The sequence below is a fragment of the Pongo pygmaeus genome, chromosome 20 (genome assembly GCF_028885625.2).
Source record: "Pongo pygmaeus isolate AG05252 chromosome 20, NHGRI_mPonPyg2-v2.0_pri, whole genome shotgun sequence".
Classification (NCBI taxonomy): domain Eukaryota; kingdom Metazoa; phylum Chordata; class Mammalia; order Primates; family Hominidae; genus Pongo; species Pongo pygmaeus.
In genome coordinates this window covers 56,816,349-57,095,521 of record NC_072393.2, presented here as the reverse complement: position 1 = coordinate 57,095,521, position 279,173 = coordinate 56,816,349, and the positions used below count along the sequence as shown (strand labels likewise).

Genomic DNA, 279,173 nt, shown 5'->3' with positions numbered 1-279,173 from the left:
AAGGGAATCTGAAAAAGTCATGACATGAAGGGGCTCCATCGTTGGTTAATTCACCAGCTCAGTGACTTCATCAAAGACTCAGCTGATCCTCACCTCTCTGGTGGGCTACCTGCAGTGTTTTGACTTAGTCCTCTGGTCACTTCCCTCTGTGGTCCCTGGGGTGCTGCCACAGTTCCAGAATTTGCATCCAGAAAAGACACCATCTAGCAGAATAAAAAAGACCCCTTTCAGTGCCTCTTTTTGAAAATGAGAAAGTCTTTCCTGGAAGTGCCTCAGTGGTCTTCCCCTCCTCCTCATTGGCCAGAAGAACAGCACATGTCCATTTTGAAACTAATTAAGCAAACGAAATATGGCTTCAATGCTTGGTTCATTGAGGCTTATAGTCCTGGTAAGGATAAAGATTATCCAAACAAAATGGAGCCTCTAATAGAAAGGCAGAAGGAGTGAATGCTTGGGTATACAACAATAATGTCTACTATTATGGGTCAAATGTAGAATTGAGTTGGGGTCCCAGGCGCGGTGGCTCACACATGTAATCCCAGCACTTTGGGAGGCCGAGGAGGGCGGTTCACCTGAGGTCGGGAGTTCGGGACCAGCCTAACCTACATGGAGAAATCCCATCTCTACTGAAAAAAAAAAATTAGCAGAGTGTGGTGGTGGTACATGCCTGTAATCCCAGCTACTCGGGAGGCTGAGTCAGGAGAATTGCTTGAACCTGGAAGGCGGAGATTGCAGTGAGCTGAGATCGCGCCATTGCACTCCAGCCTGGGCAATAAGATCAAAACTCCATCTCAAAAACAAAAACAAAAACAAAAAAGAATTGAGTTAGCGGTCAGGATAGAGATAAGGTTTAGGTCCAGGGTGGAGAAATAAATCCCATTTTGGGGATCTGATTTAGAGGCTGAGGTCAATTCCAACTTTAGGAGTGTGTCCAACAATGGTTCCTGTCTTACTCAAAATAAAAGCCAAAGACCTTTCAGACCCCATGTCATCAGAGTCCTGTTATCCTTCTGGCCTCATCACCTGCCCTCATCTCCTTTGGTCACTCTGTTCTGGTCACAGTGATTTGTCTGCTGAGGCACTTCAGATATGCTCCTTGGCTAACACACCTGCCTGCTCGCTTTGCCTGGAACTCACTACCTTCAAGCAGCCACTTGGATCCCTCCACCATCTCCTTCAAGACTTTGCTCAAATATCACCTTCACATGGGGTCTTTCCAGCCAACCTTCCTGATATTATAACCTCAGGGATCCTTGAGGGTAGAGGGAAGCAGTAATTCCCCAACCCTCTTCCTTGCTTGGATTTTCCCTTATAGCACTTAAAACCACCTAACAAACTCTACATTTCATATGCTTATTTTTGTACTGACCTAACAGTACAAAACAAAAGCTTCTATGAGGACAGGAATTTTTCTCTGTTTTGTCACTGCTGTGTCTCCAAGAGCCTGAATAGTTTCTGGCACAGAGTAGATGCTCAATGGATGCTGTTTGAATGAATACAATGAACAAAGATGAATGTACAAAGAAGTTCATCTCAGCATTATTATAATTAAAACTATCCAAGTGTATTTCAATTTGAGGCAGATGACATGCATCATGATACAAGTATAGTATGGAATATTACACAACCATTATAAAGGAAGGAAAAGTAATTATAAAGGAAGGAAAAGTAATCTAAATGTACTAAGAGGGAAAAGTTTTCCTCTTTTTAAAAAATAAATGTTATTATGTATATTTAAAGTGTACAATATGATTATATGCGATGTATATACATAGGACAATGATTACTATAGCTGAACAAATTAACATATCCATCATCTCACATAGTTACCCATTTTCCTCCCCTGCGGCAAGAGCAGCTATAATCTACTCACTTAGCAAAAATCCTCGGCTGGGCGCGGTGGCTCAGGCCTGTGATCGCAGTACTTTGGGAGGCCGAGGCCGGTGGATCACCTGAGGTCAGGAGTTGGAGGGCAGCCTGACCAACATGGTGAAACCCCATCTCTAGTTGGGCATGGTGGTGCACGCCTGTAATCCAGCTACTCAGGGTGCTGAGGCAGGAGAATCACTTGAACATGGGGGGCAGAGGTTGCAGTGAGCCGAGATTGTGCCATTGCACTCCAGCCTGGGTGACAGAGCCAGACTCCATCTAAAAAAAAAAAAGAAAGAAAAAAAGAAAGGTTCTTCTCTCCTCTATGTGTCCATGCAGTCTCATCACTTAGCTCCCACTTGTAAGTAGGAACATGCCATATCTGGTTTTCTGTTCCTGCTTTAGTTTGTAAGGGTAATGGCCTCCAGCTCCATTCACGTACCTACAAAGGGCATGATCTTGTTCTTTTTTATGGCTATGTAGTATTCCATGGTGTATATGTACCACATTTTCTTAATCCAGTCTATCACTGATGGACATTTAGGTTGATTCCACGTGTTTGCTATTGTCAATACTGCTACAATGAACATACGCATCCATGTGTTTTTAAACAGAATGATTTATATTCCTCTGGGTACACACACTGGGGCCTATGAGAGGGTGGAGAGTGGGAGGAAGAAGAGGATCAGAAAAAAATAACTAATGGGTACTAGGCTTAATACCTGGGTGATTAAATAATCCGTATAACAAACCCCCATGGCGCACATTTACCTACACAACAAACCTGCATATCCTGCACATATACCCCCGAACTGAAAAGTTAAAAAAAGAAAAACGTTTGCTTAATAAATTAATAAATGAAGCCCTAAAAGAGTTCTATTAGATAATGTTAAGTACAGACATTTTTGTTATAAATACATAATATACAGAGAAATCTATGTATAACATGATTAAAATGATCATAAGAACATAGATCCTAAATACGGCAAATATTAGTGGGGTGGGGTTAGGGAAAGCGTTGTTTTTAACTTACATCTCTCTATTAGAGTTGGGAATGGGTTCAGGCTTACAGGCACCACTGGGATCAGCTTGGACAAGTTCCCACAGGTGGGCCAGAATTAGGATGTAGGGTCTAGGCCACCCCTGAGAGGGGGTGAGGGCAAGAAAATGGCTCCAGAAGCCGGGCGCAGTGGCTCACGCCTGTAATCCCAGCACTTTGGGGGGCCGAGGTGGGCAGATCATGAGATTAGGAGATCGAGACCATCCTGGCCAACATAGTGAAACCCCGTCTCTACTAAAAATACAAAAATTAGCTGGGAGTGGTGGCGCATGCCTGTAATCCCAGGTACTCGGGAGGCTGAGGCAGGAGAATCGCTTGAACCCCGGAGGCGGAGCTTGCAGTGAGCCGAGATCGTGCCACAGCACTCCAGCCTGGCGATAGAGAGAGACTCCGTCCAAAAAAAGAGAAAGGAAGGAAGGGAGGGAGGGAGGGAGGGAGGGAGGGAAGAAAGAAAGAAAACGGCCCCAGAGAAGGACCCGAGCCAGAGCCTATTCTCTGAGCTCAGCGCGTCCTTGAATCCCGCTCCTGCCCCTCAGACCCAGCGCACCGGGTGCCTCCCCCGAGAGCAGCCAGGAGGGACTGTGGAACCAGAACGTGCGGGGGCGCAGGAGCTGGGCACCGCCCGTCCTTCGGAGGGAGGGTGGAGAGAGAGTGCAGTGGTGCCAATTGCTCTCGCTGCGTCAGGGGTTCCAGATAACCAGAACCGCAAATGCAGGCGGGGGTGTCCCAGAGTCGGCTCCGCCTGCACCCCAGGGCGCTGGGGCCGGGCATGGGGCGGGGAGTGGTATAAGAGGACGGCCCAGCAGAGGGCTGGAGATCTTGGAGCCCAGCTGTGTGCCAGCCCAAGTCCGAACTTGGATCACATCAGATCCTCTGGAGGTGAGAAGAGGCTTCATCAAGGGTGCACCTGTAGGGGAGGGGTGATGCTGGCTCCAAGCCTGACTCTGCTCCCGAGAGGTAGGGGCTGCAGCCTGGACTCCCGGTCCTGAGCAGTGAGGGCCTGGAAGTCTGCAATTTGGGGCCTTTTAGGGAAAAAGGAACTAGAGAGTCAGAAGTTTGGGTTCCACAGGGAGGGGCAAGATCGGAGCCTAGATTCCTGGGTCTCTAGGGGTCTGAAGAACAGGAATTTTGGGTCTGAGGGAGGAGGGGCTGGGGGCCTGGACTCCGAGGTCTGAGGGAGGAGGGGCTGGGGCTCTGGACTCCTGGGTCTGAGGGAGGAGGGACTGAGACCTGGACTCCTAGGTCTGAGGGAGGAGGGCGATGAGGGTCTGGACTCCTGGGTCTGAGGGAGGAAGGTGCTAGAGTCCGGACTCCTGGGTATGAGGGAGGAGGAGGTTAGGGGTCTGGACTTCTGAGTGTGAGGAAGGAGAGGCCAGAGAAAGGGATTTCTGGGTCTGAGTGGGGAGGGGCAGGGCCTGGACCCCTGGGTCTGAGGGAGGAGGGGCTGAGGCCTGGACCTCTGGGTCTGAGGGAGGAGGGGCTGGGCCTGAATGCTTTCTCCTTCTCAGCTCCAGCAGGAGAGGCCCTTCCTCGCCTGGCAGCCCCTGAGCGGCTCAGCAGGGCACCATGGCAAGATCCCTTCTCCTGCCCCTGCAGATCCTACTGCTATCCTTAGCCCTGGAAACTGCTGGAGAAGAAGGTGAAAGCTGGACTGGGAAGCCTGACCTCACCTCGGGGCCCCCACTGACCCTCTCCAAGGAGTCCCTGAGTCAGAACCCCTCCCTCCTCAAACAGATTCCATCCTGGCAGGACCAGACTGTCAGCTGAAGCCCCCACTCTTCCTGCTTCTGCTGACTTGGGGGGTCTCTGTCCCCTCCAGGCCCTGCCTCCTGTGCTCAGTGTCTGTCTGTGGTTCCCCCGATGAGATGTGCCTCCTGAGTTTCTGAGTGGGCTCCCTCTGTCTGTCTCTGTCCCTATCTCTTGCTTTCTCTGTATTTCTCCACGCATTTTCATCTGTCTGTCTCCATCTCTGACTCCGGGAATCCCTGAGGCGCAGCCTCAGCCTTCCCCTGATGCTAGCTACCCACATGCTCCTCCATGTCTCCATCCAGGCCAGGGTGACAAGATTATTGATGGTGCCCCATGTACAAGAGGCTCCCACCCATGGCAGGTGGCCCTGCTCAGTGGCAATCAGCTCCACTGCGGAGGCGTCCTGGTCAATGAGCGCTGGGTGCTCACTGCCGCCCACTGCAAGATGAAGTAGGTGCCGCCCAAGGCTCTGCTGGAGGTGTGCCAGAGTCTCCAACTCGCTATGGGGGTGGAGGGGCAGTCTTTCTGTGCCTACGGCTCTATCCTCCTCTCTCTGGGTCTCTGTCCCCCTCTCTCTGGGTCTCTGTACCCGCTCTCCCTGGGGCTCCGTCCCCCTCTCTCTGGGTCTCTGTCCCCCTCTCTCTCTGGGTGTCTGTCCCCCTCTCTCCCTGGCTCTCTGTCCCCCTCTCTCTGGGTTTCTGTCCCTCTCTCTCTGGATCTCTGTCCCCCTCTCTCTCTGGGTCTCTGTCCCCCCTCCTCTCTCTGTGTCTCTGTCCCCCTCTCTCTCTGGGTCTCTGTCCCCCTCTCTCTCTGGGTCTCTGTTCCCCCTTCTGTCTCTCTGGGTCTCTGCCCCCTCTCTCTCTTGGTCTCTGTTCCCCCTTCTGTCTCTCTGGGTCTCTGTCCCTCTCTCTCTGGGTCTCTGTCCCCCTCTCTCTCTGGCTCTCTGTCCCCCTCTCTCCCTGGGGCTCTGTCCCCCTCTCTCTCTGGCTCTCTGTCCCTCTCTCTGGGCCTCTGTCCCCTTCTCCCTGGGGCTCTGCCCCCTCTCTCCCTGGCTCTCTGTCTCCCTGTCTCTGGGTCTCTGTCCCCCTCTCTCTCTGGACCCCTGTCCCTGTCTCTCTGGGTCTCTGTCCCTCTCTCTCTGGGTCTCTGTTCCCCTCTCTCTAGGTCTCTGTCCCCCCCCCCCCGGGTCTCTGTCCTCCTCTCTCTCTGGGTCTCTGTTCCCCTCTCTCTAGGTCTCTGTCCCCCCCTCTCTGGGTCTCTGTCCTCCTCTCTCTCTGGGTCTCCGTCCCCCTCTCTCTCTGGGGCTCTGTCCCCCTCTCTCTCTAGGTCTCTGTCCCCCTCTCTCTCTGGGTCTCCGTCCCCCTCTCTCTCTGGGGCTCTGTCCCTCTCTCTCTGGGTCTCTGTCCCCCTCTCTCTCTGGGTCTCCGTCCCCCTCTCTCTCTGGGGCTCTGTCCCCCTCTCTCTAGGTCTCTGTCCCCCCCCGGGTCTCTGTCCTCCTCTGTCTCTGGGTCTCTGTCCCCCTCTCTCTCTGGGTCTCTGTCCCCCTCTCTCTCTAGGTCTCTGTCCCCCCCTCTCTGGGTCTCTGTCCCCCTCTCTCTCTGGGTCTCTGCCCCCTCTCTCTCTCGGTCTCTGTTCCCCCTTCTGTCTCTCTGGGTCTCTGTCCCCCCTCCTCTCTCTAGGTCTCTGTCCCCCTCTTCCTGGGGCTCTGCCCCCTCTCTCCCTGGCTCTCTGTCTCCCTCTCTCTGGGTCTCTGCCCCCTCTCTCTCTGGATCTCTGTTCCCCTCTCTCTCTGGGTCTCTGTCCCCCCTCCTCTCTCTGGGTCTCTGTTCCCCCTCCTCTCTCTGTGTCTCTGTCCCCCCTCCTCTCTCTAGGTCTCTGTCCCCCCTCCTCTCTCTGTGTCTCTGTCCCCCCTCCTCTCTCTAGGTCTCTGTCCCCCCCTCTCTGGGTCTCTGTCCCCACCCCGTCCCCCAGGTCTTTGCACACCCTCTCTGTCACAGTGTCTCTTCTGAATCTGTGAATGTCACTCTCTCCTCCCAGTGAGTACACCGTGCACCTGGGCAGTGATACGCTGGGCGACAGGAGAGCTCAGAGGATCAAGGCCTCGAAATCATTCCGCCACCCTGGCTACTCCACACAGACCCATGTTAATGACCTCATGCTCGTGAAGCTCAATAGCCAGGCCAGGCTGTCATCCATGGTGAAGAAAGTCAGGCTGCCCTCCCGCTGCGAACCCCCTGGAACCACCTGTACTGTCTCCGGCTGGGGCACTACCACGAGCCCAGATGGTAGGTGGCCTCGGTGACCCAGGAGTCCAGGCCCCAGCCCCTCTTCCCTCAGACCCAGGAGTCCAGACCCCAGCCCCTCCTCCCTCAGACCCAGGAGTCCAGGCCCCAGCCCCTCCTCCCTCAGACCCAGGAGTCCAGACCCCAGCGCCTCCTCCCTCAGACCCAGCAGTCCTGGGCCCCAGACCCTCCTCCCTCAGACCCAGCAGTCCTGGGCCCCAGACCCTCCTCCCTCAGAACCAGGAGCCTGGGCCCACAGCCCCTCTGGTCCTCAGGCCCAGGAGCCTGAACAACAGCCCTTCTGGTCCTCGCCCCCATCCTCTCTGACTAACAGCTCTCCCTGCTCCTGCCTGCAGTGACCTTTCCCTCTGACCTCATGTGCGTGGATGTCAAGCTCATCTCCCCCCAGGACTGCACGAAGGTTTATAAGGACTTACTGGAAAATTCCATGCTGTGCGCTGGCATCCCCGACTCCAAGAAAAACGCCTGCAATGTGAGACCCTCCCCCCCAATTCCTCCCCAGTCCTGGGTACCCTGTCTGCATGCCCCAGGGACAGAGCTTGACCCGAGTGACTGGGCACCAAGCCCGGCCTTGCCCTCCCCCCAGGCCTGGCCTCCTCAGCTTTTTTCACCTCATTATCTGCCTAGGTCAGGGGTGGGAGTTTACTTAGGGGCCGATGTGACCCTGGGGATGGGACAGAGAGTTTAATAGGGGTGAGAAAGTGGGGGTGGGACCAGGGAAGGAGACTGAGGTGCTGGCCCCAGGCCCAAACCTTAAGGGGGCACTGAAAACCTCAGTGATTGAGATAAATCATAATGCAATATTTAAAAATAAAAATAAAAATAAAAATTCATGCAGAAGTCCACGATGGACAAAATGTCGCCATTTTAAATAAAGAGCAGGTGGATCTTACTGAATTTTCCCTTGCTGTAGGCACCAGCGTGGCTCAGCACAGAGCTCTACTGGCACTGTCTTCATTTAAAATGTGGATACCATGCCCGTCGTACAGCTTTTATGTATTACATTTGATTTCGTTAAGTACTGCATTGAAGTATTATGTATTGCAGTTACTGAGATTTTGTGCCTGAAGCTGATGACTCACTCACCTGGCCCTGGCCCTGGCCCTGGTCCCAGGGAAAACACTCTTTCCCTCCACCTCCTCTCTGTTCCCTCTTCCTGGCCTTTTGTCATCCCCTCTGTTTCTGAACAATCTTCCCACATTTCTCTTTGTGACATAATTTCATTTCATTCTTTTCCTCTTTGTTTTTTCTCTGTGTTGAGCTAGCTTGCTCTCTCTCCCTTGCTCTGTCTCCACGCCCTCCTCTCTGCTCTGTCTTCTCCCTCTTTCTCTTGCTTCTCTCTCTCTCCTCCCCTCCCTCTCTCTCCTCTCCCTGCCCCCCTGCTCTCTCTTTTTTCCTCTCTCTCTGTCTCCTCTCTGGCCCTCTCCTCTTTCTCTCTCTCCCCTACTTCTCTGTCTCTCTTCATCTCTCTCCCTCTTCTCTCCTTGCCCCCTCCTTTCTACTCTGTCTCTGTCTCTTTCTCTTTCTTCTATCTCTCTCCTCTCCCCACCTTCTCCCCCATCTCTGTCTTTCTCTCTCTTTATTCTCCTCCTCTCTTCCAGTCTCTCTCTCCTTTCCCCACCCCCACCCCATCTCTCCCCCCACACCTTCCCCCTTCCCCCTTTCTCTTTGTCTCTCTCTTCTCCCTCTTTCTTCTCCACCCCCATCTCTTTGTCTCTCTCTTCTCTTCCCACACCCTCCCCCTCTCCCTCATCTCTTTGTCTCTCTCTCTTATCCCTCCTTCTTTTCCACCCTCATCTCTCTGTCTCTCTCTCTCCCCATACCCTTTCCCTCTTCCTCATCTCTTTGTCTCTCTCTCCTTTCCCTCTTTCTTCTCCACCTCCAACTCTCTTTGTCTCTCCACACCCATCCTCCTTGCTCACATCTGCACCTTCAGCTCTCAGGGGATGTGGGATGGTGAGTGTTAGGGATAGAGGAGATGGGAGAGAGATGACTGTCCTAGAGAATAGGGTGTTCCCCTTCTCCTCTGGTGAGGGCCAGTTTCATGAATGTGCAAGCTCTGCACTGACACAGAGCCCCACACTCAGAAGGGTCTCAAACTTAGTCTAACGCATTCCTGTTGTTGTCTTGAAATTCTTAATAATTTTTGAACAAAGAGCCCTGCATTTTCGTTTTGCACCAAGCCCTGCAAATTATGTAACTGGTCTTGACCCTGGTCTCCGAGATCATCATGTCCCCCTTTCCTGCGCCACAGGGCACGCATCCACCCCTTGGAGATGATGTTCCTTCTCCCACTAGCTTGGAGCAGGGTCCTTAATATTGGAAAATAAAGAGTGCTCTGATCCTGGAAGCCCCACCCCTTCTCTGCAATTGATCTCATTGGCCAAGGGTCAAACCAGTGTCTTCAAAGGACCTAGTGTGTCCCTAGCACTAGCTCTCCCACTGGTCCCCAGAGACAATGAGTCCCTTCGCATTGGCTGTGGTGGAAGTCCATAATCTGCAAGACAAAGACCGATAACTGAGGAATGTGTGAGAATGAGTTGGGCTTTGATCTGAAGCCAAAGTTAATCTCCAGCTCTATTCCCTCTAGGGTGACTCAGGGGGACCGTTGGTGTGCAGAGGTACCCTGCAAGGTCTGGTGTCCTGGGGAACTTTCCCTTGCGGCCAACCCAATGACCCAGGAGTCTACACTCAAGTCTGCAAGTTCACCAAGTGGATAAATGACACCATAAAAAAGCATCGCTAACACTGCACCGAGTTAATTAACTGTGTGCTTCAAACAGAAAACGCACAGGAGTAAGGACGCTGATGACCTATGAAGTCATATTTGACTTTACCTATCCTCAAAGATATATTTAAACCTCATGCCCTGTTTATAAACCAATCAAATTGGTAAAGACCTAAAACCAAAACAAATAAAGAAACACAAAACCCTCAGTGCTGGAGAAGAGTCAGTGAGACCAGCACTCTCAGACACTGGAACTGGACGTTCGTACAATCTTTATGGAAGACAGTTGGTCAATGTACACCGAGACCCTTATTCACCACCTTTGACCCAGTAACTCTAATCTTAGGAAGAACCTAGTAAAAAAAAAAAGAAATCCAATATGTAGAACAAGACTCGAATTTACCATATTATTATTTATCACAGAAATAAAGTGAAAACATCAAACATGTTCCAAAAGTACTGGATGGCTTAAATAATAGTCTGGCTTGGCACAACAATTTTTTTTTTCTTTGAGACAGAGTCTCTGTTGCTCGGGCTGCAGTGCAGTGATGCAATCTTGGCTCCTGGGTTCAAGTGATTCTCGTGCTTCAGCCTCCCAAGTACCTGGGACTACAGGTATGCACCACCACACCAGGCTAATTTTTTGTGCATTTTTACTACAGAGAGGGTTTCACCATGCTGGCCAGCGTGGTCTCGAACACCTGACCTCAGATGACCCACCCACCTCGGCCTCCCAAAGTGCGGGGATTACAGGCGTGAGCCACCGCGCCCAGCCCACAATGATATTATAAACCTATTAAAAATTATACTTAGACAGAATTGTCAGTATTATGCAAGAATGTTTAGGCTATATGATGTTAAATGACAAAAGGAAGAGACAAAAATATATATGTATGTGACCCTACCCATAAAAAATGAAATATTCACAGAATCAAATCTGAAAACACATGTCCCAGACTGCATACTGGGGTCGTCATGAGGTGTCTCCTTCCTTCTGTGTACTTTTCCTTGAATGTGCGCTTTTATAACATGAAAAATAAAGGTGGGGAAAAAAGTCTGAAGATGTAAGGTTGGAGAAAGGTGACCTCTCGGGAAGGGAGACTAGAAAGAAAAATGTGCCTGGTTTTGAGCCCTGGTCCTGCCCGCCCTGTTCCAGGGCATATTTCCATTTCCCAGATCTCAGTTTTTCCTGTCTGTAAAATGGGAGAGAGAGGAAAGGATGGAGAGAAGAAGAAGGAGGGGAGGAGGAAGGAGAGAACAGACCGACTTCATCAGCGTGGGAAGGGGTGTGAAAGTGTTTCTGAGCATCTCAGGAGTGACAAGTGAGGAGGGAGGCTGGCAGTTTTCAGAGGGATTGGGATGACGGTAGACAGGACACAGGGGTCCCACAGGGGTCTGCCAGAAGTGAGCAAACAGTGCCGGAGGAAGATGGTGGCACCTGCTCCCCAAGAAGGGAGGGAAAGGAACCTGGAAGGGGGTAGGATGAGGGAGGAGTCCTCTGTGACTCAGAGCCTGGCCACACCACCAGCCATCTAACATCAAAGATCCTCTGTGTGGTCACACCTCAGACGCTGCTGACCGAGGAGCCACTCCAGCCCAGGACACACCCTCCTACCTGTTCTTCCTGTTTTTCTCCCAGAATTCCCTCCCCACCTTCCTCCAGATCCTTCCCCTCCTTATCTCATCTCCCTCTGAGTCTCTCCTAACCCAGGCACCCCGGCCCTGTCATACTGCAGAAATTCTGCAGCCGCTAATTCTGATTCTCCCATATAGGAGGCTAACACAGAAAACACAGGAGTCCAGGTCCCTAGCCCCTCCTCCCTCAGACCCAGGAGTGTAGGCCCCCCCACCGAGCCCCTCCTCCCTCAGACCCCGGAGTCCAGACCCCCAGTCCCTTCTCCCTCAGACCCAGGAGTGCAGGACCCCCACAGCCCCTCCTCCCTCAGACCCAGGAGTCCAGACTCCCCCCAGCCCCTCCTCCCTCAGACCCAGGAATCCAGACCCCCCAGCCCCTCCTCCCTCAGACCCAGGAGTCCAGACCCCCAGCCCCTCCTCCCTCAGGCCCAGGAGTCCAGACCACCCCCAGCCCCTCCTCCCTCAGACCCAGGAGTCCAGACCCCCAGCCCCTCCTCCCTCAGACCCAGGAGTCCAGACTCCCCCCAGCCCCTCCTCCCTCAGACACAGGAGTCCAGACCACCCGCAGCCCCTCCTTCCTCAGACCCAGGAGTCCAGATCCCCCGCCCCAACCCCTCCTCCCTCAGACCCAGGAGTCCAGACTCCCCCCAGCCCCTCCTCCCTCAGACCCAGGAGTCCAGACCTCCCCGCCCCCAACCCCTCCTCCCTCAGACCCAGGAGTCCTGGTCCCCAGCCCCTTCTGTTTCTGGGCCTGTCAAGTTTAAAGAATGACAAACATTTTCGACCAGTCATTCCCCTGAAGTTTTAGCAACATTTTCTCTCTCTTCTGCAAGCCACTCCAACATTCAATCTAGAATTTTAAAAAGTAACAAAACATTGAATTTGCACTAAGTCAGCCTGGAGTTCCCTGGCCCTGGCCCTCTGCTCTCCTATATGTAAGCTACAGGTAGATTGGTTTGCAATGACTGAGATGGTACTAATGTTGATTCTTTTTTAAGTAATTCATTTTTCTTTGGGTAAGCAGTATAGAGTGGTAGTTAATGGACTAGCTCTGGACCTTGGCTTCTTGGGTTCAAATCCCAGTTCTAGTCCCTACAAGCTATTTTCCTTTAAGCTCATTACTTCCCCCGTCCCTGTTCCTTCATCCTTGAAATGGGAGAAAAAGCACCTACTTTCTAAGGTTATTACAGAGATTCAATAAGTTAATATACAGAAAGTGCTCAAACATTGTGTGGCACAAGGTAAGCCTTCCTTCAATGGGCATTGGTTTTAGTTTAGTTTTGTATTTTTTCTTTTTTCTTTTTTTTGAGACAAAGTCTTGCTCTTGTCACCCAGGCTGGAGTGCAATGGCATGATCTCAGCTCACTGCAACCTCTGCCTCCCAGGTTCAAGTGATTCTCCTGCCTCAGCCTCCCGAGTAGCTGGTATTACAGGTGCCTGCCACCATGTCCGGCTAATTTTTATATTTTCAGTAGAGACCAAGTTTCACCATGTTGGCCAGGCTGGCCTCAAACTCCTGACCTCAGGCGATCCGCCCGCCTTGACCTCCCAAAGTGCTGGGATTACAGGTGTGAGCAACCCCACCCAGCCCAGGCATTGGTTTTTATTGTTTATGACTTCTGGCACTTTTTTCTGCTTACAGTCTCATGAAGTTTCCTTATAGATTTTTTTTTCTTTTTTTGACATAGGGTCTTGCTCTATCATCCAGGCTAGAGTGTGGTGGCGTGATCATAGCTCACTGCAGCCTCAATCTCCTGGGCTCAAACAATCCTTTTGCCTCAGCCTTTCGAGTAGCTGGGACCATGCCTGGCTGATTTTTTTTTTTTTTTTTCAGTAGAGACGGGGTCTCACTATGTTGTCCAGGCTGGTCTCTAATTCCTGAGCTCAAGTAATCCTCCCACCTCAGCCCTCCAAAGTGCTGGGATTACAGGTGTGAACTGCTGCACCCAGACAGAAGAATTTATTTATTGAAGAGCTTTGCAGAGCAAGTAAATCTAGAGCAAAATATCCAGGAAATAAGCATTCAAATTATGCAGAGATGGCAAACCATGAGGGTCGCCAGAGAAGAGGCAGGGTTAGAAATTTCTTTCTCTTCAAAGTCCCTCCACTCCCCACAGCCTAACACCTCCCTCCTTTCCCCACCCAGCTCTCAACAATTCCTCCCGAGTTCACTCACCTCGTACTGTCATAAGATAGACCCAGTCAGGCCACCAAGGGATGGGCCACATCCACTGCCATGTTGGAAGCTGAGTTCCCATTCAGGCACCACCATTTCCTGGATGTTTGATGTTGAGCAATGAACTTCCTGTTCTGAGCCTCAGTTTTCTTATCTGTAAAATGGGAGTGGGTGTGATAAAGTCATTTAGTCATTTGGTCAGTCTTGCCTAAGGCTTCTTCTGGGCCAGGTCCTGTGTGGTTGCTCGGGACACAGGGATGAGTCAGTTCCGTACCTGCCCTCAAGGAGCTCACGGTCCAGTGGAAGAGGCAACGAATGTCAATCCAGGTGGCCCCCATCCAGGGTGGGTTAAGGGAGACACCTGCTGTGGGAACCTATGTGAGAGAATGAGTAATCCAACTACAGCAGGTGGAGGCTGGGTGGTGTTCAGGGAAGGTTTCCTGGAGGAGGTAATGTCCAAGCAAAGACTTGAAGAACAGGTTATTGCCAGGAAAAGGTGGGGAAAACATGCTAAGAAGAGAGAAAAGGCCAGGCGCAGTGGCTCATGCCTGTAATCCCAGCACTTTGGGAGACCGAGGCGGGCAGATCACCTGAGGTCAGGAGTTCATGACCAGCCTGGCCAACATGGTGAAACCCCAGCTCTACTAAAAATATAGGCATGGTGGTGTGTGCCTGTAATCCCAGCTACTGGGGAGGCTGAGGCTGGAGAATTGCTTGAACCCAGGAGGCGAAGGTTGCAGTGAGTAGAGATCGTGCCACTTCACTCCAGCCTGGGCGACAGAGCGAGACTCCATCTCAAGAAGAAGACGGAATAGCATTCAGTGAAGGGCCAGAGGCCAGAGGGCATGGCATGGGTCAGGGAAGCTTGATGTGTTCTAGAAAGCTGGAGCCATACAGAGACGTAGGCATAGCTGTGTCATGCAGTGTGAGGGCCACTCACCACTCAGGACTCTTTTTAAAAAAATTTTGACAGGGTCTGGCTCTGTCACACTGGAGTGCAGTGGCGTGATCATGGCTTACTGCAACCCAGGCCTCCAGGCTCAAGCAACTATCCCACCTCAGCCTCCTGCATAGCTGGGACCACAGATGTGTGCCACCACACCTAGGTAATATTTTTCTTTCTTTCTTTTTTTTTTTTTTAGAGATAGGGTTTCACTATATTGCCCAGGCTGGTCTTGAACTCCTAGGCTCAAGTGATCTTCCCACCTCTGCCTCCCAAAGTGCTTGGATTGCAGGCATGAGCCACCTTGTCCAGCCATGTCAGGCTGGGGTGCAGTGGCACAGTCACAGCTCACTGCAGGCTCGACCTCCCAGGCTCAGCAATTCTCCTGCCTCAGCCTCCTGAGTAGCTGGGACTACAAGTGTGCGCCACCACGTCTGGCTAATTTTTTTACTTTTTGCAGAGATGGTTTCTCACTATGTTGCCCAGGCTGGTCCATGAACTCCCTGACTCAAGCTATCTACCCACGTTGGCCTCTCAAAGTGCTGGGATTACAGACATAAGCCACCATGCCTGGCCTTAAATTTATTTTTTAATTGACAAGTAAAAATTGTGTATATTTCTGGTGTATAACATCATGTTTGATATATGTATGTATATATTGTGGAATGGCTAAACCAAGCTATTTAACATATGCATTATTTTACACCCTTATTTTTTGTGGTAAGGACACTTTTAAAAAATCTTCTGACTTAAAAAAAAAATGTGTGGTGATTGGAAAACGTAAATATGCATGCATGCTTGGCATCACATTTCATTGGCCAGGATCTCTCTGGATGCTAAAGGTCCTCAAATGCCAGGCTGGGGGACTGGGACTTGGTCCCAAGGGAGATGGGGACCCAGGGCAGGTCTGTGATAGGAGGAGCAAGGTCAGCACAAGGCACAGGAAGATCTCTCTGGGGCAAGGGATACAGAGAACAGAGGGATCCTGGTCCAGGTGGGAGAGGTGCAGCTCTGAGTTTGGGTTGGGGATGTGGGGACAGAGAGGAAGAGACCCCCCAGAGAGAGGAGGCAGAGGGATAGGGCCTGGTGACTGGGCTGTGCAACATCAGACTTGCTGTCTGTGAGGATAGCACGTCCTGAGAAGAAGATGCTGAGGTCAGTGGGGACCAAATGTGAGAGGGAGCACCCAGAGAGTATACTGAATACCAAAGTAGTCTTCATCCCTGGAGTGATGGGGGATGGGCAATGCAAGATGACAATTAGGTTCAATGCAAGAGAAAGAAAAGGGTTGGCTGGGAACAGTGGCTCATGCCTGTGGTCCCAGCTCCTGGGAAGACTGAGGCAGGAGGGTCGCTTGAGCCCAGGAGGGTTGAGGCTGCCACGAGCAAGGATCGTGCCACTGCACTCCAGCCTGGGCAACAGAACAAGACCTTGTCTCAAAAGAAAAAAGAATTTTTTTTAAGTTACCTGCAGTGCCCAGCCCAAGCAGGTGCTGAGCCAGACTTCATTCCTATCATTGTCCTTATTACTCAGTGACTTCCCCCTCCTCATTTCTCTCCACTCTGCCACGCACACACCCTCACCCTCCAGCCCATACCAACCACTCCAGCCACTGCCTGCGGTTTCCCATGTGCATGCAGGCCAGGCATTTTCACAGCCTTTCCTCCTGACCTACGCCTGGCTCAGCTTTCTAGGCCCAAGTTCAAAGGCACCTCCCCAAGTCTTCCCGGATCTCCCTGCTACTGCCCGGCACCACCATCTCATCACAGCCCCACGTCGTTCCCAAGTACTCTCCGATTTCTGCTTAACTGCATGCCTTTCGCTGTGTGTCCGCATCTCATCAATAAGTCCTCAAGTCCTCCTGCATCCTGCTAGCTTCCTCATCGCTCAGGAATCATCCCCGCTACTTCCTGGGGAACCTGACTCCCTTCTGGGCACACACAGTGCTACCCCCGGGGAAATCTAAGAAGAGACCCAGGAGAAGATAAGCACAGAGAGTCAGAGAATCAAGGGGAAAGAAAGGGAGAGAGTCCGGGCACAGTGGCTCACACCTGTAATCCAGCACTTTGGGAGGCCAAGGTGGGTGGATCACCTGAGGTCAGGAGTTTAAGACCAGCCTGGCCAACATGGTAAAACCTCTTGCCTACTAAAAATACAAAAAATATTTAGCCAGGCGTGGTGGTGGGTGCCTCTAATCCCAGCTACTTGGGAGGCTGAGGTAGGAGAACTGCTTGAACTCAGGAGGCGGAGGTTGCAGTGAACTGAGATCACACCACTGCACTCCAGCCTGGGTGACAGAGCAAGACTCCGTCAAAAAAAAAAAAGAAAGAAAGAAAAGAAGGAAGGAAAGAAGGAAGGAAGGAAGCAAGGAAGGAAGCAAGGAAGGAAGGAAGGGAGAGAGGAAGGGAGAGAGAGAAAAAAAAGAGGGAGAGAGACAGGGACAAAATAAAGTGGAGAAAAAGGTAGAGAGACACAAATACAGAGACTGAGATGGGAGAGAGAGAGAGATGGAAGCCCCCTCCCCTCCATGGCCAGGGAGACAGATGGAGCACGAGACCTCAGGGATGGGCAGACTTGGAGGAGAAGGACCAGGAGGATGTGGAGCGCCGAAATCTCCAGTCAGGGCCGGGTGGTCAGTCAGAGACTGCAAAGGAGGACTGTCAGACAGGGACAAAAGGAAGCCATTGATGTAACTGCCCTCCCGCCTGCCCGCCGGAAGAGAGGTTGAGGCGTGGAGCTGCTGGGAGCATGGCACTGGGGTGCTGGGGGCGGACAAAGCCCGATTGTTCCTGGGCCCTTTCCCCATAGCGCCTGGGCCTGCTCCCCAGCCCGGGGCAGGGGCGGGGGCCAGTGTGGTGACACACAGTGTCTCCCTGGCTAGCTGGCTCGCTCTCTCCTGGGGACACGGAGGTCGGCAGGCAGCACACAGAGGGACCTACGGGCAGGTGTGTGAGTCACCCCAACCGCACTGAACCTGGGCAGGCTGGTTCCCAGTGCCCGAGGGCTCTGGAGCCCGGAGTGAGGGCCTGCAGGTCCCTGGGTGGCACAGAGAGCGCTGGGGGTGCAGGGAGGCCTGAGGCACCATTTGCTTGCCCCAGAGGCCGGAATTTGTCTTCAGACACTTTCTTTCTCCAAGACCTGGAGGTCTAAGGACTGAGCCGACTACAACGTCCTCTGCCTCAGATTCAGGCCCCAGCCCCTCCTCCCTCAGACCCAGGAGTTTAGGTCCTAGCCCATCCTCCCTCAGACCCAGGAGTCCAGGCCTCAGCCCCTTAGACCCAGGATTCCAGGCCCCCAGCCCCTTCTCCCTCAAACCCCTCAGGCCCAGGAGTCCAGGCCCCTAGCTCCTCCTCCCTCAGACCCAGGAGTCCAAGTTCCCACCTCCTCCCTCAGACTCAGGAATCCAGGCCCCCAGCCTCTCCTCCCTCAGACCCAGGAGTCCAACCCTCAGCCCCTCAGCCCCAGGAGTCCAGGTCCCCGGCCTCTCCTCCCTCAGACCCAGGAGTCCAGGCCCTCACTGCACTCAGGGACCAGTGCTCCCCTCCCGGGAGGTCTGGTCAGGGGTCACCAGGAGCAGAGCGTGGGGGCGGGAGGAATGTGTGTGGGAGGCCTGGGTAAGGAGGAAAAGGGTGTAGCCAGTCTCCTGGCTCAGGGACCTGAGAGACAGGGGTTAAAAGGACGTTCCAGAAGCATCTGGGGACAGAACCAGCCTCTTCCAGGGAGGCCTGGGAGCCAGGGGTGTGTGTCTGGCAGTGCCTGCAGCCCTGGGCTCTGTTGTCCCTGCGTCCTCCGCTTGACTCTGCCACTACATCTGAGTGTCTTCTCTCCTCACAGCTCCCCGTATTTCTATTCTGCCTGCTCATCTCAAAGCTGTTCCTTCCCCCGACTCAAGAATCCCCGGAGGCCTGGAGGCCTGCGGTAGGTAAGATCACAGGCAATACAGAACCAGCCGGGCGGGCGGGGTGGGTGGCCATTGCGCACAGAGCCAGGCTCAGAGGAAAACTGCCATACAGAGGAAGAACGCTAGGGCCCCCTAGGGTAACCCTCTCCTGTCGACAGGAAGGCAAATCAGTGCCCAAGAAAGTAGAAAGATTTAATCAGAATCTCACCGTAGGTTACTGGACCAGTGGATGTAGTTCTGAATTCTCTTTGGCACTGTTTTCGTGGGATCCTCTGATGGAAGACGTGGGCTGGGGAAGAATAAATCAGGAGGCTAGATGGGAAGGACAGAGGTCAAGGCAGGAGAGTGTAGCAGGCCAGGGAGGAAGGAGAGGATGCAGAGGGAGCAGACAGAAGGATGGGGGGAGGGTCGAGGCAGTGACTAATGGACCATGTGGCTTCCCCTTTCAGGAGCGGCCATGAAGAAGCTGATGGTGGTGCTGAGTCTGATTGCTGCAGGTGGGGAAAGGGCATTTAGATGGGGGAGGCTTGCAGACAGGGTTGGGCTTGTTGATGGAGAAGAGGCTGGTATTGGGGATGGGGATATGCACAGGGTTGGAGTGGGGGAGCTTTGAAATGAGGAAGACGTTGGGGATTAGGCTATGGGTGGGGAATACAGATGGGGAGGGTGGTGGGAGGTGGGTTTGAAGATATGAGGGTTTGGGGTGGGGTTGGCTTTAGGGATGGGGATCTAAACAGAGAAGAGATAGGAGGTAGGTTGGAAAGTTGGAGAGAGCCCGGGGATAGGGGATACAGTTGGGTTTGTAGTGGGAATGGGGTAAGTTTGGGAGTGGAAATACAGAGAAGCTTTTTTTTTTGAGACAGGGTCTCACTCTGTCACCCAGGCTGGAGTGTAGTGGCATGATCCATAGTTCACTGCAGACTTGAACTCTTGGGTCTCAAGCGACCCTCCCACCTCAGCCTCCCAAGTGGCTGGGACTACAGGCATATGCCACCATACCCTGCTAATTTGTGTGTGTGTGTGTGTGTATGTGGAGATGAGGTCTCACTGTGTTACCCAGGCTGGTCTCAAACTACTGGGCTCAAGTGATCCTCCTGCCTCAGCTGGGATTACAGGCATAAGCCACTGCACCTGACCAATCTTGACTGGAGTTCATGTTGAGGGGGATGAGCTTGGTTTCTCCAGAACTCCTCTCTGACTCAGATCCTGTCTCCCTCAGCCTGGGCAGAGGAGCAGAATAAGTTGGTGCATGGCGGACCCTGCGACAAGACATCTCACCCCTACCAAGCTGCCCTCTACACCTCGGGCCACTTGCTCTGTGGCGGGGTCCTTATCCATCCACTGTGGGTCCTCACAGCTGCCCACTGCAAAAAACCGTGAGTCTACACCGTAAATGAACAGCGGATGCGACTGAACCCCAAGGGTGTCTTGTAGATGTCAGGCAGGAGGTGACACAGGCATCCCCCCCATCCCAGCATGAGGCCATCTGATAGCCAGGTGCATTCGGCCATTGCTTAATTGAGTACTTAATGTGTGCCAGGCCCTGCGGGCATAGCAGTGGAAAAGAAAAAAGAAAACAAGCAAAATTGCTGTTTTCCTGAACTTACTTTCTAATGGGGGAATTGGATCATTTGGGGACCTGCAGGGCATGACGGGCATTTGGATTTAATTCTGAGCACAGTAGGAAGCCACTGGGCAGTTTTGTTTTTGTTGTTTGTTTTTTGAGACAGAGTCTCGCTCTGTCACCCAGGCTGGAGTGTAGTGGCATGATCTCAGCTCACTGCAACCTCTGCCTCCCGGGTTCCAGCGATTCTCCTGCCTCAGCACCCCAAGTAGCTGAGATTACAGGTATGCACCACCTTGCCTGGCTAATTTTTGTATTTTTGGTAGAGACGGGGTTTCACCATGTTGGCCAGGCTGGTCTCGAACTCCTGACCTCAGGTGATCCGCCCGCCTTGGCCTCTCAAAGAGCTGGGATTACAGGCATGAGCCACCACCACACCCAGCCTGATTTACATTTTTACAAGCACCCTGGCTACCACGTGGAACGTGGTCTGGGCAAGAGAGAGGGAGGGAGGCCCACGTGGGGGCTGTTGCTTTCATCCGGCAACATAGGAGGGTGGCTTGAACCCAGGCGGTTGCAGTGGGGATGGAGGGATGTTGAATATCTTGGGATGTGGAATTCTGAGACTGAGCCAGCAGAATTTGGCAACGAGGAACAGGAGGGAGAGGGAAGAAGCAGGGCTGGCTTCCGGGTATTTGTCCTGAACAACTGGGTGTTTTGCCACATCTTTCTCTGAGTTGTGGGAGAGGGAAAGAGAAACAGGCTGGGTGTGGGCAGGGGAGCATCTGACATTTTGCTTTAGCCACGGTGAGTTTGAGATGCCTGGGAGATGTCCCAGCAGGGAGGCCAGGGAGGCCTCTGGAGCTCAGAGGAGAGGTCAGGGCTGGAGGTTAAAATGAAGGCATCATCAGCAAACAGGTATATTTAAAGCCATGGGTCTAGATGAGATCATCCAAAAAGCTGGCATAGTTGGAGGAGCTGGAGGGCCCAGGATGAAAACCCTGGGCGCTGATTCTCACTAGTTAGATTCACAACAGCTGCCACTTGTTTAATGCTAACTACCAATCAGATGCTGAGTGAAATCATTTATACACCTTTCCCGGAATGCCCACCACAAGGGACTCTTGGCACCATTTTGCAAATGAGGAAACTGAGGTGCAGCGAAATAGCAAGTGACAATCCCTGGGGTGGTTCCCCTGACCCCAAGGAGACCTGGGATGACTCTCTCCACCATCATTCATTCCTTTGATGCACATTGACTAAGAGCACCTGCTAAGTGCCACATTTGAGTTGGGCAGTGGAGATTCAGCAATGGATGAGACACACACGTCATCCCTGCCCTCGGGAGCACAAGGACAGAAAGGTGCAGACAAGCAGTTATTTAAGAAGCAAAGTGGAGGCCGGGCACGGTGGCTCATGCCTGTAATCCCAGCACTTTGGGAGGCCGAGGTGGGTGGATTACCTGAGGTCAGGAGTTCAAGACCAGCTTGGCCAACATGGCGAAACCCTGTCTCTACTGAAAATACAAAAAATTAGCCAGGCATGGTGGTGGGCTCCTATAATTCCAGCCACTTGGGAGGCTAAGGCAGGAGAATCGCTTGAACCTGGGAGGCAGAGGTTGCAGTGAGCCGAGATTGTGCCACTGCACTCCAGCCTGAATGACACAATGAGACTCTGTCTAAAAAAAAAGGAAAGAAAGAAGAAGCAAATTGGGCTGGCTGTGGTGTACAGTCTCATGCCTGTAATCCCAGCACTTTGGGAGGCCGAGGTGGGTGGATCACTTGAGCCCAGGAGTTCAAAGCTGCAGTGAGCTGTCATCTACAGAGCACCGCTGCAGATCCAGCCTGGGTGACAGAGTGAGACCCTGTCTCAAAAAAACAAACAAAAGAAGCAAACCCTTCAAAACCCCACATAATTACAAATTATGAAGGAAAAGAATAGGTGTACCTGCTTTAGATGGAGGAGGGTCAGTAAGGACCTTCTAATGAGATAAAATCCAAGCAGAGGCATGAAGATGGGAAAAGAGTGTTCAAGGCAGAGGAAAGGCAGTGATAACACCCCTGAGGTGAGAACCGTCTTGAGTATTCTCAGAAAAGAAAATTTCCCGTTCACTGCGGAGCAGAAGGTGCTGGGAGATAAGGTTGGAAAGTGACTACAGCCAGATCACACAGGGGCTCCAGTGCCAAGTGGAGGAGCCCAGGCTTTATTCTTAGGACAATGGGGAGCCATGGGTGATGTTTGAGCAAGGGAGTGACTCTGTTTGTTTCAGGAATATGTATCAAACACCTATCATGTGCCAGGTGCTGATCAAGGTACTGGAGATACTATATCTGAATAGAACAAAAATCTCCATCTTGACATCCTAGAGCTGCACTGTCTAATATGGTAGCCATCAGCCACATATAGCAAATTATATTGAAATTAATGAAATGGAAAATCCACAAGCCACATTTCAAGTACTCAGCAGCCACCTGTAGCTTGTGGTTCCCCCAGCCACCTCTGGACGGTGCACATAGAGATCATAGCATCGTAGCATTTAGTGGACAGCATTGCTCTGCAAGGAGGAGAAATAATACAATGAGTAAATATTTAACAATAAACATACAGCATGTCAGATGACTGTGATAGGTTCTCTGGTGGAACAGAAAGCAGGGGAGGGAGATAGGAATTGCCTACTGGAATAGGTATTTGTATTTTAATTGGGCAACTAAGGAAGGCTTCCCTGAGAGGCGACATTTAAAGGAAGTGAGGGAGTGAGCTATGCAGATACTTGGAGGACAGACTTGCTGGCAGAGGGAACAGCAGTGCAAAGGCCCTGGGGTGGGAAGACCACTACTGTGTTCAAAGCAAGACAGGGAAGCTAGCGTTTGGCTGGAGCAGAGGGACAGAAGGGGAGAGCGGGAGGAGAAGATGTCTGAGAGATGATGGGGCAGTGCTTGCAAGACCTGGTGCGCCACGTTGAGAACTTTGGCTTTGATTCTGAGTGAGATGGGAGTCGTAGGAGGGGCTGAGCAGAGGAGGCACAGGAACAACTTACGCTGTTAAAATATCTCTGGTTGCTTTGTGGAGCATGGACTGTGGGGGGCCAGAGATAGAGCAGGGAGCCCAGTGAGGAGGCTACTGCTCTAGTTCAGGTAGGAAGTGAAAAGGCAGCTCAAACCAAGATGGTAGCTGTGGGAAAGGTGAGACGTGGCCAGATTCTGGATATGCTTCAGAGAGGCAAAAGGATTTCTGGACAGCTTGGATGTAAGGCATGAAATAAAGAGAGTGAAGAATAGCCCCCAAGATTATTCTGAAAGGATGGAATTGCCATTTACCCAGCTGGGGAAGACTGTGGGAGGAGCAGGCCAGCTGATTCATGACTTCCCAGCCCTCTCTGAAGCCTCAACTTTAGCCCAAGGGCTCCAGGTGAGACCTAGCCCTCTTCCTTCCCAGGAATCTTCAGGTCTTCCTGGGGAAGCATAACCTTCGGCAAAGGGAGAGTTCCCAGGAGCAGAGTTCTGTTGTCCGGGCTGTGATCCACCCTGGCTATGATGCCGCCAGCCATGACCAGGACATCATGCTGTTGCGCCTGGCACGCCCAGCCAAACTCTCTGAACTCATCCAGCCCCTTCCCCTGGAGAGGGACTGCTCAGCCAACACCACCAGCTGCCACATCCTGGGCTGGGGCAAGACAGCAGATGGTCAGTAGTGGGAGGCTGGTGGGGAGCAGGCTACTGGCTACTGGGGAAAGTGGGCCAAAGGGTGGGAGGTGGGACGATTGGTGAGGGGCCATGGGAAGATGGGCTAATGGTGAGGACCAATGGGACAGGGTTTCAATGGGAGAAACGTCAAGGGGGAGGGAGAGTGAATTTGGGAGCTGGGCCAGTGAGTGAACAGCAAGTGGAAAATGTAGACCAATGGGTGAATAGCATGGGAGAGATGGAACATAAGATGAAGGTTCAATAAAGAGGGAAGGTCAGTGGGGAGATGCTAATCAGGAAGGAGGCCAAAGGTCAAAGGGGACTGATCAGGATTCATTGAAGAGCAGGAGGGAATAATGGAGAAGGAACTGATGGAAGAAGAGAAACCAATAAAGCACAAAAGCCAACTGAAGGATGTGAATTGGGACAGTGAATGGGGGTAGAGCTGATGGAAGAGGGACTAAGGGGAAAGGATCAATGGTCACTAGAGGAAAAAACAGGTCCAATAGATCAGCAGGAACCATGAAGGTGAGCCTGTGTGTGAAGGGCCAATAAGAAAGGTGAACCATTGGATAAAGGGCCAATGGGAAGGCAGAGCCAATGGGGGAGGATGGTGCAAGTTAGAAAAGGACCAATGAGGGAGGTGGACCATTGGATGAAGGGCTAATAGGAAGGGAGAGCCAGTAGGGGATGGTGAGGCCAGTTAGAAAAGGACCAAGGAGGGAAGCAGACCAATAGGAAAAGAGAGCCAATGAGGGAGGGCAGGGCCAGTTAGGAAAGGACCAATGAGGAAGGTAGACCATTGGATGAAGGGCCAATAGAAAGGGAGGACCCATGAAGGAGGGTGGGGACAGTTAGAAAAGGACCAATGACGGAGGTGGACCATTGGATGAAGAACCAGTAGAAAGGAAGAACCAATGGGAGAGGGCATGGCCAGTTAGGAAAAGACTAATGGTCATACAGTGACCAATCAAGATGAATCAACGGGCAAGAAGTAGCCAATGAAGAATAGACTACTGATCAGGAGGGGTACAGTAGAGGAGGGCCTAATAGAGGAAGAGTCCTCCAGGTCAACTGAAACTACTGAAGAAGGTGGGACCAGTGGAAGAGAGAAAAGTGGAGGAGGGACCTAAGAGAAAAGGAAAACCAATAGGAAATGAGGACTCCTGGAGAAGAGACTATTAATGAGGAAGACAGCCAATGGGAGGGAAGAATGATAGAAAGAGGGCCCAATTAGGAGGCAGGGTTATAAGAATGAGAGACAAAAAGGAAGAGGGGAACCAATAGAAAAGAGGGACCAATAGGGAATGGAGGACTTATAGGGGTTGGGGGATGGCTGGGGAGGACATGGGGAGTGCAAGGCCTGGGCTGAGTCTGGCCCATCTCTCTCCTAACAGGTGATTTCCCTGACACCATCCAGTGTGCATATATCCACCTGGTGCCCCGTGAGGAGTGTGAGCATGCCTACCCCGGCCAGATAACCCAGAACATGTTGTGTGCCGGGGATGAGAAGTACGGGAAGGATTCCTGCCAGGTGAGGTGACCCGGATCTGCCAGTTACACAGCCAGAGACAGGACGAAGGCACAAAAACATGGCCAGACACAGGAAGAGAGAGACACAGGCCAAAAGAGAGCTTTACAGAGACAGATAGAGACAGGCTGAGGGAGAACCCAAGCCCTGAAAAGGAGAGACTTAGTTCAACACACAGAGACACAGTCAGGGACATGCAGAGATATAAAGACACAGTCGGCAGAGACAGGAAGTGCAGAGACAAGGATGGAGGCGGCGGGATCAAGAACCAGAGAGGCCAGGCGCAGTGGCTCATGCCTTTAATCCCAGCACTTTGGGAGGCCGAAGCGAGAGGATCACTTGGGGTCAGGAGTTCGAGACCAGCCTGATCAACATGGTGAAACCCTATCTCTGCTAAAAATACAAAAATTAGGCCGGGCACAGTGGCTCATGCCTGTAATCCCAGCACCTTGGGAGGCCGAGGTGGGTGAATAACCAGATCAAGAGATTAGGACCATCCTGGCCAATATGGGGAAACCTCATCCCTACTAAAAATACAAAAATTAGCTAGGCATGGTGGTGGGCGCCTGTAGTCCCAGCTACTCAGGAGGCTGTGACAGGAGAATCACTTGAACCTGGAGGCAGAGGTTGTTGCAGTGAGCCGAGATCGTGCCACTGTACCCCAGCCTGGCAACAGAGGAAGACTCCATCTCAAAAAAAAAAAAAATTATCCAAGCATGGTGGGACACACCTGTAGTCCCAGCTACTCGGGAGGCTGAGGCTGGAGAATTGCTTAAACCCAGGAGGCAGAGGCTGCAGGGAGCTGAGATTGCGCCACTGCACTCCAGCCTGGGGACAGAGCCAGACTCTGTCTAAAAACAAAAAGAACCAAAGAGAGGCAGTAAGGAGGCAGATGGTGTGAGGGGACTGTCCTTCCTCAAACAGAGCCCCTACGAGTCCTGCTCAGAAACAACCAGGCTCTGGAGGAGGGAGACACTAGCTGGGGAAAGGGGACGCCCTCCTGAGTACTTTAACTTGGGTTTCCTCCATTGTCATCCATCCAGGCTCTCCTCTTTATGTCAGAATGACTAGTGCATTGAGGGATGTGCAGAGACCAACCAAGAGGGAGACAGAGGCAGAAACAGAGACAGAGACAGGGAAAGCGATACATAGCAAGTTGGACACAAAGAAAGGGCAGGCGGGCAAGACTGTCCTCAAGACATGAGGTGGAGAGGTGTCCCTGGACAGAATAGTGCCAGGCATATCTCTCCCTGGGCCTTCCCTACCTCTCCCACCTGGGTCTTATCATCTCCTCCTCCCCCTCCTCCCCCTCCTCTTCCTCCTCCTCCCCCTCCTCCTCCTCCTCCTCTTCCTCCTGCTCCCCCTCCTCCTCCTTCTCCTCCCCCTCCTCCTCCTTCTCCTCCCCCTCCTCCTCCTTCTCCTCCCCCTCCTCCTCCTTCTCCTCCCCCTCCTCCTCCTTCTCCTCCCCCTCTTCCTCCTTCTCCTCCCCCTCCTCCTCCTTCTCCTCCCCCTCCTCCTCCTTCTCCTCCCCCTCCTCCTCCTCCTCTTCCTCCTCCTCCTTCTCCTTTTTCTCCTCCTCCTTCTCCTCTTCCTCCTCCTCCTTTTCTCCTCCTCTTCCTCCTCCTCCTCTTCTCCTCCTCTTCCTCCTCTTCTCCTCCTCCTCTTATTCATCTTCTTTTCCTCCTCCTCCTCCTTCTTCCTCTTCCTCTTCATCTTCCACTGCCTCTTCTCCTCTTCCTCCTCCTCCCTCTCCCTCTCCCCCTCCCCCTCCTCCCTCTCCCTCTCCCCCTCCTCCTCCTCCCTCTCCTTCCCCTCCTCCCTCCTCCTTCTTCCTCTTCCTCTTCCACTCCCTCTTTTCCTCCTCCTCTTCTTCCCCCTCCCTCTCCCTGACCCCCTCCCCCTCCCCTCCTCCTTCTCCTTCCCCTCCTCCCTCTCCTCCCCTTCCTCCTTCTCCTCCTTCGTCTTCGTCTTCATCTTCTTCTTCTTTTCTCTCTCTCTCCATCTGTCTCTACACCTCTGCCTCTCTCCACACCTCTCAGTCTCCATTCTTAAATTGTTTTCTTTCTTGCTCTCTAGGTTCCTCTGCATCTTGGCATTCCTATCTGTGTCTTTGAGTCTTCTTTATTCTCTCTCTACCATTCTCTCTCTATGCCTTTGTGTGTCTTACTGTCTCTCTCTCTGTCTCTCTGTCCCTGAGTCTTTCTCTCCATCTTTCAGTAAGTACCTCTGTCCCTTTCTACCTCTCTCTCTCACACGCACACACACACACACACACACACACAGTCTCTGGGTTTCTATCTGTATCTGACTTTCTCCCTCTTTCCTGCAGGGTGATTCTGGGGGTCCGCTGGTGTGTGGAGACCACCTCCGAGGCCTTGTGTCGTGGGGTAACATCCCCTGTGGATCAAAGGAGAAGCCAGGAGTCTACACCAATGTCTGCAGATACACAAACTGGATCCAAAAAACCATTCAGGCCAAGTGACCCTGACATGTGACATCCACCTCCCGACCTACCACCCCACTGGCTGGTTCCAGAACGTCTCTCACCTAGACCTTGCCCCCCTCCCCTCCTGCCCAGCTCTGACCCTGATGCTTAATAAACACAGTGACGTGAGGGCCTTGATTCTCCCTGGTTTTACCCCAGCTCCATCCTTGCATCACTGGGGAGGATGTGATGAGTGAGGACTTGGGTCCTTGGTCTTACCCCCACCACTAAGAGAATACGGGAAAATCCCTTCTAGGCATCGCCTCTCCCCGACCCTTCCACACGTTTGATTTCTTCCTGCAGAGGCCCGGCCACGTGTCTGGAATCCCAGCTCCACTGCTTACTATCGGTGTCCCCTTGGGATGTACCTTTCTTCACTGCAGATTTCTCACCTGTAAAATGAAGATAAGGATGACACAGTCTCCATAAGGCAGTGGCTGTTGGAAAGATTTAAGGTTTCACACCTATGACATACACAGAATAGCGCCTGGCCCACCATGCACTCAATAAAGAATGAATTTTATTATGAGTGGTGCTTTTTGCTTTGATTTGACTTCCACCTTTCTGAAATCTAGATATTCTCAGTTCTCCTTTACAGCCCAATTTGATTTTTCCTCCCCTCCAGGAAGGCACTCTTGATGCCTCCACCTTGTGCTAGACCTCAAAGATGGCTCTTGCCCCTAATTTTTTTTTCCCTCCCCAAGATGGAGTCTCGCTCTGTCACCCAGGCTGGAGTGCAGTGGCGTCATCTCAGTTCACTGCAACCTCCACCTCCTGGGTTCAAGCGATTCTCCTCCCTCAGCCTCCTGAGTAGCTGGGATTACAGGCATGTGCCACCACCCCCAGCTAATTTTTGTATTTTTAGTAGAGATGGGGTGTCATCATGTTGGCCAGGCTGGTCTCGAACTCCTGACCTCATGATCCGCCCAACTCGGCCTCCCAAAGTGCTGGGATTACAGGTGTGAGCCACCACGCCCAGCCTAAACTTTTGTCACAGCCAAATCAGGAAGGTGGGAGGGTAGGAAGACCACCATGCATGGGTAACGGTGATGGGAGAGGAGGGCAGCGATTAGATCCCCAAGGATCTCAAATGCCAGCGTGAGAGGCTGGAACCTTCTCCTGAGGGCACTGGGGAGCCATGGAAAGTCTGTGAGCTGGGGCAGCCCTAGGGCCATGTGCAGGATGAACCAGAGGGGAGACACTGGAGGCTGGGGCTGGGGAGGAGGTTGAGGTGATGATGCAGGGAGAGAAGATGAGGGTTGAGGTGGGGCTGGGCCTGGGAGGGCTGGAAAGGAAGGCTGGATATGAGTTCACCCTTTGGAGAAGTTCAGGTGGGTGGCATTCTCACAGAAGGAGCAACATGTAGAAAATTCTGGGGGTGTGAGGACACCTGTGAATCGTCCTGGATGGTGGAGGCTGGGGTTTGAGGTGGGAGAAATGAATGGCATGGCTGGAAATGTAGGTCAGTGGAAGATGATGCCACTGAGCGCCAGGCAGAAGAACTTGGACCCGATCCCGAGGGCCTGGAGAAAAGGAAGGACGTGGTCAGATCTGGGCTTTAGAAAGACCCTATGATCTTTGTCTTAAGAATCAAAGAAATGCAACATTCTATCACGGGGACGCGATGGAAGGAAGTGGCTGACGTTGTGAGTTGATGGAATTATGAAGTCATGTGAATGACCTGGGCCCCCCTTGAGCAACCTTCTCCGTAAAAGCCGTGAAAGTCACCAGGGTCATCAAGAGGAACCCAGCCAATGATGGTCCAGACCAAAATCAGCTGCAGTTAATTGAGAGAAAATTGGCTTTCTTTTTTTCTCTTTGAGACGGAGTCTCAGAGTCTCACTCTGTCGCCCAGGGTGGAGGGCAATGGCACGATCTCAGCTCACTGCAACCTCTGCCTCCTGGGCTCAAGCAATTCTCCTGCCTCAGCCTCCCGAGTAGCTGGGATTACAGCTGTGAGCCAGCACACCTAGTTAATTTTTTGTGTTTTTTTTTGTTTTTTTTTTTAGTAAGGACAGGGTTTTGCCATGTTGACCAGGCTGGTCTCAAACTCCCAACCTCAAGTGATCCATGCATCTCAGACTCCCAAAATGTTGGGATGGCAGGCACGAGCCACTGTGTCCGGCTCAGCCAATTCAGAAATTGACTTTCTGAATGGACAATAAGAATAATGATAGTCATGACAACAATAATAATAATAATGTAAAATATACTTATTAGCACTTACCAGGTACTATTCTAAGTGCCTTACATATATTAACTCATTTGATCCTCATCGCCAGCCTGTGAGGTGGATACCATTATTGTTCCCATTTTACAGACAGGGAAACCAAGGCACAGAGGGGGTCCACGGTGTGATCAAAGTCTCACAGCTAGTAGGTGACTGCACCAGAATTTAAATGCTAGGGGCTGGTGCCACAGTTTGGGCTCCTAACCACTCTTCTGTACTGAAGTCTTCTTGTAATTCTGATATGTTTTGGAACTGAGCATTAAAATGTTTAGACATCCAACCCTTCTTATGAATTTTATTTTTCTGAAGCAGAATCTCTACACTTTTGGTATTTTACGTGCTTGTGTGTCTAAGAGAATTTCACCTGTTATAGGGAAAGCCTTGTGACTTCAGCTTTAAATGTGTAATAATTGAGCCGTGATTTTTTAAGACGGAGTTACACCAAGTTAATATCCAGCATTGGGATATCTGAAAGAATGCAACACAGGTCATATTTATGAGTGTAATACACTCAGATGTACAAACTCACTTCAATGCTTTGGAAGTGGTGCCTAAAAATCAAGGGACTTCCAGAAGAGATTGAATGTGTTCGTTTTAGAAACATAGTTTAAAATGTCTGAAGGTGTTTAATTAACTTAAGTTTGTGAATAGGACCAAGCATTATTATGAGGACCCCATAGGCCAGGCGCGGGGGCTCACGCCTGTAATCCCAGCGCTTTGGGAGGCTGAGGCAGGCAGATCACGAGGTCAGGAGATGGAGACCTTCCTGGCTAACATGGTGAAACCCCGTCTCCACTAAAAATACAAAAAAATAATTAGCCGGTGTGCCTCCTGTAGTCCCAGCTACGCAGGAGGGAGGCTGAGACAGGAGAATCGTTTGAACCCAGGAGGCGGAGGTTGCAGTGAGCCGAGATCACACCACTGCACTCCAGCCTGGGCGACAGAGTGAGACTCCGTCTCAAAAAAAAAAAAAAACTTAAAAGCAACTGATGGCTAAAAGAAAGAAAGAAAAAAAGATTTATCTAGACCAAAATGGGTTGCAAACAACTTAAAAGACTAAGGAAGAAGTAGGTCGCTGGTTTTGTTACTTTATTAATTAATTAATTAATTAATTTTGAGATGGAGTTTCGCTCTTGTCACCCAGGCTGGAGTGCAGTGGCGTGATCTCAGCTCACTGCAACCTCCACCTCCCAAGTTCAAGGGATTCTCCTGCCTCAGCCTCCTGAGTAGCTGGGATTATAGGCACCTGCCACCATGCCTGGCTAATTTTTGTATTTTTAGTGCAGACAGGGTTTCACCATGTTGGCCAGGCTGGTCTCAAACTCCTGACCTCAGGTGATCTGCCCAGCTTGGCCTCCCAAAGTGCTGGGATTACAGGGGTGAGACACTGCGCCCGGCCACGGTTTTGTCACTTTAATGAATGAAATATTAATTCTCATAATCAAAATAAACCTCAGAATAGGTTTTTGTTATTTTGGGGTTTTTGGTTTTTTCCCTGTGCACTAAAATCAGTCTTGAGTGCTCTAAAATCTCCCCTTTAACAGAATTATAGATGTGAGCAACGCAGCTCGGTTGTTTTTTTGCCCTCAAGGAATGAGGGCTCAAAGAAGGCAGCATCTTCAGGCGTCTTTGTCATTTTGTTCACGGACACCTGAGTCTGGCACATCACAGATGAATGTTTCATTAGCTCTTACTTCCTAGTGAGGACAGAGACAAGGAGACATGAAGACAGATGCAAAGAGCTGGCGGCAGATGGAAAGAAAGGCTGGCGTAGAGACGAGGTCAGGAGAGGTGGCCTCGGATGGCTCAGAAGAGGGGAGGGAGAAGCCACCTTTCGGGTTCCCCACCCAATGCCCATTTCCCAAGCTGTCTGCCCCTTTCCTGGCCTCTTGATCTATTTTCCCAACAACAAGTAGCCCTGCCCAACTATCTCACCCATGCCTGGCCACACCAGCCGGGCCACGGCACCTGCGGATTCCCAGACTGGGTCCCTGCCTCTTTGTGCTCCATGGCCTGGGCCCAGAGTGAAGGCAAGAGAAGGAGTTGAGGGCTCCCTCCACAAAGCGGCTTGAGTCTCCCCTGCTTAACATGCAGGGAGTGGGAGGCAGAAAGACAGGGAAGGAGGAAGGGGTGGGGAAGAAAGAGAGAGAGAGAGAGAGAGGGAGACAGAATAATACAACTACAGAAACCACACAGAGAGCCTGGGACACAGGGACACACAGAGTCAGAGAGAAAAGAGAAGATAGAGAAAGACACAAAGGGAGACACAGAGGTGTAAAGAAAGAGAGATTAACAGAGAGTCCCAGATACACGCAAAGGGGCAGAAGCACAGTTTTCAGGGTGGTGTCTATGATCATCCTCTTGATTATGCTGATGATGTGACAAGTACCTAAAGCCATCAGACTCTACCCTTTAAATATGCAGTTTGGGCCAGGCATAGTGGCTCATGCCTATAATTCCAGCACTTTGGGAGGCAGAGGTGGGTGAATCACTTGAGGCCAGGAGTTCGAGACCAGCCTGGCCAACATGGTGAAACCCTGTCTTTACTAAAAAAAAAAAAAAAAAAAAAAATTCAGCCGGGTGTCGTGGGGCACACCTGTAATCCTAGCTACTCTGGAGGCTGAGGCATGAGAGTCACTTGAACCCTGGAGGCAGAGGTTGCAGTGGGCTGAGATCACATCACTGCCCTCCAACCTGGGTGACAGAGCAAGACTCTGTCTCAAATAAATAAATAAATAAACAAACGAACAAGCAGTTTGTTGTACCTTAGTTACACCTAAAAAAAAAAATGCTGTCAACAAATAGAGCAGAAGTGAAATAAAGGAAAATAAATGGGCTGAGAACTCTAAGGTATATTTGACAAATCATTCAGAACCTTTAAAAAAGAAAGAATCACAGAGGCATAGAAAGACAGAGAGGGAGGAACAGGGAGACAGAAACACCTGTGGCCCAAGGAGAAAAAAACAAGGCTCCTGAGACAGACAAGAGGAGAGAGAGAGAGAGAGAGTGAGAGACAGAGAGAGAAAAAGACAGAGAGAGCGAGACAGAGAGACAGAGAGGTGAGAGGGAGGGACAGAAAGAGAGAGAGGGGTGGAGAGAGACACAAGATATTGAGAGATACTCAGAAAGATAGCCGAGGGAGAACCACAGAGAGATGGAAGAAGACTCTGAAAAATAACCAGAGACAAAGATGGAAAGAGGAGTATTGAGGGGGAACAGACAGTGGTGGAATGAGCAAAATGCAGAGAAGAAAGCAAGCAATCCAGGCGCCAAGAATAGTGACCCAGAGTTGGTGAGAAGCCAGATCCTTAAGGCTGGGGGAGGCAGGAAAGGGGCTGGCCTGGCTTCCCGAGACCCCTCCCCATTCTCCAGGCCAGGGAGGTAGGGAGTGACATTCCGGACTGGGTGGGGGGTGCTCTGGGGGTGGAGATAGGGGGAGCAGGAGGAGCTATTGCTAAGGCCCGATAAGCACCTCATTGCCCGGGAATGTGCCCCAGGGAGCAGTGGGTGGTTATAACTCAGGCCTGGTGCCCAGAGCCCAGGAGGAGACGGCCAGGAAGGCACAGGCCTGAGAAGTCTGCGGCTGAGCTGGGAGCAAATCCCCCACCCCCTACCTGGGGGACAGGGCAGGTGAGACCTGGGGAGGGTGGCTCAGCAGGCAGGGAAGGAGAGGTGTCTGTGCCTCCTGCACCCACATCTTTCTCTGTCCCCTCCTTGCCCTGTCTGGAGGCTGCTAGACTCCTATCTTCTGAATTCCATAGTGCCTGGGTCTCAGCACAGTGCTGATGGTGGCCCGTCCTTGTGGTTCCTCTCTACCTGGGGAAATAAGGTAGGGGAAGAAGGGGAAGTGGGTTAAGGGCTCCCCAGATCGCCTGGGCCTCCCAACCCTCTGACATTCCCCATCCAGGTGCAGCAGCCATGGCTACAGCAAGACCCCCCTGGATGTGGGTTCTCTGTGCTCTGATCACAGCCTTGCTTCTGGGGGCTACAGGTAACCAGAACTCTGGGGTAGGAGGGGTGTGGGATTGGGAGGACTGCCTCTGTGGCACTAGAGTGCCTGTCCCCTGGGGAACTGTGTGAGCCTGGGCATGACTCCGGGACCGGGTGAATGTGAGTCTCTGTCTGTATTTGTGGTTGTGTGACTGTGTGTGGCTCTGTGATTGCCACGATGTGTGTCGGGGAGGGGGATGCCCTTTCCCATGTCAAGTGACTGTGCAGCAGGTGGCACTGACCCTTTGAGGCTGTATGTGTGGTTTTCTGATTGTGTGTGCATTTAAGATTGCGTGTGGCTCCACAGCTATGTGGGTGAATGCATGTAGCACTGGGGGTGTTTCCTGTGTGTTTGGCTGTGTGTGGTGACTTGGCATTGTATATGACTGCAGGTATCTGCAGTTCCTGTCCCTGAGGTCCCGGGATTGTGTGCAACAAAAGTGGTCATCACCGTGGACAGGTGTGACTGTGTGTTTGCAGGCGATTATGTGATTGTGGCTGAGTGTGACATTATGGATGCCTATATTTGTGACCGTGTGACTACCTGAAGCTCTATGTAGGGATGACTGTATGTGACTGTGTGTGTCTGTGTGAGGCCGTGTAAATGCTACTGTATGTGTGATGGTGCAGCTGTGTGTCTGGAGTTTCTGTCTCTGCCTGGAGGGATAGAGGGTGCAGGGGTAGCTGTCTCTGGGAGATGGGTGCTAGGTGACTGACTTGCAGTGTGTGCCTGTGTGCAGAAGAGTATGTGGCAGTCTGAACATCTGTGCACACACGGCATCTGTGCGTGGCACTGAGACACTGTGGATGAGGGTGTGCGATCCCGCAAGGCTGCCCAGGAGCGTGTGTACCTGGAGACAGAGCTGTACTGTTAGCTGCACCTGTGGAGGCAACATGTGCGTGTCTGCAGAACTGCGTGCGTGCTTGGCTGTTACTGCTGTTGTGCGCGTGGTTCTTGGGGTGAGTTCGTGAATGATGGTGGTGCCAGGGCCATCAGCAAGGGTAAGAACCAGGCCGGGCGCGGTGGCTCACGCCTGTAATCCCAGCCCTTTGGGAGGCCGAGGCAGGCCGATCACCTGAGGTCGAGAGATCGAGGCCAGCATGACCAACATGGAGAAACCCTGTCTCTACTAAAAATACAAAAAATTAGCCGGTGTGGTGGCGCGTGCCGGTAATCCCAGCTACTCAGGAGACTGGGGCAGAAAAATCGCTTGAACCCGGGAGGTGGAGGTTGTGGTGAGCCGAGATCGCGCCATTGCACTTCAGCCTGGGCAACAAGAGCAAAACTCCGTCTCGAAAAAAAAAAAAAAAAAGGGATAAGAACTAGTGAATGGGCACGGGAGGACTGATGATGGAGTGGGGCATGTATGTAGTCTGTAGGTCTGTGTGTGGGAGGAGGGGATTGACAGGATTGAGAAGGCATGTTTTCATCTGAGAATTCAGAAACCTAGGCCTGCTCTTCTCCTCCACGTGGCCCCCTAAGCTGAGCCCTTCTTTCCTGGTCCTGCTTTCGGAACCTTAGCTCCGCCCATGAGCTCTGACCCCACCTCCTTTCCTCAACCACGCCCCTAGGCCAGACTCTAGTCGACCCCGCCTCAGGCCACACCCCTTTGGGCCAGGCTCCACCCCCATTCTCTGGGTACCTTCTAGAACCCCCTTCAAAGTCAGAGCTTTTTTTTTTCTTGGAGACAGTCTTGCTCTTTCTCCCAGGCTGGAGTGCAGTGGCGTGATCTCGGCTCACTGCAACCTCTGCCTCCCGGGTTCAAGTGATTCTCGTGCCTCCACCTCCTGAGTAGCTGGGATTACAGGTGCGCACCACCACGCTTGGCTAATTTTTGTGTTTTTAGTAGAGACAGGGTTTCACCTTGTTGGCCAGGCTGGTCTCGAACTCCCAACCTCAGGTGATCCTCCCACCTCGGCCTCCCAGAGTGCTGGGGTTACAGGCGTGAGCCACTGCCTCCAGTCCAAAGTCAGAGTTCTTTATAGGAGACTCTAACATGTAACCCTGGCCTTGGCCCTAACCAAGTCAATTCCAAACCCCTTCCTGCCTCCAGCCCTGACCCCACTCACTGAGGCCTGACCCCACTTCTTGAGACTAGTTCCATCCCTAAAGCCCTGGTCTCCCTCCCATCCCCAGGCTCCAGCCCCCACAGCTTTGGCTCTACCCCTGAGCTTGTCCAGGAATCCTGTACCCAATTTTACCCTCCCATTTAGTTCTAGCCAATTCCAGGAATCTGTGAGGTCCAGTTAGAGTCCAGTAACCCTACCTGAGCCTGGGCTCTGTCCTTGAGCTTGAGCCTGGTCTTGAGCGATGCCACTCTCATTCTCCAGGCCCCGCCCCTAAGCCCTGGCCCCGCGCCCTCAGAGGGTCAGACACCCACCCTCCAGCCGGTGTGGCCTCTTGAGTCTGAAACCCACCCCCAGCCCAAGCCCCGCCTCTGAGCCCCGCCCAACCCATTTTCCGTTCCCAGAGCATGTTCTCGCCAACAATGATGTCTCCTGTGACAACCCCTCTAACACCGTGCCCTCTGGGAGCAACCAGGACCCGGGAGCTGGGGCCGAGGAAGACGCCCGGTCGGATGACAGCAGCAGCCGCATCATCAATGGGTCCGACTGTGATGAGCACACTCAGCCGTGGCAGGCTGCGCTGTTGCTAAGGCCCAACCAGCTCTACTGCGGGGCGGTGTTGGTGCATCCACAGTGGCTGCTCACGGCCGCCCACTGCAGGAAAAAGTGAGTGGGAGTTCCAAGAGGAGGGCTGGTGGGGAGGGGGAAGTGGGGTTGGGGGGCATGGAGGTGAGGGCTGGTGGGGATGGGGAAGTGGGGTTGGGGGGCATGGAGGTGAGGGCTGGTGGGGACGGGGAAGTGGGGTTGGGGGGCATGGAGGTGAGGGCTGGTAGGGACGGGGAAGTGGGGTTGGGGGGCATGGAGGTGAGGGCTGGTGGGGACGGGGAAGTGGGGTTGGGGGGCATGGAGGTGAGGGCTGGTGGGGACGGGGAAGTGGGGTTGGGGGGCATGGAGGTGAGGGCTGGTGGGGATGGGTTGGGGATGTGGGAGCAGGAGGAGGTCGAGTTGGGGATAGGACTAAGGGTGGAGTTTTGCCGGGGAGCGAGGTAGGAGGATGAGGTTGGAGAGGGGAGATTTTTGTGGTAGGGAATGGGAAGGAGCTAAGGATGGGTTGGATTTGGGGTTAGGAGTGTATGTTTGTTGAATGGTTTGGGATGGAGGTGGAATGGGGATTGGCTTTAGAATTGGGGGGTGGGTGAAAATCAGGCTGGGGTGGAAATAAAGATGGCATGGAGATAGGGTTGGGATTGGGAGCAGATATAGAATGAAGGATGGGGATTGGAGTTTTGGGTGGGGTTGGAGATGGTTGGATTTGGGCTTGAGAATGCATATGGTGATGGCTTCTGGGTAGGGAAAGAATTAGGGTTGGGAACGGAATGGTTTTGGAATTGTGACTGGGATGTGGACAGGCATGGGATTGGAGACCAAGATGGAGTTGAGGATAGTTTGGGGACTGGGGGTGGGGATGGGGGTGCGGCTGGGGCTGGGTGTGGGGTTGGGATTGGCACTGGACATGGAGATAGAGATCGAGATTGGTGGTGACCTGCCCCATCTTCCTCAGAGTTTTCAGAGTCCGTCTCGGCCACTACTCCCTGTCACCAGTTTATGAATCTGGGCAGCAGATGTTCCAGGGGATCAAATCCATCCCCCACCCTGGCTACTCCCACCCTAGCCATTCTAATGACCTCATGCTCATCAAACTGAACAGAAGAATTCGTTCCACTAAAGATGTCAGACCCATCAACGTCTCCTCTCATTGTCCCTCTGCTGGGACAAAGTGCTTGGTATCTGGCTGGGGAACAACCAAGAGCCCCCAAGGTGAGTGTCCAGGTTCTTCTTGATACCGACCCATCTCTGCCGCCTTCCATCTTTCTCCACCTCTCACTGTGTTCCTGTTTGACAGTGCACTTCCCTAAGGTCCTCCAGTGCTTGAACATCAGTGTGCTAAGTCAGAAAAGGTGCAAGGATGCCTACCCGAGACAGATAGATGACACCATGTTCTGCGCCGGTGACAAAGCAGGTAGAGACTCCTGCCAGGTGAGGACACCTCTCTCTTTATTCAGCAGATACACACTGAGTGCCAACTCGATAACATGGAGCGTTGCCAAATTCTGAGAATCCAGCAATTGCCAAGACAGTCAGGACCCCGTTCTCACAGAGCAGTGTTTAGTAGAAACAATGCTGAGCTGCTTATGTCATTTCCAGTTTTCTAGCAGCCACATTAAAACAAGTAAAAAAGGCTGGGCGCGGTGGCTCATGCCTGTAATCCCAGCACTTTGTGAGGCTGAGGCGGGCGGATCACCTCTGGTCAGGAGTTCGAGACCAACCAGGCCAACATGGCGAAACTCCATCTCTACAAAAAAATACAAAAATTAGCCAGGCGTGGTGGCGGGCACCTGTAATCTCAGCTGCTCAGGAGGCTGAGACACAAGAATCACTTAAACCCAGGAGGTGGAGGTTGCAGTGAGCTGAGATCATGCCACTGCACTCCAACCTGGGAGACAGAGTGACACTTTTGTCTCGAAAAGAAAAAAAAAGAACAAGTAAAAAAGAAACAGGTGAAGTTAACTTTAATAACCCAATGTATCCCAAATACAATCATTTCAAAGTGTAATTAATATAAAACAATTATGAATGAGATACTTTACATTCTTTTCTTGTTTTCATATTAAGTCTTTGAAAGTGAGTATATATTTTATACTGACAACACATCTCAATTTGGACTAGCTACATTTCAGGTGCTCAGTAGCCACATGTGGCTAGCAGTTACTGTATTGGATGGCACGGGTCTAGAGGGAAAGATCAAGGCTGTTTTCTATGGTTGGGCAGGGTGTGCACTGCATAAAGATACCATATCTAATAGGGGCACTCCATGTTACAGATGTCAGTTTTGGCAGTTTTCAGGCATGTGGTAGTTAAGTGTCTTGTTTCAACAAAATCTGTAATATGACAGTTTTCTAGCAAGTGCTGGTAAAATATCTTGAGGAAGGAAAAGAGAAACCTGGTAGGTATTTTTACAAGAGAATATTTAATACAGGGGATTAATTACAAAGCTGCTGGAAGGGCTGGAGGAACAAGGTTAAAAAATAAAAAACTCTGTGGTCAAGAATCTGCATAAATAGGGCAATTTCAGAGAGTGGTAAGGGTTAACCCCAAAATAAAACATGGTTTTAGGATAGTAAACAATAAGGGCCAATATTCAAAAAGGTGGTCAGGGGAGCCTCCTTGGAGAGGTGGCATTTGAGCAGAGAATGGATGACACAAAGAAGCTAAACTCGTGAAGTTTAAGGGGAAAGAAAAGGCACATGCAAAGGCCCTGAGGCAGAAAGGAGTTTGGCTGATTCAAAGAAGAAGAGGAAACCAATGCGACTGGAGAACAAAAGTAGGGGGAACAGTAGGAAGTGAGGCTGGAGGTGTAGGCAGGGGTGAATGTTCTGCAAGTATTTCTTGGTCACCAACACAGAGCTTCCCTATGTTCTAATGGAAGCTGTATCTGTTGAGGAAGACAGAATTTAAAATCAAACTGTTACATCAACCAGCACCCTCTTCTGTATTCAGGCTCCCAAGGAATCCAGAAGGACGTAAGTTAACAAGCTCTCATTAGCAGGGTGTGCGTTTCAACAGTAGTTAGGAAGCTGGGGATTCAGGAGTACTCCAGTCCCGTGGCTATGAAAAGCTCCCCCCAGATTGTACAAACCTGACAAACGCAACACCTTCCCAGCTCTCCCCATTTCTTCTCTGTGCCCTGGGTGTAGGGGTGGGTTGCGAGGGGGAAAACTTTTAACAGAAGAAAGCACATCTCCGCCGGGCGCAGTGGCTCACGCCTGTAATCCCAGCACTTTGGGAGGCCGAGGCGGGTGGATCACTAGGTCAGGAGATGAGGCCATCCTGGCTAACACGGTGAAACCCCGTCTCTACTAAAAATACAAAAAATTAGCCGGGCGTGGTGGCATGCGCCTGTAGTCCTAACTGCTGGGGAGGCTGAGGCAGGAGAATGGCGTGAACCCCGGAGGCGGAGCTTGCAGTGAGCCGAGATTGCGCCACTGCACTCCAGCCTGGGCAACAGAGTGAGATGCCGTCTCAAAAAAAAAAAAGAAAGAAAAAAAAAAGAAAGCACATCTCATTCGAGTGGTGGCATTTAAAACTATTTAGCCTTTCTGTAGGCAAGGTTAGTATCTTGTTTTTCCAGACCTCAAGGTGTTTTTTTGTTTGTTTTTTCATACCGGTGTGTGGTCTGGGTGTGGCCACTAAAAGCTACAAGCAAGAAATAATAACAACTACAACAATACTAATACTAATAGTATAAAAATAATAGCATCTGGCTAATTGCTGGACACTGTTTTAAGTGGTTTGCATGCCTCAACTCGTTAACTCATTTACCTGTTATTATTGGCCCTATTTTACAGACAAGGAGCCAAGGCTCAGAGCAGTTAACTAACAGCCTCTCAAAAGAAACTCTGCAGAGATATTAAATTTAAAAAATAATGAGAGAAATTAAACCACAAGAAAGTTGAAATTTAGAGGTCCAGGCAGCTAAGCTTGTTTGCCTTGAAACAGTATCTGCTACTGAGAAAAAGGCATGTCTTGGCTTTCCTAATAATTGATACCAGGACTCTGTAATTCATATTTTGCATGCATATAAGTAAGAGATGAAGCCGAGTGCAATGGCGCATGCCAGTAATCCCAGCACTCTGGGAGACTGAAGTGGGAAGATCACTTGAGCTCAGGAGTTCAAGACCAGCCTGGGCAACTAAAAATTAAAAAAATAAAAATACTAATTGTTTTTATTTTAGTAGATTTTATTCATACCACTTACATCATTATTGTAGTATGTACATATTTATTTCTTTTCTTTTCTTTTTTTTTTGAGATGGAGTCTCACTCTGTCACCCAGGCTGGAGTGCAGTGGCACCATCTCAGCTCACTGCAGCATGCGCCTCCTGGGTTCAAGCATTTCTTCCACCTCAGCCTCCCAAGTAGCTGGGATAACAGGCACCCACCACCATGCCCGGCTATTTTTTTTTTTTTTTTTCCCATAGAGATGGGGTTTCACCATGTTGGCCAGGCTGGTCTTGAACTCCTGACCTCAAGTGATCTGCCTGCCTCGGCCTCCCAAATTGCTGGTATTACAGGTGTGAGCCACCGTGCCCAGCTGGGAGATAGATATTTCTCTCCACCTCAAACAGAGGTCCACTCAAGCTACTTTTCATTTTCTTCATAAATATTAGCCGAGTGGCTATTTTGCACCAGGAATGGTTCCAGGTGCTGCGGATATGGCATCGGGCAAAACAGACCAAAAACTTCCTGCCACATGGACCTTATGTTCCCCAAGTGGAAGACAGGCAATAAAGAGATAGATAAATATGTAGTAAATTTAAAAAAAAAAAAATTAGCCGGGTGTGGTGGCTTGCACCTGTAGTTCCAGCTACTTGGGAGGCTGAGGTGGGAGAATTGCTTGAGCCCAAAAGTTTGAGGCTGCAGTAAGCCATGACTGCACCACTGCACTCCAGACAGCAGCCTGGGTGACAAAGCAGACCTTTTTGTCAGAAAGAAAGAGAGGAAAAGAGGAAGGGAGGAAGGGAGGATGGGAGGAAGTGAAGAAGGAAGGAAGGAAGGAGAGAGAAAGAAAGGAGCAAGAAAGAGAATGAAGAAAGAAAGAAAGAGAAAGAAAGAACAAAGAAAGAAAGAAAAGAGAGGAAGGAAGGAAGGAGGAAGGAAGAAAGGAAGGAAGGAAGGAAAAGAGGAAAAAAATGACTGTTGAAGAGCAGTGAGTATTATTATTATTATTATAGGAGGGTAATTATAGGGAGGTATGGAGAATTGAGGACAGGAAACACAAATTAGTCCAAGCGAATGGATTTCTATTAGGAGTGATTCTGCCCCTAGGAGACGTTGGCAATACCAGGAGACATTTTTGGTTGTCACAACTCTATGGAGGGGCATTACTGGCATCTAGTGGGTAGAGGCCAAGGGTGCTGCTCAACGTGCTATGATGCACAGGGCAGGCCTCCACAACAAACCATTATCCAGCTTCAGATGCCCACAAAGCCCAGATCGAGAAGCCTTCATCCAGGGGCTGAGAACTGTATTTTTGCAGAAGGGCGGTATAAGGATGGGTTGGTGGAGAATGAGGAAGGAAGGTGTGTGTCCAGTAAGAGAAATAAAGCCTGCACAGGCTGGAGGGGAGAGTGAGAGAGAAAGGGAGGCGGAGAGATACACAGTGAGGGAGACAGGCTGGAACAGAAAGTAGAGACAAAGATTCGAGATGTGGAGAGGAAGGGTCACAGACCCCCCGAAATGATGTGTGGACAACAGGAATCTGGAAGAGGAAGATGGAGTGGAGAGTGACAAATGGGGTCTAAAGGTTGAACTTGGAGGCCGGGCATGGTAGCTCACGCCTGTAATCCCAACAGTTTGGAGGTTGAGGTGGGCGAATCACTTGAGGCCAGGAGTTCGAGACCAGCCTGGCCAACATGGTGAAACCCCATCTCTACAAAAAAAATACAAAAAATTAGCCAGGTGTGGTGATGGACGCCTGTAGTCGCAGCTACTTGGGAGGCTGAGGCAGAAGAATTGCTTGAACTCGGGAGATGGAGGCTGCAGTGAGCTGAGGTCAGGCCACTGCACTCCAACCTGGGCGACAGAGTGAGATTCCATCTCAAAAAAAAAAAAAAAAAAGTTGGATTTGGAGTGAAATATTAATAACATTCTCCTTCTCTCTCTTTTTGCCTGCGTCTCCATCTCTGTCTTTTTCTGCATTTCTTCATCTCTGTACTTTCCATCTCTGTGTGTCTGTCTCCATCTCCTTCTCCATCTGTGGGCGTCTCTGGGTCTCTCGTGTCTCCTTCTGCCCACCTTGCCAAACCTCTGCCTCTCTTGTGCCTCCCTTTCTCTCCTGCAGGGTGATTCTGGGGGGCCTGTGGTCTGCAACGGCTCCCTGCAGGGACTCGTGTCCTGGGGAGATTACCCATGTGCCAAGCCCAACAGACCGGGTGTCTACACCAACCTCTGCAAGTTCACTAAGTGGATCCAGGAAACCATCCAGGCCAACTCCTGAGTCATCCCAGGACTCAGCACACCAGCATCCCCACCTGCTGCAGGGACAGCCCTGACACTCCTTTCAGAACCTCATTACTTCCCAGAGATGTTGAGAATGTTCATCTCTCCAGCCCCTGACCCCATGTCTCCTGGACTCAGAGTCCGCTTCCCCCACAGTGGGCTGACCCTGTCTCTCTAGTTGAACCCTGGGAATAATTTCCAAAACTGTCCAGGGCGGGGGTTGCATCTCAACCTCCCTGGGGCACTTTCATCCTCAAGCTCAGGGCCCATCCCTTCTCTGCAGCTCTGACCCAAATTTAGTCCCAGAAATAAACTGAGAAGTGGAATCTTCCTATGTCTCCTCCCTGTGCAGGGTGGCTGTGAACAAGTCACATCTCCGCCTCCAGGCTCATGTGTTTTGTCTATGAGGTCACTTGGGTTGTGAGAAAGAGAGGTCCAGTCGGACTACTTTTCACCTTCTTCATAAATATTGGCCAGGTGGCTATTTTTTATTTTTATTTATTAATTATTATTATTATTATTATTTACGATGGAGTCTCACTCTGTTAACCACACTGGAGTGCAGTGGCACAATCTCGGCTCACTGCAACTTTCACCTCCCAGGTTCAAGCGATTCTCCTGCCTCAGCCTCCCAAGTATCTGGGATTACAGGTGTCCGCCACGACGCCCCAACTAGTTTTTGTATTTTTAGTAGAAACCAGGTTTCACCATGTTGGCCAGGCTGGTCTCGAACTCCTGACCTCAAGTGATCTGCCCGCCTCAGCCTCCCAACGTGCTGGGATTACAGGCGTGAGCCACCACACCCGACCCCAAGTGGCTATTTTGCACCAGGAATGGCTCAATGTGCTGGGGATAAGGCATTGGGCCAAACAGACCAAAAAGTTCCTGCCTTGTAGAGCTCACATTCCAGGAGTGGAAGACAGACAACAAAGGGAGAGAGATAATTGGGAGGCGGAAGCGGGCGAATCACAAGTTCAGGAGATCGAGACCATCCTGGCCAACATGGTGAAACCCCCTCTCTACTAAAAATACAAAAATTAGCTGGGCATGGTGGCATGCACCTATAATCCCAGCTACTCAGGAGACTGAGGCAGGAGAATCGCTTGAACCTGGGAGGCAGAGATTGCAGTGAGCCAAGATCACACCACTGCACTCCAGCCTGGTGACAGAGTAAGATGCCAGCTCAAAAAAAAAAAAAAGAGAGAGAGATAAACTTGTATGCGCCATAGTAATTATGTAAGTGACATGAACACAATGAGAGCAGGGCATAAGGCAAGAGAAGAAATGTCGTGAGTTGGTGGGGGGGGGTCTCTACATTGGATGATCAAGGAGAGTATGGGAAGCAGCATAATGCCTCCCTCCCACCTCGAAATGCCATCTTAATTTCCGGAGCCTGTGAATATGTTACCTTCTATAGCAAGGGGGCTTTGCTGATGTGATTAAGGGTCTTGAGATAGGGAGATGATCCTGGATTATCTGGGTGGACCCAATATGATCAGAAGGGTCCTTATAAGAGGGAGGCAGAAAGATCAGAATGAGAGACTGGAAGATGCTATGCTGGCTTTGAAGACAGAGGAAGATGAGCCTGGTGGCTCATGCCTGTAATCCCAGCACTTTGGGAGGCCAAGGCAGGGGCATGGCTTGAGGCCAGGAGTTCAAGACCAACCTGGGCAACATTAAATTTTTTTTAATTTGCCAGGTGTAGTGGTGTGTGCCTATAGTCCCAGCTACTCAGGAGACTGAGGTAGGAGGATCACTAGAGCCCGGGAGTTCAGGGCTGTAGTGAGCCGTGATTGCACCACTGCACTCCAGCCTGAGCAACAGAGCAAGACCCCATCTCTAACAATAATAATAATAATAATGAAGATGAAGGAAGGGGCATGAGCCGAGGAATATGGGCAACCTCTGGAAGGCAGGAGGACATGGGAATGGACCCTCCCCTAGAGCCTCCAGAAGGAACCAGCCCTGCCGACCACCTTGATTTCTGCCCAGTGAGATCTTTAGGACTTCTGACCTCCCAAACTACAAGAGAACAAATCTGTGTTGGTTTAAGCAACTAGACTCTCAGTGATTTGTTACAGCAGCCACTGTAACAAACACAAAGGGCCTTGCTGAGGAGGTGGCATTTGAGACTAAGGGGATAAAGAGTGGCCAGCCCCAAGCAGGGCACGGTGGCTCATGCCTGTAACCCCAGCACTTTGGGAGGCTGAGGTAGGTGGATTACTTGAGGTCAGGAGTTTGAGACCAGCCTGGCCAACATGGTGAAACTCTGTCTCTACTAAAAATACAAAAACTAGCTGGGCGTGGTGTCGCACACCTGTAATCCCAGCTACTCCGGAGGCTGAGGCAGGAGAATCACTGGAACCTGGGAGGCGGAAGTTGCAGTGAGCCAAGATCACACCACTGCACTCCAGCCTGGGTGATGGAAGGAGATTCCATCTCAAAAAAAAAAAAAAAAAAAAAAAAGTGGCCAGCCCCATGAACATCTGGGGCACTGATGTTCCAGACAGAGAGGAGGTCAAGTGCCAAGTGCTGAGATGGGAGCATGCTGGACGCTCTCCAGGAGCTGAAAGAAGACCCATAGATCTGGACACTTGTTTGTTTTCTCTGAGAATTTGGGAAGTCATTGGAGGTTTTTCAGCCAGATCTGGTTCATGCACAAAGGAGATCATTCTGGCTCTTTGTGGAGAACAAACTGGAGCTGCTTCTTGGCCAGGGTAGAAACTGGAGGTGGGTTATTGTATTAGTCCATTCTCAAGTTGCTGCAAAGATACTACCCGAGACTGGGTAATTTATAAAGGAAAGAGCTTTGATTGACTCATAGTTCAGCATGGCTGGGGAGGCCTCAGAAAACTTACGATCATGGTAGAAGGGAAACCAAACGTGTCCTTCACAGGGCGGCAGAAAGGAGAAGGTCAGACTGAAGGGGGAAAATTATAAAACCATCAGATCTTGTGAGAACTCACTACTATCACGAGAATAGCATGCGGGGACTGCCCCCATGATCTAATCACCTCCCATGAGATCCCGCCCCCAACACGTGGGGATTATGATTCAAATTAAAATCCAAGATGAGATTTGGGTGGGGACACAGGGCCAGGCCATATCAGTTATCAAAAGAATATCCATGAATTTAAATTGGAAAATGTCAGGGCAGAAGCAGCTGCCTGTGGGGTCTCTATCCCTTCTCCCCTAGTTATGTGTCTTTCATGGTCTCTTTCTTCTCATCCCACCTCTGTTTTCTCATTACATTGACTGCCTGTTGCCTATCAAAGCATCTCTTCTCTCCCCCATAATTGGCTCCAGTTACTGGGTTTTCTTAGTTCATAGCCCCTACAGAAAAAACCTGGTTAGCTGCCCTAGGGTCAGATGCAGACTCTGTCTCCAGTCTGAAAGGTGGGCCCACAGAGTGCAACATGGATCCCCCAGCCACCCCTTCATCCATAGCAGTGGGGCAGGGCAGGGCCCCTAAGAAGATTGTGGGCATGGTAGTCATTGAAATGGACGACACATCAACGGACAGACATTTTAGTCTTCAGCATTTTCTGAGTGACCTGTGTAAAGGTCATTTGTACTTTTTCTGGACCTCAGTTTCTCTACCTGTAAAATGGGAGGATTGAAACGTAATGATGCCCACGTGCCAATCCAGCTCTGAGATTCCTCAAGATACTCAGGGGTGGTTATAGAAAGTCAATCCAGGGAATACTTTGGAAATTGAGCACTCTAGAAAAGGAATTACACTAGAAAATTTTATCAGTAACAAAATGCCCAACTCAAAGTGGATTAAGCAATAAGGACGTGTATTATTTCACATAATAAGAAGCCCCAAAAGAGGGAAGTACTGTGGTTTGGTGATTCCTACATTATGTCATTAGGGACCCATCTTTCTTCTCTACTGCCCTCTGCATTCATTCACTCATCCATTTATTCAACTCATGAGCACCTATGAGAGCCAAGTAATATTAAAGACACTTGGGATAGACTGATTAATAAAACAGACACCAAACTCCTGCCTTCCTTAAGCTTATGTTCTAGCAGGAAGAAGAAAATATGTCAGCTTTCTCCTTTAGGCTTGTAATCTCGTGGCCGTAAAATGGCTGCCACAGCTCCAGACATCACATCCTCATGCCCGTGACAAAAGGCAGGAAGGAGAGACTCTGTTGGCAGAGCTCTCTTCATTAGGAAAGAAAGTCTTTTCCAGAGTCCCCCCACACTCCTGGATCTGTTCTTGGGTCTCAATGACCACTCATTGGAGAAGGTCCCAATGCTGACACTCTAGCTTTAAGAGAAGCTGAGATAGTGAGTTTCTGACATTTCTCTGTCACGGGTGCAGCCCTTACCAGCAAGGAAGAAAAGATAAGAACTGTCTGCCTGATGAACAGTCAAAGGTGTGAGAGAAGGACACAAACATCAAAATGATCCAATAATTGTCACCATTATCTTCCCCTTTGTGCCTAGCCATTTACAAGTCCTCACAACTTTTTAGGGGACATTCCAGAAAGGCTGGGGTGCCAGGGTGTGTGGTGTGGTGTGAAAATAGGGGCAGATAGTACTGGGTGACAGTTGTAATTCAATGTTTGTTTGTTTTTGTTTTTTCTTTAGATGGAATCTCACTCTGTCACCCAGGCTGGAGTGCAGTGGCATAGTCTCGGCTCACTGCAACTCCCACCTCCCCAGTTCAAGCGATTGCCATGCCTCAGCCTCCTGAGTAGCTGGGACTATAGGCATGAGCCACCATGCCTGGCTAATTTTTGTATTTTTAGTAGAGACAGGGTTTCGCTATGTTGGCCACACTGGTCTCGAACTCTTGACCTCAGGTGATCCACCTGCCTCAGCCTCCCAAAGTGCTGGGATTACAGGCGTGAGCCACCTGGCCTCAATTTTTTTTTTAATCTTAAAAAAATCTAGATAGGAGCAGAATCCTAGCTAAGGAGCAGTCTTGAGCACGTTTTCCAAAATGATGTTTCCAGTTAAGCTGCTTTGAGGAACAAGTAAGAGAAGATTCACTCTGTCTTCAATAGTAAATAAGTTTTAATTTCACATATCAAGAAATCCAGGTAAGGGCGGCTCCAGACACAGGGCGTCAGGGCTCCGGTCCCGTTTCTCTCTGCTTCTCTTGGTTCTCCTCGGTGGGGGGTCATCATCCTTAAGATCAACACCCCTAGTGGGTCTGTCTTTGAGAAGGATGATGCTTTTCCAGAAACCACCCCAGCAGAATTTTATCTTATTCTTACTGGCCAGAATTGGGTCACGTGTCCTTTCCTAAACCAGTCACAGACTGGTGGGGTGGGGCGGGGAGTGGGGTGGAGAGGTTAACATGGTTGATTTGAACCAAACAGGATTATTCCTTCACAGTGGAGTGGAGGACCTCCCCTAAAGCATGTAGAGCTGCTCCTTGAGAGAAATCAGGATTCTGACATCAAAGAAGAAGAGGAACAACCAATGATGTCTGCCCCATGGGTGCCCTTGCAGCAATATTTTAAATTAACTTTTATTGAAAGATAATGAATATAAAGAAACGTGCACAGGGCCGCGCGCAGTGGCTCACGCCTGTAATCCCAGCACTTTGGGAGGCCAAGGCGGGCAGATTACCCGAGGTCAGGAGTTCGAAACCAGTAAGGCCAATGTGGCGAAACCCCGTCTCTACTAAAAATACAAAAATTAGCCAGGCTCGGTGGTGAGCACCTGTAATCCCAGCTACTCGGGAGGCTGAGGCAAGAGAATCGCTTGAACCCAGGAGGTGGACATTGCAGTGAGCCAAGATCACGCCATTGCACTCCAGCCTGGACGACAGAATGAGACTGTCTCAAGAAAAAAAAAAAGAAAGAAAGAAACCTGCACAGAAGTATCATAAATGCCAGTGAATTTTCACAAAACAGAACACACCCTTGTAACCAGCATTCAGACAGAGCCACGGAACCTAAGCAGCTCCTCAGAAAAACCAGTGGGGTCCTCCTTGCAGTCACTACCTCCCCTGCCAAGTGTAGCCGCTTCCATTACTACCTAACTCCCTCACCTGCAAGGGTAGCGACTTTCATGACTTCTCCCCAAGTGTAGCAACTTTTGTGACTTCTATCACCATAAATTAATTTTGCCCATTTATGAACAACATATAAATATAAATTTATTTACATAGACATATAGAAGTATAATAAGTTTATATAAATAAAAAATCATTTGGGAGGCCGAGGCAAGTGGATCACGAGGTCAAGAGATTGAGACCATCCTGGCCAGTATGATGAAACCCCGTCTCTACTAAAAATACAAAAATTAGCTGGGTGTGGTGGCATGCACCTGTAATCGCAGCTACTTGGGAGGCTGAGGCAGGAGAATCGCTTGAACCTGGGAGGCAGAGTTTGCAGTGAGCTGAGATCGTGCCACTGCTCTCCAGCCTGGCGACAGAGTGAGACTTCGTCTAAAAAAAAAAAGTGTCTTATTTTGTGTTGGGCTTTTTTTTTTCTCAGTATTATATATTGTATGGTTCACCCAGGTTTTTGTTTATGGTTGTAAATGTTTTATTCTCATCATTGCACAGTATACCATTGTGTAAATGTACTCCAATTTATTGATCCATTTTTTTACTATGAGGAGACATTTGGGTAGTTTCTAGTTTCTTTAACAGTTGTAAAGGTAATACGCCTGTGGAACAATTGCTACAACCGTGATGAAAAGAAGACAGGCCGGGCATGGTGGCTCACACCTGTAATCCCAACTACTTCAGAGGCTGAGGCAGGAGGATTGCTTGAGCCCAGGAGTTCGAGACCAGCCTGGGCAACATAGTCAGACCCTGTCTCAAGAAAAATCAACAAAGAGTTTAGGAGAAGCAGTGTGCTTGGTTCTCTGCCCACCAAAGATGCAAGCACTATCCCCACGCTGACTGTTGCTAATGGCAGAGCCTGGATGCATTTTCCCATCAAGTTCAGGCTCAAGGGCAAACAGGAGAGCAGAGGGAAGATGTGTGTGGACTAAGAGGCAGAGGTTGGTGTTTTGTGACTTGTCAGACTTGGCACAGGGCAAGCTGGGTGCAACTGAGATGTGCTTATCATTCTTCCCACTGCATTACTGACGAGCCCGAGTATTGCTCAGATTGGCACATGACCTGGATACATCCGGGTGGCCATGTCATCCAGTTATAAGCAATAAGACAAGGCTGGAGTTTCTGGGGAAGTTTTTGTTTTGCTGATAAAAGAGAGAGAGTAGGCCGGGTGCGGTGGCTCACACCTATAATCCCAGCACTTTGGGAGGCCGAGGTGGGTGGATCACGAGGTCAGGAGTGCGAGACCAGCCTGGCCAACATGATGAACCCCCATCTCTACTAAAAATACAAAAATTAGCTGGGCACAGTGGCGGGCACCTGTAATTCCAGCTACTCGGGAGGCTGAGGCAAGAGAATTGCTTGAACCCGGAAGGTGGAGGTTGCAGTGAGCGGAGATCGCACCACTGCACTCCAGCCTGGGTGACAGAGCAGGACTCTGTCTTTAAAAAATAAAAAATATAAATAAAGAAATAAATAAATAAATAGGAGAGAGAGTAATGTTTGGACCTTTGGACCTTCCACCTCTTCTCACCTGGAACATGGGTGCCTGGAGGCGGACCAGCCACCTTGCACGATGAGAATAAAAGCCGCAGGATAAAGATGGGATTACAAAAGGCAGCTCACATTTCTGATGATTTCCTTAATAGCTCCATGCATGGACTTCTTACATCTGGGCTTGGAACAGGCAAAATACAATCTTGGGTGTCTGGGCTACCGTAGTTGGTTTTCTATATGCCGATATAGAGAGGATGCTATGGGAAATGAAGCTTCTAGAAACTGAAAGATGAGCTAAGACATTGTGCAGATTTTCCTGGGCAGCCTTGACTTTCTTTTCCTGGATGAAGATGTCTTTTTAACATGGAGGCTGGATCCAGAACCAGGAGGGGACAGATGTCTGTAAATTGTTCCCATTAAGGGTGGAGGAGATCAGTGTGTTTCCCGCACGGTGATGTAAGTGGTGAGAAAAATGGGGCTGTGGTGGTGCAAGAAATAAGCTCCTTGCCCTACTAGATATTAAGACACTCTACAAGACAAAATTAATGTTTTTTAAAAAGGGTGGGATCAGTGCAAGAACAGACAAGTAGACCAGAGAGGCAGGAGAGAGTTCCCAGAAAGAGAATCATAGGAAACTGATGTATCATCGTATAATATATTAGGGAGTTAATATAAGATAAAATATCAACACAAATCAATGGGAGAATGATGGTATATTTAGTAAGTGGCATTAGAAAAACTGGTCTGCTGTGCAGAGAAAAAGAAACCTAGATTTCTAATACTACACATGAAATTGGATTCCAGCTGTATTAAAGACCACTGTGTGAAAGATAATATTATAAAATTAATAGAAAAAATCATGGTGAATATATATTTACTTTATTTATTTATTTATTTTATTATTTTTTTATTTTGAAGACAGAGTCTCACTCTGTCATCCAAGCTGGAGTGCAGTGGCACGATCTGAGCTCACTACAACCTCTGCCTCCCAGGCTCAAGCGATTCTCATGCCTCAGCCTCCCAAGTAGCTGTAACTACAGGCAAATGCCACCACGTCCAGCTGCTTTTTCTATTTTTGGGTAAAGATGGGGGTTTTGCCATGTTGGCCAGGCTGGTCTCGAACTACTGACCTTAAGTGATCCGCCTGCCTTAGTGTCCCAAAGTGCTGGGAATACAGGCATGAGCCACCATACCCGGCCTATTTTTGAATCTCTGTGATAAGGGATGACTTCTTAAGACCCAAAAAACACACATCATATGACAAAACATTGATTAGTTTGATTATTTAAAAATTAAACATTTTGGTTTAAGAGAAGGTAAGGACCATTCGTAGGCATTTATCAGAATGGGAGAAGTTATCTGTAACATCCAAAACGGGCAAAGAACTAGAACCTATAATATGCAAGAAGCACCTGCGAATTAATGAGTAAAAAGATGGATATCCTTATAGGTAAATGGATAAAAGCTACAAAGAGGTGATTTGCAGAAGCAGAATTCCAAAAGCTAACATGCACATAGAGATGTTCAAGGCCAGGCGCGGTGGCTCGTGCCTGTAATCCCGGCACTTCGGGAGGCCGAGGCAGGCGGATCACTTGAGCTCAGGAGTTCAAGAACATCCTGGGCAACATGGCGAAACACGATCTCTATAAAAAAAATATTAAAAATGAGCCAGGCGTCCGGGCGTGGTGGCGGGCCCCTGTAGTCCCAGCTACTCGGGAGGCTGAGGCAGGAGAATGGCGTGAACACGGGAGGCGGAGCTTGCAGTGAGCCAAGATCGCGCCACTGCACTCCAGCTTGGGCAACAGAGCGAGACTCCGTCTCAAAAAATAAAAATAAAAAATCAAAAATTAAATTAAATTAAATTAGCCAGGCATGGTGGTGTCAGCCTGTGGTCCCAGCTACTCTTGAGGCTGAGGTGGGAGGATCACTTGAGCCTGGGAGGCTGCCATAAGCCGTAATCGCAGAGTGAGACCTGGTCTCTAAAAAGAGAGAGAGAGATGTTCAAACTTTTTAGATACCGAAACTTGAGATGTGACTTTACATCAAGTAGTCTTCTCATTTTGAGAAGGGCAGACAAGGTCAAGGGCTGTCAGGGATGTGTAGACATTCAAATGTTCAAGTGCAGCTGGGTTGAGTGTGGTGTCTCCAATTATGAAGACGGAGCTGATGCTATTTCATCAAACAAGTATACACACACCCAATGACTCAGCGATTTCTCTCCTGGCTATACATCCCGAAGAAATTCTTACACACCCACAAGGGGACACGTACAAGTTTGTGCTTTGCAGTGTTCTTTGCAGTGGCCAGAAACTGGAAGCCACCAAGTGCCCATCAGTAGGGGAATTGTGTAAATGTGGTGGATGTCCCGCCATGAAGTTCCTATGCAGCAGTCAGATGCAACGAACACATGTATGAACACGTAACAACACGGATGGGCCTGAAAAACATAGTGCTATTTGCAAAGTGGCTTAGGATAGAGTAAGAATATCATCCAATGCCAATTACATAAATTAAAGTCACACATACATAAGAACCACACTGCACATTTTGTAAGACTGAGGGAGAGTGGGAGGGAGGATAAGAAGGCAGGCAAAGAGAGAGAGAAAATGAAGAAACGGGCCAGGCATGGTGGCTCATGCCTGTAATTCCAGCACTTTGGGAGGCCGAGGTGGGCAGATCACCTGAGGTCAGGAGTTCGAGACCAGCCTGATCAATATGGAGAAATCCCATCTCTACTAAAAATACAAAAAATTAGCCAGGCGTGGTGGCACATGCCTGTAATCTCAGCTACTAGGGAGGCTGAGGTAGGAGAACCGCTTGAACCCATGAGGCGGAGGTTGTGGTGAGCCAAGATTGCACCATTACACTCCAGCATGGGCACCAAGAGCAAAACTCCATCTCAAAAAAAAAAAAAAAAAAAAGAAAAGAAAAAAGAAAAGAAAATGAAGAAAGGAATCTGTGTGAACCAGTGATGATAATAATACATTTAATATTCAACCTCTTCACCTAAGCTATAAACGGAGTAAAAAGTAGCTTGTCAAATTGTCAAGCCATAGCTTGCATGGATGTTGACCTGGGGCTGAGCCCCCTGTGTCAACTAGAGAGACTAGAGAGAGAGAGAGAGAGAGTGTGTGTGTGTGTGTGTGTGTGTGTGTGTGTGTGTGTGCTGTGGTTCCTGCTCACTGTGGCCACCTTCTGATGCTGTTTTATATCCCTGCCTTGTTACACCAGACACTTAATGTAACCCAGCGGTGGCTGATTCTCACTTGAATACGTCTCTCTCTGAAATGCACAGAATTGTGACTCACACCTGTAATCCCAGCATTTTGGGAAGCCAAGGCAGCAGGATCGTTTGATCCCAGGAGTTCAAGACCAACCTGGGCAACATAGTAAGACCTGTCTCTAAAATAAAAAGGGAAATAGATAAATCACTTTTTATAAAAGAAAAAAAATGAAATGCACAGAATTGGCTGAAGATCTCAGATAGGCTTTGACTGAGGGCGAAAAGTGTCAGCGGGTGTGGCTCAGAAAGCTGGCACATCTTCCACCCAGTCCTCGCGCTTGGGGTGGTTGATCCTGGTGAGAAACCGAGGTCAGGGAGTGGCCCCAATTTTATTGGTGGGAGGGCCCTCCCCCCATGCATTCCACACACCAGATAAGCATCTAATTGTTGGCTACAGAGAGGCTGGCTGTGGGTTACCTTTTATTAGTAATAATAATAATGATGATGATGACAACATCTACCATTCATCCAGTGCCAGACACCTCACTGCATTCATTGCATGCTTATTCCTCCTGGTCCTGACAGAAACCTTAGGAGGGAGGCCCTCAGCCAGCCAGGAGGCTGAGGAGCAGGGAGGTTTGGTGCATTTGGCTCAATTTCTGCAGCTGGTACTTGGCAGAGCCGGAATTTGAGTCAAGGGCGTAGGAGTCCTGAGCCCGTGCCGGTAACCACAACACTAGATTGAGCCAGTGAAAGCAAACATAGGTATATAGGGCCAAAGCCATAAGGATGTGAGGTGAAGGGGTAGGAAGGGGGGAAGGAGGGAGACTCTGAGAACTTTAAAGAAAGAAAGACTCGGCCAGGTGCGGTGACTCACACCTGTAATCCTAGCACTTTGGGAGGCCGAGGCGGGCTGATCACCTGAGGTCAGCAGTTCAAGACCAGCCTGGCCAACATGGTGAAACCCTGTCTCTACTAAAAATACAAAAATTAGCCAAGCATGTTGGTGGGTGCCTGTAATCCCAGTGAATTAGGAGGCTGAGGCCAGAGAATCACTTGAATCCAGGAGGCAGAGGTTGCAGTGGGCTGAGATTGCACCATTGCACTCCAGCCTAGGCAACAGAGTGAGACTCCATCTCAAAAAAAAAAAAAATAAATAAAAAAAATAACAGAAGAAGAAGAAAGAAAGAAAAGAAAAGAAAGAGACTCAAAGAGATGTAAAGACAGAGAGAGATGGAGAGAGACAGATTTGGAGAGGAGAGGAAGGAGGGAGAGAGGAAGGGAGGAAAAGGAAGAAAGAAAGGAACAGAGAGATATACTGGAATAGATTTAAGGCAGATGGACTCAGAGAGACTTAAAGAGAGCAACTTGGAGAGAGAGAGACAAACAGACTCAGATTTTTTTTTTTTTTAAGACAGAATCTTGCTGTATTGCCCAGGCTGGACTCAAACTCCTGGGCTCAAGGGATCCTCCCACTCCAGCCTCTGGAGTAGCTGGGACTGTAGGCTCATACCACCTCACCGGAAATACTCAAGTTTAAAGAGACTGTTGGTGGGGAGGGTAGAGAAAGATTCAGAAACAGAGGAAGAGCTAGCTTTGGCGACATTCAAAGAGAGAGAGAGAAACAAAGAGAGAGAGAGAGACTGAAACACTGATCATAGAGAAAGTGATGGAAGAAGGATATAGGGAGAGCAAGAGAGATTGAGGAAGAAAAGGAGGGAAGGAGGAGGAGAGATGAAGAGAAAGAGACCCAGAGAGAGATCTGGAAAGAGAAGGGCAAACAGAGAGGGAGAAATGAGAGGGAGAGAGAGAGAAAGAGAGAGCGTTCAGATGCTCTCTTTTCAGATTATTCTCTAAAATAAAAAGGGAAATAGAAAGGAAATAAAAAAGGAAACAGAAAGGATTCCTTTGGTGAGAGTTGTAAGGGAGGTAGTGCAGGATCTGGGGTTCCTTTGCAGATCTTTTTATTTTATTTTATTTTTATTTTATTTTATTTTTATTACTATTATTTGAGAGGAGTCTGGCTCTGTTGCCCAGGCCGGAGTGCAGCGGCACGATCCCGGCTCACTGCAACCTGTGCCTCCTGGGCTCAAGCGATTCTCCTGCCTCAGCAACACCCCCCGCCCCAGTAGCTGGGATTACAGGTGCTCACCACCATGTCCGGCTAATTTTTTTTGTATTTTTAGTAGAGACGGGGTTTCACCATGTTGGCCAGGCTGGTCTCGAACTCATGACCTCAAGCAATCTGCCCACCTCGGCCTCCCAAAGTGCTGGGATTATAGGCGTGAGCCACCGCGCCCGGCCCTTTGCATATTATTGATCTCACTCTTCCTCCTAATCCCCACAATCCCGCTGCCTAAGCGGCCTCGTCCCACCGATTGGCCTTGCAGCCAATCCCCCAGAGCCCGGGCCTCTCTTCCCCCATGCCTTGGGCTGAGTTCCCCAGGGATGGCATCTATCCTGTAGGAAAAATGGAAGGAGTGCAGTCGACACACACTGGTTCAATCCTACCTGTTTCCTATTCTGTAAAATGATGCTACTTCACAAGACTGCCTTGAGCATTAAAGGCAAAGACAAGAACACAGAGGCCGGCACAGAATAAACATGTGGAAATCGTTGTTTCTGTGATTGTGATGAACGTCATTAGTTACCGTTCTGGAGCTGGCTGCCTGCACAGGTGTGGCGAGGGCTGTTGATCCCACTGAATGAAGCTCTTGCTGCTCAAAGCTGAAACAACATGCCCTGGGAGCATATTAAAAAACACAATCCCACTCCAGACCAACTGAACCAGAAGCAGCATTTCCATAAGATCCCCTGGTGTTTCGTGTGCACGTTCGAGTGCCCCATCCTGCAAGGCTCCGGGGAAGAAATTGTAAACCCAAGTTAGCGGAATCCACCATTTGCTCTATCGCGCCACCTGGAGGCCTTTGAAAGAACTGAGCTGGGACCTGGGAAAGTTGTGGGAGGGGCGTGAAATTTGGAGTCCAGGGCCGGGCACGGTGGCTCACGCCTGTAATCCCAGCAGTTTGGAAGGCCGAGGCCGGTGGATCACTTGAGGTCAGGAGTTCAAGACCAGCCTGGCCAACATGGCGAAACCCCGTCTCTATTAAAAACACAAAAACTTAGCCGGGCGTGGTGGCGGGCGCCTGTAATCCCAGTTACTTGTGAAGCTGAGGCAGGAGAATCGCTTGAACCTGGCAGACAGAAGTTGCAGTGAGCCAGGATCGTGCTGCTGCACTCCAGCCTGGGTGACAGAGCGAGACTGCGTCTCAAAAAAAAAAAAAAAAAAAAAAAAAAAGAAAGAAAGAAAGAAAAAGAAAAGAAAAGAAAGAAAAAGAAATTTGGAGTCCTACAATCCTGTGAGCCATTCCCAGCTGTCTAGTTTCGGGCAAGTTCCTTGACCTCTCTGAGCCATGGTGTATAGGTCAAACTCTTCACCTGTAACACCAGGATGACAGTTCCACCTCATGCACAGTGCCTGCCCCAGAGTTAGCACAGACCAATCTGGTTTCGCTTTTTTTTTTTTTTTTTTTTTCAGACAGAGTTTCGCTTTTGTCGCCCAGGCTGGAGTGCAGTGGCACGATCTCAGCTCACTGCCACCTCCACCTCCCGGGTTCAAGCGATTCTCCTGCCTCAGCCTCCCGAGTAACTGGGATTACAGGTGCGTGCTACCATGCCCAGCTAAGTTTTTTTGTATTTTTGGTAGAGACGAGGTTTCACCGTGTTGGCCAGGCTGATCTCAAACTGCTGACCTCAGGTGATCCACCTGCCTCGGCCTCCCAAAATGCTGAGATTACAGGTGTGAGCCACCGTGCCCAGCCTGATTCCACTTTTATGTAACAAAGTTGTGAGATGTTTTTCAGTTGCCATGGTATTTCAGGTCATATAACCTGAGTACACCCAGGTGAACCATGCATGCAACCACAGGGGGAACCAAAGTGCTTGGATGGAGGAGCAGGGACTGAATTAAGAAGCGGACACTGCATGGCAGGATCCAGGATCCAATCAGATTTCAGCCTTGGTGTCACCCCATGGCAGGATCCAGTCAGATCGTGCTTCTCCAGCATCACCTTATTGCCAGATCCAATCAGATCACGCCTCCTTACTCCATGCTTATAAAACCTGCTTCAGGCCCCAGCTCAGGGAGACAGATTCAGGTGTTTCCTCCTGTGTCTTTTTGCTGGTCAACGTGCAATTAAGTTTTTCTTTTCTCAAAAGCCAGTGCTACGGTATTGGCCTCTATGCACATGGGGCTGTGAGCCCACTTGTTGCATGGTAACACTACCACTTTTGGGATGCATCACCGATGCATCTGAGATATAGCCTAGAGCCAGTCTAGAGCCTGGACATTATTTAAAGGGCAAGCTACTGAATCCATAGTTATAGGTTGAAGTGTTCCCCCACAAAAAGATATGTTGAAGATTTTGTTTGTTTGTTTGTTTGTTTGTTTGAGATAGAGTTTTGCTCTTGTCACCCAGGCTAGAGTGCAATGGTGCAATCTCGGCTCACTGCAACCTCCGCCTCCCACGTTCAAGCAATTCTCCTGCCTCAGCCTCCCAAGTAGCTGGGATTACAGGCATCCACCACCACGCCTGGCTAATTTTTGTTTTTTTTTTTTTTTTTTTTTTTTTTTAGTAGAGATGGGGTTTCACCATGTTAGCCAGACTGGTCTTGAACTCCTGACTTCAGGTGATCCACCCACCTCGGCCTCCCAGAGTGCTGGGATTACAGACGTGAGCCACCGTGCCCAGCTGATATGTTGAGGTTCAAATCCCCAGGACCTCAGAATGTGATCTTAGTTTGAAATACAGTCATTTCAGGTATAAGTAGTTGAAGTCTTACTAGAGTATGGTGGACTCTTAATCCAGTATGACTGGTGTCCTTATAAAAAGAGGGAAGAAAATATGAAGACAGACACAAAGGGAGAAGGCCATGTGAAGAGAGAGGCAGAGATTGGAGTATTACAGTTGCCAGCCAGGGAAGGCCAGTGGTCAGCAGCCATCAACAGAAGCCACGAAAGACTCTACGCAGAGCCTGAGGGCGTGTGGCCCTGCTGACACCGTGGGGACCTTGATTTCAGACTTATAGTCTCCGGAGCTCTGAGAGAATACATTTATTTTGTTTAAAGCCACCCAGTTTGTGCTACTTTGTTACAGCAGCCCCATGGAACTGATACACATGAACGGGTCAGCTCTCGGTGTACACAGGTCCACTTGACAACAGCAAACATACAAAGGGCCATAAAGCACATGAAACAATGCTCAACTTCTTTCATCATGAGAGGAAATCCAATTCAAACCACAATTAGACGCTACCACCCACCCATCAGATCGGCTTTAAAAAATTAAAATAGGCTTTGCAGACGCTGCCGCCGCGAGCCCTGTACTATCAGCCATGGTCAACCCCACCGTGTTCTTTGACATCGCCGTTGACGGAGAGCCCTTAGGCCGCATCTCCTTCGAGCTGTTTGCAGACAGGTTTCCAAAGTCAGCAGAAAAGGTTCGTGCTCTGAGCACTGGAGAGAAAGGATTTGGTTATAAGGGTTCCTGCTTTCACAGAATTATTCCAGGGTTTATGTGTCAGGGTGGTGATTTCACACGCCATAAAGGCACCAGTGGCAAGCCCCTCTACAGGGAGAAATTTGATGATGAGAACTTCATCCTAAAGCATACAGGCCCTGGCATCTTGTCCATGGCAAATGCTGGACCCAACACGAACGGTTCACAGTGTTTCATCTGCACTGCCAAGATGGAGTGGTTGGATGGGAAGCAGGTGGTCTTTGGCTCGGTGAAAGAAGGCATGAAGATTGTGGAGGCCATGGAGCACTTTGGGTCCAGGAGTGGCAAGACCAGCAAGGAGATCACCATTGCTGACTGTGAACAACTCTAAGTTTGGCTTGTATTTTATCTTAACGACCAGACCATTCCTTCTGTAGCTCGGGAGAGCACCCCTCCACCCTACTTGCTTGCAGTGTCCTAGAATCTTTCTGCTCTCGCTGCAGTTCCCTTTGGGTCACGTGTTTTCCTTGTTCCCTTCCATGCCTAGCTGGATTGCAGAGTTAAGTTTATGATTATGAAATAAAAACTAAATAACAAAAAACTACAATAAATTCAACAAATAAATAAGATGAAAACTCCAAGATGTTGCACACTTCGTGGGGCACCTCGAACTCTCGTACCCGGTTGAAGGGAGTGTCAAATGGTTCAACCACTTCAGGAAAAAGTCTAGCAGTTTCTGATGATGTTAAACACGATCTAGTCTATGGTCCACTCCCAGGCATTTTTCCAATGGAAAAAAAAAGGACATGTCCATACAAACACTTGTTACAAATGTTCACAGCAGCTTTATTTGCCACAGCCCCAAACTGGATGCAACCCAGGTGTCCATCAACAGGAAGACAGAGAAACAAATTGCGGTGTAGTCAAATAATAGTATCTGCCTCGGTCATTACCAGTAATTTTACTGCTGCTAAATGAAAAACAACATGAGTGAATGTCCAGGTGAAAGAAGCCTTACACCAAGAGAGTACATCCCTATGTTTCCATTTATATAGAGCTCCAGAACAAGCAGAACTAATCTATGGTAAACAGAAATCAGAATGTTGCTTGCCTCTTGCAGTAGGGGTGGGGATTGACTGGGAACTAGTATGAAGGTGATGGTCGATGTTCTGCATGGTAACAAGGGTCTGGGTTACACAGATGTAAGTATTTGTCAAAACTAATTGAAAAGTGCAACTTAGGCCAGGCGTGGCGATTCATGCTTATAATCCCAGTAGTTTGGGAGGCCGAAGCGGGCAGATCGCCTGAGTTCAGGTGTTCGAGACCAGCCTAGCCAACATGGTGAACCCCTGTCTCTACTAAAACTACAAAAATTAGCCAGGCATGGTGGCCGGCGCCTGTAATCCCAGCTACTTGGGAGGCTGAGGCTGGAGAATTGCTTGAACCTGGGAGGCGGAGCTTGCAGTGAGCTGAGATCGCACCATTGCACTCCAGCCTGGGTGACAGAGCGAGACTCCGTCAGAAAGAAAGAAAGAAAGAGAGAGAGAGAGAAGGAAGGAAAGAAGGAAGGAAGGAAGGAAGGAAGGAAGGAAGGAAGGAAAGAAGGAAGGAAGGAAGGGAAAAGAGCAATTTAAGTTTGGTGCATTTCATGATATGTGGCTTTTATATAAAAATGAAGTTTGAATTATAATAAGTGATATAAGTTTAAGAGTTTAGTGTAATGTGTACATATGTCTGTGACTTACACTAAAATGCATCAAAAATAAAACAGACAGATGGACAGATGGATGGATGACTGATGATAGAAGAGTAACAACTATGATAAAGCAAGTACAGTAAAATGCTAATGGTAGAATCTAGATATATGGGTGTTCACTGTAAATTTCTTTCACTTTGCTGTATATTTGAAAATGTTCACAATCAAATGTTGAAGGAAAAAGTCAGACATGTGTCTGGTTGCGTCACAATGGCTAAGTTCTGCCTATCTTTATTTGCACCACATTAGACCAAGTGTGGTGACTCACTCCTGTTATCCCAGCACTTTGGGAGGCTGAGGGAGGCAGATGGCTTGAGACCAGGAGTTTGAGACCAGCGTGGACAACATGGTGAAACCCCATCTCTACTAAAAATACAAAAATTAGCTGGGTGTGGTGGTGTGTGCCTGTAATCTCAGCTACTCAGGAGCATAAGAATCACTTGAACCCGGAAGGCAGAGGTTACAGTGAGCTGAGATTGCACCACTTCGTTCTAGCCTTGGCAATAGAGCAAGACCATCTCAATAAATAAATAAATAAATAAATAAATAAATAAATAAATATTTCCACCACCTTAGCCCAAGCCACTATCCTCTCTCCCCTGGACATTCATTTATTCACACCTTCATTTAACAAATACTTATTGGGCACCTACTATGTGCCAGGCACAATAGCTCCCCTGACCACAACACTGAACAAGTCGGGTGAGAAAGAGAAAGTTCTTTTTTCATATAGGTTGTTTTTTTTTTTTTTTTTTTTAGTGGAGTAAAAAGACAATAAACACCTATAAATATATTATCTCTCAACAGTGGTGTTAAATACTATGAAGGCAAATAAAGCAGGAAAAGTGGACAGAGAGTGCCTGGAAGGGGTTTTATTTTACATCCGCTGGTCAGGAGAGGCCAGGTAGGGAGGTCAATCAGATCACAGACTGCAGACATCAAGGGAGAAGGTTAGGCAGGTAATAGAGGGAAGGGCACAGAGGGAACAGCAAATGCAGACACGTTGGACGGTTGCAAGACCTCTCCCCTTGCCCCTGCACTGGTCTCTATTTCCTCCTGCCTTACTCTGTCCCTCAGCTGTTCCCTACACAGCAAACAGGGGAGGGTGAGTACTGCTCTTGGGGAAGAAGGCGCCTTGTGCTGTGACTGTCAACAGCAGGGGGTGTTTGGCTCAGTAGGGCTTGCAATGGTGATAGGGTTGGAAAAGCCTGGATCACTCCACTTAATAATGAGAAGAGCTGCAAATTTCTTGGGGGCTTTCACAGAAGGCAGGGTGGAGGAGGAAAAGAGGGAAGCAGGAGAGGAGAGAAGAGGCAGCACTAGGGCTGAAGGGGAGGACTCTATCTATGGACTGTCTTTCGAGAACCAGAATGCTGAGAGTTCAAGAACAAAGTCCCTACTTCAAAGTCGACCATTTTTGGCAAACACCACCCCCTGCTACCTCCGTCCACCTGCATTTAGGACTTCCTGGAGGTGCATTTCGTTTGGAAATCAGAAGGGGTGTTCCTTTGGTGACAGCAGGATTTTGAGGGGCTCTAGGTGGCCAGGGGTGGGAGGCTTGGATTTCAACCTCATGTGGATTAGAGGAAGGGTTGGAGGAAGTCCCTTTTCTGCTTCAAAGCTCTTGATGGCTTTCCACTACTTCTAAGATAAGGCCCAAACTGAACACCGCAGTCTTCAGGGGCTGACGTGGTCTGGGCCCTGTTAGCATCTCACTTCTCCAGCAGTCTGAGTCGGCTCAGGTAGCCATGGCAATACCACAATCTGGGTGGCTTGTAAACAACAGAAATTTGTTTTTCATGGTTCTGGAATTTGGAAAGTCCTACATCAAGGTGCCAGAAAATTCAGTGTCTGGTGAGGGCCACCTTCTGGTTCACAGATGACACCTTCTCACTGTGTTCTCACATGGTAGACAGGAGGAGAGAGCTCTCTGGGGACTTTTTTTTTTTTTTTTTTTTTTTTTGAGATGGAGTCTCGCTCTGTCGCCCAGGCTGGAGTGCAGTGGCGTAATCTCGGCTTACTGCAACCTCCACCTCCCGGGTTCAAGCAATTCTCCTGTCTTAGCCTCCTGAGTGGCTGGGATTACAGGCGCACACCACCACGCCCAGCTAATTTTTGTATTTTTCGTAGAGACAGGGTTTCACCATGTTGGCCAGGCTGGTCTCGAACTCCTGGACTTCAGGTGGTCTGCCTGCCTCAGCCTCCCGAAGTGCTGGGATTACAGGTATGAGCCACTGCACCTGGCCTCTGGAGCCTATTTTCTAAGGGCACTAATCCCATCATGGGGGCCCCACCCTCATAGCCAGTCACCTCCCAAAGGTCCCATCTTTAACACCATCACCTTGGGGGGTTAGGTTTCTACATGTGAATTTTCACGTCTCTGCTACTACATAATATTGCCCAGTTTTCCATTGTAATCTAACAGATGTAAAGTAATATTCTGCTGTATTGAACTCTCATTTCTCTGATTGTTCAGGATTTTGAGGCTCTTTTCACTTTTAAGTAGCTAAAAACTAGCTTAAAAACATAGCTTTTAACTTTCAGAAAACATAAAATATTGTAAAACCACCACTTTAAAAACTGTAGAATAAGATACCATGAAAAAGCTCATTGTAGAGATGAGTAAACTGAGGCACAAGCAGTTAAGTCCTTATCTAAAGTGAGCATGCTGACAAAGTTTTCATAATCATCATCATTAGTAGTAGTAATAGTATTTTTTGAGACAGAGTCTTGCTCTGTTGCCCAGGCTAGAGTGCAGTGATGCGATCTCGGCTTACTGCAACCTCCACCTCCCAGGTTCAAGCAATTCTGCCTCAGCCTCCCTAGTCACTCACAATACAGGTGCTCACCACCATGCCTGGCTCATTTTTGTATTTTTAATAGAGATGGGGTTTTGCCATGTTGGCCAGGCTGGTCTTGAACTCCTGGCCTCAAGTGATCTACCCACCTAGGCCTCCCAAAGTGCTAGGATTACAGAGGTGAGCCAGCGTGCCAGGCCCCATCATTATTGATCATTCACGTTTCATAGATGATAATAATAAACCTACGCTCACCACGGAGCTTCAAACAAATAAAGATCCAGGAAATAATTTTGTGATGGCAAGACATTGAATATAAATACATCCAGCTTAACCAAGATCTTCATTCCATTTGGTGAAATTGTTTTATTGTTGCCTTTGTTTCTCTTTGAATCTTAATAACTGGTTTGAATATACTTTTCAACCACCTACCTTATCTTTTCAACAAAGGAGGACACCCACGCTCCATATTCCCAAGGCACTTAATCAACCTTGTCCCTCCTAAACTTCCTCATTAGTCCCATCCTAGCATGTGACCTGAGGTTTTCTTTCATTGCAACTAAGCCTGGATTAAAGCAGCAGTTGGATCTTATAGTGTTATATTTCATTGGGACCAAAATAAAATAGAAAATTCAGCCCAGGGGTCATCCAGGAACCTCTGGAAATAGTACAGAAGAAAGAGGCAGGTTGATTCTGATCTTGGCCCCGAAAGCTGTGGGTCTTCATGGCGAGTTAGTGTGAATGTGTGTACGTGGATATGAGTGTGAGGTCGTGTCTGAGTGTGCTGTGAGAGTGTGAGTGTGTGCTTGTAGGCGTGTGTTTTATGTAGGTCTGTGATTTTGTGTGTGAGTGTGAGACGTGCGTGAGTGAGCATGAAAGAGTATGTGAGTGTGTGTTTGTGTGTGTGTCTGTGAGCTTCTGTTATGGAAGCCCCACACTCAGCACCATGGTCAGAAACTGAATTCTAGCCTGGACAGGGGCCTCCCCTTTATGGGGTAGCTGACCGCCCCTCCCGCTTCCCTCTACATGTAAAAGGTGGATTTAAATTCCATGAAAGCATTTCTGATAATAAAAACCCCAGCCTGGGCTGGGCGCAGTGGCTCACGCCTGTAATCCCAGCACTTTGGGAGGCCAAGGTGGGCAGATCACTTGAGGCCAGGAGTTCGAGACCAGCCTGGCCAACATGGTGAAACCCTGTCTCTACCAAAAATGCAAAAATTAGCCAGGTATGGTGGCAGGAGACTGTAATTCCAGCTACTGGGGAGGCTGAGGCAGAACAACCGCTTGAACCCCAGAGGCGAAGGTTGCAGTGAGCCGAAGTCACATCACTGCACTCCAGCCTGAGCGAAAGAGCAAGACTCTGTCTCAAAAAACAAAAATGAAAAAACACCCCATGATCTCACCAACCAGAGGAAACCAATGTTGACGTTTTTGTGCGTGCATGTGTGTGTGTGTGTGTGTGTGTGTGTGTGTGTGCTGGACAGAGACAGGATAGCAGAGCAGCTAGGCACACAGTCTTCCAAGCCAAAATGCAAGAATAATAGTACAAATGCAAGAATAATAGTACAACCTCACAGAGTTATTTCAAGGATAATGGATTACTCAGCAAAGCTTTGGATTTGGATTTGGGTCTCAAGAAAAACTGTCGAGAAACCACTCTACCAAAACACCCCTGCAAGGCAGTAGATGAAGATGAGTGAAATTGTTCATCTTCACAATTAGGAGCTTGTCTTGAGTTTTTGTAGCTTTTTGAAACAGCGCACCTTAAGAAATAAGCCAGGGCTGCATCATCTATCTCCACTGATAACAATTAAGGGAGTCATCACTAGTTCTCACACTTAGTCACTGTTGTATAACTTATGCAACTGACTAAATGATGTTTCACAAAGTTTGTAACCAACTCAAAGGTGGTCTTTTGTTTTGTTTTGTTTTGCTTTTGTAGATAAAGTTTTATTGGAACACAGCCATGCTTATTCATGTATGTATTGAGTGAGTATGAGTTGTTCAATGAACCAGAGTTGACTGGTTGATAACAGAAACCATATAGTCCACAGAACTTAAAATATCTTTAAAATTGCCATTTAAAAATATTTCCCATATTTTATTTTATTTATTTATTTTTTTTTTTTGAGATGGAGTGCTCTGTTGCCCAGGCTGGAGTACAGTGGCATGATCTCGGCTCACTGCAAACTCCACCTCCCGGGTTCAAGCGATTCTCCTGCCTCAGCCTCCCGAGTAGCTGGGATTACAGGTGCCCACCACCACACCCAGCTAATTTTTGTATTTTTAGTAGAGACGGGGTTTCACCATGTTGGCCAGGCTTGTCTCGAACTCCTGACCTCAGATGATCTGCCCACCTCGGCCTCCCAAAGTGCTGGGATTACAGGCATGAGCTACCACACCCGGCCTTATTCATTTTTAAGTGTATACTTCAGTATTGTTAAGTGTATTCACATTGTTATGCAACCAATCTCCAGGACCTTTTCATCTTGCAAAACTGAAAATCTGTATTCACTCAACAACTCCCCGTTTCCTTTTCCCAGCAGCCCCTGGCAACCACCATACTACTTTCTGTCTCTGTGAACTTGATTATTTTAGGTACCTCATATAATTCTCATGCTTCAGCCTCCCAGGTAGCTGGGATTACAGGTGCATGCCACCACACCTGGCTATTTTTTGTATTTTTAGTAGAGATGGGATTTCACCATGCTGGCCAGGCTGGTCTTGAACTCCTGACCTCAAGTGATCCACCCACCTTAGCCTCCCAAAGTGCTGGGATTACAGGTGTGAGCCACCGCGTCCAGCCTGAAAATTTCTTTATGGTGATGAAATAGTTCTGTATCCCAACTGTGGTGATGGTTACCTCTATCTATAGAGCTATAAGAACTATATACATGAAAAGAGAGACAGAGAGAAACAGAGACAAACAGACGGTGGGGATGGGGTGGAGAGAGAGACAGAGAGAGAGAGAGAGATGTAAAAAATGATGAAATCCAAATAAGATCTCTGTGTGAGTTAACAGCATGGTATCAACGTCGTTTTCCTAGTTTTGACAGTATACTATCCTTATAAAAAAATGTTACCATTGGGAGAATCTGGATGAAGGGTACATGGGCATTATTGCACTATTTTGCAACTTTTTATGAGTTTTGAACTATTTCAAAATAAAATGTCATAATAAAAATGTGTCTGGCATATCAGAAGTGCTCAGTAAAAAATATTGTCATCCTCCTAGATCTCTCTGACTGCATTTTCCCTTCGATTTTATTTGCTTTATTGCCAGTGTCTATTTTCTGGCCAGCTCTAATCATTGCAGAATGAGCAATGAGATCCCTTTAGGAAAAAAAAAAAAGTTCCTCCCACTGAGTTCTCCCAGACTGAAAGACTCTCTAGCAGAAAGCTTGACAGCCATATGTGTAATTATGAATCACCTGTAATTTTCACACCAGCTATTGTTTTATAACTTGTGTAATTATCCAAACAGTGTTTCACAAACCTTGACACTAACCAGGCATTACAGGTCTTCAATGTTCATAACAAGAAAAAGAATTCACCAAGTGGTCTAAGCTCTAGGAGATGCCTTTCTTGGAATCCAGCCTGGTGGCTAAAGGCAAGAGAAAAAAAATAAAAACACATCTTTGTATGCATTTGTTCATGTGCCACAAAACCCTGGAAGATGATCCAAAAAAACATATTCTAGTTTTTGTGTTTTGAAGAGGGATGAAGACAGGACAGGGTGGGGAACAAACTTAGGTGGAGGTTTATCACTCTGTATTTTTTATAAACATATTTTGTTTTTATACCATGTAAAAATACTTTCTTCTTTTTTTTTTTTTTTTCTGAGGTGGAGTCTCACTTTGTAGCCCAGGCTGGAGTCCAGTGGCGCGATCTCAGCTCACTGCAACCTCCGCCTTGCAGGTTCAAGCGATTCTTCTGCCTCAGCCTCCCAAGTAGCTGGGATTATAGGCACGCATCACTATGTCTAGCTAACTTTTGCATTTTTAGTAGAGACAGGGTTTCGCCATGTTGGCCAGGCTGGTTTTGAACTCCTGGCCTCAAGTGATCCGCCCACCTTGGTCTCCCAAAGTGCTGGGATTACAGGCATGAGCCACCATGCCCGGCCGAAAATATTTTCTATTCAAAAAATTAAATAGAAATGATGACACACACACACACACACACACATGCCAGAGTCCCTGGGTCCAAACCTGGCTGCTCCTTACTGTGTGACCTTGGAAAATGACTTAAAAAAATTTTTTAATAGAGAAGGGGTCTCACTATATTGCCCAGGCTGGCCTCGAACTCCAGGACTAAAGCAATCCTCCCTCCTCACCTCCCAGGATTAAAGGTGGGATTAAAGGTGTGAGCCATGGCACCTTGACTTAGAAAATGACTTTAACCTCCCTTTGCCTCAGTTTCCCCCTATTTATAGCGGCGATAGAAACAGTAGCAACTTCCTAGAGTGGCTGGGAATATAAACAAGTTAATTTCTGCAAATCCCTTAAAACTATTTTATACAGCACACACTTAGCATGTGTTACCAATTAGTGGCAGTGTTCTCCCCCTTGAGTAAGTGTGGAACAAAAGAAAGATTTGCTTTCTTCTCACCTTTCCCCAATCTAACAAATCTAGCCAGTGAGAATTTTGCTGGGAAAAGCTGATTTCCTTTCCAAATGGGGAAATAAATCAATTCAGAAATTGATTGTTTGCAAACAACAGAGTGGCAGGTGAGAGCGCTGGGATCTGCACTTTTTTTTTTTTTTTTTGAGATGGAGTTTCGCTCTTGTTGCCCAGGATGGAGTGCAACCTCTGCCTCCCGGGTTCAAACGATTCTGCCTCAGCCTCCCGAGTAACTGGGATTACAGACATGCACCACCATGCCCGGATAATTTTGTATTTTTAGTAGAGACAGGGTTCCTCCGTGTTGGTCAGGCTGGTCTCAAACTCCGGACCTCAGGTGATCCACCCACCTCTGCCTCCTAAAGTGCTGGGATTACAGGTGTGAGCCACCGTGCCCGGCCCTGCACCATTTTTTTTTAAGACAGGCTTATGATTTTGTCCTATAAGATTAAGTACAATAACTCAAGTTAAAGAATCTGCTGGGTACAGTGAATCACCTGTAATCCCAGCACTTGGGAGGCCGATGTGGGAGGAATGTTTGAGGCCTGGAGTTCAAAACCACCCTGGGCAACGTAGTGAGACCCTGTCTCTATTTTTAAAAAATGATTATAGCCACTCAATATATGTGAGAAGTTAATTATTATTATTATTTGCATGGTTGTTATTTGAGTATATGGGTGCACAGAGGAGCGGGAGATGGCGAAGGACAACCATAGTCACCATGTGACTTCATTGAATTCATAGCAATAATTGCAGATACCATTTGCCAGGCTCTTGTGTGTCCAACGTGTTGTGTGGACGTCCCCATTGAAACTTCACATAAACCCATGCGATGTCGCTATCCTCAGCTGAGGAAAGCCGACCCTGAGGCCAGACACTCAGCCCTTGCCTGATGTCACTCTTGAACCCTTCCCTTTACATCTGAGAGACCCAAAGTCAGGACCAGGACTTGGTGTCCCCAGGTGGAAAGCTCTGGTGGCGGCCAGCCCTGCTTCCTGCCACCTCTGCTCCCGTTTCTGGAGCCAGAGCCGGATGCTGCGGCCCAGGGTGACTGGCGCAAGAGAACCCTGGGCCCACAACCTTTCGTTCTCTCCCAGTATGTCTCTCCGGCTCCACTAGGTGACAGTATTGCACAGTGGTAGGCGCACTTGCTCCGAGCTTGGGGAGTGCAGAACCCAGCGCTCTCACCTGCCCGCTGTTGTCTGCAAACAACCCGGGAGCTTCTCTGTGACTCTTTAAATCTATAAAGTGGGGGTGATAATAGTTCCTACCTCATAGGATGTTGAGGAGATTAAATGAGTTCACATGTATAAAGAGCTCAGAATAATGCCTGGCACAAGATAAAGTAAGTTACGAGAGTAGCTATGATGATGATGACGTTCATGATCAGGATGATGGATGACTCCTTTTGTTGTGTTGTTTCGTTATTTGTGACTTTCTTTCCCTCTGATCTCTTTATATCCATGTCTCTGTGTGTCCATGCCTCCACTTTTTTCTCCACCGAGGTCACAAACTCAGCTACCTCCTGGGGCCAGGCAGGAAGTATACATGAGGGAAGCTGACTGTGTGTGGGCCAAGGAAAACCGCAGGGTGCCCCCTGGGTGGCCACTCAGCACCTGCTGATGCTGGATTATGGCCACGTGGGAATGCAGGCGTGATATTGACTGATACCGTGGCCTTTTCAAGAGAAACTTGCAATCTCTTGACCTTTTAATGCTCGTGATCCATTCAACCAAACAAACAAGCAAACAAAAAAGTCCAGACTCTACAAGACAGGCCAGATGTGTCTGCAGCCTGCATGTTGTTCAAGAGCCCTCTGTGGGTGGCCCGGGTACAGATCCTAAGAAATTGCAATGAATTTGACTCCATAACCAGAGGAGCCAGGAAGCGGTTCATGAAAGTTTCCTTTTATGAAACAGAAACGATAAGGCTCTCTCCGCTCCTTTCAGAAAGAAACCACGGCTTTCCTCTTTAAGAAGGAAATCTGCTTTTAATCAGCAATTTGGCAGCTGAATTTGTCAAGCAAGGAGAATGAAATCCACACTCAGTTTTGAAATGAGTTTGTGAAAGAAAAATAAATCTTGGGGCCCCCAAAATTACTAAGCTAAAGGGAAAAGTCCAGCTGGGCACTGCTTAGAGCCCACCAGACTCCCATTCTATTCAAACCCAACCTCTACTCACTGAGATAAATGCATATCTGGCTGGGGTGCGGTGGCTCATGCCTGTAATCCCAGCACTTCGGGAGGCTGAGGCGGGCAGATCACAAGGTCAGGAGACTGAGACCATCCTGGCTAACATGGTGAAACCCTGTCTCTATTAAAAATACAAAAAAATTAGCCAGGCTTAGTGGCGGGCACCTGTAGTCCCAGCTACTCCGGAGGCTGAGGCAGGAGAATCGCTTGAACCTGGGAGGTGGAGATTGCAGTGAGCCAAGATCACGCCACTGCACTCCAGCCTGGGTGACAGAGCAAGCCTCCATCTCAAATAATAATAATAATAATAATAATAATAATAAATAAATGCATAGCTGGTTGCCTCCTTTGGAGAGGCTAATCAGAAACTCAAAAGAATGCAACCATTTGTCTCTTATCTACCTTTGACCCGGAAGCCCCCTCCCCACTCGAGTTGTCCCACCTTTCCAGACCAAACCAATGTTCATTTTACATATGTTGATTGATGTTTCCTGTCTTCCTAAAATGTACGAAACCAAACTATGCTCTGCTGACCCTGGGCACGTGTCATCAGGACTCCTGAGGCTGTGTCACGGGCGCACGTCATCAACCTTGGCAAAATAAACTTTCTAAAAAATCTGAGACCTGTCTCAGATTTTCAGGATTCACAACTTCTACGGACTGTATTCTCTCGCTCCTTGAGTTCATGGTGAGCTCAAGGTGGAAACAATGAGAATCTTCCAAAGTGCTGCTGAGATTTTTAATCTATTTGGAACTACAAACGAATCCCCTATGCTTGGGTTTGCATCATGTTTTGTTAAATATCATTTCAGATATTTGCAGAATAATATTAATAATGACAATGAAAGCTAACGCTTATGAAGCACTTCTTTTGTGCCTGGCAGAGTTCTAACTGCCTTGTATGTACTAATTCATTTAATCCTTCTAACATTCTACGAGACAAGTACTGTAACTATCCCCATTTCACAGATGAGGAATTGAGGCACATAGACAGTAAAATTTGCCTAAGGTTGCCAGGCTAGTGAATGGCAGAGCAGAGATTTGAACTATGACAGTGTGTATTCCAGAGTCTGTCTCTTAATCAGTGTAAAACGCAATGCCAATTTCAAAACGGTTTCTGTTACTGTGAATCACTTGTTCATAAGAGCATGAATTTTTCTGTCCTTGGAACATTTGTCCTCAGTGAATGGTTTTTTTTGTTTTGTTTTGTTTTGTTTTTTGAGACAGAGTCTCGCTCTGTTGCCCAGGCTGGAATGCAGTGGCGCGATCTTGGCTCACTGCAAGTTCTGCCTTCCGGGTTCACGCCATTCTCCTGCCTCAGCCTCCAGAGTAGCTGGGACTACAGGCGCCCACCACCACGCCTGGCTAAATTTTTGTATTTTTAATAGAGATGGGGTTTCACTGTGTCAGCCAGGCTGGTCTCGATTTCCTGACCTCGTGATCTGCCCACTTCAGCCTCCCAAAGTGCTGGGATTACAGGCATGAGCCACCGCGCCCGGCCAGTCCTCAATGAATGTTTACTGATCAACTACTATGTGCCAGGCATCGTCCTTGGCATTGGGGATACAATGGTGACCCTGAGAGAGTCATGTTTTGTTCCTCATGGAGCTTATGGTCTAGCAGAGGCAGGCACAATAAACGAGCAAATCACTGATATGCCGTGATTTTTGAGTACACAGAATAATGCCCCCTCTCCAAAGATGTCCATGTCCCAATCCCCAGACCCCGTGCATATGTGACCTCACATGGCAGAACAGACTTTGCAGATGTGATTAAGTGGAGGATCTGGAGATGGGGAGATGATCCTGGATTACCTGAGGGGGCTCCAGGTGACCACAAAGATCACCTTGATCACCTATAAGAGGGAGACAGAAGAGTCAGTCAGAGAAGGAGGGTGAGTACATGAAGCGGAGGTCAGGATGATGCAGGCGACTGTTGGCTTTGAAGATGGAGGATGCGGCCACCAGCCAAGGTACGCAGGTGACATCTTAAAGCTGGAAACAAGGGGGAAACAGAGCCTCCTCTGAAGCCTCCAGAAGGAATCAGTTCTACTGACACTTTGACTTTAGCCCACTTTAGACACTTTGGACTTATGACCTCTGGAACTGTAAGAGAATGCATCTCTTTTGTTTTAAGCCACTAAATGTGTGGTAATTACTACAGCAGCAATGGGAAATGAAATGAATACAGACTTATATACTTGATAACAATAAAATCAGGGTAAAGAGGTGGAGCCATTCTAGACAGGTGGTCAGGAGGAAACATTTAAGAAGAAACCTGGACCAGGTGCAGTGCCTCACACCTGTAATCCCAGCACTTTAGGAGGCTGAGGCAGGCATATCACTTGAGCCCAGGAGTTCAAGACCAACCTAAGCAACTAGTGAGACCCTGTTTCTACAAAAATAAAAAAATAAATAAATAAAAAAATTTAAAAAGGAAAAAGAAACAGATAAAATTAATCTTAGTAACATATTGAACTTGGTATATCCAAACTTGTCATTTCTACATGTAACCAATGTAAAAAAATCAGTAAGAGAATTTACATTCTTTATTCCACACCAGTTCTTCGAAATCCAGTGTATATATTTACACTCCCAGCACATCGCAATTTGGATGCTAAGTTTTTTCAGAAATATTTGATCTATATTCAGAGCCCAGAAAGTTTAGAGTTGAAAAAGATGATTCACACACCCAGGTTGTTCCAAACGTACTTGATTAAAACTCTCCCAATAACTGAATCAAGTGTCGGTGTTTACATTTAAATTAACTAAAACTAAATAAGGCCAGGCACAGGGGCTCACACCTGTAATCCCAGCACTTTGGGAGGCCAAGGTGGGCAGATCACTTAAGGTCAGGAGTTCAAGACCAGCCTGGCCAACATGGCGAAACCCCGTCTCTACTAAAAGTACAAAAAAATGAGCCAGGTGTGGTTGCGTGTGCCTATATTCCCAGCTACTCGGGAGGCTGAGGCAGGAGAATCGCTTGAACCCAGGAGATGGAGGTTGCAGTGAGCTGAGATCACACCACCGCACTCCAGCCTGGGTGACAGAGCAAGACTCCATCTAAAAAAAAACAACAACAACAACAAAAAAAAAACCCTAAATAAAATTTAAAACCCAGTCCCTTGACCACACCTGCCCACTCTGGCCTGCACAGTTAGATCTTAATTGATTTCAGTCTGCTCCAGGCCCACTGCCCCTGTCCCCATCTGCCTGGCAAGAAATGTCACAGCTACTTTGGGGTCCCATCCATCTTCCATCTTCTGTAGAGGGATGTCTGATGACTCAGCTTGGTTGCTGCTAGAAAAATGGAGGATGCCCAGGCACTTGCTTAATGAGGCCACCATCATAACTTCTGCTCCTTTGGTTTTTGTGGGGTTTGGGGGTGATTTTTTTTTTTTTTTTTGGTAAGTGTGTGTGTGTGAGACAGAGTCTCACTCTGTCGCTAGGCTGGAGTGCAGTGGCGCGATCTCGGCTCACTGCAATCTCCACCTCCCGGGTTCAAGTGATTCTCGTGCCTCAGCCTCCCAAGTAGCTGAGATTACAGGCATGCGCCACCAAGCCCGGCTAATTTTTTGTATTTTTAATAGAGACGGGGTTTCGACATGTTGGCCAGGCTGGTCTCAAACTCCTGACCTCAGGTGATCCACCCGCCTTGGCCTCCCAAAGTGCTAGGACTACAGGCATGAGCCACCATGCCCGGCCTTGTTTGTTTTTGCTCTCACAGGCTGGAGTGCAGTGGTGTGATCTTAGCTCACCGCAGCCTTGAACTCCTGGGCTCAAGCAATCCTCCTGCCTTGGCCTCCCGAGTAGCTGGGATGACAGGCGTGCACCACTATGCCTGGCTAATTTTTTTATATTTAGTAGTGACGGGGTCTTGCTATGTTGCCTAGGCTGGCCTCGAACCCCTGAGCTCAAGGGATCCGTCTGCCTCAGCCTCCCAAAGTACTGGGATTACAGGCGTAAGCCACTATGCCCAGCCCTCCTTTATTATTTACTGGGATTCCTCTACTTGCTGCTGCAGAGGGGCTAGGAGATCCTCCCCAGAGTGGTCCCCCCCCCGCCCACAGCCATCCTCCCGTCTTGCCTGCAAACGGGCTGTGTTCTCTCTGCCTCCCCGCACCTCCCTCATGCTGGAGTGAGCTCCATCTTTCCTTCTCCCAAAGTCCATCTCTCCATCCTCCCCACTTCTGGAGGAGATCCCAGGATTGCACCACTCAGTCTCAGCCTCTCTCTTCTGAGACCGGAGCAGGAAAAGGAGCAACACACGTCAGGACTTCTGAGTTTTCTTCCTACTGAATATCCTATTGTCCATACTAAGGAAGGAAAAGACTTTTCTTGTGTAATATAATCTGCCCCAAGGTAGCCTTATGTTATTGAATAAAAGGCAAGGATGGGCCAGGCATGGTGGCATGTGCCTGTAATCCCCACTATTCGGGAGGCTGAGGCAGGGGAATTGCTTGAACCTGGGACGAGTAGGTTGCAGTGAACCGAGATCCCACCACTGCACTCCAGCCTGGGCGACAGAGCCAGACTCCATCTCAAAAAAAAAAACAAAAAAAACCAAGAGTGATGTCTTCCTTCCACCCTTGAGGTTTGTTCAAATCCAGCCTACAGGAGTTCCCTGAGATTACCAAGGAAAACTCAGGGGTCAGTTCCCTAAGGGCTGCACTGGGCACCCCAGCAGAGACGGCCGGGGCTGCCTTGGGGCCTTAGTGCAGCAGCATCACTGCATCCAGTGATTCATGCCTCTTGTGGCTCAGCCAGGCCCCAGGGGGATGGGAGGTAGAAGGGGCTTGTTCTTCCAGTTATACAGTAAGAGTGGGCTCTCTCGGTGGGCGGCTGGCCCCGTCTGTGGCCGCATTCCCTCCCCTCCCCAGCAATACTCCCTAGCTTCTATAGCTGAGGCTGCATCTCATCCGCAGGGGAGGGTGAACTCAGATGACTCAGGTGATGGATAGTGGGCCAGGGTGGGCCCCCATGACCTGTGTATCTTCAGGAAGGCCCACCTGTCCTTTGGCTTCAGCTTCTGTTTCCTGACTTATAGAGAGAGGTGGCATAATAGCTCAAGAGATGGGCTCTGGGGTCAGGCAGCCCAGGTGCATGGCTGCTTTGCTGTGTGACCTTCAATAAGTAGCTTGCCCTCTCTGTGCCTTCATTTCCTCTTTCATCACATTGGGAATAATGATGAGTACCTCAGGGAGTTATGAAAATTAAAACTAGTTAACTTGTATAAAACTGTTACCATGACAACTAGAAGAGAGGTGATATATAAATGTTAGATATTTTATCATTATTATTATTATTTGTTTGTTTTCTGAGATAGAGTTTCACTCTTGTTGCCTAGGCTGGAGTGCAATGGTGCGATCTTGACTCACTGCAACCTCTGCCTCCCAGGTTCAAGTAATTCTCCTGCCTCAGCCTCCCAAGTAGCTGGGATTACAGGGGGCCACCACTACGCCCAGGTAATTTTTGTATTTTTAGTAGAGATGGGGTTTTGCCATGTTGGCCAGGCTGGTCTCGAACTCCTGACCTCAGGTGATCCACCCGCCTCAGCCTCCCAAAGTGATGGGATTGCAGGCATGAGCCACCGCGCCCAACCCGATATTTTATTATTTTTTAAAATGATGATTATTCCTAGTTCCCGAGATGTGTCTCTCTTTCAGCGTCTTCCTGTCTTTTTAGCCACATCTCTCAATGTGTTCCCAGCTGTCTCCTACTCTCCATCTACCCACCTCTGTCTGTTCTTCTCTTTTGGCCTCAGTCTTTCTGTGACCTTGGTAAACTACTTACCCTCTCTGTGCCTCAGTTTCTTCATCTGTCAAACAAAGTTCATAGCAGCATCTACTTCTTATATTTTTTTTGAGGAATACGTGTGTTATTGCATTTAAAATACTTAAAAGAGGGTCAGACATGTGGTAAGTTCTTGACCTCCTTACATTTAATTTAACATATTCTAAAGGTTAATTAATAGTAAGCTACCATCGTTGTCTGTTGTTATTTTCTCTCTCTGTCAGCCTTCATCTCTCCCTCTCCTATCTGTCTCTCTCTATCTTTGTATCTCCCTTTATCCATCCACTCAACACATCTGCAGTGAATAGTTTTCATCAGTGAACATAACAGACACCAGCCCTGTCCCCAAGGGGCTCCCACACTAACGAAAGAAACAGCTACTAGAAAAATAAACACAGAAGCCAGGCGCGGTGGCTCTCACCTGTAATCCCAGCACTTTGGGAGGCCAAGGCAGGCGGATCACCTGAAGTCAGAAGTTTGAGACCAGCCTAACCAACATGGTGAAACCCCGTCTCTACTAAAAATACAAAAATTAGCCAGACTTGGTGGCGGGCACCTATAATCCCAGTTACTGGGGAGGCTGAGGCAGGAGAATCGCTTGAACCCGGGGGGCCGAGGTTGCAGTGAGCAGAGATCCCACCACTCTACTCCAGCCTGGGTAACACAGTGAAACTCCATCTCAAAGAAACAAACAAACAAACAAAAAAGAAAAAGAAAAAGAAACACACAATAATACGTGTATACATTGTACCAAATTCTCTAAAGGAGCATGTAGGATGCTATAAGATGAAAAAACAAATAGGGGAGTGAAGACCCTGAATCAGACTAAGGGAGGGCTCAGGGAAGGGCTGTGAAGAAGTAACATTTCAGTTGAGACAGAATGAAGAGAGGGAAGGGAGAAGTGTTGGAAGCGCATGGAAAACAAAGACAGAGCGACATGAGAGAAGACAGGAGGAAAGCGGAGACAGAGAAAGATGGACAGAGACACAGGTGCAGAGCCCACAGACAGAGAGACAGAGACAGAGACGGGAGGAGAGAGAGACACAGAGAAAGATGGACAGAGACACAGGTGCAGAGCCCACAGACAGAGAGACAGAGACAGAGACGGGAGGAGAGAGAGACACAGAGAAAGATGGACAGAGACACAGGTGCAGAGCCCACAGACAGAGACACAGAGACAGAGACGGGAGGAGAGAGAGACACACAGGGGCAGAGAGAGACAGAGATCAGAGGGTCACAGACAGAGGTCAGAGGGAGAGCGAGAGAGATGGGGTCAGAAAGAGGGAAAGGGACAGGGATGGGGAAAAGAGAGACAGAGACCTGCCAGGGCTTCCTGTTCTGTGGCCCCAGCCTATGTCCTGTCCTGCCCAGAGTTATTTGGGGGCGCACGGGCCCAGGACAGAGTTGGGGGAGGGTCTCACTTGGGTTGCTTCCAGGCTGGCAGGTGAGAGAAACAGAGACAAGGGGGAGGGAGAGACAGAGATGGGACCAGAGAGGCAGAGAGAAAGAGAGACAGACACACGGGGTGGGGTGTGGGGGAAAGAAGTAAGGAAGGAGAAAGAAAGAGTGTTAGAGACCCAGGAGAGACAGAGAGACACAGAGACATTCCTGCCTCGTCGCGGTCATCTGCGGGCACCACCCCTCACCTGTGCCGGCTCCGCGGTCTACACCCACCCACTCCTTGGGTGATCTCACCCGGCCTCGTGGCTGTAAACACCACCTCTCCCCTGATGAGTCCCCACTGTTTCTTTCTCGGCAGTCCTGACCTCGGCCTGCCCCTCCGTGCACCCTTCGTGGTCTACCACACCCCCCCACCCCCCACCCCCCTCCCGCACCTATGCGTCTCCACAAGATCCGTAGAGCGCAAGCCAACAGACCAAGCCTCCACGCCATCCTTGGCCCCTCTGCTCCTGGCCCCCCACTTTCCATCCATCGGGCAGTAACTTGGCTCCACATGCAGAGAAGACCCCGCGTCCATTCACGTCTCTTCTCCCTTACCCGGTCACCTCCCACCTGGGCTGTTGCCATCGCCCCCCGCCCCCGCCCCCACCATCACTCTCCACGCTGGAAGTTTTTAAAAAGCAAATAAGATTATGTCACTCCATCCTCATGCTTAAAATCCATTGCACTTAAGTAAAACCCAAGCTCCTTAATCCTGGTAGGTAAACTCCAGCAGGCCTGCCCTGTTCCCGGTCTGCCCTCCTACCCGCCCTGCCCTCCTCTGGCTGGAGCCAAGTTCTCCCCTGCACCCCGCAACCTCCCCTGCTGTGGGGACCCTCCTCCTCCTCTTCCCTGGGCTCTCAGCTTACATGTTCCCCTTCTCTGAGTCTCCCCGACCACTACCTTATGTGCTGGTCCTTGCAGTTTTTCCTTTATGGTCTGTGCCCCCAGGTAGGACGCGATCCCCAGTGACGAGGACTTTGCTGGTTCCTCCTGTGGCCCCAGCACCTGCCACAGAGCTCGGAGTGTGGTAGGCAGTCAGCTGCTTTTCACTGAGCGAAGACTTTTTAGTTCTCCCGCTCACCGGGAGCCTACGATGTGCCTGGCACTGTGTGCCTTTCCCTGAATTACGTCTTTGAATCCACTTGGGAAATGGGGCATAATGGTCACTCCAGTTTTACAGTTGGAAAAACAGGCTCACAGGGGTGCAGTGACTTGCCCAGGGTTCCAAAACTAGTGCGTGATGTAGGCTGGATTCGAACCCGGGGAAATTTGCTGGAGAAGTACAGAAAGAGAGGGATGAAGGAGGAGGGGAGAGAGAGAGATTTAATTTAAAAAGAGAAAGAACAGGAGAGAATGAGAGGAAGTGAAAGAAAACACGAGAGAAAGAAAGAAGAAGAGAAAGAGAAAATGAGAGATACAGGCAAGAGAGAGGTATCTCATGAGAGAGAATAAGAACATGAAAAGAGATAGAATGAGAGAGTGGGAGAGAAAGAACAGGGAGAGTGGAGTCTACGATCTGGGCAGGGGTCTCCTCCCTGGGTCCCTGGACCCTGCTACCAGCCCCTTCTAGGCCCCCAACCACTGCCTGGTCAGAGTTGAAGCAGCCTGAGAGAGTTGAGCTGGAAGTTTGCAGCACCTGACCCCTGGAAAACATCCCCTGGGGGCAGGCCAGCCCAGGCTGAGGACGCTTATAAGCCCCAAGGAGGCCCCTGCGGGAGGCAGCAGGCTGGAGCTCAGCCCAGCAGCGGAACCCAGGAGCCCAGAGGTGGCCGGGTAAGAGGCCTGGTGGTCCCCCACTAAAAGCCTGCAGTCTTTGTGATCTGACTCTCCCTACAGCTCCATGTCGCTGGATTCTCAGCCCCTGTGCCTTCTATCTCCACATCTCTCTAGACAGATCTCTCACTGTCTCTAGTTAGGAGTCTCTCTCTCTCTCTGTCTGTCTGATCTATATCTCCATGTCTAACTCTCAGACTGTCTCTGAGGATATCTCTCAAACACTCTGTCTCTCCAGCTCTGATTCTCTGTGTGTCTTCCCTCCGTGCTTGTTCACAGGTGGCTAGACACCACCTCTCCCCACTCATAGATGGCTAGATGCTTTCTCTAAACTTTCCTTTCTACCTAGTTCTCTCTCTCTCTCTTTTCCCATCTCTCTCTCTCTCTTTTTCTCTCTCAGTCTCTAAATCTGTCTCTCTAGGTTCTGGGTCCATGGATGGGAGAGGGGGTAGATGGTCTAGGCTCTTGCCTACCTAATAACGTCCCAGAGGGAAGAAAGGGAGGGACAAAGAGAGGGATGGAGAGACTTGGGCTGAAGATCCCCAGACACGGCTAAGTCTCAGTCCTCATCCCCAGGCGCTGACGTGATGGCCACAGCAGGAAATCCCTGGAGCTGGTTCCTAGGGTTCCTCATCCTTGGTATCACAGGTATCTGAGTATACGTGTGTATGTCTGTCTGTGTTTGGGGGCACAGTGTTTGTTAATGCTCAGGCGTGACTCAGTGTCCTCTTGCTTGTGACTGCAAAGCTGCCTGTGAGATGGTACCGTGTTATCCGTCCCCCATGGCTGTGCCCCTGCAACTCCTTGTATCGTGATGAATTTGTGTGTGGCAGTGTGCCTGGGTGTGTGGTTGTACCTGTGAGACTCTGACAGTTTGTGCCTCTGAATATCTGGTGGAGTGACAACAGTGTAATGATGATATGGGGACGGGGAAGCCTAGGGTGCAGGAGATTGTGCTTCCTGGGGAGTGATCCATTGCTGGGAATCTGTGCCTGCTTCCTAGGTCTTCAGTCCTGAGATCTCCCTCTCCCATTCCCAAGGAACTCACCTCACAGGACTATAAAATGGTGTTTGGTGTGAATGGGCTCGTGGCTGGGTGTGACTGTGGGCAAGGCTGGGAGAGGATAGGAGTGACTCGGTGCAGGACCGACTCTTTGAGCATCAGTCTGCGCAGACAAGTGACCCGATCCTTGCTCCCAGCAACAACTCCACCCCCTGAGCTTTAATTCACCCCAAAGGACCCGATCCTACCGCTATGAGCCTAGACTCCTCTGTTGAACCCCTCCTGACCGTGGCTTTGCACCGCGATGGCACCAGTCTCACCTCCAGAGCCCACCCCAGAGCCCTGACTCCGCCCCAGGAGCCCTGGTCCCACCTTCTGAGACCGCCCCTAAGCCGTAACCCAGCTCTTAAAGCCTTGATGGCGCCCCTGCGCTGTAACCCCAACCCTAGGAGCACTGATCCCGCCTTCTCAGCCCACCCCCATGCCCTGACTCTCCTCCCAGGAGCCCTGACTACCCTGAATCCCTGACCAGGCTCCTGCACCGTGATCACCGCTCCTGGGAGCCCTAGGCCTATATCCTGGACCAGCCCCTGAAGCTCTGATCACGCCCCCTGCACCATAACCCCACCCCCAGGAGCCCTGGGTCCGCCCCCTGGGCCCGCCCCCAGCCCTGACTCGGCCCCCCCAAGAGTCCTGACTGCCCCTGAAGCCCTGACCACGCCCCTGCTCGGTAACCCCTCCCCCAAGAGCCCTGGGCCCGCCTCCTGAGCCCGTTCCCAGCCCTGACTCCGCCCCGAGGAGCCCTGACTGCTCCTGAACCTCTGACCACGCCCCTGCTCGGTAAGCCCACCCCCAGGAACCCTGGTCCCGCCTCCTGGTCCCGATCCCATCCCTGACTCCGCCCTCAGGATCGCTCGTCTCTGGTAGCTGCAGCCGAATCATAAACGGCGAGGACTGCAGCCCGCACTCGCAGCCCTGGCAGGCGGCACTGGTCATGGAAAACGAATTGTTCTGCTCGGGCGTCCTGGTGCATCCGCAGTGGGTGCTGTCAGCCGCACACTGTTTCCAGAAGTGAGTGCAGAGGTAGGGGGAGTGGGCAGCGCCTGGGTCCGGGGGCGGGGCCTGGAGGTTACCTTGGCTGAAGGCAGTGGCCTAATATCAGGCTCATCTTGGGGTGCTCAGGAGGAAACAGCGGTGAAGGCTCTAGGAGGAGGACGGAATGAGCCTGGATCCGGGGAGCCCAGAGGGAAGGGCTGGGAGGCGGGAACCTTGCTTCGGAAGGACTCAGAGAGCCCTGACGAAATCTCAGCCCAGTGCTGAGTCTCTAGTGAGCTAAGGCAAGTTGCTGTCCCTGAATTTTTGTGAATGAGGATTTGAGACCACGGTTCAGTAGCTCTTAGGGTGTTTAGCGAAGAGGGTGGGGTTGGGGTTAGGAGATGGGGATGGGAATGGGGTTGAAGATGAGAATGGAGATAAGGATGTAGTTGCCACAAAACTGACCTGCCCTCCGTGGCCCATAGCTCCTACACCATCGGGCTGGGTCTGCACAGTCTTGAGGCCGACCAAGAGCCAGGGAGCCAGATGGTGGAGGCCAGCCTCTCCGTACAGCACCCAGAGTACAACAGACCCTTGCTCGCCAACGACCTCATGCTCATCAAGTTGGACGAATCCGTGTCCGAGTCTGACACCATCCGGAGCATCAGCATTGCTTTGCAGTGCCCTACCGCGGGGACCTCTTGCCTCGTGTCTGGCTGGGGTCTGCTGGCGAACGGTGAGCTCACGGGTGTGTGTCTGCCCTCTTCAAGGGGGTCCTCTGCCCAGTCGCGGGGGCTGACCCAGAGCTCTGCGTCCCAGGCAGAATGCCCACCGTGCTGCAGTGCGTGAACGTGTCAGTGGTGTCTGAGGAGGTCTGCAGTAAGCTGTATGACCCGCTGTACCACGCCAGCATGTTCTGCGCCGGCGGAGGGGAAGACCAGAAGGACTCCTGCAATGTGAGAGACGGGAAAGGGGAGGGCAGGCGACCCAGGGAAGGGTGGAGAAGGGGGAGACAGAGACACACAGGGCCGCATGGCGAGATGCAGAGATGGAAAGACACACAGGGAGACAGTGACAACTAGAGAGAGAAACTGAGAGAAACAGAGAAATAAACATAGGAATAAAGAGAAGCAAAGGAAGAGAGAAACAGAAACAGAGACATGGGGAGGCAGAAACACACACACATAGAAATGCAGTTGACCTTCCAACAGCATGGGGCCTGGGGGCGGTGACCTCCACCCAACCGAAAATCCTCATATAACTTTTGACTCCCCCAAAAACGTGGCTAGAAATAGCCTACTGTTGACGGGGAGCCTTACCAATAACATAAATAGTCGATTTATGCATATGTTTTATGCATTCATGATATACCTTTGTTGGAATTTTTTGATATTTCTAAGCTACACAGTACATCTGAATTTTTTTAAATTGTTGCAACTCCCCTAAAATTTTTCTAATGTATTTATTGAAAAAATCCAAGTATAAGTGGACTTGTGCAGTTCAAACCAGGGTTGTTCAAGGGTCAACTGTGTACCCAGAGGGAAACAGTGACACAGATTCATAGAGGTGAAAGACGAAGAGAAATAGGAAAAATCAAGACTCTACAAAGAGGCTGGGCTGGGTGGCTCATGCCTATAATCCCAGCACTTTGGGAGGCGAGGCAGGCAGATCACTTGAGGTAAGGAGTTCAAGACCAGCCTGGCCAAAATGGTGAAATCCTGTCTCTACTAAAAATACAAAAGTTAGCTGGGTATGGTGGCAGGCGCCTGTAATCCCAGCTACTTGGGAGGCTGAGGCAGGAGAATCGCTTGAATATGGGAGGCGGAGGTTGCAGTGAGTCGAGATCACACCACTATACTCCAGCTGGGGCAACAGAGTGAGACTCTGTCTCAAAAAAAAAAAAAAAGACTTTACAAAGAGATGCAGAGACACTGAGACAGATAAACAAGCCACAAAGGAGACAAAGAAGGAAAGACAGACAAACAGAAACAGACAGACCACAAGCCCAAGAGAAGCAGCCAGCATTCAGGACATAGGACATCAGGAAGCAGGATTAGATGAGGTCAGGGATCTGGAATGGGACTTCCAACAGAAATGTTGCTGGGCTATGTTGTTATTGATGACGGTTCTGTCTTTGTTTCTCAGTCTCATTTAGTTCCTTTCTGATCCCACATCCATTTCCACCTCTCTGTGTTTCGGATTCTGACTCTCCCTCTCTTCACAACAGGGTGACTCTGGGGGTCCCCTGATCTGCAACGGGTACTTGCAGGGCCTCGTGTCTTTCGGAAAAGCCCCGTGTGGCCAAATTGGCGTGCCAGGCGTCTACACCAACCTCTGCAAATTCACTGAGTGGATAGAGAAAACCATCCAGGCCAGTTAACTATGGGGACTGGGAACCCATGAAATTGACCCCCAAATACATCCTGCTGAAGGAATTCAGGAATACCTGTTCCCAGCCCTTCCTCCCTCAGGCCCAGGAGTCCAGGCCCCCAGCCCCTCCTCCCTCAGACCCAGGGTACAGGCCCCCAGCCCCTCCTCCCTCAGACCCCAGGAGTCCAGACCCCCCAGCCCCTCCTCCCTCAGACCCAGGAGTCCAGCTCCTCCTCCCTCAGACTCAGAAGTCCAGGCCCCCAACCCCTCCTTCCCCAGACCCAGAGGTCCAGGTCCCAGCCCCTCCTCCCTCAGACCCAGTGGTCCAATGCCAGCTAGACTCTCCCTGTACACAGTGCCCCCTTGTGGCACGTTGACCCAACCTTACCAGTTGGTTTTTCATTTTTTGTCCCTTTCCCCTAGATCCAGAAATAAAGTCTAAGAGAAGCGCAGGTTCTGTTTGTAGTGTCCTCCTTGCTTCCGCTTCCATTCAAGAGATTCCAGCAAATGGCTTTCCCTCCATGGGTCTCAGTTTCCCTATCTGGGAAATGGGAGCTTTGACTAGGAGGGCCACAGGGTTTCAGAGGAAGGGGCCATTCCCTGGGTAGTTAAGAGAAACCAGTGCCATGGATGTTGTCCAGTTTCTGAAAAGTCAAGTCAGCAAATGGTAACTGTAGAGATTTTCTTGCTTAGTTTAACTATTCAGCTTTAGTTGATCTATATTCATTTTTGTCTTCTTAACTGCATTTCAAGAATTTTTAATTTGAATCTGTCTCAGGGCTTGGCTGCTGCAGCTGGAGTCTGGTGGGGAGAATTGTGGAGAGGGCTACTGTGAGTGACAGCTACAGAGACCAAGGAGTAGAAAGAGGGAAGTTTGAGGGGCAGAATGGGGCCTACAGGCAAGGAGATGGGAGACTGAATAAGTATATAGATAATTTGAACAATACGATTAACACACTCTATTTAATGGTCATATATGGAATGTCGCACCCAGTACCTGAAAAATATAGAATCATTTCAAAAGACATACAGCTACCAGAATGGCTAAAATTGAAAAGAATAACAGCATCAAGTCTTGGTTATATCTACAGCAGCTGTAACTCTCCTACATTGCTGGGGGTAGGGGGTAAAATGGTACAACCATTTTGGAAAACAGCTTGGCAGATTCTTAGAAAGACAGGCATACATCCACATGATGGCTAGCAAATCGACTCATAGGTATTTAGGTAATAGCCATAGAAAAGACTTCCCTAAGAATGTTTATAGTAACTTTATGCATAATAATGAAATTGGAAATGAAACAAATGTCTATCAGTAAGTGAGTGGATAAGCAAACTGTGATATATCCATACAATGGATTGCTACTCTGCACCAGAAAGAAATAAACTATTGATATAAGAAACAACATACATGCATCTCAAAATCATTATTCTGAGTGAAAGAAGCCAGACACAAAATATGATACACTATGTGATTACATTTATATGAAATTCTAGAACAGGCAAAATTATTCAATGTGGCCTGGTTGCTGGGATGGGAGAGGGGAATAGGTATAGAAACAGATTGGGGTCAGGTGCGGTGGCTCACCTGTAATCCCAGCACTTTGGGAGGACAAGGTGGGCAGATCATTTGAGGTCAGGAGTTCAAGACCAGCTTGGCCAACATGGTGAAACCCTGTCTCTACTAAAAATACAAAAATTAGCCAGGCATGTTCGCAGGTGCCTGTAATCCCAGCTACTCAGGAGGCTGAGGCAGGAGAATCACTTGAACCCAGGAGGTGGAGGTTGCAGTGAGCCAACATCACACCACCGCACTCCAGCCAGGGCGACAGAGCAAGACTCTATCTCAAAAAAAAAAAAAAAATTAGATGGGTGTGTTGGTGGGTGCCTGTAATTCCAGCTACTCTGGAGGCTGAGGTAGGAGACTTGCTTGAACCCGGGAGGCAGAGGTTGCAGTGAGCCGAGATCACACCACTGCACAGCAATCTGGGCAAAAGAGTGAGACTCCATCTCACAAACAAAAGTAAAAAAAAAAAAAAGATTAGGAAGAAGCATAAAAGAACGTTCTTGAGTGATGGGAATTTTCCATAACTTTATAGGAGTGAGGATTACATGAGTGCATGCATTTGCCAAAACTCATTGAACTGTAATGCCACACTGTACATACCTCAATAAAAACTTTACCTCAATTTAAAAACCACACATAGCATTTACAAAAGTGAACCTGTTACTGAGGTACGAAGCAAGTCTCAACAAATTTCCATGTTGGAATATATAGAGTATGTTGTCTGACGACAATGTAATTAAGCTAGAAATCATGATGACCAGAAAATCCTCATGTGTTTTCAAAATGGTCTTAGGGAGTGCAAGTGCAGTTTTATTTTATTTTATTTTATTTTTGAGACGGAGTCTTGCTCTCGCTCTGTCGCCCAGGCTGGAGTGCAGTGGCGCGATCTCTGCTCACTGCAGGCTCCGCCCCCCGGGTTTACACCATTCTTCTGTCTCAGCCTCCCGAGTAGCTGGGACTACAGGCGCCCGCCACCGCGCCCGGCTAATTTTTTGTATTTCTGGTAGAGACGGGGTTGCACCGTGTTAGCCAGGATGGTCTCGATCTCCTGACCTCGTGGTCCGCCTGCCTCGGCCTCCCAAAGTGCTGGGATTACAGGCGTGAGCCACCGCGCCCCACCTGCAAGTGCAGGTTTCTTACAGGGATATGTTGTGTGGTGGTGAACTCTGGGCTTTTTACTGTACCCATCACCCAAGTAGTGTACAAGGTACCCAACGGGTCATTTTTCCTCCTTCACCTCACCCCCCTCTCATGCTTCCACCTTTTGGAGACTCCAGTGTCTATTATTTCACTCTATGCCTGTCTGTACCCACTGTTTAGCTCCCATTTATAAGACAGAACGTGGTATTTGACTGGCTGTTTCTGAGTTATCTCATCTAGGACTGTGTGTTTTGATTTTAAAGGAACACCCCTAAAGAACCCACAGTTCAAACAAGAAATATAATGGAAATTAGAAAATATTTGGAATTAAATGCTAAGGAAAATACAATATGTATACACATGTATTGTGTGTGCCTACTACAGTGCTCGGAGAGGAACATGTAGCCATAAGCACATCATTATAAAAGAAAAAGAGCTGGCCGGGCATGGTGGCTCACACCTGTAATCCCAGCACTTTGGTAGGCCAAGGTGGGCAGATCACCTGAGGTCAGGAGTTTGAGACCAGCCTGACCAACATGGTGAAACCCCATCTCTACTAAAAATACAAAAATTAGCTGGGCGTGGTGGTGCATGCCTGTAATCCCAGCTACTCTGGAGGCTGAGGCAGGAGAATCACATGCACCTGGGAGGCGGAGGTTGCAGTGAGCCAAGATCATGCCATTGCACTCCAGCCTGGGCAACAGAGAAAGACTCTGTCTCAAAAAAAATAATAGTAATAAAATATTTTAGTTGATATGATTGTGAATGCAGAAAGCCCCAAATAATCAATAAATAATTATAGAAATAATCATATAATTTAGCAAGATTGTTGGAAGCAAATCAATAAAAAATCAACTGCATTTCTATGTAACTGTCACAAAATTTTAAAAAATCAAAACATGTAAAATCCATAAAGATCCTAAAAATAAGCCTTCAAGGATATCCAGTACCATAGAGAGATATTAAAGAAGACCAAAGGCCGGGCACGGCGGCTCACACCTGTAATCCCAGCTGTTCGGGAGGCTGAGATAGGAGAATCCCTTGAACCAGTGAGGCAACAGTTGTAGTGAGCTGAGATCACACCACTGCACTCCAGCCTGGGCAACAGAGCAAGACTCCATCTCGAAAGAAGAGAAGGGAAGGGGAGGGGAGGGGAGGGGAGGGGAGGGGAGAAAGAAAAGAAAGACCAAAATGAATGGAGAGATATATTGTTCCATGTGCACGGAGGAGAAAACTCAATGTTGTAAAGAGGAGAATTATCTCCAAATTTATTTTAAAATTCAATGTATTCCAAACCAAAATCTCAGCAAGATTTTTCTTGAGCCTGACAGACTGTTTCTAAAATTTATGAAAAAGAACAAAGGGCAAGGGCAAAGGTCAGCCAGCACACTTCCAAAGAAAAGCAAGGTGGGTAGCCTTTTCTACTTGTAACTTATTATGAGAAGTGTGATATTAGCATAGGCATAGACAAACATACCAATAGAATAGAACCCAGAGCCAGAAGCAGACCTACGCATTTATAGGCACTTTATATGAAACAGAAATCACACTGCAAAGCAGTGGAGAAAATGTCTTTTCAGTAGGTATTGCTGGGAAAATTGGGTATCGGTATGGAAAAAAAATGGCATTGAACTCCTACCTTACACCACACACAGAAATCAGTTCCAAGTAGATTAGAACTGATTAAGGCAAGACAATGTAACTTTTAGGACATAATTTAGGAGGATATTTCCATGACCTCAAGTAGAAATGGTAAAGATATGCGTATCTTTTTTTTTTTTTTTTTTTTTTTTTGAGAGGGAATTTCACTCTTGTTGCCCAGGCTGGAGTGCAGTTGAACGATCTCGGCTCACTGCAACCTCTGCCTCCCCGGTTCAAGCGATTCTCATGCCTCAGCCTCCTGAGTAGCTGGGATTACAGGCATCTGCCACCACGCCCGGCTAATTTTTTGTATTTTTAATAGAGACAGGGTTTCACCATGTTGGCCAGGCTGGCCTCGAACTCCTGACCTCAGGTGATCTGCTTGCCTCGACCTCCCAAAGTGCTAGGATTACAGGCATGAACCACCGCACCTGGCCAAGATATGCATATCTAATGCCCAGAAATTTCACTCCTGAGTATACGCACTAAAGAAACTTATGCATATCTGCAATATATATGATATATATATAATGATTTAGACTCTATATATGTGCGCCTATATATATGTTCATGGAAGCTTTTTTTTAATAACAGCATCTAACTGGAAACAATCAATCCAGGTAAAACTAGTAAATTGGATAAGTAATTTCTGGCATATTCATACAATGAATATTCAGTCAAAAAAAGGAATGAAATACTAAACATGGTTGAACTTTGAAAACATGATGCTAAGTGAAATAATTCAGCCACAAAAGGCTGAATTATTCCATTCAATCTTTTGTGGCTGAATTATGCTTCCATTTATATGAAATACAGAATAGGCAAATCCATAGAGTCAGAAAGCAGATTAGTAATTGCCAGGAGCTGGGGGTCGGGGGGAGTGGGGAGTGATTGCTAATGTGTACAAGGCTTCCTTTTGGGGTAATAAAAATGTTCTGGATTAATACTGGTAGTGGTTGTACATCGTGAATGTACTAAATGCCACTAATTGTAAATTTTATATTTTGTGTACTTTACCACAATAAAAAAGAATGAGGATATAAATTTTCATAACACTATTAACCTATTTAAACAATTTCTACATATAGAAATCTAAACCTAGCCCACTTTGGGAGGCTGAGGCAGGCAGATCACCTGAGGTCAGGAGTTCGAGACCAGTCTGGCCAACACGGCAAAACCCTGTCTCTATTAAAAAAACAAAAATTAGCCAGGCCTGGTGGCACGTGCCTGTAATCCCAACTACTAGAGAGGCTGAGGCAGGAGAATCACTTGAACCCAGGAAGTGGAGGTTGCAGTGATCCAAGATGGTGCCACTGCACTCCAGCCTGGGCAACAGAGTAAGACTTCATCTCAAAAAAAAAAAAAAAAAAAAAAAAATCACAGGCACCAGGCATTGCAGCACTTTGGAGGCTGAGGCAAGAGGATTGCTTGAGGCCAGGAGTTTGAGACCAGCCTGGGCAATATAGCAAGACTCCATCTCTACAATTTTTTTTTAATTAGCTGGGTGTGGTGGTGTGCACCTATAGCCTCAGCTACTCAGGAGGCTGAGGCAGGAGAACTGCTTGAGCCTAGGAGTTCTTGGCTCCAGTGAGCTATGATCATACCAGCCTGGGTGACAGAGCAAGACCCTGTCTCTAAAAGAAAAAAACATTCATAGGACCTCAGGGGATGAGTGGACAGTTCATATGACCTTAGTGAATGGATGGACAGGTCATTTTACTCATCTCAGGTTTACCTGGATAGACATGAACTTGATCAGTAATTTTGCCTCAGATGGTTCTACAAGCAGCCTGGAGGGGTTGCCTATAATAACGAAATGGTGACACCTGGGCCCCTGCGGCACTCCCGGCTCTGAAGAAAAGACAGACAGTTCAGGTCAACTCCATAGGATGATGCCAGACCTCAGTTAGTTGGATAGAAACATGTCCAGTCACAGGGAGCAGGCGGGAGTCCCCGGTGCTAGGAAGGGAAGGCCTCTCTCTCTGTGTTATACTGACAACTAGTCCAAACGACTTTTCATGATTATCCAGACAATGTTTTATAAAGATCAGGGAGGACACTGGCAGGACTTGTTTTCTGGTCACAACCCTGCTGACCAAAACAAGTTCAGACAGGATAAAATTAAAAAAAAAAAAAAAAAGGCCGGGCGCGGTGGCTCACGCCTGTAATCCCAGCACTTTGGGAGGCCGAGGCGGGCAGATCACGAGGTCAGGAGATTGAGACCATCCTGGCTAACACAGTGAAACCCCGTCTCTACTAAAAAACAAAAAATTAGCCGGGCAAGGTGGCGGGCGCCTGTAGTCCCAGCTACTCAGGGGGCTGAGGCAGGAGAATGGTGTAAACCCGGGAGGCAGAGCTCTCAGTGAGCCGAGATCACGCCACTGCACTCTGGCCTGGGCAACAGAGCAAGACTCCACCTTAAAAAAAAAAAAAAAAAAAAAAAAAAAACCAGCAGCAGTGACCGCATGAAGACAAAAGTGATCCCTATCTGCTCTCATCGCTCATTGGTATAGAACACCCTCACCAGTGCCATGACAGTTTATAAATGCCATGGCAATGACCTGAAAGTTACTTCCCCTTTCCATGGCAGTGACCCGGAAGTTACCTCCCCTTTCCATGGCAGTGACCCGGAAGTTACTGCTCCTTTCCATGGCAGTGACCCGGAAGTTACTGCTCCTTTCCATGCCAATGACCTGGAAGTTACTGCTCTTTTCCTAGAAAGTTCTAAATAAATGACCCCTCAATTTACATTGACCCATTACTTAATTTGCATGTAATTGAAAGTGGATTTACATGAGTATAAATACAGTTGCCAAGAGCCTATAGGTGGCTGACTCTGGGCACATTGCCTGTGAGTTAGCCCTGCTTCACAAGGAGCAGCACCATTCAACGAAGATTGCTGTCTCACACCACCAGCACCCTTGAATCCTTTCCTGGGTGAAGCCAAGAACCCTCCTGAGCTAAACCCCAACTTCAGAGCTAAACTGTCCTGCAATGAAGTGACAGTCTCTTGTGATCTACATACAAAAATCTTAACTCCAAAATGAAGACCTCAGTCACCAAATTCAGATTCTAGACTTTGAGCTTCATCTTCCTGGAGATCAGACTGATGGTCCAAGCTCTAGATATCAGACCAGTCTTTGGACTCTAGAACCAAGACTTCCATTTCTGGATTCCATTTTCCAGGTTCCAGTTTAATCAGAAGTAAACAAATTACCCCTGCAGGCCAAATCCAGCTGCTGTGTGTTTTTGTAAATAACATTTTGTTGGAACATACATTAATTCCTTCATGTGTTGTCTATGACTGCTGTTATGCTGGGACAGCAGAAATGAGCAGTTACAGCACAGACTGTCTGGCCCACAAAGCCTAACATAATTACTTTCTGGACTTTTACAGAAATAGTTTGCTGATGTCTCGTCTGGATTCCAGATGCTTCACTCCAAACCCCAAAATCCCAGAATTCAGATTCCAAGCTCTAGATTCCACAGCACAAACTGGAGATTCTGAAGGTTGACTCCAGACCTCAGACCCAGGCTCCAAACTCCATTCCTCTGCTCTAGATTCCCAACCCCAGACCCCTGACAAGACCCCAACCACCCTCTAGAGACTCAGAGATCTCTCCAGTGAGAGATCTACTGAAAGAGACAGGAAAGAGTGATGGAGAGAGTGTCAGACACAGAGAGACAGATATAAACAGAGAGAGAGAGAGTGTGTGTGTGTGTTAGTTGTCTGGCTCAAAGACAGACAGAAACAGCCAGAGAGGCAGTACCCTGACCGAGAAGCTCAACTGAGAAATACAGTGATAGAAAGAGTTTGTGGCCATCCATTCATTTTCATTTATTCAGTAAGTACTTATCACGTACCTACTATGTGCTAGGCACTGTTTTAGGGGCTTTGGATAAACCAGTGAACAAAACTGGCAAAGATCCTTGTCCTTGTTGTAGCTGAGAGATGCAAACAATAGAAAATAAATCCAATAAAATAAATAACAAATTAGATATACATTTATATGTGTTAATATAATATTGTAAATTAGTACAAATCATATATAATAAGTTAAATAATAAGGAAGATTGGGGAGAGGGAAGTTTGCAGTGTTAAAGCAGTGACAGATGTTCCATAAACTGGTGAGTGGACAGATAAACTGTGGTGCATCCATACAATGGAATCCTATTCAGCAGTAAAAATGGAATAAACCCCTGATAGCTGTGTGACCTTTGGCAAGTTACTTAACCTCTCTGTTACTTAACTCTGTGCAATGGGGCTAATAATCAAATCTTCCAGGTAAGGTTCCTATGAAAGTGAATTACTGCATGTCAAGTGCTTAGAACAACGCCTGGGAACAGAGGTTGTACGCTGTGTCTGCTGTCAACACCTGTATTTCCGTCTCTGTACCTTTCAGACTCACTTACCCTGAGAACTCTTTGTGCCTGTGTTTCCATCTTCCCCATCCTGGCTTTCTGACTCTGTCTCCTCCAGCCTCCATCTTGGTGTCTCTGTATCAGCGTCTCTGTGTCTCTATCCCTATCTAACTTTCTCTGTTTCCGTCACTGACTTTCTTTGACTTCCTTGCACTCTAAGCTTCCATCTCTCCAGCTCCTCATCTCTCCCTCTCATTCTAGATGTTACTAACACTGGCTTCTCCCAGAAACCACTGGACAGTGGGGCATTTTTGGTTGCTATGACTTGGCAAGGAGGGTGCTACTGGCATCTAGTGGGCAGAGGGCAGGGATGCTGCATAATATCCTACAGCACACAGGGCAGTGCCCACAATGAAGAATGATTCAATCAGAAGTGTCAGTAGTGGCCAGGTTGAGAAACTCTGCCCTAGGTTATGGTTTCAGGGTCTCACCACCTAAGGTGGAGAGGATCCCTTAAGGCTGCTGCTGCCCAGAGATTCCATGGGAGGGTGGAGAAGGGAGACAGCTAAAGAATCCCAGAATCCCCTCCGCACCAGGTGCCAACTTGATGACCACAGCAGAAACCCCCTGCACCAGGCTCCTGGGATATGTCGTCCACAATGTCACAGGTGTGTGTTGTGTGTGTGTGGTGGGAGAGGGGTGTAAGTGTGTGTGTCTTAGTCTGCTCTGGCTCCCATAACAACATACCACAGACAGGTGGCTTCCACAACAGAAATTTATTTCTCACCATTCTGGAGGCTGGAAAGTCCAAGTCTGAGGTTTAGCAGGTTTCAATTCTCTCTCCCTCTTTTCCTCTTCATATTAGGACACTTAATTTCATCACGAAGGCCCCACCCTCACAACCTCAGCTAATCCTCCTCACCTACCAAGGGTCCCAGCTCCAAATGCCACTATCTTGGGTCTTAGCACTTTAACATATAAGTCTGGAGAGGGAGGGACACAATTTGGTCCATGGCTCTGCGTGTGTGATGTGTATGTCCCAAAGTGTCACCATCTTCAAGCAGACAGGGTTGCTTCTAAGTTTGCATGCCCGTATGACGTGTGTATGGGGGTGTTTGTGTGGCTGTACTTGTGTGATTTTTGTGTATTAGGGTGAACAGGCATTTCAATTCATCTGAGGCTGTTTCTGGATTATGATATCACTATAATTTACCATGTGACTGAATCTTTGTGGTTGTACCTATCTGGTTCAGTGTCATGTGCTGTGTGTATCATGGTGTGACCACATTGTATGAGTCACCCTGCAGCTTTGCAAGAGTGTGTGTAGCCGAGCGTGATGTCACATGGGAGGTTGTGCCCTATGCCTGTCACCTGGTCTTGTGTCCCTGGGCCTGACTCCAGGGTTCTGACATGGAGCTGCATGTTTAGTCATGCCCTGCCCACTGGGGCCTTGGGAGGCCTTATGGGACAGTGGTTAAGGAAATAGGCTGTGGAGTTGCCCTGCCTGGGTTCAAAGCCCTGCCCTGCCATTTATTAGCTGGGAGACCCTGTAATCCCAGCACTCTGGGAGGCTGAGGTGGGTGGATCATGAGGTCAGGAGAGCGAGACGATCCTGGCTAACACAGTGAAGCCCTGTCTCTACTAAAAATACAAAAAATTAGCTGAGTGTGATGGCAGGCTACTGTAGTCCCAGCTACTCAGGAGGCTGAGGCAGGAGAATCGCTTGAACCCAGGAGGTAGAGGTTGCAGTGAGCCAGGATTGCGCCATTGCACTCCAGCCTGGGTGACAGAGTGAGACTCCATCTCAAAAAAAAAAAAGAAAAAAAAGAAAAGAAAAGAAATTGTGTGTCTGAGGATGGTGTAAGAGGAGGTGTCGACGAGACAGACCAGGGGCCTGGAGTTTAGAACTGACATGTCCTGGCTGGGCGCGGTGGCTCAAGCCTGTAATCCCAGCATTTTGGGAGGCCAAGGTGGATGGATCATAAGGTCAGGAGATGGAGACCATCCTGGCTAACATGGTGAAATCCCATCTCTACTAAAAATACAAAAAATTAGCCAGCCATGGTGGCAGGCACCTGTAGTCCCAGCTACTCAGGAGGCTGAGGCAGGAGAATGGCGTGAACCCAGGAGGCGGAGCTTGCAGTGAGCCGAGATCACGCCACTGCACTCCAGCCTGGGTGACAGAGCAAGACTCTGTCTCCAAAAAAAAAAAAAAAGAACTGACATGTCCTTTAGCCTCATCATGCCCCAGCCCAAAAAGCAGACCTGGATACCCTGCCCATGTTTTCCCCCCTGTATTAGTCAGGGTTCTCTAGAGGGGCAGAACTCATAGGATCGATGTATATATAAAGGGGTTTATTAAGGAGAAGCGACTCACATGATCACAAGGTGAGGTCTCACAATAGGCCATCGGCAAGCTGAGGAGCAAAGATACCAGTCCAAGTCCCAAAGCTGAAGAACTTGGAGTCCAATGTCGAGGTCAGGAAGCATCCAGCACGGGAAAACGTGTAAGTTGGGAGGCTAAACCAGTCTAGTCTTTCCATGTTCTTCTGCCTGCTTTTATTCTGGCCACGCTGGCAGCTGATTAGATGGTGCCCACCCAGATTGAGGGTGGGTCTGCCTTTCCCAGTCCACTGAGTAAAATCTTAATCTCCTTTGGCAGCACCCTCACAGACACCCCCAGGGAACAGTACTTTCCATCCTTCAATCCCATCAAGTTGATGCTTGATATTAACCATCACACCCCTCAATACAACCCACAACTTCCTAATCCTAACCCTGACCCTCGACTCTGAACTCCTCCACTTTGTGTCCTGATTCCATCCCCAGGAGCTGTGATTCCCTCTGCAGGATCCCAGACTCCATTCCCAAGCACTTTCTCCAGTGCCAGCAAAGTCCTCATTGGTGGCAACAGGAATGCAGTCTGCACTTGCAGCCCTGGCAGGCAGCCAGCACTGTCAGTGGAAAACTTTAAGACGCTGGGGCATCTTAGAGCATCCACAGTGGGTGCTGTCGACTGCACACTGCCTCCAGAAGTGAGTGCTGGGTGGGTCTGGGGCAGAGCGCCAGCTAAGAGGCAAGCGCTGGCTGGAGCAGAGTTTGAGTGAAGGAGAGTCCCAGGCCAGGGGTGGCAGGCTAGCAGGATGGGGCCTTATGTGGGACAGGCCTTAAGAAGAGGGCAGAGCCTTGATCAGAGATGATGCTCTCGGTTCACTGCAACTTGCACCTCCTGGGTTCAAGTGATTCTCCTGCCTCAGCCACCAGAGTAGCTGTGACTAGAGGTGTGCACCATCATGCCCCGCTAACTTTTGTGCAAAGGGCCTGGGGCACAGGTGGAGTTGAGCAGGGGTGGGGTTGAGCAGGGTTAGGGCTTTGGGATGGGTGGAGCCTGATAAGCGGTGGGGCTTGAGCAGAGGGCAGCGCCTTGGTCAGAAGCTTGCACAGAGGAAAGGGCTTGGGCTAGGGGCAGAGCTTGAGCAGGGGTAAGACTTTAGGAGGGGTGGGGCTTGAGCATGGGCCAGGGCTTACCTTGGTGTAGGGTCTGGCTAGGAGCTCAACATTGGTGGAGTGAGCTTTAGATCATTTTGCTAGGTCTGAATGAGAAGCACAGCCTCCATGGAGTCAGGGAGACTAGGTTGTCTCGGAATCCTGGGTTTGAGCCAACTGTGGAAGCTTCGGAAGAAAAAGATAACCTGAGAGAAGTAGGTGTTCCAAGAAAAGGGGAGGAGATGCAGGAGAAAGACCTAGTCAGCCCTGGGTATGAATCTCAGCTCAGCCTCTGGGTAACTAGGTAATGTTGGCAGGTGACTTCCATTTTCTTTTCTTTTTTTTTTTTGTTGGGGGGACCCTTTTTGACCTTTTGTTTTGACCTTTTTTCTGATGCTTCTTGACTCTATATCTCCTGGTTTTCTGCACACATCCCCTGTTTTTCCTTTTTTTTTTTTTTTTTTGACAGAGTCTTCCTCTGTTGCCCAGGCTGGAGTGCAGTGACGTGATCTCGGCTCACTGCAACCTCCGCCTCCTGGGTTCAAGCGATTCTCCAGCCTCAGCCTCCCCAGGAAGCTGGGAGTACAGGTGCACACCACCAGGCCTGGCTAATTTTTGTATTTTTAGTAGAGACGGGGTTTCACTATGTTGGCCAGGCTGGTCTCAAACTCCTGACTTCAGGTGATCCACCTGCCTTGGCCTCCCAAAGTTCTGGGATTACGGGCGTGAGCCACTGCGCCTGGCCGTAAGTTCCATTTTCTGGGCGTTCCTTTTCATCAGCTCTCAAGGGCAGGACATGGTGACAAAGTTAGGGATGAGGATGGTGTTGGGATGGATTGCAGTGGAGATAGGGGTGTAAGCTGAGGGCAGGGTCTAGGATGCAACAAATCAACATTTGCCCTGGATGCGCAGTTTAGGGGAACAGCCAACAACATTAGTAACCAAGATCAAGATTTTAGGACCATTTGCGCCTCCGCCCTCCAAACATGCACACACCAAGGTGTCCATCAGGTGCCCTGGGTAGTCCATGTTACCAGATGTGTCTGAAATTATGCTGATGTTGGCACAATACAATTATCAAGGAGACCCACCAGGGAAGACCCTGAACTTGAGAAGGACCCATACATTCAGGACCCTGCCCCTCTTCCCAAAAGCCATGTATTTCCAGTTTCATAGACTGGACACATCTGGCTTTTCTCAAGCATCTTGTGACCCAAGCCTCCCTGTGGTCCTAGGCTCCTCCCCATGGACACAAAGCCTAAGTCAGACACCATGTTGGACACACCCACAAGGGGGCAGATCTGGGCAGTGCCATGTGATACATGTCACTGGAGAGGCGCACGGGTGATGGTGGGCTAGTTGCGCCAACGTGATGCCATAGTGGTGCGCTGGGATCCTCACAGTGCTGATGATGTCAGAAGATGCGCCAAACGCCCTTCAGCTGTTTAGAACCAGCGCGCTTGCGCAGTTCCTGCTTGCCGGGCTCCTGCTGGCCCAGCAACTGTAGGGAGCTAGCAGGCTGGTGGTTACCCACAAGCTGAGTGTGGAGTAGACAGAAAGACCCAAATGTTAGCAATCTGGGATCCCCAAGCCCTGTGATAATCTGAAATTCCACTTACCACCTCCTGAGGCCCTGGTACCAATGGCCCCTACTCCTGCCTCCCAGGTAGCTAAGAGTTCCAATGTGTGGGCACACACCCATTGGGCTGTAGTCCCCAAGCTCCAGTACTTTTGTCCTCAGAGGAGTCAAGGACTCTCTCCCCAACCCATTAAAATACAGGCGTCCAGAATCCCAACATTTTCCTTCTCCAAGACCTTGGACTCCCGGCTTTCAGCCTTCTCCAACTCCAGGTACAGAACCCATGGGTTCCTACTCCCAGCCACGTTTTTCAGGACCCTGACCCCTGCCTTCTTACCAGGTCTGGTAGTGGGCCTCAGAGAGCTCACAGCGGGCGACAGTGCATGAAGGACCACAATTAAAATGTCCACATTCAAAGAGAATCACTTGCCAAGATTGGGAGCAGAGCACACACTCCTCAGTTCCCAGGACCTAGTCACCGTCCTAGGCCTCTGGGATGGGAGTAGAGGATCCATGAGGACAGGGTCCTTCTCACCTCCTATTCCCTGACTGTGCCCTTATCTACCTACATATTCTTCATTTATGCCTTCCCCTCAATTTTTCCAGGAGTCTCTGATGTGTTTTTAAAATACAGTTTTCTCTCTAGCTTTAAAAAACTTTTGCCTCTTTTCCCTGGAACTGTATCCTTTTTTGTTCCCACCACCCATCTCATGTGTTATAGGTTCCCAAAAGAGAGAGAAAGGGGAAAAGATCAGAGGGCAAGAAGTTCTCTGTGGTTGGGGATGAAGATAAGGTCACTGGATACAGTGAGTTCAGACAAGTGCTCACTTGGAGCCAGCCATTCAGGGTCATTCATCTGTCACAGATATTAAATGGATGTGACACTCAGTATGTATGACACACAAATTTGGTCCCAGAGTTCAGGTATCTCGGCCAAACTCAAGGTCATACAAGGACACAGATGTGGCCATACTAGATTGTGGACCTACATATATGCACAACCAGACTTTCAAACTTAGGGATTGGTAGGGACAGCACTTACAGCTTACCTTCACGTAACATATAAATAGATCTCAGCTTCGAGGATCACTATATGGTCATTGATATTTGTATGTAGGTGTGGACAGTTAAGATATGGGTGTGGCTGGGCACAGTGGATCACGCCTGTAATCCCAGTACTTTGGGAGGCCAACGTGGGTGGATGACCTGAGGTTGGGAGTTCAAGACCAGCCTGACCAACATGGAGAAACCCCGTCTCTACTAAAAATACAAAATTAGCCAGGCATGGTGGCACATGCCTGTAATCCCAGCTACTCGGGAGGCTGACGCAGGAGAATAGCTTGAACCGGGGAGGCAGAGGTTGACTTGAGCCAAGATCGTGCCATTGCACTTCAGCCTGGGCAACAAGAGCAAAACTCTGTCTCAAAAAAAAAAAAAAAGACATAGATGTACGTGTGCATACACACACACACACACACACACACAGAGCTTTGGTCATAGACGCTTGGACCAAATTCTACACTCCACTGTAGGTCTGGATACCCAGTGTTCCAGGTGCACACACTTGCACACAAGGTCTGAACGTACAAGGTGGGGGCCTTAGTAAAGGTACACAGGAGAGAGACACTGATATGCAGTGTTGGGTTTGACTTTGAGGGGACATATCCTGAGTAGCCCCCACCAAAAGCAATTCACAGACATGGGTCTATAGTATGGTGGTTGTATCCAAAAGTATGACCACCTGGGATCAAACATATTATTTCTGAATCCTTGAGAAAATTATTTGACCTCAGTGTTTTTCCATTTCCTCATTTGTTCATGGGAGTTTCCTTAAGACTTAAATAGAAAAATGAGTCTTTGTGTGTATGCATGTGTGTGGGTGTGCATGATAATGCCTGGCACACAGTAACTGTAATGCATAGTAATAAATATCAGTTATTTTAATCAAGGACACATGACTTTGTTATGGTACATACATGTGGATGTTCAGCTTGTGAAAACAAATATGGCCAAAATCAGACATATGTGCAGACCCAGATAAAGTTAGTCAAAGCTAATGCTGTGATTCATCCATAAAGCCACTTAGTGGTGATTCAAAGTTGCAGACACCAACCCCAAGGGCCAGACATTCATATACAGGCTCATATTAGATTCCTGGCAACTCCCAGACACATAGTTGGGCATTTATGGGGAAAGACATATTCTGGAGACACAGGCAGCTGGGACAAGAAAGATTTATCTGTCTCTAGATCATCCCCCAAGTCAGACACTTGGTGTTGTAGGTTACTCATCAGTTTTCCCATATGGGGACGTGGCTCACATGTGTGGGCAGGTAGTGGACAGCAGGGCCTTGCACACCCACCACATACACATGTGCATGCACATACACACACACACACACACAGAACTGCACTACGCACAAGTACCAAACAAGGACTTTTTACAGTCAGAAGACCATGAGCCTCTACACTGGGAAACGTGGATGTGTCCCCTCAAAGGCAAATTCACACATAAACAGACAGCAACAATAGGGCACATCCAGATCAGACCCCCATATTTTTCCTGCCATCATTGGGAACTGGGCCTGGCACACTGGTGAGGCTAGGGTAACAGATGTGGCAGACAAGGGGTATAAGGAAGAAAGTCTAAGTTTGTTTTGCAGAGAAGGTTAGAGAATTTAAATTATGATTCTAAGAGAAAATTCTCCATGGGCCTCTCATGTTTCTACATGTCTTCAAAGCAAAAAAAAAAAATTGCTTTGGACTATCAAGGATGTTTGGCTAGCAAGCCATCTTGCAAATGGTATTTTCAACAAAACAGCTTTGCTTACCGACCAGTGTAATAATGTGTCCCTTAAAGCAGATTTGTTTAGTGTTCAGTACAATAAATATAGTATGTTCCTCCAGAGCAGGTCTGTTTGTGGTCAGGATAACGAAGAATGTGTCTCCCTCTCGGACAAATATTAATAGTCCCCTCACAAGATTCAGGATTCCTAAGCTCAGGTTTCTCAGCTGTGGGTCAAAGCACCGTGTCACAGGATCCTCCTAAACTTCTCTGATCATTCCTCTGGGACTTAGGGTCAAGGTGAACTGATGTGAACAAAAAGCTCATGCTGCCTTCTGTGCTGTGAGTAATAAAGTCCTTTGCCTTTGATCCAGAATCCAGTGTGTTCTGCCCGTATCCATAAAACTGTGGCAGGCTAACTTATTTGTTTGCCAGTTGGCAAAATATCAGCCCCTTCAGAGTTTTTGACAAACAGTTGGGCACTAAGGCTGCACCTATCCAGCTGGAGATGGAAGGGTGGGAGGTACGAGGGGCCCCAACTGGGCACAGCCACGTGACAGAAGAGGGACCAAGGCTAGGTTGAACTTTTCTGAGGGCAGTGTAAGCCAAGCTGAAGCTGAACCTTAACCTTCTTGGCTCTACCTGGATCCTTCCAGACGCAAATCATCCCACCTTTGGCATAATAAATTTCCTTTCGCCATTTGTCTCTCCTCCTCCCCAACATTCTCTTCCTTTTGGGTTCTCCCTCTTGGGAGAGTTCACTGCTTCCTCAGGCACCAGGATAGATGCCAAGTGCCCCACATCCTGCCAGACACTGGCCACATTCTACCTGCCTGCTGGATCTTCTTTTTTTTTTTTTTTTTTTGAGACAGAGTCTCGCTCTGTCGCCCAGGCTGGAGTGCAGCGGCGTGATCTCGGCTCACTGCAAGCTCCGCCTCCTGGGTTCATGCCATTCTCCTGCCTCAGCCTCCCAGGTAGCTGGGACTACAGGCGCCAGGTGCCCTCCACCACACCCGGCTAATTTTTTGTATTTTTAGTAGAGACGGGGTTTCACTGTGTTAGCCAGGGTGGTCTCGATCTCCTGACCTCATGATCCACCCGCCTCGGCCTCCCAAAATGCTGGGATTACAGGCGTGAGCCACCGCGACTGACCTGGATCTTTATTTTTAAAGCCTCAGGCCACGTCCTCTAAATAGACCCTTTCTGCAGCCTCCTGACCATAATCAGAGTCTTCCCATATGTCCTCATTCCAACTTTTGAGATCCCTACCCTTTCCAATTATGCCTTCACTTTAATGGCAGACAGCATGTATGCTGAGGATTTAATTAGCATTGTAATTCAGCCACTCACACAATAAGATTCTAGGTTTGATTTTCAGAAATCTCAGCTCTGTGGCTACAGGAGATAAAGGTTTCTTTCAACATAGTCATGGACATAGCAACTTTAGATTATTTCTTTAGACTGAGATCTGGAAATTTAAAGTCCTGTGCTCACTCTTTTCTTTTTCCACTTTTGCCAACACAACTAGAAGCAATCATCCAATTTCATTATGCTTGTTACTTTAAAAAATATTCCAAAGTATCATATACATGATCACCCTGGTCATTGCTCCTTTATTTGATTAGGACTATCCAGTGGTGATATTTTGCATATCTCTATTGCTACATAACACCATGGACTTTTATTTCTCTTTGTATTACTGAAAATAGAGTTACTGGTGCCTTTAAATTTATTTGCATTACAGAACCAATTCCAAAAACTAGAAATGCCAGAACTAATTCAGAAAGCTCATCCTTAAGACTTCCTTCCTCTAGAAGAACTAGTGAAGTTTGTCTCAGACAGGATTTTTAGAGAAACAGAGAAAAAATAAGATGCACACACACAAATATACACATGCAAAGAGACAGACAGGGATGGAGACAGAAAGACAAGGACAAGAAGATGGAATCTGAGCTAATGGCAGAGGCATGGAACCAGTAGAGAAGAGACCCACTGTCTTCAGAGAGTGCTGACCAGGAAGGGGAGGAACCTCAAGGGACTGGATCAGGTATCTGTCCCTAGGTCCCCATTCCTGACTCTTCTCCTGCCACCCTGATCTGGGTATAGCATCAGATTAGGTAGTTTGGCTGAAAAAACTGCTAACTTGGGAAAATGTCCCCTGTCCATAGGAGCAGGACATCCTAGACTCAAGAAGTTCATAAACCCACAAGCACTCTATCCTTTACCTCCCCACCACAGCCTCCTAGACAAGACCCCAAATCACCCCACATACTTTGCTCCCAACCCAAAGCCTGCTCCAGACAATGTCTCATGTCTCCTATCCTAATCCCTGGGGTTTGCCCTGCTCTCAGAGCAAAGTCTCCCCACCAGGAACAGCCAAACAGCCACCAACCCACGACCCCAAGGAATGGTCCAGAATCTCAGGCCCTTCTGTGTCCCTGGATCCCCAGCCCCAGTCCTCTGCCTCCATGTCCCTTCAAACCCACAGCCCAGCTGCCTCTCTTAGCCCAGTCTCTGGCCTCTCCTGCCAAGCCTGCCCTCCCTGACCCAGCACTCCCTCTGCAGATGCTGTGATTGCCATCCAGTCCCAGACTGTGGGAGGCTGGGAGTGTGAGAAGCATTCCCAACCCTGGCAGGGTTGTACCATTTCAGCAACTTCCGGTGCAGGGACGTCCTGGTGCACCCTCACTGGGTGCTCACTACTGCTCACTGCATCACCGGGTGAGTGGGGACCTGGGGTCTGGGGAGCGGTGTCTGTGCCCCACAGGAATAACAGTTGGGCATTTCCCCTCAGATGAGGCTGGGGACAGAGGGAGACAGGGAAGGTTCTGGTTCAGGTTGCACGAACAGGCATTGGGGACCACCTTCCTGGGGGCTGCCTTGGTCTCTCACCGTATCTCTGTCCATTTGGTCTCTCTGTGTCTCTTAGTATATGGCTCTGCTGTGTCTGTGTGGCTGTGTTTTGGTCTTGATCTCCCTCTCTCTTCTCTCTCTTGTCTCTGTGTCTTCCCGTCTCTGTTTTTCTCTGCATCTCTCTTGGCCATCTCTGTCATTGTGTCTCAGTTCCCATCTCTCTGCTCATCTCTCTCTCTCTCTCGAGTCTCTGTCTCACCCCTCCCCACACCTTCCCATTGCCATCCTGAGCCTCTGCAGAAAGGAATAGAGGATCCCTGAGAACAGAGACTTTTTCCTATGTGGCCACCCTTCCCAGTGCCCTACAGTACCTACATATGTGAAAACCATTTACATATGCTTTTCCCACAATTTATCCGGAAGTCTCTGGTTTTTGGGGGGTTAGTTTTGTTTGCTTTTTTGTTTTGTTTTGTTTTGTTTTTGAGACGAAGTCTTGCTCTGTCACTCAGGCTGGAGTGCAGTGGCACCATCTTGGCTCATTGCAACCTCTGCCTCCCAGGTTCAAGCGATTCTCCTGCCTCGGCCTTCCAAGTAGCTGGGACTACAGGCGCATGCCACCACACCCAGCTAATGTTTTGCTTTGTTTTTTTTCTTTTTTTCAGTACAGACTGGGTTTCACCATGTTAGCCAGGATGGTCTCGATCTCCTGACCTCATGATCTGCCTGCCTTGGCCTCCCAAAATGCTGGGATTACAGGAGTGAACCACTGTGCCCAGCCTCTGTTATTTTTAAAGCACTCTCCTCTCTTTAGGTTTTACAGCTGCAGCCTGTTTTTCCAGAATTTCTCCCTTCATCTCCTACCCTACATGCGATAGTTTCGTGAGAGAGAGAGAGAGACAGACAGAAGGGAAATGAAGGACCAGAGGGCAAAATCCCCTCTGTGATTCGAGATGAAGACAGGTTCACTGGATACAGGCTTAGACAGACGGTTGCTTTGATATGTCAGAGACCTCAAACAGACGTGTCCATTCAATTTGTACGGTAGAATTCTTGGCCTCAGAATCTGGAGATCTAAGCCAAACTCAGCATGCCAGGGAAGGACACATATGTGACCACACAAGGTCATGGACATACATACAGGCACAAGACGGTTTCCAGGCTTGGATACATATATAGGCAGTGTGCCTTAAGCAGAAATTCATATGCATGTTCATGTAGCTTATATAATAACAGCCCAAGTGATCACATGTGCATATAAATATGGACAGGCATGGGTGTAAGCACACACACATACACATTCATAGACACAGATTTGGACATAAGAACTCAAACCTAAATTCATAACCTCCAGTGTGGCTCTGGGTATGCAAGGTCACATGGGTATACACTTGCACACAGGGTCTCGACGTACAAGGTTGGGTCCTTAATAAGATTACAAAGGGAAGAGGCAGGGATATGCACTCAGAGTCCCAGACACGGATTCACAGACATGAGTATGGTGCTCACATCTAGAGTCTGACCACCTGCATTCAAAAATATCAGCTTTGAGACTTTGAGAAAATGCTTTGATCTCACTGTGCCTCCATTTCATCTGTAAATTGGAGGTTGCTGTAAAGGTTAGATGGGTGGGAGATACATAGCATCTGTGGATATTCAGATTTGAGAAACAAATGTGGCCAAAGTAATTCAGACATAATCACAGGACCAGATATGAGAGTCAAGGTCAACACTGCGATTCATGCAGAAGCCAGTGAGCGGTGATTCAAAGTTGCGGGCACAGACCCAGAGGCCAGGCATTCAGATATGGACCCACTAGAGCAGATGCCAGGGCAGCACCCAGATACAGGGTTGGCCATTCAAGGTCAAAGGTATAGCTAGAGACACAGGCAGCCAGGACAGGAAATAATCTACCTCTGGATCAGTGCCCACGTCAGAGATACTTGGTGTTGAAGGTGACTCATCAGGTTTTGCATTTGGGGACAAATGCACACATATGGGCAGGTAGTGGACAGGCAGAGCCTCGCACTCCACCACCCACGTACACGCACACACAGAGCTGCACTATGCACAGATACCAAACAGAGACATTTCAAAGTCAAAGGACCTTCAAAGTCAAAGTCACACACACATATGCACCGAAGGGGAGGACAGGGTTTGCTCATCCAGATTGAATTACCGTTGTTATATCTACCACGGGCATAAATGGGGCCCAGAACACTGGGAGAACTGGGGGAACATGCAGTGAATGAGAGGTGGAAGGGAAGAAAGGCGGGGCTCTCCAGCAGAGAAGGGTGGAGGCCAGGACCTGAGTAGTGACTGAAAAATTTCCACGAGTCTCTTACATTTCTACATGTCTTTTGAGCAAAGGTACTAACACCATTTTACTCGATAATATCTATCAAAGATGGCTGGCTAACAAGCAGTCTTTCAAGATGGTATCTCCATCAGAGCAGGTTTGTTGACTGTCCAGGATAATAAAGATAATGTCTTCCCAGAATGGACTAGTTTACTATCCAGGACAATAAATATAATATGCCCCTGTGCAGCAATTCTGTTTGTGGTTCAGGGTAATAAAGATAATATCTCCACCAAAGACAAAGATTCAAGGCTGAGGTGGGAGGATCACTGGAAGTCAGGAGTTCAAGACCAGCCTAGGCATCAATGCAAGACTCCCTTTCTACAAAATAAGTACATACATACATTAGCCAGGTGTGGTGGTGCAAGCCTGTAGTCCCAGCTGTTCATAAGGCTGAGGTGGGAGAACTGCTTAAGTCTAGGAGTTTGAGGCTGCAGTGGACTATGATCCCACCACTCCCTTCCAACCTGGGCAAGAGAGTGAGACATTGTCTCTTTAAAAAGCAAAAGGCAAATGCTGGGCAGGTTTGCTAGTGCCCCCTTATAAGACTGAGGATTCTGAAACTCAGGACCCTCTGCAGTGGCATAAACCACTTTGAGCGCAAAATCCACCTGGACTTCTCTGGTCACCCTATAGGACTTGGGCAAGGTGAACCCATATGAACATGAACCTCACACTGCCTGCTGTGCCAAGTAATCAGATCCTTTGGCCAGGTTCTGGTGTGTTCTGCCAATACCCATGAAGGTGTGGCAGGCCAACTTTTTTGTTTCTGAGTTGGTAAAATGTCAGCCCCTCAGAGTTCTTGACAAACACGTGGGCACTGAGGTTGCACCTGGACAGCTGGAGATGGAGATAGGATGGGATTCAGCTGGGTGCAGCCACATGATAATGGAAGAACCGGGGCTTGGTGTAACCCCTGATCCCTCCTTTGTGGGGACTGTAAACCAGGACGAAGCTGAACCTTCCTGGCCCCACCTGAATCTCTCCAGACACAAATTCATCCCAACAGCTATGTAAAAAAACTTCCTTTTACCACCCTTGTGTTTTCTCCTGCCCAACATGTTCTTCCTCTTTGTTTTCGTATCTCACATCTCCAGATGATCTATTGTTCCCTCGGACACCAGATCAGACCCCTGGGTGCCCCACAGCCCATCAGACGCTAGCCACATCCCCTAGCCCCTAGATCTTCTCCAGCCCCAAAGAACTCACCTTCAGCCACACCCTCTATCTGGACCCACTCCCAGCCTCCCACTCTGAATCCCAGCTTCCAGTCCAACCTCCCATGGACTCAGAGAGCAATTTAAGCCTAAAGCAAACCTAAGAAAATAAATCATAAAAATTATAGCAGAAATTGGTGAAATTAAAAACAAGTAACCTATAGAGAAAATCAACTAAAACAACTGTTTCTTTTAAAAGATCAATAAAATTGATAATTCTCTAGCCAGGATAACAAAGACCAAAAAAAACCAGAAGATACATGTTAGTAAGATCAGAAATGATAGTGGATCCATCATCACTGAGACACTAAGAGGATATTCATGGATAATAAAGCCTTGCCAGTTGAAAACGAACTGCTGCTGGTTGCCTTTATTAACAGATATTGAGGTGGAAACAAAACATTAACCAGGTCAATAGCTGCATATGAGGTGCCAGGAGATGTGTTATTTGCTCAAACAATGAAGCCACATGAAGAGCTGTAATGAAATTCACTGCCTGGTTATACTTAGGATAACCCACTATCATCCCTGAAGATCTATCATCTGTTTTCAGCATGGGCCAATAGGTGAACTGGATGTGGATGTAGTGGGAACCACCACTCCTGCGTCCTTCAGTCATTGACAGTGTCACCAACCTCCGTAATCCCTGCAGGAATGCAGACTTGTTTTGGTTTATGATTTCCCTAGGTATGGAGATAGGACAGGATTCAGCTGGGTGCAGCCACATGATAAAGGAAGGACCTGGGCTTGGTGTAACCCCTGATCCCTCCTAGGTGGGGCTAGGTGGGGCTAAGTCCTAGTGACTTCCACCTGGACTCGTCTGGTGTAACATCCCTCATCCACAGGTCTGGGAGCCCACGTGGAAATTCTGTCACTTTCTCAGCATGCCTGTCCCAGTTATGCATTATTCTGTAATTGGTGAAATACCCAAAAGGTAGGTTCAGAGACCCACGGGACCCACTGTGAGATGGGCCTCGGCCACAACTCCTGACCTCCACCAGGCGCTACACTGATTGTTGGACTACAGTGGTGTTTTGGGTCTCTTGTAATTAGTGTCAGTTAAGAATCAGTGTCCAATAATCTCCAAAACATCTGGTAACTGACTCAAGTTTATGAATTGAACGATGGGCCAGGATTCTTTGCTTTTATGATTCAAATTATACTTCTGTTCACTGGACCCAAGAAGTCTCCTGATTACATAGAAATAATTTAGTCTTTTCCAATCTATTTCTCTTCCAGGAACACTGTGATCAACTACCAGCACCACAGGTCTCTGAAGTCAGACTATCATGATCACTGTGTTGATTGTGCTGTCTATTGTACTAACCACGCCCATGTTTTGGTGAAGTTAGCATCACTTGGCCCCAACCATCTTGGTATCCAATTATCCTCACTGAATTGAGATTTCCTGCTTCAGTGTCAGCCATTCCCACATAATTTCTGACCTACAGAGATGAGGGATCATACAGCTCTTCAAGGATGCTGGTACTCCCCTCACAAATTCATTTCTCCTGTTGTAGTGAAAGGTGCACCCTCTGGAGCCTCCCAGGGTGGGTGTGCATGTCATAACGATGAATGTATGATCATGTTCCCATTACCCAAAGCCTTTTAATCCCTCGTGCTCAGTACACCAGGGCAGGTCTAGCATTTCTTCATTTAGTGTATGCTGTCCATTCATGCAACCACCTCAGGACTCCTGGGTTCTCTGCCTGGTTGAGCTCCTGCATGCTGCCTCCTTGGGGAGGTGAGGGAGAGGACCCATGGTTCGATGGGATCTGTGCAGTTGTAACACATTAGGTGCTTAATAAACAGAAGCTCTGATGTTAACCACGAGGGGATGCTGTCTCTCTGTTTGTCTGTATCTCTCTGTGTGTCTCCAGCTACCTTGTTTTTTCTCTTCCCAATTTTGTCACTGTCTATCTCAGATTCTATTTCCCCTGCTGTCTCTCCATCTCTGGTTTTCTCTTTGTGTTCCTGTGGCAGTCTCTTTAAAACCCCATCTCTGTCTTGGATGAAACATAATCCTTGTTCATTACACACACTATTCATTGGTATGAATATGCCATTTATTTCTCCATTCTCCTATAGATAAACATTTTGGGTGATTTCTGGCTTGAGGATGCTATGAACTTTCTGGTATGAGGATTTTTATGAAAATACGAAGTATTTCTAGGGTTTCTAGGGGGTATATTTCTAAGATTGATACTGATAGGTCATGCATATGTTCAGCTGCAACACATACTGCTAAATCATTTTCTAAAATGAGGATACCAATTTATACTCCATTAAGCAATGTATGAGAATGTTACATTGTCTAAAAAAGGCTATTGATACACACTGACAAACTGTTGGATTGAATTTATATTCTAGTTCTACATTCTTTTCCTTCAATATTTCCGCCATCCTTTCTCTCCAGGGCTTTGTCAATGACAATTCTAGTTTTCTTTTTTGTTTCATAGCCTTTCCTTCTTTCTACTCAATCACACTCTATGGATTCTATTGATCTGAGGTCATTCAGATATTTTAAATTCCATAAAACTTACCTTCAGGCTGGGCGCAGTGGCTCACACCTGTAATCAATCCCAGCACTTTGGGAGGCCAAGGCAGGTGGATCACCCGAGGTCGGGAGCTCACGACCAGCCTGACCACATGGAGAAGCCCCATCTCTATTAAAAATGCAAAATTAGCCGGGTGTGGTGGTGCGCGCCTGTAATCCCAGCTACTGGGGAGGCTGAAGCAGGAGAATCACTTCAACCTGGAGGCAGGGGTTGCAGTGAGCTGAGATTGAGCCATTGCACTCCAGCCTGGGCGATAAGAGTGAAACTCTGTAAAAAAAAAAAAAACCTACCTTCAGTGTTTAGTCATGTGTTTCCTCCTCTCTTATTTTTCTCTCTTCCTGAGTCTTTAGTGTTCAGTATCTGCACTTCCAGTACTCACATCATTCAGTATTTCTTTGACATTTTTCTTCAATCTGGTCTAAAATGTCACTATTGTGTTCTTCACCTCTATTCAATTCTATTAATCCATTTTTTTTTACTTTTTTCAATTATCATATTTTTCCTACCTAATATTTCCTACCTACTTTTTCTCATATTTTATGTATGTTGGTCTTGCTCAATATTCCTAATATCTTCTCTTATCTTTCAGCATGCTTATTAAGTTAACTTCTAATTCAATATAAAATCAATCAGGTTTCTTTCAAACAATTCATCATTGCAGAGATAACTCCATGGGCTATTCAATCACAAAACCAAACCAGTCCCACAGGTGCATTCACTATCCCCCGTCTTTCCCTGACCCCCTGTACATTACTAAATGTCCACTTACAATTACACAGTATAATGTCAGAAAACAAGATTCAATTTTATTTGCTGCCCCAGTATCTGTAACCAGGACTGACACAAAATCTTGCCAGATATGTCCCACACCCACTGGGAAAGGCTCCCACCTGGCTACTTCCTCTGTCAGCTGGGTCAGCTGCATTCCACAAGGTTCTCAGCCTAATGAGTTTCACTACCTGCCAGTGTCAAAACTTAGTAAAGCAAGACCATGACATTCCCCCATGGAAATCAGAGTTCACCCCACTGTCTTGTTACTATAAAGCCTGCCTCTAACAGTCCTTGCTTCTTCACGCTAATCCTGAGCGCATCCCCCATGTCATCCTGCATGGTGTGCAGCGTGCTACTGCTCTGGGCTGTGAATCTCTGTGGCAAAGAAACTGTTGATCTCATATCTCCAGTGCTACGTGTGGGGTGTTCAACCATATTCATAACCCCAGGGTGGGAATCCCTCCCTCACCAATGGTGTGAAAAGAAGGCAAATAAAACAATGATTGAATGCTCTTTGAGCTCAGTGTCATTCCTCAATGTGCCCCTATTTCTGGATTCTTCTTTGTAGGGATAGCTCCATAGACCACCTGATCACAAGACCAAACCAAATCCCCAGGGGGGTTTCCTCATCCTCTCCCTTTCCCTCAGCCACTGTACAGTAAAATGTTGACTCAGCAGCCCTGCACTGCTCAAAGCCTGTATATTCCAAGTAAAGGGCTCACCCTTGAATAACTCCTGGGAGATGACATTTGATTCCTTGGAAAGTTCTGCCCAAGTGCCTTGATATACTTGGGGCCTTGGGCCATGCCAGACACTTCATGCTAAAGATGTGATTTGTGATGAATCCCTGTTTTTGTACATCTGGGACTTTGGGCCATGTTGTATCTGTTTGAACTCTAGGGAACCTCAGGTCTGAGGACTTAAGGTCAATTATTCAAGTACTCCATACTGGTCCTACAGACCCCCAATAAACACCCTGGACACTAAGGATCAGGTGAGCTTCCTCAGTTGGAATTACTTCGTACATATTATCATACATCCTTGCAGGGAGAATTATGTGCTGTCCATAAGTCTCTACTTGGAGAGAATAACTGTCAGATATGCCCCCCATCCAAAGGGAAAGGCCCCCACCTGGCTAGTTCCTCTATCAGCTGGATCAGCTACACTCCACAAGGTTCTCAACCTAATAGGTTTGACTTCCTGCCAGTCTGAAAACTTAGTAAAGCCAATTGCTAGTCTTCATAACTGCAAGTTTTCCTCTGTTTTCTCCACACTCTAATCTATATGTCTGTTTTGTTTGCTGATTTCAATATGTATCCTATCAATGTAACAAACCATGATAAACCACAGCATGATGGCTCTTTATTTCTGTAAGTCCTGCTAGGAAACCATCAAATCTGACAGTGGTTTGGGGGACCTGAACACACCTCATGTAATTAATCAGCTTTCAGTTTCTCCCCTTAGTCCCTCCTTCAACAACATAGAAGGACCCTCCCCTTCTTTCTGCCCACAGCCTTATCTAGGCTTCCTAGTGCCCCCAGGACAGAGTGGGTTATGTTTTCAGTGTCATCCTTGCTGTGCGTGTGCCTCGTACCTTGTGGCTCCAGCTTATCCTCAGGGATCTGTAAAGAGTGTCCACCTTGTGTCACTGTCCACTCTTCCAGGGTGGGCCCCACCCCTCCTGTCTCTGCACCCCACAAACAAAATGGTCACCCACGTCCTTGTGTGTGTCCTCACTGAAACTGAGTGAGAAGTCTCCAGACACAGCCAGTGTTCTGAAGAAAAGGACGAAATTATACCCATTTCAGAAACACTGGCCTACACCTGTGTCTGCCCATTCCTTTTCCTAGCAGCCTTGGACTCCACACCAGAAAGCACAGGTCAGTAGGACTCAGGAGGCTCGAGTTTTGGCCAGGTGAGTTCCAAGCTTCAGGTGGCCAGCATCCAGAAAGGCCAAGTGATGCCAGAACGTGAGGTGGACTTAAATTTACTAGAGGTAGGGGTGGGACAGGGGCACTCAGGGGTTGGCTGCGATGGTGTCCTTGATCCACTTCTGGTAATGCACCACCTTGGTGTATACAGCAGGCTTTTCAGGCAGGGCACATGGCTCAGGGCCCCATGACGTGATACCTTGAAGCACACCATTACAGACAAGTGGACCCCCAGAATCACCCTAAGGGTAAAGGGGGAGAGACACAGTGAGAAAGACTGGCCCCAGTGTCTGCCTAGGCAACTCCTTCTCTCAGAACCGTGCAGAGAGATGACTGAGAGCAATTCCCAGCTCTCAGGAACAGAGAAATGTCTCCAGAACCCACTCCCACCAGAATATGGGCAGGGAGTCCAACAGAGGGAACAAGGCTCCAGTCCTGGCCTATGGGGAAGGGACTTCAGGGTCTAGCTCCTGCACAAGAGGCAAGGTCCAGGAGGACAGTCCCTGCAGACAGGTCAGCAGGATGAGGGCCAGGACCATCTGCAGGATTCTGCCCCCGCAGGCACATCGCAGAGGCCACCTCTTCAGGACTACTCTCTGACTAGATGTCCCCTCTCCAGGGCATTGGGGAGCCACGCAGGGCCATGGGCTGGGCTGGGCATGGTCAGTTCAGTGATCAGAATGACCCAGAGGCCAGATGGAGGATGGAGTGGAGGGGAGAGACTGAGGGCCAGGAGACTGTGAGGGAGGCTGGGTGAGGGCCCAGGCGGGGGGACAAGGCCTGGAGCCACCCCCAGGTCATCCTCATCATCACTCCCCCCACACCCCTGCCGCCCTCCCTCCCTCCCTGCAGTCTGATCCCACAGGGAAGCCAGCAGCAGCCTCTGGACACCTGAGCCAGGCCCTGTCCCGCTTCTGTCCAGCACCATCCACAGCTCCTGACTCCTCAGAGGAAAAGCAGTGTCCTCCTGTGGCTCAGGTGAGGCCCTGCAAGAGGGGCCCTCTCTTCCCCGTGTGAGGCCATCTCGCGCCCTGCCCCTGATCCCTCACTCCAGCCATGCAGCCCCCTCGCTGCTCCTCATGCTCTCCAGGCCCCTCCTCCCAGGCCTGGGCAGGTGCTGCTCCCTCTGCTCCCCCAGGTGCCGCAGGGCTCTCCCCTTCCCCTGTGGCAGGTGTTTGCTCACTCCTACCTTCTGCAGGATGTCCCCTCCCAGTGACACTCCCCACCCCTCCTCCCTGCCCCAGAGCCCGATCACTTCCTGACACCCTCCAGCATTTCCGTGTTGGGTCCACTGTTCCTGCCCATGCCTCTCACCAGCATAGAGGCTGCAGGAGGGAGGGGCTGCTCTCTATCTGTTCACTGCTGCTTCCCAGGGTCTACGGCAATGCTGGTCACGCAGCAGGTGCCCAGTAAGCATGTGCTCAACACAGGAATGGGTGAATTATGCTGTGAGAATCACCTGTTGTGTTGAGGGAGTCAGGGAACGGGGAAGGAGCGTGGCAGATGAGGCATGGGGAGGGGGCATGGCTATAGCTGGGGAGCAGGGGAGGCAGATGTCTGGTTAGCTTTCAGATCCCAGCCCAGAATTAGGGTCTCCACTCACCTTTCCCCTCCAGATGCTGGGAGTAGGGATGACTCACCCCACAAGTGTCTTTACCACCTGTCCAGAGCCCAGCACACAACATGAACTCTGTCACCTTCTCAGAGTAAGCTCTAGCACACATGTCATTGGACAGGAGATGGAGGCTCACACACTGAAGACTCTTTGGGCGCAAGACTATGGGTCAGAGAAAAACTGGGCTGTGGCCGGACCCCACCTGGTTCTTTGGCCCCACTTCCCTCAGACCCAGGCATCTGGGCTCCCGGCTGCACCGTTTGGCCCAGGCATACACTCCTCTGGTTGGATGCTGCCCCAGCCTGAGGCGTAGCAGGTGGTCCCCAGTGCTGGCTCCTGGGTGGGCAGGCCCAGGACCTTCACAGCATCTGTGATCTTGGCAGGCTCTGACAGGCGGAGCAGCATGAGGTCGTGGCTGGAGTCTTCATCTGGTCTAAGGCTTCGACGCTTCAGAAGGCTCATATTGTAGAGCGGGTATGGGAAGCTGTGGCTGACAGGGACCCTCTGGCCTGTGTCTTCAGGCTCAAACAGGTTGTGCCGACCCAGCCAGACCTGGCTATTCCTGGGGAGGAAGGGGGTGGATGCATGAGGACAGAGAAAATGGGGAAAGGTAGATGGGGCAGGGGAGGCTAAGGGAGACTCTAAAGGGGATAAAAAGAAACAGTGAGAAAAGCACAGGGGTGGGGAGATACAGTCGTGGTGAAATACAGACAGTGAGTTAGAAAACAGGAGTGTGATCTTGTGAGAGGCAGATACAGAAACTGAGAGAAACGAAGTGGAAAAGAGAGAGCATAAAATGGCAGAGGAATGACAAAAGCAGAGGGAAGAACAGTGAGAATTAGGATGAGCAAAGAAGAGACAGACAGCAAGAAACAGACATGGGGAAGAGGAAGGGAGAAAGAACAGAACCAGAAAGGGAGTGAGAAATAGACAAATGAGAAAAGGACGCGGGAAGTCAGAGAGAGAAGGAGAAACAGCAGAGAGGAAGCCAGGGGTGATACAGTGTGGGAGAGAAAAAGGAGGGAGCCACGGAGGCATCTGAGGAGTGTGGAGTAGCAGGGGGAGGAGAGGCATGAGGGTGGCTCACCTGCAGCTGGGGCTGGAGAGAGGCTCTGTAGGGGCGGGTGGCCTGGCCCACAGCTCAGGGCCACATCCCCCTTTCTCTCTCCAGCTCCCTTCCCCTCCTGTCGTTTGTTGTTGTTGTTGTTGTTGTTTGTTTGTTTTTTCTGAGATGGAGTCTTGCTCTATCACCCAGGCTGCAGTGCAGTGGCACGATCTCGTCTCACCGCAACCTCTGCCTCCCGGGTTCAAGCGATTCTCCTGCCTCAGCCTCCCTAGTAATTGGGATTACAGGTGCGCACTACCACGCCTGGCTACTTTTTGTATTTTTAGTAGAGACAGGGTTTTGCCATGTTGGCCAGGCTGGTTTCGAACTCCTGACCTCAGGTGATCCACCCACCTCAGCCTACCAAAGTGCTGGGATTACAGGCGTGGGCCATCGTCCCGGCCACCTTCCCCTCCTTTCTTGTTTCCCCTTCTCCTTCCTCCCTCCTCAATTGCGCACTCAGCTGCAGCTGAAACTAGCCCTCCCTGTGTCTCCCCAGGGTGGAGGGATGTCCTGCAGAGAGTGCTGTGCAATGGCAGGCGCCCCCTCACATGCACACACATTGAGCTTAAAGTCTTTCCTTTTTCTGGGTGCTCCCCACCCACCCTCACGGGCCCATCTGGGTGTGTTCAGTAGTGATGAGGAAGGGCTAAGGCAGAGACCCAGAGAGAAAGACAGGCAAAGAGATGGAGGGTGAGACACACGGTGACAGAGATGGCCGCAGAGAGACCCAGAGACAGAGACGGGAGACACAGAGACAGGGAGACAGAAAAGAGAGAGGGAGATAGAGACCAAAACACAGTCATACAGACATAACCAGAGCCAGATACCAAGAGACACAGCAAGATCAGACACAGAGAGAAACCCAGGCAGCCATGGGGAGAGTGGTCCAGCCCCAGCTCTGCCTCCTGGTGCGACCTGGGCCAGGACCTTCCCTCTCTCCTTTAGTCTGAAGCCTCACCTGAGAAGTGACCCTGGAGGAAGTATCCAGCTATTATTCCTGTGGGACACAGACATTCCCTCCCCAGATCCCAGGGTCCTACTTACTTCTTTAGGCAATGGGCAGCTGTGAGCACCCACTGGGGGTGCACCAGGACACCTCCACAGTGTGCCCATCCATGACTGTACACAGCCGCCTGCCAGGGTTGGGAATGCTTCTCACACTCCCAGCCTCCCACAATCCGAGACTGGATGAGGGGTGCGGCACCTGCAGAGGGGATGCTAGGTCAGGGGGATCAGACCCAGAAGAACTGGATAGGGGAGGGAGGGAGCTGAGCTATGGGTTTGAAGAGACATGGGGGCAGAGGACCAGGACTGGGAGTCCAGGACACAAGCAAGGGGTCCTGGGAGGGCTGGGAATTCTGTAGCTATTCCCTGTGTTAGCGGGTTGGTGGCTGGGCCAGGTGGGAAGACTTCAAGCTCTGAGAACAGAGCTGACCTCAGAGATCAGAGTAGGGGACATGGGACAGCATCTGGAGCAGGCATCGGGTTGGGGGTTGGGTCATTTGGAATGATTTGGGGTCTTACACTGGGAGAAGGGAAACTGTGGTGGAAGCTGTGGGTTCTAAGAGAATAAGGGGTTCCAGAAACCAGGGATAAGTGCCCAATGGAGAGGTTTAGTTGCTGGGAAAGGAAGATTTTGGACGGTTTACCATGTCCAAGGTTAAGCAAACAGTCCTGCCTGAGTTGTTTCTTGCTTTGTTTTGTTTTGCTTCTGAGGTTTTGAAAAGGGTGCAGATTTAGGGAATCAGAGAACTGGCAGTTGCGGTTGGGGGTGCTCGTGTTTTTCCCATGGAAAAAGCTGGCCATTGAATGAAGGGTCTGGGGCAAAAAGTCAGGTAAGGAGGAGTTCTCAGAGTCCCAGTGCCAGACTGGGGATGGGGGGCAGCATTTGTTGTCAGGCCAGATAGCCTCGGGGGGAGGAAGGAAGTGTCTGGTGGCATCTGGGTTTCCTGGGACAGGGTTGGGAAGCCAGGTGTCAAGGTCCAGGGCACAAGGTTGAATGCTCACAGCTGAATGGGAAAAGTCAGTAGACTGTGGTAGGACTGAGGGGCTCAGGAGGCAGCCCAATGATAGGATCCAAGGAACCAATGGCATGGAGAGAGGTCCTTGAAAGGTTTTGAGCCCCATAAAAAGAAACACAGAGATGCCCAGGAACTTGCTCTTTAGTAAAGCAGCTGGGAGCAGGGATTTGGCTGGGCAATGGGGAGAAAGTTCTGAGGTAAGTGGAAGGGAGCAGGGACCTACTGCGGGCATGAGGACTATTGCAATGTGGAAGAGTCAGGGGCACATTGTCTGGGGTGAACTGTGGGCTGAAGGGACGAGGCTGGGGAGCTGGGTGGGAGGGAAAGGGCTTCAGCATAAGAGTCAAAACCCACCCCCCTTCCTTTTTCCCCCCAGTCTCACCAGTGCACCCCACAGGCAAGGCGATGAACAGAACCAGGACCCACATGCTGACACAGGTGTCCACGGCCAGGTGGTGAGTTTGGGGCTGGGGAGCCTCCCTGAGGAGCTTTATAAAGCCTTCATTCTCCAGGACCCTGCCCTTGCCATGCTGGCACCTAGATGCTGACCAAGGCCCTCCCCATGCTGCTGGAGGCTGGACAACCCCCTCCCACACCCAGAGCTGTGGCACGGGAGGGAGAGCCAGCACTTGCTGTTCCGCACATACTAGATCAGTCTGGAGCATTCCCAGGGTGTGAGGCCAGATTGGGCAGGGCCTATGGATCATGGAGACATGATCTAGGGAACAAAGCCAGAGAAGGCAGGCTCAGGATGAACAGCAACAGGGGTTGGGATGATCACTGATTCTTTTTTTAAAAAAATTCCGAGACAGTCTCTGTTTCCCAGGCTGGAGTACAGTAGTGTGATCGCAGTTCCCTGTAGCCTTGAACTCCCAGACTCAACCGATTCTCCTTTCTCAGCCTCCAGGATAGCTGAGACCACAAGCATGCACCACCACATCCAGCTAATTTTTAATTTTTTATAGAGAGAGGGTCTGGCTATGTTGCCTAGGCTGGTCTCCAACTCCTGGGCTCAAGCGATCCTCCCACTTCGGCCTCCCAAAGTGATGGGATTACAGGCATGAGCCACCACGGCCAGCCCCGATCATTGATTTTCAATACAAAGTCTCATGTGCCTAATCCCAAGTACTTCCTTTGCACCCCAAGACCTAATATGCCCTGAAATATCAGAACGATGGGATTGTGAGACTTCCTGGTCCCTATACCTGTCTGAGCCCAGAAGCTGGACCTCCAACTTACCATGTTCCTGAAATAGAAGCCTTGGCATTCAGTACTCTCTGATTCTTGCACTTCCACACTCAGAAAATAGTTCCCCACATACATTTCTCCCTCATCATAAAACCTTGTGATACCACATATTCTCCAATCCAGAAATATGACTCTCCCAGACCAAGTTCCCTATTATTTCAAAATCCAGTGTCCACTAAACAATATGGGGTTCCGGTAGCTCCTCATTCCTCATTCTCCACACCTGTACAATGTACAGGTACAACAGGGATTCCTGTTGACCGGCCCTCCTAGGTCAGAATTGTCCTCGTGCAAAATCCAATGCCCCCTTCTCATTGAAATGTCTAGCTATCAGGAGCCAGGTTTATACACTCCAAGATTAAGTTGCAAGCCAGGCACGGTGAGTGGCTCATGCCAGCAATCCCAGTGCTTTGGGAGTCCAAGGCTGAAGAATCACTTGAAGTCAGAAGTTCAAGATTAGCCAGGGCAACAAAGTGAGACCCTTTCTCTACAAAAAAAAAAAAAAAAATTTAATTAGCCAGGTGTGGTGGCAAGCACCTGTAGCCCCATCTACTCAGGAGGCTGAAGCAGGAGGATCCCTTAAGTCCAGGAGGTCAAGGGTTCAGTGAGCTATGATCACACTACTGCACTCCAGCCTGAATGACAGAGCAAAAGACCCAGACTGTGTCTCAACAACAACAAAAAAGAATTAGGGTGGCATTGAAAAATCTCATTTTGGTGTCTCAGAAAAGAATCAAGAATAAGAGTCCTGGTGTTAACTCTTATTATAAGAGTCCACTGTTAACTCTATAAGATTTCTTTGATTTTGAAAAAAAAAATGTGATTTCATCTGTTCAATAAAACCAGAGCAGCTTATGCTGATCCAGGCCCAGCTCTGTCTCAAGAATTTGAGAAAATCTTCCCCCATTTCCAGCTGAATGAGCAGATCAACTCCAAGTACAGTGAAGGAGACAGAAGTGGACATAGATAATCACAATTCAAGACCAGGGTAGAGGGATATTCACAGCCAGTGGCCTGATTTCCCCCACACAACCACTCATTCCCTGGAACGACCATCTGAAAGGAAATTTGCCTCAGCTTGAATGAGAACCACCTGAATCCAGTGTCCCAAGCATATCCTCATCCCCATGATAACCTCAACCAAAACCTGACCCAAACCAATTTAACACAACCTAATCCAACCACATCACCCACAAGCCCAACCCGTCAACCCAACACAATTTAATCTAATTCAAGACAACCCTAATGTCTTCCTTCATTTAAATATCAAACCAAACTAATGCACATCCTCGCATGCAATAGCCACCTCCATGTATTCTATCTCCAAAACCAAACCTACTTCATCCCCAATTCAATCCCCACACCCTTCCCAGCCAACATAAAAACAAACCTATTTCCATCCCAAAGCCATGCCATCCCAAACCACCTTTAAATTGCCAATCCCAAACTCATCCGAAGCACAATTTTACCCCATCTGTAACTCAACTCCAACCTCACCCTCCATTCTAACTGGTCTTCATACTCCATTTTCAATCCTATATCCAGCACTTTATCTGGCCAAAGGAAATCAAACACAACCACATCCCACTTCTCGAGCCAGTCCACAGCCTCCTCCCCACCAGTGATGGCCCCCTCTGGGCTCTGACCTCACAGGAGTCCGTGCCTTCACCCCCTCTTCCTGCACACACCATGGTGTTCATCAGGGCCCTGGGTAGTCCCTGTTACAAGATGTGGTGGAGATGAGGCTGATGCTGGCACAGTGCCTCGTATCTGGGAGACTCACTTGGGAGGACAGTGGACTGGGGCAAACCTGTAAGTTCACGCTCCTGTGCCCTCCACCCAGAAGCCCTTGAGATTTCATGGACAGCGACATATGGCCATTCTCTAGCACCTTTCAGTCCTGGTTTCCTATGGTTCTAGGATCTTTATCGGACACCAGCCCCAGCCTGGCATCACGCAGGCCGCATCCACCAGGGCACTCACGTCCACAGCTCCATGGTTGGGACGTGACTGGAGAGGCGTGCTGCAGGGATAGTCGCAGCTACATGACGTCATGGCGCTGGCCTCGCCCTCATAGCGCAGATGCTGAATGATGAGTGGATGATGCCCCAGGCCTCGGGACGTGGCACATGTGCAGATTATACTCGCGCAGGCGCACTCTTGTGGAACCAGAAGAGTAGGTGATTACTCTCAAGTGGAGTAAGGAGTAGATGGAAAGATCAAAGCATGGGCAACTCTCAGTCCTCTGACCCTTTGAGAATCAGGAGATCCCATTACCTTCACACCAAACTCTGGAGCCAATGGTTCCAGTCCTTGCTTCCCAGGGACCCACCAAGGAGTCTCAAGCTAACAAACCCCTGCAACTCAACCCCTCACAATTTCAGCCCCTTCTTCCCGAGGATATGGGATTCTTAGACCCCTCAGGCCATTCCCACGTCAGTACCTCAGAAGCTGGGACCTTACCAGTCTCCTCCCTTGGGGACTTAAGAGTTCAGAACCCACATTCCTCCTCTCCCAGGATATTCACCTCCAGCCTCTTCCTCCTTCAGAACCAAGGAGTATGGGACCCCTCTGCACTCAAACCCAGAAGTTCTGATCCCCACCGGTGTCCCCTCAGAATTCTGAGCACTCCCTTATTCTGGGGTTGGCAGTGGAGTGCTGCCAAACACGGTGGGGAACTGGACCTAGAAATCTTGGTTAGGCACGGTGAAGCCAGTCTACATTAGGTAGACACACTAATGATGGGTTGTTGAGATTGTCCTGCAGACAAGAGTGGAAGGCTCTGGGTGAAGAGTGTTGGGAGACAATTTTCTATGGTTCTGTTAAGTTTCTGTGTGTCTTCTGAGCAAAGGCAGTAATACCATTTTCTTTTCTGGACCATCTTTTCAAGCGTATTTGTACAGCAGATAGCCTTGCAAGATGGTATCTCCTTCAGATCTAGGTTTGCTTACTGCCCTAAATAATAAAGGTAATGTCTATTTTACAGCAGATTTGTTTACTCTTCAGGACGATAAATACAATATGTTCCTCCAGAGTAGGTCTGTTTTCAACCCAATTATAAAGATAATATCTCCATCAGATACAAAGACTGGACAGGTTTGCTAGTACCCTCTTATAAGATTGAGGATTTCTAAGCCTAGATTGCTCACCCTTGCCACAAACCCCTGTGTCCATCCTCCTGAACTGCTCTGATCATCTCATACGAACTGGGGGGCAAAGTGAACAAATGTGAACACAAAGTTCATGCTGCCTCCTTAGCTGTGAGTAATAAAATCTTTTGCCTCTGACCCAGGAGTCTCATGAGTTCTACCAGCACAAAACTGGCAGATTAGCTTATGTGTTCGCAAGTCGGTAAAATGTCAGCTCTTTCAGAGTTCTTTTTTTTTTTTCCTCCCCTGTAGGATACACATTTATAGTTCTCTGCAAAGAGTCAGGTACTGTGGCTAGAGCTGGCCAGCTGGAGATGGAGCTGGGAAGAGTCGGCAGTAAGACTGAGGGAGGGGAGAGGGCACAGAGAGATTATAATGGGCTCCTGGTATCATAGAGGAAGTCTGAGATAACCTCAAAGTCAACAGCTGAGATAGGGGGTCAAGAAAGTGCATCCCCCTTTCCAGGGCAGAGACATCCAGCCATAATTTCTCTGCAGGCAATGTCTAATCATGGTCCTCTGGAGCCCCTTGCATCCAGAATGACTCTGACCTATTGGTCACCCCCTTCTTATCCACAGTCCTTTCCTCTGTCAAATGAGGCTAGTAGTGCCCACCCTGTAGCCATGTTGTAAGGATTAGATGAGCATCTGTGAGTGCTGAAAGCCATGCCTAATACATTCTTAGCACTCAGCAATGTTAGCACACATAGAGGTCACTCTCCACAGCCAGACATGTGCTGGTGTCTCACACACATGACCACATTTGATCCTCACAATAACCCTGTGAAGGAGAGTATGCAGTAAAGGATTATCCTTGCCCAAACAGGCCAGTCTTTGCATTCAGCTCCTGAGAGGTCATCTCTAAGCTTTTGAAATATCCTGCCTGTTTAGAGTACCTGTGTTTACATGGGAGCTTGGGCCACACTGGATAGTCTAACAATGTGATTTATGGTGACCATGTTGGGTTACATCCTATCAGCTGTAGATGTCTGGAGGAGCTAAGTACTAAAGTTCAGCCATGAAGGTGGTCGACATGTCTGTGCAACAAAGCTCCAATATAATCAAGGCTCAGTTGAGTTCCCTGATTGGCAATACACTGAATATTATCACATGTCATTGCATGGAGAAGATAGTGCTTTCCATCACACCACCGGGAGAAAACAACAGGAATCTCTGCACTTGGGGCTCTCTTTGTCTTTGCCCCATGCAACTCTTCCCTTGCCAGATTTTCATCTCTATTCTTTTGCTGTGATAAACCATAGCCATGAGCATAACAGCTTTCATTGAGTTATATGAGTGCTACCAGCAAATCATTGAACCTGAGGATGATCTTGGGGACTCCCTTGAAATCTCAATTGATGTCAGAAGTAAGGGTCATCTTGAGAACTCCTGAACTCTGCAGAGGGACTCTTATTTCCACTTTAAAGTAAAAGAACATAAATCAGATATGTTAATGCACTAGAAATTGGCAAAGCCAGGATTACCATATATAGGTAGAATCCAGGGAATGTGTTGGGAATGCATTTTTATGGTGGGTGTAGAATAACGGTGGAGGGAATGTAAAGTTGGATCAGGCTGAAATTATTGATATGAACCCATTAAATGGAAATCCTAAGTTTAACATTGCAGCTAGGGGAGTGGGGAAAGGTTCTAATGGTTTCTTTGGTTGTTTGGTTGAAACATAGACCAAAAGAAGGCCCACTGTATATGAAGTTGAAATGCCAGACCGGATCACTGACTATAGACTCCAGCCCTAGAAGGCAGAACCCAGACTGGAGATGTCCTACTCAAGATAATAGAATTCTGACCATAGATTTCAGATTCTAGATGCCTCAAGGACAGACATTAGGAATCAGAGCAAATACCAAACCCCAAACCACAGTTGCAACATGTCAAATATGTACTCCAGAAGCCAACCCCAAACTGCTGAAGCCAAGCTTCAGACTTCAGCCAAGCTTCAGACTTCAGCCAAGCTTCAGACTTCAGCCCCATACTCCTGATTCTAGGCTGAAGAAGCCAAGCTCCAGGTTCTATATTCCCACACTCTAGAACTCAGGAAAATCTCCAGGACAGTAGTTCTCAAACATTTTCCATCTTTGGACACATTTACACTCTTAACAATTATTGAGGGCCCTCAAAGAGCTTTTATTTATGTGGATTATATCTATCCACATTTATCATATTAAACATTTGTTTCATGGTGGGCAGGGTTGTGCAACCTACCCCAAAGTCTGAGGAAGCTGAGAGCCCAAAGAAAGAAGCTGACAAATCCAGTTTCTTAGAAAGAAACATTTAATAGAGACTTACCAACAGAAGCCATGACTGTGTCTCAGCTGGCAGCCAGACAAGATGGTGGACCCCTCTGCCATTATCCCCCCAGACCCAGGGCTTATATGCCATAGGGGAGAAGTCGTTCAGAAGGAATGTGTAAGACAACTGAAGTATGATACCATCAAGGTTGTTTGACCTAAGGACAGGATTTATGGTAAATACCTGCTATTTGGCAAGAAAGAATACATAAACTTGGAATTTTTGAGACCCTTGTATTAGTCTGTTCTCACACTGCTGTAAAGAAATACTCGAGACTGGTAATTTATACAGAAAAGCGGTTTAATTGGCTGATGGTTCTGCAGGCTGTACAGGAAGCATGGTGGCATCTGCTTCTGGGGAGGCCTCAGGGGGCTTTTACTCATGGCAGAAGGCAAAGCAGGAGCAGGTATCTTACATGGCAGGAGGAGGACCAAGAGAGGGAGGGGAGGGTCCACACACTTTTAAATGACCAGATCTCATGAGAACTCACTCACTATCACTATAACACCGCAAAGAAGAAAATCTGCCCCCATGACTGAATCACTTCCCACCAAGTCCCACCTCCAAACACTGGGGATTACAATTTAACATGAGATCTGGGCAATGACACAGACCCAAACTGTCAGTATTCCTAGAACAGGGGTTAATCGGGAGCCACCACGGCAGGTTAGCTTTCAGGATGAGTTGCTTTACCTTCTTATTCAAGGTGGAGTTGCTCTGACCTCCACACTCTACCCCCCGAATCTGGCTCTTACAATTTCATATTTTCTTCTCTTGCATGATGGTCCCAGATCCTTTAGTGAGGGTTTTAAATGTATAGCTTTAGCAGCAGTGCATCAGCAACCTGAAACAGATCGAGCCCAGTGGATTGCATATGAGGGAGATTCACCAGCTCTGTTGAGTCATCTCTAGTCCTCAGAATACCATGGCTTCAGTTTTCTCAAAAGAAGGAAAATTATGAGATACACAAACAATAATTTGAAGAGTAGAACTGTAATGCACACAAGGCTAGAACACCAAAAACAAAAAAGCTGTTCTAGTAAAGAGCCAGATAAATGTGTCACGAAGATAATGAAACCCAAGTTCTTCTTTAGAGAGTTTTTGCAGCCAGAAAATAATTCAGGATTTAGCTCAAATTGTAGGCAAATATAAAAATTCAGAAAAAAGGGTCAGATACAATCTAAATTTTTCTCTCTCTACTTTCCCTGTTTTTACCAAGAATAAATCATAGCAGGACAAATTTATTTGCAAAATAAATTTTGTCCTCATTATATTTGGGCTGTTTATTTGTGTAAAGTATAGCAAGAAGAGTGACCAACCATACAGGCCCCTTTTAAGGTAGCTTAGCTGGAACTTTTATAAAAAATTGTGGATTCGACTTTTAAGAGCCTAAAGTCTTGAAGCCAAGCCATGCCAAAGATTTGCCATTAGGCTGTGCTTGTGATACCTGTATGAATTCTTCTCTTCTCAAGGTCCCAAAATATCTGGAGGTTCTTGGACCTCTTAGAAAATGACATTCTTGGCTGGGCACAGTGGCTCACACCTGTAATTCTAGCACTTTGGGAAGCCAAGGCAGGTAGATCGTTTGAGGTTAGGAGGTTTCAAACCAGCCTGGCCAACATGGCGAAACCTTGTCTCTACTAAAACTACAAAAATTAGCCAGGCTTGGTGGCGGGCGCCTGTAATCCCAGCTACTTGGAAGGTTGAGGCAGGAGAATCACTTGAACCCGGGAGGCGGAGCTTGCAGTGAGCCGAGATCGTGCCACTGCACTGCAGCCTGGGCAACAGAGCAAGACTCCATCAAAAAAAAAAAAAAAAAGAAAGAAAGAAAGAGAGAGAGAGAAAGAAAGAAAGAAAGAGAAAGAAAAAGTAAGAAAGTAAGAAAGAAAGAAAATGAGAGTAGACCTTTCACATATACAAAAACTAACTCAAGATGCATTAAAAATGCAAATGTTTACATTCAGACTTTCAAAATTCTAGAAGAAAACCTAGGAAATACTCTTCTTGACCCAGACCTTGGTAAAGAATTTATGACTAAGTCCCCAAAAGCAATTGCAACAAAAACAAAAATTGACAGGTGGTTTCTAATTAAACTAAGATGCTTCGGCACAGCAAAAGAAGCCATCAATAGAGTAAACGGACAACCTACAGAATGGAAGAGAGTATTCACAAACTATGCATCCAATAAGAGGTCTAATATCCAGAATCTATAAGGAACTTAAACTAAAAAGCAAAAAATGACCTCATTAAAGTGACCCAAAGGCATGAACAGACACTTCTCGAAAGACGTACAAGCAGCCAACAAATGTGAAAAAATGCTCATCATCACTGATCATCAGAGAAATTCAAATCAAAACCACAATGAGATACCATTTCACGCCAGTCAGAGTGGCTATTATTAAAAAGTAAAAATTTGCTTAAGTTCCTTATAGATTCTGGACATTCTTGACCTTTGTCAGATGAATACATTGCAAAAATTTCCTCCCATTCTGTAGGTTGTCTGTTTGCCCTTTCAGGGTGAGGGTGGGGCAGTGGTAAGAGCATTAGGGAAAAGAGCTAATGCATGCAGGGCTTAATACCCAGGTGATGGGTTGACAGGCGCAGCAAACCACCATGGCACATGTTTACCTATGTAACAAACCTGCACATCCTGCACGTGTACCCTAGAAAAACAATAAAATATTCTTTTTTAAAGTAAAAAAAAAAAAAAAAAAAAAAAAAACCATGATGACAAAGCTGTGGAGAAAAGGGAATGCTTATATACTGTTGGTGGAAATGTAAATTAGTTGTTCTCTATGGCAAACAGTTTAGAAAATTCTCAAAGAATTTTAAACAGGGCCACCGTTCAACCCAGCACTCCTATTAATGACTATATACCCAAAGGAATACAAATCATTATACCAAAAAGACACATTCATTCATATGTCTACTGCCACACTACACACAAAAGCAAAACTGTGGAATCCATGGAATCCACCTAGTTGCCCATCAATGGTGGATTGGATAAAGAAAATGTGGTATATATGGGCCGGCGCAGTGGCTCACCCCTGTAGTCCCAGCACTTTGGGAGACCGAGGCAGGTGGACCACAAGGTCAGGAGATCAAGACCATCCTGGCTAACACAGTGAAACCCCCATCTCTACTAAAAATACAAAAAAAAATTAGCTGGACGTGGTGGCAGGCACCTGTAGTCCCAGCTACTCGGGAGGCTGAGGCAGGAGAATGGCGGGAACCCCAGAGGTGAAGCTTGCAGTGAGCCGAGATCGCGCTACTGCACTCCAGCCTAGGCAGCAAAGCGAGACTCCGTCTCAAAAAAAGAAGAAAAAAAAAAGAAAGAAAATGTGGTATATATGCAATATGGAATACTGCATAGCCATGAAAAATGAATCGTATCCTTTACAGCAATATGAATGGAGCTGGAAGCCATAATCCTAAGTGAATTAACACAGGAACAGAAAACCAAATACCACATGTTCTCACTTATAGGTGGGAGCTAAACCTTGAGCACACATAGACATAAACATGAGAACGACAGACGTTGCACACTACTAGAATGGGGAGGAAAAGAGGGGGAGTGGGTTGAAAACCTACCTGTTGGGTAGTATGATCACTACCTGAGTTCAATATACCCATGTAACAATCCTATATACGTGCCCCCTGTATTTCAAATAAAAGCTGAAATTTAAAAAAGAATAAAAAATAAATAAAGTGATTGGGCGCGGTGGCTCATGCCTGTAATCCCAGCACTTTAGGAGGCCGAGGCAGGTGGATCACCTGATGTCAGGAGTTCGAGACCAGCCTGGCCAACATGGCAAAACCCCATCTCTACAAAAAATACAAAAATTAGCTGGGTGTGGTGGCATGCACCTGTAATCCCAGCTACTCGGGAGGCTGAGGTTAGAGAATCGTTTGAACAGAGGAGGCAGAGGTTGCAGTGAGCGGTATCGCACTATTGCACTCCAGCCTAGGAGACAGAGCGAGGCTCCAACTCAAAAATAAATAAATAAATAAATAAATAAATAAAGTGAGGAGACCATTTTACACTCCCTTAAGCAATGTATGACAATAGCATATTATCTAGAAAAGGCTACAGGTGCACACTACCAAACTGTTGGGATGAATTTATATTCCAGGCTCCACATTCTTTCCCTCCAATATTTCTGCCATCCTTTCTTTCTAGGACTTTTAACATTTAAGCTTTGCTAATAATATTTCTAAATTTCTTCTGGCTTCTTGGCTTTTCTATCTTCCTCTTCAATGGCATGGTATGAATCTTTTGATCTGAGGTCTTTCAAATATTTTAAAATCCATCAAACATGTCTCTACTATTTATTCACATATTTCCTCCTTTCCTATTCTTCTCTCCTCCTGAGACTTTAATGTTATTGACTGTACTTCTAGCACTCACATGGTTTAGCAGTTCCTTAAAATTTTTCTGTCTCTGTCCTTCAATCTGGTCTAAAAAGTCACTATTATGTTCTTCACCTCTTTTCCATTCTGCTACTCATGCATGATTTTTTCTTTTACTTTTTTCAACTATTATACTTTTCCTACCTAATATTTCACCTTGGTCCTATTTTATATATTTTCTCATTCAATGTACCTAATATCTTCTCTAATCTCTTTTAGTATGCTAATTAGGTTAACTTGTAATTAAATACAATATCAATTGGATTTGTAAAAACAATTTCTATGCAACCATAAAAAAGAATGAGATCACGTCCTTTGCAGGAACATGGATGAAGTTGGAAGCCATTATCCTCAGCAAACTAACACAGGAACAGAAAACCAAACACCGCATGTTCTCACTTATAAGTGGGAGCTGAACAATGAGAACACATGGACACATGGAGGGAAACAACACACACTGAGGCCTGTTGTGGGAGTCAGGGAGAGGGAGAGCATCAGGAAAAATAGCTAATGCATGCTGGGCTTAATACCTAGGTGATGAGTTGACAGGTGCAGCAAATCACCATGGCACACGTTTACCTATGTAACAAAGCTGCACATCCTGCACAAGTAGCCCAGAACTTAAGATAAAATTAAATTAAATTAAATTAAATTAAATTAAATTAAATTAAAAACAGTCGCTTGTTGCAGGAATAGTTCCAAGACCCCCTGGATCACAAGACCAAACCAGACCTGCAGAAACTTTCCTCCTCCCCTCCTTTCCCTCACCTCCTATACAGAAACAAATATATCTTCACACTCATGCAGTATAAAGTTGGAAAATAAGATTCCATTTTATTTGCTGCCTCAGTACTTGTACCCTAAAGGGTCTCAAAGGCTTCTATTGCCAGATATGACCTCCCCCCCACAATGGGAAAGGCCCCCACCTGGATATTTCCTTTATCGGTTGGGGCAGCCGCCCTCCACAGGTCCTCACCCTAATGGGTTTTATTCCCTGCCAGCTTGAAAACTTTGTAACAAGACCATCACATTCCCCCATGGGAACCAGAGTTCACCCTGCCCTCTTGTTACTACAAAGCCCACCTCCCACAGTCCTTGCTTCTTCAAGCCAATCCTGAGCGCAATTCCCATGTCATCCTGCCTGGTGTACAGTGTCCTCCTGCCCTAGGCTGTGAATCTCTGTGGCTAAGAAACTCTTGTCGAGCTCATATCTCCAGTGCTATGTGTTGGGTGTTCAGACATCTTCATAACATCAGGGTAGGAATTCCTCCAGCATCAATGATGTGAAGAGAAGACAAATAAACCAATCGCTGCATCCCCTTTGAGTTCAGTGTCCTTCCTCAACCTTCCCCTATTTCTGAATTCCTCCTTCTTGGGATAGCCCCATGGTCCACTCGACCACAAGACAGAACCAGATCCCTAAGTGGTTTCCTCATCTTCTCCCTTTCCCTCACCCCCTGTACAGTAAAAGGTTGACTCAGCAGCCCTGCACTGCTCAAAGCCTGAACGTTCCAAGTACAGGGCTCGCCCTTGAATAACTCCTGGGAGATGACATTTAATCCCTTGGAACATTTGGCCCAAGTGCCTTGGTATACCTGGGGTCTTGGGCCGTGCCAGATGATTCATGCTAACAGTGTGATTCATGATGAATGCCTGTTTTTGTACATATGAGGCTCTAGGCCATGCTGCATCTGTTTGAACTCTGAGGAACCTGAAGTCTGAGAAGTTAAGGTCAGTTATTCCAGTACTCCATGCCTATCCTACAGACCCCCAATAAAAACTCTGGACACTAAGGCTCAGGTGAGCTTCCTTAGTTGTAAATACTTCATACACATGGTCACACATCACTTCTGTGTGATTTAAGTGCTGTCCACAACACCCCACTAGGAGAAAACAACTGAAATATTTTCCCTGTTTTCTGCACACCCCCACCTAGATGCCTGTTTCCTTTGCTGATTTCAGTGTGTCTCCTGTCAATGTAATAAACCAGAATAAACCACAGTATAACAGCTCTTTATTTCTGTGAGTTCTACTAGGAAATCATTAAATCTGAGGGTTGTCTGGGGGACTTCAATACACCTCCCGCCATAGTGAATCAGCTTCCAGGGGGTCCAGTCCCTCTCCTTACTTCATCCCTATCCCATGCCACAGGAAGACCCTCCCTCCTCGGCTCACAGCCTTCTCTAGGCTTCCCAGTGCCTCCAGGACAGAGTGGGTTATGTTTTCAGCTCCATCCTTGCTGTGAGTGTCTGGTGCGTTGTGCCTCCAGCTTCTGCTCAGTGCTTCATGGACAGTGTCCAGCACATGTCACTGTCCACTCTCTCAGTGTTGACCCCACCCCTCCTTCATTTCTGTACCCCACAAATAACACAGACACCCCATCCTATCTGTGTCCTCAAACAGTGAGATGTCTCCAGGCATGGCCAGTATTCCCCAGGACACAGAGAGGACAAAATTACACCTATTTAAGAAACACTGTGGTCTACACCTGTGTCTGCTGATTTCTTTTCCTAGCAACCCTGGACCTCACACCTTAGGACAAAGGTCGGTAGAACTGGGGAGGCTTGAGTCTTGGCCCGGTCATTTCCAAGGTTCCAAGTTTACTACAAGTAGGGAGTTGATAGGGGTGCTCAGGGGTTGGCCACGATGGTGTCCTTGATCCACTTCCGGTAATACACCACCTTGGTGTACAGGGAAGGCCTTTCGGGCAGGGCACATGGTTCACTGCCCCATGACGTGATACCTTGAAGCACACCATTACAGACAAGTGGGCCCCCAGAATCACCCTAAGGGTAAAAGCAGGGAGAGAGTGAGATAGGTCAGTCCCAGTTTCTGCCTGGGCAATCCTATCTTTCAGACCTAGACAGGCGGATAACAGATAGCAGTTCCCAGCTTTGGGAGAAGAGAGAAATGTCTCCAGAGCCGACTCCCAGAAGAAGGTGGGCAGGGATTCCAACAGAGGGGCAGGGGCTCCAGTCCTGGCCGGTGGGGAAGGGACTTCAGGGTCCAGCTCCTGTGCAGAGGGGAGGGTCCAGGAGGACAGTCCTTGTAGACAGGTTGGCGGGACAAGGGCCAAGGCCATCTGCAGGATGCTGCCCCCGTGGCTTGTCACAGAGGCCACCTCTCCAGGACTACTCTCTGACTAGACACCTCCTCTCCAGGGCACTAGGGAGCCATGGAGGGCCATGGGCAGGACTGGCATGGTCAGTTCGGTGATCAGAATGACCCACTGTGGGTAGGTGGAGAATGGAGTGGAGGGGAGAGACTGAGGGCCAGGAGCCTGTGAGGGAGGCTGGGTAAGGGCCGAGGTGGGGACAATGCCTGGAGCCACCCCCAGGTCAGCCCCATCATCACTGCCCCCACACCCCTGCCACCCTCCCTCCCTGCAGTCTGATCCCATAGGGAGGCCAACGGCAGCCTCTGGACACCTGAGCCAGGCCCTGTCCTGCTTCTGTCCAGCACCATCCACAGCTTCTGACTCCTCAGAGGAAAAGCAGTGTCCTCCTGTGGCCCAGGTGAAGCCCTGTAGGAGGGGTCCTTTCTTCCCTCTCGCACCCTGCCCCAATCCCTCACTCCAGCCAGGCAACCTCCTCTGTGCTCCTCACACCCTCTAGGCCCCTCCTCCCAGGCCTGATCAGATGCTGTTCCCTCTGCAACCCCAGGTGCCGCAGGGCCCTCCCCTCCCCTGCGGCAGGTGTTTGCTCACTCCCACCTTCTGCAGGATGTCCCCTCCCAGTCACACTCCCCACCCCTTCTCCCTCCCCCAGAGCCCGATCACCTCCTGACACCCTCTAGCATTTCTGTGTTGTGGTCTCTGTTCCTGCCTGTGCCCCTCACTGGCATGGGGGCTGCAGAAGGGAGGGGCTGCTCTCTGTCTGTTCACTGCTATATCCCAGGCTCTAGGGCAGTGCTGGGCGCATAGCAGGTGCCTAGTAACTGTGTGCTGAATGCAGGAACAGATGGGCTGTGCTGTAAGAATAACCTATTGCCTTGAGGGAGTCAAAGAAGAGGGAAGGAGAGAATGAGATGAGACACAGGGAGGGGTCATGGCTACAGCTGGGGAGCAGGGGAGGCAGATGCCTGGTCGGCTTCTAGACCCCAGCCCAGAATTAAGGTCCCCACTCACCTTTCCCCTCAAGATCTTGGGAGTAGGGATGACTCACCGAGCAGGTGCTTTTGCCGCCTGTCCAGCGTCCAGCACACAGCATGAACTTGGTCACCTTCTGAGGGTGAACTTGCGCACACACATCATTGGAAATAACATGGAGGTCCACACACTGAAGTTTCTTTGGGATCAAGACTACGGGCCAGGAAAAAACACTGTTGTGGGCTGGACCCCACCTGGTTCCTTGGCCCCTCCTCCCTCAGACCCAGGAGTCCTGTCCCTTCCTCCCTCAGACCCAGGCGTCCTGTCCCTTCCTCCCTCAGACCCAGGCATCTGGGCTCCCGGCTGCACCGTCTGGCCCAGGCGTACACTCGTCTGGTTCGATGCTGCCCCAGCCTGAGGCGTAGCAGGTGGTCCCCAGTGCTGGCTCCTGGGTGGGCAGGTCCATGACCTTCACAGCATCTGTGATCTCGGCAGGCTCTGACAGGCGGAGCAGCATGAGGTCGTGGCTGGAGTCATCACCTGGCCTGAGGAATCGATTCTTCAGGAGGCTCATATCATAGAGCGGGTGTGGGAAGCTGTGGCTGACCTGAAATACCTGGCCTGTGTCTTCAGGATGAAACAGGCTGTGCCGACCCAGCAAGATCACGCTTTTGCTGGGGAGGAAGCAGATGCAGGAATGAGGAGCAAGGATGATAAGGAAAGAGAGAAGGGACAGAGGAGCAAGGAGGAGGCTCCAAAAGAGAGAAAGAAACAGCAAGAAAAACACGGGGTTCGGGAAGACACAGTTCGGGCCAAAAATACAGACAATGAGTTGGGAAACAGCAGTATGAGAGGGTGAAAGGCAGATACAGAAACTGAGAGAAACCAAGGGAAAAGGAAAGAGTGTAAAAGGACAGAGAGAATGAAAGGACAGAGGGGAGAACAGTGACAAACAAGGTGAGCCAAAAATACACAGGATGAGAAAGAAAAGACAGAAACATAGAGGAACAGACATGGGCCAGAGAAAGAGAGAGAGAAGAACAAAACGAGGCAAAAAGTGAGAAACAGATGAATGAGAAAGGGAAGCAGGAAGTCAAAGGAAGAACGAGAACCAAGTAGAGAGGAATCCAGGGGGTGATACAGTGTGGGAGAGAAAAGGGAGAGAGACTTTGGAGCTGAGTGGGGACCGCTGGGGAGGGGAGGCTTCAGAGTGGCTCGGCTGTAGATGCGGCTTTGGCGTGGGTTTCCAAGTGGGTAGGTAGCCTGGCCTGCAGGCCCAAGGTTGTATCCTCCACTTCCCTCCCCAGGGTCCTTTCCCCCATACGCTGTTTTCCTTCCCCCTTCTCCTTCCTCCTCCCTCAATTGCCCCTCCCAGCTCCAGCTGGAACCAGCTCTTCTCTGTGTCTCCCAAGAGTGGAGGGATGTCCTGGAGAAGGAATGGAGTGAGAGGGACCCCCTCATACCCTCATACCCACACACATCAGGGATAAAATCCTTCCTTTTCTTTTCTTTTCTTTTTTTTTTTGGGGGGGACGGAGTCTCACTCTGTCACCCAGGCTGGAGTGCAGTGGCGCAGTCTCGGCTCACTGCAACCTCCACCTCCCAGGTTCAAGCAATTCTCCTCCCTCAGCCTCCTGAGTAGCTGGGACCACAGGCACGCGCCACCACGCCTGGCTACTTTTTTGTATTTTTAGTAGAGATGGGGGTCTCACCATGTTGGCCAGGCTGGTCTCGAACTCCTGACCTCAGGTGATCTACCCGCCTTGGCCTCCCAAAGTGCTGGGATTACAGGTGTGAGCCACCATGCCCAGCCAAAGCCCTTCCTTTTCTCAGGGTCCACCCAGGCCCATCCTGTGCGTGTGTTCAGTAGGGAAAAGGCATAGGTGAGACAGAGACCCAGAGAGAAAGCCTGGCAGAGAGATAGAGGGTGAGACACACTGGCTAGAGAGGGACCAGAGAAGGACAGAGAGAGGGGGAGATATGGAGACTGAAGACAGAGAAGAGAGGGAGAGAGAACAAAATAGTCACACGGAGAGACACAACCCAAGCCAGATACCAAGAGACATAATGAAAGCGACACAGACAGACATAGAGGGACACAGACAGAGACCCAGGCAGCCATGGGGAGGGTGGTCCAGCCCCAACCCTGCCTCCCCATGTGACCTGAACCAGAACCTTCCCTCTCTCCCCCAGTCCCAAGGCTCACCTTAGAGGTTATCCTGGGGGAAATGCCCAGCTGTTATTCCTCTGGGACACAGACAACCCCTCCCCAGACCCCAGGCCCCTACTTACTTCCTGATGCAGTGGGCAGCTGTGAGGACCCACTGGGGGTGCACCAGAACACCCCCGCAGACTACCCTGCCATGAGAGGCCACAAGCACCTGCCAGGGTTGGGAATGCTTCTCGCACTCCCAGCCTCCCACAATCCGAGACAGGATGAGGGGTGCAGCGCCTGCAGAGGGGGTGCTAGATCAGGGGGATCAGGGTTGACGGGAGGAACTGGGGGACTCGGATAGGAGACGGATTTAGGATGTGGGTTTGAAAAGACATGGGGGCAGAGAACCAAGGCTGGGAGTCCTGGGACATGGGCAGGGGCAGCTGGGAAAGGCTGGGAATTCTGTCAATCTTCCCTAGGTTTGCAGGTTGGTGGCTGGTGCTGGTGGAGAGGCTTCATGCTCTGGGAGCAGAGTTGACTCCAGGGATCAGGGTAGGAGACACAAGACAGCGCCCAGACCATATCTTGAGTCTGGGGATCAGGTCCTTTGTGGTGATTTGGGGTCTTGGACTGGGAGAAGGGAAACTTGGTACAAGTTGTGGATTCTGAGGGGATAAGGGGTGCTAGGAACCAGGGATAAGTGCCTTATGGCTAGGTTCATTTGCTGGAAGAGGAAGGTTTTGGAAAGTTTAGGAAGTCCCAGGTTGAGAAAACGGTTCTGGCCTGAGTTGGTTTTGTTTGTTTTTGTTTTTGTTTTTAGGTTTTGAAAAGGATGCAGATTTAGGGAATCAGAGAGCTGGCAGTTGTGGCTGGGGATACTCATGTTTTTCCTAAGGAAAATGTGGGCCACTGAATGAAGAGTCTGGGGCTAAGAGTCAGCGAATCAGGAGTTCTCCAGAGTCCCATTGCCAGGCTGAGGGACCCATTTGTTGTCTCAGGCCAGATAGCCTGGCTAGGAAGAAGGAGGTGTCTGGTTGGCATCTGGGTATCCTAGGGCAAGATTGGGAGGCCAAGCATCAAGGTCTCTGGGATAGGGTTGGACACTCGCTGCTGAATGGGAAAAGTCAGTAGACTGTGATAGGATTGAGGGGCTCAGGACAAAGTAACCAATGGCATTGAGAGAGGTCCTTGGAGGTTTTGAGCCCCACAAAGAGAAACACGGAGATGCCCAGGAACTTCCCCTTTAGTAAAGCAGCTGGGAGCAGGGAGTTGGCTGGGCAATGGGGAGAAAGTTCTGGGGTACGTGGGAGGGAGCGGGGACCTGGTGTGGGAGTGAGGACTGTTGCAATATGGAGGGGCTGGGGGTATGGGTTTGGAGTGGGGCTGGGAGAGACAGAAAAGAGCCCAGCTCCCTGTCTGGGCTGGGGTGCTGGGTGGGAGGGAAAGAGCCTCAGCTTGACAGTCAGGGCTGACTCCCTCTCCTGCATCCCCCCAACCATGGCCCCTCTCACCAATCCACGTCACGGACAGGGTGAGGAAGACAACCAGGACCCACATGGTGACACAGCTCTCCGGGTGCAGAAGGTAAGCTTGGGGCTGGGGAGCCTCCCTGAGGAGCCCTATAAAACCTTCATTCCCCAGGACTCCGCCCCTGCTGTGCTGGCACCCAGAGGCTGACCAAGGCCCTCCCCATGCTGCTGGAGGCTGGACAACCCCCTCCCACACCCAGAGCTGTGGAAGGGGAGGGAGAGCTACCACTTGCTGTTCTGCAATTACTAGATCATCCTGGATGCACCAGGCCCTGTAGCTCATGGAGACTTCATCTAGGGGACAAAGGCAGAGGAGACAGGCCCAGGATGAAACAGAAACAGGGGGTGGGTACGATCCCCGATTCTTCATACAAAGCCTCATGTGCCTAGATCCTTTGCACTCCAAGACCCAACGTGCCCTAAAATACCAGCACCCAGGGGATTGTGAGACTCCTGGATTCCTGTACCACTCTGAGCCCAGAAACTAGAACTTTTATTTCTCATGCTCCTGAAATAGATGTCTTGGCATTCAGTACTCTCTTTTCCTTGCACTCCCAACCCAGAATCTAGTTCCACAGATACATTGCTACTGCCATCATAAAAAGATCTTGTGGTCCACAGATCCTCTAGCCCAGAAATATGAGTCTCCCAAAGTTCCCTAGCATTTCAAAATCCAAGGTCCATCAAACAACGTGGAATTCCAATAACCCCCCACTCCTTGTTCTCCAGACCTGTGCACTCTATCTGTGCAACAGAGATGCCTGCTGACCTGCCCTCCCAGGTCAGAATCATCCTCATGCAAAATCCAATGCCCCTTCTCCAACAAAATATTTAGCCATTGGGAGCCAGGTTTATGTACCTCAAGATTAAACGACAGGTCAGGCATGGTGGCTCATGCCTGTAATCCCTACACTTTCCAAGGCCAAGGTAGGAGGATCACTTGAAGCCAGGAGTTCAAGGCCAACCAGAGAAACAAAGCAAGATCCATCTCACTCTGTCGCCCAGGCTGGAGTGCAGTGGTACAATCTCGGCTCACTGCAACCTCTGCCTCCTGGGTTCAAGTGATTCTCCTGCCTCAGCCTCCTGAGTAGCTGGGATTACAAGTGCTGTGTGCCACCACGCCCGGCTAATTTTTCTATTTTTTTTTTAGTAGAAACAGAGTTTCACCATGTTGGTCAGGCTGGTCTCGAACTCCTGACCTCGTGATCCACCCACCTCGGCCTCCCATGGTGTTGGGATTACAGGTGTGAGCCACTGCGCCCGGCCCCTCCAAAAATTTAAAAATTACCTAGATATGGTGGTGGACCACTGTAGTCTTAGCTATTGGGAGACTGAAGCAGGAGAATCTCTTAAGGCCAGGAGTTCAAGGCTACAGTGAGCTGTGATCACACCATTTAACTCCAGCCTGGGAAATAGAATGAGACCGAAACCTTGATTTAAAAAAAAAAAAAAAAGATTAAGGTGGCATGGCATGCAAAATCACAATTTGTAGTCTCAGAAGAGAATCGGGAACTCTTAAGAGCCCTGGTACCTCCACTGTTAACTCCATAAGATTTCATCAATTTCCAAAAAGTTGGTTATTTCAGCTGTTCAATAAAACCAGAGTAGCTCACTTGATCCAGCCCGAGTTGTGTCTCAAAAATTTGACAAAAGTGGCTGGGCACGGTGGCTGACGCCTGTAATCCCAACACTTTGGGAGGCCGAGGCAGGTGGATCACGAGGTCAGGAGTTCGAGACCAGCCTGGCAAACATTGGTGAAACCCCATCTCTACTAAAAATACAAAAATTAGCTGGGCGTGGTGGTGCACGCCTGTAATCCCAGCTACTCAGGAGGCTGAGGCAGGAGAATCACTTGAACCTGGGAGGCAGAGATTGCAGTGAGTCGAGATTGGCCACCATTGCACTCCAGCCTGGGCAATCAATAGAGTGAGACTCTGTCTCAAAAAAAAAAAAAAAAAAAAAAAAAGAATTTGATAAAATCTTCCCCTGTTTCTAGTTGAGTGATCAGATAAACTCCAAGCACAGTGAGGGAGACATAAGTGAATATAGATCATCACAATTTAAGACCATCTTAGAGCTGGAGTGGAAGGATATACTTAGCCAGTGGCCTGACCTCCCCCACACGTGAATTAAGGCTTCCCCGGATTCATCCTGGAAAGGAAGTTTTTCTCCACTCCAGTGAGAATCTCATGGATCCAGTGTCTCGAAGCGTATCCTCAACTCATCCTCAACCAAAACCCAACCCAATTTAATACAAACCAATCCAACCGCATTATACACAGCCCTGACCCCATCAACCCAACGCAATTTAACCTAACAAGCCAACCCTTATGTCTTCCCCCATTGTTTGATTCCCCATCAAACAAAACTCATGGCCACTGTCAAATCTGATAGCTACTTCCACGTCTTCTACCTCCAAAATCAAACCCAGCCTCATCCCCAATTCAATCCCCATGGATTTCTGAGCCAACATCAAAACAAATCTATTTCCATCCCAAAGCCATGCCATCCCAAACCACCTCCACAGTGTCAATCCCAAACTCATCCAAAGCACAATTTTACCCCATCTCTAACCCAACTCCAATCTGACCCTCCATCCTAACTGGTCTTCATACTCCACTCTCAATGCTATACCCAGCACTTTATCTAACCAAAGAAAACCAAATACAACCACATCCAAGTTCTCAAGCCTGTCCATTGCTTCCTATCCACCCATGATGATGCTCCTTTGGCTGTGACCTCACAGGAGTCCGTGCCTCCACCCCCTACTCCTGCACACACCATGGTGTTCATCAGGGCCCTGGGCAGTCCCTTTTACAAGATGTGGTGGAGATAAGGCTGATGCTGGCACAGTGCCTCGTATCTGGGAGACTCACTTGGGAGAGCAGTGGACTTGGGGAAAACCCACAAGTTCAGGTCCCTGTGCCCTCCACCCAGAAGCCCTTGAGATTTCATGGATGGCAACATACCGCCATTCTCTAGCACTTTTGAGTCCTGGATCAAGTCCTAGATCCTTATGATTCCAGGCTCCCTGTCTAACACTAGGCCCCAGCCTGGCACCATGCACGTCACTCCCACCAGAGGAGGATGTCAGCAGCTCTATGGTTGGCAGGTGGCTGGAGAGGCGCCCTGCAGGGATAGTCACAACAACATGATGTCATGGTGCTGGCCACGCCCTCAGAGTGTGGATGCTGGATGATGAGTGGATGACACCCAAGGACTCTGGGACATCGTTCATGCTCAGATTGTGCTCACCCAGGGGCAACTTCATGGAGCTAGAAGGGCTGGTGATACCCTCAAGTGGAATAAGGATTAGGTGGCAAGATGGAAGAATGGGCAACCCTCGATCCTCGGACTCCTGGGGAGTCAAGAGATCCCATTACTATCACCTCAAACCCTGGACCTAATTGTTCCAGCCTCTGCCCTTCAGGGGCCAAAGAGAGCCTCAAGCCACAAATATACCCAGAACTCTACCCCTCAGGATTCCAGCACCTTCTTCCTGAGGATATGAGATTCTTAGGCCATTCCCACATCAGTACCTTGGGAGCTGGGATTTTACCAGTCTCCTCCCTCATTGACCTAAGAGTTCAGAACTGACACTTTCCCTCCCCCAGTACCTTCACATCCAGCCTCTTCCTCCTTTGAAATTCAAGAGGCTGGACCCACTCCTCACCCCAACCCAGAAGTTCTGATCCCCAGCCATGCCCCTTCAGGATCCTGAGCACTGCCTTATTCTGGGTTTGGCAGTGGAGTGCTGCCAGAGACAGTCAGGATCCGGACCTAGAACCTTGGTTAGGCATAAAGGAGCGGGATGTGATAGAAAAAGTATTTAATGGTGGAACATTGAGATTGTCCTGCAGACAAGGGTGGAAGGCTCTGGCTGAACAGTGTTGGGAGGCAATTCTCCATGGTTCTGTCACGTATCTGTGTGTCTTCTGAGCAAAGACAGCAACACCTTTTTTTTTCTGGATTGTCGTTTCAAGGATGTTTGTAAAGCAGGCATCCTTGCAAGATGATATCTCGCTCAGATCCAGGATTGCTTACTGTCCTAGATAATAAAGATAATGTCTCTTACAACAGATTTGTTTACTGTCAAGGACAATAAATACAATATGTTCCTCCAGAGTAGGTCTGTTTTCAATCCAAGATCATAAAGATAATATCTTCATCAGGGACAAAGGCTGAGCAGGTTTGCAAGTTGTCCCAGTATAAGATTGAGGATTCCTAATCTCAGGTTTCTCACCAGTGGCACAAACCCTGTGTGCACAGCATCCACCTGGACTGCTCCGGTCACCCTACAAGATTTGGGGGTGCAAGGTGTACTAATGTGAACATGAACCTCATGCTGTCTGCTGAGCTGTGAGCAGTAAGATCCTTTGCCTCTGACTCAGGAGTTTCATGGACTCTGCCAGCATTCACAAAACTCTGGCAAGTTAGCTTATTTGTTTTCAGGTCAGTAAAATGTCAGCCCCTTCAGAGTTACTGACAAAGAGTTGGGCACTGAGACTGCACTGGCAAGCGGGGAATGGAGACAGGAGAGGACCCAGCTGGATGCAGTGGGCAGTGGGGATCATAGAGTCAAGAGGGTACAGAATACAATGGGGTCCTAGTATCATGGTGGAGGTCAGAAACAGCCCTAAAAGACAGGGTCAAGGTAGGAGGTTAGTGAAGGTCCACCTCCACCTTCTCCAGGACAGGGACATTAGGTCACAATTAATTTCTCTGCAGTTGGTGAGTGGTCGTGGTCTCTGGAGTCCCCAGCATCTAGAGTGTCCCTGGTCTAGTGGTCCCCGCTTTCTGAGCCACAGCCACTTTCTCCGTCAAATGAGGCCAGTAATACCCACCCCATAGTGATGCTGTGAGGATTCGATGAGCATCTGTAAGTGCTGAAGATAATGCCTGACACATCCCAGCCATTCAGCAGTGCAAACATACACTTACATGGAATTCCCCAGAGCCAGGCATGTGCTGGTGCCTCGTACACATGACCACATTTGATCCTCACAATGACCCTGTGAGGGAGACTGTGCAACAGAGGACTGACCTTGCCCAAAGACCTCAGGCCTTTGCCCTCAGAGCCTGAGAGGTCATCTCTTTTTTTTTTTTTTTTTTCCCTTTCTTTCTTTTTCTTTTCCATTTCTTTTTCTTTGCAAGAGGTCATCTCTAATGCTTTGGAATATCCTGCCAGATTAGAGTGCCTTTGTTCACCTGAAGGTTTGGGCCACACCAGATAGTCTAACGGTGTGATTTATGCTAAAGGTTTTGAGCCACACCATATCAGCTAGATTTCTAGAGGGGCTGGATACTAAAAGTCAACCATGAAGATGGTCAACACGTCTGTGTGATGGAGCCCCCAAAAAAATCTCTGGATATCGGCCGGGCACGGTGGCTCACGCCTGTAATCCCAGCACTTTGGGAGGCCGAGGTGGGCAGATCACGAGGTCAGGAGATTGAGACCATCCTGGCTAACACGGTGAAACCCCGTCTCTACTAAAAATACAAAAAATTAGCCGGGCGTGGTGGCGGGTGCCTGTAGTCCCAGCTAGTCAGAAGGCTGAGGCAGGAGAATGGCGTGAACCCGGAAGGTGGAGTTTGCAGTGAGCCAAGGTTGCACCACTGCACTCCGGCCTGGGCACAGAGCAAGACTCAGTCTCAGAAAAAAACAAAAAAATCTCTGGAAATCAAGGCTCAGTTGAGTTCCCTGGATGGCAATACATGGTGAATATTGTCACAGATCATTGCTCAGAGATGCTAGTGCTTTCCACGATGTCATTGGGAAAAGAAAACTGGAAGCTTTGCACTTTGAGTTCTCCTTGTCTTTGCCTCATTCACCTCTCCCTTGCCAGATTTTCATCTGTATCCTTTTGCTGTAATAAACCACAACCATGAGCATCCTAGCAAACGACTGAACCTTAAGGATGATCTTTTGGACTCTCCTGGAATCTCATCTGATGTCACAATGGAGGGTCATCTTGGGAAGCCCTAAACTCTGTACAGGAACTGTTGTTATTTCCACTTTAAAAAACGATAACATGAGTCACCGAAATGTTAGGTCACTAGAAACTGGCAAAGCTGGGATTACCCTTATATGGACAGAAATCCAGGAAATATATGTGGGAATGCATATTAAGGATGGGTATGGAATAATGGTGAAAGGAATATAAGGTTAGATCAGGCTGAATTTAATAATATGGACCCACTAAACAGAAATATTGGGTTTAACATTGCAACTAGGGGAATTAGAAAGGGCTCTAACGATTCATTTGCTTGATTGGATGAAAGCAGTACCATGAATTGGCCTACTCTATGTGAAGTTGAAATGCCAGAACAGATCACTGGTAAAGAATCCAGCTCTGCAAAGCAGAACGCAGACTGGAGGTGTTCAACTAAAGATAATAGATTCCAGATTCCAGATCCCTCAAGGGCAGACTTTAGGATTCAAGGCAGATAGTAAACCCCACGCAGCAGATGAGCATGTCAAATCTGTGTTCTGGAAGCCAGCCCCACACTGCTGCAACCAAGCCTCAGATTCCAGCTCCAAATTCCAGAATCTAGGCTCCAGAAGCCAAGCTCCAGGTTCTGTACTCCCACACTCTAGAATTCAGGAAAATGTCTAGAATGGTGGTTCTCAAACATTTTCCATCTCAGGACACGTTTACACTCTTAAGAATTATTGGTGTGGGGTCAGGTGCTGTGGCTCACACCTGTAATCCCAGTACTTTGGGAGGCTGAGGCGGGCAGATCACGAGGTCAGGTGATTGAGACCATCCTGGCTAACATGGTGAAATCCTGTCTCTACTAAAAATACAAAAAAATTAGCTGAGTATGGTGGCACACGCCAGTAATCCCAGCTACTCGGGAGGATGAGGTAGGATAATCACTTGAACCTGGGAGGCGGAGAGTGCAGTGAGCCGAGATCATGCCACTGCACTCCTGCCTGGTGACAGAGCAAGACTCCGTCTCAAAAAAAAAAAAAAAAAAGGAATTATTGGGCCGGGACGGTGGCTCACGCCTGCAATCCCAGCACTTTGGGAGGCCAAAGCAGGTGGATCACCTGAGGTCAGGAGTTTGAGACCAGCCTGGCCAACACGGTGAAACCTCATCTCTACTAAAAATACAAAAATTAGCCGGGCGTGGTGGCAGGCACCTGTAATCCCAGCTACTCAGGAGGCTGAGGCAGGAGAATCACCTTAACCGGGAAGGCAAAGGTTGCAGTGAGCCAACATTGTGCCACTGCACTCTAGCATGGGTAACAAGAGCAAAACTCCATCGAAAAAAAAAAAAAAAAAGAATTACTGAGGGCCTTTCATGGGTTTTTGTTTATAGTAACTATATCTATTGATACTCACCACAGTAGATACTAAAACTGAGAAATCTTTAAAATATTCAGTTATTAATTTATTTTTAAATAACAATAATAAATATATGTTGGCATAATGTATTTTAATGAAAAATAGCTATATTTTAAGACAAAAAAATTAGTGAGAAAAAAATGTTATACACTTTTGCAAGTCTCTTTAATGTCTGGCTTAATAAAAGACAGCTGGACTCTCATATCTGCTTCAGGGTTTAATTTGCTACAATATCACAGCATGTAGGCTCTGGAAAATTCCACCTTGTGCTTGTGAGAGAATAAGAGTGAGAAAAGTGCCAGGCGCAGTTCCTCATGCCTGTAATCCCAGCACTTTATGAGGCCAAAGCAGGTGGATCACCTGAGGTCAGGAGTTTGAGACCAGCCTGGGCAACATGGTGAAACCCTGTCTCTACTAAAAATACAAAAATTAACTGGGCATGGTGGCGGGCGCCTGTAATCCCGGTACTTGGGAGGCTGAGGCAAGAGAATCACTTGAACCTGGGAGGCAGAGGTTGCAGTAAGCTGAGATTGTGCCATTGCACTCCAGCCTGGACAACAAGAGTGAAACTCCATCTCAGAAAAAAAAAAGAAAAGAAAGAATGAGAAAGGTAAATAATGTGTACAGATTACTATGAAACTAGTGTTTGACCTCGCATACCCCCAGAAAGGTCTCAGGAATCCTTCTACTCCAGAGTTCCAGAATCCCCACTATAACAGCCTGAGATGGTCAGAGAGGCCCTCCCCCAGGGACAGAGAGGGACACAGAAGGAAATACAGAGATGAATATGGTGCTTTTCTTCAAGATTACCATCATGTTTTCTCTTTATTGAGTACTACTTCATGCCATACTTCATGTTGATCAGGTTTTCTGAGGTCTTCACCTTCTTAAAAAAAAAGAATAAAAGATTCTTAATATAAACTTAGGTATAACCCAGATTATTCTAATGGGAAAAGAAATAACAAATGTAAATAGCAAATGTAAATGATAAAAGGAATAATACAGGAACTACTTAAAAGAGTATACAGTACCAAAATCAACGCACAATTTAGAAGATGCATAATTTTTTAATTTAGCAATTGTCTTAAATGCCTTATAAAGTTTTTCTCCTACATTCTTTTGTCCTCATACTCTTCAGTTATCTCTGCTTATCATCAAATGATTTTGTAATCTCATTTTCTTTTTCTTTTCTTTTTTTTTTTTAGACAGAGTCTCGCTCTGTCTCCCAAGCTGGAGTGCAGTGGCGCGATCTCCACTCACTGCAACCTCCGCCTCCCAGGTTCAAGCGATTCTTCTGCCTCAGTCTCCCGAGCAGCTGGGACTACAGGTGCATGCCACCACACCTGGCTAATTTTTATATTTTTTTTTTAGTAGAGACGCGGTTTCACCATGTTGGCCAGGCTGACCTCGAACTACTGACCTCATGATCCGCTCGCCTTGGCCTCCCAAAGTGCTAGGATTACAGGTGTAAGCCACTGCACCTGGCCTATAATCTCATTTTCTAGGGGAAGAAAAATAATTTCATTTTTATCATATTTGATCAAAATCTGTTTTTCATTATTAATGCTTTAGAAACATTTCTTTCAGCGTCAAAGCTTTTATTTATTTAAATTTCATATGATTTGTTTAGGATTTTTGCCCAATTTGGGGAGAAATAATAGTAAGTTTCTTTCAAATGTCAGCTGAAAGATTTCAGGACATTTCAAGTGTTCTGATCCACCAACTAATCTAACATGGTTTATAAGCTAATGACACTAGTTTATTGTTCCTTTTCTTATTGAGGGATATTATGAATTTATGTTATCTTCATCAAGTCACAGTTGTGACAACTAGAAAATATCAATTAAATGAGAAATTAATGAATAGCTGTATAGATGGGATGAGATACAGAAACAGATGGACAAAGAGAGAGGGTTAGAGAGGCTAGAAAATATGAGAGATAACCTTTGTTATCTAACGCAAAGAAAAGGTTTCTTGATACAACTTCAGAAGAACAAATCATAGACCAAAATTTGGATGTACTTCATTATAGGAAAATTTAGAATTTTTGCTTAGAGGTCACTGTCGTCCAGAAACTTGTGTAAGAATTCAGAATTTCTATTTATAAAAGATGACATATACCACATTCAAAACCAAAAAGAGATCACTATTTAGAAGGCACAAGAAACTTCTGACATGAACAAGACAGCAACCCCTAAAAAAATGGACAAAGCATACCAACAGGCAATTAATAAAAAAGAAAAGTCAAGGAGAGGGGAGGGATAGCGTTAGGAGATATACCTAATGTAAATGACGAGTTAATGGGTGCAGCACACCAACATGGCACGTGTATACATATGTAACAAACCTGCACGTTGTGCACGTGTACCCTAGAACTTAAAGTATAATAAAAAAAAATATATATATATATATATATATATATAAAGAAAAGTCAAAAAGCTAATGTGTGGAGAAAATGGTGGCTAGGAAGCAGGACTAACTTGCAGCTCCCACTCAGATGGACAGAGCAGCATGTGGAGACTGACATCTTGAATTTTCGCTCCAAGAACTACTGCAGGAACATACTAGGAAAGCCAAGAGAACCCACAGACCCTTTGAAGGAAGCACATTGCTGCTGCAGGCTCCAGGAGACAGCTGAAAAACTGTGAGTGCTCAAAGTGTGAAAGTGTGAAAGGGGGATCATCCGCCCCTGAACACACATCCTCACTGGGGAATCTGAAGGTCCAGATCATGGGAGAAGGATTTGACCTCACCTGAAGCTGAGATGAACTTAGAGAGCTGAACAAAATACGGGGGGGTAGAGGAAGCAGCAGGAAGCGCCCTGAGGGTACTCTTGGTCCCCAGGGAAGCCATTTCTGACTTCGTCTCACAGGGGTCCTTGGGGAGGGCCGCCAATGGAATTGGGGAAAAACTACAAGGAGAAGGATGCTTCCAGCTGAACTCTGCAACAATTTCAACTGAACACGAAGTTTCCTGGACAGAACTCAGGGAGGGGGTGAACTGTGAGTGCAGACACGAGCACAGAAGCTGCAGCAGGTGGGGAGGCACCAAACCTGAAAGCCCTGCTTACTTTCTCAGCAGGGAGGCTTGTAGCCTGGGGCAAGTTCCCAGTCCTGCTCACCCGCTGCCTGGAAACAAACTGCGCATTGATTGGGGGTGCACACAGTGGGAATGAGACCAGCCTTTTGGGCTGCATGGGAGCTGGGTGAGCCCTGAAACTGCTAGCTTTCTCCCACGTCCCTGGTGACCCACATGATGCAGTAGAGGCAGCCATAATCCCGCTGGGAACATAACCTCATCGGCCTGAGAGCCACACCCCACCCTCCAACAGCAGCCGCAGCGACCGCCACCCAAGGAGAGTCTGAGCTCAGACACACCTAACCCTGCCCCCACCTGATGGTCTTTCTCTACCTGCCCTGGTAGCCAAAGACAAAGGACATACTCTCTTGGAAGCTTTCTGGCCCCATCCTCCACCTGGGAAACCTGAATACTTATCCAGGTGACCCTAGGGCAAGCTGTTTTCCTCCCTGTACTCCTGCAGCTGATGCTGTCTTGAAAGTGTCACCTCCTGGCTGGAGGCCAACCAACACAAAACCAGCGCACTAAAAAATAATACAACCAAGGACCCCCAGCAAGTCTACTTTACTCCCCTGCTACCTCCAACGGAGCAGGTGCTGATATCCACAGCTAAGAGACCTGAAGATGAATCACATCACAGGACTCTTTGCAGACACCCCCCAGTACCAGCCCAGAGCCCAGACACTCCACTGGGTAGCTAAATCCAGAATCTGAACAGCAGCCCTTGAGCCCCAGATCTTCCTTCTGACATAGTCTACAAATGAGAAGGAACCAGAAAACCAATTCTGGTAATACGACAAAACAAGGTTATTTAACACGCCAAAAAGATCACACCAGCTCACCGACAATGGATCCAAACCAAAAAGAAATCTCTGAAATTGCCAGAAAAAAAAATCAGAAGGTTGATTACTAAGCTACTCAAGAAGGCACCAGAGAAAGGTGAATACCAACTTAAAGAAATTTTAAAAAGTGTTACAGGATATGGACAGAAAAATCTCCAGAGAAATAGTGTAAATCAAAAACAATAACAACTTCTGGAAATGAAGGACACACTTAGAGAAATGCAAAATACACTGGAAAGTCTCAGCAATAGAATCAAACAAGTAGAAGAAAGAACTTCAGAGCCCAAAGACAAGACTTTTGGATTAACCCAATCCAACAAAGACAAAGAAAAAAGAATTTTTTAAAAATGAACAAGACCTCCAAGAAGTTTGGGATTATGTTAAATGACCAACCTAAGAATAATTCATATTCCCAAGGAAGAAGAGAAATCTAAAAGTTTGGAAAATGTATCTGAGGGGATTAATCTTCCGTGGCCTTGCTAGAGATCTAGATATCCAAATATGAGAAGCTCAAAGAACGCCTGGGAAATTCACTGCAAAAAGATGACCACTGGATGGGCGTGGTGGCTCGCACCTGTAATCCCAGCACTTTGAGAGGTTGAGGCAGGCGGATCACGAGGTCAGGAGATTGAGGCCACCCTGGCTAACACAGTGAAACCCCTTCTTTACTAAAAATATAAAAAATTAGCCGGGTGTGGTGGCATGCACCTGTAATCCCAGCTACTCGGGAGGCTGAGGCGGAAGAGTCTCTTGAACCCAGGAGGCAGAGGTTGCAGTGAGCCGAAATCGCCCACTGCACTCCAGCCTGGGCAACAGAGTGAGACTCCATCTCAAAACAAAACAAAAAGATAACCCCCTAGGCACACAGTCATCAGGTTATCTAAAGTCAAGTTGAAGGAACATCAGGTAACCTATAAAGGAAAACCTATTAGATTGACAGCAGATTTCTCAGCAAAAACCCCTACAACCTAGAAGGGATTGTGGCCCTGTCTTTAGCCTCCTTACAAAACAATTATCAGCCAAGAATTTTGTATCCAGTGAAACTATTGGCAGAACACACAATGACTCCGGGTCAGAGACAAAGGACTTTATTACTCATGGCACAGCAGGCAGCATGAGGTTCATGTTCACATGGGCTCACCTCGCCCCCAGGTCCTACAGGGATGATCAGAGTGGCTCAGGCTGATGCTGCGCACAGTGGTTTGTGTCAATGCTGGGGAATCTCTGTTTACATGTGTTTACAAATCTTCAATCTTATAAGGGAGATGCAAGGAAATCTGACTGACTTTGAAACTCGAGGAGATATTATCTTTGTTATCTTGGACTGCTGATCCATCTGCCCTGGAAGGACATATTGTATTTACTATCCTAGCCAATAAATAAATCGTTATGGAAGGACATTATCTTTATCATCTAAGACGGTAAACAAACATGCTCTGATGCTCTAGAGAAACATCCATAAAAAGACAATCTGGAGCTAAAAAGTGGCTAATATCTTTTTCAGGAGACAGGCAGGAAGGTAAGGGAGCCATGGATAATTGTCTCCTAACACCATTCAGTTCACGCTCTCGATGCTTCCCTACAGGATAATCTCAGATTTCCCAACCAGGCATTCAAAGTGCAGGAATTTGGTCTGGGATACAAAACCCAGCCCCCAGTTTGCCTGTTTTTGGTTGTTGTTGTTGTTTGTTTGGATTTTTTTTTTTTTTTTTTTGAGACAGAGTCTCACTCTGTCACCCAGGCTGGAGTACAATGGTACCATCTCGGCTCACTGCAAACTCCACCCGACCACGGGTTCAAGAGATTCTCCTGCCTCAGCCTCTTGAGTAGCTGGGATTACAGGCACACACCACCACACCTGGCTAATTTTTGTATTTTTAGTAGAGACCATGTTGGCTAGGCTGGTCTCGAACTCCTGACCTCAAGCGATCCGCCCGCCTCAGCCTCCCAAAGTGCTGGGATTACCGGCGTGAGCCACCACGCCTGGCCTGATCCTGTCTTTCTCATGCTATCTTTTCACTCCCTGTTTCTCACGGTTTTCTGCCTTCACCATTCCCTCCCTCTTTTGATGCCTCTTCCTCACTCCAGTCCTTACTTTATCTCTTCTACACTCCCCGACTCCACCCTCCTTTGTTTTTGCCCGGTCCCTATTTCTCCAGGCTTCTCTTTCCAGCTCCCCCGTGTCTCCTTCTCTAGACAGGAAGCACCCATCTAAAAAGGTGAATGCCCCTGCAGTGAACAATCATCTTGAGGCCCACCTGGCCAAGGCTAGAGCATCTCCCAGCCCTCCTGACCTGCGTCCTGAGGTGTGGAGTCAGGTGCAGGGGAAAAAGGAAGCTTCAGTGACAGGTATAGACCAGTGGTTCCCCAGTGGGGCAAACTTGTCCCCTCCACCCACCCCACCCTCCTCCACCCATCCAGGGGTACGCTGGCATTTTCCGGCAATCTCATCACATTCAGGTTCTGCAAAGACACACATGGGGGGGGCTTCCCACGTTATTTATGGGGTGCAGAGATGGAGGAAGAGAGAGGAGAGAGGGTCTGCCCTGAGATAGTAGACAGTGACAGGTGGTAATGCTCTCCAGGGACCACTGAGAGGGACCTGGGGACACAACGCGCCACACACATAGCAAGGGTGGAGCTGAAACCTGGCGAGAGCCACATTATTCTTTTTTTGTTAATTTGTAATTGTTGTGGGTACATAGCAGGTGGATATATTTATGGGGTACATGAGATATTTTAATACAGGCATATAATGTGTAATAATCACATGAGGGTAAATGGGGTATCCATTACCTCAAGCATTCACCCTTTGTGTTACAAACAATCTAATTATATTCTTTTTGTTGTTTTTAAATGTAAAATTAAATTATTACTGACCACAGTCACCCTGTTGTGCTATCGAATACTAGATCTTACTCTATTTCCTCGTACACATTAACCATCCGCACTTCCCCACTACCCACATACCCTCACCCTTCCCAGACTCTGATAACTATCCTTCTACTCTCTATCTCCATTAACTCAGTTGGTTTTGTTTTTGTTTTTTGTCCCTATTTCTCCAGGCTTCTGGAGATGGAGTCTCGCTCTGTCTCCCAGGTCGCTGGAGTGCACTGGAGAGGTCTTGGCTCACCACAACCTCCTCCTCCCAGGTTCAAGCACTTCTGTGTCTCAGCCTTCCGAGTAGCTAGGATTACAGGCACGCGCCACTGCGCCTGGCTAATTCTTGTATTTTTAGTGGAGACAGGGTTTCACCATTTTGGCCAGGCTGGTCTTGAACTCCTGACCTCAGGTGATCCACCTGCTTCAGCCTCCCAAAGTGCTGGGATTACAGGTGTGAGTGCCCAGCTAATTGTTTCAATTTTTAGCTCCCACAAATAAATGAGAACCTGTGAAGTTTATCTTCTGTGCCTGACTTATTGCACTTAACATCACAACCTCCAGTGCCATCCATGTTGCAAATGACAGGCTCTCATTCTTTTTGATGGCTGAATAGTGTTCCACTGTGTATATATGTACCACATTTTCTGTATCCATTCATTTGTTGATGGACACTTAGGTTGTTTCCAAATCTTAGCTATTGGGAATAGTGCTGCAATAAACATCATTCTTGGCAATACCACAGCCAGCTTTCCTGCACTGGGAGGTGGGGTATTCCATGATGACTTTTTACAAACAATCTCAGCCTGGGCAACATATCAAGACCCCATCTCCATAAAAAAAAAAAAAATCTTAAAATTTAGCCAAGCATGGTGGCACACACTTGTAGTCCCAGCTACTCGGGAGGCTGATACCAGAGGATCGCTTAAACCCAGGAGTTTGAGGTAGCAGTGAGCTGTGATTGCACCATTGCACTCCAGCTTGGGCAACAGAGCAAGACCCCAACTCTAAAAAATAAAAACTAAAAGAAGCTGACAGGATCACAGGGAGAGGGGAGCAGAAACACAGACATGGGGAAAGTGAGCAGGAGTCACGGGAGGGAGAAGACACACGTCTCCTCAGCTCCCTCCTCCCTCAGACCCCCCCAGCCCCTCCTCCTTCAGACCCAGGAGTCCAGAACCCCAGCCCCTCCTCCCTCAGACCCAGAAGTCCCAAATTCCAGCCTCTTCTCTCTCAGGCCTAGGAGTCCAGGCACCAGCTTCTCCTCCCTCAGACCCAGGAGTCTGGGCCTCCACCTCCCTCCTCCCTCAGACTCCCCAGCTCATCCCCCTTTAGACCCAGGAGTTCAGGACCCCAGCCCCTCGTCCCTCAGACCCAAGAGCAAACCTCCTATGAACAAACGCAGAAGGGAAGCTTCCAGAAAGGAAAGAGGAGAGAGCTGGAAAGTGGGCTGGGGGCTCAGAACTCTAGAGAAGAGGTCTATGGGTGGCGGTGGAACACACAGAAGAAGAAGCAGGCAGGGCAGGCCTTTCTCTCCCAGCCCCAGAGTGCAGGACCCAGGAGTTCAGGCCCCAGTCCCACCTCCCTAAGATGCCCCAGCCCCTCCTCCCACAGACCAAGGAGTCCCGGTCCCTAGCCTCCTCCTCCCTCAGACCCATGAGTCCAGACTCCAGCCCTACCTCCCTCAAACCCCCCAGCCTCCTCCTCCCTCAGACCCCCCAGCCCCTCCTCTCTCAGACCCAGGAGTGCGGGCCCTCAGCCCCACCTCCCTCAGACTCAGGAGTGCGGGCCCTCAGCCCCACCTCCCTTAGACTCAGGAGTCCAGACCCTAGCCCCTCCTCCCTCAGATCCCCCAGGCCCTTCTCCCTCAAACCCAGGAGTCCGGGCCCTGAGTCCCACCTCCCTCAGACCCAGGAGTCCAGACCCCAGCCCCTCCTCCCTTGGACCCAGGAGTCCAAGTCCCCAGCCCCCTCCTCCCTCAGACCCCCCAGCCCTTCTTCCTTGAGACCCAGGAGTCCTGGACGCCAGCCACTCGTCCCTCAGTCCCAGGAGTCTGGGACCCCAGCCACTCCTCCTTCAGACCCAGGAGTCCTGGCCCCCGGTCTCTCCTCTCTCAGACCCAGGAGTCCAGGCACCAGCCTCTCCCTCCTCAGACCCAGGAGTCCAGGCCCCCAGCCCCTCCTCCCTCAGACCCAGGAGCAAACCTCCTATGAACAAACGCACAATTAATGCCACCTATCGGTAAGGCCCTCCCAGGACAAAAGAAGAGAAGACGTGGGTTTTTCTGCCTCCTCCCCTCCAGCTTCCCCCGGCACAGCCCAGGAAATAAAGTCTCAGAGAAGAACTCGTCTGCGTGTGACATTCTCTTTGCTTGACGTTACACTCTCATACCAGGGTCTCAGACATCCATTTCCTCTCCCTGGGCCTCAGTTCCCCCATCTGTAAAACAGGGATCTTGATAAAGGGGTCACAGGGATTCAGAAAAAGATACCACATCTGGGAGATCAAAACAGTGGCTTCTGGCCGGGCGTGGTGGCTCATGCCTGTAATCCTAACACTTTGGGAGGCCAAGGCAGGTGGATCACTTGAGGTCACGAGTTCAAGATCAGCCTGGCCAACACTGTGAAACCTCATCTCTACTAAAAATACAAAAATTAGCTGGGTGTGGTGGTGGGTGCCTGTAATCCCAGCTACTCAGGAGGCTGAGGCAGGAGAATCACTTGAATCCAGGAGGCAGAGGTTGCAGTGAGCCAAGATCATGCCATCTGAAGGAGGAGTGGCCAGCCTGGACAACAAGAGCGAGACTCCGTCTCAAAAAAAAAAAAAAGAAACAAAACAAAACAAAACAAAAAGTACAGTGGCTTCTTCCGGTCCCAAATCTGCTGCTGCCCAACTGCGTCATCTGAGAAAGACCCCACATAACCATCCCTCCCCAGCGTTCAGTTCCCAAGGGCAATAGGACAGACTGATAATGGCCCAGCACTCACTCAGTGCCAGGCACAGATTTCAAGCATGAACACCTCAAAACACTCCTACAGAAGAGGGAGGAGCAATTATTACCCCTACTTTATAGATGAGGCAGCTGAGGCACAGAGAGGCTAAGTGACTTGCCTGAGAGTGCACAGTATTATGGGACAGAAGCAGAACTCAAACCCGGGCCACCTGGCTCCAGCGGCCACATCCGAATCACGTGCCGTGTTAACCGGTCTTGCAAGCGTCAGCCTGATTTTATGATTCGCACACCTGCTCCATGGGTATGACCTCATCCAACCCCTGTGAGGTCCCTCCCATGTCCACCCCACCCCCACCGAAGACCCCTTCGCAGATGAGCACCTGACACCCAGAGAGCTAACGCCTCTCACAAGGGGCACCAGGACCCCAAGAACCATTCTCTTGATTCCACTTCTGCAGCCTGGGTGACCTTCACCAATGGCCCCCGCACTCCCGTCTGTTCATTTGTAAAATGAATGAATCATCATAATTTACTATGTGCTCTGAGCTCCTAACACAAACTAAGTCGTTACTCCTCGAAAAACTCTACGAGGGGATCCTCTGATTTTAAGGATAAGAAACTGAGACACAGAGAAGAAAAAACACTTACCAGGGTCTCCCAAAATAGTAAGTAGTGGAACAGAGATCTGCGCCCATGCTGTCTGGATCCAGACCCAGCCCCCTGAAACAGCAGCTTGTCTGGTTCCAGAAGGAACGGAGGCCGTGGTGAGACTAAGTTAGAAGAGGGCCAGCACCTCATGGGGAGGCCCTTCGGGCACCACGAGTCCAGTCCCGCTTCTGAGGTGGGCAGTCTGCAGTCCCCCTGAGAAGGGGGTTTGAAGGGAGGCTTGTTCCTGCTGGGGAATCTCAAAGGGCTTAAAACTGCAGACTGAGAAGCCGGGACCTTGCCCAGGGATGATGGGGAGCTGCAAGGGAAGGCTGTGAGCAGGGGAGGGGCGGGGTGATCTCCAAGTGCAGAGAGACCCTCTAGGGCCACGAGGTGACCGACAGGAGGCTGTCCTCCCGGACAGGAGGGGCGAGGGTCCAGAGAGAGAGGAGGACGTCTGAGCTGAAGCCAGGCCAAGGGGACGGAGAGGAGGGGACAGGGCAGAAAGAGGCAGGGGCCGAAGGGACAAGGCTGGGGACCGATGGGCTGTAGGGGATAAGGGGAGAGATGGGGCAAGGTCAGTGCCAAGGGCGTCTGGCCGAATAACTGGGTGGTCGGTGACGTTGCCCCTGAGAGGGAGAACGTGAAAGAACTGGGAAGGTGGGTTTGGGGAAATAGAGCAATGAGTTGGGACTCGGTAAGTGAGAGGGGCCTAGGGACATTGGTGCAGGGGGCGCCCAGGAGCAGGTGGCTGCCCAAGCCGGAGTTCAGGGTCAGATGGAGGAGACCTGCGTGGTTGGTGGAGGAACCACGGGAGTTGATGAAAAACTCCCAGGGAATGTTATCAGGAGGAGGAGCGGGACAAAAGTGGGACTCAGGCCGCGGTGGCGGGACCCAGGCCGCGGAGGAGGTGAAGGACGTCCGCGGACACGTCCAGGAGGACATCGATCGCGCGGGCCTGAGCCAGCCACAGTGGGCGGGGGCGGGGCGCTGACGTCACCGCGTGGGGGCGGGGCTGCGGGAGCCGCCGGCTGCGAGCCCTCCAGGGAGCGGTGCGCAGACTGGGTGCACGCCTGGGTTCCGCGCGGTGGGAGCGCCCTCAGTGTCCCCGTCTGTATCAGGGGTACTTCATCAGTATCTGCCTAGGCTGGTTAGGAGGAGGAGCACGTGCGATCGTGACGGAAAGCGCTTAGCACACACCTGGCACCGAGGAAGTCCCAGGGGCTCGGCTCCTTCCCCTCGTCACCACCGCGCCCCAACAGAGGGAGGCGGCTGCAGGGGTGGCGGCGAAAGGGCCCACTGTGCGTTCCGGAGTCGGAACACTGATTCCTCTCCCGCGTGGCCTCTCGCTTCTCCAGGAACCTTGCTTGTGCTGCCTCCTGTCTGGGCCTCAGTTTCCTCCGTATTCAGCAGGAAGCCATAAGGTTATTAATATAAACACCTCACAGGGCTGCCCGGAGCCTGAGTGAGATCCTACAAAGAGAGCACTTGGCACGGGGGAGTGGCCTGCAGCCGCATTCCATAAACAGGGCTGCTCAGCTGAAGCGGTGGCCCAGGGTGAGGCCCGCAGACTTTGAGCATCAATTTGTGGGGAGGGAGGCAAAGGGACATAGGAGTTCTAGAATAGCTTCCAACCTGGGGATCTATTATGTCTGCTGGTCTGGGCTTGTAGAATGTCTGGAGACCCGACGTTCTAGAATGCATGAGGTTTCTGGGGACTCCAGAGTGCCCAATGTTCTAAGGTTCTAGAGTGTTTGGAGCTCTGTGGTTCTAGGCTATTCTAAAATCTTACTTTCCAGAGTGTCCTCCACTGCCAGCACGTCTTAGGGCCTGTGCTTTTAGAATCTGAAAGTCTGATATTCTAGAAATTGCAGAGGCCTATAGTTCTAGAATGGCTGAATCCCACTTGACTCCTTCCCATAAAGATGAGGACTTTCCACACATGGGGAGAGACCACACTTACAACAGGTCCCATCCTTCACTGGGTGACCTGAGAGAGGTCAGTCCCTCCTGTCTCGGGACCTCCTCATTAATTAAGCCAAAATAGACTCTAGAAAATTGCTTGGGGCCCTCAGGGGTTCTGAGACATTGGAAGCCAGCCTCAAATACCCAAAGCCTTGGGTCATCTCAGTGACGATCTCCAGCCTCTGGAATGCAGAATCCAGATTTCAAGCTCTAGAACGCAGAAATAAGACTACAGGACCAGAATAGAGACCCTAGGTTCCCAGACTCTAAATTCAGACTCTAGAGTCAAGATTCTAGCAATCTCGAATCATGAAAGCCAGGTCCCTGTCTCTCAATTCAGCCTTTTAAAAATTTACTTACTTACTTATTTATTTATTTATTTAAATTTTTCATAGAGATGAGGTATTGCTATGTTGCCCAGGCTGGTCTCAAACCCTTCAATTCCAGCAATCCTCCTACTTCGGCCTCCCAAAGGTATGAGTCACTGGGCCCAGCCACAGTCCAGCTTTTAAATGCAAAACACAGATTTGAAACTCCAGACTTTATGCTCCAAAGTCTACCCTGAAAGCTCAGAGCCTAGATCCACCCTGTAGAATCCAGACCCCAAGCCTGGCATGGTGGCTCACGCCTGTAATCCCAGCACTTTGGGAGGCTGAGGAGGGTGTATCACTTGAGATGAGGAGTTCAACACCAGCCTGGCCAACATGGTGAAACTCTGTCTATACCACAAACATAAAAATTAGCTGGGCGTGGTGGCGGGCGCCTGTAATCCCAGCTACTCAGGAGGCTGAGGCAGGAGAATCAATTGAGCCCAGGAAGTGGAGGTTGCAGTGATCTGAGATCGCGCTATTGCACTCCAGCCTGGGTGACAAGAGCGAAACTTCATCTCAAAAAAAAAAAAAAAAAAAAGAATCCAGACCCCACAATTCAAAATCCGAAATCTACCATTTGTAGTCTAGGCCCCAGGCTTCTCATAGCAGGTGCAAAGATTTCCAGCCTCGAGTGCCAGATTCCAAACACCAGATTCCAGGCTTCTATTCTGGGTTCTAGATTTGAATGCCCCAGGATCCAGAATCCAGGTTCAAGATCTGTCACTCAAAGGCCTGACTCCAGGATCCAGATTCCAGACTCCAGGCCCAAGAATTCAGACTTTGAAATCCATATTCCAGGCTGCAGGTCATTAATCTCCAACTTAAGATCCTCAAATCTGAAATCCAAGACCCAGATCCAGAACCAGATCTGGATTCAGAAACCAGGATCCAGGACTCTGCCCCAAGCCCAAGAACAGTGACTTTAGGATCCAGTTTCCACACTCCAGACCCCAAATTCCAGACTCTGTCTTTGGATCTCCTCCTAATTTCTGTTTTTGTCCTCCTGTGCCCTCCCCCTTGAGGAGCTGCTCCTGGTGAAGAATTCCTCCTTGTGGACTCAGACAACAGCTTCAACCTAATAAATGCTCATTAGGCCAAGTCTCCCACCCCACCAGCCACCAAGGCGTCTCTGCCTGTAAACCTAACTCTCAGCTACCTCCCACCCCACCCTACACCACCACACCCCCAGACCCAGCTGGGACTGGGAGCTTATAAATTCAGGCATCCTGGTACCTGCTCCCTTCTGGCACCCAAGCTGCCCTAGATGCTGCTGGAGGATCTGGAGGAGGTGAGAGCTTTGAGACAAGACTGGAGGGAGGGGCAAAGGGGAGATTCACTGTGCCCTGGTTTCAAGGGGAAACATCGACCATGCTTGGAGAACTGAGTGTCAAGGGCATGGGTAGATCCATGTGTCTTTTACCAATGCCCCAGATTGAACCTGAACCAAGAAAATGTCCTGGAATGGCCAGAAGGAGCTGCAGTGGTGGGGAGGGAGGGGGATGGAGTGGATCAGGAGGACGTCCCTGAAGCACTTGTACCAGAGCCAAGAACGTGGTTAGGAGTGATCACGGGTTCAAGTCAGTTCAGCACAACCTCCCAGAGGCCTCCTGTGTACCAGGCCCCAGGCGGGGCAGTGCTGAGGACACAGAAAGAACCTGACCTGAGCCCCATCTTCAAGGCCCCCAGATGGAGAAAAGAACAGGCTAGACCTCAGCAAGTATGGGGCATCTGCACTGTAATGGAGACTGAATGGGTGCTGTGGGATTCAGGGGAGACACCTGTTAGGTGTTGGGGCCTCCCAGAAGAGGTGGGGGCAGAGTGTCAGAGGACAAAGACGAATTTGGAAGATATGGGGAAGAAGGATTTTAATTCACTTCCAAAGCTTCCTGAGGCCTCCCGTGGGCGGGGCCCTGCAGTACTGGAGACCCAGAGTGGAGTCAGACCAGCTCCTCGGGGAGCTGCCAGTCTAGTAGGGGAGGCGGACACCACTGAGGGTCAGGGGAGGTCAGAGAAGGCCTCAAGGAGGAAGCGGGGCTGGAAGGGAATGGCGTTGGATACGTGGTGGGAGGAACAGCCTGAGCATGAAATGGCAGGAGGGAAAATGGCAGCACTGGCTGCGTCTAGGACAAGGTCATGAGAGACCCAGGGAGAGAGGCTGGAAGGGAAGAGGCCACTTTTGTCCTTGAAAGTGAGGCTGGGGCCAGGCAACTCGTGCCTGTAATCCCAGCACTTTGGGAGGCTGAGGCAGATGGATCACTAGAGGTCAGGAGTTCAAGACCAGCCTAGCCAACATGGTGAAACTCCGTCTCTACTAAAATTACAAAAATTAGCTGGGCGTGGTGGCAGGCGTGTGTAATCCCAGCTACTTGGGAGGCTGAGGCAGGAGAATCGCTTGAACCCAGGAGGCAGAGGTTGCAGTGAGCGGAGATCATGCCACTCCACTCCAACCTGGGCTACAGAGCCAGACTCCGTTTCAAAAAAAAAAAAAAGAAAGAAAGTGAGGCTGAAGAGCTGGACTTTATCCTGGTGGTGCCGAGGATCCATGGAGGGTGGTGAGCAGGGGAGGGGCACAGCCAGCTCCAGATGTAGAAAGACCCTTTGGGGTCATGGGTGGAGGGCAGGCTGGTGGAGGGGACTGGACTGGAGGGGGACCCAAAAGGCCAGATAAGAGGTTGAGATAGGCCAGGTGTGGTGGCTCATGCCTGTAATCCCAGCACTTTGGGAGGCTGAGGTGGGTGGATCACGAGGTCAGGAGATTGAGACCATCCTGGCTAACACGGTGAAACCCTGTCTCTACTAAAAATAAAAAATAAAAAATAAAAATAAATAAAAAAAAGTAGCCGGGCGTGGTGGCAGGCGCCTGTAGTCCCAGCTACTCGGGAGGCTGAGGCAGGAGAATGGTGTGAACCTGGGAGGTGGAGCTTGCAGTGAGCTGACATCGTGCCACTGCACTCCAGCCTGGGTGACAGAGTGAGACTCCATCTCAAAAAAAAAAAAAAGTTGGGACAGGGGTCCTTGGTGATGATGGAGAGAGATCCAGGGGCTGGTAGCATGGTGCTGGGGGCCAACAGGTGGAGGGGGGCGGTGGGGTCTGTCCGAGTGCCTAGAGGAAGAGTAAACATTCCAGAGATGGGGGACCCAGAAGGAAGCGCAGAGTGGGGTTGGGGGAAGGGGATACCGGTGGTCAGAAGAAATTTATTAACAGTGGGTGGGATAAGTCTGTGTCTGGAGGGATCCTGGTGGAGGCAGAAGGGTCCTGCCTCACCTGGATTCTCTCACTCCCTCCCCAGACTGCAGCCGAACCCTGGTCCCTCCTCCACAATGTGGCTTCTCACTCTCTCCTTCCTGCTGGCATCCGCAGGTGAGGTGGCTCCAGGAGGGGGCCAGGTCTGTGGGAGCAGGTGCCCCCTTCCCAAGCATGTCTGGGCCCAGTGATCTGTCAGCCCCTACCTCACCCAGAGACCACCAAAGATCCTTCCTTCACCTTCCACCTGCGCCAATGTCCCTAAGCGCTTACCATCAGGTGCTGGTGCTGCTGCTCTGGAGTCGCTATGTTGCCTGGGGCCTCTCGCTGCCCATGACAAGGAACACGGTCCTGGGGTTACACAAACCTGAGCTGAGTCCTGGGGCAACCGCTTCCTTGCTGTGTGTTCTTGAAGGAACTGCTTCACCTCTCTGGGATGCCTTCTCTATAAGACAGCACCCGCTTGAGACAATAACAGTGAGGTCTCAATAGCATAACAGAGGTAATATACATAGCAAGCATTAGACAAGTGCTGAGAGGACAAGAGCACAGACTCCAGCTTGAGTCCCACGCCTGCCACTCCCTGTCTCTTACAGGGTCTTTGAGGGGATTAAATGTGGTCGTATGTGAGGTGGAAGCATAAGCCTGGCCCAGGTAGTGCCCCTTCAGGTGTACAAGCCAGGCACAGTGCTTAGAGCTTACATACAGCGTCTATGTGTGGTGGGCACCACCGACCTCATTTGACAAGGGAAGGGGCTGTGGCTCAGAGGGACGGCCACAACATCAAGGTCACCTTGGGTGTCAGGCAAACTCCAGACTGAACTCAGCTGCCACACACCAAGAAATTAATTGTAACCTGATGCCTCTCTTCTGGAGAAATTGGAGGGTAGACTTTCATTAACGTTCTGCCACAAATGACCCTCACTCCTGGGGGCCCCTCAGACCCCCCACGCCTCCAGCCTCCCCTCCGGCTCTCTCTGTGCACTCACCTACCTGCCTCGTGCCTGCCTGCTGCGCCCAGCTGGGGCCTCCACCTTCCTCTGGCTTGGACTGGCCAGGTGCAGCCTCGGTGCCCAGCTGTTCAGCCCATACCCTCCACCCTTCGGAGGACGACCTCACCCTTCCTTTGTTAAGCCCCTTGTCCACCACATCCGCATTCCCCTGGTCTCACGGGGGCCTTTGGCCCAGTTCCTGACTGTGATGGGCAGAGTGTGGGCATTTGGTCTGGCCGTGCAAATCCTGCCCCTGTGTGGATGGGGTTCTGCGTGGCTTCAACCTTCAGGGGATGCATCCACATTGCCCAGTGGAGAGGGTCCTGGTCCTGTGACCTTGAATGTCTCTAATCATGTCCTTAAGCATAATGCCATTCTGTGTGTGTGTGTGTGTGTGTGTGGTGTGTGTGGTGTGTGTGGGGGGGGTGTGTGTGTGGTGTGTGTGTGGTGGTGTGTGTGTGGTGTGTGGTGTGTGTGTGGTGTGTGTGTGTGTGTGTGTGGTGTGTGCGTGTGTGTGTGTGATGTGTGTGGTGTGTGTGTGTGATGTGTGTGTGGTGTGTGTGTGTGGTCTGTATGTGTGTGTGTGGTGTGTGTGGTGTGTGGTGTGTGTGGGGTGTGTGTGGGGTGTGTGTGTGGGTGTGTGTGTGGGTGTGTGTGGGTGTGTGTGGGGTGTGTGTGGGGTGTGTGGGGGGTGTGTGGGGGGTGTGTGTGGTGTGTGGGGTGTGTGTGGGGTGTGTGTGGGGTGTGTGTGGTGTGTGGTGTGTGTGGATGTGTGTGTGGTGTGTGTGTGTGGTGTGTGTATGTGGTGTGTGTGTGGTGTGTGTGTGGTGTGTGTGGTGTGTGTGTGTGTGGTGTGTGTGGTGTGTGTATGTGGTGTGTGTGGTGTGTGTGTGGTGTGTGTGGTGTGTGTGTATGTGTGTGGTGTGTGTGTGGTGTGTGTGTGGTGTGTGTGGTGTGTGTGCGGGTGTGTGTGGTGTGTGTGTGGTGTGTGTGGTGTGTGTATGTGGTGTGTGTGGTGTGTGTGTGGTGTGTGTGGTGTGTGTGTGGTTTGTGTGGTGTGTGTGTGTGGTGTGTGTGTGGTGTGTGTGGTGTGTGTGTATGTGTGTGTGTGGTGTGTGTGGTGTGTGTGTGGTGCGTGTGTGTGGTGTGTGGTGTGTGTATGTGTGTGGTGTGTGGTGTGTGTGTGTGTGGTGTGTGTGTGAGGTGTGAGTGTGGTGTGTGTGTGGTGTGTGTGGTGTTTGTGTGGTGTGGTGTGAGTGTGGTGTGTGTGTGTGTGGTGTATGTGGTGTGTGTGTGGTGTGTGTGGTGTGTGTGTGTGGTGTGTGTGTGGGGGTGTGTGGGGGGGGTTGTGTGTGGTGTGGGGGGGGGTGTGTGGGTGTGTGGGGGGTGTGTGTGGGGTGTGTGTGGGGTGTGTGTGGGTGTGTGTGGGTGTGCGTGTGTGTGTGGTGTGTGTGTGTGTGATGTGTGTGGTGTGTGTGTATGTGTGTGTGGTGTGTGTGGTGTGTGTGGACGTGTGTGTGTGGTGTGTGTATGTGTGTGTGGTGTGTGTGTGTGTGGTGTGTGGTGCGTGGTGTGTGTGTTGTGTGTGTGCGTGTGTGTGTGGTGTGTGTGGTGTGTGTGTGGTGTGTGTGTATGTGTGTGTGTGGTGTGTGTGGTGTGTGTGGTGTGTGTGAGTGTGGTGTGTGTGTGTGGTGTGTGTATGTGGTGTGTGTGGTGTGTGTGTGGTGTGTGTGTGTGGTGTGTGTGGTGTGTGTGCGTGTGTGTGATGTGTGTGGTGTGTGTGAGTGTGATGTGTGTGTGGTGTGTGTGGTGTGTGTGTGTGGGGTGTGTGGGGTGTGTGTATGTGTGTGGGGTGTGTGTGTGGGGTGTGTGTGTGTGGTGTGTGTGTGTGGTGTGTGTGGTGTGTGTGGTGTGTGGATGTGTGTGTGGATGTGTGTGTGGTGTGTGTGTGTGTGGTGTGTGTGTGGTGTGTGTGTGTGTGGTGTGTGGTGTGTGTGTATGTGTGTGTGGTGTGTGTGTGTGGTGTATGTGTGGTGTGTGTGGTGTGTGTGTATGTGTGTGGTGTGTGTGGTGTGTGTGTGTGGTGTGTGTCGCGTGGTGTGTGTGTTGTGTGTGTGGTGTGTGTGCGGGTGTGTGTGGTGTGTGTGTGGTGTGTGTGTGTGGTGTGTGTGTGTGTGGACATGCACGTGTGCAGTGGGTATACAAGGCCCTGTATGTTCACATCCTCTCCACATGCATGAACCAGATCCCCGTATGTGAAACCCAATCAGTGACTCCACAGATATGGCTTGAGGGCTGATCTAGAGATGGATAAATATGTCCTGTCCTGGCTGCCTCTGGCTGCAGCTGCATGTCTTTGACCTTGAATGCCCAGCCCCGTGTGTGGGTGCTGCCCCAGACAGCAAGTCCCCATCTGAGTGTTGGCCTTCTGGGTTGGTGTCTGCAGCTCTAACTCTACAAAATGTCTTGTGGGTGAATCACAGTTTTAACCTTGACGGGTTTTTTTGTTTTTTGTTTTTGAAACGGAGTCTCGCTCTGTCACCCAAGCTGGAGTTCAGTGGTGCAATCTCGGCTCACTGCAACCTTTGCCTCCCAGGTGCAAGCAATTCTGCCTCTGCCTCCCGAGTAGCTAGAATTACAGGCACGCACCACCATGCCTGGCTAATTTCTGTTTTTTGGTTTTTTTGTTGTTGTTGTTGTTGTTGTTTAGTAGAGACGGGATTTCATGATGTTGGCCAGGCTGGTCTCAAACTCCTGACCTCAGGTAATCCGCCCGCCTCGGCCTTGGCCTCCCAAAGTGCTGGGATTACAGGCGCGAGCCACCGCACCTGGCCAACCTTGACTATTTATTATATGTAATTCTGTGCAGATGTCTGACTTATTTTGGCCATCTTCAGGATGGACCTGAACTTTCACATGTATGTCCCTATGACTAAATCCAGGTGTCATTTGCAAAAAACAACTAATATTTATTAAGTAGCTACAAGAGCTAGGTATCACTCACCACACATACACACATGCACACACACACGTACACATTTCTACCTCATCCTTACAACAATCCTCATTTTACAGATGACGAAACAGAGGCACAGAGAGGTCAAATAACTTACTCAAAGTTTCACAGCTAGTACATTCGAATCCAGGCTTAAGGATCCTTCTTTGTCCAGATCCTGTATGCAAGTGTCTGTGACACTGGATGCCAAGACTCACACCAGAGATGTTGAATTTAGGTCTGAACAATATCCAATTCTGTGTGTGTTTGTGCGTGCGTGTGTGTGTGTCTGTATTCCTGTATTCATGTCTTAACCATTCATATTCATATACACATATGAACATCTGTGCTGTGATTCTTTTTTTTTTTTTTTTTTTTTTTGAGATGGAGTTTCACTCTTGTCACCCAGGCTGGAGTGCAATGGAGCAACCTCCGCCTCCCAGGTTCAAGCGATTTTCCTGCCTCAGCTGCCAGAGTAGCTGGGATTACAAGCACCCGCCGCCATGCCCTGCTAATTTTTTGTATTTTTATTACAGACAGGTTTTCACCATATTGGCCAGGCTGGTCTCGAACTCCTGACCTCAGGTGATCCACCCGCCTCGGCCTCCCAAAGTGCTGGGATTACAGGCATGAGCCACCATGCCCGGCCTGTGCTGTGATGCTTGAAGCTGCAACCCATGTGCGTGCAAGTGACTTTCAGCTTCCAGTCCTGTCCATAGCTGTACCTAAGTTTGGAAGCTGGATGTGCATGTATGCATGTCCATGACCTTGTATGGCCACATCTAGGACTCATACTGAATTTGGCTGGGACACACTGAATTTGGCTGACATGTCCAGACTCTAGGGCCAAGGCTGTGTCACACATACTGAGTGGCCACATGTGTTTGACGTCTGTGACAATTTGGTGACCGTGAATGACTGGTTTCAAGTGACCACCTGTCTGAACCTGTATCCAGTGCCCCTGTCTCCACCCCCAACCACAGAGGACTTCTTGCCCTCTGGTCTGTTCCCCTTCTTCTCTCTCCCAGAGTCTTATAGCAAATGGGATGGGGGCTAGAGTTGTGGAGAAAACAGGCAGCGGTTGTAAATAAACAACAGGGCAGGCGGAGAGTGGTGGCTCACACCTGTAATCCCAGCACTTTGGGAGGCTGAGGCGGGCAGAGGATTTGAAGTCAGAAGTTTGAGACCACCCTGGCTAACATGGTGAGACCTCGTCTCTACTAAAAATACAAAAATTAGCCAGGTGTGGTGGCGGGCACCTCAGCTACTCGGGAGGCTGAGGCAGGAGGATCACTTGAACCCAGGAGGCGGAAGTTGCAGTGAGCTGAGATCATGCCACTGCACTCCAGCCTGGGCAAAAGAGTGAGACTCCGTCTCAAAAAAAAAAAAAAAAAAAAAAAAAAAAAAAAAAAAAAAAACAGGGCAGGGTGTCTTGAGAAGTTAGGGGAAAGGCATAGGGGCATAGGCATATAGTAGTTAGGGCAGGGTGCAAGGAAGGTGTAGGAGGCAATGCAAACGTCCCTGTCCTCAGGCATCCTCTACCCCTTCTCCTAGCAGCCCAGGATGGTGACAAGTTGCTGGAAGGTGACGAGTGTGCACCCCACTCCCAGCCATGGCAAGTGGCCCTCTACGAGCGTGGACGCTTTAACTGTGGCGCTTCCCTCATCTCCCCACACTGGGTGCTGTCTGCTGCCCACTGCCAAAGCCGGTATGAAGGCAGGGGCTCAGGGTCCTGAGGGAGCCTGGTGGAGGGGAAGAGCTCCTAGGTTTGGGGAAAGACGGAGGCAGACGCCAGAACTCCCGGGTTCTGAAAGACGAGGAGGCTGGATGTCAAGCCCCTGAGTGAGGGGTGAGTGTGTGTTTCAAAGCCTTCGATCTCTGAAGGAGGAAGGAGAAGACTAGTTCCAGCTTTTGAGCCTCAGTTCTAGGGATATGAGAATCCTGGATTCGGGGACAGACCAGGAGGGGGCTGGGAGTAGTTGGAGGGGATCGAGTTCTAGGAGTGTGCCTGACTTCAGACTCGTTGGTCCTTGAGGAGCAGGGGCTGGAACCATTGGCTTCAGGGTCTTGGGAAAAGGTAATGGGATGTCGAGATTTCTAAAGGATCGGGGGACCTCGGGCTGCCCACTCTTTGATCTTTCTGTCCTCTACTTGCGGGTAACCACTGGCCCGCACTCCACTGGCGGGAAAACCACTCGCCCGCACAGCTTCATGAGAGTGCGCCTGGGAGAGCATAACCTGCGCAAGCGCGATGGCCCAGAGCAACTACGGACCGCGTCTCGGGTCATTCCACACCCGCGCTACGAAGCGCGCAGCCACCGCCACGATATCATGTTGCTGCGTCTAGTCCAGCCCGCACGCCTGACCCCCCAGGTGCGCCCCGCGGTGCTACCTACGCGTTGCCCCCACCCGGGGGAGGCCTGTGTGGTGTCTGGCTGGGGCCTGGTGTCCCACAACGAGCCTGGGACCACCGGGAGCCCCCAGTCTCAAGGTGCGTGAAAGGATGGAGCTGGATGCGAGGCCTCAAGGAATCCTATGCTCCGGGGCTCTTGGGCGGAGGGGACAAGGGCCGGAATTTATGGATCTGCTCCAAGTCCACTGTCTTCCCCAGTGAGTCTCCCAGATACGTTGCATTGTGCCAACATCAGCATTATCTCGGACACATCTTGTGACAAGAGCTACCCAGGGCGCCTGACGAACACCATGGTGTGTGCAGGCGCGGAGGGCAGAGGCGCAGAATCCTGTGAGGTCAGAGCCCAGAGGGGCCATCAGGCGGAAGAAGAGGGATGGGGACATGTGTGGGAGTCTGGATGGGGTTGGATTTTCTTTGCTTTGGGCCAGAGAAGATGCTAGGGTTAGGCTTGGAGATGGAGTAGGAAAAGTTAGAATAGGGGTGAGGTTGGAGTTGGGGTTATAGGTGGGGATTGCATTGTTCGAGGTGGATAATGTGATAGTTTGAGATGGCATGGGTTGGGGTTGAGAATGGGAATGGTTTGGTTTGATTCTGGGTGGGAAATACGTCAGGGTTGAATTCGGATGAGATAGATTTTGTTTGGAATGCAGAAGACATGAAGATTGAGATTAGATTTTGAGATGGGCATGGGTTTGGTTTGATTTTGAATGGTGAGGATGTAGGCTGAGTTGGATTTAACTTAGTTCAGTTGCACTGGAGTTGCATGGGGGTGAGATTGGACATAGGTTGGGTGAGTTGTATTGAGCTGTGTTGAATTGGGGTTGGGGCTGGGCTGGCTCTGTTTGGGATACACTGGGCTGTATTGAGTTGAGTTGGGTTGGGGTTCCCTGGGATGGGGATGGATTGGGTTTGGGGTGAGACTGCAAATGGTGATTAGGGTGAGAATGAATCCAGGAGGTTTCACTCAACCTGAGACCCCCTCTTTTCCCCACAGGGTGACTCTGGGGGACCCCTGGTCTGTGGGGGCATCCTGCAGGGCATTGTGTCCTGGGGTGACGTCCCTTGTGACAACACCACCAAGCCTGGTGTCTATACCAAAGTCTGCCACTACTTGGAGTGGATCAGGGAAACCATGAAGAGGAACTGACTATTCTGGCCTATCTCCTGTGCCCCTGACTGAGCAGAAGCCCCCACAGCTGGCCAGTAGCCCCGCCTGACATGGAACAGAACGGAGCCATCCCCCAAGACCCCAAGTCCAAGGCCCAGATGTTAGCCAAGGACTTGTCCCACCTGAGGACAAAGCTGGCGCTCAAGGTCACCTGTTTAACGCCAAGATAACAAAGCACTGATCCAAGTTTCTCTGTAGGAATTTCTGTGACTTTTTTCTGGGGTCAAAGAGAAACCCAGAGACACTGTACACTGTTCCTTTTCACCCACCACCCCGATCCCTAGGTGAGGAGAAGCGGCTTGAAGCAGGGCTCCATTCATTCAACACACATGACCACTCGCGTGATCTTCAACAAGAGGCCCAATCTCACTTGGCCTTGGTTTCCTCATTTGTAAAATGAGACCATCTTATTGCTGATTTCAAAGGGCTGTTGTGAGGATTAAATGAGATGATTCATCTGAACTGATTAAAATCGTGTCTGGCACTGAGTAAATACCCTCTATCTCTGGATCCCAGTTAAAGGACCTAACAGACACTAGATTACCAAGAATGGCATTTTCTTTAAGATTTAGTTCTGGGCTGGGCACGGTGGCTCACACCTGTAATCCCAGCACTTTGGGAGGCCAAGGCGGGCGGCTCACTTGAGGTCAGGAGTTCAAGACCAGCCTGGCCAACATGGTGAAACCCCATCTCTACTAAAAATACTTAAAAAATTTAGCCAGGCATGGTGGCACATGACTGTAATCCTAGCTACTTGGGAGGGTGATGTGGGAGGATCGCTTGAACTTAGGAGGCAGGAGTTGTAGTGACCCGAGATCACACCACTGCACTCCAGCCTGGTGACAGAGCAAGACTCCATCTCAGAAAAAAAAAAAAGATTTAGTTCTGGGCTTCCTGGTAGCCATGGCAAAAAGGCAAATACTGTCCTTTTCTTAGCCAGGTCCCTGATGTACAGCAGAGGCTGGAACTCTGAGCTGCCTCAATTTTACCAAAAAGCCAGGACAACCTGTTGGAAGCCTATGGGTTTACCATTGAGGCTGCAGGAATCTAGTTCCTAATTATCTTCAGAGACCACAAAATGTGACGTTCAGGGTCGCTGAATGTTGAAGTACATGAACCTGGCTCGTGAGACCTAAATATTGTACAGGTGGAATGGGGGGGCAGGGTCAGTGGAATCTGTGGTTAGCCTGATCTTGACCTGGGAGGGAAGGACTTTGGAGGACAGGACGTTGAGCACCCATAACTGGGAGCAAGAAGTGGGAGGCTCATTGGGACCCCAACATTGTTTAGGAGGGACATTGGATTTTGTAATGCTAAAGAACTTACCCTGGGAGACCCCTGAAACTTCACATTCCTGGATCTGGAGGCACTAGGAATGTGGTGATGTGTACCCCAAAATTTTATTATGAAAGGAACAGTAGCTTTGGGGACCTAGGTCCTGGGTCTGGGCCTGCAAGAACTAGGGCATTCTGAAGGCCAAGGCTTATATTTCAGGGGGAACTGGCAGCTGAGATGCTAGTATCTTGGCTCTGAGTGGTGCAGTGAATCAGAGCCCTAACTGCTGGTACTTGAGGGCACCAGGTCTTGGGGTGCAGGGCCTTAATTGAGACTGAAGTATATGGGGCTTCGTACCAGGAGTCACTGAGTCCTCCGCCCTCCTGTTTCTGCTTCCCCTCAGTCCCCCCCTTGCCTCACTGGCTGTTCCCCAGAGCAAAGCCCCAGAGCCACAGGCCCTGCCCCACCTGGCTTCAACCCCAGGAATGCGTCCAGCGTGATCCAGGGCCGGCAGAACAGGTGCTGGCTCTCCCTCCCCGTCCACAGCTCTGGGGATCAGAGGGGGGGCAATTGTCCAGCCCCCAGGCAACAGAGGAAGGACCTTGGCCAACATCTGGGTGCCAGCAGGGCAGGGGTGGGGCTCTGAGGGGATAAGGGCTTTTAAAAGCCTCCCCAGGGAGGTTCCCCAGCTCCTCCACCTGCTGGCCCCTGGACACCTCTGTCACCATGTGGTTCCTGGTTCTGTGCCTCGCCCTGTCCCTGGGGGGGACTGGTGAGACAGTGGGGGGATGTGGGAGGGGGAATGGGCCCTGATTCTCTTCCTGCCCTCACCCCCGCCCCGATAAGACCTTCCCCTCCAACATCCCACCCTCGTCCCTCCAGCCCACAGTCTATCCTGATCCGGGGTGCCCCAGCTCTTATCTATCTTGCGCGGCCCCACCCTAAACTTCCACCCCAGCTCCTCCATGTTGTCACAGTCCTCACTCCCACACCAGATTCCTGCTCCTCCCAGGAAGCCTCAGTACTTTCTCCTTTTCCCTAGCCAACGCCCTGTCCCACCGCTTTACCAAAGGGGCAGATTCTGGGCCATCTCTGTCTCTCTCTGGAGGACCCTAACCCTCCCATGGGCTTCCCCCACCCCACAGGACTCTGATCATCCCCTCCTGCCCCCTAGTTCCCTGCGGCCACCTATTTGGCTCCTGAGTCTACAAATCCCACCACACTCCAGTGGCTTTTTCCATCCAGCTGTCCGCTATCAACTGTGTCCTCCAGACCCTGACATCTGGTCTCCCCAGTCCTTCCAGGGTCCCCCAGATTTCACCAGACAACCCTGCTTCCCAAACTGGCATGTGGGATCCCCCATCTGGTATGGGGGGTCTGCAAATGTCCCTTCCCACCCAGCACCCCCAGCTCTCCCAGGAAAAACACCCACACCCTCCCATCACATGCTCCTTTCCTTGGGGAAGTTCCATCCCGCCCCAGGCCCCAGCCCTTCTCCACCTGAATTGTTCCTGCACAGCTCTGGTTTTCTGGAACCCCACCCCAAGGATCCTGAATGCCTTCTCAGCCAGGCTTTCTGCCCTGGCCTCCCCCAAGTCCACCAGTATGTGATTCTACAACCTCACATCAAGTGGGTCCTGCACTGCATTCCCACAGCTGCTTGGCGCCTGTTTTCACCACTTCTCCAATCCTCTTCCTGGGATTGCCTCCAAGAGGACCCCACATCCCTCCAGTACCCTCAGACCATGAACTCCATCCCCATGAGAAACGAAGATCCTATCCTTCACCCTGACCGAGAAGGACTGCCACTCACGCCTCCCTCCTCCTGAGCCCCGTCCCAGTCCTGACCCCAACTGTGTTCTCAGGGCCCCAACCTCCCCTCAGATTGCCATTCCTGGTTCACAGGAAGGACCCCAAAACCTCTCGGAAGCCCACCTCTAGACTTAACCATAGCCCTTTCTTTTACCTTTTAACCAGGAAGCCCTGAAATCTAACTGTCCCAGTCAAGCTGGCCCCTTGCAACCCGAATGTAGGGACCCCAAGTCACCCCCAAACTCTTCAGTCCAGATGCTCTTCTTGAGACCTCTCAGACCTGGTTCCCTAAAGCTGCATCCTTTCCTGAACCTCAAAAGCCCAACCCAGGTCCTGTTTCCCTAGCCTGGGAGCCCCTTAGCCCTCCAGATTCTTCCTCAGTGAGGCTCTGATCTTGTCTCACCCTTGGCGCCTTGATCCCTGGTTTCCAGAATCCCTTTCCACTCTCCTAACCCACCACCTCCCATCCCCCAGCCCAGACCCCAAATGACCTGATGCCCAGGTACAGTGTCTGCTCCAGACACTGTCTCATGTCTCCTACCCTGATCCCTGGAGGCTGCTCTACTGTCACAGCACGAAATCTCCCTACCAGGTCCAGCCACCACTCCAAAAGCCCAGGGAACAGTCCAGAGTCCCAGCCCTTCCCAACACCCCTTGCCCATGTCCCCAACCTCCAGCCCTGGTCCTCTACCTGCAATGTCCCTTCAGACCCACAGCCCAGCTCCCTCTCCTAGCCTTGTCCCTGGCCTCTCCTGCAACCCTGCCCTTCCTGACCCAGCACCGCCTCTGCAGGTGCTGCGCCCCCGATTCAGTCCCGGATTGTGGGAGGCTGGGAGTGTGAGCAGCATTCCCAGCCCTGGCAGGCGGCTCTGTACCATTTCACCACTTTCCAGTGTGGGGGCATCCTGGTGCACCCCCAGTGGGTGCTCACAGCTGCCCATTGCATCAGCGAGTGAGTAGGGGCCTGGGGTCTGGGAGGAGGGCATCTATGCTGCCACAGGATTGACAGGCCAGTGGCATTCCCCTTGGATAACCTCAGGCAAGACTGGGGGGCTGAGGCAGAGAGGAGGGCTCTGGCGCAGGTCACATGGCAGGGCAGAGCTGGGCTGGACACCCCTCCCCAAGGCTGCCCGGGTCTCTTGGCATCTGGTTCTGCTTGTGTCTCTGTGTGACTGTGTTCTGGTCTCTATCTTCCTCTCCTCTGTCTCCTTGTCTCTGCATCTTCCCTGTCTCTGTCTGTCTCTGAGTCTCTCTGTGGCATCTCTGTCACTGTGTCTCACCCTCCATCTCTCTACCCATCTCTCTCTCTTTCTGGGTCTCTACCTCACCGCTCCCCCATCCCTACTAAACACACACCCAGATGGGCCTAAGGGAGGCCCCAGAGTAAAGGAAGGGCTTTACCCCCAACGTGTGTGCCTGGAAGGGGGCGCCTCTCCCTCTGCCCAGGCCCCCCACAGGATATCCCTCCACTCTGGAGAGACACAGGGAAGGGCTGGTTTCAGCGGGAGCTGGGTGGGGCAACTGAGGGAGGAGGAAGGAGGAGGCGGGGCGAGAAACGCGGGGGAGGGTGCTGGGGAGGGAAGGGGGCCTGGACCTTGGACTTCAGGCCAGGCCACCTGCCCCTGGGGAGCCCGCACCACAGCCCCAGCTGCAGCTGAGCCGCTCTCAGGCCTCCCCTCCTCCCTGCCTGCCCCCACCCTCCCCACCCTCCCCCAGGGCCTCCCTCCCTTTTCTCTCCCACACTCAGTCACTCCTCCTTCCTCTCTGCCTCTGTTTCCAGTTCTCACTCTGACGTCCCGCGTCCTTTTTCATTTGTCTGCTTCTCGCTCCCTTCCAGGTTCTGTTCCCTCTTCCTCCCTCTTCCCTGGACCTGTTTCTCGCTGTCCCTGTCTTTTATCCTTCTCACCGGCCTCTTTTTTGCTCACCCTGTTTCTCACTGGCCTCCCCTCCGCCTTTCTCACCCCTCTGTCCTTTTGAGCTCTTTTTCGCTCTCTGTCTCTTCGTTTGCCTTTTGCAGTCTCAAACTCTTTCATCTTCCCATTCGCTGTCTGTATTTCTCCATAACTATATCTTTCTTCCTCTGTCTCTGCCCATCCACGTTTTTTCTCTTTCCCTCTCTCTCTTTGGGGACCCTCTCCCATGCTCCCCTGCCCCATCCCCCTTTCCCTTTCCCATCTTCTCATCCCTCCATTCCCATCTTTCCCCAGCAATTACCAGCTCTGGCTGGGTCGCCACAACTTGTTTGACGATGAAAACACAGCCCAGTTTGTTCATGTCAGTGAGAGCTTCCCACACCCTGGCTTCAACATGAGCCTCCTGGAGAACCACACCCGCCAAGCAGACGAGGACTACAGCCACGACCTCATGCTGCTCCGCCTGACAGAGCCTGCCGATATCACAGACGCTGTGAAGGTCGTGGAGTTGCCCACCCAGGAACCCGAAGTGGGGAGCACCTGTTTGGCCTCCGGCTGGGGCAGCATCGAACCAGAGAATTGTATGTGGGGGCAGACTGTATAGCCCAAGGTGGGGATAGGCACTCCTGCGTCCAAGGGAGAAAGGGCCAGGGAAGCAGAAAGGACTGCAGGTGTAGCCCCATGATGTGACACCTTGGAGCACACCATCACACATCAGCAGGCCCCCTGAATCACCCTGGGAGCACAAGGTGGGAGGGGAGAGTGAGAAAGGTCTACGGGGCTGCAATCCTTTTTCTCCCGGGTTCGTAGTCTCATTTCCAGATGATCTCCAGTGTGTGGACCTCAAAATCCTGCCTAATGATGAGTGTGAAAAAGCCCACGTCCAGAAGGTGACAGAGTTCATGCTGTGTGTCGGACACCTGGAAGGTGGCAAAGACACCTGTGTGGTGAGGCAGCCCTGCCCCCAGGGTCTGGAAGGGCTGGGGGAGGGGACTCAGCCTCTGAACTGGCTTCTGAGAGCTAACCAGGCGTCTGCTTCACTGCTTCCCAGCTAGCTGTAGCCACTCACCCCGTCAGTGCTCCAGCTCCCCCTCCTTCCCCTGCCCATCCAGGGACAACTGCATCTCACCCCCCTCACACTAGAGTTCACCGTTCCTCGTGGTAACGCGTAGTTACTGTCGAGTCAGAGAGTAGTCCTGGAGAGGTGGCCTCTGCGATGCGCCCGCAGGGGCAGCGTCCTGCAGATGGTCCTGCTCCTCCCCCCCCGACCTGTCTGCAGGCACTGTCCTCCTAGACCCTGCCCCATGTGCAGGAGCTGGACCCTGAAGTCCCTTCCCCCTTGGCCAGGACTGGAGCCCCTGTCCCCTCTGTGGGAATCCCTGCCCACCTTCTTCTGGGAGTGGGCACTGGAGGCCCTGTCTGAGAGCTGGGGCTCCCCAGGCAGAACTTGGGCCCCGTAGACCTTTCTCACTCTCCCCTCCCACCTTGTGCTCCCAGGGTGATTCAGGGGGCCCGCTGATGTGTGATGGTGTGCTCCAAGGTGTCACATCATGGGGCTACGTCCCTTGTGGCACCCCCAATAAGCCTTCTGTCGCCGTCAGAGTGCTGTCTTATGTGAAGTGGATCAAGGACACCATAGCAGAGAACTCCTGAACGCCCATCCCTGTCCCCTACCCCTAGTAAAATCAAATGTGCATCCAATGTGTGTCACGTTCTGCCATCACCTATCTTTCCAGATGTGGTGCACCTGGACCCGCTCGGCTGAGGCTGGGGCCACCCCAGCTGTGTCAATCTCAGGCCTGGAAGTCTGAGGTCACCAGCAGGTGGGGAAAGGAAGGGGCTGTGACAGGTGCAGACAAACAGGCAGGGAAAGGCTCAGATCCCAAAGGGCAAGTCAGGGACGCCAGAACAGTTCACTCACGCTAGGACGGACCCCGCCCTGATGGGGAGGTGGGGGGCAATGGAGGGTCTGAGGCTGAGAGGTTAGCAAGTGCCCGTGTTTTATTGTGGCGGGGAAGCCAGAAAAGGTACAGAGGGATGTTATTGCAAGCTATGCCTTCCCAGGGAGGGGCCCGTTCCGCAGAAGGGTGGAGTTGCACCAAATGCTGGGCGGTTCTGTGTCCACCTGGGGACAAGGGTGGACATCGGAGCTGAGGCTGGAACTCCGGGAAAAGAAGTTCCATGCAGACCACCCTGGCTGAGGGGGTGGAGAGTGGCTTCAGGGTGTGGCCTGCGAAGGCTGGGCACCAGGGGCAGGGCCACACAAACTAGCCACACTGCCGAGCTTAGCAGGACACTGGACAAGTGTCTGCAGAACGGGAGGGGATGCTGGACTTCTGGGGTGGAGGTACTGTGAGGACCCAGTGGGCAGGGACAAAGCCGCAAAGGGCGGGCCCTAGAGCGAGGGTTGGAGTTTGCCACCGGTCCCCTTGGGGGGCGTGGCCTGATATCAGGGGGTGGGGCCTCAGGGGAGGTCGAATATCCGGGGCGTGGCCACGCTGAAGGGGTTGGCCGGGCATCTGGCCATGGCCACCGGTCAGTGTCCTGAAGAGCTCGGGTGCTATTCCTTGGAGGTGCTTGGGTCTCATCCTCGAGGGTGTATGAAATGGGAAGGCCCGGGGTGTGCTCGGAGTCTGTGTCTGAGTTCCGCTGTTTGGATGTCCGCCTCGCTGCGCCCTGCTGCACGGCCCACCCGCGATAGCTCAGCCGCCGCGCATTCAAGGGCTGCCCTCTGCTTCACATGCCCACTGGGCTTAGGTAGGACACGGCTCCTGGGTGATGGCTAGGTGGGCCGCTGTACTCCCAGTCCCACCCTAGGCCCCACCCGCTTCCCGAGGCCCCGCCTTCCTCCCGAGGCCTCGCCCTCTCCGGTGTGCAGCATCAAGTCGCTGGCGTCCCAGCACAGGTAGGAGGTCACCAGGTAGGACGCCACTGGACTCGGGTGCACCGCCTTGCAGTTAACTGAAAAGAGCGTCAGGCTGAAGAGAAATCAGGAGCCCTGCAATGGGGTGGGGCCAGAGACAGACAGAAGGCTGGACAGTGAGCCCTGTGACCCCCAGTAAGAAAAGAGGGACTGAGACATCCTCTCCCACCCTCCGTGACAAGCAGACACACACACACACACACACACACACACACACACACACACACACGCCCTCACAACAGACAGAAAGATACCTGGAGAGAGGGGACAAAAAAGAAAGGGAAACAGAGAGTGGGGGAGAGAGAGACATCCCACAGATAGAGTAGAACTGAGTCAGAGCTCCCCAGAGACATGCTAAGACAGAGGCCCCGAGGGGAACAGCACGGAAGTCTAGATACACCTCCAGAAAGCCAGAGAGCAGGGCTGGGGTTAGGGAGGGCCCCCGCCCCCTGAGCCAACATCTACCAATGCTAATGCAGAGGAAACTGAAGACAAAGTCGGCCATGTTCAGGCAGAGGACCACTGGCCAGGAGGAGAGGGCCATGGGTGGGAGGAGGACTCAGCACAGGGCCACGGCCAGTAACATGAAGCCCTTGCTCATATGGATGAGAACTGGGGAGAGGGGGACAGGGGCCCCAGAGTCACCCCCAGACACCCTTCTTGGTCACCCTCCAAAGTCATCTCTGCTGATACCCACAATCAGCCCAACAGACAACCCCAAAGTCTGGTACATCCTCAAAGTCACCTCTACTCACCTCCCCAAAGTCACCTCCTAGAAACCCCAAAGAAACTCCACTCTCACTCACAAGGTCACCCCCAGGGACCCCTAAAGTCATCCCCCAGTCACACCCTTAGAGTTGTCCCAAATCACCCCTACTTAACCTAAAACCCAATTCTCAGACACTCTCATAATCCATCCCACACAGCCCCCCAAGGTCACCCCACAGAGGACCCCCCAAAGGTCACCCCACTTACATCCTCAAGGTTACCCCACAGAATAATCACCTCAATCATTTCTTTCTTTCTTCTTTTTTTTTTTTTTTTTTTGAGATGGAGTCTCGCTCTGTTGCCCAGGCTGGAGAGCAGTGGTGTGATCTCAGCTCACTCCAACCTCTGCCTTCGGGCTCAAGCAATTCTCCTGCCTCAGCCTCCCGATTAGCTGATACTACAGGCACCTGCTGCTGCCACGCCTGGCTATTTTTGTATTTTTAGTAGAGACATGGTTTCACCATGTTGGCCAGGCTGGTCTCAAACTCCTGACCTCAGGTGATTGGCTTCCCAAAGTGCTGGGATTACAAGCGTGAGCCACTGAGCCCAGCCTCAATCATTTCTAGAATCACCCCCACAGACACCCCTGGTCACCCTACTTGAACTCCTAAAAGGTGTCTCATAACAATTCATGTTAGTATCCTTAGTTTCACTCCCAGACACCCTCAACAGCACTCTCAAAGTTATCCAAGACACCTCGGTCACCCCAGTCATCTCCAAAGTCATCCTACTTCTGCTCTAGTCTCTGCTAGTCACCCCCCAAGGTCCCCTAGTGGCCCCATTCACATGCCAAGAACCTCTTCAGACATCCTAATGTCGTCTCTTGTTCACACCTGAGAGCCCCCACAAAACACACACAGATTTGCACACAAGAAAAACTTTCAAGTCGAATACTCTAAAACCAATGTGCCCAAAAGCTTAGTTTCAGTTTACAGTGGATATTTATCCAACTTAGACTTCCAGCAGAAGAGAGTTTCACCTGTTTCTGAGATGCTACATCTCCTCCTTTTAGCCCTTTTTCTACTTTGTCTACTTTTCAACAGTGCAAAATTGTTTTAGCCAAATAGGCCAAGACCTCATCTGCTTTGTTTCTGGCAAACTGCACATCTCTAACACCCAACAAGAAAGAGAAAGGATCATCATACATACAGAACAGCAACAGCACTCTGGGAAGTGGGGGAAATATCAGACCCCTTGGTTTTTTGTTTTTGTTTTGTTTTGTTTTGTTTGTAGAGATGGGGTCTCTCTGTTACCCAGGCTGGTCTCAGATTACTGAGCTCAAGCAATCCTCCCTCCTTGGCCTCTCAAAGTGCTGGGATTACACGTGTGAGCCACCATGCCCAGACAGTTCCCTTAGTTCTTTCTGCTCATTAAAGAGTCAAGAAGCAGAGGTCAGGGAGAAGGCACCAAGCCAGAAACCAAGACCTTGAATGGTGAATTTGGTCTGCCCAGAACAGCAGCCTGACATCTCTTGGGGACACCCTCCACCCAACTCACATAACCCTGGTTGAGCGATTCTCCGGGCCTATGCTGCCCTCTGGGCCACAAAAGTAATCATGTGATTCTGGCTGAGCCAATCACAGTACCCCAGCCACAGACCCTGCAATTGGCCCAAAGATGGACACATGACCAAAGCCAACCAATCAAGCTCTGCCCCAAGACTTTTTATTAGGAAGTTGTCAGGGAAGAGCAGTCTTTCCTCAAGGATTACAAGCCTGAAGCTGCCTAAGCCTTGGACCTAGCCTCATGGGGAGAGTAAAACTAAGAAGGAAAACAGACAAGAGAAAGAGCATTGAGCTGACACTCAAGTCCCTGGCTCTCCTCATCCCAGAAAGCAGCCCACTCTGTGGTTTGGTCAGAATGAGTGGACATTTGCAGCTACCTCCCCACCATGCATTTCACCTCCTGCCATTCCCCATTCTCAGCCCCAGTTATAAGCCAATCAGCAAACTGTACTCCACTGGCCATATAATTGGCTCGGGGTGCTCATGTGCCCCAAGTCACACAGGACTTGCAAGAACTGTTGATAACTTTTTTCTACCGGACTCGGCAGCTATTACTAACTCTGCCAAGTTGCTAACAGCTCTGCCAGTTTTTTGTCTGTCTGCTCTCAGATCCATTTCCCGCCCTGCCCTGTTCTGCACTGCAAGGACCACATTTCCCAGCCTCCTTTGCTCACCATCTTACCACTGTGTTTGGCTAATGGGAGGCACTGGCAGAAGACTGGTTCTGGGAGGAGAGGGCAAGCCAGGGTATTTATCAGCCTCTCTATCTCTGCATGTGGTGGGTCTTCAGTAGTCGTTGTATCTATTCTCTGATTCTAGCCACTTCTGAGCAATCCAACCATGAGCCTATGCCTTCCAGAGGGCTCCTGTTTCTGGACTGTAGGAATACCACCTCCTCCCTTTGTCCTTTTGGCCGAGTAGCAGCATCCTGTAGTTCCTAACCCCTGGTTTGCCTCACTATTCCCTATTAGCTTCTCAGCTCCTCTGTTACTCACGAACCAATTCCCTGTATTTACTTCCTTCTGAAGAATCTGGAATGATTTATTTTCCTAACTGGATTCTGACTTGCCACTACACAGAGCCTTGAGAATGAAGCCAATCCAAGTAGCCAAAAAACAGTAATATCTGATACTATCACTTGGGCCCCTGGATCCAGCCATGCCTGAAGGCATTCCTACCTTTACCATTTTTCACTCAGGTGATCCCATAAAGGATCCCCTAGCTAGTTCAAGTTAGTTCACTCAAGCTAATACAACTAGTTCACTCAAGCTAGTTCAAGTTAGAGTTTGTGTCATTTGTGGCCAGGCACGATGGCTCACACCTGTAATCCCAGCACTTTGGGAGGCCGAGGCAGGTGGATCATCTGAGGTCAGGACTTTGAGATCAGCCTGGCCAACATGGTGAAACTCCGTCTCTACTAAAAATACAAAAGTTAGCTGGGCATGGCGGCGGGTGCCTGTAATCCCAGCTACTCGGGAGGCTGAGGCAGGAGAATCGCTTGAACCCAGGGGGTGAAGGTTGCAGTGAACCGAGATCACGCCACTGCACTCCAGCCTGGGTGAAAGAGTGAAACTCCATCTCAAATTTTAAAAAGTAAAAAATTTTTTAAAATTTTTAAAAAAAAGAGTTTGTGTCACTTGTGACCCAAAAACTCCTGACTAATTCAAGTCCCTTCCTTAGGACAGCAGGGAGCACAGAATTCAATGTTCCCTGCATACCAACTCCAAAATCACAGTCAAAACCTAAAAATAATTAATGAGAATTTAAAAAAACAGAACTGAATGTTCATCAAAAATCTGGAGGGAGAACCTCCCAAAGCCAAGAAGCAATTAATAAAGTCACAGAGACAAAGGTGAAGAAATTAAACTACCTAAAAATCCTAAGGCTGGGCACAGTGGCTCATGCCTGTAATCCCAGCTCTTTGGGAGGCTGGGGCGGGCAGATTGCTTGAGCTCACAAGTTCGAGACCAGCCTGGGCAACATGGCAAAACTCCACCTCTACCAAAAATACAAAAATATAGCTGGGAATAGTAGCGCTGCCCTGTAGTCCCAACTACTTGGGAGGCAGAGGTGAGAGGATGGCTTGAACCTGGGAGGCGGAGGTTGCAGTGAGCCAAGATCTCATGCCACTGCACTCCAGCCTGGGTGATAGAGCTAGACTTTGTCTCAGAAAAAAAAAAAAGTCTAGATTTCTGTACCTTAAAAAATAATAATAAGGGCCAGGCACAGTGGCTTATGCCTGTAATCCCAGAACTTTGGGAGGCCGAGGCGGGTGGGTCACCTGAGGTTGGGAGTTCGAGACCAGCCTGACCAACATGGTGAAACCCCATCTCTACTAAAAATACAAAAAAATTAGCCAGGCGTGGTGGCGCCAATTACCTACAATTCCCGGGTCAGTATCCAAGACCCTGCACCAGCCAGGAACAGTCACGGGGTCGGTATCCGAGAGCCTCCACCAGCCAGCAGCAATCACCCGGTCAGTATCCAAGACCCCTTGCCAATTATTCACAATCACCAGGTCAGTATCCAAGACCCTACACCAGCTATCAGCAGTCAACAGATCAGTATCCCAGAAACACCAGCCATTACCTACAGCCACAATTTCAGTATGCGAGGTGCTTCACCAATTTTCCAAACTCGCTGCTTCAGTATCCAAGGCTCTCACCTCCTGACTAATCATCAATTATCCCCAGCAACAAAGATCATGACCAAAACTACCTGTCAACAACCAAGACTGCCCATTTAAGTGTTCCAACCCCCAAGTTCCAAGCCTGGGCCATTGTCAATGTGCCCCTATCACTTACCTGTAGCCCCAAGCCCAGTATCAAAAGCATTGAATCAGTTACCTGGGAGTCCCAGGAGAGTCAGAAGGCAAGTGTGCTCAGCTCTGAACTCAACCAAAGTCCTCTAGACAACATGCAAAACCTCTCATTGTGCAGCTCCATTGAGGTCAATTCTTGCAGGTATGAGGCAGTGCCCAGGCTGGAGGCCAAGTTCTGAGCTAGACTTCTGGGGGAGGAGAAGCAGTGCTCTGACACCTCCTGCCTGCATGAGTACAACCAGGATGCTTGGAAGGCCTGCCCTGCCCTCACCACTCCTGGGACCCATCTCTCCACTTTATCCCAGGGACCCCTCCACCTGTCACAGAATGGTTTCTTCCTTCCCTGCAATGATCTTCACAGGTACTTTATGATCTCACCGCCCCAGGGTGGTCCTCCCAGCCATGGGATGGTCCTCCTTGCCATAGGATCCTCACTGACTGAGATGGTTCTCACTGCCCCAGAGTAATCCTCACTGCCCCAGGATGGTCCTCACAGCACTGGGATAGTACTCATTGTCATAGGATAGTCCCTAGTGCCCCAGGATAATCCTCACTGACCTGGGATAGTCCTCACAGCTCCAGAATGGTCCTCACTGCTCCGGGATAGTCCTCACTGCCCTGGGACAGTCCTCACTGCTCTAGAATGATTCTCACTGCCCTGGGATAGTACTCACTGCTCTAGAATGATTCTCACTGCCCTGGGGTAGTACTCACTGGTCCAGGATGGTCCTCGCTGCCCTGGAATAATCCTCACTGCCCCAGGATTATCCTCATCACTCTGGGATGGTCCTCATTGCCCGAGATGGCCCTTACTTCCCTGGGATGGTCCTCCCTGCCTGGGATGGTCCTCACTCCCTGGGATGCTCCTCCCTGCCTGAGATGGTCCTCCCTTCCTGGGATGGCCCTCCCTGCCTGGGATGGTCCTCACTCCCTGGGATGGTCCTCCCTGCCTGGGATGGTCCTCCCTGCCTGGGATGGTCCTCCCTGCCTGGGATGGTCCTCACTGCCCGGGATGATCGTCACTCCCTGGGATGGTCCTCACTGCCTGGGATGGTCCTCACTGACTGGGATGGTCCTCACTCTCTGGGATGGTCCTCACTCTCTCGGATAGTCCTCACTCACTGGGATGGTCCTCACTGCCTCAGAGGGTTCTCACTGCCCTAGGATTGTCCTCACAGCCCTATAGTGGTCCTCACTTCTGGGAATGTTCCTCACTGCCCACCCCACTTCTCACTGCCCAAGAAGCTGCCCTCACCAACCTAGAGGTAGATCCTCAGTGCTGGAAGTATCAGTCTCAATGTCTCTTCTCTGGAGCCCAATTTAAATTTTCCTAAAATGAGAATAAATAATTTGCAAGGGAGGAGCTTTGAGAATACTCCCACACCAACTGGTGACCCTTGTCCCCATGCTCAGAGCCTGGGCCAATCGTGGTGATCCTGATTATCTTCCTTCCCCAGACTTGCTGGACCTTTCCTGGGCCTTCCTCCTCTTCTCCAGCATCACCAGCTTCTGGCTTTGCATAGCCCTAATAAGCACCATCCTTTTTACCGGCTCCAACCCAACCATGCTGGATTTCTTCACCTTCATCACCAGCATCCTGACAGGCACGGCACTTCCCTCAGGAACCAAGGCGAGGAGTACCTCCTCCAGTGCCAATCATGAAACCCAATCCCATCCCCACCACACTCCAATCCCATCCCCATCCTCACCATCATCTGCAATCCCAATCCCATCTCCTTCCAAATCTCTAACCCATTCCAATATAAAACATCAACCACCAGCCCAACCCTATCTCCAGCCCCAATACCAGCCTTCACTTCAAGTCCCATCTCCATAACCAACAAATCTCAAACTCATTCACATCCCTTTCCCTCATGCCCCTACTCCATCCCAACTCTACATTCTTTCCAATCACCAAACCATCCTCATTACCATCCCCAACCTCTTCAAACATCTCAGCAACCAACTTAGCATCATGCCCAACCATCCTCAACGTATGTTTCAAATGCAACCCAATTCTATCACCTGTGAACTTCAATGCCAAACTCAATCTAATCCATTCCCAACTCCATCCTCTTACCCATATCCAATCCATTCTCATCCCCAACCATAACCTATCCTCATCCACAACCCACTCCCATCACAACCTACCCCCAACCACCACCCATCCCCACCACAACCCTTCCCCACCACAATTCACTCCAACCACAACCAACCCAAACCACAACCCATCCCATCCACAACCCACCCCAACCATAACCTAGCCCCACAACAATCCACTTACAACCATAACCCATCCCCATCCTCATCCCCAACCACAACCCATCCCCATCCCAACCTACCCCCAACCAGACCATCCCTGTTCCAACCCATCCCCAACCACAAACCACCCCATTTCAACCCATCCTTACCCCTAACCATAATCCACCCCCAACCACAACCCACCCCAACTATGACCCACCTTCAACCACAACCCATCCCAACTACAACCCATTCCCGACACCACTCTCAACCTCGTCCTCTATCACTCAAACTTCAACCTCTACCCAATACCCAATCCTATCTCCTGTTCTAACCTCATCCCAAATCCTGTCCCAACATCACCAGCGGTTCTGTGATTTTGCTCAAGCTACTTCATCTCTTCTCTCCAAGCCACAGTTTTCTGATCTGTAGGATCAGGACAAAATTTGCTACCACATGGAAACGTACTGAGGATTGAATTAGAAATGTCAGTACTTGGCCAAGTGCAGTGGCTCACACCAGCACTTTGGGAGGCAGAGGCGGGCGGATCACCTGAGGTCAGGAGTTCAAGACCAGCTTGGCCAACATGATGAAACTCCATCTCTACCAAAAAACGCAAACATTAGCCGGTGGACTGCACCTGTAGTCCCAGCTACTGAGGTGGCTGAGGTGGGAGAATCCCTTGAACCCAGGAGGCAGAGGTTGCAGTGAGCCAACATTGTGCCACTGCACTCCAGCCTGGGCAACAGAGTGAGACACTGTCTCAAAAAAAAAAAAAAAGAAAAAGAAAATGTCAGAGTACTCGATGGTAGCTATTTAACTGTGTACAAGTTCTTACCATGATAATCCTCCCATCCCCAGCCAAATAACTTAAAATTAATATTCAAATTACAATAGCTTAGTTTCCATGCATGTGCCCAATCATACTTTAAGGGGGGGTTAATTTGGAAATTAGGGATATTGTGTTCCTGTCCCTTGTAGTAATTGATCACAACTTTTAGTTGCTTCAGGAAAACGTTCTTGCAGAGTGATAATAAGGTCGAGAATAGAAAACATTCAACTTTCTATTTCCTTGTTAGTAAAAAGCATTTGGCCAGGCGTGGTGGCTCACACCTGTAATCCCAGCACTTTGGGAGGCCAAGGTGGGTGGTTCACGAGGTCAGGAGTTCGAGACCAGCCTGGCCAACATAGTGAAACCCCATCTCTACTAAAAATACAAAAATTAGCCAGGCGTGGTGGTGCACGCTTGTAGTCCCAGCTACTTGGGAGGCTGAAGCAGGAGAATCGCTTGAACCTGGGAGGCGGAGGTTGTGGTGAGCCAAGATCACGCCACTGCACTCCAGCCTAGGCAACAGATTGAGACTCTGTCTCAAAAAAAAAAAAAAAGCATTTATCCAGTTTATCTAGTAGCTCTTCCTAATTGTTTAAATATAACGTACAAGGTATAGAATATTGCGCAAAAAAACTATGAGTTTTTTAAAAAGCATAGAAAACACCTTGGTTTTAAATCATCTATAACAGAACATTTTTCTATAAGAAAACCATTTCTGTCTATTCCTCCTTTTAATTAAACAGAAAATACCTTCTATATTATTTTTCAATAACATCAGACAAAACTACCCAGTACTCCATTGTCCAGGGGAAAAAGTCTTTTCCTATTCACAAATTATCTTTAATTCATGTCATTCCAATATACCCAGAACGACCAAGTTCCTTGTCTATTGCTTCTGAAGCCCTAAATTAAAGACCCAATAGAGTGAAAATAATCAATCCTAATCCCTAAGGGCTTGCTGTGTACCAGGAAATGTGCCAACCTCAATAACTCCTCATGACGGCCCAAGGAGATGGGTCCTATGATTGTGCCCACTCTACAGATGAGGAAACTGAGGCTCAGAGATATGGCATGGCTGCCCTAAGTCCAGAGGTGGAGGCAGGGAAGATCCCTGCTGTTGGCCTCAAAACCCGTGGTTACAGACTTACCATTGCCTGGTTAAAGCCCAAGGCTTGCACTTTCAGTGTCCTCTAGCAGGACATGGTCAGAAGCCCATCTTCCTGCTTAGGAGCAAAGGTACAGGGTCTGGGAGGTTAAATAAAGTGGGGAAATAATGAGCTAGAGTCAGGCAGCCACATGACTATGGGAAGGAGTCCTTACATATCTGATTCTCAGCCTCCTAACACCTGTGCTCATGCAGGAACCAGCATCATACTGGGTATCCTGTTCTACCTGCTGCAGGCCCACAAGTACCTGCAGGAAGGCATGACCTACCAGCTGGCACTCAGCTTCTACCTGACCTGGGCCAGTGTCTTCCTCTTCCTGATGACTGGTATGGGAGAGGATGAGGCTGGGTTTGGGCACAGGTTCAGGGATGCAGACAGGAATCTTGTGGGATAGCATTTGGGACAGGGGTGGGTTGTGAACAGGGCTAGATAGGAAGTGACTGAAGTGGGAGGCGGGATTGGGGATGCACATGGGGTTGGATAATGGGGATGGGACTGGGTTGGAGTTTGGGTATGGGTTAGGGACAGTGTAGGGGAAGAAGGTGAGTTTCGGTTTAGGGATGGGTTTGGGAATAGGTTAAGGGATGGGATGGAATTGGTGATGGGTTTAAGAATAGGTTTGGGGATGGGGTTTGATGCAGAGCAGGGCATGCAATTGGGCCTGGGGACAGGACTGTGATTGGGATTGGGCGGGTGAACTCTGTGTCTCATCTCCCGTACCCTCTTCCTCTCCACAAGGCTTCTTGTCCTATCTGAATTACATGGACTTCTGGTCTATCCTGGCGCTCCAGCCCATCCGGACCTAAGACATGCGAATGATCCCACCGCTGGCCTGCTCCCACAGCTCTCTGCCAGGTGTCTGACAACCCTGCTCTCTGGCCCCTAACCCCACAAAGACTTATCTTTTTTCAGTCCCTTCTGACCCGCCTCAATCCAGATTAATAATCTATCTTTTAAAATAATCTGTATTTTCTGCCCAGAATATTCTTTAATTTACCTCCAAGCCTTGGAAGCATTGGTGGAACTGAAACCCCTCTCTGGGGCCATCTTTGGGCCCTCTGGGGTAGAGGGATAGGGAAGGGAAGGGACTCATAAGTCAGGGACTCAAGGCACAAGGTCAACAAAGAGGCCGAGCCAATGGTCCCTGGCATACAGATAGTGCTTAATCAGTGTTTGCCGAATATCTCATTCTCCCCAAGCCCTTTTAGCTTCAGCCTTTATTTTTGCAGTCCTTAATAATTTACCCTTCCGGAAGCAAATTCCCCCTGCACCCACACTTCACCTCCTGCCCTTACCAGTAGCTCCTACCACCACCCCGTCTTTCTTTTCCCCAGAGTCCCCCAGCACAAGGCTGTGTAATGGCCCTTTGAAGATGGTTTGGGGCCAACAGAGAGCCATTTCCTGGACAGGGCAGAGTTGAAAGCCAAGTACAAAGTCATATCATTTTCCTACAGGGCCTTGCCCTGGGACTGCCATCTATCTCCCTCTCATACAGTCGCTAAGCTGCCTGGTTTTGAGTCTAGGTTCTGTCACTTAGTTGCTCTGTGACCAGAGGCAAGGTGTGGAACCTATCTGTAAAATGAGGATAATAATAGTGCTTTAATCTAGATAGGATTTAACACAATGCCTGGCCCATAGTGCATGTTCTTTCTGTACTATTGCAATAATTCTCCCCCTTGTCTCCTGCAAAAGGCTCCCAAAGTTATTCATTTACTTATTTAATTTTGAGATAGGGTCTCTCTCTGTCATGCAGGCTGGAGTACAGTGGTGCAACAGCTCATTGCAACTTCAACCACCTGGGCTCAAGCAATCCTTCCACCTCAGCCTCCTGAGTAGCCGGCTCCACAGGCATGTGACACCAGGCCTGGCTAATTTTAAAATTTTTTTCTAGAGATGAGGTCTCTCTATGTTGCTCAGTCTGGTCTCAAACTTCTGGGCTCAAGTCATTCTCCTGCCTCGACCTCCCAAAGTGCTGGGATTATAGGGTTAAACCACCACTCCTCACTGCAAATTTCATCTTTAAACACAGATGGAGCTGCAACTATATGCCAGACACTGGATGCATAGCACTGATCAAACTAGACATGAATCCTTATCCTTATGGAATTGACACTCAGCAAGGCAGCAAAACATGTCCGTAAACAAGTAGTTAGGGCTGCGCATGGTGGCTCACACCTGTAATCCCAGCACTTTGTGAGGCTGAGGTGCGTAGACGGCTTGAGCCCAGGAGTTCAAGACCAGCCTAGGTAACAAGGCGAAACCCTGTCTCTACAAAAAATACAAAAATTATCTGGGCATGGTAGTGTCCTCTTGTAGTCTTAGCTACATGAAGGCTGAGGCAGGTGGACTGATTTGAGCCTGAGAAGTCGAGGTTGCAGTGAGCCATGACTATGCCACTGCATTCCAGCCTGGGTGACAGAGCGAGATGCTGTCTCAAAAAATAAAATAAAATAAAGCAGACAATAGGTTAGAGGTAAATGTTATGATGAAAAATATAGGAGGGTAGGTGAGATGGGATTCAGAACAAGAGAGCCTCACAGTCATATGAAGTGGAGGCAACGAGGTCAGGAGACTCCATTCCAGGATGACATCTGAGCAGAGACAGGAGCAAGGAGGCAGAAAGCCATGTAGATGGGGGAAAAGAGTTCCAGGCAGAGAGGACAGTACATGCAAAGTCCCTGAAGTAGAAACGTCCTTGGCAGGTTCCAGGAGCACCAGGGAGGCCAAAGGAGAGGAAAGAGATGCAGGCTGAGAGGGGACAGGGGCCAGATCACTCAGGGCTGCGTGGGTCACAGTGAGGACTTTGCTTTTATGCTAAAGTGAGGCAGCAGCCAGTGACATAAATGTCTCTCATTTCCTTAAGAGAGGAATGTAGGTCTCTTCCTTTTACTTCAGAACACAAGGCTCATGAAAGGAATCTCCTCACTAGAAAGAAGAAAACAACCCAAATGACCAGGGACCCGCTAAACAAAGTGTGTTCAATTCACACGAAGGAGCCCTTTGCCATTGTTCAGTGAGTGAGATAATTCTGTACGTACTCATTTGGGGAAACAACTTACGGGACAAATTAGAGTGGAAAAAAGTATCTTTATCCATAATGTGTGTGTGTGTGTGTGTGTGTGTGTGTGTGTGTGTGTGTGTGTGTGTGTGTGTGTGTGTGTGTGTGTGTACAAAGTCCACACTAGGCCAGGCGTGGTGGCTCACACCTGTAATCCCAGCACTTTGGGAGGTTTGAGGCAGGAAGATCACTTGAGGTCAGGAGTTCGAGACCAGCCTGGCCAATATGGTGAAACCCTGTCTCTACTAAACATACAAAAAAATTAGCTGGACGTGGTGATAGGCACCTGTAATCCCAGCTACTCGGGAGGCTGAGGCACGAGAATTGCTTGAACTCGGGAGGTGGAGGATGAAGTGAGCTGAGATCACACCACTGGACTCCAGCCTGGGCGACAGAGCAAGACTCCATCTGAAAAAATAAAACATAGAGTCCACACCAAACTGTTGACAGTGAAACTCCTAGAAAGTGAGTTTGGAGTAGAGAAGTTTCCTTTTTTAATTTTCAAAATAATCATATAAGTGGAAAGACTGTATAATCCTATCAGTGGAAAGACACTCCTCAGATCTCCAACCCTACCAAGAATGCAGGCCCCCAGGCCTTAGACCATCAAAACTGAGTGAGCCCCAAAGGCCTCCCTCGGCCCCAGGAGTCCCAGCTCCCAAACCCCTCTTCTCCCAAACAGGGGAATCACGACCCCAGCCCCTCCTCCCTCAGACCCAAGGGTCCAGGCCCCCAGCCCCTCCTCCCTCAGACCCAGGGGTCCAGGCCGCCAGCCCCTCCTCCCTCAGACCCAGGGGTCCAGGCCCCGCCCTCCTCCCGCAGAACCAGGAGTCCAGGCCCCCAACCCCCGCTTCTCCAGACACAAGGTCCCTGCTTCCGGCCCTTGCGTCACTGTTCTAGCCCGGCCTCTCACCGTGTAGGCTCCGCCTCTAATTCTGCGCCACGTGGGCGCTTTCCCAGGATGGCCCCCTGTCAATCTGCGCACTGGCCCCGCCTCCAGCCCAGTGGCTGGGACTTAATTTGGGTCCGGCCCTTCGGCTTGGGTTCCACCCAGCAGCCTCACTCAGCTCAAGCCCCTGCCGCGCAAATAGTCCCAGCGGATTCTCTCTCGGGTCGGGCCGCCCTCGGGGTCCTTTCTCTTCACGGCCCATCTTTGGTGCTGTCTTTAGAATTGCCGGAAGCAGGTGACAAGACAATCGTTTCCATCATCTCCTTGCCACTTTTTGTCAGCCCCAGAGACAGCGTCTCCTTGCTTGTTCAGGAAGATTCTAGCGGAAGCAGGCAGTATTCCTTTCCCTAAGCATGAAATGGGGTTTCCCAAACAGGCGTGTGTGTTGGACGCCTCGGACGGAGCGCGGGCTGGCGCCGAGGACCGGCCTTGCGAGCGGCGCGCACTATAAAGCTGCGCGTGCCGCAACCCGCCCCCGTTTTGGAGAGAGAAATGCTGGGGTGAGCCCCTTAAGTTTATCACTTTTTCCCGGCTGTGTGGGAAGACGCACGTGTCCTGAAGGGTTCGAGGCTGCAACGGGAGCGGCCATGTAGTCCCGTGGAAAGGGTCACGGCGTTTGCAAGGACCCAGAGAGCGCTCTCCGGGACGAATCTGGGAGTTTTCTGCGGGGATGGTGGTGGCTGTTTGGGCCGCCTGGGGGTTTGCGACTCCTACAGCTGGCGCGAGCAGGGATGCCGGGGCGGACCCTCCGTCTGCTCCGCGGCGGAGGTCGCCCCTTGTGTTTCCCGCACGCCGCGGGCCTCCGCCATCTTGTCGGTTTGGTTGAGGGAGAGGGGTGGGCGGGCTGGGAGGCGACATTGAGCTCTTTCCGAGGGTTTCCACCCCCGTGCTACCTACAGATGCTTCTTTAGGAATTCTCGTTTCTAAAATTCTGGACGGCTGGCATTTCTGTGCAACCTAGAACAAAGTCTGGGGGACGGGAGAGGAGGGGGTTTGGGGGGGTTCCTTAGGGGCACAGATAGGGTATCGAATTACCAAAGAAGTGAGAGTGAGGTTTCTAGGCGAATTGCCGGGTTTGAGAACCATGTAGGAATGGATATAGAAGGAAGCAAACGAGGCCTTTGCTTACCTGCAGGAGTCATTCTGACCGTTCGTGCCACGTGAGAGGGTTTTGTTAACGTTAGTTTTTGGCTTAGGTCCTTTAAGGTCTTGAACATCGGTTTCCTGACTTGAGCGGGGCCCATGCCCCTGCCAAGGAGGCTCAGCCTGGAAGCAGCTAGCCGATTTCTCATCTGCCCCACCAAGACCCAGCAAGGATCTCTACTTGACTTTCCTCCTTCAGGCAACCACCTAGAAAATCGTTGTTTGTTCATGTCACAAGTGAAAGTATCTTTCTCATGCGTTCATCGTTGGCCCGTCCTCCTTTGGCAATATTAAAACCTACCAACAAATGAGAAAGTTTAACATTTGCACCATCTTGCCATATTCAAAAACTTTGTGCTTAGTGTTTTGAAATTAAGTTTCATGGCCCGGCGCGGTGGCTCACGCATATTGTCCCAGCACTTTGGGAGGCCCAGGTGGGTGGGTCGCTTGACCCTAGGAGTTCAAGACCAGCCTGAGCAACATGGCAAAACCCCATCTCTACAAAGAAATAGTAAAGTGAGCCAAGCGTGGTGGTGCCGACCTGTAGTCTCAGCGACTTATGGAGGAAGTGGGAGGATCCCCTAAGCCTAGGAAGCGGAGGATGCCTTTAGCCAAGATCGCACCACTGCACTCCAGCCTGGGCAACAGAGCAGACTCTTACCTTGAAAGAAAGGTTCATATTTCATTCAAAATAGTGTACTTGTGTACCTGCAGTAACATTTTTCTACTTAATGTTATTAGCATTGTCACCCTTAATGACATTAATTCCTTAATACTGCAATTTAACAATCTGCTTTGTGCCTGTTGTTCCTCAGTCATCTTCGAAATGTCTTTTACAGCTGATATGTTAAAACCTGACTCAGTCGAGGGTCTCTGCTCATTATTTATTATTTACAAGTTGGCTTTGTTTCTTCCTAGAATAGCCCCCTTCCTTCTCCCTTCTCTCAATAAGTTCTTCCAGGGGACTTGTGTCTTGGCAGCTTTCTCTGTTTATGGGTTATGTGCAGGTGTAGTCAGTGCTAAAGAAACCTGCAAACAGTGGGGGATGAACACCGGGGACCTCTTCATGTAGTGCATTTGGGGTCCTACCCATCCCATGAGGACAGTCCCCCGAGGACCTGTGACATTGGGGAGGTTGGGTCATCTTGGTGTCTCCATCAGCAAAACTGGTCATTCCTACCTTCTGGATGGGTTTTGCGTTTCCTACTCTTTAAGCTCTGTTAGCTTGGCCTCTGTCCCTGAAGGTAAGTGGCTTCAGGACCTGGTTGCAGAGGGGCTGGGGCTCCCATGATGTCCAGCACTGGGCTCTGATCACGCCTGAGGACGCAGTGCACCCCAGGACCTTTGACACCTGGGGGTCTGAGGGGCCCCAGTTTTAATGGCTTGTGGACTTGTAGACTATTTTCTCCCCCACCCTCACTGTGTCTTTGTTACAGGTGCAGCTTCAAGCTTAGGACCACCCACCATGCCCATCCAGGTAAGAACCCTTGCTCCTGCTCCTTCACTCACCTGGGTTTAAAATACCTCACTGTCTAGGTTGACTTCATACCGTACCTCTAGGAACTAGTTGATGTGCCAATGATTGTACTCAGTGTTTACATACAAAAACCATCTCAGGCCGGGCGCAGTGGCTTACGCCTGTAATTCCAGCACTTTGGGAGGCTGAGGTAGGTGGATTACCTGAGGTCAGGAGTTTGAGACCAGCCCAGCCAACATGGTGAAACCCCGTCTCTACTAAAAATACAAAAAATTAGGCCGGGCATGGTGGTTCACGCCTGTAATCCCAGCACTTTGGGAGGCCAAGGCGGGTGGATCACGAGGTCAGGGGTTTGAGACCAGCCTGACCAACATGGTGAAACCCCCTGTCTCTACTAAAAATACAAAAATTAGCTGGGCGTGGTGGCGGGTGCCTGTAATCCCAGCTACTCAGGAGGCTGAGGCAGGAGAATTGCTTGAAACCGGGAGGCAGAGGTTGCAGTGAGCTGAGATCGTGCCACTGCACTCCAGCCTGGGCAACAGAGCAAGACTGTGTCTCAAAAAAAAGTAGCCAGGCGTGGTGGCACATGCCTGTAATCCCAGCTATTCAGGAAGCTGAGGCAGGAGAATCACTTGAACCCAGGAAGCAGAGGTTGCAGTGAGCCAAGATGGCGCCATTGCACTCCAGCCTGGACAACAAGAGTGAAACTCCATCTCAAAAAAAAAAAAAAAACCACCCATCTCACAGCTGTGGAAAACTAGGCAGGCAGGCCTGGGTCCAAACCCCAGCTCTGCTGTTTACAGGCTTGGAGACATTCACCAGGCCATCACTCTTTTGTGCCTCATTGCTGTGTCTGTGGAGCAGGCACCGAGCAGATGGCCTGGGCCAGTAGCGCTTCCTGCCTTCCAAAGGTAGGGCTTGAATAAGAAGAGGAATGCGTGGACTGAAGGGAACAAGCATTTGTGTTTCAGGAGAAAGAACTAATCAAACATGTCCAAACTTAGCAGTGGAAAAGAAACAGTAACTCCCAGGTGATCCTGTCACGTTACTTCTTGGGTTTTGTAGGCTGAATGCAATGTGTCTTTAAGCACAGCTTAGCCTGCAGTCAACCATTTATATATAAACTGATACAATTCAAGGAACTCCTATTTTCACAATAAAAATAACAGGCTTTATCAGGAGAATTGTTTCAAAGAGCAAAATCAGACAAGCGTGAGTGTGTGTTATCAGAAAAGAGACAGGTGTTCTCATCTCTGGGAGGATTTTCATGTGTTCCTTAGATGTTAGGAGCTGGAAGCGTGGCTGCAGCGAAATAGAACTGAAAGTGTGTTCTCTGGGTTCTTGGAGGTTTCAGCTGTTTCTGGCAAGGAAGCTGGCTTTTGGGCAGGGTAGGCTGGGATTGCAGTTCCCCTGAGTTTCTGAGGGTCCTGTGCTTTCTTTTTTTTTTTTTTTTTTTGAGAGTCTTGCTCTGTTGCCTGGACTGGAGTGCAGTGGTGCGATCTTGGCTCATGGCAAGCTCCACCTCCCAGGTTCATGCCATTCTCCTGCCTCAGCCTCCCGAATAGCTGGGACTACAGGCGCCCGCCACCATGCCCAGCTAAATTTTTTTTTTTTTTTCTGTATTTTTAGTAGAAATGGGGTTTCACTGTGTTAGCCAGGATGGTCTTGATCTTCTGACCTCGTGATCCGTTCGCCTCAGCCTCCCAAAGTGCTGGGATTACAGGCGTGAGCCACTGTGCCTGGCCGGGTCCTGTGCTCTTAATCCAAGATCCTCTGTGGTGTAGTGAATGGAGCTGAGCATTTGTCATGGCTGGCTTAGAGGGGATTCCTGGGGACATAAGGAGTGGGGTCAGTGCCAGTTGGGTAGGGATGTGTGAGATGTGAGAAGACAGAGCTGGTGCGGGATAGGGAGGGCAGAAGGGACATGTAGCATCTGTGGATTCTGGGCCAGCGCCTTCCCTATGACCGTCCAGATAGAAAAGTTCCTCGCCTTGTCCAGTCTGGCAGCCACTGGCCATGGGTGGCTCTTGGACACCTGGCATGTGGCTAGTTTGTGGCTGGGGGCTGGGTTTTTAATTTTTCTTAATTAAACAAGGGCCCCCTCTTCATACAAAGCATATTTCTATGCAAAATGGAGCTTTTGGTGTTTCTGTGGTTGTTAAACAGCAGCTCGCACTGAGCGAGCACCTGCAGTGTTAGTGCTTTTGCGGAGAATAAACTGAACTTATCCTGCCAGGGTCCCAATGAGAGGCAGCTGCCCCTTCCCCATGTCACAGAAGGTTATGATGAAGTCAGAGCAGCTTAGAAGAGCTGGGCCGGGGGCAGCAGAGGTGATTGAGGGGTATCCCGTTAGGGCACGGGAGGCCCAAGCAGAAGGGTTTGGCCCCGTCCTCTGACTGAACCCCACAGATGTGCCTGTCTGCAGGCATCTCTAGTCCCGTTTTCCAGAGAAACACTGCTGCTGGGGGGCGGGGAGGGGTGAGGTCAGTGGGCCTAGATCATACAAGTAGCCACACCCAGGCTGAGCTGGATAGGGGCCTCGCATCCCCAGGGACCAAGTGTCATTCAGTTTGTTGCCTGATCTCTCAGCACTCTTCTGTGATGTCACCCTCAGGACAGCAGGTGGTCCTGGGACCCACATCAGGAGGGAGTGAGGGCACCGGGGCCTCCATGATGTCCAGCACTGGGCTCCGACTGCCACTGAGGACACGGTGCCCCCCCGGGACCTTTGACACCCGGGGGTCTGAGGGGCCCTGGCTCTGGGGAGGGCTGGTGGGTATCTTGGCTGCCCTGCACCCCACTGACCTTCTCCCCTCCCCTGTGCCCTGCTGCCTCCAGGTGCTGAAGGGTCTGACCATCACTCGGTAAGAACAGAGGAGACTGCCTGTTACTCATGATGGTGAGAAGGCGGATGTAGACAGGTGCCCAGCAAGTGCCGAGCCAGGCGCTGCCCTAAGCACTGGGCTCATTAACCTTCTTAGTAACCCTCTTAGGGGCGGAGGTGGGATGGGGGCGGGGGCTGGGGCTGGGTTGCAGTGAGATGTCCAGTGTCAGGGTTCTTGAAAGGGCTGCACTTGGGGACCCCGTGATGTCCAGCACTGGGCTCCAACTGCCCATGAGGACACGGTGCACCCCGGGACCTTTGACACCCGGGGGTCTGAGGGGCCCCACTCCAGGAGGTGATGGCGGGGGTGTGGCCGTTTACTCCTTTCAGTGCCTTTTCTGTGTCCTTCCCGACAGCATCCCTCCAGACTCTCTGCTGTTTCCTGCCTAGGCGTGGCTGCAGCCATGGGTAGGAAAGTGCTGGCACCCACCCACCTGGGCCGGAGCTGGTTCTGCTCCTGCTACAGGGACACTGAGCTGGCTATCTCGGCACTTCGGGCAAGAACCGCAACAGGCTCTCCTGGGTCCTGCAGGTGTACAGCCGGGCCCCTGCCTTGTGCCTCAGCTCTGGAGAGCTGCTGCTGCTGGGTGACCTGATTCAACCTGACAAGGTGCCATCTTCAGCTACCACTGCAAGGCCCTGAGGGCAACAGCACCACAGCACTGCCCACCCGGCTGCTGATGGCCTGGTGCCAGCTGGGAGTCCTCCCGCCACTTGGAGGCCACTGAGCCGCCCTTCCAGCCTCGGCCCACCATGGACAGGGGTATCCAGCTTCCTCCTCAACCTCGTCCTCTGCCCCTGAGCCAGTGACGCCCAAGGACATGTCTGTTACCTGGGTCCTGTACCAGCGTGAGCTGGTCAAGGGCATGACAGTGCTGGAGGCCGTCCTGGAGATCCAGGCCATCACTGACAGCAGGCTGCTCTCCATGGTGCCAGGGCCCGCCAGGCCACCAGGCTCATGCTGGGACCCAACCCAGTGCACAAGGACTTGGCTGCTGAGCCACACACCCAGGAGAAGGTGGATAAGTGGGCTACCAAGGGCTTCCTGCAGGCTGGGGGAGGAGCTGCCCATACACCACCATGAGACCTGGGCCTGGCTCTCGAGGACAGGCACCACCTGGCCTGGTGCTCCAGGGGTGAAGCCGGCCAGAATCCTAGGGGAGCTGCTCCTGGTTTGAGCTGCAGTTAGGAAGCACGGGACATGGTAGGGGAGGCAAAAAGCCTTGGGCGCTAACCTCCCCATGGAGCCATTCGGCGTCCCTCGAGCTAGCCACACCCTGACACCATGTTGAAGGGCCCTGAAAGAGGTGGGTGTCAACTGGCCAGACGTCATGAGGGGAGCAGGCCTCGTGAGTGGACACTTACCGTGCGTCCCTGGAGGGAGTGATCCCCCAGGCATCGTGTGCCATGTTACATTTCTGCCCAGGCAGCAGGGTAGGTGGGTACCATGGGTGCCCATCCCACCAGCACATGGGGCCCCAGAGCACTGCAGGCCAAGCAGGGCGACCCCACGCCCTTGATATAAAAGCATTTTGAAGCTTTTACTTCGAAAAAGCACTTTTAAGTTTTTGTAAGGATTGGTTTGTTTTGCGTTTTTGAGACTGTTTGGCTCTTGATGCCCAGGCGGGAGTGCGATGGCGCAATCTTGGCTCACTGCAACCTCCACCTCCTGGATCCAGGTGATTCTCCTGCCTCAGCCTCCCGAGTAGCTGGGATTACAGGCACCTGCCACTACGCCTGGATAGTTTTGTATTTTCAGTAGAGTTGAGGTTTCACCCTGTTGGCCATGCTGGTCTCGAACTTATGACCTCAGGTGAGCCACCATGCCTGACCTGTCATGGGTTTTCTCTTAAGGTCTCTGTTGCTATGCCTTCTCTTTGAAAGCATGCGTTGGCTGTGTGCTGTGGGCAGCCAGTCCCTTCTGATGGGTCTGCTGTGTGTGGCTTCTGTATGGTCTTGAGTTCTGAATCTGGGTTTAGGGTGTGTTGGGGCCAGAATCACAGGTGACAGCTCTGTGAGAACTCTCTGAGCCCCGGCAGTTCTGGCTTCACAGCTGAGGTCTTGGACACGGGCCCCTATTAAACAGTGGACATGTCATTCCAAACTGTGGTGCTTAATCCTCTGTGGGTTCAGCTGCTGAGCTGCATCCAGGGGGATCTACCCAGGCCTCTCCCCGCTAGCAGGCCCCCAGCTCTGAACGGGCCCTTCCAGCAGGCTGCTGGGAAAGGGTGGGCTCTTGTCACCAGGTGGGAGTTGGTCACAGCCACAGGTAACCCCACCTGGCACTTAGGGTCTCCATGAGCCTGCAAGGAAGCAGCCAGTCTGTCCCAGAGCCAGAAAGTGTGAGCGGCGTTCATTCCTCAGCCTTCCCAGGGTCATGGCTCCTGGCATCCATCTGGGGTGGCCCATGACCAACCAGCTCCTCTAGGGAATGCGAGGAAGCGCAGTGAGGCAGGTCTGGGGACTCCCCAGGGATGAGTCTGCATGAGAGGCTGCCCTCAGGACCCTGGGAAGAAATGGGCTAGGGCAGTATGCAGGTGGCCCTTGTGTGGAGGAGGGGTTGTCCCAGCTTCCACTCCCTGGCGTTTCTGGGCCCTGTGCCTTTTTTAGGTCCTGGTCACTGGGAGTGGCTTTGAACCTTCCTCCGACTGCCCCGTCTAATGGGGGCCAAGTGGCTGTTACTAAGCGTCCACTGTACCAGGGCTCCCTACGAGTTCCCTGGTTAGACGGTGCCACATAGCCATGGGTGTGGGGCAAGGCCTGGGAGGGGCTGGCGCTCTGCTCTAGGCCACATAAAGGCAGCCTCCCCTTGGGGGGCCAGGGGCTCAACACAGCGCCTGCTGCTGCACGAGTGTGGGCGGAGTAGCTCATCAGCATCTGATAAATGATTGCAGTGGTGGATGTGTGGCCCATGTGATGGTTGGGACCTGAACACTCCATTTTATTTAACCTAAATTTAAATAGCCACACGTGGTCGTGGCTATTGTATTGGCCAGCGCCTCCACATCACTTGCAGCAGTTGCAGTGCACAGCCGAGAGTGTCATCGGTTTTCCCTGCTCTCTGCCTGTCCCCAGGAAGTTAATTTTGGGAGTTGTGGAGTCCACTGGGTTAGAGTCGTGGTTCTGCCAAGTGAGATATCAGGGCCTGTCACTTGCCCAGAGGCGCACAGCCTCGGAGACGAGGCTTTGAATCGTGCACCTTTCTCAGGTCTGCTGCCAGATCCCCCCGACTCTACCCAAGTTGATGGTTGCATTGAGAGCTAGTAGGGGTCACCAAATAACCAGACTTGAGGGTCCAACTCCTGTGTGAGCCTGGTCTCCACAGAGCACATGGTCCACGTTGAGGCTCACTGAGCAAGGTCTTGTCACACAAGCTGCAAGTGGAGGTCCATACAGGGTCCACCATGTCCTCAGCCAGCCTACATGCTTCCAATGCTTATATGGAAAGGTGCATAAACATGCCACCTGGGTGTGGTGGCTCAAACTGTAATCCCAGTGCTTTGGGAGGCCACGGCAGGAGGATTGCTTGAGGCCAGGAATTTGAGACCAGCCTGGCCAACATACCAAGAAAACAAAATTAACCAGGCGTGCACGCCTGTAGAAGCTGAAACAGGAGGGTCACTTGAGAGGAGTTCAAAGCTGCAGTGAGCTATGCTCATGCCACTACTCCAGCCTGAGCCACAAAGACCTTGTCTCTACCAAAAAAAGTGCCATGCAGGCATGCCTGCTTGTTCAGACATGGGCGCATTTGTGCTTGAATGTATGTCACAGACATGTTTTTACCAGCATGTACGTACAGACCGCCTGTGCACACGTCTAAGTGTAGAAACCACACACGTGACACGCATGCATGCACACTCATGCCACCATCACGTGGATGCACACAGGCACACACAAACTGGTTTCCAGGCCAGAGGCTTCACACAGCCCTCGTTCCCTATGCACACAGGCGCACAGTAAGTCACAGAAGCCAGAGCAGCTAGTGAGCATACATGTTGGGGTCCAGTGTCAGCTGGGGGTAGGGAAGCCCTGGTTTCTGGCTCACACGGGGCCCCCCAAGGCCCGCAGGCACCCTGGTCTCCAGGCCACCAGGCCCAGCCCCAAGCTGAGTGCCACCAGCACAGCTACAGCTCCGGCCAGCAGGGGCACCACTGGAGCTGCAGGGAGAACATGTGGGGTGTGAGTGCCAGGACTTGGTGACCCTCCACTCCCACCCCAACACAGAGGACTATCACCTGGGGGGATGGCAGCCTCATAGGGGCCATGGCAGGAGACCCCATGGGCTGGAGGCCGGGCCGGGGCAGTCAGCTGGTAGAAGCGGCCTAGTGGACAGGGGGCCGGGCACCCGGGGAGGCTGAGAGGCAGGGGCAGGTGGGCGGAGTCATTGCGGTAGAAGAGGGAGACGGTGACATTCCTGGAGAGAGAGGACATGGTGGCACCTCCTCCCTCCCGTCGTTGATCTTAAAGCCTGAAGAAGAGGGCTTCTGACTCCCACCTGTCATCCTCCCAGCACCATCCCATGCAGCTCCCTGCCTGGCCATGCCTTCTGCCTGGCACGTCACCCCTTGCTTTGAGAGTTCTGTCCCGCCCATGTCCCTGGGCACCAAACCATTCTCACCCTCCATCTTTGTGGGGATTCCCCAGGTGCCTCCGGAACTCAAAGCCGAGGCAGGCAGCATACGGCGGGGTGTGTCCATCATAGAGGCCCAGGGCCCCCTGGAGGGCCAGCAGGGTGCTGTCATGCTGCAGGTGGACCCGAGGGCTGAGACAGCACTTCTCTGTGGAGGCCTTTCTCCTGAACGCTAGACTTGTGCATCCACATGTCCCCCAGGCTTCTTAGAACCAACCCCCAAACCTGTTCCTTCCTCTCACCCTGAAGGCAGTACCAGCAGTTACAGGCGGCCACTTAATAAAGATTGCTCAAATAGGTGCAAAATATGATTGGACTAAGCAGCCTTTCTCCTCTGGAAGGACAGACTGCTTAGTCCAATCATACTTTCTTAAGGAAAACAAGAGGAATTATATTTAATTCATAAATTCTTCCTCCCATAACACCATCACCTCCCTCTTTCCAGACTAATGATAGAGCCCGAGAGTAGGGTTTGGAGATACAGGTTACCCCAGGCAGTGGGCTGAGATACACTGGGACCACAGGCTCTTCCTCACCTAAATCGCTGTCACCCTCATCCCTGTGCCTCAGTGCCACGTGGCACTGCTTCCCAAGGACTCACAGCTGAGTACATGACCATCTTGAGGGGCAGCCCCAGGCGCTGGACCCGGGAGAAGTTTGCAAGGATAGCATTCAGCAGGATCCCTGAAGGTGGGAAAAAAGCTTAGATTCTCCCAGAGGGAGGCACCCCAGCCTCCTGGCCCCATACCTCACCCCCTGTCAGCTGGGCCTTCTCTGCTGCCCGGGGTGGGCCCACGTGGGCTCCAATATCCAAAGCCGAGATCTGGGCAAGAGTCCGCAGGACATCTGGGGAGGCCCAGGCTGGTAGTGGAAGACCGTGGGCTTGCTGTGGGGAGACAGGACAGATGGACCATCCTGAGCCCTCGAGTTTGCCTCTGGCCCTACAGGCCTGTGCTGCCCCCTGCTCTTGTGAGTCCCCCATGGGCCGGATCTGGATCTGGCTGGGAAATCATGATGTGGACAACAGTGATTTCTTGTTGTTTTTTGTTTCGAAACGGAGCCTTGCTCCATCACCAAGGCTGGAGTGCAGTAGCGCAATCTTGGCTCTCTGCAATCCTTGCCTCCCGGGTTCAGGTGATTCTCCTGCCTCAGCCTCCCAAGTAGCTGTGATTACAAGTGCATGCCACCATGCCTGGCTATTTTTTTTTAATTTTTAGTAGAGATGGGGTTTTACCATGTTGGTCAGACTGGTCTCAAACTCCTGACCTCAGGTGATCTGCCCACAGCCTCCCAAAGTGGTGGGATTACAGGTGTGAGCCACCATGCCCGGCCAACAGCGATTATTAATAATAGACATCATCATTACATAGCCCAGAAGGCTTTATCTGAAACCGCTGGAGCCAGAGGTATTTCACAGCTCAGACATTCTGGACTTTAGAAAGGTCTGATGGTGCTGACACCACACAGCATGGAACACACACAGCAAGGGCTGGGGCAGCCCCCTTAGTCACACACATCACTGCTCCCACCTTGCGATTCAGAACGTTCCTGTGAGCTGGAGTGAGCAAAGACTAGCAAGAGTACTAGCTGGGTATGGTGGCTCACGCCTGTAATCCCAGCGCTTGGGGAGGCGAAAGGATTGTTTGAGCCCAGGAGTTCCTGGGCAACATAGTGAGACCCCATCTCTGCAAAATATTAATTTTTTTTTAATTAGCCAGGCATGATGGTGTGCATCTGCCTGCCTCAGCTACTTGGGAGGCTGAGGCAGGAGAATTCCAATAGCCAGGGAGATGGAGGCTGCAGTGAGCTATGATAATGCCACTGCACTCCAGCCTGGGTGACAGAGCGAGATCCTGTCTCAAAAAAAGAAAAAAAAAAAAGCATTGCATCATTTCAGGTCAGCTCCCGCTGCCCAGGTTTTGGGTTTTCTGATTATAGGACTGTGGGGAGGAATTGCCAAATGTGTAGCCTCAAACCCTGGCAAGGCCCTCACTGTACACCAGGCACTATTGTAAGTAAGCACAGTGCATGGATTAACCCATTTGAATCCTCACAGCGTCCTCGGGAGGTGTTGATACCGGTGTTGCCATCCCCACTGTGCAGATGGGAAAACTGAGGCACAGAGGGTTAACTAAATGCCTGAGGAAACATGGCTAGTGAGTAGTAAGCTGGGATTGGAAACAGGTGTCCTGAAACCCTTGGCTGGGAAGGGGCAGGGCTCACCTGGCACATGAGGGTGTCCAGAACCTTCCATGCCCTGCGCAGTGGCTCTCCAACCAGCGACAGTCCCGTGAAGTTCTCCAGGCGAGTCAGGAAGCCCTGGATGCGCGGGGCTGGGTGAGCCCAGGCCCATCCCCCGCACCCCACCCCCCACCGCCGCCCTGCTCACCGTCCAGCCCTCCAGGGCCTCCTGGTACTCGGCGGCCTCGGTGGCCTCCCGCAGCAGCTCATGGTATCGGGGACAGCTGCGCATGGGGAACCTCAGCAGCTGGGGAAAACTGAGTCTCAGAGAGGACAGCCGTGTGCCTTGGGTCTCACAGCGGGTCAGGGGAACCCAGACTCTCGGCCCCTGCGTCTGTCACGGTTTCTCCCAGATCCAGAAGAGCAGCGTGGGCCGGGGCTCACCCTGGTCTGGACAGACCGGCTCGAGGATAGCCTTGCTTCTCGGAGCCAGCTCAGGTGGCCAGACCCAGAGCTGCCACTCTCTCCACCGGCTCCCTCCCTTGCCACACCTGGGTCCAGCCCCCTGACCTTGTCCTCAGCCACGGGCACCGTGTGCACCGGGATCGGCCTCCAGTGGGCCTCGGGGCTCCCTGGAGCAGCCTCGGGAAACAGCCCGGCAAGGTTGGCCTGGGCGCTCTCCAGCGTGCGGTCAAAATCCGTGCTGCGGATGTACACCTGGAGCGGGGTGGAGAGAGGGCACGCGGGGGGGTCGTGGTTGGAGACAGAGGTCAGCTGTCGTGGCAGATCAGAAGCTTCAGATTCAGTTTGGAGTAGAGGTCAGACATTGAGAATCATGCGGCCTTCGAAGTTGGAAGTTGGGATCAAGGGTCCAGAGGCTAATGTCAGGAGCAGTTGGGCTGGACGTCCTAAGCTGGACAGCCATGTTGGATTTAGGGGGTCAATTGAGTCAATGAGGGTCAAAAAGGAAGATCAGAATCGGTGGAGGCAGGTTAGAGGTCAAGTTTAGGAGGGCAGCTTGGAGGACTTGGAGTCAAAGTTCAATACATGTTCTTCAGAGGTCAGGAGGACTCTGTAACTGGGGGATGTCAGAAGACATAGGAGGAGACAGAAAAGGTAGGTCAGAATTGATAAAGTGTAGAGGTTAAAGGTTAGAGGTCAAGAGGGCAAGTTACGTCAACAAGGGTCAAAGATCGAAATCAAGTTTGGGGTCAAATGTGAGAGGCCAGAGGTCTGATTGGAGTCAATGGGACTTAGAAAACAGAGATGGAGGCCAGAAAATAAAGTCAGAGTTGATGGAGGTCAGAGGTTGAGATGTGACAGGTTGAGATGGTGTCAGAAGTCAGTGTGGGTTAGTCAGTGTATCGGGGGTCAGAGGTTAGAGGTAGAGGGCAAGTCAGGTTGATGGAGGTCAAAGGCCAGAGGTGGAGGCCCAAAGAGAGCGTTGTAGTCAGTGGAGGTGAAAGGTGGGAGGTCAGGGGGCCAGGTGGGGGTCACTGTGGCCCTACCTCCTCCCGTCGGTACTCCGGACTCAGGAAGGCCTCGTAGCGGCTCCTCAGGAAGCGGCCCAGCTCCAGCTGCTGGCGGACCCCCTCCTGGGGACAGAACAGCCTCAGCCTACCTCTCCCCACCCCTCCCACCCTTGCCCTCACCGCCTGCCCACTTCTCACCCTGGTCAGCTGGCCCAGGCCTCGTGGCCACAGGGTGGAGGCCACCTCCTTGTGTGGGTCCATGGGGTAGGAGGCCAGCGGGGCCCGGTCGCCATGGCGGAATACCTGGGGACAGGACTGGTCAGGGCTAGCCTTGGGGGAGCTGAGGGCAGGCCGGGGTGGGGGTGCCTCACCAGAGCCACGAACACCAGGGGTCCTTCTGGCAGGGCCCGGGGTGGCAGCACCAGCAGCAGCAGCAGGAGAGGTCCAGCAGGGTGGCCCCAAAACCCCAGGCCGGCCATTTCCACCCAGCCCAGACGCTGAGCTCAGCCCACTGTCTGGGCCGCAGCCCCGCCTGTCCCAGCCCTGCACTCAGCACCCCCATTATAGCAGGCCCTGGCACGCTCCCCCAGGGGCCACAGATCCCATTCCCCAGCACCTCTGCCAGCCTTGGATTAACCCGTTTCATCTTCGTTTCATCTTCACTGCTGCCCCAGGAGACACTGATGTGCTTAACCACCATCCCCGTTGTACCGATGGGGAAACTGAGGCACAGAAGGGTTCCCTAACTGGCCTGAGAAAACACTGAGATTTCTCAGACAAAGCTGCGATTTGAACCCAGGTGCCTTTAACCTGGATGCAGACTTGGACAGAGACCCCCACCCCACATTGTTCGTCTCAGCAACAGCCTTGACCCCCTGAGTTGCAGAGGCTGACGGTAGTAACCATGTGCTTGATTTTCTGTACTCTGATGCTTTGACATCAGGGGCCTTGCTGATCATAGAAGGACCACCCCTCCCAGGGTTACCAGTTCCTGGAAATAGTCAGGGACAGGCCCAAGCGCATGCCTCTCTTGTACAAACCAGCCAACCCAGAGCCCACACCCCAACCACCCAGACCACCATCCACCTGCCCTGATCACCTGGGGCAGAGTACTGGACAACTCAGGACAGCCCCTGTGCCCCAGAGCCTGTTGAAATGGCTCAACCAGCCACTCTTTACCCTACCTTATCCCACAGAAAACACAAGAAAGCTGCTTGCTCGTGGTCTGCCTCCTGGGCACCCCTGGTGCGTCCCCATGTGGCCCCTGTGGCATGCATGCCCCCTCCTCTGGGGAAGCTGTGAGTATAACAAGTCATCTTTCTTTCTTCTTTTCTTTTTTTTTTTTTTGAGATGTAGTCTTACTTCCCAGGCTGGAGTGCAGTGACACGATCTCAGCTTGCTGCAACCTCCACCTCCCAGGTTCAAGCGATCCTCCTTCCTCAGCCCCCCAGTAGCTGGGATTACAGGCACGCACCACCATGCCCGGCTAATTTTTGTATATATATGTATGTATATGTATGTGTGTGTATATATATATTTTAGTGGAGACGGGGTTTCGCCCTGTTGGCCAGGCTGGTCTTGAACTCCTGACCTCAGGTGATCCACTCGCCTCAGCTTCCCAAAGTGCTGGGATTACAGGCATGAGCCACCACGCCCAGCCAACAAGTCATCTTTCAATGGCAATCGTCTGCTGCTCAGGCGGCCTCACCATCCCACAATGCTAATAAAATCTACACTTCGCAGTACCACCTGGGGCTGGCTGGCGCTCCTGCCTCACTGTGCACAGTCAGCCTCCAGTCCTGTCCTGGGTTGTTGTTGTTGTTGTTGTTGTTGTTGTTTTGTTGTTTGAGACAGGGTGTTGCTGTGTTGCCCAGCCTGGTCTTAAACTCCTGGGCTCAAGCAATCCAAAGTGCTGGGATTACAGGTGTGAGTCCCTGCACCAGATACAAAAGTTTTGTGAATCTCTCTCTCTCCTCGTACTTGAAATAGGGTAGAGGCCCCTGGAATAAAGAAGTAGAAGAGCTGGAGGCTTAAGCCAGACCAGGAGCTGGCAGCTCACACCTGTAATCCCAGCACTTTGGGAGGCCAAGATGGGAGGATTGCTTGAGGCCAGGAGTTCAAGATCAGCCTGGCCAACATGGTGAGACCCACCCCGCCCCGAGTCCGACTCCATCTCTATAAAAGATAAACAAAAATTAGCCAGGCATGGTATGGTGGCGTGTACCTGTAGTCCCAGCTACTCAAGAGACTGAGATGGGAGGATCACATGAATCCAGGAATTTGAGGCTTCAGTGAGCTATAATTGTGCCTTTGCACTACAGCCTGGACAATAGAGCAAGACCCTGTCTCTAAAAAAAACAGAAAAGAAAAAAATCCTGAAACAAAATTAAGGAACTAGAAACCATGTTCTAGCCCCTAGAGATGTCAGCACTTTAATATCTACTGATGTATTGGCTGCTGTGACAAGTTAGCACTCAGTGGCTTAAAACGACACACATTTATTCCCTTACAGTTCTGGAGGTTGGAAGTCTAAAATCAATATAACTGGGCCAGGCATGGTGGCTGACACCTGTAATCCTGTCACTTCGGGAGGCCAAGGTGGGCAGATCACTTGAATCCAGGAGTTTGAGACCAGCTTGGGCAACATGGTGAAACCCCGTCTCTACTAAAAATACAAAAATTAGCCAGGTGTAGTGGCACATGCCTGTAGTCCCAGCCACTCATTGCTTGAGCCCGAAGTCGAGGCTGCAGTGAGCCCTGATTCTGTCACTCCACTCCATCCTGGACGACAGAGTGAAACCTGATGTTTAAATGCAGTTTTTCATATATGTACTTCTTAACAAAATGAGATCATACAGAACCTGCAATTTTGTAACCTGCGTCTTTCAGTTAACCTCCTCTTCTCCTTGGCGGTAGTGCTTTCGTCTTGTCTGATACCCACTCCCTATTCAAATGTCCCTCCATTTCTCCCCAAAGAGACTTTGTTTTGTTTTGTTTTTTGAGACAGGATCTCACTCTGTCACACAGGCTGGCGTGCAGTGGTACGATCTCGGTTCACTGCAACCTCTTCCTCTCGGGTTCTGGTGATTCTTGCGCCTGAGCCTCCTGAGTAGCTGGGACTATAGGTGCACACCACCACACCGGGCTAATTTTTGTATTTTTAGTAGAGACAGGGTTTCGCCACGCTGCTGAGGCTGGTCTCGAACTTCTGGCTTCAGGCGATCCTCCTGCCTCGGCCTCCCACCCAAAGAGCCTTTATAGCTTCTTTCATCCAAACCAAAACCCAGTCCAGGATCACCCATCAAAGCTGGTCTTGTGTCTCTTAACAGATTATTTCAAATATAGCAAGGCCACTTGCTTTTGTTTTGCACTGTGGCATGGATTTGTTGGAGAGACGGTGCCACTTGCTCTGCAGAATGTGTTGCCGTCTGGAATGTTCTGGGTAGTGCCGTGAGGTATCGTTTTTACAGTCAGTTCTTATTATTCATAGTAGCAATGTTGTATAACTGTGACCACTGAATCAGCAAATGAGGACCCATTGCTTCATTAATAAAAGTATATATTTTTCTATTTATTTATTTATTTTTTTTTTTGAGATGGAGTCTCACTCTGTTGCCCAGGCTGGAGTGCAGTGGAACAATCTCGGCTCAATGTAACCTCCTCCGCCTGGGGCTCAGGTGTTGCTCATGCCTCAGCCTCCCAAGTAGCTGGGACTACAGGCGTGCACCACCATGCCCAGCTAATTTTTTTGGTTTTTTTTTTTTTAGTAGAGATGGGGTTTCGCCATGTTGGCCAGGCTAGTCTCAAACTCCTGACCTCAGGTGATCCTCCCGCCCCGGCCTCCCAAAGTGCTGGGATTACAGGTGTGAGCCACCGTGCCTGGCCTATATTTATATATATTCAAAGAGATGGGGTCTTACTATGTTGCCCAGGCTGGTCTTAAACTCCTGGGCTCAAGCGATTCTACTGTCTCACTTTCCCAAAGTGTTGGGATTACAGGCATGAGCCACCGCACCCAACCCTAAATATATTTCCCCAATAGGTGTTCACAGTTGTACAACATAACTACCAAAAATAGCGAGACTATATCTGCCACAAATAATGCAAATAGCTACCTGAATAGCAGATTGTATAGTCCCCTTTTTTGTGGTAGCGATTGATAGGTAAATAGGTATCTCACACATGCATCACATGTATTTTATTTTATTTTTTTTAGTTGTAGTTGTGGAGACAGGATCTCACTCTGTTGCCCAGGCTGGAGTGCAGTGCTGTGATCTTGGTTCATGGCAACCTCGACCCCCTGGGCTCAAGTGATCCTCCCATCTGGAGGAGGAAATTTTGCCTGGACTTCCTCAACTGTTCTTCTGGCCTGCAGGCTCCTGTTTTGAGATATTTCTATACCCAAAACCGACCTGGCCCCTCCCCTGCTGTCAACCCTCCCATCGTTCCCCAGCACCCTCCGGGGCAAAACCCAAACGCCTCAGTGTGGTGTTCGAGGTCGAGACTCTCCAATCTCACATGTCCCGATGTCACATTCAGACACCACATGTGGCGGGCCACACCAGGGTCTGTCTCTGCCCTATGCCCCTGCCTGTCCCCTCTACCAGAATGCCCTTCCCCCGTTGCCACGGCCACGATTCTGGTCTCTGCGACAACCCCCTCTTGGGGTTCCAGATGCTTCTCCCCTCTCTGGCTCAGAGGCCCAGGAAAGAGAGAGAAGACCAAGCAAGGGGTGGCTGGAGTCCCAAGGCCATGAACTTTCAGGAAGTGAGGAGGGGTCTGGCGGGGAAGGGAGGCCTGGGGCGGGGCAGAGGGCAGGGAGGGGAATGTTCCTGACCTCTGATCTCCTCCCCCCCAGAATGTGACCTTGGCCATGGCCTTGTTCACCATCCTGACGTCCATCTATTTCTTCAACAAGGTGAGCGGGAGGAGGGCGGAGGTGGGGGCTGAGTCTCTGTCTCCCTGGTCCGGTTTTGTCATCTTGGTCTTTCTCTCCCACGTCTCTGTATATGTCCCTGTTTTCCTCTCTCAGGCTCAGCAGTGAGAAGACGCAGGACCTCCCCACACAAGAGCCCTGCCTCTCCCTCTACCATTGCTCTGAGGCCAAATAAATGTAACTGAATCCGCATATCCTGCTCACCCAACCCACTGCGCCTGCGCCCGGCCTCGGGCCTACGCCACACCTGGGGGCTCCGTGTTTCAGGAGGGAGTGGGGGGTCCAGACTCCAGGGTCTGAGGTAGGAGAGTGGTGAGGGCCCACCCTCTCAGGTTTGAGGCTAGGAACTGGGAATCTGAGCTGGGTTTTGAGGGATGAGTAGGAGTCTGTGTGGGGGCATTCCAAGAAGAGGAAGAACATTTCAACTCTGGGTATAAGGGCACAGCGGGAAGAAAGAGCAGGGCAGATTGAGCACCCGGCACCAACACAGGCTGCTGTGTACTCGGATTTGTTATTTCCCTTGATCCCCCGATTTCTTCTCCATCAAACAAAGGCGAAAATCTTTGTCCAGTGGGCCTCAGAAAACCACAGCCAGGGCAGCCTGATGTCCAAAATGTGAATGCACTTTGTCAGCTGCAGCGGGTCTGTAGTTATCATCATCTTCCTCATCACTGTCATACTGTATCAACACATCTTCCTCTTTTTTTTTTTTAATTTTTTTCTTTTTGAGATGAGATCTCACTCTGTTGCCCAGGCTAGAGTGCAGTGGTATGATCATAGCTCACTGCAACCCTGAACTCCCAGGCTCAAGCAGTCCTCCTGCCTCGGCCTCCTGAGTAGCTGGGACTGTAGGTGTTCACCACCATGCCCAGCTAACTTTTTAATTTTTTTAGAGACAGGGTCTCAGTATGTTGCCCAAGCTGGTCTCTAACTCCTGGCCTCAAGCAATCCTCCTACCTCAGCCTCCCAAAGTGTTGGAATTACAGATGTGAGCCACTGTGCTCAGCCTCTTTTCTCTTCTTAACAAACTCCTATTTAACCTTCAACACCCACCAGCAATGTCCCTTCCTATAAAAGTGTGCAGACCCGCCCCCATAGGCAGTTCGATAGCAGCCCCCTTGCTTAGTGCCCTTCCCCCACCCCCTGCCTCTGTCTCCAGCATCCTCAGGTCAATGCCCTGGGGGACACTTCCACCTTCAGCTGCATTTCACCTACCTTCTCATCTAGTCAAAAGCAATTTCATTTCAGCTCAATATCTGAAAAGCCAGCTTTGGAGTAGGGTTGACTGTATGTGCTAGGTTTTCCTGAAAAAGCCCAACAAATTTCCTTCCATCCCTCCCCTCCCTCCCCTTCCATCCCTCCCCTCCTTCTCCCCTCCCCTCCCTCTCCCGTCTCCCCTCCCCTCCCTCCCCTCCCTCCTCTCCTCCCCTCCTCCCCTCCCCTCCCTCCCCTCCTCCCCTCCCCTCCCTCTCCCGTCTCCCCTCCCCTCCCTCCCCTCCCTCCCCTCCTCCCCTCCCCCTCCCCTCTCCCCTCCCCTCCCCCTCTCCCCTCCCCTCTCCCCTCCCCTCCCCTCTCCCCTCTCCCCTCCCCTCCCCTCTCCCCTCTCCCCTCCCCCCTCCTCTCCTCCCCTCCCCTCTTCCCTCCCCTCCCCCCTCCCCTGCCCCCTTCCCCCCCGTTCCTTCCTTCCCAGAGTTTTGCTCTTGTTGCCCAGGCTGGAGTGCAATGGTGCAATCTCAGCTCACCGCAACTTCCACCTCCCGGGTTCAAGCAATTCTCCTGCTTTAGCCTCCTGAGTAGCTGGGATTACAGGCATGCGCCACCATGCCTGGCTAATTTTGTATTTTTAGTAGAGATGGGGTTTCTCCATGTTGGTCAGGCTGGTCTCGAACTCCCAATGTCAGGTGATCCGCCCGCCTTGGCCTCCCAAAGTGCTGGGATTACAGGCATGAGCCACTGTGCCCGGCCTCACAAATTTCTTTTTATTTTATTTTATTTGAGATGGAGTCTCGCTCTGTTAAACTCAGACTGTAGTGCAATAGTGCAATCTCGGCCCACTGCAACCTCCACCTCCTAGGTTCAAGCAATTATCCTGCCTCAGCCTTCCAAGTAGCTGGGACTACAGGCACCCGCCGCCACGCCTGGTTAAGTTTTGTATTTTTAGTAGAGATGGAGTTTCACTGTGTTGGCCAGGCTGGTCTTGAACTCCTGACTTGGTGATCTGCCCGCCTCGGCCTCTCAAAGTGCTGGGATTACAGGTGTGAGCCACCGCGCTTGGCCACAAATTTCAGTAATAAACATTCATAGTCGCACTATAATTTTATCTCAAATTAATAGAATTTTTGTGGATCACCAACATTTTAGGCTAATGTTTTAGCGTCAGTGGCAGTAGTGCCCTCCTGAAGTTCTCAAAAGCTTCCCGATTTGGAGGCTGGCTTTACTTTCCAGTTCTTGGCTGCAAAACTCCAAATAACCACATAGAGGCGGTGTTGCACTATTTTCTCAGCCAGAAATTGGTTGCCTTAGGGGTTGAGAGCAAGAAATAAACGTTGGTTTTGGCAAAACCACAATTGTTTGTTTATTTGTTTGTTTGTTTTTGAGACAGAGTCTCGTTCAAAACCACAATTTTTTGAGACCTGGGTGGGGGTCCTGGCCGCTTCCTCCCTCCTCCCTGCCTGGGCTTCCTCCCCTGCTGGACCCTCACCCCAGCCTTCTCTCTCTCTCCTCCAGTCCTCAGAGGGGTCCTCCTGTACCCAGAGCTGACCCTGTCCCTTTCTCCTCACAGCCCTCCAGTGGCCCTGCACCCCCACCCAAGATAAGAATCCCAGGCCCTCCACTGAGCATTGGAGGCTGCATGTAACCTGACCCCCTCCAGGCTTAAAAAAAAAAATCTCACCCACCTCCCATGCCCACCCTGGTGTAATCTTGGCCACAGAGAATTCGTAGATAGTCCCAAACGCAGCACCACACATTTGCACTGCTGGGTCCCAGCCTGGAATGCCCTTTCCCATGTCTTCGTTTGTTTTGAGACCGAGTTTTGCTCTGTCACCCAGGCTGGAGTGCAGTGGCGCGATCTTGGCTCACTGCAACCTCCGCCTCCCAGGTTCCAGCGATTCTCCTGCCTCAGCCTCCCTAGTAGCTGGGATTACAGGTGCCCGCCACCACGCCCAGCTGATTTTTGTATTTTTAGTAGAGACGGGGTTTCACCATGTTGGCCAGGCTGGTCTCGAACTCCTGACCTCAGGTGATCCGCCCGCCTTGGCCTCCCAAAGTTCTGGGATTATAGGCAGGAGCCACCGTGCCCGGCCTCCCATGTCTGTTTTGTGTCACTTCCCTACCTCTCGCCTGAGGCTTCCTTGAACACTAAGCAAAGTCAGACTCTCCTGTCTGCTGCCCCGACTTTGCCTCCCCTCCTTCCCAGCTGTGACAGGGAGCTTCAGGGTGGGGTTGCTCTGAACAGCATCTGACCTCTGCTGAACCCCCAGCTGGGGCTTGGCTGTCAATGTTTGGGAAACAATTTTTGTTGTCGTTTTAGCTACCATTTATTAAGCACCTCTTGTTTGCTAAGCCACCATGCAAGTTACCGTGCAGTGTGTTTTACGATGTCATCTCTACACCCATTCATTTGTTGAGCACAGGTTGGGGGTGGGGGATGCCGTGGAGGGAGCAGGAAAAAAAAGACACCATTCCCACCCTTAAGGAGTTGACAGTACGTGTAAGAACATAACATCAAGCCTTACATTTGTGCAACAGTTCAGTTTTCTTTTTTTTTTCTTTCTTTTCTTTTCTTTTTTTTTTTTTTTTTTTTGAGACAGGGTCTCACTCTGTCACACAGACTGGAGTGCAGTGGCGCGATCATGGCTCACAGCAGCCTCTACCTCCTGGGTTCAAGGGATCCTTCCCCCTCAGCCTCCCTAGCAGCTGGGACCACAGGTGCACGCCACTATGCCTGGCTTTTTTTTTTTTTTTTAGTAGAGATGAGGTCTTTTTATGGTGCCCGGGCTGGTCTTGAACTCCTGGTCTCAAACAGCCCTCCCACCATGGTCTCCCAAAGTGTTGGGATTACAGGCATGAACCACAGCACCCACATCACCACTAACAAATACTGACAACAAAGCTGGTCTTTGTGTTTTCACCCCAAGTTCCCATCCACACCCCAGGGTTTGAACCACTCAGTGCTGCCTTTCTCAGTCCTCTGGGAGCTATCAAGGTTGTATTTTCTTTTTCTTTTTTTTGTTTTTTTTTTGTTTTTAAGACGCAATCTCGCTCTGTCGCCCAGGCTGGAGTGCAGTGGCGCGATCTCAGCTCACTGCAACCTCCACCTTCTGGGTTCAAGCGATTCTCTGTCTCAGCCTCCTGAGTAGCTGCGATTACAGGTGCCATCACACCCGGGTAATTTTTTTGGTATTTCTTTTTCTCTTTTCTTTTTTTTTGAAATGGAATCTTGCTTTGTCACCCAGGCTGGAGTGCAGTTACAAGATCTTGGATCACTGCAACTTCCACCTCCTGGGTTCAAGCGATTCTCCTGCCTCAGCCTCCCAAGTAGCTGGGATTACAGGTGTGCACCACCACACTCGGCTAATTTTCGTATTTTTAGTAGAGACAGGGTTTCGCCATGTTGGCCAGGCTGGTCTCGATCTCCTTAATTCAGGTGATCCACCTGCTTTGGCCTCCCAAAGTGCTGGGATTACAGGCTTGAGCCACCATGCTTGCATTTTTTTTTTCTTTTGTATTTCCGGTAGAGACGGGGTTTCACCATGTTGGCCAGGCTGGTCTCGAACTCCTGACCTCAAGTGATCTGCCTGCCTCAGCCTCCCAAAGTGCTGGGATTATAGGCGTCAGCAACCATGCCTGGCCCAAGGTTGTATTTTCACAACCACAGATAGATGGGTCTCAGCCCAGCTGCCCACAGAAATCCCTGGGGAGGTTTTGAAATTCCCAGAGCCGAGCTCCACCCTGGACCACTTAAACCACAAGGTCTGGGGATGGGGCCTGGGCATCGATTTTATTTTAAAAGCTCTCCCCAGAGATTGTGCTGTGGAGCCAGGGTCAAGAGCCCTCGCTGTAATGTGTTCCCAGAAGACGAAGAGGTCGATTTTCCTCTTCTTGGAGCTGAGTGCATTTCAGAGGGAGCTCCGTGGATACATCAAAGACTCAAAACATGGAGCCAAATTTACCTTTTAGTTTGGAAACATTCAGCAGCTTGAAAACGAAGGAAGGTGAAGCACATTGTTCCCCAGGGCAGAGGGCCTGGTGCGCATGGTCAGAAGGCACTTGCGTATTTCACAACAGACTCCTTCAGGAACCAGAAAAGCCGGTGGCCTGCTCCTGTCCCTCATTCTGTCCCACATGCGAGGACCAGCAAGCTCTGTTTGCACACAACTATTTGGCTTCAGCACTGGCTGTCCCACATCTCAGGAATTGCTGTCCTGGGACAGCCACAGCGGTTGGTCACCCTCGTTCCACTTGCCGAATTCGTAGGCCACGTCTGCATTCCAGGCTTTCCACCCAGGCCCCTGCCTCGCTCTCTCAAAGCTGGCTACCTGCTCTGTCAGTCTCTGTCATTCTGTCTGTGTGTCGCTGTGTCTGTCCTGTTCAGTGGTGATTCTCCTCTTCTCCCATCCTCCAGCGCCGGTTCTGTTTCCGTCTCTCACTAGAGTGCCCCGTGTTTCCGTCTCTCACTAGAGTGCCCCGTGTTTCCGTCTCTCACTAGAGTGCCCCGTGTTTCCGTCTCTCACTAGAGTGCCCCGTGTTTCCGTCTCTCACTAGAGTGCCCCGTGTTTCCGTCTCTCACTAGAGTGCCCCGTGTTTCTGTCTCTCCCTGAGTCTTGGCCTCTTTGGCCTTTTCCGTGTCCCACTTGCCCCTCCCAGAAGCCTGGCCGCTCTCTCCGCTCCCCTCTGTGCCTCTGTGTGTCTCCCTCCTGGCCACATTGCTCCTGCTCCTGGCGTCGCCTCTTCAGCCTTACCGCTTTCTTTCTGGGGCTCTCCCTGCCTCTCTGGGGCTCTGTCCCCCGTCTCTGGGGCTCTGTCCCCCTGTCTCTGGGGCTCTGTCCCCCTGTCTCTGGGTCTCTGTTCTCTCTCTCTGGGTCTCTGTCCCCCTCTCTCTGTGGGTCTCTGTCCCCCTCTCTCTCTGGGTCTCTGTCCCCCTCTCTCTCTGGGTCTCTGTCCTCCTCTCTCTCTGGGTCTCTGTCCCCCTCTCTCTCTGGGTCTCTATCTCTCTCTCTGGGTCTCTGTCCCCCTCTCTCTCTGTGTCTCTGTCCTCCTCTCTCTCTGAGTCTCTGTCCCCCTCTCTCTCTGTGTCTCTGTCCTCCTCTCTCTCTGGGTCTCTGTCCCCCTCTCTCTCTGGGTCTCTGTCCCTCTCTCTCTGGGTCTCCGTCCCCCTCTCTCTCTGGGTCTCCGTCCCCCTCTCTCTCTGGGTCTCTGTCCCCCTCTCTCTCTGGGTCTCCGTCCCCCTCTCTCTCTGGGTCTCTGTCCGCCTCCCTGCTCCTCTGTCTTTCTGCCTCCTTGCCCTGCCCATCATCTCTGGCTTCTCTCAGCTCAGCGTCTCACATTATCTGGAGGTTGACATGGGGGGCTGCCCCCTCCCCACACACCCTCCCTAACTCCCCAGGAATTTTCCTTCAGGTCCTCACAGGTCACCGAGGGCCCCATCCCCCGCGCCCACTGCCACCTCTGCGTCTTCAGACCCTCCCCCTTGGCAGGACCAGAGGGCCTGGCCCAGCGGCCGCCTGAAGGCCTGGTCCCCACACATGTAGAGCAAAGGGTTGAGGCAGGTGCAGGCCCCCGCCAAGGTGAACCCAGGGGTCTGAGCAACACCCACACATCCCCCAGTTCCATCCCAACCTCCCCTGCGCCCAGCAGCCTCAGCAGCACCAGCAGGAGAAGGGAAACCAGCAGAAAAACAGCATGGCCCCCGATGCCCCCAGCTCGCCCAGCAGCTCTGGCCACCCCGTGAGCCTGGCGTGATGCAGCTGGGCCCTCAGGAGGCTGTGGAAGGCGCCCGGCACCCCCAGAGTCACCCCAAAGCCAAACACCAGCTGATTCAACTTGGGGAATCCCTGCAGTCCTGGCGGCAGCTGGGTGGCTCCCCAGCTAGTGTCCTGTTAGTGGGAACTGCCGGGTTCACCTGGTCCCCCAAGGTGTGCAAGGCTGGCCCGCCCAGGCCCAGCAGAAGGAGCCAGAATGCACCGGCCCAGAACACTGCACCCAGGAGGGCCACAGCCCAGAAATGTGGTGGGTGGCGGCGGCCTGGGTCAGCAGGCAGCCGCTGGCATCGAAGGTCAGGGAGGCCAGGCTGGGGTCCAGGTGGCAGAAGGCACCACCCAGGAGCCAGCCAGAGCGCGTCCAGGTGAGGGTCAGTGGCAGGAGGGCGGTGAAGATGGCGTCGGCTGTGGCCTCGTGGCCGAACCAGATGGGGGACAGCAGAGGAGGCAGGAGGGGCCCTGCGGCCCAGATCACCAGGCTGTGGCTGGCCACGTCCAGGAGGTACGAGGGGATAGCAGCCAGGGAGGAGAGGAGGAGGAAGGCAGGCACAGGGCTGCAGGGGGTGCCACCTGCCGTGTCTCTGGAGGGTCCTCCATGGTTGGACGATGCTATTGGGACCCACATGCCTCCAGGTTAGCCCGTCCCACTGCCATTCCCACAACCCGGCCAGGTCCCTCGCCTCAGGGATGACCCCACCAGCCGCCCAGACCCTGGCACCATCCTCTCCCCGTTCTTTCTCTTCCGACTGACTCTGCCCCATCGCCTCCCCTCTATCCCCTTTACGATAGCCCATCCTCCTCCTGGCCTCCCTGCCTCCAGTCTCTCTGCTCCAGTCCATCCTCACGTGGCTTCAGAGCTGGCCTGCCTCTCCTCGGCTCATAACCTTCCCATGGCACCCCAGTGGTCCTGGACAAAGTCCCCGTCCATCAAACAGCTAGCCCTTCTCTCCCGCCTCACTCCCTTAAATTCTGCTGCTCTGCTTCATCCTCCCGGGAAACCTGCATTCTTCAGCCTCAAAGCCCCACGAGGTGGCTACCCTGCACAGCTGCACCCCTCAGGTTCAGAGAGAGGGATTCACTTACTCTACATCCCACCGCAAAGCCGAGACCAAGCCTGGACTCAAACTCACATCCGTGAGACTTCAGAGGCTCGATGTCAGCTCAGGGGGCTCACACCCAGATCCTGCTCTGTCTGTGGGCCTCAGTGTATGCCTCTGCTCCCTCGTGTCCGGAATTCACTGGAAGATGGGGAGCAGGTGTCTTCAAGGGCTTCTGAGCAGGAGCTGGTGGCCTGGTCTTCCCCAGAAGACCCGAAGAGGGACCATGTGGGCAGCTCCCCAGTGGAGAGAAGAGGAAGTGGGAGCTGGGTCCTGGCTGGAGATCAGAGAGGCTGCCAAGCAGGGTCTGAACATGGACCTCAGCTTCCTCCTCTGAAAGCGGAAGGACTCATTTATTCCCCCAAGGGCTGTCTTACCGTTGCTCCCAGGATAAGGTCCCAGCCCCTTTGCCTGGCATTTGCAGCCCTGCTGGTTGTGGCCCCACCCACTTCACCAGCCTCCTAGCTTACCACTTCCCTTCTTTCTGCTCTGCAGTTCCTAGAACAAGCCACACAGTTTCACACACTCTTGCATACACGCAGCCTTTGTCCTTGCTGTTTCTTCATCCTAGAGTAGCTTGTTTTATCCCATCGCTGCAGATGGCAAACTCCTACTCATCCTTCAAAACCCTACTGGGTGCCATCTTCCCTGGAACCCCTTCTCTAACCACCAATCACCCCATCAGGCTGGGTCTGGTATCACCTTCCTTGTATAAAGGGTCTCTGAGAGTTAGTTCAGCCCGCACCAAGGGTGGGAACTAAGTATCTACTATGTACAGAGCAGTGTGTTATCACGTTTACATGCACCATTGTCATTTATTCCAAGAACACTGTGAGGAAGATACTATTGCTGTCCTCATTTTATCAAGGGGAAAACTGAGGCATAGAACAGGGTCAAGTAACTGGGCCACAACTGAGAAAGAGATCCAGGTGGACCGACTCTAGGATCTGCAGTCTTAAGTGTTGCATTATCCTGCCCAGACACATATTGAATGAATGAATGAATGAATGATCCTTGCACAATCAAACCCCACGAGGCCCCAGGACATGTCTGTAAATGAATGAGTGAATGAATGTATTTCCATTTCCATCTGGCAAACTCCTACTCATACATCAATTCCCAATTCAATTGTCCCCTCCTCCAGGAAGCCCTCTCTGACTTTCCAGGTAGAGTCCTCCTACAACCTCTTTCCCTCCCCTGACCCCCTTGATCCCTCTAGGACGGAAATGAATGTGCCCTATGTATGTCATGAACAGCCTGGGAGCCCTCCAAGGGCTGATTCATATCTGAGTCCCCAATATCACCCAGCTCAGGCGGAGGCCTGCAGGGAGCTTCCAGACATATATGCATAGGGAGCTCATGATCTGGAGACAGACCAGGAGGAAGAAGAGGCTAAAGCCCAAAGACTGAGAAAGAGACGCAGAACCTCAGGCTGGTTCTCCAAAGTAGAGATGGCCAGGACTGCTGGAAGAGCACTATACTAGGAGTCCGCAGATGGCCTACCCTCTGGCCATCCTTCAGGGGGCCATACTTCAGCCCCCGTGCCACCCGATTCCTCACACAGCTTTCTGAGCCCAGTTTCCTCAGGTGGAGGGCCAAGGCTCCTTCAGCAATTCAGGAGTGAGTAACACGGCACGCCGCAGACATCGCCATACTGGATCCTCCCAACGGGATCCCTCAGGCCTCCTCCCTGTTCCTCAGTACATCCAGCACTCTCCCACCTCTCAGCCTTTACGCCTACCTGGAGTACCCTTCCTTACGGAACCCCCTGGCTGCCTCATGTCATTCAGGTCTCTGCTCAAAAGCAGCTTTGTTTTTTTGTTTTTTTGGTTTTTTTTGAGACAGAGTCTCTCTCTGTCACCCAGGCTGGAGTACAATGGCGCAATCTCAGCTCACTGCAGCCTCCACCCCCCGGGTTCAAGCGATTCTCCTGTCTCAGCCTCCTGAGTAGCTGGGATCATAGGCATGTGCCACCACGCCCAGCAAATTTTTTTTTTTTTTTTTTGTATTTTTAGTAGAGATGGGGTTTCACCATGTTGGCCAGGCTGGTCTTAAACTCCTGGCCTCAGGTGATCCGCCCGCCTCGGCCTCCCAAAGTGTTGGGATTACAGGCGTGAGCCACTGCACTTGGCCAAAGGCAGCGTTTTCTGAGAAGCCTTCTGTGACCACGCTGTGTAAAGCGGCAGCTCCTCAGCACCTGCTCGCCCCTTAACCCTCCTTTTCTCCCCTTCAGAGCACTTCTGATCCTGCATTGTTTGAAATTTCTGTATAGTGTTGTCTGTCTGCATCCCCGCCTCCTCTCGATGCTTTAACATAGAGACTTTGTGAGAGCAGGCCAGGCGCAGGGGCACACGCCTGTAATCCCAGCACTTTGGGAGGCAGGTGGATCACCTGAGGTCAGGAGTTTGAGACCAGCATGGCCAATATGGTGAAACCCCATCTCTATGAAAAATACAAAAATTAGCCGGGCATGGTGGCACACACCTGTAATCCCAGCTACTCGGGAGCTTGAGGCAGGAGAATCACTTGAACCCAGGAGATGGAGGTTGCAGTGAGCCAAGATTATGTCACTGCACTCCAGCCTGGGTGACAGAGAGAGACTCTGTCTCAAAAAATAATAATAAAAATAAATAGATAAATTAATAAGTAAATAAAATAGTGTAATTAGTTTCCTCTTGCTGCTGTAACAAATTACCTTAAATTTAGTTGTGGTCAGAAGTCCTAAATAGGTCTTGCTGGGCTCTAAAGGAGAACCTGTTTCCTTTCTTTTCCTAGGTTCTAGAGGACACCCACATTTCCTGGCTCAAGGCCCTGCCCACATTTTCAAGGCTCGAGGTCCCTTCCAGTATCTTCTTTTTTTTTGAGATGGAGTCTCACTCTGTTGCCCAGGCTGGAGTGCAGTGGCATGATCTCGGCTCACTGCAACCTCCACTTACTGGGTTCAAGTGATTCTCCTGCCTCAGCCTCCCAAGTAGGTGGGATTACAGGTGTGCACCACCACGCCCGGCTAATTTTTGTATTTTTAGTGGAGACAGCGTTTCACCGTGTTGGCCAAGCTGGTCTCGAACTCCTGACCTCAGGTGATCCGCCCACCTCGGCCTACCAAAGTGCTGGGATTACAGGCGTAAGCCACTGCGCCCAGCCCCTTCCTGCATCTTCAAAGCCATCTAGATAGGATCTTCAGATCGCTCCCTCACTCTCACCTGTGTGCCTCCTTCTTCTACTTAAAGCAACTTTGTCCAATCTGTGGCCCACAGGCTGCAGGTGGCCCAGGAAAAATTAGTACAGCTTCCTAAAACATTAGGAGATTTTTTTGTAATTTTTTTTAACTCGTCAGCTATTGTGTTAATGTATTTTATGTGTGGCCCAGGACATTTCTTCTTCCAATCTGGCACAGTGAAGCCAAAAGAATGGACACCCCTGACTTAAGCCCTGTGATTATGTTAGGCCTACTTAGATAACCCAGGCTGATCTCCCTGTGTTAAGAAAGCAACCTTAATTCCATTGGTAACTTTAATTTCCCTTTGCCATGTGGTATGACACAGTCACAGGTTCTGGGGATTAGGATGTGGACATTTTGAGGGCCATTAATCCACCTACCACAAAGGGCATGGGGACCCTCCCTCACTCCCACCCATCCATTCAGTCAGTGATGTTTACTGAGCACTGACTCTCAACCGGAAACTGTTTCAGGTACAAACTGGATGGAAAATCCCTGCTCTTATTTTATTTATTTATTTTTTTGACACAGAGTCTCAATCACCCAGGCAGGAGTGCAGTGGCACGATCACGGCTCCCTGCAACCTCCGTCTCCCGGGTTCAAGCAATTCTCCTGCCTCAGCCTCCCGAGTAGCTGGGATTACAGGCGGCCGCCACCACATTTGGCTAATTTTTGTATTTTTAGTAGAGATGGGGTTTCACCATGTTGGCCAGGCTGGTCTTGAACTCCTGACCTCAAGTGGTCCACCCACCTCGGCCTCCCAAAGTGCTGGGATTACAGGCGTAAACCACTGCACCCGGCCTCTGAGGCGTTTTTGAGATCAGGGTCTGGGCCTGACTCCTCTGGGGGTCCCCAGAACCTACGACCACAATGGGAGTCACACAGCGGCCCCCATTTTCAAGGGAGTGAATCACTGACACTTAGTAAACCCAGATCAATCAGCGTGAGACTGTATATGTGCAAAGGGGTATCGTTCAGCACTGGCCACATCCCAGGCACGGGGGACACAGCAGCAAAGGGAACAGACAAAAATCCCCCACCGTGGTGCGGAGACATTAGGTGTGGCTGTCACTCCCCCGCCTTTTCCTTTTATTCCACGTGGTTTCCTGGTTTCCGTTCTTGGAAACCAGGAAACCCACACCACATCTGGTGGTGCGTGGGGAAGGACCTGGGCTCTGGACTCCCACGGTTCTACATTCCAGTCTCGGCCCTGACATCCACGTCCTGGCTGGGACCTTGGTCCCCAGGAGCTGCTGTGCCCCAGCAGAGCTGCCGTGAGCATTGGAGATTACGGGGTTGCCCGTCAACAGGAGCAGAACCTACAACTCTGCAGCCACGCGGGAGGGTTTCGGGAGCACGGGACTGGGAAGGTGTCAGGAGGTGAGGATTCCCATGACAGCTATTTTCCGACACTTGATGACAGTCTGTCTGTCTCCTACGGCTGGGAACACCTCAAACAAGGCCACGATGGGGGCGCCGCCTCCCCTCCCGTATTGCCTGAGAGAAACAGGTAGTGATTAAGAGCGCGTAATTACCTCTCCTGCCTGGGAGGTGAATGTCTTTCTGTGGAATCATTCCGTTCAGAACTGTCTGCCCCCAGGCTGCGAGCTCTATGAGGGCAGAGACTCCATTCTTTTCAGGCACGTTTAAATCCCCAGGGTGGCAGAGATTTGCACCTACTATGAGCTCAGCCAACACTTGTAGGGACAGGGTATAGCAAGGAGGCAGAGGCTGTAGGCTCTGCAGGATAGAGAGTGTCAGCCCTGCCCTGAAATGTCAGTTTCTCCCCTGTAATGTTAGCCTCTCCCACTGAATGTTAGCACCCTTATTTGAATGTTAGCCCCTCCTCCTGAATGTCAATTTCTCCCCTGCAGTGTTAGCTCCTCCCCCTGAAATGTCCATTTCTCTCCTGCGATGTTAGCGCCTCCCTTCTGAAATGTCAATTTCTCTCCTGCGATGTTAGCCCCTCCTCATTGTTAGCTCCTCCCCCTAGAATGTCCATTTCTCCCCACGGATTGTCAGTTCCTCCCCTTGGCATGTTACCCCCTTCCTCATAAAGGTTGGCCCCTCCTTTATTGCCTGAGAGAAACAGAGGTAGTGATTAAGAGCATGCAATTACCCTAAAATGTTAGAAACAGAGGTAGTGATTAACAGTGTGTAATTGTACTAAAAATATTAGCCTCTCCTCGTGAAATGTTAGCTCCTCCTCCCTGGAATATTAGCTCCTCCCCTGGGATGTTAGTCCCTCCCCTCTGAATGTCAATTTCTTTCCCTGGAAGATCAGTTTCTCCCTTTGGAATTTTAGCCCCGCCTCCTAAAGTTATCCACTCCCCCTAAATGCTAGCCCCTCCCCCTGGCACGTCAGTGCTACCCCCTAGAATGCTAGTCCTTCAAAGGTAGGTATCTTTGTCTTCTTTGCCTTTCTCCCACGCCAAAAACAGTGACCTTCACCAGACAGGCGCTCGGTAAACATAACTGGATGGATTAATGGAGTCAGACCGGTCAAGTTCCCATCCTACACTTACTTGCTTTGTGACCTTCTTCTTCTTTTTTTTTTTTTTTTAAGACGGAGTCTCACTCTGTCGCCCAGGCTGGAGTGCAGTGGCACGATCTCGACTCACTGCAGCCTCAGCCTCCCGGGTTCAAGCAATTGTCGTGCCTCAGCCTCCAGAGTAGCTGGCATTTACAGGCATGCACCACTACACCCGGCTAATGTTTGTATTTTTAGCAGAGACGGGGGTTTCATCATGTTGGCCAGGCTGGTCTCGAACTCCTGACCTCAGGTGATCCGCCCACCTCAGCCTTCCAAAGTGCTGGGATTACAGGCGTGAGCCACCGTGCCCAGCCAGCTGTGTGACCTTCGGTAAATGACTTTACCTCTCTGAGCCTCGAGTTTCCTCCTCTGTACCACGGGAATAATCGCAGCACCGCCCTCAGGGTTGTGATGCTGACTTTGAGAGTTCACACGTTTAGAAAGCTCTGGACAGGGCCTGGTACTTAGGTCACGATCAATACCTGTGAGCTGTCATTATTTAAGGGACGAAGGCGTGAATCGCAGTCTTCAGCTGTCTTAGCAATTCTATTGGATACGGATTTTTAGTCCCTGTTTGGCAGAGTATAATCCGGAGGCTTAACTCACCTTCCACGACTCTCTCGCCGAGTCTGCCCAGGAAAATGCCAGATCCTCTCAAGCACGGGGCCGTGCCCAGCTCCCGCGCGCTCCCCGAGACTCAAACCCACCTCCACCACCGCGCCTGGCTCTGCCCCAGCAAAGACCACGTCTCCCCAGGGAGGATCCTGCAGCCGGCTCTGAAAACCGCAGAGCTTCCTTGGAAGAAGGCTGAACCGCATTCATTAGAAAATCAATGCAAATTAAAAACCTCCCCGGGATCCCACTTTTCTCCTCTGAGAAGGCAGAGATCAAAGAGGCTGACTTGGCGGTTGCTGCGTTGGCGAAGCCGTGGGAAACAGGCTTGCAGAGCGCTCGCGGCGGCGTCTGCGACATCGAACCCGCCCTCTAACCCGGCAGTTCCCCAGGAGGAATTTATGCAACAGAGGATGATACTGATCACAGCAAACACATCGCACCTCCTCGGTGCCAGGCACGGAGCCAAGCGCCCCACCCACGGCAACGCAAGTCATCCTCACAGCGACCCTCTCAGGGAGCTACTGCCATTATCCCCATTTTACATTGGTGGAAACTGAGGCACAGAGAGTGGAAGCAACTTGTGTCCCATTGTGCTCTTCTGCCTTCTTGAAGCATTCACAAAAGTACACAAACAAATATGTAAAAGAATATTATTGTTGGTTTTTTGTGTGTGTACCTGTGTGCGCACATGAGAGAGAGAGAGAGAACATGGAAGAGTATTTTTCCTTCCAAAGAACCAGCTTCTTACTATTGTCCACAATTTGTTACTTTAAATTAATTCCCTCTAATCTCTATGAATGCTTTCTTTCAACTTTTAGTGTGCTATTTTATAGTTGTTTTTTTTCTTCCTGAATTGTTTGCTTCGCTAATTTCCTCTCGGACCTTCTCTCTCTCTCTCTCTTCTAATTACAATTAAATTAAAGGCTGGGTGCAGTGGCTCACACCTGTAATTTCAACACTTTGGGAGGCCAAGGCAGGAGGATGGCTTGAGCTCAGGTGTTTGAGATCAGCCTTGGTAACATAGAAAGACCCCATCTCTACCAATAAATAAATAAATAAATAAATAAATAAAACAAATAACAGGGCATGGTGGAGATACTGGGGAGGCTGAGGTGAGAGGATCACTTGAACCTGGAAGGTTGAGGCTACAGTGAGCGATGGTGCCACCATACTCCAGTCTGGGTGACAGAGTGAGACTCTGTCTCAAATAAACAACAACAACAACAACAACAACAAAACAAATAAGCTATAGATTTTCTTCTGAGCACAGCTTTGGCCCCATCTCATAAGATTTTTTAAAAATATTTATTTATTTATTTATTTTTGAAACAGAGTCTTCCTCTGTCACCCAGGCTGGAGTACAGTGGCACGATCTCAGCTCACTGCAACCTCTGCCTCCAGGGTTCAGGCGATTCTCCTCCCTCAGCCTCCCGAGTAGCTGGGACTACAGGCGTGCACCACCATGCCTGGCTAATTTTTGTATTTTTAGTAGAGATGGGGTTTCACCATGTTGGCCAGGCTGGTCTCGAACTCCTGACCAGAGGTGATCTGCCTGCCTCGGCCTCCCAAAGTGCTGGGATTACAGGTATGAGCCACCATGCCTGGCCATAAGTTTTTATATGTAGTGTGCTTTAAATGAAGTAGAACTTCAGTTTTAATTATCAGTTGAACCCAGATGTTATTTAGAAGGGTGTTTTGCAATGTCCGAGGCAATTGAAGCATTTTTTTCATCTTTTGTTATTAATTTCTAAATTTGAATATGGCCTGTATTACTTCTGCTTTGGGGAATCAACCTATGTTTTATTTGTGACCTAATGCATAGTCTTTTTTTTTTTTTTTTTTTTTTTTTTTTTGGCAAGGAGAGGCAGAGAGTATCGTTGCAGGATCCTGCTTTTTAAAAAATGCTCCATGCCAAGGGCAGCGGCTCACACGTGTAATCTCAACACTTTGGGAGGCTGAGGCAGGAGGATTGCTGGAGCCCAGGAATTCAAGGCTGCAGGGGGCTATGACCATGCCACTGTACTCCAGCCCGGTCAACAAAGCAAGACCCTGACTCAAAAGAAAAATTGCTCTAAAGTTTATTATTGGAACAGTTAGGAAATTTGAATATGGCCTGTTTATTAGATAATACCAATGGTAAAGTTCTCGAGGGAGATAATAATATTATAATTTTACAGGGAAAATGCCCTTGTTCTTAGAAGATACAGGCTAAAGAATTAATAGGTGAAATATGACGTCCTACCTGCGCAGACTTTAACACAGTTCAACATTTTTGGGAGGTAATGCTGAGCATTGTGCCCCTTGCAGCACAGCATACAGCTCAGGGGGTATGCTGAGGGCTCCCTCCCTGGGTTTCCCAGACCTCATGTCCCTGTCTTGGTCTGCTCATCATACTGGATGTACTACAGTGCATGGACAGATGGAGAGAGAGACTGACCAAATGTGAGGATGGTATATTTAATTGAAATATATTGGCCAGGGTGGGGAGACTCACACCTGTAATCCCAGCACTTTGGGAGGCTGAGGCAGTTCGAGTGGATCACCTGAGGCCAGGAGTTCGAGACCAGCCTGGCCAGCGTAGAGAAACCCCATCTCTACTAAAACTACAAAAAAAAAAAAAAATTAGCCAGATGAGGTGGCACATGCCTGTAATCCCAGCTACTCAGGAGGCTGAGGCAGGAGAATCGCTTGAACCCGGGAGGCAGAGGTTGCAGTGAGCTGAGATCACACCACTACACTCCTGCCTGAATGACAGAGGGATACTCCATCTCAAAAAACAAAACAAAACAAAATAAAAGTTATCTTTAAAGGAGATGGAGGACTGACAGAGAGGGCGAGGAGGTGGGAGGGGAGCCCTGGGGTGGCCACGTTGTCTTATGACTCGGTTCCCTGGTTGTTCACTTGGTGATAAATCAAACGAATTCCTCCAGTTCTATTTTATTTTTGTATTGTTCAGAATGTTTTATTGAATAATTTTCAAAATTTCAAAAATATCATTGCATCAAATTCAAAGCAACTCATCAGTAGGGGATTAGGGAACTACTTTTGTGCACAGTATATACATATAAGGGAACACTTAGCTACCACTATTGAAAAGTCATTTGCTAGACATCTTATGTATTTCCATCCCAAAGGTATACTCTTTGGAAAATACTCACGATGTAGAATCATAGCTATGGCATGTTCTATTTGTGTTGAAAGTGCTTATGTGCTGGATGCGGTGGCTCACGCCTATAATCCCAGGCACTTTGGAAAGCCAAGGCGGGCAGATCACCTGAGGTCAGGAGTTCAAGACCAGCCTGGTCAACATGGTGAAACCCCGTCTCTACAAAAATACAAAAATTAGCCGGACATGATGGTGGGTGTCTGTAATCCCAGCTACTCGGGAGGCTGAGGCAGGAGAATCACTTCTCCTGCCTCAGGAGGCTGCGGTGAGCCGAGATCTCACTGCTGCACTCCAGCCTAGGCAACAGAGCAAGACTCTGTCTCAAAAAAAAAAAAAAAAGAAAGAAAGAAAGAAAGAAAGAAAGTGCTTATGTGTGGGTTGGATACACAAAGAACTGGTAACAGTTTTCTCGTGAGGAAAAAGTAACAATGGAGGATTTGGAATGAAAGGGAGAACTATTTCTCATCACTTTCAAGTTTTTTTTTTTAATAATATTTTTCCCAGTTTATTTGTTTTTAATCAGATCCACTAGTCAACAGAATAGGTAGGTCTCTCTCTCTCTCTGTGTGTGTGTGAGAGAGAGAGAGAGAGAGAGAGAGACTCACTATGTCACCCAGGCTGGAGTGCAGTGGCACGATCTCAGCTCACTGCAACCTCCACAGCCCAGGCTTAAGTGATCCTCCTATCTCAGCCTCCCAGGTAGCCAGTAGTACAGGCATGCGTCACCATGCCAATCTCTTGTACAGATGGGGTATCATCATGTTGCCCAGGCTGGTCTCAAATTCCTGGGCTAAAGCAATCCTCCCCGCTCAGCCTCCCACAGGAGTTAATTTTTTTTAAGGTGCGTCTGTGTTTCCTGGCACTCAGTCACTGTGTCATTTAATCTTCTCCTCATCCAGAAGACGGAAACACTAGCTTCTATTTTATAGACTTGGGGCAACCGAGGCTCCAAGAGGTGGAGTTCTCAGGGCAAGTCAGAGCTGCTGCTTTTTTTTTTTTCTTTTACTTTTCTTTTCTTTTCTTTTTCTTTTTTTTTTTTTTTTTTGAGACAGAGTCTCAGTCACACAGCCTGGAGTGATGAGATCTTGCTTCACTGCAACCTCTGTCTCCCAGGTTCAAGCGATTCTCCTGCCTCAGTCTCCCGAGTAGCTGGGATTACAGGCGTCTGCCACCATGCCTGGCTAATTTTTGTATGTTTACTAGAGACATAGCTTTTATCATCCTGCAGGCTGGCTTTTTCATGTGATGGTTGGGAGGGTTCCAAGAGTGAGGGAAGTATGAAGTGGAGGCTCAGAACTTTGCTGACTAGTACTCAAGCTACGGGTCAAAAAGCAAGTCACGAGCCTGGCTTAGATTCCAGGTGTGAGGAAAGAGACTCCACCCCTTGATGGGAAAATCTGAAGAGTGACATTGCTAAGGAGCACGCATGCAGGAAGGTCTGCAGAACGGGGGCCATTTGTGTAATCTGCCACAGCAGCCCTGATGGAAAGCGACCATGTCCCCAGGGAGTCCCTAGGCCAGCCCTGAGATGCTTACACCCAGGTTGTGAAAAGGGAGGTTTCAAATCCTAGCTTATTGAAGCCACTGTTATTTTGTGTCTCTCCTGCAACAGCTGAATCTACCCCTTAACTATTAATTACGTGCCAACCTCTGGAACTTGTGTGAAGTGACTTAATAAATTTCCTTATTGTTGAAGCCAGTTGGAGTCAGGTTTTCTGTTACTTAAAACACCCCAAAACCAAACTGATGCATGTAAAGAATACTCCTTTCTGGGAACTGAACTCCTAGTGGTCCCTGGTCACAACAGGCCATTCCCTTGGCTCTAGGTGGAGGCAAAAGAAAAATGTCATGCAATCCAGAAGCTGTCACACCACTTGCTCAAGATTCAAAGAAGTAGTTCTGCCCAGGTGCGGTGGCTCATGCCTGTAATTCTAGCACTTTGGGAGGCTGAAGCGGGCAGATCACTCAAGGTCAGGATTTTGAAACCAGCCTGGCCAACATGGAGAAACCCCATCTCTACTGAAAATACAAAATTAGCCTGGCATGGTGGCACATGCCAGCTACTCAGGAGGCTGAGGTGAGAGGACCACTTGAGCCTGGGAGATTGAGGTGGCAGTGAGCTGCGATCACACCACTGCACTCCAGCCTAAGCAACAGAGCAAGACCCCATCAGAAAAAAAAAAAAAAAAAAAAAATTATATTTTTAAGCCTCTAAACATGGAGGGTTTTTGTTACACAGCAAGAGCTAACTGATACATCTGCATTCCGGACAATAGAAAGGGGGAAATGGGGAAATGGAGGGCAGGCCTCTTCCATTTAAGGGCACTTCAAGGAAGTTACACTGATTGCTGCCTCTTACATCCTATTGGTCAGAAAGCAGTCACATGGTCGTATCTACATGCAAAGGATACTGGGAAATGTAGTCTTTCCTTTTTTCTAGTTAACCACGTGCCTCATTAGAACACAGGAGTTTTACTACCAAAAAAGGGGAGGCCAGGTGCTGTGGCTCACACCTGTAATCCCAGTAGTTTGGGGAGCCGAGGCTGGAGGATCACTTGAACTCAGGAGTTTGAGACCACCCTGGGCAACATGATGAAACCCTGTGTCTACAAATTACCCAGGATGAGGTAGAGCTTTAGATGAGGGGTTGCTGGAAGACTTCCTGAAAGAAGAGGCAGGATTTGGCTGGGTTTTAGAAGCCAGTCAAGGTAAGAGGCCACAAGCAAACTAAGAAAGACGGCTTCCAGCTTCCAGCTGAAGTCTTCCATCATTCCCCGGGGGCGTTGCCACGGGGGCAGGATGACTGAGAAACTCCTCCTCTCCAAACGCCCTGGCCAGGGCAGAAGTCAAAGACTGGAAAAACTTTTCTTGGAAATCTCTGCCAACGAAGACGTAGAGGAAGGGGTTGAGGCTGCTATTGACACAGCCCAAAGCAAAGCTAGCCTGGAGGATGAGCAGCATCCCGGGGTGGTAGATTTCCTTGAGCATCACCCGTCGCCACAGATGGACCAAAAGCACCACGTTAAACGGGGACCAGAAGATAAAGAAAGCGCTCACCAGCACCAGCAGCAGCCTCTTGGGCCGGTTGGCGTGGACCCAGCCCTCCCGCAAGAGCTTGGCCCGGATGAGGTGGGCGCAGGTGCCTATGATTGCTAAGGGCCCCAGGAAGCCCAGCAGGAAGTGGCCAATGGTCCCTATAATGTGTCCCTCCACGACCCCTTCAATCCAAATCTGGGCAGTCTCATTCTCCGAGTTGAACGCCAAGTAGCAGTGCGTACAGCCATTCCATTTTCTGGTTGTCCGGAATTTCAGGTGCGCAGAGCACAAGGCGGCAGCCAGGAGCCACACCCCGAAGGCCAGCCAGCTCGCCCGCTGCACAGTGCGGTGGTTCAGGGCCCAGACGGGGTAGAGGACAGAGATGCAACGGTCCACAGAGATGAAGACAAGGAGGCAGTTACTGGCAAAGTAACTGAGGAACACAAAGGTGATGTAGAGTTTGCAGGCCCACTCTCCGAGGAGCCACTGCCTGGAGACAATATAGTACATGGCAATGGGCAGAGACAGCGACAGCATGAAATCGGCAACGGCCAGGTGGAAGAAGCAGACGGTGGAGACCGTGCGTGCCATACGGAAGACAGTCATCCACAGCACCAGCCCATTGCCCAGCACTCCGACGACAAAGGACGCAGACAGGACAGCCACAGTCAGCGGGCGGAGGGACCCCACTTCCTCAGACAGGCATCCGGAAGAGTTCATCTTCCTGGAACAAGAGCGATCAAGTGTCAGGACCCCAGGTTGCCTGTCACTGCAGCCCCTGATCCCCTCCGAGACCCCATTCATGATTTCTCCATTCCATAATTTTTATGGAATGCTTATTATTATTATTCTTTTAGAGACAGCGTCATGCTCTGTCACCCAGGCTAGAGTGCAAAGGTACAATCACAGCTCACTGCAGCCTCCACCTCCTAGGCTCAAGAGATCCTCCCCCCTCAGCCTCCTGGAATAGCTGGGACTACAGGCACTTAACCACCATGCCTGGCTAATTTTTTTACCTTTTTTTTTTTTTTTTTTTTTTGACACAGAGTCTTGCTCTCTCTGTCACCCAGGCTGTAGTGCAATGGTATGATCTCGGCTCACTGCAACCTCCACCTCCAAGGTTCAAGCAATTCTCCTGCCTCAACCTCCCAAGTAGCTGGAACTACAGGCACATGCCACCACGCCTGGCTAATTTTTGTGTTTTTAGTAGAGACGGGCTTTTACCATGTTGGCCAGGCTGGTCTCGAACCCCTGACCTCGTGACCCGTCCACCAGCCTCCCAAAGTGCTGGGATTATAGGTGTGAGCCACTCTGCCAGGCCTTAAATTCTTTTTTGTAGAGATGGGGTTTTGCTGTGTTGCCCAGGCTGGTCTTGAACTCCCGGCTTCAAGTGATCCTCCCACCTCAGCCTCCCAAAGTACTGGGATTACAAGTGTGAGCCATTGAGCCCAGCCTGAATGCTTTTTATGACACAATAACATTGTTCTTTTTTTTTTTTTTTTTTGATACAGAGTCTCCTTATGTCACCCAGGCTGGAGTGCAATGGCACGATCTCAGCTCACTGGACACAATAATATTGTTCTAAGTACCAGAGATAACTCATGTAACAAAACAAGCCCTCATGGAACTTACATCCCAGTGGGAGATGTCAGGTGTAATACATATAATAAATTAATTCATGATATACTGCTTTAGAAGACTACAAATGTTATGGAAAAATAATAAATGAAATGGAGGGGCCAGGTGTGGTGGCTCATGCTTGTAATCACAACACTTTGGGAAGCTGAGGCAGAAGGATTGCTTGAAGCCAGGAGTTCCAAACCAAGGTGGGCAACATAGTGAGACCGTCTCTACAAAAAATAAATAATTAAAAGTTTTTGTGGCCGGGCGCAGTAGCTCACGCCTGTAATCCCAGCACTTTGGGAGGCTGAGGTAGGCGGATCACCTGAGATCAGTATTTTGAGATCAGCCTGCCCAGCATGGCGAAACCCCGTCTCTACTAAAAATACAAAAAACATTAGCTGGGTGTGGTGGCAGCCACCTGTAATCCCAGCTACTCATGAGGCTGAAGAATCACTTAAACTTGGGAGGCGGAGGTTGCAGTGAGCCAAGATCGTGCCACTGCACTCCAGCCTGGGCAATGAGAGCGAAACTCCGTCTCAAAAAAATAAAAATAAAATAAAATAAAATAAAATTTAAAAATTAGCCGTGAGATGGGCGTAATGGCTCATTCCTGTAATCCCAGCACTTTGGGAGGCTGAAGCTGGTGGATCACTTAAGTTCAGGAGTTCGAGACCAGCCTGGCCAACATGGCAAACGCCTGTCTCTACTAAAAATACAAAAATTAGCCAGGCTTGGTGGTGCGTGCCTGTAATCCCAGCTACTCTGAAGGCTGAGGCAGGAGAGTCCCTTGAACCCAGGAGGCGGAGGCTGCAGTGAGACGAGATCGTGCCACTGCACTCCAGCCCGGGCAACAGAGCAAGACTTTGTCTCAAAAAAAAAAAAAAAAAATTAGTCAGGTATGGTGACGCGTGCATGTAGTCCCAGCAAATCGGGAGACTGAGACACGAGGGTCACTTGAGCCCTGGAATTCGAGGCTGCAATGAGCCACGGTCACGCCATTTCACTTCAGCCTGGGTGACAAAGCGAGACCCTGTCTCAATAAAAATGAAGTAAAAACAATGAGATGGAGGTTCTTTTAACTTTGGGTAATGTCAGAGTAACTCTGTCAGACAAATAGTCCCACAGACAAAAAAAAAAAAATTAAAATCTGGACAAAATATTAAAAATTACTCCACTATTTGAAAAAATTGGCAGCAGAAATGTCTGTCGATCCAGAATTTTATATTCTGTGAAAATATCTTTCAAAAATGAAAGTGAAATAAGGGCATTTTCAGGTAAGCCAGATCTGAGATAATATATGGCCTACAGACCACAGAAATTGCTTAAGGAAGTAAGTCCTCTAGGCTGAAAGGAGGTAATTTCAAATGGTGACACATATCAACAGGAAGAAATGAAAACCATGAAATGTTTTCTTTAGAAAAAGATCAAGGTAAGGCCAAGCGCAGTGGTTCACATCTGTAATCCCAGCACACTGGGAGGCCGAGGCGAGCAGATCACTTGAAGTCAGGAGTTCGAGACCAGCCTGGCCAACATGGCAAAACCCCGTCACTAATAAAAATAAAAAAATTAGCCAGACGCGGTGGCACACACCTGTGATCCCAGGCATTTGGGAGGCTGAGGCAGGAGAATCACTTGAATCTGGGAAGTTGGAGGTTGTGGTGAGCCGAGATCAGGCCACTGCACTCCAGCCTGGGTGACGGAGTGAGTCTCTGTCACCAAAAAAAAAAAAAAAAAAAATCAAGATAAGGACAACTGGGAATGTGAGGGATGAGACAGAAAGGGGCCACTGGTACATTAAACAGGGTGGTCAGGGAAGACCCCAATAAGAATGTAACATTTGGCCAGGCTCAGTGGCTCACGCCTGTAATCCCAGCACTTTGGGAGGCTGAGGGGTGCAGATCACGAGGTCAGGAGTTCGAGACCAGCCTGGCCAACGTGGTGAAACCCCACCTCTACTAAAGATACAAAGAATTAGCTGGGTGTGGAGGTGCCCACCTTTAATCCCAGCTACTCAGAGGGCTGGGGCAGGAGAATCACTTGAACCCAGAAGGCGGAGGTTGCGGTGAGCCGAGATCACGCCATTGCACTCGAGCCTAGGCAACAGGGTAAGACTCCATGTCAAAAAAAAAAAAAAAAAAAAAAAAGAATATAACATTTGAGCAAAGATTTGGAGGAGATAACAAAATAGTGAGGCACATACGTATCGAGGAAGAGCCCTTCAGGCAGAACCAGCAGCTTGTGCAAAGGTCCTGAGTCAGGATGGTGCCTGGAATGCTCAAGGAACAGCAGGGAGGCCGGTGTGGCTGGAGCCACGTGGCCAATGGGAAGAGAGGTGAGAGGTGAAGGCAGAGAGGGAAGCGGGCAGATGGAGCAGGACCCTGTGAGTCATAGTGCAGACTCTCCTGGCCTTTCCTGTGAGTGAGATGGGAGTTACAAGAGACTGTTGAGCAGAGGAGGAAAAATATCTGACTTAGGTCTTAACAATCACTGTGACTTTAAGGTTGAGACTAGACTGAGAGGGGTGGAATGGAAGCAGGAGGCCGGAAGGAGGCTGCTGCAGTAACCCAGGTGGGCAATGATGGAGATGGGGACCAGGGTGATGTCAGAGGAGGGGGTGGGAAGCAGATTCCTGGGTCAAGGTGGAGCTGGCTAGATTTGCTGCTGGACTGGATGTTTGAGTTGAAAGGGAGAGCAGTGTCGGGGTGACTGCAGGACTTTGTACTGGGATAGGGGAGACAGCAGGAGCTCAGGTTTGGGGTAAGACCAGGAGCTCGGGGTTGGTCACTTCGCCTTTGAAATGCCTGTAAGACATCCCGGGGAAACTTCACTAAGGCAGCTGGATACTGGCAGCAAGATTACAGGAGGGGGGTCCGGCACAGTGGCTCACCCCTGTAATCCCAGCACTTTGGAAGGCCAAGGTGGGTGGATCACCTGAGGTCAGGAGTTTGAGACCAGCCTGTCCAACATGGCAAAACCCCGTCTCTACTAAAAATACGAAAATTAGCCGGGTGTGGTGGCACGTGGCTATAATCCCAGCTACTCAGGAGGCTGAGGCAGGAGAATTCATTGAACCTAGGAGATGGAGGTTGCAGTGAGGCAAGATGGCGCCACTGCACTCCAGCCTAGGTCACGGAGTAAGACTCAAAACAAACAAAAAAAAAAATTACAGAGGGGTTTCTAGCTGGATACAGGCATGTGGGAGTCATTAGAATTTAGATGCCAGCCGGGCGCAGTGGCTCACCTCTGTAGTCCCAGCACTTTGGGAGAAAGAGGCAGGAAGATTGTATGAGCCTGGACAACATGACAAGACCTTGTCCCCACACACAAAAAAACATTTAGATGCCATTTACATCTTTGAGCCTGAGAATGTCCTCCAAGGGTGAGGTACAGACAGAGAAGAGAGGTCTGGGGTTGAGGAAAGCTTGAGCTTACACAGCAGACAGGCATAGGTCGAAGCTCTAGTTGAGACACTGGATTATGACTGTGTGATCTCAGGCTCAGGGCTTCCCCCGCACCCCGAGCCTCAGTATACTCATCTGAGATAGGGGTGTAGAATCCTTGAATAACTCTCTCTCCTACTCCCTCAACACGCAGACCCAATTCATCACAAAGCCCTGTCAATTTTGCCTCCAAAAAGCCTCTTGCCTCTGTCCACTATGTCCTGTCTCCATAGACCTATCATCCAAGCACACAGTGCCCCAGCTTTTTTTTTTTTTTTTTTGAAAGGATCTCACTCTGTTGCCCGAGCTGGAGTGCAGTGGTACAATCTTGGTTCACTGAAACCTCTGCCTCTCGGATTCAAGCAATTCTCCTGCCTCACCCTCCTAAGTAGTGTAGTTGAGACGCACCCCAGGGACACGCCTGGCTAATTTTTGTATTTTTAGTAGAGACGGGGTTTCACCATGTTGGCCAGGCTGGTCTTGAACTCCTGACCTCAGGTGATTCACGCACCTTGGCCTCCCAAAGTGCAGGGAGTACAGGCGTGAGCCACTGTGCCTTGCCCCCAGCTTTATATTCATCTCCTACCAGCCACTCACCACCCTACAGCCAGAGTGATCCTTTGAAACCCCAAACCGTGTAACCCCAGCGCTGTGGGAGACCCAGGCAGGAGAATCACTTGAGACCAGAGCTTCAAGACCAGTCTAGGTGGCAAGGCAAAACCCTGTCTCTACAAAATAAAAATAAGCTAAACAGGGTGGCTTGCATTGTAGTTCCAGCTATCTGGGAGGCTGAGGCATGAGGATGACTTGAGCTCAGGAGGTTGAGCTGCAGTGAGCCATGATTGTGCCACTGCACTCCAGCCTGGGCAACAGAGTGAGACCCTGTCTCAAAAAAAAAAAAAAATACAGTTCAAACTGGAAAATTACACGGTGGCTCTTCATTGCTTGTGGGATAAATATGAGTCTCCCCAACACCGCTGGTGAGGGCTGGGGCACCTGCCACCCTCTCCAGACTTATCTTGCACCTTCCCCCTCTTTGTGCACCACATCCCGGCTTCCCTACCTTTGTGTCCATTGCCAAGATTCTCTCGTCTCCCTCCCACCCCAGGGCCTTTGCATGTGCTGCCCCTCTGCCTGGAGCACCCTTTCTTTCCTCTGCTTTTTTTTTTTTTTTTTAAACTCCTTCCTGAGATCTCAGTGCAAATTTCACTTTCTACCGAAAGCTCTTCCCAGCCACCTTGATGAATCAGGCCCTCCTATAGGACCTTCTCTCCTATGAAGACATGGTTACAGGCTGGGCATGGTGGCTCATGCCTGTAATCCCAGGACTCTGGGAAGCTGAGGTGGGAGGATCGCCTGAGGTCAGGAGTTCAAGACCAGCCTAGCCAACATGGTGAGACCCCGTCTCTACTAAAAATACAAAAATTAGCCGGGTATGGTGGCGCACGCCTGTAATCCCAGCTACTTGGGAGGCTGAGGCAGGAGATATTGCTTGAACCCGGGAGGCAGAGGTTGGAGTGAGCCATGATCGCGCCACTGCACTCCAGCCTGGGTGACAGAGCAAGACTCTGATCTCCCCTCAACCAAAAAAAAAAAAAAAAAAAAAAAAAAAAGAGCTAGTTACAGGCAGCAGCAATTAGATCACGTTTGTTGGATCATTTGGTGATCACCCATCTGCATTATTCATCTCTGGGTTCCCTAGAGGCGAGGGTGGTGTGTAGCTTCCTCGCTGGCCCCTGGAACACAGCAGGCACTTGATAAATAATTGACGAGTGATCATTAAGGAGGACAATCTCTCCTTTGTCATCTGAGGATGGATTCATTCATTTAGTGTAAAATTATGCATTGAGCCCATATCATACGCCAGACACTATCCTAAGCGCTGGGGATACCGCAGTGATGAAGACAGTCAAATGCCTCTGACCAGGCACAGTTCATGCATATGACATGAGACCATTCCTCACCCAAGGAGGTGGCCCAGAACTTTCAGCCCCTTTTTGCCACCTCTTTTTTGTTTTGTTTTGTTTTGTTTTGAGACAGAGTCTCACTCTGTTGCCTAGGCTGGAGTGCAGTGGCACGATCTCAGCTCACTGCAACCTCCGCCTCCCAGGTTCAAGCGATTCTCCTGCCTCAGCCTCCTGAGTAACTGAGAGTACACGCACCTGCCACCATACCCAGCTAGTTTTTGTATTTTTAGTAGAGACGGGGTTTTACCATGTTGGCCAGGCTGGTCTCCAACTCTTGACCTCAGGTGATCCACCTGCCTCAGCCTTCCAAACTGCTGGGATTTCAGGGATGAGCCACCGCACCCAGCCCACCAACTTCTTTTTGTATACCCTGGAGAGTGCCCTTCAACTCTCCTAGTCCCCAGGCTCCTACCTTCTGGCTCCCTGAGACCCTCCCAACAAATCCCAGTCCCCTGTCACCTTGTGCTGTGTCCGAGGGTGAGGCAAGGTGAGGGGGCTTTCTCTGCTCCGTCGTCAGTCCCAGGCAGCAGCCAGCCTCGAGCCCACGTTAAAGGTAGGGGGCTAATGGCAGGAAGCTAGCTGTGAGTTTTGGAGCAGATAAATGTCCAGGAAAGAATCTTGAGCAAGAGCTTCAGAGATCACTATCAGTCCGGGAAATGTCACCAGATGTGGGCCCTAATAATAGGCCCCAGGGGCTACAGGCTTGGGGGATAAGGAGGAGGCGGGTGCCAGGGAGATCCTTCCACAAGGCCATTCCAATTCTCCTCTGCCTCCTTGTGTTAATGAAATTTGTTAAGAGATACAAAACACTGAAAACTTCTTGCGGCCGGGCTCGGTGGCTCACGCCTGTGATCCCAGCACTTTGGCAGGCCAAGGCGGGTGGATTACCTGAGGTCAGGAGTTCAAGACCAGCCTGGTCAACATGGCAAAACCCTGTCTCTACTAAAAATACAAAAATTAGCCAGACGTCATGGTGGGTGCCTATAATCCCAGCTACTTGGGAGGCTGAGGCAGGAGAATCACTTAAACCCGAGAAGCGGAGGTTGCAGAGAGTCGAGACTGAGCTACCGCACTCCAGCCTGGGTAACAGTGAGAATAATCAAAAAACAAAAGCAGAACAAAACCAAAAAAACTTCTTGGCACGTAGTAGGTGCTCAAGCATTGTTAGCTCTCTATTGTTAATACTGTTCTCATTATTATTATTATTATTACTTTTTTTTTTTTGAGATGGAGTCTCGCTCTGTCACCCAGGCTGGAGTGCAGTGGTGCGATCTTGGCTCACTGCTAGCTCCGCCTCCCGGATTCATGGTATTCTCCTGCCTCAGCCTCCGGAGTAGTTGAGACTACAGGCGCCCGCCACTATGCCCGGCTAATTGTTTTTAATTTTTAGTAGAGACGGGGTTTCACCATGTTAGCCACGATGGTCTCGATCTCCTGACCTCGTGATCCACCCTCCTCGGCCTCCCAAAGTGCTGGGATTATAGCTGTGAGCCACCATGTCCTGCCTGTTGCCATTGACAAGTATGATGTACTGTACACAGTTATATGTGCTATGCTTTTATATGACTGGTGGTCAAGTAGGTCTGGGTACACCAGCATCAGCACAAACATTAGAGTAACGCCTTGAGCCACTCCATTATGATAGCTACAACATCACTGGGCAACTGCAGTCTTAGCTCCATTATAATCGGTGGGGCCACTGTCGGATGTGCGGTCTGTCATTGACAGAAACCTCGTTATGCTGCGCATGGCTTTATTCCCTCAGGAGAATGCCGTGGCCTCAGCGGGAACATTTCACTGACTCTAAGACACATCATGTCTACAGGTGTCACCAGAAAGACAAGACACCGCCTAAAAAATACAATCCAATGCTTTTTTAATTTTCTTTTTATTTTTCTTTTTTGAATCGGAGTCTTGCTCTGTCACCCAGGCTGGAGTGCAATGGTGCGACCTCACCTCACTGCAACCTCCGCCTCCTGGGTTCAAGCAATTCTCCTGCCTCAGCCTCCCGAGTAGCTGGGATTATAGGCATGCACCACCACACCCGGCTAGTTTTGTATTTTTAGTAGAGATGGGATTTCTCCATATTGGTCAGGCTGGTCTCAAACTCCCGACCTCAGGTGATCCGCTGGCCTTGGCCTCCCAAAGTGCTGGGATTACAGGCTTGAGTCACCCTGCCCAGCCCAGGAGTTAATTTTTTTTAAGGTGCCTCTGTGCTTCCTGGCACTCAGTCACTGTGTCATTTAATCCTCTGCTCATCCAGAAGATGGAAACATTTGTTCCTATTTTACAGATTTGGGGGCAAATGAGTCTCTGAGAGGTGGAGTTCTCACGGCAAGTCATAGCTGCAGTACAGTGATGAGCTCTTGGCTCACTGCAACGTCTGTCTCCCAGGTTCAAGCGATTCTCCTTCCTCAGCCTCTGGAGTAGCCGAGACTACAGGTGCCTGCCACCACATCTGGCTAATTTTTGTATGTTTCGTAGAGACGGGGTTTCACCATGTTGGCCAGGCTGGTCTCAAACTCCTGACCTCAAGTGATCTGCCTACTTCAGCCTCCCAAAGTAATAGGATTACAGGCATGAGCCACCGCACCTGGGCAGATTTACTTCTTTGAATCATGAGCAAGTGGTGTGACAGCTTCTGGATTGCATGACATTTTCCTTTTGCCTCCACCTAGAGCCAAGGGAATGGTCTGTTGTGACCAGGGACCACTAGGACTTCAATCTCCAGAAAAGAGTATTGTTCACATGCACCAGTTTGTTTTTTGGGGGGTTTTAAGTAACAGAAAACCTGACTCCAACTGGCTTCAACAATAAGGAAATTTATTAAGTCACTTTACACAAGTTCCAGAGGTTGGCACATAATTAATAGTTAAGGCGTAGATTCAGCTGTTGCAGGAGAGACACAAAATAACAGTGGCTTCAGTGAGCTAGGATTTGAAACCTCCCTTTTCACAACCTGGGTGTAAGAATCTCAGGGCTGGCCTAGGGACTCCCTGGGGACACGGTCGCTTTCCATCAGGGCTGCTGTGGCAGATTACACAAATGGCCCCCGTTCTGCACACCTTCCTGCATACGTGCTCCTTAGCAATGTCACTCTTCAGATTTTCCCATCAAGGTGTGGAGTCTCTTTCCTCACACCTGGAATCTAAGCCAGGCTCGTGACTTGCTTTTTGACCAGTAGCTTGAGTGCTAGTCACCTTGTGCAAAGTTCTGAGCCTCCGCCTCATACTTCCCTCATTCTTGGAACCCTCCCCAACCATCACACGAAAAAGCCAGCCTGCAGGATGATAAGAGCTATGTGGATTAGCCAATCCCATCACCCCGAGCCAGCCACCCTCCCAGAAGCAGAATCACTTAGGTGACCCACAGATGCATAAGAAACCCAGATGTCAGATGAGAAAACTACTCAGCTGAGCCCAGCCCAAATTGCTGATCCACAGAAATCATACAAGGTTATGAAGCCAGGTGTGGTGGCTCACATCTATAATCCCAACACTTTGGGAGGCTGAGGCAAGAGGATTGCTTGAGGCCAGGAGTTTGAGACCAGCCTGGGCAACATAGCAAGACTCCATCTTGACAAAAACTTTTTTAAAAAAATTAGCCAGGCGGGCTGGGCACAGTGGCTCATGCCTGTAATCCTAGCACTTTGGGAGGCTGAGGCGGGCAGATCACGAGGTCAGGAGATTGAGACCATCCTGACTAACATGGTGAAACCCCGTCTCTACTAAAAAAAAAATGCAAAAAATTAGCCGGGCGTGGTGGCGGGCGCCTGTAGTCCCAGCTACTCGGGAGGCTGAGGCAGGAGAATGGCGTGAACCCGGGAGGCGGAGCTTGCAGTGAGCTGAGATGGCGCCACTCCACTCCAGCCTGGGCAACAAAGTGAGATTCCGTCTCAAGGAAAAAAAAAAAATTAGCCGGGCACAGTGGGGTATGCCTGTAATCCCAGCTACTCAGGAGGCTGAGGTGAGAGGACTACTTAAGCCTGGGAGATTGAGGTGGCAGTGAGCTATGATCACACCACTGCACTCCAACCTGGGCAACAGAACAAGACCCTATTAAAAAAAAAAGATATGTTTTTAAGCCTCTAAACTTTGAGGGTGTTTGTTGCACAACAAGAGCTAACTGGTATGTCTGCATTCTGGACAATAGAAAGGGGGAAATGGGGAAATGGAGGACAGGCCCCTTCCATTTAAGGGCCCTTCCAGGAAGTTACATTCATTGCTGCCACTTACATTTTATTGGCCAGAAGGCAGTCACATGGCTGTACTACATGCAAAGGATTCTGGGAAATGTAGTCTTTTTTTTCTTTTCTAGTTAAGCATGTGCCTCATTTGAAACAAACAGGAGTCTTACTACAAGGAAAGGGGAGGCCAGGCACTGTGGCTCACACCTGTAATCCCAGCATTTTGGGGGGCTGAGGCTGGAGGGTTATTTGAACTCAGGAGCTTGAGACCATCCTGGGCAAAATGATGAAACCCCGTCTCTACAAATTAGCCAGGCTTCGTGGCACATGCCTGTAGTCCCAGCTATTCGGGGGCGGGGGGCGGGAGGCAGGGGTGGTGGGGTAGGAGGATGGCTTGAGCCCTGGAGGTCAAGGCTGCAGTGAGCCGAGATTGTGCCACTGCACTCCAGCCTGGGTGACAAAATGAGACTCTGTCTCCAAAAAATAAAAAAGGAAAAAGATAAAAAGAAAGGGAAGAATGGACACTGGGGAATAAGTAGCTGTCTCTACCACAGAGCTTTAGATGAGGGGTTGCTGGAAGACTTCCTGAAAGAAGAGGCAGGATTTGGCAGGGTTTTAGAAGCCAGTCAAGGTAAGAGGCCACAAGCAAACTAAGAAGGATGGCTTCCAGCTTCCAGCTGAAGGCTTCCATCATTCCCTGGGGGCGTTGCCGTGGGGACGGGATGACTGAGAAACTCCTCCTCTCCAAACGCCCTGGCCAGGGCAGAAGGCAAAGACTGGAAAAACTTTTCTTGGAAATCTCTGCCAACGAAGACGTAGAGGAACGGGTTGAGGCAGTTGTTGACACAGCCCAAAGCAAAGCTAGCCTGGAGGATGAGCAGCATCCGGGGGTGGCAGATTTCCTTGAGCATCACCCGTCGCCACAGATGGACCAACAGCATCACATTAAATGGGGACCAGCGGATAAAGAAAGCGCTCACCAGCACCAGCAGCAGCCTCTTGGGACGGTTGGCGTGGACCCAGCCCTCCCGCAAGAGCTTGGCCCAGATGAGGTGGGCGCAGGTGCGTGTGATTGCTAAGGGCCCCAGGAAGCCCAGCAGGAAGTGGGCCATGATCACCGCCATTTGTCTCCCAAAGACCTCCTGAGTCCACATCTGGGCAGTCTCATTCTCCGAGTTGAACGCCAAGTAGCACTGCATACAGCCATTCCATTTTCTGGTTGTCCGGAATTTCAGGTGTGAAGAGCACAAGGCAGCGGCCAGGAGCCACACCCCGAAGGCCAGCCAGCTCGCCTGCTGCTCAGTGCGGTGGTTCAGGGCCCAGACGGGGTAGAGGACAGAAATGCAACGGTCCACAGAGATGAGGACCAGGAGGCAGTTACTGGCGGAGAAGGTGAGGAACACAAAACCGGTGTAGAGTTTGCAGGCCCACTTTCCGAGGAGACACTGCCTGGAGACAATATAGTACACAAAGATGGGCAGAAACAGTGAGAGCATGAAATCGGCAACGGCCAGGTGGAAGAAGCAGACGGTGGAGACTGTGCGGGCCACACGGAAGACAGTCATCCACAGCACCAGCCCATTGCCCAGTACTCCGACGACAAAGGACGCAGACAGGACAGCCACAGTCAGCGGGCGGAGGGACCCCACCTCCTCCGACAGGCATCTGGAAGCATTCATCTTCCTGGAACAGGCATGACCATGTGTCAGGGCCCCAGGCTGCCTGTCACTGCAGCCCCTGGTCCCCTCCAAGACCCCACTGATGATTTATTTCTCCATTTGATACTTTTTATGGAATGATTATTATTATTATTATTCTTTTAGAGACAGGGTCATGTTCTGTCACCCAGGCTGGAGTGCAATGGTACAATCATAGCTCACTGCAGCCTCCACCTCCTAGGCGCAAGAGATCCTCCCACCTCAGCTTCCTGGAGTAGCTGGGACTACAGGCACTTACCACCATGCCCGGCTAATTTTTTTAACTTTTTTTAATTTTTTTTTTTTTTTTGAGATGCAGTCTTGCTCTGTCTCCCAGGCTGGAGTGCAGTGGCCTGATCTCGGCTCACTGCAACCTAAACCTACCAGGTTCAAGCAATTCTCCTGCCTCAGCCTCCCAAGTAGCTGGAACTACACGCACACGCCACCACACCTGGCTGATTTTTGTGTTTTTAGTAGAGACGGGGTTTTATGATTTTGGCCAGGCTGGTCTCCAACTCCTGACCTCGTGATCCGCCCGCCTCAGCCTCCAAAATGCTAGGATTGCAGGTGTGAGCCATTGTGCCTGGCCTTAATTTTCTTTTCTGTAGAGATGGGGTCTTGCTGTGTTGCCCAGGCTGGACTTCAACTCTTGGCTTCAAGTGATCCTCCCACCTTGGCCTCCCAGAATGCTGGGATTACAAGTGTGAGTCATTGAGCACAGCCTGAATGCTTTTTATGACCCAATAATACTGTTCTTTTTTCTTTCTTTTTTTTTTTTTTTTTTTGAGACACAGTCTTGCTGTATTACCCAGGCTGGAGTGCAATGGCACGATCTCGGCTCACTGGACACAATAATATTGTTCTAAGTACCAGAGATAACTCATGTAACAAAACAAGCCCTCATGGAACTTACATCCCAGTGGGAGATGTCAGGTGTAATACATATAATAAATTAATTCATGATATACTGCTTTAGAAGATTACAAATGTTATGCAAAAATAATAAAGTGGAGGGGGCCAGGTGTGGAGGCTCATGCCTGTAATCACAGCACTTTGTGAGGCTGAAGCAGAAGGACTGGATGAAGTCAGGAGTTCCAGTCCAAGGTGGCCAACATAGTGAGACCCAGTCTCTACAAAAAATAAATAATTAAAAATTTTTTTGGCCGGGTGCAGTGGCTCACGCCTGTAATCCCAGCACTTTGGGAGGTCAAGGCAGGCAGATCACCTGAGGTCAGGAGTTCGAGATCAGCCTGCTCAACATGGCGAAACCCTGTCTCTACTAAAAATACAAAAATTAGTCGGGCATGGTGGCTCACACCTGTAATCCCAGGTATTTGGGAGGCTGAGAATCACTTGAAACTGGGACGTTGGAGGTTGCAGTGAGCCGAGATCAGGCCACTGCACTCCAGCCTGGGCGACAGAGTGAGACTCCATCTCCAAAAAATAAAATAAAAAAAATCAAGTTAACGAGAATTGAGAATGTGAGGGACAAGATAGAAAGCAGAAAGGAGCCACTGGTACATTAAACGGGGTGGTCAGGGAAGACCTCAATAAGAATATAACATTTGGCCAGGCTCGGTGGCTCATGCCTGTAATCCTAACACTTTGGGAGGCCAAGGCGGGAGGATCACCTGAGGTCAAGAGTTCAAGACCATCCTGGCCAACATGGTGAAACCCCGTCTCTACTAAAAACACAAAAAAAATAGCTGGGCGAGGTAGCACACACATGTAATCCCAGCTACTCAGGAGGCTGGGGCAGGAGAATCACTTTAACCCCGGAGGCAGAGGTTGCAGTGAGCCGAGATCACGCCATTGCACTACAGCATGGGCGACAGGGTGAGACTGTTTCAAAAAAAAAAAAGAATATAATATTCGAGCAAAGATTTGGAGGAAATGACAAAGTGAGGCACATACGTATCTGGAGGAAGAGCCCTTCAGGCAGAACCAGCAGCTTGTGCAAAGGTCCTGAGTCAGGATGGTGCCTGGAACGCTCAAGGAACAGCAGGGAGGCCGGTGTGGCTGGAGCCACGTGGCCAATGGGAAGAGAGGTGAGAGGTGAAGGCAGAGAGGGAAGCGGGCAGATGGAGCAGGACCCTGTGAGTCATAGTGCAGACTCTCCTGGCCTTTCCTGTGAGTGAGATGGGAGTTACAAGAGACTGTTGAGCAGAGGAGGAACAATATCTGACTTAGGTCTTAACAATCACTGTGGCTTTAAGGTTGAGACTAGACTGAGAGGGGTGGGATGGAAGCAGGAGGCCGGGAGGAGGCTGCTGCAGTAACCCAGGTGGGCAACGATGGAGATGGGGACCAGGCTGATGTCAGAGGAGGGGGTGGGAAGCAGATTCCAGGGTCAAGGTGGAGCTGGCTAGATTTGCTGCTGGACTGGATGTGTGAGGTGAAAGGGAGAGCAGTGTCGGGGTGACTGCAGGACTTTGTACTGGGATAGGGGAGACAGCAAGAGAGCAGGTTTGGGGTAAGACCAGGAGCCTGAGGTTGGTCACTTGACCTTTGAAATGCCTGTAAGACATCCCAGGGAAACTTCACTAAGGCAGCTGGATACTGGCGGCGAGATTACAGGAGGGTGGCCCGGCACGGTGGCTCACGCCTGTAATCCCAGCACTTTGGAAGGCCAAGGTGGGCGGATCACCTGAGGTCAGGAGTTCGAGACCAGCCTGGCCAACATGGCAAAACCCCATCTCTACTAAAAATACAAAAATTAGCTGGGTGTGGTTGCAGGTACCTGTAATCCCAGCTACTCGGGAGGCTGAGGCAGGAGAATCGCTTGAACCCAGGAGATGGGGGTTACAGTGAGACAAGATCGCACCACAGCACTCCAGCCTGGGTGACATAGTGAGGCTCTGTCTCAAAATTAAAAAAAAAAAAAATTACAGAGGGGTTCCTGGCTGGATACGGGCATGTGGGAGTCATTAGAATTTAGATGCCGGCAGGGCGCAGTGGCTCACTTTTCTAGTCCCAGCACTTTGGGAGACAGAGGCAGGAAGATTGTGTGAGCCCAGGAGTTCCAGATCAGTCTGGATAACATGACAAGACCTTGTCTCTACAAAAAAATACAAAAATAATTTAGATGCTATTTATGTCTTTGAGCCTGAAAATGACCTCCAAGGGTGAGGTACAGACAGAGAAGAGAGGTCTGGGGTTGAGGAAAGCTTGAGTTCACACAGCAGACAGGCATAGGTCGAAGCTCTAGTTGAGACACTGGATTATGACTGTGTGATCTCGGGCTCAAGGCTTCCCCCGCACCCCGAGCCTCCATATGCTCATCTGAGATAGGGGTGTAGAATCCTTGAATACCTCTCTCTCCTACTCCCCCAACACACACACCCAATTCATTACAAAGCCCTGTCGATTTTGCCTCCAAAAAGTCTCTTGCCTCTGTCTTCTATGTCCTGTCTCCATAGCCCTATCATCCAAGCACACAGCACCCCAGCTTTTTTTGTTGTTTGTTTGTTTGTTTGTTTGAGATAGGATCTCACTGTGTTGCCTAAGCTGGAGTGCAGTGGTACAATCTTGGTTCACTGCAACCTCTGCCTCTCAGGTTCAAGCAATTCTCCTGCCTCAGCCTCCTGAGTAGAGTAGTTGGGACTATAGGCACACATCCTGGGGACATGCCCAGCTAATTTTTATATTTTTAGTAGAGACGGGGTTTCACCATATTGGCCAGGCTGGTCTTGAACTCCTGACCTCAGGTGATTCATGCACCTCGGCCTCCCAAAGTGCTGGAGGTACAGGTGTGAGCCACTGTGCCTGGCCCTCAGCTTTATATTCATCTCCTACCAGCCACTCACCACCCTACAGCCAAAGTGATCATTTGAAACCCCAAACCGTGTAACCCCAGCACTGTGGGAGACCTAGGCAGGAGAATCACTTGAGGCCAGGGCTTCAAGACCAGTCTAGGCGGCAAGGCGAAACCCTGTCTCTACAAAATAAAAATAAATTGGCCAAATGGGGTGGCTTGCATTGTAATTCCAGCTACCTGAGAGGCTGAGGCACGAGATCACTTGAGCTCAGGAGGTTGAGGCTGCAGTGAACCATGATTGTGCCACTGCACTCCAGCCTGGGCAACAGAGTGAGACCCTGTCTCAGAAAAATACGGTTCAAACCAGACAACTACACTGTGGCTTTTCATTGCTTGTGGGATAAATACGAGTCTCCCCAACACCGCTGGTGAGAGCTGGGGCACCTGCCAGCCTCTCCAGACTTCTCTTGCACCTCCCCCCTCTTTGTGCGCCATATCCCAGCTTCCCTACCTTTGTCTCCATTGCCAAGATTCTCGTCTCCCTCCCACCCCAGGGCCTTTGTATGTGCCGCCCCTCTGCCTGGAACAGCTTTCTTTCCTCTGCTTTTTTTTTTTTTTTTAACTCATTCCTGCAATCTCAGTACAAATTTTACTTTCTCCCCAAAGCTTTTCCTGGCCCTTTTCAATCAGACCCTCCTATAGGAGCTTCTCTCCCATGAAGAGATGGTTACAGGCTGGGAACGGTGGCTCACACCTGTAATACCAGTACTTTGGGAGGCTAAGGTGGGAGGATCGCATGAGGTCGGGAGTTTCAGACCAGCCTGGCCAACATGGTGAGACCCCATCTCTACTAAAAATACAAAAATTAGCTGGGTGTGGCGGTGCATGCCTGTAATCTCAGCTACTTGGGAGGCTGAGGCAGGAGAATCGCTTGAACCCAGTAGGCGGAGTTTGGAGAGAACTATGATCATGCCACTGCACTCCAGCCTGGGTGATAGAGCAAGACTCTGTTCTCCCCCCGTTCCCCCCGAGCCCCCACAAAAAAAAGAGCTGGTTACAGGCAGCAGCAATTAGACCGCATTTGTTGGATCATTTGGTGATCACCCATCTGCATTATTCATCTCTGAGTTCCCTAGAAGTGAGACTGGTGTGTGGCTTGCTCCTGGCCCCTGGAATATAGCAGGCACTTGATAAATAATCGATGAGTGATCCATTAAGGAGGACAATCTCTCCTGCGTCATCTGAGGATGGATTCATTCATTTAGTGTAAAATTATGCATTGATTCATTTAGTGTAAAATTATGCATTGAGCCCAAATTGTACGCCAGACACTAGCCTAAGCGCTGGGGATACCGCAGTGATGAAGACAGTCAAATACCTCTGACCAGGCACAGTTCACGCACATGGCATGAGAACATTACTCACCCAGAGGAGGTGGCCCACAACTTTCAGCCCCTTTTTGCCACCTCTTTTTTTTTTTTTTGAGATGGAGTCTCACTCTATTGCCTAGGCTGGAGTGCAGTGGCACGATCTCAGCTCACTGCAACCTCTGACTCCTGGGTTCAAGCAATTCTCCTGCCTCAGCCTCCTAAGTAGCTGGGATTGCAGGCAGCTGCCACCACACCCGGCTGGTTTTTGTATTTTTAGTAGAGATGGGGATTCACCATCTTGGCCAGGCTGGTCTCGAACTCTTGACCTCAGGTGATCCACCTGCCTCAGGCCTCCCTAAGTGCTAGGATTACAGGGGTGAGCCACCGTGCCCAGCCCACTATCTCCTTTTTGTATACCCTGGAGAGTGCCCTTCAACTCTCCTAGTCTCCAAGCTCCTACCTCCTGGCTCCCTGAGACACCCACCCCCGCCAACAAATCCCAGTCCCCTGTCACCTTGTGCTGTGTCTGAGGGTGAGACAAGGTGAGGAGGCTCTGTCTCCGTCATCAGTCCCAGGTGGCCGCCAGCCTCAAGCCCACGTTAAGGGTAGGGGGCTAATGGCAGGAAGCTAGCTGTGAGTTTTGGAGCAGATAAATGTCCAGGAAAGAATCTTGAGCAAGAACCTCAGAGATCACTATCAGTCCGGGAAATGTCACCAGATGTGGGTCCTAATAATAGGCCCCAGGGGCTACAGGCTTGGGGGATAAGGAGGAGGCGGGTGCCAGGGAGATCTTTCTGCAAGGCCATTCCAATTCTCCTCTGCCTCCTTGTGTTAATGAAATTTGTTAAGAGATACAACACACTGAAAACTTCTTGCGGCCAGGCTCGGTGGCTCACGCCTGTGATCCCAGCACTTTGGGAGGCCAAGGCGGGTGGATTACCTGAGGTCAGGAGTTCAAGACCAGCCTGGCCAACATGGCGAAACCCTGTCTCTACTAAAAATACAAAAATTAGCCAGACGTCATGGTGGGTGCCTGTAATCTCAGCTACTTCAGAGGCTGAGGTAGGAGAATTGCTTGAATCTCAGAGGTGGAGGTTGCAGCCAGTCGAGATTGAGCTACTGCACTCCAGCCTGGGCGACAGAGTGAGATTCATCAAAAACAAAAACAGAACAAAACAAAAAAAACTTCTTGGCACATAGTAGGTGCTCAAGCATTGTTAGCTCTCATTATTCATACTGCTATAGTCCTGCTTCGATTAACATCAGGAATAAATTCTGAGAGACGCATCTTTAGGTGATTTCATCATTGTACAGATATCATAGAGTGTGCTTACACAAACCTAGGTGGGAGAGTCTGCTACACACCTGTGCCAGATGATCTAGCACAGGGGTCTAGGCCATAGCCCAGATGGGACCATCTATCTATTTTTTGAGACAGAGTCCCACTCTGTCACCGACACTGATGTGCAATGGCACAATCTCAACTCACTGCAACCTCTGCCTCCCAGGTTCAAGCGATTCTTCTGCCTCAGCCTCCAGAGTAGCTGGGATTACAGGCATGCACCACCACACCTGGATAATTTTTGTATTTTTAGTAGAGATAGGTTTTCACCATGTTGGCCAGGCTGGTCTCAAATGCCTGACCTCCAGTGATCCACCCACCTCAGTCTCCCAAAGTGTTGTAATCTCAGCTACTAGGAAGGCTGAGGCAGAAGAATTGCTTGAATCCAGGAGGCAGAGATGGCAGTGAGCCGAGATCACACTATTACACTCCTGCCTGGGTGACAGAGCAAGACTCCATCTCAGAAAAAGAAAAAATGTAAGACACAAACACACATCAGCCTGGGCCTACGCAGGATCATGATCATCGGCGTCGCTGTCATCCACCTCCACGTCTTATCCCACTGGAAGGTCTTCAGGGGCAATAACACCCTTGGAGCTGTCATCTCCTAGGATAACAGTGCTTTTTTTCTGGACACCTCCTGAAGGAGCTGCCTGAGGCTGTTTGACAGTTAATTTTTCCCTTTCTTTTTTCTTTTTTTTCCTTTTGAGGCAAAGTCCCACTCTGTTACCCAGGCCGGAGTGCAGTGGCACAGTCTCAGCTCACTGCAGCTTATGCCCCTCAGGCTCAAACGATCCTCCCACCTCAGCCTCCTGAGTAGCGGGAACTAAGGCACACACCACCACACTGGGCTAATTTTTAAATCTTTTTCTTTTTTGCAGAGACTAAGTCTCACTATATTGCCAAGGCTGGTCTCGAACTCCTAGACTCAAGCAGTTAACTTTTCTTTATAAGTAAAAGGAGTACACTCTAAAATAACAACAAAAACTATAGTACAGTGAATAAAGGCCAGCAGCGGTGCCTCACACATATTTCCCAGCACTTTGGGAGGCCAAAGTGGGTGGATCACTTGAGGTCAGGAGTTCGAGACCAGCCTGGCCAACATGGTGAAACCCCGTCTCTACTAAAAATACAAAAAGTATCCGGGCATGGTGGCGCATGCCTATAATCCCAGCTACTCAGGAGGCTGAGGCAGTAGAATCACTTGAACTGGGGAGGCAGAGGTTGCAGTGAGCAAAGATCGCACCACTGCACTCCAGCCTGGGTGACAGAATGAGACTACATCTCCAAAAAACAAACAAACAAACCTATATATAGTAAATACACACACCAGTAACATAGTTGTTTATTGACTTTTTTCTTTTTTTCTTTTTTGTAGAGACAGGGTCTCACTATGTTGCATGGGCTGGACTCGAACTTCTGGCCTCGAGCGATTGCCCTACTTCAGCCTCCCAAAGTGCTGGGATTACAGGTGCGAGCCACCATGTCCTGCCTGTTGCCATTGACAAGTATGATGTACTGTACACAGTTATATGTGCTATGCTTTTATATGACTGGTGGTCAAGTAGGTCTGGGTACACCAGCATCAGCACAAACATTAGAGTAACGCCTTGAGCCACTCCATTATGATAGCTACAACATCACTGGGCAACTGCAGTCTTAGCTCCATTATAATCGGTGGGGCCGCCGTCGGATGCGCGGTCTGTCATTGACAGAAACCTCGTTATGCTGCGCATGGCTTTATTCCCTCAGGAGAATGCCGTGGCCTCAGCGGGAACATTTCACTGACTCGCAGACACATCATGTCTACAGGTGTCACCAGAAAGACAAGATGTTGTAACCAAGCGAGTTAGAGAGAAACGCCACACTTTGAGACAAATTATGGAGTCCTTTATTAGCCGGTGACCGGGAGACAGCTAGCGCTTAGAATTCTCTCCGCCCCGAAGAAGGGGCTAGATTCTCTTTTATACTATGGTCTAAATGGGGGAGGGGGAGTTTAACTGAAGCAGTTTTACAAAAGCAGAACAGGCAAAAAGTTAAAAAATTAATTGGTTATAGAAGCAGTTACAAAAAATAAACAGTTCCAGGTGCAGGGGCTTAAACTATCACTAAGAGATAAATGCAGGGGCTTTTAGGTACCTTCCACCGAGCACACTCTCAGGAGCTGCTGGTACAGCCTGCCTCAATATCTTATCAGCAGGTGCATTCCTGGATGTGCTTGGAGTCAGCCTGCGCTAGTTATTCCCTTAAGGGGGATACTGGGGGCTGCAAGCAAAGAAACCAAAATGGAGTCTGTCCGGCTCTCTCTGCTAGGAGACAGTCACTCAGGTTAAAACAGGGTAAGGTATCACAAAGACACTGTCTAAAAAATACAATCCAATGCTTATTTTATTTTATTTTATTTTGTGAGTTGGAGTCTCACTCTGTCGCCCAGGCTGGAGCGCAATGGTGCGATCTCGGCTCACTGCAACCTCCACCTCCCAGATTTAAGCGATTCTCCTGCCTCAGCCTCCCAAGTACCTGGGATTACAGGTGGGTATCACCTAGCCCAGCTAATTTTTGTATTTTTAGTAGAGACGAGGTTTCACCATATTGGCCAGGTTTGTCTCAAACTCCTGACCTCAGGTGATCCACCTAAGGCCGAAGCAGGCGGATCACTTGAGGTCAGGAGTTCAAGACCAGCCTTGCCAACATGGTGAAACCTCCATCTTTACTAAAAATACAAAAATTAGCCAGGCATGATGGCACACACCTGTAGCCCCAGTTACTCGGGAGGCTGAGGCAGGAGAATTGCTCGAACCCGGGAGGCAGAAGTTTGCAGTGAGTTGAGATCGCACCACTGCACTCCAGCCTGGGCAACAGAGTGTAACTCTGTCTCAATAAATAAATGAATAAATAAATAAATAAATAAATATTTCAGCATCAATTTCCAAAACAAAGGACTCCCTTAAAAGAAATACAGTTACCAGGCATGGTGGCTCATTCCTGTAATTTTAGCACTTTGGGAGGCCGAGGCAGGCAGATCATTTGAGGTCAGGAGTTCAAAACCAGCCTGGACAATGTGGTGAAACCCCATCTCTACTAAAAATACAAAAAACAAATTATCCGGGTGTGGTGGCAGATGCCCGTAATCCCAGCTACTCGGGAGGCTGAGGTAGGAGAGTTGCTTGAACCCGGAAGGTGGAGGTTGCAGTGAGCAGAGATTGTGCCACTGCAGTGCAGCATAGATGACAGAGAAAGACTCCGTCTCAAAAAAAAAGAAAGAAAGAAAAATATAATTTTATTACCACATCCCCAGAATAGCAATAATTCCAATTCCTTAGCACACACACACACAAACACACAAGTCCCTCAATGTTTACATTTCCAATTGTCCCATAACAATTATAAAGATTTTGGGGAAGGGCGTGTCTTAACTCTTCCAGATCACTTTTGGACTCAGAATCATCAATGTCCGTATATTTCTATACACTGCCATCCTCTGTAGCATCTAGATCAGGGGGATTGGCAAACTTTTTCTGTAAAGTGACACAGAGGAAATATTTTGGGCTTTTCGTGCCCGAGGGCCTGTGTCAAGCAGTCAGCTCTGCTGTTGTGGGATGAAGGAAGATTCATGAAAAACAGGTAAAGGAGTGGCAGGGCTGTGTGCCAATTAAACTTTATTTATGGACATTGAATTTTGAATTTCATCTCATTTTCGTGTGTCGTGAACGTTATTATCCTGCTTTTGATTTTGCTTAACCATTAGCTCACCGACTGCCCCAAAACAGGCAGTGAGCCAGATTTGGCCTGGGCAGTGGGTCATAGTTTGTGAAATCCAAGTAGACATCAACCTGGTGTTGCTTTAAAGACTGCATGGTGAAGGCTGGGAGCAGTGACTCACGCTTATAATCCCAGCACTTTGGGAGGCTGAGGCCAGCGGATCACTTGAGGTCAGGAGTTAGAGACTACTCTGGCCAACATGGTGAACCCCATCTCTACTAAAAATACAAAAAATTAGCCAGGTGTGGTGGCGGGTACCTGTAGTCCCAGCTACCTGACAGGCTGAGGCGGGAGAATCACTTGAACCCAGGAGGCAGAGGTTGCAGTGAGCCGAGATTGCACCACTGCACTCCAGACTGGGTGACACAGTGAGGCTCCATCTCAAAAAATAACAATAATTTAAAAAATGAAACCAGTTCCTTTTCTAAGGGCAACACCGGGGAGAGCTGGTGAGATGACAGTTGTTCTCCCCAGGCTGTGCTCTGCCTGGATTTGGGGATTACCTCTTCCCATGGTGAAATTCTAAATGTATTTCTCCTGCTGCACCACAACATTCAGGCTTTTTTGCTTTGTTTTGGTGGCCATTCTGGTATTTTTTTCTCCTAACTTTTATTTTAGATGCAGGGGGTACGTGGACCTGGAGAGAGAGAAATATATATACATATATATATACACACAATAGTTATATATTTATAGGTATATAATATTATATATAATAGTTATATATTTAATATATCTATATTTATATATTTATATATATTTATATATAATATTTATATATTTATATAAAATATATATATTTATATATAATATTTATATATTTATATAAAATTTATATATATTTTTATATATTTATACATAATATTTATATATATTTATATATATTTATATATTTATACATAATATTTATATATTTATATATAATATTTATATATATTTATATATAATATTTATATATTTATATATAATATTTATATATTATATATAATATTTATATATTTATATATAATATTTATATATTTATATATAATATTTATATATATTTATATATATTATTTATATATATTTATATATATTATTTATATATATTTATATATAATATTTATATATTTGTATATAATATATACTATATATAATATTTATATAATATTTATTTATATAATATTTATATATATTTATATATATATGTTTGTGGGGCGGGGGCAGGGGACAGAGTCTTGCTCCATCACCCAGGCTGGAATGCAATGGTGCAATCTCGGCTCACTGCAACCTCCGCCTCCAGGGTTCAAGTAATTTTCCTGCCTCAGCCTCCCAAGTAGCTGGGACCACAGGCATACAACACCTCGCCCGGCTGATATTTGTATTTTTAGTAGAGACGGGGTTTCACCATGTAGACCAGGCTGGTCTCGAACTTCTGACCTCAGGTGATCCGCCCACCTCGGCCTCCCAAAGTGCTTGGATTACAGGCGTGAGCCACCACGCCTGGCCGACCTGGGTATATTACGTGATGCTGAGGTTTGGGTTACGAATGACCCCATCACCCAGGTACTGAGCATAGTCCCCTATAGTTGGTTGTTCAACCCTCGCCACCTCCTCCTTTCCCTTCTCCAGCAGTCCCCAGTGCCCATTGTTCCATCTTTACATAATGAGTACTCAATGTTAAGCTCTCACTTATAAGTGAGAACATGTGGTATTTGGTTTTCTGTTCCTGCGTTAATTCCATGAGGATAATGGCCTCCAGCTGCATGCATGTTACCACAAAGCACAAGATTTCATCCTTTTTTTTTTTTGAGACGGAGTTTCTCTTTTGTCACCCAGGCTGGAGTGCAATGGCACGATCTCGGCTCACCGCAACCTCTGCCTCCCAAGTTCAAGCGAGTCTCCTGCCTCAGCCTCGCAAGTAGCTGGGATTACAGGCATGCACAACCACACCCAAATAATTTTGTATTTATGGTAGAAAGGGGGTTTCACCATGTTGGCCAGGCTGGTCTTGAACTCCTGACCTCAGGTGATCCACCCACCTCAGCCTCACAAAGTGCTGGGATTACAGACCTAAGCCACCGTGCCCGGCCCCCAGCTTTATGTTCATCTCCTACCAGCCACTCACCACCGCTGCTCTGCCGGCTCTGAACCTTTTTTTAAATCATAGTACCTCAGGATGGTTTATGGCATTATTACCCAATCAGTTCTTGGCAAATTTAAGTGTTGTTTTTTCCTCCCTAACTGTTTTGCATTATAAATAGTGCTGTAAATAACACCTTTGGGGATGAAAATTTTGTCCGTGTTTAGGATTCTTTCTTTCTTTCTTTCTTTTTAGACGGAGTCTTGCTCTGTTGCCCAGGCTGGAGTGCAGTGGCGCGATCTCGGCTCACTGCAAGCTCCGCCTCCCGGGTTCACGCCATTCTCCGGCCTCAGCCTCCGAGTAGCTGGGACTACAGGCGCCCACCACCACGCTCGGCTAATTTTTTGTATGTTTAGTAGAGACGGGGTTTCACCGTGTTAGCCAGGATGGTCTCGATCTCCTGACCCCGTGATCTGCCCGCCTCAGCCTCCCAAAGTGCTAGGATCACAGGCGTGAGCCACCGCGCCCAGCCTAGGATTATTTCTTTGGTCTTGATTCCCACAAGTGGACCCCAAGAAAGAAAAGATCTTGTCTCTGTCACCCAGAAGGTCCTGACAACCCTACAACCGAGCAGGAGAGAGGCTGCCCCGGCCTGCCGCGCCGCACCGCCCCGGGGTTTCCTGTGAGATTGTTTCCTGGTTGTTGATGGACGGGGTTGGATTTTGATTTCTTGTGTGCGGGAGCGTCTTCCTGCCATGATGGTTGGCCACTCCCTCTCTTTCCGATTTGCAAATGTCTCTCCATGTCTTTTGCCCACTTGCCTACTGGAATCCAACTTTGTTCCTTTTTTGTGTGGTTTACGTGATAAGATTATTGACGCTATTTCCGTCGTACGGAATATAAGTTTTTTTCCAAGTCTATTTCTTGACTTATAATTTTAGTGTGAGTTTTGTTTTATACACAGAGATTTTGATTTAAAGGCTGTCAAATTGGTCTCCTTAATATGAGAAAAAAGACAAAAAATTAGTTAGCATTTTTAAATAAAGGCATAATTTGCATACAGCACAATTCCGCCTTTTTAGGTGCAGTTCTGAGGTTTTGGCAAATGCACACATCACAGAACAGTTCCATCACCGCAAATTCCCTCACACCCCGTTATGGCTCAAGTGGTTAAAACATAAGAAAGCTAGAAGAATAGATGTGAATAGGCAATTCTTTTCTCCGGGTTGCTCTATATTTTATGATACTGACCCCTAATTTTTGTCTTTTTTTTCCTTGAATAAAACCGAAAATGCTAAATGAGGGGGAAATTGCAAATCAAACTAAAATTGGTAGTTAAAGAGTCCCCTGCCATCCTCGTTCTTCCCTCAGATAATGAGAATTGTTAACAAGTTCATATTTTTCTTTCCGTTTCTTTCTTTCTTTCTTTTTTAGAGATGAGATCTTGCTATGTTGCCCAGGCTGGTCTCAAACTCCTGGCCTCAAGTGATCCTCCTGCCTCGGCCTCCCAACATGCTGGGATTACAGGCATGAGCCACAGCACCTAGCCAAGTTCCACTCTTTCAGATTCCACATATAAGTGAGATTGTGCGGGGTACATTTTTTTTTTTAACCTGGAGATCACTTCACAGTTACAGAAAAGTTACAAGAGCAATACAAAGAGGCTGGGCACAGTGGCTCACACCTGTAATCCCAGCACTTTGGGAGGCCAAGGTGGGCAGATTACTTGAGGTCAGGAGTTCGAGACCAGCCTGGCCAACATGGCAAAACCCCGTCTCTACCCAAAATGCATAAAAAGTAGCCAGGCATGGTGGCGCATGCCTGTAATCCCAGCTACTTGGAAGGCTGAGGCAGGAGAATCACTTGAACCCAAGACGTAGAGGTTGCAGGGAGCCAAGATCGCGCCACTGCACTCCAGCCTGGGTGACAGAGGGAGTCTCCATCTCAAACACACACACACACACACACACACACACACACACACAGCCTCTGAACCATGAAGCCTGGTGAGCACATTGAGGTGCTGGGAGGGTGGTGCCTGGAGAGGACCTGGCAGCTCCATGCCCTTCCTCATAACTCACCCCATGTATCTCTTTCATTCCTGAGTTCTATCCTTTATAATAAACCAGTAATAATAAGTAAAATGCTTGCCTGAATTCTGTGAGTTGTTCTAGTGATTTTTTTTTTCTTTTTTCTTTTTCTTTTTTTTTTTTTTTGAGACAAGGTCTCCCTCTGTCACCCAGGCTGGAGCACAGTTGCCTGATCATATAGCTCACTGCGATCTCAATCTCTTGGACTCAAGTGAGCCTCCTGCCTCAGCCTCCTGAGTAGCTGGGACTACAGGTGCATGTCCCCACACTTGGCTAATTTATTTTTATTTTTGGTAGAGATGGGATCATGCTATGTTGCCCAAGCTGGTCTCCAACTCTTGGGCTCAAGCAATCCTCCCTCCTTGGCCTCTCAAAGTGCTGAGATTACAAGCGTGAGCCACAGTGCCCAACCTGTAGCGAATTAGTGTATTTGAGTAGGTGTTTTATAACATTTGCATTACTATAAAGGAATATCTGAGGCTGCGTCATTCATAAAGAGATGTATTCAGCTCACTGTTCTGCAGGCTGTACAAGCATGGCACCTGTATCTGTTCAGCTTCCAGTGAGGGCTTCAGGGAGCTTCCAATCATGGTGGAAGCCAAAGGGGGAGCCAGCACATGACACAATGAGAGACAGAATAAGAGAGAGAAGGAAGAAGTATCAGACTCTTTTTTTTTTTTTTGGTTGGTGTCGGGCGGGAGACAGTTTCTCACTCTGTCGCCCCAGCTAGAGTGCAGATCATTGGCGCGATCTCAGCTCACTGCAATCTCCACCTCCCGGGGTCAAGCAATTCTTCTGCCTCAGCCTCCCGAGTAACTGGGATTACAGGCATGTGCCACCACACCTGACTAATTTTTGTATTTTAGTAGAGATGGGGTTTCACCATCTTGGCCAGGCTGGTCTCGGGCTCCTGATCTCAGGTGATCCACCTGCCTCGGCCTCTCAAAGTGCTGGGATTAACAGGCACGAGCCACTGCGCCGACCCAGACTCTTTTAAACAATCAGGTCTCATATGAGCTCACAGACTGGGAACTCTCATTACTGCAAGGACAGCACCAAGCCATTCATGAGGGATCCGCCCCCATGACCCAAACACCTCCCATCAGTACCCACCTCCAACATTGGATGTTGCATTTCTTTTTTCTTTTCTTTTTTTTTTTTTTTGAGACAGAGTCTTGCTCTGTCACGCAGGCTAGAGTCAGTGGCATGATCTCGGCTCACTGCAAGCTCCGCCTCCCGGGTTCATGCCATTCTCCTGCCTCAGCCTCCCGAGTAGCTGGGACTACAGGCGCCTGCCACCACGCCCAGCTAATTTTTTGTATTTTTAGTGGAGATGGGGTTTCACCGTTTTGGCCAGGGTGGTCTCGATCTCCTGACCTCGTGATCCACCTGCCTCGGCCTCCCAAAGTGCTGGGATTACAGGCATGAGCCACTGCGCCCGGCCGGAGGTCGCATTTCAACATGAGATTTGTCGAGGAGACAAACATCCATACCATATCAGTGAGAGTTTTGGGAACCCCTGAACTGGTGATTGGCCGGGCGGAAATTAAGGTAGTGTGGACACCCTACTGTAGTTGGCATCTGAGGTGGGCACAGTTTTTTTTGCTTGTTTGTTTTTTTGTTTCGTTTTGTTTTGAGATGGAGTCTCACTGTTGCCCAGGCTGGAGTGCAGTGGTGCGATCTCGGCTCACTGCAACCTCTGCCTCCCAGGTTCAAGCAATTCTTCTGCCTCAGCCTCCCAAGTAGCTGGGATTACAGGCTTGAGCCACCACACCCAGCTAATTTTTGTATTTTTAGCAGAGACAGGGTTTCACCATATTGGCCAGGCTGGTCTCGAACTCCTGACCTCATGATCCGCCCGCCGTGACCTCCCAAAGTGCTGGGATTACAGGTGTGAGCCACCACGCCCGGCCTGAGGTGGGGGCAGTTTTGTGGCCCAAGTCCATAACCTGCAGCATCTGACACTAACTCTGGGCAATCAATGTTGGAACTGAAGTAAATGGTTGGGCACCTGGTTGATGTTGGCGAACTGGGGAATTGGGGGAAGAACCTCTTGGGATCCCTTTAGAATGGAGCTCCTGGTTGGATACAGCTGTGTGAGCCTCACAGCAGGGACTCAGGGAATGTTCACTGCAGAATGAATAAAGTGAGACCTAGAGAGCCGAGGAAACCTGCTCCAGTGACAAGGCAGTGAGTCCCAGGGCTGGAATCCCATCATGTCTCCTCTCCCAACCAGCCTCCCCACAGGGAGCCCAGGCCAGAGCTCAGACCCACCCACGTGGCTGAGTATGTGGAGCAGGATGACAGGGCATTCCAGTCCTTAGGGTGTTAGGTTTTGAAAGGAAGGCGAGGGTTAAAGAATGACACCACAGGCTGGGCACGGTGGCTCACACCTGTAATCCCAGCACTTTGGGAGGCCTAGATGGGTGGATCACCTGAGGTCAGGAGTTTGACACTAGCCTGGCCAACATGGTGAAACCCCCAACTCTGCTAAAAATACAAAAATCAGCCGGGTGTGGTGGCGGGCACCTGTAATCCCAGCTACTTGGGAGGCTGAGGCAGGGGAATTGCTTGAACCCGGGAGGCAGACGTTGCAGTGAGCCAAGATCATGCCATTGCACTCCAGCCTGGGTGAAAGAGCAAAACTCCATCTCAAAAAAGCAAACAAACAAACAAAAACAGACAGAGGGAGAGACAGAGAGAGAGACGGGGGCTCAACAGCAACACAGGTATATTGCAAAAACCTGCAGAGATGGGGGACCAGCTTAGGGCCAGAGCCCACGGCCGCTTATAGGCTGGGGTACTTAAAGGTATGGGTGGGAGGGGTCTGAGCAGTATGGCTTGCTGCCTGGCAGGATATTGATAAGATGTGCGATCAGGCAGTTTGGCCCTTTTTCCAGTGGGATGTGATAAGATATTCCTTGGACCTTTGCCCAGCAGGATGTGACAGGGATTTTTCCTTCAGTCGGGCCTTTGCACGGCAGGGTATGATAAGGATGTTTCTCACTGCCTGAACCCCCATGGAATATTTCACTTTGACCCGCGAAATGGCAGAAGGCTTCCAAAATGGTGCAGTTTGGACTAACATTGGGTAGGCGGCGAAAGAGCAGAAATAATGCTCTGTGTCTGGGCATCTTACGGTCACCACTCGGTGGGAATTGCTGAAGGTGCAGGGGTAGGGAGTGGACAGAGGTCACAGGAGAGGCTATTCTGGAGCCCCTGCAATTTGAATAGCTTTGCTGGCTCCTCCTGGCAGCCTCCTTCCATGGGGAGGGTGAGAACCTTGTACAGAACCTGACTGAGAGCCCCAGGAAGAGAGGGACCTGCCCCAGATGACAGGTTACAACAGGCAGAAGTGACACCAACCTCTGTCTGATTCCAGATTTTTCTCTGTTTCCCATATTTGCTGAGGAGAAGCCACAAGCTCAAGCAGCTCCTACTGTTGTCCCAGTGATGCTACGCAAGTGAGACCCCAAATTGGGACTTGGCCAGGGAGGGCTCGCGGCTTTGGCCAGGAAATAATTCAAGGGTGAGCCGGTGGTGTTAGACAGCAACTTCTTCTTTTGACCTGTCATCAGAAAGTATAAACAGCAATTTTTTTTTTTTTTTTTTTGAGGCAGAGTCTTGCTCTGTTGCCCAGGCTGGAGTGCAGTGCTGCAATCTTGGCTCACTGCAACCTCCGCCTCCCAGGTTCAAACAATTCTGCCTCAGCCTCCTGAGTAGCTGAGATGACAGGTGCCCGCCAGCATGCCTGGCTAATTTTTGCATTTTTAGTAGAGACAGTTTCACCATGTTGGCCAGGCTGGTCTCCTGATGTCAAGTGATTCTCCTGCCTTAGCCTCCCAGTTGGGATTATAGGCGTGAGCCACCACGTCCAGCCAACAGCAATTGTTATCGAAGCTGCAGTGTACAGCAGCGACACGGGTACTGCTCCTTGCCTGAAAGGCTACCCCATAGGCAGTGTGCCCAGCAGCCATACTTATACCCACTTTTAATTATATGCAAATTAAGGTACAGATTATCCACTAGTGACTAGAAAAAGGGTGGTAACTTCCAGGTCATTAAGTCACTGCCATGGAGAGGGGCGGTAACGTCCGGGTGTTGTCATGGCAACGGTAAACTGACATGGCACTGGTGGGCGTGTCTTATAGAGAAGCACTTTCCCCTCTTCCCTGTTTCAGCTGGTCTTCAATTTGATCCTGAGTGCAAGCCCCACCTCCAGAGTCTAGTCCCACCTCCTACTTCATCAGGCATTGGGGGAGAGAGAAAGGGGATTTACTGCTTAACGGTTACAGAGTTGCCGTTTGGGGGGGATGAAAAAGTTTTTAAATAGATTGTGGTGATGGTTACACAACATTATGAATGTAATTAATGCCGCTGAATTATACATTTAAAAACGGTTCAATGGAAATTTTATGTCACACATTAACATAATGTTAAAAATGAATAATGCAATATACCAACAACCGTTGAATTTTACTCTTTACGTGGGTGAATTGCATGGTATGTAAATTATATCTTAATAAAGTGATTTCTTAAATTCAGTGTCTTACTCACATGTGGCCTGTGGCTACCATCCAGCCAGTCCAGGGCGGGGCTATTTCACTTCATGCTTGGGTTCCCAGCCCTGCCGCCTGGCTGGGTGGCCTTGGATAAGTAAAGTCATCTCTCTGAGTTCCTTTTCTTCCTCTGTAACATGGAGATAACAACAGCACCCACCTCAAGGTTATTGCGGGGTTTAAATGAGATCAAAGTGCCAGATTCTCAGCAGGATATCCAGCAAACACGGAGAACTCTTTTCTGTGAGCCATTGTGATTACTGGCCCTTTGAGAAAATATCACCAAAGGATAAACTCCCAAAAGTGGAGTCGGTAGGTCAGACGTTCAGTTAAGAACTGCTGGAAGATTTGTGTTGAAACAACCCCAGCGAGGCAGGTGTGGACACCACCAGCCTCCTCTGGGCAGACAGCCTGTCCCTGCGTGGTGTGATTGGCACCCAGCTCTCTCAGTCTGGCTCTTCTGTGTTGACGACTAGCAGATGGGACAGCTCATTGCTGCTGTCACTCATGTGTCTCTAGTTATGGGAGAGGGTGGCACCCTTAGACGCTCTGTGCTATGGTGAAGAATGTGACAATGATGCTGTTAGATGAAACGCATGAGGGACCCCAGGAATGGTGCACACTGTGGAACACGCACAGATGCGGGCGTGCATGGCGGGGCTTCACCTGTGCCTCGTACGTGAATGAATACGTGAAGAGAAATAAAAGGTAGAGAGAAAGCCCTCAAAAGAAAGACTTAGCTGGGCACAGTGGCTCATGCCTGTAATCCCAGCACTTTGGGAGGCCGAGGTAGGAGGATCACTTGAGCCCAGGAGTTTGAGACCAGCCTGGGCAACATGGTGAGACACCATCTCTATTTAAAGAAAGGAAGGAAGGACGGGAGGAAGAAAGGAAGGAAGGAAGGTAGGAAGGAAGGAAGGTAGGAAGGAAGAAAGGAAGGAAGGAAGGAAAGGAAGGAAGGAAAGGAAGGAACTTGTTAACAATTCTCATTATCTGAGGGAAGAACAAGGATGGCAGGGGACTCTTTAACTACCAATTTTAGTTTGATCTGCAATTCCTCCCCCCGAAATTTGGCATTTTCGGTTTTATTCAAGAAAAAAAGATTTTAAAAATTGGGGGTCAATCTTTTAAAACATAGAGCAACCCGGAGAAAAGAATTGCCTATTCATGTCTATTCTTCTAGCTTTCTTATGTTTTAACCACTTGAGCCATAATGGGGTGTGAGAGGATTTGCGGTGATGGAACCGTTCTGTGTTTTGGTTGGGGGTGGTCACGTGATGTGTGCATTTGCCAAAACCTCAGAACTGCACCTAAAAAGGGTGAATTGTGCTGTATGCAAATTATGCCTTAATTTAAAAAATGCTAATTTTTTTCCTTTTTTCTCATATTAAGGAGACAGATTTGACAGCTTTTAAATTAAAATCTCTGTGTATAAAACAAAACTCACACTAAAATTATGTCAAGAAATAGACTTGGAAAAAAAACTTATATCCCCTGTGACAAAAATAGCGTCAATAATCTTATCATGTAAACCACACAAAAAAGGAACAAAGTTGGATTCCAGTAGGCAAGTGGGCAAAAGACATGGAGAGACATTTGCAAATCGGAAAGAGAGGGAGTGGCCAACCATCATGGCAGGAAGACGCTCCCGCACACAAGAAATCAAAATCCAACCCCGTCCATCAACAACCAGGAAACAATCTCACAGGAAACCCCGGGGCGGTGCGGCAGGCCGGGGCAGCCTCTCTCCTGCTCGGTTGTTGGGTTGTCAGGACCTTCTGGGTGACAGAGACAAGATCTTTTCTTTCTTGGGATCCACTTGTGGGAATCGAGACCAAAGAAAAAATCCTAAACACGGACAAAAGCTTCATCCCCCAAAGGTGTCATTTGCAGCACTGTTTATTGTAAAAATCACCAAAATCAAAATAGAGGTACTAATATTTTTGTCTTTATTTTATTTATTTATTTTATTTATTTTGAGACCGAGTCTCACTCTTGTGGCACAGGCTGGAGTGTAGTGGCGTGATCTCGGCTCATTGCAACCTCCACCTCCCAGGTTCAAGCGATTCTCCTGCCTCAGCCTCCCAAGTAGCCGGGATTACAGGCGCGCAACACCACGTTCAGCTAATTTTTGTGTTTTCAGTGCAAACAGACGGGGTTTCGCCATGTTGTCCAGGCTGATCTCGAACTCCTGACCTCGTGATCCGCCCGCCTCGGCCTCCCAAAGTGCTGGGATTACAGGCGTGAGCCACCGCGCCCGTCCCCAGGTACTAGTATTTATTTATTTATTTTCTTTTTTGAGACGGAGTCTCGCTCTGTTGCCCAGGCTGGAGTGCAGTGGTGCGATCTCGGCTCACTGCAAGCTCCGCCTCCCGGGTTCATGCCATTCTCCTGCCTCAGCCTCCCGAGTAGCTGGGACTACAGGCACCCACCACTATGCCTGGCTAATTTTTTGTGTTTTTAGTAGAGACGGGGTTTCACCGTGTTAGTCAGGATGGTCTGGATCTCCTGACCTCGTGATCTGCCCACCTCGGCCTCCCAAAGTGCTGGGATTACAGGCATGAGCCACCGCGCCCATCCCTAGGTACTAATATTTTTAAAACATTGACAAACAGAGCCATGAAGAGACGGTTATCATGCTTGTATGCTTGATAACAAAAACTATCACATGTGTGGTATGGCGGCTCATGCTTGTAATCCCAGCAATTTGGGAAGCCCAGGAGGGAGGCTCAATTTGAACCCAGGAGTTGGAGACCAGCCTGGGCAACATGGCGAATCCCCATCTCAACAAAAAAATCAAATATTAGCCAGGCATGGTGGTATGTGCCTGTAGTCCCAGCTACTCCGGAGGCTGAGGTGGGAGGATCGCTTGAGCCCAGGAGTTGGAGGCTGCACTGCAGTGAGCCAAGATCGCACCACTGCACTCCAGTCTGGGTGACAAAGTGAGACCCCGTCTCAAAAACAAAAACAAAAACCAACAACACCTATTACAAAAGACTCTATAAAAACCACAACCTGGCACAAAAGCTATCACAACCTGCCACCAAAAATACTTCAAGGACAACTCCCCCACAATTGCCTGTTCACCCTCAGACTGGTGTCACCTTTATTATCGATCTTTGCAGCCAAGGATAATTATTTCAAAACAATATGTAATCCTCCTCTTCTTTCCCTTTAAAAACCGTCTTCTTCCTTTACCTCCCCGCATACGCACATAGTTTACTATGACATGCATTTCCCACTGCATGATCTATTCCTAGATAACATATTTTCTTTTGGAAGCCTCTCTGTGTTTCTTATTTAGTTTGACATTGCAATAGCAAAACACTTAGGGAAGGAAAAAAACAAACAAACAAAAAAAAAAACCTTAAATTTGCGCCAAGAAGGAATTGGGTAAGAACGCCATAAACTGGGCCGGGCATGGTGGCTCACGCCTGTAATCCCAGCACTTTGGGAGGCCAAGGCAGGTGGATCACAAGGTCAAGAGATCGAGACCATCCTGGCTAACACTGTGAAACCCCATCTCTACTAAAAATACAAAAAATTAGCTGGGTGTGGTGGCGTGCGCCTATAGTCCCAGCTACTCAGGAGCCCGAGGCAGGAGAATCACTTGAACCAGGGAGGCGGAGGTTGCAGTGAGCCGACATCACGCCACTGCACTCCAGCCTGGGTGACAGAGCGAGACTCCGTCTCAAAAAAAAAAAAAAAGGATGCCATAAACCATAAACTCTTCCCAGGGTACTACGATTTTAAAAGACTGAAGATAGCGTGGCAGCAGGGGAAACGCTTCTAGAAATTAAGTACCCGAAAGCAGGCTGCCCACTTGAAAATATTAGTTAGGATATCAGCTTGGCAAGAAGCAGTGCCCAAATCCAGGCAGAGTAGAGCCTGGGGAGAACAACCATCATCCCACCAGCTGTCCTCGGTGTCACCCTTAGAGAAGGAACTGGCTTCAGTAAAGGAGACGCCACCTTTGATAAACACATCGTAATTGATCAATTCTAAGAAGCCACTTTTCCCATATCTTGACGCCTCTGAAACCAGGAGGCATCTTCCAACGTCTGGCACCATACGACTGCTGTTTGAAAGGCATGAAAACCTGCAGAAGGGGTGTCCACAGCCCAGAAGAAAATCCAGCAGACAAGAGTGGGGCACTCGCAGCCCCTGGGAACCAACGGGTGCGCCTGGGTGGGTCAGGGGGAATTGGTGGGGAATAAGTTGTGTTTGGTGTTTGCTCTGAAAACAGAAGTCAGCAATAAACTGTTTCCTCTAATTGCAAAGTTGGATCAAGAGCCCAGCAGTAATGATTTTTAATTCTTACATGCAATCTTTTTTTTTTTTTTTTTTTAAGACAGGGTCTCCCTCTCGCCACTCTGTCATCCAGGCTGGAGTGCAATGGTGCCATCACGACTCACTGCAGCTTCAACCTCCGGGGCTCAAGTGATTCTCTCGCCTCAGCCTCCGGAGTAGCTGGGACCACAGGTACACACCACCATGTCCAGCTAATTTTTGTATAACTTTTCCACAATAAAGAAAAAAAAAGGATCTCAATTGTGAAACAATTTTAGGAATCCTTTATTTTACTTGTATTTTCCTTTATTGTTTGTAATAAATACACCCATAAAAGCTCTTTCAGTAAATAAGAAAGAAAAATTGCAAGTGGTAAGGAAGCATTGTTGCATCTTATAGACAGTGTGCACTTTTCTTTCTTTGTAACAACCATAAAAGTGGAGTTTCTTAGAGTCCATGAAATGCAGTAGCTAAAACATTCTCCAGAAGGAATAATGCTAATAATAGCAACTGATGGCCCAGGCACGGTAGCTCACGCCTGTAATCCCAGCACTTTGGGAGGCCGAGGCATGTGGATTCCCTGAGATCAGAAGATCGAGACCAGCCTGGCCAACATGGTGAAATGCCGTTTCTACTACAAATACAAAAATTAGCTCATGTGGTGGCAGGCATCTGTAATCCCAGCTACTTGGGAGGCCAAGGCAGGAAAATTGCTTGAACCCAGGAGGCAGAGGTTGCAGTGAGCTGAGATCATACCGCTGCACTCCAGCCTGGGCAACAGGGTAAGACTGTCTCAAAACAAAAAAAAAAAAAAAAAAAAGCAGCTGATGATTTTTTTTTAGCACCTACTGAGTCCCAAGTGCTGTTCTCAGTGCTTTGTAAATATTAACTGATTTTGTTGAAATTATGGAAAGTGGAGGGAGAGAAGAGGGCAGAGGGCAAGCAGAAGAGAGATGGCCCCGTGTGCCAGAGGCGGCCAAAGAGCTTCTTAGAAGCAGACTCACACATCTATCTCCCACAGACTGTTTTTGCGAGTCCCCAGGACCTTCTTGGTGGCAAATGTCTTCGGGGACCACTAGTTCACAAGGACCAGAATTATCTGTGGGGAAAGGCTGATGTCAACTCTTGAGCTTAGGTATTCAAAGCTTTATGCATTACTGTCTGACGCAGTGGCTCATGCCCATAATCCCAGCACTTTGGGAGGCCGAGGAAGGCAGATCACCTGAGGTCAGGAGTTGGAGACCAGCCTGGCCAACATGGCGAAACCCCATCTGTACTAAAAATACAAAAATTACCTGGGCGTGGTGGCAGGTGCCTGTAATCCCAGCTACTCAGGAGGCTGAGGCAGGAGAATAGCTTGAACCCAGGAGGCAGAGGTTGCAGTGAGCTGAGACTGCACCACTGCACTCCAGCCTGGGCAACAGAGTGAGACTCCGTCTCAAAAAAAAAAAAAAAAGTTTATAACGATACCACAACAAGGGGAAACGGAATAGAACTATCTAGGAATAACCATTCTATGTCTCACTGTAATAAAGCTAGTATAAATCTGAAACGGATTCTGATAAATTAAGATGTATATGGTAACCCTCCAAAAAGCAAAAACAAAAAATAAAATGTACAAAGAACTCAAGTAACCCAATTTTAAAATGGGCGAGGCCAGGTGTGGTGGCTCACAGCTGTAATCCCAACACTTTAGGAGGCCAAGGCGGGAAGATCACTTGAGGTCAGCAGTTTGAGACCAGCCTGACCAACATAGCCAAATCCCATATCTACTAAAAAATACAAAAATTCTCTGGGCGTGATGGTGGGTGCCTGTAATCTCAGCTACTTGAGAGGCTGAGGCAGGAGAATCGCTGGAACCCGGGAGGTGGAGCTTGCAGTGAGCCGGGATTCCACCACTGCACTCCAGCCTGGGTAACAGAGTGAGACTCCGTCTCAAAAAATAAAATAAAACAACCAAACAAAAAAGGGGCAAATGATCTGAACAGACATTTCCCAGAGAAGATATATAAATGGGCTAAATGTCCAGGAAAATATTCACACCATTAATCATCACAGAAATGCAATTCAAAACCATGCAGCCTCCCAGGCTCAAGTGATCCTCCCACCTCTGCCTCCCAAGTAGCTAGGACCACCAGTGCACACCACCATGTCATGGTCTCACTGTGCTGCCCAAGCTGGTCTCAAACTCTTGAGCTCAAGCGATCCTCCTGCCTTAGCCTCCCAAAGTGAAGTGTTTTAATTTTTAATCATAAATAGATGTACAGCCTTATGAAATTATTTTCCCACATCAGTTGAAATCATTGTATTTTCTTCCTTCATTGGTCACTGATATGGTGAATTATATTGAAAGATTTTTTTTTTAATTTTTGAACCATCTTCGCATTAGGAGCAGGAATCTTATTTGATCATGAAGAATTATGATATGCTGGATTTAAGAGGCAATTATTTGATTTGGGATTTTTACATCTTCATTCACAAGCGAAATGAATCTATAATTTTCTTGCATCTGGTCCTTATCCGATTTTGGATTCAACATTGCATTAGTCTCTAAAAATGAATCAGGCAGTTATTACATAATTTTCCAGCGATTTTCTGGAATAATTCATACAAGATAGGAATTAAACATTCTTTGAATGTTTGGTATCACTTGCTTAGAAAACCATCTGTGCCTGGGGGTTTTTTGGGGAGAGGGGAGATCTCTGAATATAATTTCAAATTCTTTAATAGTCACTGGCTTATTCAGTCTCTAATTTTGTGTCATTTTAGCATTGTATATTTTGCTAGTAATTTAACCAGTTCATTCAGGTTTTTAATGTTAGCACATAGCCATAATATAGTTTAATTACTTTTTATATCTCTGTCCTCGCTATAATTATTCACCACTTTACAATTTGTATTTTATTTGCAGCCTGTCTCTTTGTTCTTAATTGGTTTGCCAAAAGTAAGTCTTAGTTGCTTTTTCAAAAATTAAAATAGCTTTTAGTTTTGTTAATCTTCTTTTCTTCCCCCATCCATTTCAGCGATTTCTCCCCATATTATTTGTAAGCATTTTCATACCATACCCCTGAAAAATGTGCAAACAAAAGCTACAGGCACCATCATGAATGCATCTTAGGAATAGGAGTTTGTCTTTAAAAAGCAAGTTGCATTGGCAGGGTGCGATGGATCACGCTTGTAATCCCAACACGTTAGAAGGCCGAAGCGGATGGATCACTTGAGGTCAGAAGTTCGAGACCAGCCTGGTCAACATGGTGAAACCTCATCTGTACAAATACAAAAATTAGCCAGGTGTGGTGGCGTGTGCCTGTAGTCCCAACTACTTGGGAAGCTGAGGCAAAGAGAATGGCTTGAACCCAGGAGGTGGAGGTTGCAGTGAGCCGAGATCGTACCACTTCACTCCAGCCAGGGCAACAGAGCGAGACTCTGTTTCAAAAAAAAAAAAAAAAATAGCAAGTTGCATACAGTAAGATATGGTTGTGAGCTGAAATGCAGCCCCCAAAATTCATATTTTGGAGCCCTAACCCCCAGTACATCAGAACATGACTGCATTTGGAGATAGGATCTCTAAAGAGGTGGTGAAGGTTAAATGGGGCCATTAGGGTGGGCCCTAATCCAATTGGACTTCATCCTTATGGGAAGAGGATATATGGCCACACAGAGAGTCACCAGGGATGTGCACACAGAGAGGACCACATGAGGGCACAGCAAGAAGGCGGCTGTCTGCGAGCCAAGGAAGGAAGCCTCAGAAGGAACCAACCGTGCCAACATCTTGATCTCAGACTTCCAGCCTCCAGAACTGGGAGATAATCAATTCTGCTGTTTCAGTCCCCTAGCCTGTGGTACTTTATAAGGGCAGTTCGAGCCAACGAATACATGTATTATTACTCCAAAGCCCAAAAAACAAGCAAAACTAAATAAGATGTTGTTTCGGGAAATATACACACATGCTAAAATAATAATGAAAATCACGCAATGGCAAAACACAATTCAGGATGGTAGGTACTGGTGAGGGGGATGGGAGAAGGCGTTTAACAGTAACGTCCTATTCTTTTTCTTTTTCTTGTCTTTTTTTTTTGAGACAGGGTCTCCCTCTGTTGCCCAGGTTGGAGTGCAGTGGCATGATCACAGCTCACTGCAGCTTCGACCTCCTGGGCTCAAGCAATCCTCCCACCTCATCCTCCCAAGTAGCTGGGACTTCAGGCTCTTGCCACCATGCCAGGCTAATTTTGATATTTTCTTTAAAGGCAAGATCCCACTATGTTGCCCAAGCTGGTCTCAAACTCCTGAATTCAAGTGATCTTCCCGCCTCAGCTTCCCAAAGTACTGGGATTACAGGCGTGAGCCACCCCACCAGGCCAGGAACATCTTTTGTTATTCATAATAAGCCCACATCTGCTGAATCATCAATGGGTGTGAAATCAAGGGGGAAATTTTGATGAAAGGCAGATACTACCTGTCTTAAGTATCTGCCCCTGGACTGCTTATTAGCTGCAAAGGAGTATTATACAGCTGGGGAATGGGACATCAGCTCGCTGGGTGATCAAAACTCACTTCACTAATGAGGCACAGTAGGACACTGACTATGTCCAGATGGGATACCTTCAAAGAAGTACACACCTCACTTCATTATTCTGGTGGAGAATGTATAACTTGAATCTAATCATCATGAGGAAACATCAGACCAACTAAAAATGTGGAACTTCTATTTTTAAAAGGGCAAGGAGCTGTTCTTCCAAAATGTGTACATATATATATTTTTTTTTGTTTTTTTTTTTTTGTTTTAGATAAAGTCTTGCTCTGTTGCCCAGGCTGGAGTGCAGTGGTGTAATCTTGGCTCACTGCAAGCTCCGCCTCCCAGGTTCACCCCATTTTCCTGCCTCAGCCTCCCGAGTAGCTGGGACTACAGGCGCCTGCAACCACGCCCGGCTAATTTTTTTGTATTTTTGGTAGAGATGGGGTTTCACCATGTTAGCCAGGATGGTCTTGATCTCCTGACCTCGTGATCTTCCTGCCTCAGCCTCCCAACCTGCTGGGATTACAGGCGTAAGCCACCGCGTCCAGCCACCAAAATGTCAATATTATAAATATGGAAATGTTCCAGATTCAAGGAGGCTAAAGAGACGTGACAACTGGCTGGGCGTGGTGGCTCACAACTGTAATCCCAGCACTTTGGGGGGCCGAGGCAGGTGGATCACCTGAGGTCAGGAGTTCAAGACCAGCCTGGCCAACATGGCGAAACCTTGTCTCTGCTAAAAATACAAAAATTATCCTGGCGTGGTGGCAGGCACCTGTAGTCCCAGCTACTCAGGACGCTGAAGCAGGAGAATTGTTTGAACTCAGGAAGTGGAGATTGCAGTGAGCCGAGATTGCACCATGGTACTCCAGCCTGAATGACAGAGCAAAACTCCATCTCAAAAAAAAAAAAAAAAAAAAAAAAAGACAAAAGAAAAAGGAAAGAAAGAAAGATGGGAGAGAGAAAGAAAAAGAAAGGCAGGAAAAGAAAAGAAAAATTATATATATATATGAGCTAAAGCTAGCTAATACTGTAAAAATCTGGCCTGCCCTTCATCTATAGACCGAGATAAAGCCAACCGCAAAGTTAACAGGACACATTTCACCCAGGGGCGAGCTGCAGCAGTAAAAGTGTTTTAACGGCCCCCTTTATGAGTGACTACTGCTATCTTACTCACTGAGAAACTTTGTTCTCTAAAATCATAGACTGTTGGAAACTTTGCTGTATGAAAGTCTATCTGTAAGAATGAAACAGACTAATCTTTCTTTCCTGGAAGATCTGTCACTTTGACAAAGATAAGAAGCATCCATTTCCAGCCCTGGTGCAGAGTTTTAAATAAAAAGTTTCTGGGCACAGCATGCCACATTTATATTAACATTGTAGTTTCCAGGGAAACAAGACCTTAGGTCCACTTTGCAGTCCAAATCTGATTTTTCCTTTTTTTTTTTTTTTTTTTTTGAGACAGGATCTCGTTCTGTCACCCAGACTGGAATACAGTGATACAATCATAGCTCACTGCAACCTCAAACTCCTGGGCTCAAGCAATCCTCTCACCTCAACCTCCCAACTGGCTGGGACTACAGGAGTGTGCCACCACACCCAGATAATTTTCTCCTCCCCTTCCCTCCCCCCCTCCCCTCCCCTCCCGTTTTTTCCCCTCCCTCCCCTCCCTCCTTTCCTTCGGTAGAGATGTCACCCAGGCGGGTCTTGAACTCCTGGGTTCAAGTGATCCTCTTGTCTTGGCCTCCCAAAGCGCTGGGATACAGACATGAGCTACTGTATGCGGCCCAGGCCTGATGCTCACTCACTTATACACATTCCTACCTTGTTCTAAACCTATCTAAACATTGTTTCACTTAAATTTCATCCAAATTTCTCTCTTCCTCCAAATCCTGTAACTCGATTGCAGCTTCTCCTCTGGGGGGAGATCGCTTTCATTTCAGTGGTTCAACAAACCTGACTTTGTCTTGCTTGTCCCTGATGATTGGGCTAGGATGGGTGGGTGGGTGGGTGGATGGATGGATAGATGGAATGATGAAGCCAAAGCAATGAGGTAAACTGTTAACAAACAAATCAGAGTAGAGTATTTGTTTGTACTACAGTGTTTATATTTGTGTAGGTTATCTATAAGTTTAAAATTATTTCCAAATTAAAATTGTCTGGTTTTTTCGTTTTTTGTTTTTGTTTATTTTTAAGGTGCACGCCTGTAGTCCCAGCTACTCAGAAAACTGAGGCGGGAGGATTGCTTTAGCTCAGGAGGTCGAGGCTGCAGTGAGCTATGATTGTGCCACTACTGCACTCCAGCCTGGGCGACAGAGTGAGACTCTGTCTCAAAAAAAAAAAAACCAGAATCTGAAAATAAATAGAAAAGAAAGAAACTAAGTTGGTTTGGACCGGTGTTTAGCCACAAAGAAAGAAATTTTATATTGAATTTTATATTGTTAATTCAGCACATCGACGTTTAAATTTTGAAAAGCTTCTTACCATTTCCTATGATACTAATATTTCATATGAACTTATTTCACTTTTTAAAAAATGGTTATGATCTACCCAAGGAAACGCACCTGTTTTGAAAAACTCTCGTCTGAGAGATCCAAACGCGAGTTGAAGGTTAAGGCTTCGCGACTTGGGGTTTTCCTACCCGCAGGCGCGTGACAGGACTACATTTTCCAGAGTGCCTCGGGGCGAGGCCTGGGTGGAGAGGAGGGGTCTGAGCTCTGATTGGAGACTGCGGAGCTCCGAACTCACCGCCAAGGCGTGGCCCTCAGGCTTGCTGGGAAATGGAGGCGAACCTCACATGGGAGGAGGGGGCGGGGCTTGCGAGGTGACCCGTAGGAGTCACCCGGTTACTGCGGAAAAACGTGGTTCTGGGAAGGCGGTAATGGGCCTGCTGTTCGGCCTCCTGGGCTTTATCGCCCTGCAAGCCCGTGCGGCCGCTGGTTCTTCCTTCTCTGGTTCTTCCTCCTCCGTTTAATCATCCCAGGCCTCCTGCCCTTGTTCTACTGCTTCCCTGGGATCCCTTAATGCATCTATTCCAATCAGCTGCCGAGGCCTTCCCTGGTCCATGGCTCCGGCCTTGCACACTACCAGCGCTCCGCAGAGAGCCAGAGAGAGGACATTGGCAAACTCTGGCCCGCAGGAAGTCTGGTGGGGCTTCCTGGAGGAGAGAGTAGGTTTCCCACGCAGACCAGAGTCAGGAAATCAGCACCGAATGCCACATATAGGCGTGCTGTTCTGATGTATAAACAGTCCTTGCAGGCACGCCACTCCCCACTTCAGACCTCTCTCTCTCTGCATGCCCTCAGCTGGCCCTGTGCTTGGTATGGTAGCTCCAGGCCCTGCCAGGGAGACAGACATTGTCTGTCAGACCAGACAGTGGCACCTAAAGTGATGTGGAAAGCCCTGGACCCTATGGGACACTAGAGGAGGTGCCTCACCCAGCCTTGGGGAGGCCAAGGAGGAAAAGCAGCCGAGATCCGACTCATCTCAGGGTCCCCTGCATGATGCCACACAAGCATCTTCATTCAAAGGGCTCCCATGTGCCAGGCGATGCTGGGGACAGAGAAAGTCATACCTTGTCCTGCCCTTCCCCATGCACCTGGAGTGTCCCTCAGCCTGTCTGATCAGGGCTGGGTCAAGAGAGGAACAAGGGGTTTGTGGAAACCAAAGGGGATCCCTAACCCTGCGCGGGGCTGGGGGAAAGGCTGGTTGTTTGGGGTGATGTGTTATCCAATTCTTGGAAGTGGGTGTTTACCCTAGAGAGGAGGGAGAATGGAGATCTTTGCATATACAAAAGCACAGTGTCAGGAGAGAGCACAGAGAGGTGAAAGTGAGGTTGAATTGCCCTGGTGAAGCTCAGACCTGGGAACTGCAAAGACCCCTCTGTGTCTGGTACTATTCTAGATCAATACTGTTATTATCCCCACAGAACAGATGGAGACACTGAGAAGCAGCATGGTTATGTCTCACTCAGGTTTTCCCAGGAGATAAGTGGCTGAGGTAGGACTGGAACCTGGGCCATCTGGCTCCAGAATCTGGGTGGGTAGCCATGGTGTACCATACCCAAATATCTTCCAGAATGGAAGCTCTTCGAGGGCAGAGACCCCTCTGGGAAATAATAGATACTCATCATTGTCTGCCTAATCTGACCTCTGGTTGGCTATAAGATCTAGGGCTGCCTATCCCTCCCGGGGGAAACTGAAGCTCAGCATGAGAAGAATTTCTGATTGAGGGCTGACTCCAGGCCACACCCCCACTCTCCTATTCTGTATTCCTCTGGGGATGTGGGGCTGACAAATGACTCCTGAAGGGAGAAGGGTGGGTGATCTCCCCTCTATCCAAGCTGACAGTGATGGCTTGCTCCTCCCATGTGTGGATCCAATGGTGACCCTTTAGGCAGTGGTGCCGTGGCTGAAGGAAGGGAAGGGGCAGAGTGGTAAGGACAGACAGGGTCACATCCCCATTCCTGGGCTCCCTGATGTCAGGGTCACGCCCATGATGCCAACCTTGGGGGAGGTACTAGGATGATTTCCAAAGAGGCTCTCCTCCAAACAGAGCTGTCCACTATGCTGAGGCCCAGGCTGGCTGACTCCTGGGTGTCTTCACCAGGGAGTAAAGGTATGAAAAATGGTGAGGGACAGCCGGGCACTGTGGCTCATGCCTGTATTCCCAGCACTTTGGGAGGCCCAGGAGGGCAGATTGCTTGAGCTCAGGAGTTCAAGACCAGCCTGGGCAATATGGCAAAAACCAACCTCTATAAAAAAATACAAAAATTAGCCAGGTGTGGTGGGGCGCACCTGTAGTCCCAGCTACTTGGGGGGCTAAGGTGGGAGGACTGTTTGAGCCCAGAAGATTGAGGCTGCAGTAAGCCATGATTGTACCACTGCACTCCAGCCTGGGCAAAAGAGCAAGACCGTCTCAAAAAAAGAAAAAAAAGGGTGAGGACGGAAGGTAGTGTGTGGCTCAAGTTCAGCCACCACCAAATGCACACTGTCCTGGTCTCACCTGAACATCCCAAGAGCCGCACAAAGTAGGAGGGACTGTGCCCACGTTCAAATAAAAAACCCGAGGCTCACAGAGGGGAAGGGACTGGCTCCTGGCCTCACTGGCAGGAAGCAGAGGAGGGAAAATTGGGAGGAAGTCTAAGCTTCAAGGTTGGGTGAGTCCTTAAGTCCATGTCTCAATATATCATCCCAACAAGTCCATGAAACCATATCATCTGGGGAAACAAATTGGACACACCACTTTAACAAATTAAACGGGCTCTTTCCTGCAGGACTTGTCAGAGCCTTTAGCCCCTTCACGTTTCCCAAATCTCTTTGACCAGGACCAAGGCCAAGGCCTGGGACAATTGGCAAGCCCCGGGTCCCAAAGGCCGAGAGAGCGGGCACGATGGAGGTGAAGGTGTCTACAGCGTTTGTACGCGTGTACTCTGGCCATCTGTGCACAGAACAGATGACCGTGTGTACATATGCACCTGTGTTTCTCCATCACTCCATCTGGGGCTCAAATGACATCTGTAAAAAGCAGAACAGGCATCCAAAGGCCAGGACACGCGCCCAAAGACCAGGGTCTGGCCCTTCCCGGCTTCCCCTGCAGGAGATAAAGTCCAAGACTGCCTTCACTGCTCCTCAAGTCAGATTCCACAAGGATTTATTGGCACCGGACCTAGCCTGGTGCCTGCCCCTTCAAGGAAAGACACTAACAAGGAGGAGTCCCGGCACCGCAAGAGCCCTCCCAGAAGCGCCCAGCCTGGGGGTCGGGGAGGACGCTGCCATTCGTGGACAGGAAGGGAAGGGCGATCTCGGAGGAGGGTGGGCACGGCGCAGGGAAAGGCCGGGTGGTGGGATGGGCAGGGATGCGGGGTACCGGCCCCGCTAGAAGGGGAACTCGCAGACGTAGTAGAGGCGCCGCTGGCAGTCGTGGTCCCACCAGGAACCGTCGTCAGAGGCCTGCGCCACGCAGTTCTCGAGCATGCCACCGTTGGGCTGGTCCGGGCTGAGCGGGTGCGGCGAGGCGCTGGGCTGGGCGCCGAGCTCGGGGCGGGGTGAGCGATGCCAGGCGAAGAAGGACACGCGCTGGCCGTTTTCGAAGAGGTAGAGGCCCTCGGCGCGCCGATCGTGCACGCCCAGCCACACGGGCCAGTTGTAGGGAGCGAGCGCCGCGCGCAGGTAGCGAGTGAGCGCCTCCATCTGCTGGCGGTCCGCCGGCTGGGCCAGGCTCCCGCCCCGCGCCGTGCACCGCGCCTGCGCCGCCGCCTGAGCTTCGAAGTCGCGCGAGAGCAGGAAGCACTTGTGGCCCAGGCGCAGCCCCTTCAGGCAGCCTGTGGGCGGGGCCGGGTAGAGAAGGAGGCGGGGTCATGCATTCAGAGTCTGGAAGGGGGCGAGGACAAAACATCCGGGGGTGGAGGGAGGCGGGGCCAGGAACTCATGGGGAGGGCTGGGAGGAGGCGTGGTCAGAACCGCGGGAGCCAGGAGGTGGAGAGTCTGGTCCGCCAGGGGCGGGGCCAGGCGGTGGGAGCTGGACTGTAGGGGGCGTGGTGCTGCCCCAGTCGGGTCCGCGCGGGTCTGGAGTGCCCACCCTGCTCCCTGCATTCAGCCTCCCAAGTCTCTAACCCCGTCCGCTAGCACACAGCAGCTCTCCCGAACTCTCCCGCCCCAGACACCTAGGGTCACCTTCTCAACCAGTCCCATACCTGGCCCAGATATTCTCATTTTTTTCCACCCCGCGCGCCGCGGACTCACCCTCCAAGCGGCCGTGCTCGCGCTCGGCGCGACCCTGCGCCTCCTGCAGGGCTTGCACGGCATCGCGGGTGTCGCCCGCCGCGTTCCGCAGCTGCCGCAGCCCCTGGGTCAGCTCGACCACGCGGGTGTCCAACGCGTGCAGACGGACATGCAGCTGGTGCAGGCCTGCGTCCAGGCCGGCCAGGCGGCCCACTGCGGACAGACAGGGATCATGCTGGAGGGGGAGCCTGGAGATGCGGAGGGGGAGCCTGGAGATGCAGCGGGGGGCCTGAGGACCTGGAGAACTGGGATCTAGGGCTCCTGAGGGCGGAGTGGCGGTGGGGGGGCACCCCGGACTCCTGGAAGGTAGGGTCGAGTGGCCCAGGCTCTTAGGAGGCATGGCCGTGGACCTGGGGCTCCTAGGGGTGTGGGGGCTCTGGGCTGGGCAATGGACAACTGAAAGGCCACCTGGCAGTGAACCGACCCTTCATTTTTGCGAAAGTGACTGCGGCGGCCTGGGGGTTTGGGGGTGAGGGCTTCTGGTTACTCACGGATGTAAGTGACGATGTCCTCAGGGGTGGGAGAGGGGCTGGGGCCGGAGGATGGGGTTGGCGTTGCTTCCTCCTCCTCTTCCTCCCCTTGGTCCTCCTCCATCTCCCAGTCCTCTTTGCCCTCAACAGTTCCGGCAGGATTCTCATCCCCCCTCCCAGCAGGCAGTCCTAGGGCTTCCTGCAGATGCTGGGGCAGAGGAGGGGTGGTGAGCCCCAGCCTGCCACCAAGATGCCTCATTCGCCCCTTTCCAACTCGTAACTCATTCTCTGCCGCCTGAGTCCTGTCTCTGAGCCCATCACCCTCCCACTCCTCTGAGACTATCCCAATCGCTCCTCATTGTCCATTTCCCTAACCTTGGAATACCCCCTCCCAGGCCCACAGTTCACCACCCATAGCTCCCTGACACTCCAGAGCTCACCTTCAGCATCAGGGCCTCCCTCTCCCGCTCCTCCTCCTGGGCACCTCCCCAGCCTCCCTCCCACTCCCTCTCTGCTCCCCGAGCCCCATGGCCAAAGCCCAAGAGCTGGGGGACCACCAAAGCCCCCAAAAGCCAGGCTGCCTGCATTAAGCTGGACTCTTGGCACCCAAAGTTCCAGATGTCTGGATGTCTGGGGTGGGAGGGGTGGCCTCTGGGAACCGCCGAGTGCCCCTGCCCTGTGTGCAGGTCACTAGCCCCCAGGTTCCCGACTCTCCCAGCTTCTCTCTTCCTGTTCCTCTCCTCGTCTCTGTCCGGTCCGTTGGTCTCCTCTGCTTCTCTGTGTGTGTCTCTCCCCGCCCCTCTTGGCTCCCCGGAGGCCCTGCCTCTGTGGCCGGAAACCTCCAACGTTCCAAAGCCGGGATCCCGCCTTGGGTCTCCTCGCACACCCTCCTCTTTCCACTTTCCAGAGCTCGCTTCCGCCCTGCTCTTTCCTTCTGCTGTAGCCCAAAGCTCAGATAATCAGGAAGAGGATGGAGCTGGCTCTCCAAGGAATCTTGGAAAACACAGGCCCCGGCCTCAGCCCAGGAACCCACTCAGAACCGTCTGGGCAGTGGTGGGATGCTGGGACGGAGCGCTGCTTCCTTCTTCCCTGCCTGGCCATTCCTGAGGAGGGGCAGACCTCAGGGTCTTGCTGAGGTTGTTATTACCCTGTGGCCACCATCGCCCACACACTCAATGGAGGAGACTCCAGGGCCCCTCCTAGATTGCCCATCCCACCCTCCAAGCCCTTGTCTGGAGATCCAAGTGAGTGTGTGTGGGGGTGGGGTGACACATGTGAAGAGCACGCATGTGACTGTGTGCACGACCCTGGAAGACGGGGCTCGGGGATTAATTGGCCACTTTACTAGAAGCCTCCTGCAGGCCAGGCCCTGGGCTGGGTGATGCTGGTGACTCCAGCTGCTTGCAGACCAGCAGCCAGATAGTTCCGGGGATGAGGGGGCTGGAGATGGGAGAGGGTGAGGAGTCTGGCGGAGCAGTCAGGGAAGGTTTCTCCAGGGGGTGAAATCGACAGACGCTAGGTTGTGTGCTCAAGGAGCTCTGAGCATTCAGCGAGCCACCTCATTTCAGCCTGGACCACTGCAGTCTCGCTGCCCTCCCCCTCCTTCCTCCTGAGCCCCTCCAATCCCGGCTGCTTGCCGCAGCCAAAGCAATCCTTCCAAACCATAAATCAGATCACATCGCTCCCCACTCCCCTGCTCCCCCACCTTCCCATCATAAGCAGGAGGGAAGCCAAGCCCGGGCCTCAGTCCTCAGCACAGCCTACCATGCTGGGGGCTGGGAAGGAAGAACCTTTGCACCTCTGCAGCTTCATCACCCCCACTCCCCTTACACATCCCCAGCCTCCACCTTCCCTGGCCTCTTGGCTCATCCCCAAATACTAAGCTGATTACAACCTCAGAGCATTTGCACTAGCCCTTTCCTCCTTCTAGAAGGTTCTTTCCCCAGCTCCTTCTCATCATCGAGGTCTCAGCTCCAAGAGGCCTTCCCCAACTACTTTATCTATTCCACATGTTACTTTATTAAAATGCCCCATTTCATCTTTTTGGTATAATCAAGACTGGCACGATCTTGTTTGTTTGTTTATGTCTGTTCCCTGCCAATGAAAGCAGGGATTTTTATGCACTGCTGCATCTCCTAGCACAAGGCCTACCTAGCACATAGTAGGTGCTCAATCAACCTGTTGAGTGGGCGAGAGGGTAGCCGTTCCTGGTGGGGTCAAAGGCCTGGAGGCTTCACCTTTTTGGTTTGCTGGCACCCAAGTTCCCAGGGTGGTGGTGGCAGGGTGGGTGGAGGTGGTGAGGGCAGTGGGAGAGACGCTTGGAGGCAAGGAAGCATGATGCCATGCCATGCCCCTCTATGTCAGGCCCATGAGTCACACAGGGCTTTTCCAGACCAGGCCTGGCTGGTGGTGCCAACAACCATGGGGCACACCAGCCAAGGATCACTGGGCCTGCTCTTCAAAGGAGGAGACCGAGACTCTGAAACAGCATGGCCTGCTGGAGGTCACCAGTGTGGCGGCAGCTAGCCAAGGTTTCTGGCTCCAAGAGCAGGGCATCTGCCCTCGGCTGCCGGGAGCCCCAGGAGGGGCCTTGGAAATCAATGCCTCCGGCCTTCCGTTTTCCAAGAAATCCTGGTACATCGAGGACACTGTGACCTTGGGCAGACAGCTCCCTGCCTCAGAGCCTGGGTCTCTCAGATGCCCATCGGGAACCTGGGGCCCCTTGCCAGGAGCTACAGACCTCAAGAAATAATGCATATGTGGGGAAAGGCCTTGTAAACTGTGCAGGGGTGCACAGCCTCTCTGGCTGCTGGAGCCAACATGGGCAGCTGTGCTTTCCCCGGGCCCAGCTGCTCACCACCTGGGCTAGTGGGTGTGCATCAAGATAGAGGCCTCCCCAGGCTGAGCAGGCACCTCCTCCAGCTCATACTCGGGTACCCCGGAGAGCCTGCAGCTGGAGGGGAACCCAGAATCTGCCTAGAACTGCCCCCTGCAGGCCCTGGAGGTGCTGTTGGAGCTGGGAGAACGAGGAAGCCTGGGCTAAGGGGACACTCATCACTCACTGCTGCCTTGTGGGATCTGCTCTGTCCCTGTGGGTGCGTCCCAGGCATGAATGAGCTGTCTGCCTGCAGCTGGCTGCATATGCGTGCCTACACAGACATGTGCAAACTCTGAGGAGATGGTTGGGTGTGTCTGTGCGTGATGAATAAGGATATGCAACTATGAGGGGATATGCCCAGTAGTGCACAATAGCGGTCAAGTGAGGACTTTGGAGCCAGCCTACCTGTTCCTGATCCTTGTTACCACCTCCTTATAGCTGGATGACCTTGGGCAAGTTACTTAGCCTCTCTGTGCCTTGGTTTCCCCCTCTGGAAAATGGGGATGGCGAAAGTCCCTGAGCCTGGCACACAGAAAGTGCTCCAGGAATGTCAGCAGTAACTATCCCGGAGGGGAAGGATGGCATGGTGTTGGGCATGTAAACGGGTGAGTGCGAACCAGTGCAATGGACAGCACGGTGGGTGGGTGTGATGGGAAGGCGTGCACACGTCTCTACAGTGCTGTAACTCCGTTTTGGTGTTGAGAGATCTGGGCATGCATACCGGGGTGAACGCCTGTGTGCGTGTGTGCGCGCGCACGTGCGTGTGTGGTGGGCAAATGTTTGCATGTGTTGCGTGTGTGCCCGGGCACAGGGGTGTGACAACTGCCTGTAGCTGGATGTGTTTGTAGCTGTGTACCCCAGGTGCAGTGTGCCTGGGCATGTGTGCGCTGGAGAGTGTGTGTATATGGGGACTCTGCAGGTGCCGTTACAGCTGGTGACTATGCACCTGTGCCTTGGGGAAATGTGGCC

General features: G+C 50.0%; 14 protein-coding genes, 1 long non-coding RNA gene and 3 other non-coding genes across 26 annotated transcripts; 11 read left to right on the top strand and 7 right to left on the bottom strand.

Annotated features, from left to right (window-relative positions):
* Positions 1-3,684: 3,684 nt before the first annotated feature.
* On the top strand, positions 3,685-10,766 carry KLK7 (kallikrein related peptidase 7). Of its 2 annotated transcripts, none has more exons than XM_054464287.2 (6): positions 3,685-3,808; positions 4,438-4,568; positions 4,981-5,128; positions 6,716-6,963; positions 7,317-7,453; positions 9,572-10,766. In XM_054464287.2, exons 2-6 carry the CDS (start codon positions 4,496-4,498, stop codon positions 9,725-9,727), a joined length of 762 nt encoding a protein of 253 aa, XP_054320262.1. In that variant the 5' UTR covers positions 3,685-3,808; positions 4,438-4,495; the 3' UTR covers positions 9,728-10,766. The 2 variants fall into 2 exon arrangements, with proteins under 2 accessions (XP_054320262.1, XP_054320263.1); XM_054464288.2 differs by lacking the exon at positions 3,685-3,808 and adding an exon at positions 3,813-3,886.
* A 6,540-nt stretch (positions 10,767-17,306) lies between these two features.
* KLK6 (kallikrein related peptidase 6) lies at positions 17,307-27,871 on the top strand. 4 transcript variants are annotated; one of them, XM_054464289.2, is made up of 7 exons: positions 17,307-17,408; positions 18,298-18,385; positions 18,814-18,861; positions 19,584-19,740; positions 23,364-23,611; positions 25,009-25,145; positions 27,472-27,871. In XM_054464289.2, exons 3-7 carry the CDS (start codon positions 18,822-18,824, stop codon positions 27,622-27,624), a joined length of 735 nt encoding a protein of 244 aa, XP_054320264.1. In that variant the 5' UTR covers positions 17,307-17,408; positions 18,298-18,385; positions 18,814-18,821; the 3' UTR covers positions 27,625-27,871. The 4 variants fall into 4 exon arrangements, with proteins under 4 accessions (XP_054320264.1, XP_054320268.1, XP_054320267.1 ...); XM_054464293.2 differs by lacking the exon at positions 17,307-17,408 and adding an exon at positions 18,085-18,201; XM_054464292.2 differs by lacking the exon at positions 17,307-17,408 and adding an exon at positions 18,093-18,201 and having other exon boundaries at positions 18,298-18,381.
* Positions 27,872-33,354: 5,483 nt separating this feature from the next.
* KLK5 (kallikrein related peptidase 5) lies at positions 33,355-43,303 on the top strand. Of its 2 annotated transcripts, XM_054464285.2 has the most exons (7): positions 33,355-33,487; positions 33,619-33,686; positions 33,765-33,848; positions 36,319-36,580; positions 37,476-37,732; positions 37,818-37,951; positions 42,816-43,303. In XM_054464285.2, exons 3-7 carry the CDS (start codon positions 33,776-33,778, stop codon positions 42,969-42,971), a joined length of 882 nt encoding a protein of 293 aa, XP_054320260.1. In that variant the 5' UTR covers positions 33,355-33,487; positions 33,619-33,686; positions 33,765-33,775; the 3' UTR covers positions 42,972-43,303. The 2 variants fall into 2 exon arrangements, with proteins under 2 accessions (XP_054320260.1, XP_054320261.1); XM_054464286.2 differs by lacking the exon at positions 33,619-33,686.
* Positions 43,304-59,094: 15,791 nt separating this feature from the next.
* LOC129020521 (peptidyl-prolyl cis-trans isomerase A) lies at positions 59,095-59,616 on the top strand. Its single transcript, XM_054464980.2, has one exon. It carries the CDS (start codon positions 59,122-59,124, stop codon positions 59,614-59,616), a length of 495 nt encoding a protein of 164 aa, XP_054320955.2. The 5' UTR covers positions 59,095-59,121.
* A 20,570-nt stretch (positions 59,617-80,186) lies between these two features.
* Positions 80,187-84,528, top strand: KLK4 (kallikrein related peptidase 4). The gene is made up of 5 exons (XM_054464497.2): positions 80,187-80,247; positions 81,511-81,673; positions 82,123-82,373; positions 82,457-82,593; positions 83,865-84,528. Exons 1-5 carry the CDS (start codon positions 80,187-80,189, stop codon positions 84,015-84,017), a joined length of 765 nt encoding a protein of 254 aa, XP_054320472.2. The 3' UTR covers positions 84,018-84,528.
* A 25,802-nt stretch (positions 84,529-110,330) lies between these two features.
* On the bottom strand, positions 110,331-120,255 carry KLK2 (kallikrein related peptidase 2). 2 transcript variants are annotated; one of them, XM_054465592.1, is made up of 7 exons: positions 120,135-120,255; positions 118,235-118,730; positions 117,378-117,713; positions 116,019-116,178; positions 114,142-114,428; positions 113,892-114,028; positions 110,331-112,493 (listed from the first exon to the last, which is right to left on the bottom strand). In XM_054465592.1, exons 2-7 carry the CDS (start codon positions 118,260-118,262, stop codon positions 112,338-112,340), a joined length of 1,104 nt encoding a protein of 367 aa, XP_054321567.1. In that variant the 5' UTR covers positions 118,263-118,730; positions 120,135-120,255; the 3' UTR covers positions 110,331-112,337. The 2 variants fall into 2 exon arrangements, with proteins under 2 accessions (XP_054321567.1, XP_054321568.1); XM_054465593.1 differs by lacking the exons at positions 117,378-117,713; positions 118,235-118,730 and having other exon boundaries at positions 111,669-112,493; positions 120,135-120,232.
* On the top strand, positions 116,015-173,481 carry KLK1 (kallikrein 1). Of its 2 annotated transcripts, none has more exons than XM_063657438.1 (5): positions 116,015-116,067; positions 170,802-170,819; positions 172,075-172,361; positions 172,591-172,727; positions 173,278-173,481. In XM_063657438.1, exons 1-5 carry the CDS (start codon positions 116,030-116,032, stop codon positions 173,431-173,433), a joined length of 636 nt encoding a protein of 211 aa, XP_063513508.1. In that variant the 5' UTR covers positions 116,015-116,029; the 3' UTR covers positions 173,434-173,481. The 2 variants fall into 2 exon arrangements, with proteins under 2 accessions (XP_063513508.1, XP_054321572.1); XM_054465597.1 differs by lacking the exon at positions 116,015-116,067 and adding an exon at positions 168,733-168,827 and having other exon boundaries at positions 170,660-170,819.
* KLK3 (kallikrein related peptidase 3) lies at positions 130,109-136,165 on the bottom strand. Of its 2 annotated transcripts, none has more exons than XM_054465594.2 (5): positions 135,865-136,165; positions 134,491-134,650; positions 132,586-132,872; positions 132,275-132,411; positions 130,109-130,897 (listed from the first exon to the last, which is right to left on the bottom strand). In XM_054465594.2, the coding sequence occupies exons 1-5, from the start codon at positions 136,163-136,165 to the stop codon at positions 130,742-130,744; spliced, it is 1,041 nt and encodes a 346-aa protein (XP_054321569.2). In that variant the 3' UTR covers positions 130,109-130,741. The 2 variants fall into 2 exon arrangements, with proteins under 2 accessions (XP_054321569.2, XP_054321571.1); XM_054465596.2 differs by having other exon boundaries at positions 130,109-131,340; positions 135,865-135,951.
* Positions 139,698-160,240, bottom strand: LOC129020785 (uncharacterized). The gene is made up of 3 exons (XR_008495899.1): positions 160,206-160,240; positions 159,486-159,674; positions 139,698-139,930 (listed from the first exon to the last, which is right to left on the bottom strand). It is a non-coding gene; the product is annotated as an uncharacterized LOC129020785 (long non-coding RNA).
* Positions 164,246-167,137, top strand: KLK15 (kallikrein related peptidase 15). The gene is made up of 5 exons (XM_054466150.1): positions 164,246-164,282; positions 164,754-164,907; positions 165,407-165,690; positions 165,811-165,947; positions 166,607-167,137. The coding sequence occupies exons 1-5, from the start codon at positions 164,246-164,248 to the stop codon at positions 166,757-166,759; spliced, it is 765 nt and encodes a 254-aa protein (XP_054322125.1). The 3' UTR covers positions 166,760-167,137.
* Positions 173,482-190,465: 16,984 nt separating the features above from the next.
* On the top strand, positions 190,466-190,556 carry LOC129021241 (small nucleolar RNA SNORD88). Its single transcript, XR_008495977.1, has one exon. It is a non-coding gene; the product is annotated as a small nucleolar RNA SNORD88 (small nucleolar RNA).
* A 2,769-nt stretch (positions 190,557-193,325) lies between these two features.
* LOC129021243 (small nucleolar RNA SNORD88) lies at positions 193,326-193,417 on the top strand. Its single transcript, XR_008495978.1, has one exon. It is a non-coding gene; the product is annotated as a small nucleolar RNA SNORD88 (small nucleolar RNA).
* A 323-nt stretch (positions 193,418-193,740) lies between these two features.
* On the top strand, positions 193,741-193,831 carry LOC129021244 (small nucleolar RNA SNORD88). The gene has a single exon (XR_008495979.1). It is a non-coding gene; the product is annotated as a small nucleolar RNA SNORD88 (small nucleolar RNA).
* A 3,757-nt stretch (positions 193,832-197,588) lies between these two features.
* Positions 197,589-202,309, bottom strand: ACP4 (acid phosphatase 4). The gene is made up of 11 exons (XM_054463756.2): positions 202,202-202,309; positions 202,029-202,133; positions 201,867-201,953; positions 200,929-201,075; positions 200,567-200,665; positions 200,401-200,496; positions 198,931-199,063; positions 198,779-198,861; positions 198,166-198,290; positions 197,783-197,961; positions 197,589-197,704 (listed from the first exon to the last, which is right to left on the bottom strand). The coding sequence occupies exons 1-11, from the start codon at positions 202,307-202,309 to the stop codon at positions 197,589-197,591; spliced, it is 1,278 nt and encodes a 425-aa protein (XP_054319731.1).
* A 3,737-nt stretch (positions 202,310-206,046) lies between these two features.
* Positions 206,047-207,447, top strand: SMIM47 (small integral membrane protein 47). The gene is made up of 3 exons (XM_054463755.2): positions 206,047-206,597; positions 206,689-206,748; positions 206,863-207,447. The coding sequence occupies exons 1-3, from the start codon at positions 206,349-206,351 to the stop codon at positions 206,872-206,874; spliced, it is 321 nt and encodes a 106-aa protein (XP_054319730.1). The 5' UTR covers positions 206,047-206,348; the 3' UTR covers positions 206,875-207,447.
* A 19,697-nt stretch (positions 207,448-227,144) lies between these two features.
* LOC129021027 (probable G-protein coupled receptor 32) lies at positions 227,145-228,217 on the bottom strand. The gene is given in 2 exon segments (XM_054466109.2): positions 227,145-227,180; positions 227,183-228,217. Coding segments are annotated over 2 exon segments (1,071 nt in total).
* An 11,102-nt stretch (positions 228,218-239,319) lies between these two features.
* On the bottom strand, positions 239,320-273,086 carry LOC129021089 (putative G-protein coupled receptor GPR32P1). Its single transcript, XM_063657395.1, is given in 6 exon segments — positions 239,320-239,355; positions 239,358-240,387; positions 270,716-270,765; positions 270,872-270,991; positions 271,078-271,231; positions 273,079-273,086. Coding segments are annotated over 6 exon segments (1,398 nt in total).
* Positions 273,087-273,709: 623 nt separating this feature from the next.
* CLEC11A (C-type lectin domain containing 11A) lies at positions 273,710-276,150 on the bottom strand. The gene is made up of 4 exons (XM_054464915.2): positions 275,767-276,150; positions 275,348-275,534; positions 274,818-275,009; positions 273,710-274,396 (listed from the first exon to the last, which is right to left on the bottom strand). The coding sequence occupies exons 1-4, from the start codon at positions 275,911-275,913 to the stop codon at positions 273,951-273,953; spliced, it is 972 nt and encodes a 323-aa protein (XP_054320890.1). The 5' UTR covers positions 275,914-276,150; the 3' UTR covers positions 273,710-273,950.
* Between the last annotated feature and the right edge of the window lie 3,023 nt (positions 276,151-279,173).

What these genes read in the sequence shown, in the direction of transcription:
- KLK7 (XM_054464287.2), top strand. Translation starts at nt 4,496, where the DNA reads ATGGCAAGATCCCTTCTCCTGCCCCTGCAGATCCTACTGCTATCCTTA. An exon ending in GGAAACTGCTGGAGAAGAAG is followed by an intron (nt 4,569 to 4,980) that starts GTGAAAGCTGGA and finishes GTCTCCATCCAG; the next exon opens with GCCAGGGTGACAAGATTATT. An exon ending in CCAAGAAAAACGCCTGCAAT is followed by an intron (nt 7,454 to 9,571) that starts GTGAGACCCTCC and finishes TATTCCCTCTAG; the next exon opens with GGTGACTCAGGGGGACCGTT.
- KLK6 (XM_054464289.2), top strand. Translation starts at nt 18,822, where the DNA reads ATGAAGAAGCTGATGGTGGTGCTGAGTCTGATTGCTGCAG. An exon ending in GCTGAGTCTGATTGCTGCAG is followed by an intron (nt 18,862 to 19,583) that starts GTGGGGAAAGGG and finishes TGTCTCCCTCAG; the next exon opens with CCTGGGCAGAGGAGCAGAAT. An exon ending in GCTGCCCACTGCAAAAAACC is followed by an intron (nt 19,741 to 23,363) that starts GTGAGTCTACAC and finishes CTTCCTTCCCAG; the next exon opens with GAATCTTCAGGTCTTCCTGG.
- KLK5 (XM_054464286.2), top strand. Translation starts at nt 33,776, where the DNA reads ATGGCTACAGCAAGACCCCCCTGGATGTGGGTTCTCTGTGCTCTGATC. An exon ending in AACAACCAAGAGCCCCCAAG is followed by an intron (nt 37,733 to 37,817) that starts GTGAGTGTCCAG and finishes CCTGTTTGACAG; the next exon opens with TGCACTTCCCTAAGGTCCTC. An exon ending in CAGGTAGAGACTCCTGCCAG is followed by an intron (nt 37,952 to 42,815) that starts GTGAGGACACCT and finishes TCTCTCCTGCAG; the next exon opens with GGTGATTCTGGGGGGCCTGT.
- LOC129020521 (XM_054464980.2), top strand. Translation starts at nt 59,122, where the DNA reads ATGGTCAACCCCACCGTGTTCTTTGACATCGCCGTTGACGGAGAGCCC.
- KLK4 (XM_054464497.2), top strand. Translation starts at nt 80,187, where the DNA reads ATGGCCACAGCAGGAAATCCCTGGAGCTGGTTCCTAGGGTTCCTCATC. An exon ending in GCCGCACACTGTTTCCAGAA is followed by an intron (nt 81,674 to 82,122) that starts GTGAGTGCAGAG and finishes CGTGGCCCATAG; the next exon opens with CTCCTACACCATCGGGCTGG. An exon ending in CTGGGGTCTGCTGGCGAACG is followed by an intron (nt 82,374 to 82,456) that starts GTGAGCTCACGG and finishes TCTGCGTCCCAG; the next exon opens with GCAGAATGCCCACCGTGCTG.
- KLK2 (XM_054465592.1), bottom strand. Translation starts at nt 118,262, where the DNA reads ATGCCAAGGCTTCTATTTCAGGAACATG. An exon ending in CTTGCCTGTGGGGTGCACTG is followed by an intron (nt 116,179 to 117,377) that starts GTGAGACTGGGG and finishes TCCCCTCTGCAG; the next exon opens with GTGCCGCACCCCTCATCCAG. An exon ending in CAGCATCCAACCAGAGGAGT is followed by an intron (nt 114,029 to 114,141) that starts GTATGCCTGGGC and finishes TCTGACCCATAG; the next exon opens with TCTTGCGCCCAAAGAGTCTT.
- KLK3 (XM_054465594.2), bottom strand. Translation starts at nt 136,165, where the DNA reads ATGAGCTACAGGGCCTGGTGCATCCAGGATGATCTAGTAATTGCAGAA. An exon ending in GCTGCCCACTGCATCAGGAA is followed by an intron (nt 132,873 to 134,490) that starts GTAAGTAGGGGC and finishes CTTCCTCCCCAG; the next exon opens with CAAAAGCGTGATCTTGCTGG. An exon ending in CAGCATCGAACCAGACGAGT is followed by an intron (nt 132,412 to 132,585) that starts GTACGCCTGGGC and finishes CCTGGCCCGTAG; the next exon opens with TCTTGATCCCAAAGAAACTT.
- KLK15 (XM_054466150.1), top strand. Translation starts at nt 164,246, where the DNA reads ATGGGGGCTAGAGTTGTGGAGAAAACAGGCAGCGGTT. An exon ending in GCTGCCCACTGCCAAAGCCG is followed by an intron (nt 164,908 to 165,406) that starts GTATGAAGGCAG and finishes TCGCCCGCACAG; the next exon opens with CTTCATGAGAGTGCGCCTGG. An exon ending in CGGGAGCCCCCAGTCTCAAG is followed by an intron (nt 165,691 to 165,810) that starts GTGCGTGAAAGG and finishes TGTCTTCCCCAG; the next exon opens with TGAGTCTCCCAGATACGTTG.
- KLK1 (XM_054465597.1), top strand. Translation starts at nt 168,782, where the DNA reads ATGTGGTTCCTGGTTCTGTGCCTCGCCCTGTCCCTGGGGGGGACTG. An exon ending in CCTGTCCCTGGGGGGGACTG is followed by an intron (nt 168,828 to 170,659) that starts GTGAGACAGTGG and finishes CCGCCTCTGCAG; the next exon opens with GTGCTGCGCCCCCGATTCAG. An exon ending in GCTGCCCATTGCATCAGCGA is followed by an intron (nt 170,820 to 172,074) that starts GTGAGTAGGGGC and finishes ATCTTTCCCCAG; the next exon opens with CAATTACCAGCTCTGGCTGG.
- ACP4 (XM_054463756.2), bottom strand. Translation starts at nt 202,309, where the DNA reads ATGGCCGGCCTGGGGTTTTGGGGCCACCCTGCTGGACCTCTCCTGCTG. An exon ending in TGGACACCCTCATGTGCCAG is followed by an intron (nt 199,064 to 200,400) that starts GTGAGCCCTGCC and finishes GTCTCCCCACAG; the next exon opens with CAAGCCCACGGTCTTCCACT. An exon ending in AGATGGTCATGTACTCAGCT is followed by an intron (nt 198,291 to 198,778) that starts GTGAGTCCTTGG and finishes GTCCACCTGCAG; the next exon opens with CATGACAGCACCCTGCTGGC.
- SMIM47 (XM_054463755.2), top strand. Translation starts at nt 206,349, where the DNA reads ATGTCCCGATGTCACATTCAGACACCACATGTGGCGGGCCACACCAGG. An exon ending in AGGCCATGAACTTTCAGGAA is followed by an intron (nt 206,598 to 206,688) that starts GTGAGGAGGGGT and finishes CCTCCCCCCCAG; the next exon opens with AATGTGACCTTGGCCATGGC.
- CLEC11A (XM_054464915.2), bottom strand. Translation starts at nt 275,913, where the DNA reads ATGCAGGCAGCCTGGCTTTTGGGGGCTTTGGTGGTCCCCCAGCTCTTG. An exon ending in GGACATCGTCACTTACATCC is followed by an intron (nt 275,010 to 275,347) that starts GTGAGTAACCAG and finishes GTCTGTCCGCAG; the next exon opens with TGGGCCGCCTGGCCGGCCTG. An exon ending in CGAGCACGGCCGCTTGGAGG is followed by an intron (nt 274,397 to 274,817) that starts GTGAGTCCGCGG and finishes CCCCGCCCACAG; the next exon opens with GCTGCCTGAAGGGGCTGCGC.